We start from the raw sequence: 288,358 nt of genomic DNA, 5'->3' as shown, positions 1-288,358 counted from the left end.
ATTGCATTGTATTAAAATAAAAAATTTGGAGGGTGCCTGGCTGGCTCAGTCAGTATAGCGTGAGACTCTTGATCTCAGGGTTGTAAGTTCAAGCTCCACAGTGGGCAAAGAACTTACTTTAAAAAAAAAAAATTTTTTTTTTTTTTTGCTCTGTAAAAACTTGTTTTTTTGATTACAAGAATGAAAAGACAAGCCACAAACTGGGAGAAAATATTTTTAAATCACATCTGACAAAGGACTTGTATCCAGAATATACAAAGAACTCATAAAACTCAACATTCAGAAAACAACCCAATTTTTAAAAAAACGCCAAAGATCTGAACAGGTATTTATCAAAGAACATATTCAGACACAAAAGGAACATAAGAAAAAATGCTCAACATCATTAATCATTAGGGAAATATAAATTAAAACCACAGTAAGAGACCACCATATGCCAATTTGAATACTGGAAATGTCAAAACCTGGAAACAGCAGGTGCCGGTGAGGCTGTGGACCAGCCGGAACTCTCACACATTGCTGGTGTGGATGCAAAATGGTGAAACGTGCAAAATGGCACAGCCACTTCGGGAAACAGTTTGGCCGTTTCATATAAAGTTAAACACGTACCTACCATAGGACCCAGCAATCCCACTCTGAGCTATGTAGGGAAAAAAAGAAAAGAAAAGAAAAGAAAGCATATTCACACAGAAACCTACAAGTAAATATTCATAGCCACTGTAAAAACTGGAAACAACCTAGATGTACCACAAAGTGTGGTACGACCATATATATAATAGGCTGCTACCAGCAATAAAATAGAATGGATTATTGATTCACAAAACAACATACGTGAATCTTAACTGCGTTTTGCAAAGTGAAAGAAGCCTGACCCAGAATTGTTTGCTTCTATTCACATGACACTGTGAAAAGGGCAAAATCATAAAGAGGAAAGCCGATGAGTAGTTGGCAGATCAGGGGCTAGGGGCTGGGTCGTCTCTAAAGGAGCAGCAGGGGAACTTTGGGGGGATGCAATTGTTGTGTACGGGACTGTGGCTCAAAATACCACTCTATGCATTTGTCAAAATTGATAGAACTGTACACCACAAAAAATGAATTTTACATGTGGGAGAAAAGATGGAATGCATTGTACATTGAACTTACTACAAATGAATCACATAAGCACACCGAAGGGATGGGGAAGAAACGAGCTGACCTCAGTCACTTTGGAACACTGCGTTTTGATTTGATATAAAGCTTACGTAGCAAATACAAACACTGCACTTGGTTTGTTTCTCACAGGGAGATGGGTTAGGTTTTCTGACACTACTTATTTTGTACAATTGGATTAAACCAGAAACTAAATCCATTATAGATGGTGACAGCCAAGTTTGTCACGGTCGCAGGAAGAAGTTACACATAGGAAGACAGGGAAGGCTAGACCCATGGTATTCAGTTGGATTCCAGGATACCCATACAGACACATGTTTTCAATGTTAAATTTAAAAAAACTAAGTATATACAGATAAATTGGTACAGAAATATAGTTAATGTGTATGTATGAGTTAACTTATCTACACACACACACACACACACACACACACACACACACACACACGTCCTAGCTCTATCCACTGAAGGGGTTAGAGACAGTGACAAGGAGAACACCTAATTCCCAATGCTATTGGTTTCTAAATACATCCTCCAAATAAACAGAATCACAGATCCTTGCAGAACTGTTTTATTCCAGGGACGGTGCAGTGGAAATAAACATAAGCCTAAACATAAGCGTTTTACATGATGTCTAAATGTAAGGAAATGCTTTTATTTAAAAAAAAAAAAAGGAATACAAAACATGCATGCGAATCTGAAGGAGCTGCCAATAATCAAAGCTGGAAAAATTTGAGCAACAAAATAAAAAACAATAGTACACTATTAGACTATAACAAAAAGAACAAAATAAATGTCCTTGAGTCCACATGGATAAAAAGAAATGATTAAATAAATAAATGGGAGAGAAAGGAAAGCTCTTCCTTAGAGAATACCAATTAATAAATGTAGAAGGCCTGAAGGAAATAGAAAATCACCAATATCACACCACAGTAATAACTGCAGGCAAGATCCACCAATGTATGCTAAAAAGAGAAGGCAAATGTTTAAGTAGAAACTAGATATTTGCATACTATCCAAGTGTCGCTGTACTAGTTTTTGTAACTCTTCTTTAATGCCAAAATTATTTCAGAATAAAAATTTGAAAAAATGAGAGAAAAATATTTAGTAATGTGGAATGATGTTTATGATGCATTAAATTTTAAAAAGTAGTATGATTCCAATTTAGTGTGCCCCAACACACACACACACAACACACACCCCCCCCCCCAAAATTTGAGACGGAGCTATCTCTTGGTGGTGGCAATATAGGTAATTTCAATTTTATGTTGTTGTTGTTGTTATTAATATTATTGTTACCATTTATCAGTATTTTCTAAAATTTTCTACAATGACCATGGATTAACATTAGAATAAAAGATATTTAAAACACTTTTTGAGGGATGTATTACATATCTTCTGTATTTTGTCCAAGTGAATTCTTGAATTGAAGCACTGTCTTGCTATTTCTTTTTGTAAAATAGATGACGATCCCCTCAATTTATATTTATATATGGCACCTTAGTGCTTTGCACAAAATACTCAGTAATAGTTGAATTTTAAATATAGGTTCTGGGGTACTTAAATTAGTATAAAATGGAGCACACCTGAGAAATAAATAACATACACATACCATCTGATATATAGAAATAACAGAAAATATTTAGAGCTAAGTATGTAGTAGGAAACCCTACGCTAAGCGCTATTCTAAACACTTTACCTGTATTAACTTATGTAATGCTCACCACAACCCAAAGGTGGGGGGGGTAGTACTATCATCCCCGTTTTACAGATAAAGAAACCAAGGCATAGAGCTTAAGTAATTTGCATAAAATCATGCAGCTAGTCAGTAGTAGGCAGCAATATAAAGTATTTCTATATTCATTGTCATTTTACTTCTCGTAGTAACTCACTGGGTCAGGTATCATTACCCCCATTATCAGATACAGAACCTGAACTTAGAGAAGTAAGTGATTAGCCTGGCTAAAAGTGACAGAAGGAGGACCCTTGATCTCAAAACTCAGGCTTTTTCAGCACTAGCATGCTGCTTCAAGCATTAACATAAAGTGGGCAACCCAAACAGGAAATTACTAGAGAACTGTCAAAACAAATCTCCAGTGGTGAATTCCAAACATGGATTAGTTCTTTCTCAAGTCTGCTTAAATTTCACACCGTCCACCTGCATGGTGTTTTCTTCCCTCCCAGCTGAGAATGGTGACATTTCTTGTTCTCTGGTTCAAATCAGACAAGTTTGAAGCACTATAATCCTCAATGAAGCTACTATATTCGTTTACAGAGATTTTTCTTCTCCTTTAAATTAAAAAGGCAGCGAACGGTACAATCTTGCCTCGCCTCCTAGAACTCTGAGAAAGTCATTATGGGCATTCTCAAGCAAAAAGAAAGTAACTTCATTTTTAGAAAGTAATGCCCTGTTGACAAGTTGGCAGGACTGCCTTGTTTGGAAAAGAATGCGCAGAAAACCTAAAGATAATTAGTGTGTGGTAACCTAACGGCACGCAGCAGGGCCGTAGCGTGCCTGACAGAAGCAGATGTGGCCACACAGTTCATGACCGCTGGAGAGTTTGCTTCATTCCAGTGGGGGCAATTAGAGAAGGCTCTAGAACCTGGATAGAACTCGAAATAGACTCCGAGCTCAGCAGCTGTGGGGTGCATCTAAGCCACCACCTTGGGCTCCGGGAGACTAGACTAGAATTCCTCATAAACCGATTTGCTTTTCTTTGACAGTCATCTTTATATTGCCCATCGTGATGGAGGAGAGTAGTAATGACATAGATGGTCAAAACAAAGGAGAATTTTTTAAAAGTGTTTTATTTATTTCTAAACACTTTACCTGTATTAACTTATGTAATGCTCACCACAACCCAAAGGTGGGGGGGGTAGTACTATCATCCCCATTTTACAGATAAAGATTTTTAAAAAGATTTTATTTATTTGACACAGAGAGCGAGAGAGCACAAGCAGGGGGAGGAGCACAGGGAGAGGGAGAAGCAGGCTTCCAGCTGAGCAGGGAGCCCGATGCGGGGCTCCATCTCAGGACCCTGGGATCATGACCTGAGCGGAAGGCAGGTGCTTAACCGACTGAGCCACCCAGGTGTCCCAAGGATTTTATTTTTAAGTAATGTCTACACCCAACATGGAGCTCAAACTCATGACCCCGAGATCAAGAGTTGCATGCTCCACCGACTGAGCCAACCAGATGCTCTTAAAGGAGATTTTTAAAACTAGCTTTACAATGCACTATACAATGATTCCATCATTGAACTTACCTTTTAACTTATATTTTGCTTAAGTGTCCATTAAAATCACAGGTGTTTCCAGTTTTACAGAATGAATAAATTTTAGTAAAATTGTTTATCAAGTGTTATCTATTAAGGTAAATCTGTTCTGCTGATGATTTCTTTTAATAAAATTAAAGATATGTTTCACTGGAGGGAAAAAGTAGTTAAGTAGGACTGATATTTTTGTATTTTGAAATGCTTTATAGCCCTTTAAAACTATTCATTACTCTCCTGATCTGAAATTTCTCCTACCCCTACTTTCTTTGTTCTCTCTTCCCTTGCTCAGACCACGGAAATCCTTCAGTAGATCTCTTTCTACCTGTATATTTGTAGCATCTAACAGAGCTAGGGTACACTATCACACAGAGCCAACAGGTGCTGCTCTCAAATATGAGGGGCCCCAACCTATGATATCTATTTGCTAATTCTCTCGTGCAAACAGGTGCTGCACTCAAGAACTTCACTGACCTTGAAAATCAGACAACTTTGTTTATAATGCTATACTTATAGTGTGCATTCTCTGATCCTAGCAACTGATGACGAGGGAAGAGATTGGGTATTATGCTGAGCAAACAGGGAAAGCCAAGCTGTTGCTAAATATTTTCCAAAAGTTTTCCTCTATGGGGTTAATCAGCCAACAGATAAGCAAGTGACTTTGAGTCTTTTTTAAAAAAATTAAATAAGAACAAAATTTTTTCTAGGTTCCATGTATAGCCCATCAGGGCAACACAGAACTACTTGCTAAATGCCTGTAACCTTTGTCTTTAGCAGAAGAGAGCACATGAAGATTTTGTTTATGGCTATGGGTCAGTGGAGGGTGTCACTGATCTGATCAATGCCACCATGTGCCTTGGGCAGAACTCCAGCCTTCCAGCAAAGGATTGCTGTATCTTGCCAGGATTTTGTATTGAGCCATTATGTATACTTCTTTCCTACCTGCCCTTTCCTGACTGTCAGGATGGAGTAAGCTGACTTCAACAACTCCTTTATACTCCTACATCTATTTTTTTTTTTGCTTTGTTTTAATGGACCAAGGCAAAAAAACATGGTGAGACCTCTCTCCTACCCTTCCAGAGAAGAAGGGACCCAAATCCCCAACATCAGGCTTATTGATGGTTCCCTGCCCAGCATGGCTTCTTGTCCCTAGTGAACTTGAGTAGCTCAGGGAGAATGAGACATTACCCAAAGCCAACTCCATTCAGCAAATGGCGTAGGCTTCCTGGCTTCATTTCCTCCGCTCTGGAGCTCATCACGCCATAAACCACAGGGACTTTGTAGGCATGTTATTGTATTAGCACCATATGGAGAATACTCATGGAACTCACATGCAGAACGTGTGATGTCAGACCAGTTTACATGAGTCCAAATTTTGTGCAGCTGTTAGACTCAGATGTTTCATTTCATTTTTTATGTCAGCACCATCCCAATAAATCCACTGATCCTGAGACTGGAAAGTAAAGAGAGTTCAGTGTGCTCACATGTGTTTCAGAGCTGCAGAACTCTGCGCCACATCTGTGTGGACCTGCTCTCGCTACCAGGGGTCACATCAGAGCCTCAGCTCCTGTTCCCCTCATAGAAGCGCAAGCACGGCTGTGGAAATCAGTGGAAACACAAATACAAGAGGACAGCAGTCTTCAGATAGATGAGAAACTATGACCTAGGATCAGATGTGCTCTTAAAAACAGATTCTCACAAAGGAAAATTTCAGGAAAGATACTGCAGTTTCTTTAGAAGGCACTTGATAAAAACCATGCACCCAAACCAATTAGCTTCTGACAAGGAAAAGTGTTTGCTAACAAGTGTCCCTGACTCTACCTCTTAGAGAATCAGCAAGCCTGCCTTGGGTTTGCCTTAGTCAGAGCAAGATGAATCACTGTCTTTCACCAGTAAAGGGAAACCTTCAAAGGTTGCCACCCAAATAATGTTCAGCTTCAAAAATAAATAGTTCTCAATGTTTCCTTGGAATTAAGCATAGAAGGCTACACGTATTTTTTTAAATGCCTGGATTTTTAGATTTATGTATGCTATTTATGACTCCTCATAATATGATTACATGTATTATTTAAAAATAAATGTTGAGAACTGTGTATTGCCTATGATTTATTTTGGATAAGTTGTGGCTCTTCCTGGTTTGGTGAAAAAAGAGAACACTGGAGATTAAAAAAAAAGAAGGAGAGCAAGAATTCTCTGCTTTTCTGAACTGGCGGAGACACAGTTTCTGGGTCTAAGTTAAGAACTGATACAAGGTTTATTCCCCACCCCCTACCCCCGCCCCCATCCACATCAGTCCACTTTAAGGATTTTCACAGGCTCATCTCGATGCTTTGTGATGTGGTAGAGCAAAGCTTTGCAAAAGCTTAGTGGCCTGTGGGAAAACGGCTCTTGCATAAGAAATATTTGCGGAATTGCTTGTTTGACATGTCTCCCCTACCCATCGTGTTCTGTTGTATGGATTTTTTAAGTTCAGAAAAAAAAAAAAATCAAAACTACTCTAGTTTATCTTCTGGAGCAGAGAGAAAACATTCAGCTGCAACACGCTGTGAACATTTTAGGGCCTGCTTCTCATTCCAGATGCATGGCGTGCCTAGCTACTTAAGACTTGACATCCCCTGCCGTGTTCCCTAAGCAGGCACACAGAGCAGATTTCGGGAGCTCCTGGGCACAGTTTAGACTCTAGCTCTTAATGCTCAGTCATTAAAATTGCTATAGGAGATGTAACTCTGGGTGTTATTTGGGAAGATCACACTGAGCAGCATCTTCCCCAATATGGTGGGAGAAGGACTGGATCTCACTTTAGCAACAAGGAAAGGGAGTGCATGGCGTGAGGCTTAATCAATTTGGTTTGGAAGATGCTGCTCTTGGAGCAGAAAGCTTTGCTCCATTGCACCATCAGCTTCAAAGTTTCCCCGAACTCTCTGGACCTGGGGAGAGATGCTAAAGGGTTCACAGTCCTTTTTGAATTCTGTGCGGACTAGATGTTCTATCTACACCATGTAGCTAGGTAACTCATGTCGCAGCATGTGGCTGACAAGCAATTGCTGAAAATTCCCATCTAGGAAGATCAGAAGGTGTGCATGAAGGCCTGGTGGCGATTGTAGCAATTATACAAACTGCTCAAGTGTGAAAGTTCAACCCTGTGAAAGGTTCAACCCTTCTGGATTTTTCTCTCTCTCTCTCTTTTTTTTAATATAACTCATCCCACATAAGACTAAGCTGTCACCATTCTCTTAACAGTGATCTTGTTTTCCATGTGATAAATATATATTCATTTAATGAGGACATGGAGGAATTTGCAGCATAAAGTAAATCTTCTAGGAAAAAAAAATCTGTACTGTATACCTGAGGTGGTTTTATTCCTGTATTATTCCTTTATTTTCCTGCATCTCTTACTCTTAAACCCTCATGCCCTTAAAAACGTACTCATCTTTGAGTTGAAGTAATCCATTAACTCTTTCTTTGCAGAAAATCCTCCAGGCTGTTCCAACCCAGGGAATGAGAGACTTACTATCTGATACTTAAACACATATAATAACACATAAAAGTTATAGGTGGACTAATCAGCCTCCTTTTTAAACCCACCATTGACTAAATGTGCAGCTTGTATGTCTGAATCTAACTTACAATATTAATTGCAAATATTTAATATACTTTTCTTTAAAACCACACGCAGTTGTCAATTTTCAAGTACCAGTTTTTGGTTTAGAAAATATGGTCACTGAAAACATAGGACCTTCCTGTTTTGTTTTAATTGGTTAAAAATGCACTGTGGAACCAAGAGGGGACACTTAAGTTGGAAACAGAGTTGACAGAGTTGACGGAGACCTTCCTTCCAGAAACATAGGAAGCCATGCCTGGATTTGCTAAAATGGGGAACAAGGGTAGCATCTGTGAAACCAAAGTGGGCCCTTTTGAGAGGTATCCAAAGATGAATCCCAAGGCCAGAAGACAGACTGACTTTTATGAGTTCAGGAAGCAGTACACGAAATAGTTAAAATTATAAGTGAAGAGGTGGCCCAGGCCCAAGTGGCTTATTGGCAAGTTCTAGCAAGCCTTCAAGATACAGATAATTCTTACATAATTTGATCTGTTCGAGAGCACAGAAAAAGATGGAAAGGCTTTCAAGATGGCTAACAAAGTACTCCACGCAAAATCTCATTGAAATGATACAAAAAATATAAAAAATAAGAATAACTAACAACAGAGCTAAGAAACCCAGAAAGGGTGTCATTACCAGGCTCAGAACAGTGAAAATTCTTGAAAAGTATAGGAGATAAAACTGGCAGATAACCTCCCAAAATAGAAAAAAATGAAAGCTCAGGAGATGGGCGCCTGGGTGGCTCAGATGGTTAAGCGTCTGCCTTCGGCTCAGGTCATGATCTCAGGGTCCTGGGATCGAGTCCCACATCGGGCTCCCTGCTCAGGAGGGAGCCTGCTTCTCCCTCTGCCTCTCTCTCTCTCTCTCTCTCATGAATAAATAAATAAAATCTTTAAAAAAAAAAAAAAAAAAGAAAGGTCAGGAGATGAAAAGAAGACATTTTTTAAAGGTGAGTTTTTCAGGAGAACTCCAGTAAAAGCCCAAGATCAGAAGTAGCAGAGGCTCAGGAAAAGAATGGACCATAAGCAGAGACAGGGAATTATTTAAATGTCACAAATGAGCTGCATCTGACTCTCAGTCTCAGTGGGGTTGCCTGGTGTCTGTCACCAGATCAAGCCAGCAATGTAGCTTTCTAGATGGAAGTGGGAGCTTTCGTATAGGAAATTCTCAGAGTGGGCCCTGGGACCAGAGAAGAGATGAAGGCTCTAGATAATCTAGAGTTAATTAAGATCAGTGAAATGAAGTTCTGCATCCAGATGCTAATTTATTTCTACTCCTTAAATGAAAGTTCCCCTGGTCCCACACCTACCTCCTTCCCAGCCATCACCCTTATAATCAGAATCTGCCTTTCAACTGGTAGAGGAATGAGGATTCTACCATCAGTTGGGGAACACAAGCACCAAAGAAACAGAATTTTTTGAGAAATAGATAATTTTAAGGCAAGTTTAGTTAAGATTCTCTGAGAGATCCAAAAGATATCGAATTCATTAAACAACAAAAAAGACTATTATGAAAAAGAATTACTTCTTAAAAACTAAAAACAATTTGGGGGCAGACCCAGGTGTTTTAAAAGAAAAATTGAAAGTAAGCATTTATTTCAAGGATCTAAAAAAAGAAAAATAATAAAATAAACATCTTGAAAAAGCAAAAGAAAATGAGAAATTATACAAAATAAAAGCAGAAATTAATTAAAAGGAAAAACAAGCAAAAACGAAGCTGACGTGAAAATTCAATAGAATACAAAGCTGATTCCTTGGAAAGTAAAATGCAAGACAAACCTTCGAATAAAACAATAGGAAGTACAAATAACCAATATTAGGAAGCAAAAAGGGAGAATTAAGTATAGATACAGGAGAGATTTTAGCAAGTCAAAATATATTGGAAGAATAAAAAACTGTAACTAATTAGTGTTTACCTAAGAATGTTAAAATGGCTTAATAAATGTTAGGAAATCTGTTAAACATTTATAAGATAAAAGAGAAAATCCATATGACCATCTTAATAGATGCTGTAAAAGCATATTAAAAATGAATGCCTGGGGCACCTGGATGGCTCAGTTGGTTAAGCAACTGCCTTCAGCTCAGGTCATGATGCTGGAGTCCCAGGATCAAGTCCCGCATCGGGCTCCGGGCTCAGCAGGAAGTCTGCTTCTCCTTCTGACCCTCCCCCCCCCCCATTCTCTCTCTCTCTCAAATAAATAAATAAAATCTTTAAAAAAAAAAAAGAATGCCTGTATCTTTTAAAAAGTGTTAGCAAATTAAGACTAGAAGGAAAACTTTCTTACTTGATATCAGAAACTACAGTAAATATTATCCATAATGGTAAAACATTAGAAGCAATCCCATTAAATTGAAATTTAAAAAACCCACAAGGATATCTACAATTATCATTACTATTTAAGAATGCATAGAGTCAATGTAATAAGGCAAGGAAAAAATAGTAGATGTAGATGGTGAAAAGAAAAAGAAAAATCATCATTATTTGTAGTTATAAAAATCTACTTAGGGAATCCAAGATAATTAAAGGAGAAAAATTAGAACTAATGAGTAAAAATTTACTAAAGTGGCCACATATTAGAACAACATACAAAAACCAAAACGCTTTCCTATAATTGAACACCAATGACCAATTAGAAAATATAATGGAAATAAATGCAACTACAATCACAATAAAACACTGTATAGATGATCAGCCATAGAAGAGAATAAACCTAACAAGAACTAGACAGGACCCATATTATGAAAACTATAGGGGTTCCTGGGTGGCTCAGTCAGTTAATGTGTCGGACTCTTGGTTTCAGCTCAGGTCATGATCCTAGTATTGTGAGATTGAGCCCTGCATTGGGCACCATGCTGGGCATGGAGCCTCCTTAAGATTCTCTCTCTCCCTCTCCCTCTGCCCCTCCACCCTGCTTGTCCTCACCCTCGTGTGTGAACTCTCTCACCCTCTTTCTCTCAAGCAACAACAACAACAAAAAACTATAAAATTTAACCCACCTGAATAATGGCAGAAATGCCCATGTTATCCGATGGACAGACTCAAGATTATAAAACTGTTGATTTTTTCCTAAATTAATATCTAAATTTAATAAAGGCTAATAAAGAACCCATTCGTACTTTTAAAAATGAAACTTGACATGTCCATTCTAAAGAAAACCTAGAATGGCAAATGGTAGGAATAGCTAAGAGTTGAAAGAGAACAAGAAAAGATAACTTACCTCACCAAATAGAGCAATCAGACATAAATAGAAAACTGTAGGAAATATAGAAAGTGGTTTTAGCACAGAAATAAATCAATAGTTCACTAAAATGGAATCAAAGTCCAAAAATAGTTTGTCATAAATAGGTAGATGAAGGACAGGTTTTTCAATATATATCTAGCTCAATAACAAAGGTGGCATTTTACTGGAAGGAAAAGTAGATTATTTGCTAATTGGTAGTAGAACTTTGCTATTCAATTGGAAAAAAGTAAAGCATATCTTTATCTCACACAATAATGAATTCCATATTCATTGAGTTGAATATAAAAAGCATTCAAAGTAAAAAAAAAAAGAATGTTTCTGTAATTTGGGGGAGTTGAAGGATATCTCTAAACGACATATAAAAACTAAAAATCAAGAAGGACAAAGATTGACAAAATTGATTACAAACATTTTGAATATTTCAGTATGGTGAAAGACTCCACAGACATAGTTATGGGAGAAAACACCCTCCATGTATATAACAGACAAAGGATTACAATACATCATATGAAATGTTCCTGTAAAATGGAAAGAAAAACAAAGAATATGAACAGATAATTTAGAGAAAAAATACAAATTGCCAAAATTCCAAGCTTCACTAGTAATGAAAGAGATATAAAGTAAAATGCCTAGGTTTTGGGTTGTTTTGTTTTGGTTTTTTTGCATATACCTTGCTTGGTGTTCTCTGAGCCTCCTGGTTCTGTAGGGTGGGGGGGGGTGCTGTCTGTAATTCATTTGGGGAAATTCTTAGGCCTGATTTTTCAAATATTTCTTCTGCCCTATTCTCTGCTCCTTGCGGTATTCTAATCACACACACATTAGCCCTTTTGGTATTGTTCCGCAGTTATCAAATGTTCTGTTTTTTAAAAATTCTTTTTTTCTCTTTGAGTTTTGATTTGGGAGGTTTCTCTTTAGCTACCTTCAAATTCACCAATTCTTTCCTCACTGTGCCCAGTAGATGAGCCCACTGAAGACATTCTTCAACTCCATTACAATTTTTCAGTTTTAGTATTTCCTTTTGATTCATACAGTTTCCACCTCTTTGCTGACATTACCTATTTGGTCTAACATGCTGTCTATTTTTCCATTAGAACTTCTAACATTTTGATCATAACTATTTTAAATTCCTTGTCTGATAATTCCATCATCTGTGTCATATCTAAATTGATTCTGATGCTTGCTTTGTCTCTTGCTTTGTTTTTTTCTTGTCTTTTAATATGCTTGTAATTTTTTTGTTGAAGCCCAATCTGTTGTATTAGTAATAGGTCTTGAGGTAAACAGGCCTTAAAAATGAGGATTTCTCTTAATATGGCTTGGAGTAGAGCTATGTTTAATGTTTGTTGTAGTTATAAGTTCCAGAGGCTTCAAATTCCTCTAGTGTCCTAATTTTTGTCCCCTCTTTTGGCTTTGGAGCTTCCCTTTGTACTCAGAGAATGTGGGTCTTGCAATTCTTTCAGCTGTCATCCACTGGAGGCTTACTGGTGTGGTGGTGAAGTATGGGGGGCGGGAAGTGTTCTATAGTCTTCTGATTAAGTCTCAGTCTTTTGGTGGGCCTGTGTCTTGGAAGTGTGGCCTTCACAAGTGTTTCTGTCTCTCCTCCCTGAGTATAGAATCCTCCTTCCTTATATTCCATGCCTACTGTCTGGTTAACTACGTTTTTTGGGTTTGTTGTAGGTGAGACAGAAAGGCTGGAGTAGGTTGGAAATCCCCGCCTCCAGGTTGGACAAGCTCTCCTAGCGTCCCAGGACAGTAGACCTTGGTTATGGAGAAGGTTCCAGGAAGGTTATACTATTGCTACTCTTCTTGTCCCCCTGCCAGGGCCAAGAGGGGATTTTCCTCAGATCCTCACCATGAGAACTTGGGGTTCCTAGGGAGGAAAGACCTCAGATTGTGGGGCCCCCTTATGATTGAGACCCGGGTGTTTCTCGCTGTCACATTAGTCCACATTCAGCCTCCAACAATTTATCACAATTACTAGTGAAGTTAAGTGGTCCCACCCTTATCACTCTAGTGTGTTCCAGTGTATCTCTCTGGATGCACTTGTTTCTCCAGATTTCAGAGTGAAGTTTGAGTTGAAACTTCAATTCTCTGATGGATCTAAGAAAAGTCACTGACTTTCAGTTTGTCCAGTTTTTCCTTGTTGTGAGGATGGGAAGGGTGACTTCTAAGCTTTTTACATGTCAGGATGAAAACCAGCAGTCTGCAAACTAAAATGTAATCCCATCTTTTGCCTATGAGATTGGCAAATTTAAGAATGAAAATATTCAGTAGTAGAGAGAGAGGAAGGAAGTGAGCATTCTCATATGGTGCTGATGGGAATCTAAATTGGGTGTCATCTTTCTTTTCTTTTCTTCTTCTTCTTTTTTTTTTTTTTTTTAGAGAGAGTGCGCATACATGAGCGGGGTGAGGGACAGAGGGAGAGAGAGAATCCCAGGCAGGCTCCATTCTCAGCACAGAGCCTGATGCAGGGCTCGATCTCACGACCTTGAGATCATGACCTGAGCCAAAATCAAGAGTTGGATGCTTAACCAAGTGAGCCACCCAGGCAACCCCATGGGTGTCAACTTTCTTTTATTTTTTAAAAAGATTTTATTTATTTATTTGACAGAGACACAGCAAGAGAGGGGACACAAGCAGGGGGAGTGGGAGAGGGAGAAGCAGGCTTCCTACTGAGCAGGGAGCCCGATGCGGGGCTCGATCCCAGGACCCTGGGATCATGACCTGAGCCGAAGGCAGACGCTTAACGACTGAGCCACCCAGGCGCCCTAACTATCTTAAAGGCAATTTCACATTATCAGAGTTTAAGATGCACAACCCCTTTGACCTAGCAATTCTACTTCCAGGATTCTATTCGACAGATAAGCCCATACAAATGTGAAAATATATATGTACAAGAACATTTACTTAATAACTGCCCTTAATAGCAATAAATTGGATACAACCCACAGTGCTATCAATAGAAGAATGGTTTAATATACTAAAATAATAGCATGTCTGTGACATATTGCTACATGAAAAAAATCAAGTAACAGAAGAGTATGTGAATATATTATCTTTGTGAAAACAAAACAAGCAGAACATTGTGTGTATATGGTGCGTGGAGCTGGGTTTACATACACATGTTTTTGTATCTGCTTGGAAAAGAGTCTGGAAGTGAGGACAACAAATTCCAAAGTTTAATAGCTTCTCCACTAGCAAGGAGGAGAAACTTCCCATTTTAGGTTAGATGAAGACATTTTAAAGTAAGCACGTGTTATTTTTATAATTAAAAGCGCAAACACAAAGGAAGCAGATCCCGTTCCTCAATTAAAGAGAAAGCTGTCTGGGAAAAGATGGTAATAACCTTTAGTTCATATTTCTAAGCAATTCTAGGAATCTTAAACAAGTTGCATTTTTGTCTAAGTAAAAAAAACCTCCTGGGAATGCGGCAGAGAAGGAAAGCCACTTCTCTGCCAGTGGAACGGGCTGGTTAACCTTGGCCCGTGCAAGAGTGAGTGCAGGAACCGTGTCCCTCTCACTTGTCATCGCCACTCCAGTATCTCTTCTATGTCAGGCACTCAGCATGGTCTCAGTATAGATTGGTTGAATTAATAAATGAAATGAGAAATGAAAAAAAGGCAATGGCTCTGTGACAAATGACTATACCACGTATAATAGGGACATCTGGCAAGCGGTTGACTGGAAGTTTCTCTGTTCTTACCGAGTTTAGATACCAGCCTCAGATTCTACAATAAATAGGAGTTTTTTGCACCATAGCAATGTTGAGGGAATTAACCAGACTGAGAAAGCGCGCTGCTCATTGACTGAGAATCTTTCTCGTACTGAAATGGCAGCAGAAGTTGCCAAGCTAATTTTCTCCCTGCCAGCTCACAAAAACGATCACTGACTCAGGAAATGACCTAAATGTTTAACATTTTAGTTTTAATTTTTGCATTCAAAAAGTAATGTAGCAAATGGGGCCAGAATCAGGATTACCTGGGGTTTCCGTGGGTTAGAGTGTGTGACCACAAGGTCTGGGATAAAAAGAGAGAGGGAGACCAAGGCTTATTGAGCACCTCCTGACTATTCATTGAGGGACTAGGTTAATCACTCAGCACATGGTACCTCGTTAAATGTCACAACAAGCTTGGGACATGTTGTCATCATTTTACAGGTGAGGAAACTGGGACTTGGAGAACTTGGGTGACTTGTCTCGGGCATGGGCGGCCAGGGGCAGAGCTGGGATTTGAATATAGATGGCCCTGGCTCCAAAGCCCACAGTCACCTCCGGAGCCACTGGACTCTGTCCTGGCTGGTGTTGGCATGGTTCGCTTATCATGTTAACACGAGAGCAGTCCCCGAAAGACTCCAAAGGCCTCGGTGAATAAGAACTGACCAGATTGGACCATCCCCTCTGTGGAACTAATTTGGAGATTTTACACACATACGTAAGATCCCCACCCCATCTTTAAATTCTAGAAGCTAAGGGGAAATGACTCAGTTTTACCAAACACGACTCTCCAAATCTTGAATAAACACAGGTGTGCTGTCTATTCCGCCAAACTCGTCGCAGGATACAGAGCAACCCCCCCCGCTGAGACAAATCCCAGTTCCCGAAGAACTGCTTACCAGGGTGTCAGTGATGCGGAGACAGTCACTTGTTATAAATACCCTCATGGAATAAAGATCTTCATTTACTTTTCCATAATATTTGCTAACTCAGATGAGATGTTTTTCATCTTTATTTTCACCATGGCAGAAAGTTGACCTATCAGAGAACTGCAGCTTTCTGTCTGTCTATGTCACCTTTGCTTCTTTCTCTAATGTATTTTATGCTCCGTGTTCAGCCTCCCTTTACAGCATGTTAGATACTGTATCTGTTTCCACGACACCCTGTCCTGACCCTCTAATGTTAGAGTGCAGCATGGCCTGGTCCTGGACTTCCTACTTGTCTCTCCTCCGCCGGCTTTATATATCTTTTACACGCTGATCGCACCCACTTTTATTTCCCCAGCTTCCGTGACTCCGTCAGATGTCCAGTAGAAATCTCCCATGCAACAGAGCTGCAAAGAGCCTCGCTTCCTACCTTCATCTCAAACCTGTTCCTCCCCTGCACCCTGAATCCAATTCTCCCTGTCTCGACACCACCAACCACCCTGTTGTTCAAACCTAGAATTTTCCTGGTTGCCGACCTTTCCCTCCCCCCATATCTAATTCTTCGGCAAGTTTGGAGGTTCGGCCTCTAAAACATCTCAAATCCATCCACTTTATTTTGTGTCACTGCCGGTATTAAGCCACCAATCTCTTGCCTCAACTACTCTAGGCTGGTCTTCCTGCTTTCATCTGTTTCCTGTCGAGCAGCCGGAGTAATAACTTTAAAACATCAACAATATTAATATATTGCTTGAAATCTTGAAACGTTTTCCAGTTTTACTTTATCACGGTCTACAGGACTTGCATTATCCAGCCTCTACCTACCTGTATGACTTCATCTCCTGCATCTCTTTTAACTCACAGTCCTGCCGTCACATTACCCTTCTTCCTATTTCTTGAACATGCCAAGCTTTTCCCTTGGGTTTCCCTGGATGCTCCCCAGATTCTTCCCCCAGACTTTCCATGGATGGGCCTCCCTCATTATTCAGGTCTAGCTTACATGTTTCCTCCGGAATGGTTCTTCCATGACCACTTTGAAGTAGTTCTCCTTTACTTTGCCGGTCATTCTTTATCACGCACCCTGTTTTAGTTCTTTTTAATAGCAATTGTAATTATCTAAAACTACTTTTTCAATTACTTATCTGTTTATTGTCTGCTTCCCTCTGTAGAAAGACCCCTCCCCAGGAGCAGGGATTGTTTCTTGTGCAGCACTGTATCTCTAGAGCTAAGACTTCCTCTTACTAAAATAGTAGAAGGTGTCAGGACAATTTTCTCTTCTGTCAGCCTACAGAATTATAGATCGCTGACTCAGGACATGACTTAAACAATAATATTTTCATTTTAATGTTTGCATTAAAAAATAATGTAACAAATGGAGCCTGAATTAAGGTTCTAACTCAGAATCGGACGGGCAGATAGTTGGTGTTCAATAAAAGTGTGTTGAGTCTTGAAGGCACTATTGCTTGAATATGATGACAAAGGAGTGAAATGCTGCCCTTTACTAACCTGAGGCTATAAATTATGATAAAGGAACATTGTATTCATTTTACAGCATTCTAATTAATATAGAATTCTAGCTTGTATTTAAAATACACACTGCATTATGTCATGACTTACCGGATCACTCGTCACATCAATTGAACATTGCAAAACACTGACCTCTTGAATTCATCCAAAGAAGAAGAACATGGGGGAAATCTGCTTTCCTAATTGTGACCAGCTGGCCTTACTGAACATTCCTGCTTGATTTCCATCCCTTTGAATGTCTAGCCTCAGTTCTAAAAGCTGAGATGGCCAAATACGGGCTGCCCTAATGAGTGACCTCCACCTCACCTTGAAAACAGTGCCTCCCGGTTAGCTAAACTGGACTGTGGCCGTCCTGGCTCCTAGCCAATGAGCCAGCAGTAAAGAGCGTTGGTTGCATTTTGAACGACACCTTTCCTAAATAGAGGCCCATGGTGAGGATTCATCCTCTTGAGAGTGGTGGAGGCATTGATTTTGCTCTTTTATTCCCCCTCACAAACAGTAACATATTATTTATTCTTATCACTCGCTGGTTACCACTCGTTATCTAAAAGCAAAGATGCAAAATGCCGAAACACGATAGAAGCCTGAGGTTTTCTTTTGCCTCCTAAGGAGGACTTCTAAATAGAGGCATTTTATAAACAGCTGTATGTTCTTTGGGAGAGGAAATTGGAGGAACTGGCTGGCTGAAAAAAAATGAAACACAGAGCTGTATGCGGCCTTTTCTTCTGATAAATCTGGGTAAACCTGAAGGAGCAGAGGAGGTAAGTGGTCCTTTTATTATCTGCAGACCAAGCCCAGGGCATGTGGTATGACCCAGAGCAACTTCTCCAAATTGAAGTGGATCTTTGTTAACTTTAGGTTAAAAAACAACAACACAAAATTAGAAACAGTCTGGATAAGTTGTAAGGAGGAGCCATTCATTTCTGTTAGATTTCTCCTGATTAGGTCTGTGGATCAGCTAAGTTGGGTAAGGTTGTCTTTTGCAGTTTGTAAGAGATTTATTTCGGGATTCTATGTCAACAAAGAGTGCAAAATGAGTTCAAGTCAGATTCCACATAGATTTGGAGGAAGGAGAACATACAAATCATAATGAATGAAATAGAGAAAGATTTCCTGAGGAGTCACAGCAATTAAATGCTTTGGGCTTTTTTTTTTCCCAATCTGGATGGGGGATGCAAGATGAGTTACACCTGCAAGGGAATTAGGCTCCGCTGTTCATTCTTGAGACTCAGGAAAGCCAAAAACTAATTTAAGCTTAGTTGAGGTTTCTGCACGTTATCAGGACTAAAACACATAAGGTCATAGAAATTCAGAGTTAGAGGGGACTTTGAGGATCTTCTACCAAATTTATAAATGGGGACACAGGTCCAGAAAGGCTTCTATCCCAAAGCTAGAAGTCAAGTCACTTTTAGGTTCACACCACTTTCCCCTTAATCTCTTCTCTGTCTACCTCTCTCTCTTTAAATTGGAAAATTCTCAACCTACTTGAAACTACAGTGGTCTGAGACAGCTTAGGTAAGGATCTGGTTGGACTTCCTGTCCTAGTTGGAGACACATCCACAATTACAAAATGAAAATCATTTCGGAAAACAGAGTTCAATAGAGGGGACTCGTACTTCGATTTTCATGAGGGTTTCTGTTTTGTGTATCAAGGGATTTCTTTATTTCTGGGACATTCCCAGATGAAGAGAGTGAAAAAAACTTTGGTATGATTCAATGATGGTGGTTTCAGTTGATTTAATTTCTGTCGACAAGCTAATTATATATTATCCTGTTCCTCAAACCTCAGCCACCCCATCCCCAAAGTCAAATGCCACCTATTTGCTTCCTGCCTCTGTGTACTCAAAGAGAAGCTGGAGACAATGAAGTTTCAGGCATACAGGTATACTGGGTCTAGAATACTTGGACATTGACATCTTGGTTTGCAAGTCTTTAGGGAAATATTTAAAATTATTGTGAGTCAAATTATTTCATTGACCTTCTGAAGACATGATGACCTCAAAATCATCCCCAAGAACTTAGGCCCACCATCATTGATGCCAACTGAGAAAAATGAGAACTCCTTTTTTTTTTAAACTAACTCATACCTTCTAAGAAAAAGAAAAAAATAACTCTCTCTACAAGAAAACAAGCTCTTTGCACAAAAAAGTGCTCTACGGCATTAATTGTACTAATGAACGTTGGAAACTATCTTAGTATCCAGTAATAAAGTAATGATTAAGTAAATCATGGCATATAACCCATATAAAGTATTGTGCAAGAACCCAAGTTGATAATTATGGAAACTCCAGCAATATGGAAATGTTTATTTAATAATTATGCACTAAATATCTACTGTATTCTAGGACTCTCCTGGGCAGTGGAAATAAAGGAGTTCCTCAAATAGCTTCCACTGTAGTAGAGGAATCAGGCATGGACAAGCATTTCAAAAAGAAAGGACTATGAAGATAGAGAGCTAGAGGTATGTTCTGGGAGTTATAAGCCATTCAGTATGGGTGGGAAGACAGGGGTGGGAAGGAGTGGCTCCAGAAAGGAAGACATGGGCCAGATTAAGGGGGCCTTGGGATTTATTCTGTGGATAAAGAGGTGTTCTTTTATCTTAGCAGGATAAGATACATGACTACTATAGTCATGCATTCATTCATTCACTTGAGTATTTGTTAATTCAAGGATCACTTATTGAGCATGTATTCATTGTGATAGACACTGGGACTATAAAGATGAATAAAAATGATCCCAACTCTGAGAGGTTAACAACCTTACTGGTGGGACATTGTCATATAAGAAAATCATTGTTAATACTGTGATAATCAGCACTTCAAAGGAGCCATCTACAAGGCGCTATGGAAGCACAGAAACAAACACTCTGATGGGGAGGGAGTGGATGAAATGGTCCACAGAGTCCTATATAAGGAAGAAAAAACTGTCTTCCCTCTGTCCATCTTAGGTTTATTGGCTGATGTTCTGTAAATTAGATTAAGAGAAAAAAGTTTGTTAGTGCACGCATGGCCCATGTACATGGGAGTACTCAGTGATGAGGGGATACTCAAAGGGGGTATAATGTAGAACTTGGGCTTCAAGGAGTTTTAACAAACACAATAAATGTTTAAGAAGGTAACAAGACAAAGGAAAAGGACTGAGTTTCTGGGGTGGCAAATTGTGGGAAGGTAAATATATGGGGAACTAATGGATGATAAGGGCTAGGTAGTAAAGTTTGTTACGCAGATTCTCTGGGGTGGTTAACTTCTGTCCTTCCTGGTAGATGGGGGGGGCAAATAGGGGGAGGGTGGAGAGTTTTGTTTCCATCTGTTTCTTAATCAATTGCCTTCAGCTCAAAATAAGTGGCATGTTTCAGGGTGGCATATTCTGCTAACCACCACTTAACAGAGGACATGTCAGTCAGGAAAACAAAAAAATACATTAAGAATTTCAATAGAGAAAATTTAATACAGGGAATCAGTTAACCAGGTCTTAGAGAGAACTGAAAATACAAAAAGGGGAACACTGAGGTTTCATAGAGATCGTAACTTCAGGAAGCAAAACCACCTCCTAGGTCTGAGCAAACAAAGAAGACATTGGGGTTATCAGAATTCAGAAGCCTGGGGATGGATGACACACAGAGGGGCCCCAGGCCCCAGAGGGGATCCCGGCCAGCTGGCACTGGTGTTTCTGAGGAAGGTGGGATGAAGCTGGTTCTGGGTGTGCCAAAAGAAACTGGACACTGGAAACAACTCCTGTTGTCAGGACGAAGGGTCATTGCTGGGTGACATTACAGGAAAAGCGAGCAAATAGGAAAGCACAGGTCCCTTCAACTTCCTCATGCCTTCTGGGCTCCCTTTAGCACCCCCTATTGACTAAACCAGAAGGAATTCTGCTGACAAAAGGAAAAGGTGGTTTGCATAGTCTCAACCCCAACCTCACAAAAGACGGAAGAGGAAAGTGGGTTTGGAGCTGCCAGAAAACAGCTTCTTCTCCAGGTTCAGAGTATAAATCTGATCAAGTGAAGAAGCCGGCTGACAGGGAAGGAAATGCAGGCGGAAAGCAACCCCGCGTGCTGAGGCACGACGCCATCCCAGGGCTTGGCGCTCCTGGGAGTTCCGAGGACTGATACCCGTTGCAGTTGGAATGCAAAATGCATTGGGAAAGTATTGAGCAGTGCAACTGGAGTGATTGAAAGGGACCACGTGGCCGAAAGGGCAGGGACTCCCAGGCTAAAGAGCAAAGCAAGATAATATTCTTTAAATATCTCCTACTATATTTTTCCCTTTCAGTTATTCAGGGGTTTTTTGTGTTTTGTTTTGTTTTACCCTCATAGTCGTTAAAAATAACCTTGAATCTGAGGTTTTTTGTCCCAGGGAAGGGGAGTATTTGATATAGCACAGAACAAATAGGTCATTGCCTACATTTTTGAATTTCAAAATAGTTTTTTTTAAGTCCCTAGGGAAACAAGATAGCCTGAGGACAAGCCCTTTTGATTTGCAAAAGTATGGCTTTTTGAAACAGGAAAAGATTGACTTAACACTCCAGAAGCTTTATCAAGAGCCAGGACGCCCGAGTCTATTCTAAGGAGCCCTAGAGTAGGAATACACAGGAGAGGACAGAAGGCACGTTGCTCTTCCACAGGAAAAAAGAAAAGCCCTCAGCAGCAGAGAGGAGAAACCAACCACAATGTCAGATTCCAGTGTTCGCGCTGTGTTCATTCCTCACCCCCTACGTCTGGGTCAGACCTGGGCAGGGCGGGGAGTGCGTGTGTGTGTGTGTGTGTGTGTGTGTGTGTGTGTGTGTGTGTGAACTTCCTGAGACATTTAACTCTAAGTCCCAGAACAAAAAGTCTATTCCTCAATTCTCCCACTACAGCCTGTTCAGACTGCTCCACGGAGAAGCCAGCTGTTAGCCTCGGGCCACAAGCGTACCTGAGGATGCATCTGGGATAGTGTAGCCCCAAACACTAGAATGAACGGTTTTCTTGTTTCCGAGCTTGACAAAATGGTATACTATATGTGTGGAACTCGAGTTTTCCATATTATTTCATGTAGCTGCAGTTCATTCACTTCCGTTTAAGTATAGTGAATTGTGAGAATGTTCTCTGATGTATTAATCCATTTCCTGGTCAGCAGATATTTGTGCTGTTCCGTGTTCTGACTCTTCCCAACACTATGAACATGGCATCCATCTCATTAGGTTGTATATTGGGAAGGAACTGCTGGGCTATAGGCTATATGATTGTTCAAATTTATAAGATAATGCTAAGTTTTCCAAGTTAGTTATACTAGTTTGAATTCTCAGCAGTATTTTTAAGAGTTTCTGTTGACTACATTCTTTCCACCACCTGGTATTGTCTGACTTCTTAATTTTGTCAGTCTAGTGAATGTAAGATGTTATCCTATTATCATCTTAATTTCCATTTTCTTAAGGATTAAAAAGGTTGAACATCTTTTCAGGTATCTATTTGCCATGAGGGAATTCTGTTCTGTGAAATTCCTTTGTATATCTTTTGCCTTTGCTATCCAGTCCCTTGTCTTTTGATATTGATGGGTAGGAGATCTGTAGATATTCTGGATTCTAACCCATTGTTAATTACAGTTCTTGCAAACATCCCTCCTTATCTTAGTTTGTGGTATGAGTTTTTACTTTCTTAATAGTGTCTTTTGAGAAACAGATGTTCTTAATTTTAATTTATCAGACTGCTTTAGTGGTTAAAACTTTATGTCTCGTATTTAAGAAATTCTTCTCTACTCTGAGGTTATAAAATTGTTGTAAAATTTTATAAATTGTATAAAAAAGTTGTAAAATTGTGCCATTTATTTTACATTCTCAATCCACCTATAAATTGATATTTCAGAATGGTATGACAGAGGGGTTGAATTTTACTCTTTTCACGTGGATAATCAATGATGCCATGCACTGCTATGAGTGTCCATATGTCAATGTTCCATAACTACTTTTGATTTTTCACAAGTCCTGATATCTAAAATGAAGAAACTCATTGGTCTGTGAGAGTAATTTGGCCATTCTTGGCCCTTTGATTTTCTACATGCTTTTTAGAATCAGTTTGTCAATTTTTAAGAAATATTCTATTAGGACTTTTACTGGAATTGCATTAAATCCATTCAGTCTCAACCCACTTCATTCTGACTTCAATCTCTAGGACTCTACTGCGGTGATCTTGCCAAAATCATCAAAACTCTCCATATTGCCAAATCGAGTGGATTTTTCTTCATCCTCACTTTACTTAACCTGTTAACAGTATTCAAAACAGATAAGAACTCTCTCCTTTTTTTGGAATCAGTTTATGCTCTGGGCTTCAGAAACAGTACATTGTCCTGATTTCCTTCCCAAATTAATTAACTCTTCTCAGTTTTTATAGCTGGCTTTTTGCCTTGGCCCAACGTCTGAATGTTGGAGTGTCACGGGGCCTGGTTTTCAATTCTCCCTCCTTACTTCTCTTCTGGTCCGATGGCTTTAAATGTTACTATGTGCTGATATATAACTGACCTGAGCTTCAGACTCATGGATCCACTTGCATAACTGGCATTTCTAATTAAACTCCAAATAGGTATTGTAAACTAAATGTACCTGAAAAAGGACTCCTAAATATGATCCTTCCCTAGTCGAAGTAAATACCTCCATCATACACCCAGTTGCTTAACCCCAAAAAACAAGAATCCCAATCATTCTAGATTACTCTTTCCCTCGTCCTCTGTATCTAATCCATCAGCAAGTTTGTAGGTGCTACTTCCAGAATATATTTTGACTCCATCTACATCACTCTATCTTCTCAGTCTAAGTCACCACCCTCTCTTGTTTTCACTACTACAGTAGCCTACTAATGGGTCTCTTTCTTTCTGTTCTTGTCTCACCATAATTCACTCTTCCCTAAGCAAGGAGAGTAACCTAAGAGTTAGGGCAAAACAGGGGCTGCCTCTGCTTAAACTCTTCCAAAGGCTTCCTGTTGCACTTAAAATAAAATCCAAACCCCTCACCGTGGCCTAAAAGGCCCTACAAAGCTGACTCCTGCCTTCCTCTTAGGTCCCTCCTGGCTAATTTCATTCCCATTGGCCTCCTTCAGCTTTCTCAAATACGCAAAGCTCTTTCCCATGTCAGAGCTTTTGCGTGTGCTCTAGCTGATGCCTTCAGCTCACTGCACGGCTCTTACCACCTCATCTTTCTTCTATCTGCCTAAATATCCTCAGAGGAGCCTTCTCTGACCCTAAAAAGTCTGGAATGATTTTATTTATGTATTGGTTTACATATTTATTCCTGACTAGAATTAAGTTCTTTGAGGACCGGGGCCTTGGCTGCCTTGTTCATCAGTATATCCCCAAGGCCTGCTAACAGTGCTTGGCATGTGGCAGATATTCCATAAATATTTACTGAATGGAGAAAAGCCTCTCGCAGAGGGAGTGTGTGGTGTGATAAGGGAAGAAGACAGATGACTGAGGCTTATGGAGCATTTTACTTTTTTTTCCCCCAACCACTATGTAAAAAAAAAGGCAGGCAAATGGACGTGGTATAGAAAGGAGCAAAGAAAAATGAAAACAATTGATGTGCTGGGGTGTAAGTGTTAATGGTATTTCCTTCCTTTTATTATTGTTGTTATGCTATTTGTATAATAAATCCAAATTTGAAGAGAAAATTAACTTATTTGAGTTCATATTGTTTTATAATGAAATGGGCTGCAGTCAGCTTATGAAACCAGCTTATATTTATGATTTTGGAAGAATAAGTGAAACCTATAAGAAAGTGTTCATCTGGATGTGCTCTTTCACCTTGTCTGATGATCTAATTTCTGCCCCAAATACTGAACTTACACATTTGTTTTAAAATCCAAAATACTACCTTATGTTAAGAATGTAGTTCTGTAACTCAGATATTTCATGTCTAATCTATTTTGGAGAAGGAGAGGTTTAAACGATTGTCAGTATGTTACATTTGTCTCAGTTTTAATTATTGTCTTAGTCATGTTTTAGTTGGATGTATAATTGAAAATGTACTATGGCTGACACAACATGTGGTCCAACAATTAGAATATGCTGGAACAGTCATAAATGATAATAAGTACATACTTGTATATATTATTTATTTAACAAATCCATACATACTGCTTATTATGTGCCAGGCACTGTTCTAAGGTCTTTAAATATGAAACCATTTAATCCAATTCTTATAAAAACCTTATGACATATGTACTATTATTGTCCCCATTTTATATATGAGGAAACTGATACACAGAGAGATTAAGTGGCGTCCCCAAAGCTTACATAGCTCACAGTCAATGCCAAAACTGAGATTAAAATCCAGGCAGTTTCTCGCTACTGGATGTTCCCTATAACTGGATGTTGCAGTGATTGAAACTTGGTTATGTAAATGAAAATGTTTTCTTCATCCAATTGCAATAATTTCCACATGCTTGCCATATGCCTGTTCTTTTGAATAGTTGCTTGTTCTGAAACATCACGAGAAGAGCCAGTACCGCGGGTAGCTACTGAAATATCATTTAACACCATGGGATTCTGAAGGATATCACTAATACTCCCATGGTCAGAGCCACTGTGGACCATTTTGCAGCCTGGGCATTGTACCGTTCCCAGGCCATGGCCCGTATAGACTCGATGTGATTGGCACATCTTAGAGTTGTTTGGGGTCTAACTATCTGCAGTGACCCTGTGAGTGGCCTAAAGACTTATTAACTTTCTCAGAGAAAGACTTCCAACTGGGAGACCCTTCTCTCTACGTGGTCCATTTTTAGTTTCCATCCATCAAAATTTATTGCTAAGAGAATGTATTAAAATGCCACTCAGTGTACTGGATACTTGTCATGTCTTCCATTTTCAGTTCACTAGAAAGAAAAAATGCTTACATGTTTAAATGTGTCTCCATATATGGTACACTATAGAGATGGTTTGTTTTTTTCTATGTGAAATGTTATGATTTTAAATACCTTTCTGGGTACTTTCAGAGATGGCAACAAATCTAAGCCAAGATTCTATGAAAGGCCACATTCATTCCTTAGTCCACCTGCCTTTAGATAATTTTGAGAACAACCTATTAAATTCTCAATTCAGTTGATTGGGAATTAAGGGTTTGGTACTCCCGGTCCTCTGGGCTTAACCTCAAAACATAGGTGCTGTCATTCCTAGAACGATCAGAACTGGATGAGTCAGGGGTACCTGGGGCCTGGGTGGTCCTCTTGTCTGACTTTTCCTTAGATGAAGAGCCTGAGGCTCAGAGAGTTGATAGTAGTTCATGTACACACAGCAGGCTGGTGGCAGGAATGACACTTGAATCTCAAATTCCAGTCTTACTTTTTTTTTCCTGTTACATCTCATTATATCCTATACTCCTGTAGAAAACACAGACTTTATTTACCTTGTGTGAATACCTTAAACCACCATATCCCAACTTTGTTATTTGCCCTTGTCCACATTCACTAGGACAATGAGTAGAGCCCTTTGAGCATTAAATGTGATCTATTCCATCTTTAGGAAGAAAAGTCCACTACTAGCTCAGAAATATAGACTGGTGGTTTATGGGTCATGACTCAGGAGTCAGGGCTCCACCACTAATTGTGTGGATTAATTAACTGGTTAATGAACTTTTACGGGCTTTCCCCGATTATGAAATAAGAGGATCGGACCAGTGGCCTGCCATGTACTCTCCAGCTCTTGTATTCCATGTTTCTGTGACCGCTACTTGTCAGTCCCCATTATCTTGTCCTTAAGGTGCATTTGGAACATATAACACTTTTAGGTCTTGATCAAATGAGATCATGTGTTTTAGTAGCCTCGTCAATTTTGCTACCTTATTTTTCCCATGTTGCTTTCTTTTTTTTTTTTTTTTTAAGATTTTATTTATTTTTGGCAGAAAGAGAGAGTGTATAAGCAGGGGGAGCGGCAGGCAGAGGGAGAGGGAGAAGCAGGCTCCCTGCTCAGCAGGGAGCCCGATGCGGGTCTCGATCCCAGGACCCTGGGATCATGACCTGAGCCGAAGGCAGACACTTAACCGTCTGAGCCACCCAGACGCCCTCCCATGTTGCTTTCACTTAGGACCCTAATCCTCTAATATTCTGTTATTTTCTTCCACTAAATATACAGTGACCTGTCATTCTGCTCTGGTGAGTCTAGCCTACTTTTTGTTTTTGTTTTCGTTGGGAAAGGATTGTTGCTAAAATGAGCAGAGGAGGAAATTTCCCAGGTGGGTTCTTCAGAGTCCCAGGGATCTTCCAAGGGTTGCCGTGGTTAGGACTTCATGACTGCTTTAACCAGAGGTTGGTGTCTGGTGCACAGGGAACTCCTGGAGTGCCTGGTTTGAGAGCAGAACCCACAATAGATGCTTAGGACTAGACACTTCCCAACAGACTCAAACAGACTCTTTCTCTTAAGAGTCTTAGAATCAGAAGCAATGAGGCTGTAGAAGCTATGAAGTGGAAGAACAGTTAGTCAGAAAGGAAGGAAAATGAATGGAGATAGATAGTAGCTGAGCTACAGTAATAGTGGGCTCACTAGAGCCGGAATAAATAAACAAGCCTGAGGCGATGACCAGATGACCTGATGACCAGAGCTCTTATTGTATCCTGAGGGCATCAGAAGCTCTTGTTGCATGCTACACCATGTTCTAATTCTCTGTGAGACCTGGTCAGCTAACAGCTATTTCTCATAGCTCCAGAGTTCTCCACTATCTTTCCCATAATTTCCATCTCCTAAAGAACCCCGGATAGTCCTCTGTACCTTGCCATTTGAAAGAGCCTAAAGAACATGGCGTCTTTGTCATAGTGCCTGCATGCTGCATTGGGCCATCATACAGAAAGCACTCAGCAGTGTTGGCTAGATGCCACGTTGAGATGTACGGAATGACTTTGGAAGTGACTGAGTCCATGTCAGGCTGCTGAAAGAGTAGTTCTGTACAAGGATCAGAGTGTATCCAAAGCTATCTGAAAACTTGTGGGCTGAAGCACAGTGAAGCCTTGCAAGTAGGTGAAGGAAGAAGTGGTTTATGCAGCAAGATGACTAGTTAAGTTCCCCTACCCGAAGTATTTTTCCCTCCAGTTTGCCCACACTGCCTGAAATTGATGCTGGGAGATGAACTTCTTCAGTGGAAGTCATTCTGTCTGCAAGCACCCACTTGTAAAGTACTTCTGTTCAGAGGGAGGATTAACATGCAAAGCTGTTATCAGTATTTCCCACCTTAGTGTGCATTCATTCAGAAAACCCCCTCCTTGCAGTCTGTTGTCTTCAGGGACTGAGGAAATGGGAGTTTCCATGGTCACAGGAGGTAGAAAGGGGACATTTTCAGAGCACAGAGCACTGCTGAAGGAAAGTATGGTGACCGTGTGGACAAAATAAATTCTGGCTAGTCTTGGTGAAAGAAACAGTAGGGATGAAGCCAGATGTCAAATACCTCCAGGCCTCACTCTAGATGACCCCAATGGCCAAATATAATACACAAAGACAATCTTCCAGGATGTATGTTGTAGGACAAAGATTATAGGCTTTGGAATAAGAAGATCTGAGCCCTGAGTCTGTTCTCTGCTGCTTGTTTATTGTACATATAACTTGAGGTTTCTGGGCCTCAGTTTCCCCATCCATAAAATGGGACATAATAATAATATATAATTCTTCAGAGGGAGGTGGTAAGGACTGACGGAGAGGATGGAGGTCAAATGACCGATAATTGCAGACTGCATCTGTTCCTAAGTAGTTCAACAGTAGTAGCTGAAGGAGAGGGAATAATTAAGGATTGTTTAAGCTGAGGGTAGACCCTTCCGACTGCTAAGTCCCCACCCCCCAGACCCCACTCTGGCTGGGCCTTAGGAGAAGTACATGGACTGTCTTTTTTCCTGTCCCACACTGCTGTGGTGGTTACTCATCACTTGCAAACATTTTTTTTCCCATCTTTTTCTCAGTAGCAATCACTTTTTTACTCCTTACTGGTCTTGCTTTTCTGTAATTAGTTCTGAAATTGACCTTAATAGTAGCCCATTAGATTATCTCCTTGTCCCCTTGCTTTTCTCTTATAAATGTCTTCTAACAGATATGTATGACAGTTAAGAAGTATTGGTCACAAACTATAAAAAACTTGAATCAAGCTAGTTTAAGTAATATAGGGAATTTAATGGTTTATATTACTAAATGGTCCAGAGATAGATCTTCAGGCAAAGCTTGATCCAGCAGTAAAATGATGACATCTGGGACTTAGTTTTTTTCAGCTTCTCTATCCTGCTCTCTGTGGTATTTGCTTTTTTTAGGCAAATGGGTTCGCCCTCATTATGACCCTAAGGTGACTGCCAACTGCTTCAGTGGGTCTTGTCCATCAGGAAAAAGTGACTAATGTTTTCCCAGCAAAAGCCTCAAGATTCACTTTGATTGGATAAACATAGGTCACATGCCTCTGAACAAATCTCTGTGGCTAGGAGAGATAATGCATTGAATAGCTTAACCTAAGTCACATCCTCTATTCCTGGGACTGAAGTAGATTAAGTTCTTCCAGAGTGTCATGGATCCCAAAATAGTTTCTGGGCTGATAAGAGAGTGAACAGGGAAAAAGAGATGCTGGGGAGGACACTAACCAAAGACCACTGTAACAGTTTAAAAAAAGAGGCCATCCTTCTATGAAAAGTTGCAGTGGCCATGTGCTTAATGATTTTTCCATTTGAGAACTAGAGAACATGCTGTTAAACCAAATTTGATGTGTCCAGTGTAATATGGATTTACTTTCATCAATAGGCATGAAAAATAATCATTAACCTTTGAATTTTGTGATTTTATAAAGCACTGACTTCTATCCTTCAGTGCTCTCATGAGGGAAGCTTTTGTTGATGCATTTTGGCCATTTTCAACATGCTCTAAATTGAAACAGAGAGTGTATTTTTTTTCCTTCTAGTGTAAAATCGAATAAGCTACAGCACTCTGCAGGAAGTCAGTCTAGCCACAGCAAATCTGTACTTGTTTTTGTGAGAGAGGATGGGAAGAATGAATATTTGCCCTGTGGCATCAATTTCCTGCTTAATGTTCTCCAAAAGGTATTTGGAAAATGCCCAGCAACACAGATGTACATAAATACCATACATAACTTGTTTTCGTGAGTGGAAAGAGGAGTCTGTACAATTATGACAAGGCTGGCTTACCCTCACCTGCTGGTAGCTGGTGAATCCCTCTACCTTTAACTTAGTGATTTGGAGAATGGATCATTCCAGAGTGTGGCATTAAGGACAAGTCGTGTAGAAATAGCATGGCATTTAGCTTCTGAGCCCAAGTTCTTACTCATTTAAGGCTACTTTCCTCCCAAAGTTGGCTAGTGCCTGCTGGAGGTTGCCTTCAGGTCGCCTGTAAGGAGCAGATACTTACCAGGACGGGTTTCTAAGTAAACGAACAAATAAAAAATAACCCCCCAAAACAGAAACCCATCTGTAAGATCTGCAGACAGAAATTTGTTTTCAAACCACAGAAAAACATATGCACATACCACGTGGCATCTCTCAAGGTGTGGACAGACGTGTTCTCATTTCTGTAGATCACATTACCCCAGACCACTTGCACACCATTTTTGGACATCTTCTTTAAAAGGTTATGGCTTAGCTGGAGAACCAAACTCTTATTTTTTCAGCAACTAACCTCTAGGGCTACTACATGAATTAAGAACTTGACATAGAAAAGAAGATTCAGACTCAAGAATCCATTCTCTAACTTACTCAACTTCTGAGCCATTTCCCTGCATAACACAAGATGAGAAATAATAGTTACGATCTGTTACACCTCTAAGGTGCTTAAGAAGGAACGTGCAAGAAAGGTCTTTATATGTCTCAGAGCTGATCTTCATAACACCCCACAAGTTGTCCATATCTCCCTATCTTATAGATGAAGAAACTGGACGTAGAGAAGATGAATACAGCCCAAGGCCACCCCAGAAGCTGGTGGAGCCACCATTTGAGCCCATATCTGGCTGGGCCTAAGGTCCATGCTCTTTTTTCAAATTTAGAAATTATTGATTTAGGATTCATGATAGGCTTCAGAAGATTCATAAGAGCCTAAAATGGAATGCAGGTATGTAAGTATGTTCATATATGCTTTTTTTTTTTTTTTTCCTGGGGAGAGGATCTAAAACTTCCATCAGATTTATCAGCTGTATTTCCACAGCCTGGCACAGTCTGGAATACAGTAGAAAAATCATAAATACTGGTTCAATAAACAATATGGGCCCAGAAGAGGATCAGTACCACTGATTTTATTACACGCCTCTGTATCACTATAGCTTGTCCTAGTATCTGTCCTATGTTTAATGGATTTGAATTTCCAGTACAACTGGCTTTGTTTTGGATACATAAATCATTCTTTTAAAAAGTTAAAGATGCATAATTTAGTTGAGAATTCATTTGAAACTAGTTATATAAAAATATTAAACAATTTTAGATGGTATTGTCTAAGGAGATGCTTTTTCTTAAATAGAGCACATTAATGCAAAGGACTGGAAACTAGACCACCAAAGAACAGAAATATAACGTGAGCTACAAATGCAAGTCACAAATTTTAATTTTAATCTTCCTAGTAGCCACATTAAAAAATAATTTTTTTAAAAGAGCAGGTAAAATTAATTTTAATCATATATTTTATTTAACTCAGTATGTCCCATCTATTCTCATTTCGACCTGCAAGCAATAATGAAAGTTGTTAATGAGATATTTTACATTCTTTTTTCCACACTAGGTCTTGGAAATCCAGTGTGTAATTTTACACTTCCTTCAGACTGGCTTTATTGCTTCTGCTCAGGGGCCATGCTGGCTCCTTGCTGCTCTATGGGGTGGTACACACAGAGACTCAGCTGTTTGAAAAAAGGCAATGTTGGTGAAGCCTAGAGAAGAGGGGGAAGAGAGTACAGCAGGCTTGGGCATGTGGGGAGACACCTCGATAATCCAAGACCCAGTGACGTTGGGTTAGGCTGCCAGCTCATATTGCCAAAATTGTAGATTTGCAGGTGATTATTTTTTTTTTTTTTTTTTTTTTTAAGATTTTATTTATTTATTTGACAGAGACACAGCGAGAGAGGGAACACAAGCAAGGGGAGTGGCAGAGGGAGGGGGAGAAGCAGGCCTCCCGAGGAGCAGGGAGCCTGATGCGGGGCTCGATCCCAGGACTCTGGGATCATGACCTGAGCTGAAGGCAGACGCCCAACCATCTGAGCCACCCAGGCGCCCCGATTTGCAGGTGATTATTAAGACAGGCTCTAGAAAACAGTGGAAAAGTCAGCATTTCAGCATCTCCCATACCCACAGTCACCTTCTTTTCTTGGTAACAGAGGTGCAAACTTAGGGCATACATCTAGGGGAAGATGTGATGCGGAGTGACTAAAGTTACGCCCAGTAATTATAATAATTTTGTTCTTTTAACCACACCTAGAGCAAAGGATCTGTGTTTTATAGCGCAGGGCTTAGGCAGTCTCTGGCCCCCTGAGGGAGAAAAGCAGAGCAGAGGTCCTGGAGTTGCATTCCTCCCTTTTACAGATACAGGAAGGAGTCTGCCAAGTGCCTGAGGTCATAGGCTGCAAGAACAGACAAAGCCATAAAAGAGCCCAGGAAACTGCTCTGCACCTAGCCCAAGCTTCACTTGGTCCTTTCTGTGCTTTCTTGAGGCCATACCAACGCTTTTCCCCAGGGCATTGTCCTACCCTCCTCTCTGGCCTGCCTCCTCCAAGCCCTGAGATTGAGCACACTTAAAACACCTTCTGCTTCTAGGCAGAGCAGCTCTGTGATCTACAGACACGACTAAGAAATATCTTGTTGATGTAAAGTATCTTGCAAAATTACATTTCTTCTTCTAAATTTTTTAGTGATTCAACATGACAAACGTATGATTGTCATTCTCCATAAGATACTGCTAATCCATTTGGGAGCTCACAGTTTGGTTAGAGCGGTTGCCACACCTAGATTCCCAAGAACTGAGCAGTTATCTGAATCCATATATAGCATGGTTTCCTTTTATCCCCAGTCTTAAGTTAAAAGCATTTGTTTTAGGCAAATGGTAGAGGATGTTTTAAATTTCAAAGAAAAAAAATACAACAACATGCGTAAAGACATATACTACTGGAAAATGGAGATACTGTTTATTTGGGAACCTCAACAGCTCCTAATAAATTACAAAACATTGACAAAATAAGTTCAAATTGTCAGAATAGAATGAAATCTATTGCTGGGTGAGGTGCCAACGTGGTTGAACAAAATCTTTCCACCACCATGTTATCCCCACTGTTGTTAAAACCACCATCAATATGCTCCTTCCATTAACCTTCAGGTAGTCAGGGAAAGGACCCAGGGAACCAATGTTTTATGAGGAATTTCTCCTGTACTCAGGGCCATGTCCTCCCACAGTTACTGGGTCATGGGATGGTATAAAGTGGCAAGTGCAGCATTTGTAAACCATTCCACAATCCAAACAATTTCTCTCTCCTCTATAATGATGCGAAGTTATTTGCTGAGGTAGACATCGACTGGCCTAATAGAAGAGTCTAAGAAAGCAATTAACTAGGTGGGTGAAAATACAAGTCAGAGATGGCTGTGACTGAACACCTTTGGGGAGTAATGAGACAGGAATTCTTGGGACTTAATTCATAAAGGAGAGCATTAGAGTGTGGAGGAGTGGATGGGTAGGCGATGACTCATGTTCCTGCATAGGGTGCAACCTCAAAATAGTGACGCTGATCCTACAAAGTGTGAATGAAAACCAGTCTCAGAATCGCAGTCACTACTCATGGATGATTGTTGACTCTACTTTCGAAGATTAATTCCTAAGATTGCTTTTGTAGAAGAAGAGTGCTCTGCTCACAGTTTATGAGCAGAAACAGGAGGTTGGTTCCTCAACATGTGTGATCTAGAGCAAGATTCTTAATTGCCCGAGCCTCAGTGGCTTTCTCTGCAAAATGGGGATAATGCAGTATAAATTAGAAAATGCATGATTCATTACATAGGACCTTCGACACACATTAGGAGAGATGATAATGTAGACTTTGTTTACTAAGAGAATGCTTGCCTTATCTCTATTAATCTCCCCTTCATCCCCAGGAAATAGGTACTATTTTCACCCCCATTTTATAAGTGAGGTTAAGATCACACAGTTTGCAGGGCGCCTGGGTGGCTCAGTTGGTTAAGCGACTGCCTTCGGCTCAGGTCATGAGCCTGGAGTCCCTGGATCGAGTCCCGCATTGGGCTTCCTGCTCGGCAGGGAGTCTGCTTCGTCCTCTGACCCTATCCCCTCTCAGGTGTTCTCTCTCTCTCAAATAAATACATAAAATCTTTAAAAAAAAAAAAAGATCACACAGTTTGCAGAAAGACTTCTACTTTATTTCTCACTGTCATGCACAACTGGATTTCTTTAATATGTAAACTGTATTATTTGCAATGGTTTAGACACCAATGGAAGATGAAGATCATTCAGACCCAAAATATAAATCCATAGAGAAAAATTCACTAATCCGGAAAACTGAGCCATTTCAAAGGACATGCAGCCTTATTACTTTCAAGTACATACAGTAACCAGAGAAATGAGTAATAAGTGCTGGCTGTTCAGACCCAGATTCAGTAAATAGATAAAAATGATTAGCTTATCTAAGAAGTTCTGGCTTTGCCTACACTTTGAATAGAGTGTTTTATAAATAAAAGAAATCTCAAGTGTCAGAAAACAAATTATTTTCTTTGGTAAGTAAATGCTTCCTTTCAAATATTATTTATACTATTCATTTACTTACTAAGGCACTTTTTCTCATATATAGTACAAAAGTACACTTCAGCTCAGTCCCTGCACACACTATAAAAAACTTAGAGATTAAAACTGTCTATATTAAATGTTAAAATATTTTAATCAGATTAACGTATTTGCCCTTTAATTCTTTAGAATATAATGATCCAAAGAAATGTAAATTTTTAAATGTTTTTCAAGTATTACAGTTATCCAGACTTCATAACAAAGATTTATTCTGGTATTAATATGAATGGCATAATATCAGCTATGTCCTCTGTTAATGTAGAAAGTTTTTGAGGAATGCACTCTTTCCTCACATGAAATATTTATGTCATTTATGAGTATGCTTTATAGTAGAAAATGGAAAAATGGAGAAGGAAGTGTTCACACTATAGTCTCTGAGAACAGTGGTACTGGATCTGCCCTGGGTTATAGACCTGGGACTTCCATTCACTTTGGTGTACCCGGCAGGGCCCAAACTGGGCGGGGAAGCTTTTAGCTATTGCTGTGAATCCATGGAAAATATTTCAGTGTGATGTATTCTCCTTAAAAGTTAACAAATTGTTACAAAAAGCATAATGGGATTTATTAAATATGGTAGTCCTGAACCATGCCAAATAGTTCATGGTTTTGTGGGAATATAGCAAAGGTATTTATTGGTATTTTAATAAATGAGGGTCTCAGCAAGTTCCAGCTGTTGAACATACAATCATTACTTAGGAGTACAAATAGCAATATTTTTCTATCTCCAGAGTACATTCTGCTCCTGATACGCCTGCATAACTACAATGAACCATTAGTGGGAGTTACACACAGAGGAAAGAGACTGAGGAACTACATTTCTTTTCTGCTGCCCAAATGAAATTTCATCTGGTTGATATCTGTCCAGAGTTAAATTTTCCATATCACACAAACTCTGTCATTATTTGAATTCCATTGTGATAGGAGTCTTTCTTTCTAAAAGCCAACCAAACAGTACATTTTTAATTAGGTGGAATCTGGTTTTGCCACATATTTGTGTGTAACTAAATTAATGTTCAACAAATGACTTTTAAGCATCTGCTTTATGCCTAGCATTATAACCTGCAAAAGCAGAAGAAAAGCACCTGACACTGCCCTTCCAGAATTTAAGTCTGGGTAGAGAAGTAAGATATGTTTATCCAGAATCATAAATATGTAGAGTTAGAAGGGATCCAGAAATGATACAGTCTTGGGATTATATATTCAAACTCCAACAGAGAATTAACATAAGTGAAGTGTTCAGGCTACTTGGGCACCATGTCACATCAGAGGGTCCCCACCCCATGTTAAAAGACAATTGCTGGGGTGCCTGGGTGGCTCAGTTGGTTGAGTGTCTGACTCTTGGTGTCAGCTCAGTGGTGATCTCATGGGTTGTGGGATGGAGCCCTGCATCGGGCTCTACACTCAGCCAGGAGTTTGCTTAAAGATTCTCTCCCTCTGCCCCTCGTCCCACTTACATGCGCACATGCTCTCTCTCTCTCTCTCTCTCAAATATATAAATAAATCTTAAAAATAAAAGACAATTGCTTTCCTTCTCAGTGGATTTTTTTAAGATTTTATTTATTTATTTGAGAGAGAGAGAGAGAGCTCGCGAGCATGAGCAGGGGGGAGGGACAGAGGGAGAGAGAGAAGCAGACTCCCCGCTGAGCAGGGAGCCCCATGTGGGACTCAGTCCCAGGACCCTGGGATCATGACCTGAGCCAAAGGCAGACGCTTAAGTGACCAACCCACCCAGGCGTCCCTTTTCAGTGGATTTGCCACCATACAGAAATGTAGGTCTCTTGTTGCCCGATCTATTGATTTTTTTTTTTCAGAGAAGGTAGGATTCCAAGCTTTCCAAAAATTTCCCAATTTTTAAACATTGCTAACTAATTTGAGTTTCGCTAAGGCCAAATGAAACACATCTGTGGGCCTTATATATATATGCTGGCATTTTGCAACCTATGGTCTAGACTAACTCTTCCATAATGAGCGGATGTGGGAAATGGCCTCTCCACAGTCTGGAATTTTTCTCCAGGGCTCCCAATCCAAAGCTTTTGTCATTTAACTGCACCTTCTGTTAACAAGAAAACAATTAGGTGACTTAGAAAGAAAAAAAAGATGTAGTTATAAAGCAATATGTTAATTCTTTTTTTTAAGTACAAGATAATATCATGAACAAGATGGGGCGAATCTTATGGGGAGAGGAAGTAAAAGAGTACTCATAGTAGGAAGAATTCAAGAAGGTTTTACAAGTGGCATTTGAGCTAGATTTTGAAGAAAGTGACTAATACAAATTGATAAAAGATAACAGTAAAGGGAATTAGGTAGAGGAGAACAGAATGAAGAAAACATATAACCAAGAATTTGCAAATGGACATGTAAGACAACATAGAGAATGGCTTGGCTTAATCAGGGAGTAAAAATTATGTCACTATAATTTACTCAGCAAATATGTCCTGGGCTCTAACTGTGTGCCAGGCACTATTCTAGGCCCTGTAGATAAAGCAGTGAACAAGAGAGCCAGTCTGGGTTCTTGTGAACTCTTTTTTTCCCAGGGGCACAATAAAAAACAAGTGAACAATAATATAAAGTACTATGAATGAAATAAAACTAGAAGATGTGCCAGCAGCATCTGTGAATGCACATTAAGCCTGATAATCAGGGAAGACCTCTCTGAGCAGAGAGCGTTTACAATGAGTCCCAAGGGATGAGAAGAAGCCGTCATGCAATGATTTGGGCTAAGACAGAGGAGAAAGCTAGTGCAGTGGGCCTTGGGTGGAAAGGAACAGAAAGAAATGTGAGCTGTGGCAAGGATGATAGGAGAAAAGATCAGAAAGATTGGCAGACACTTATTAGCCTTTGCTAAGGAGTCTGGAGTGAAATGAGGCTTCCCATAGGGAAGCTGCGTAATTTGATTATATAGAGACCATTTCTGATATTTCTGATAAGAAAGCAGCATAATTTCATAAGAAAAGGAGGTAGATAATGGAAGTTCTTGAATGAAAGCTGATGGAACACAGTTAATCTTGGGGGAATGCTGTAGATTTCAGTGGGCAGAAGAACAGGGGCAAAAATGGTGGATGAGAGTCTATTCTGTCTGCTGAGTGCAGATGGGTTGAGATCAGGAGCTCTGGGTAATGGCTATTGTATAAGTCCAACTATAAGGGAGGATTAGGATTCAGTCGGGAATAATGGAAGTGAGGGGAGGAAAATGAGTATCATGGACACTAAATAGAATGAATTGATATAAGTCAAAACAACCAGGAGAGGAAAACTGTTGTGAGGATCTCCTAAGTTTTAGAGTTGCAGGCCATTTTGGAAGCAGCCTTGATAACTAAGATAGGAGAGAATTTATCAAGATTGTAACTCTTACTGGATCATAAGATATATATTATAAGCAATTAGAAATACAAAATTAGAGACGCCTTGGAAGTGATAGTTGAGGGCAGGAGAGAGGTTTGGAACTACTCTTTGTATCAATAGAAATTGAGGAGAACAGAGAGAACTTTCCTAGAAAGTAATGTAAAGAAGAGAATCAGGTCAAAAAACTAAACCCTGATTATATCCACAGCAAGGCTGAAGTACAAGGGAACTAGGTGTTTGCTCTGTTTTGCCTTTTTTGGTGTTGTTGTTAAGATTTATTTATTTATGTTAGAGAGAGAGCGGGCGCGCACACACACACACACACACACAAACACATGCACTTGAGCAGGGGGAGGGGCAGAGGGAGAGGGAGAGGATCTCAAGCAGACTCCCACTGCACATGGAGCCCAGGGGTGGAGGGGGGAAGGTGGGGTGAGGGGAGCCTGGCTCTATCTCAAGACCCTTAGATCATGACCTGCGCCAAAATCAAGAGCCAGCTGCTTATCTGACTGAGCTGCCCAGGTGCTCCTACTCTGTTCTGCTTTTCAAATTGATCTGTTAATCAAGGAAAAAAGAACATAGCCCCTTTGTCAACTCAAGTTTAGAAAAAAATACTTGTTAGAAGCAGGAAGTTAGGGCGCCTGGGTAGCTCAGTTGGTTAAGCGACTGCCTTCGGCTCAGGTCATGATCCTGGAGTCCCTGGATCAAGTCCCGCATCGGGCTCCCTGCTCGGCAGGGAGTCTGCTTCTCCCTCTGACCCTCCCCCCTCTCATGTGCTTGCTCTTTCTCATTCTCTCTCTCTCAAATAAATAAATAAAAAATCTTAAAAAAAAAAAAAAAAAAGAAGCAGGAAGTTATTCTATATCAATGTGATAAATACTAACATGTTTTACTATAACAAAGTTGTTATTTGAAGCAAAATTTAAAGAAACATAAATCTTGACTTACTTGGAAGGCTTTTAATTTTTACTTACTATTGATGATTACTTAATATTTGAATGTAAACCTGAGGGTTTTCCTAGAATCTGCAACTTTTCTATGTAGTCTAGAAAGGCTGATGGTCTTGAACTTGAAAGCTCTGAGTCTCTGGGGCTCCTGGGTGCCTCAGTCGTTAAGCGTCTGCCCTCGGCTCAGGTCATGGTCCCAGGGTCCTGGGATCGAGCCCCGCATCGGGCTCCCTGCTCAGCGGGAAGCCTGCTTCTCCCTCTCCCACCCCCCCGCCCCCCGCTTGTGTTCCCTCTCTTGCTCTGTCTCTCTCTGTCAAATAAATAAATAAAATCTTAAAAAAAAAAAAAGAAAGCCGAGTCTCAAAACAAAACAGAACCAAATTTCAGGCAGACTTTTATTTATTTATTTTTTTTATTTTTATTTTTTTTTTAAGATTTTATTTATTTATTTGACAGAGAGAGACACTGTGAGAGCAGGATCACAAGCAGGGGGAGAGGGAGAGGGAGAAACAGGCTTCCTGCGGAGCAGGGAGCCCGATGCGGGGCTCGATCCCAGGACCCTGGGATCATGACCTGAGCCGAAGGCAGACGCTTAACGACTGAGCCACCCAGGCGCCCCTCAGGCAGACTTTTAAACCAACTCTTTACTCTTTATGTAGCAAAGCATTAATTTTATCTTTCAACAAAAATTTTAAAAAACTTTTCATAGCCACAATTATTTATTAGTGCCTGTACAAAGAATGAAGACATGGTCTCTGCTTTCATGAAGCTTACAATTTCATCAACAAAAATAGAATTTGATAACATCTACAATAGTAGAGGAATAACTATTTTAGCAGAGTACTGAGTGGGGGTTAGAGAATAGGCATTTGATTGTTTTGTGGGAGACCCTTGGCCAATGTCATTTCCTTTTAAAAAGAAGAATCAAGCTGAGTGTAGAGGAAAAGATCAGGGACCAAATTTGCTATTCAAAATGCCAAACTGTACTTTCCTCAAGGAAATTCTGAGAAAGTTAGGCCACTTAGGAAAAATCGAAATGGTTTCTTTCAATTATTTTAAAAATGCTTCCAAATTTGTTTGTTGTTTTGATTTTGAGGAAAATCACTATTACTTTTGTAAACATTAAGCATGTACATCAACGCTCATCATGAAAATTCAAATAATGCACACAGTACAAATATGAACATGAAAAAAATTATCACATTTTCCACCAGTTCATAGTGATATCATTATTAAGAGTTGAAAACAAGATCTGGATGCTTTCTCTGAATATAGACACAGAAGGATAGATAGAAGGGTAAAAAAGGAGAAGGGAAATAGAGAAATACTTTTAGAAAGTCAAATTCTGTGTTGCTATCTGTAATAAAATATATTACATTTAACTGTATCTGAATTTCAATAGAAAATGAAAAAGGCAAAAATAAAAAAAAAGTTGGATTAAAGTATCAGAAAACACCTGAAGCCATTGGACTTTGGCCTCTAGCGTCATGCTACTATATACTAGGTATACTAATCTTCGGGATTTAGTAGACACTTATTAGCTTTATTTATGTTACGTTAAGATAAATGTTTAACACTTCATTTGATTTGTTACTCTTATTAACCTTCCATGTTTAATCCAATTCACTTATAATAGAGGAGACAGCTTTCTATCATGAGGACATATTTTCTATTGATATATATGCTAAAAAGTAACAAAGATAATGTAGGATAGGCAGTCCTCTGCATGGCTCTGATACGCATGAATTTTAGTTACTACATTGTAGTTAAGTAACACAAGTGCCCCAATAACACAGTTCAAATTTTAGTTACCATGCTCTATGGTATCTTTACTGTATTTGCATAAAGTACAAACTTTGCTCCTAGCACTTCAGCATACAAATCACTATGTAAATAACAGATGTGAATCATGATCCATGACCAGTCACTTCCTTGAAAGTCTGTAGGGCCACCTCGCATCTGTTATTTAGTTCACCCACAGATAGCAAAGTGTGCTGTTGTCTTCTTGTCTCCCAGGGATAAACCTCTGTGACATTTTACAGAAAGAGTTAATGAAAGGAGTGAATTGACCAACCAAGAGGGAAGTGCAGCAAAGAAATGAAAGGAGATACGCTGGAAGTAAAATCTGAATGTAATGTAAATGGAGTTCTCGAAGACATTGCTGGCCAGCGCGGTGTGAGCCCCTCTAGATGGGCAGCCAGGCACTCAGCAAAGCCAACTGACTGACATCAGTGGGGAAAGAGGCAGTGATGAAAAGGATGACCATGTCCCAGAGGAAGTGACTACAGGAAAATACTTCACATTAAATAAACCCTTGGAGGTATTTCATGACACTGAACCTGCAAAGGAGAAAGTGTTGGAAGCTAATCCAGAGTTAGGAAGGAATAGGACAATTTTGCCAAGGCATCAGAAAGATGTATAGAAAGTTATATAAGGAGAAGAAAGCAAGTACTGTTGAAACCCTTATTGATGTTTTTTCACAAGGAAGTAAAATACTTTCATTCTCAGTGTTTTTAATGTTTTAAATTCTAGTTTACTGAACGTCAGTTTTTACTATTTTTTTCATTTCCCTATACATTGATAACTGACCTTAAGAGAGTTTTTAATGTTTTCTACAAAAGTTTTTAAAGATCTTGGAATAATCATAATTTTCCTTATTGATTATTAAGATTACTTTGCATGGCTTTAGCTTACATAGGTCATTTTTATGATGCACATTGCCATGCAAAGTGAGGTCTGCCTGTACTTAATTATATCAGGCAGATTAGCACTGACATATATTTTGTGTATTTTGACTCCAACTGGATTTTCAGTTGCTTAATTACAGAAATAAGGCAAAGCAAACCCTTTACTTCTCTACATTGCCTACTCCACCTAGCATAGCATTGAATGTCTGGTAAATGCTTGAATAGTACTTATTGGTTCACTACTTATGTAGAACGATAGGGTTTTTATAAAGTGTCAAGTCATAATAATAAATGTTATTCCTTTCTTTAGAATGTAAGCTTTCCCCATTTTACTTTCCACTGTTAGGGCAACAAAGTATGACTCCCAGGTTATATCCTACTGTCTTCAGGGTGCTTTGTTCCTTTGGACGATGATGCAAATTGTGGCCTGTGGATTTGTCTTGTGCACGACCTGTACAATCCTACAGGCAGCCCTGATGCCCACCCCTAGTGCCTCAAACAATGTCTCCCATGCCAAAGACACATGATAAATATTTATTGAATTAATGTAATTCGTAATAATTACTAGGACCGTGCACTGCATGTTATTTTGTACCAGATGTTTTATGTACATTATTTTATCTCATTTTATCTTTACAACGATCCTCTGGCCCCATTTTATAGGTGACAAAAGCTTGGCTTGGAGATTAAGTGACTCAGCCAGCAAGGGCATGCTAGAGCCAGAATTGGAATCCGAGGTTGTTTGACCCTACTGTGCCTTGGTCACCACAGTGATAATAAACTGACATCAGTGACACCAAGTGATGTGCAAATGGACTAGAGACAAAAAGATGATGCAATTAAAAATCTCTTCAAATTCATTTCCTATCACAGGCCTATTTGACAAGAGGAGTACTTCCCATCAATTTATTTTTGTATTACTTTACATTTATAATTTCCCTCATGATATTCTCTTTTTTAACACCAATTTTTAAAAAGAATCCCCCAAAAAGCATTTCCCATAATATTACCTTAAACTAGAAATGGCCAAAAATCATATTATTATTATTTAAAACAATCTACATTTACAAGCCACTTCATGAAGCTATCTTGGTGTATAAAAGAACGTGTGTGTGAGCCTGTGTGTGTGAGAGTGCGTGTGTAACACCTCTTCCATTTTAAGAAGTTTACGTTTTAAAAAATCATTTGGTTTTCTGCTTTGGCATTTCCCTACACTAACACTTTATTAGTACTTCTTGGCTAATAAACTACTGATCTCAGGGGGAGAGTATCTCTGTTGCACTGCACACACTCTAAGTTTCCTACTCTAATAGCAGCACATCAGACCCACCACCGCAGACTTTTCATGGGAAAGGTCACATAGCACATGCAACCTGAAGAGGTCATCATGGCTATCAGAGGCCGCGTGCGACGTCCCTGGGCAAACCCACTATTGTTAGAAGGCTGTTACCGCTGTCAACTTGGCAAAGGCCTCCACTTCACACTTGTTTTCTTTCTCTTTGTATATACTAAAATACTCTTTGACTACTCTTCTCCTCAGTGAATAGATGTATATATGTTATTTGGTGGGAAGAGTTCATTTGAATCCACCCCTGGGCAGGATATGGCTTACGATCTAATGACTCTCTGCCCCAGGTTCTCTCTGTGCCTCTGTCTGTCTTGCTTTCTCTCCCTGAACCCCACACCCCTACCCATTTTCTCTCCCCAGGATTCTGTGCTAAGACTGCTTTTTAAAACCAGGAGTTTAGGATTTGATATCTGTTCTACATGTAGACTTCTTGCTGTGTGCTATTTCCAATGCCCTTTCCTGGTAGTTCACTTTCCCTTTCTTCAAATCTTCATACTTTTCTTCCTTTCTCTTGAAACCAGAAGATCTGTTACTTTCAATTGTATTTAACAAATGCTCAGTTAAGGTGGTAGCTTGGCCTGTGGGACTTGAAACAAATAATTCTATCAATGGTGGTCACTTAGTGAGGCTCTCCTGTTGACATTCTCTCAGATACATCGTTCTCCTTGGGGCTTAAACTATATCGCCTCTGTGCAGATTCAGTTTTTCAACAAATATTTATTGAGCACCAGCTATGTGCTGGGCCTGTAGATATGGAGACGAATAGGAAAAATACTCCTCTTACCTTCACTGAGCTTACACTGTAGTGCAGAGGACATTAAACAAAACAGTAAGTAAAAGGATATGCAATAGACATTCTGATAGGTAAGTGCAACTGTAGGGAAGGAAAACTTTTTCTCTAACTCTCTTATTTCTGTAGCTAGGACTTGCAAATTCAGCTGACAAATGACAGATTAAACAGGACAAAAGCATACACATTTTATTTGATGTTAGTATTTTTACTGGGCACAGGGGACTTCACAGGAAAGAGGGGAAAACAGACTTGGGGGCTTTTATGTCATTTTAACAAAAGGTGACAAATTGTGAAGGAGTAACTAGACAAAGGGAAGCAGTTTGGGCCTCTAGGGGTGGTAACTTGTGGGAAAGTGACGAGGAAATATATGAGAGAAACAAATGGAAGATAAGGATTACTTTAATACGATCTGTTTGTGCAGGCTCATCTTGGCATCAACTCCCCATTTCCAATGATAAGATTTTTCTGTTCTTCCTGGTACCAGCAGGGCATCTTTCTCATAGGAAATTTATGCCCTGCTTTTTTAGAAAGGGGGAAGGGCAGAGAGCCCTTCCTGTATCTGCTGTGTTTCAATTGCCTTCAGCTCAAAATAATCAATATGCCAAAGCAGCATATTTGGAGGTGCATGTTCTGATCCCCTCACCAGGAAGGCAATATATGGTACTATGATGGGGTGGGCATATACTAGTTTAAGAAGAGTGGTTGTTGGGGGGGCACCTGGGTGACACAGTTGGTTAAGCATACAACTCCTGGTTTCGGCTCAGGTTATGATCTCAGGGTTGTGAGATATAGCCCCGCATTGGGCTCCGTGCTCAGTGTGGAGTCTGCTTGAGATTCTCTCTCCCTCTGCCCCTCCCCTCCCAAAATAAATAAATCTTAAAAAAAAAAAAAAAGAGTGGCTAGGGAAAATTTTTCTTAGGAAATGTATTTGTTTGGAGAACTGACAGATGATAACTTGGACAGTCAGTTCAAGATCCCAAGAAAGAAGTTGGGGGTAGGGGGAATAGCATTGCTACCCTATGGCAGCAATGATCCAGCCTGTCCTGCTGAAGAACAGAAAGAAGGCCAGACAGAGTGCGGAGAGGAGAGGTGAGCCAGGGTGAGAGGAGGAAGTGAGGCCAGGGACTGACTAGTCAGGGTCTGGATCCTGTGGGTCCTGGGAAGGTCCTGGGAAGGTCCTGGGAAGGAATTTGGATCTTGGGGAACCACTCAAGGACTTAATGGGAAACCACTCGAGAACTTAAACAGGAGAGTGACATAGCCAGTGTATGTATGTATGTATGTATGTATGTATTTTTATTTATTTTTTTGCTTTCCCTGGGGTAGTTTATTTTCTACTTAGGATTCAGAAATAAACCTAAAAGAACAAATATAGTAACTGCAAATGTGACCATTTATAACAGAAAACAACCACATAAGTTGAATAATCAAATGAAGGATAACTGGTGTATTCTCAAAAGGTCATTCCAAATATATGTGCAGAATGGATTTGAGGAGGTGAGATGGTAAATTCCCGAAGTCTGGTTGGGAGGCAAACCCAGTAGTCCGCGAGAGGGGATGGCGGCTTGGCCTAGATGGTAGCGGTAGAGGTAGGAAGAAGGGCACAGACAGACTCACCATATGTTTGGAATTAGAACTACCAGGACTTGCTGATGAAGTCAAGTAGATAGATACAGGAGAAAGGGGGAAGGAAGGAAGGAAGGAAGGAAGGAAGGAAGGAAGGAAGGAAGGAAGGGAGGGAGGGAGGGAGGGAGGGAGGGAGGGAGGGAGGGAGGGAGGGAGGGAGGGAGGAAAGGCTCTTAAGATTTTGGCTTGACCACTGTGGTGTGTTCGCTGAGCTAGGGAAGGCCAGGGGAGGGGCGGGCTGTGAGCAGGAATGAAGAGTTCTCCTGGCACATGCTCAATGTGAGATGACTATGTGTTACCCCAGTGGAGGTGTGTAGAACTTGGTTCAATTTGCAGCTCTTTCCCATACATTTGGAGAGAAATTTAAAAGGCAAATCGTTTAAGGGAAATAACAATACATCTGTCTTGGAATTAGAATTATACCTTCATTTGCTAATGTTCAGGTCAACTGCCTCAGTTTGGGAAGCAAATGACTGGTGACAGCAGGTTGACATGAGGGGACCCTTTGGACATGGGCTTTAAATCGATCAAATCAATTACTTCTGAGTAGGACTCTCAAAGTACGCGTCCGGGAATGTTGCAAACAGTTTCCCAGTGGATTCTGAAGTTAGACTTACTGGATTTAAATCCCAACTCCATCACTTGCTAATTTTATGATTGTGACAAGTTATTTAAATCTCTTGTTAGGTTTCCTGTGTGTAACATAGAGATGATACCAACCTCATAGGGTGGATTTCATCAGCAGCCTCTTTGGTCTTAATGTGGACCTTATGTGAAGGGAGATGTGAGAGCATATTTGTCTGTGGCTCCCAAATCTGGCCTGGACCTGAGCTGGATTGGCCTAAGAAGTGCTGGCCAAGGTGTTCAATATAGCACCACAGGAAGGCCTGAACCCTTCTCATAGCCTTCTCCACTTTGAAATGTGCTATGAAGACAGGGAGGCCCTGCTGGCAACTGGAGTGGGTCATCATTTAATAAGCTCCGAGGAGGGTGTGGAGTTGATCCTGTCTTAGCCTGGGGCTATGAGGACATGCCTTGAGAAAGAGATGCATGTTTGTTGTTCACAGATGCCCCCAGTGCAGTGATTCTCAAATTTAAGTGTGTATCAGAATCCCTTGGAGGGCTTGTTGAAACACAGATTGCTGGTCCCCGCTCCCAGAATTTTAAATTCGGTAGGTGTTGGATGAGGCCCAAGAATTTGCATTCTAACAAGTTTCCAGGTGATGCTGATGCTCCAAGGACACTTCAAAGGAACCACTGCCCTCCTGCATCCCAGAGACCTAGGCACAGACAGGAGTTAACCATATCTGTGGCAGTGTGAGCAATGAAAACAACATTCTCATCCTATGGGGAAAACTGACCTCTAAATACAACTTCTCTCAGCTCCAGAGAGACGATTATAATCCTGGCTTTCAACATCAGTTGGATCCAAAGCCCAGATAAGACAAAGAAAATAGAAAGGTAGAAAATTGCCCTAGAAGCACCTCCCTCTGAGCTCTAGTCCAGTCCAGGGCCTGGTTTCCCTAGCTGGGACCCCTGCATCCTCCCTGGATTGATTCTAACCATAGGGATTGGCCCAGGCAGTAGGCAGGACCTGAATAACCACAACTTCCATGTGCTCTCTAAAACAGTACCTTCCTCATGGAGATATGTCTGGGGTCCCTTAGGGATTCCATCTGGGGCTTTCGATCATACTGCAAGATCATACTTCGAGCAGTCAAACTTGGCCCAGAGAAGAGAAAGTATTGGCTTTTCTCATAGTCTTAGCCCTCAAATACTATTTCATTTCTACTCTACAGACAGCTAAGAATAAGATACCTTTGTTCTTTAATTCATTCTGAATTGTGTCACTTTTCTCCCCTCCTATTTCCTGAAGGAATCCTCCTGCAGGTTTCCCCTGATACTGGCTCATTTTGTAAGAGCCAGTATTGTTCCTCTCGGAGGTCTTCCTGATGTTTGAATGGTTCCTAAATCTCCTGTGTCATTGTGCCACAATACCCTTGACCTCTCCCACCCACCCCACCCTACCCGCCCCCCCCAAACATTTCTACTGCTGCTCTCTCTCTCTGCTTTCTGGAATTAATGGCTTTGTCAGTCAGGTCAAGCCACATTATGCTGCAATAACAGATGAACCTTCTATTTTAGTGGTTTACAACAACAAAGGTGTTTTCTGAATTATTTTCTCACTCATGTTAATAACAGATCAGCTTCTGTTCCATGGCATCTTTATTTTGGGGCTTGGACTGAAGGAGCAATCTCCACCTGTGACACATTGGTCATTTTATAACAGGGAAAAGCAATGGCAGAACCGCGCAATGGCTTTTAAAGCTTCTGCTAGAAATGTCACATATCCTTTCTACTCACATTTCATTAGTCGAAGCAAGTCAGAAAGCCAAACATAATATTGGTGTGTGGGAAGTGTAATCTCTTAGCACAGCCTCTCCTACAAAATCATCCTCCCTTGTTGAGAGCGGCTGGTAAAGAGGAGCTGGACTTGTATTTATTTTTACAAACTGATACAAATTAAACTCTAACTTAATGGGCATCTAGAAGATCCAAGTTAGTAGTGATCTGCTCCATTCTTCTCTTTTTACTTTTGCAGCCTCCCTGTTTTTATTGGCCACTCTACCCACTTTCTCCATGTCATTCAGGCCATAATCAGCTTCTTTGGACCCTACAAGCAATCTTAAACCATCTTCGATTGAGAGGTTGAGAAAAGGAAAAAAAGTGAAACAGGGAGCATGAGGAAAGTAAGTTACTTTCTTTAAGAACTTTAAAACAATATACTTCCATAGATTTGAACAAAACTGGGTTCCAGGGCAAATGTTCACCTGTCCTGTTTGGCATAGATTAACGATATTACCTGTTGGTGGCCATTTTTAGTCCCTGGTCAGGTTTGTTGTGATTGTGCACATATTTGGGGGTACTTTATGAACACTCTCCACTCCTTTGTGTCCAGAGAGTAGAGAGGCTGTGAGACTGTTGGAAGAGCTAGTAAGAAGACACATGTGGCTCTGATGGAAATGAAAGTGGAGGGAATAAAAATTCTAAATGAGGAGAAAAGGATGAGAGTTGCATGTGTGTAAGGGATGAATTGTTTCACAGAAGGAACAGTTCTGAAGGACAAAGAGAATCAGGCAGCAATTGAAGAGCTGGGCTTTTGCAATCAAGGGTAATCAGCAAGAGATGAGGCAACGTGATTAACAAAATGGAAAGCATGGCCCACGGGGTTAGAGGATCACAATCAACACAGATGTCCTTTAGCCTATGTTAATTCAGGAGAAGGCCAAGAGTTTGTTTGAGAACTTAAAGGCTCAAATATGTTTGTGGTAGACCAAGGCCAAGCCTGCCTGCAAACTAAGTGGAAAACTCCTACACCCTGCCGCCCAGGTGTAGATAAGGGGAGACTGCCCCAGGCTGGGCACCACAACCATTTCAAGGTCTGGTATCTGGACAGTAGCCTGAAGGAAGCAGCCTGCTGAAGAACTACATTTTGGCCTTATATGGTAGCGTAAATTGTTTCTGGTTGCTGACGTGGCGGGAGGTATGAAAGATAGTGAGCCCGTGCTTCTGGGCTCCCCTGACCTCCCAGACATCTCACTCTCTTCAGGCTGCCAAGACCACCAAATTTATGTGTCTCTGTGAAGAATAGAGGAGGCAAGGGGCAGCCTCGTCTGCCTTACCTCATGTCTATCCCTTGCAATGCTTAGATGCTGCTCTGGAAATAAATCAAAGTGCAGCATCTTTGAACTGAACTCAAAATGTCATTCTTGCCCATTCTCTCACCTAGACCAGACTCCATGCTCTGACTCTCATGGAGTAGAAGTGCATTCGGTGAAAGCTTTTGTTAAAAGCCACAAGTGGTCCATTAGTTCAAGGCCTAGCCCCATCTGCACTGTCAAATGAGTGGTAAATTCAGATGCTTTATCTGCTGAGGTCAAGAGATTACCGCCTCAAGAGATTTTCAGTGATCTCTTTTGGTGGAGAAAGTGCCGGACAGTACTTATGTGTCATTAGAGGGGACAAGTGCATCTGACTTAAAAGTTTTGAGAAACATCTAACTCCTATTAGATAGAAATGTGTTCATTATTATAAGCTTAATATCCTCTTAGTCACATCAGACAGTGGCACGGGGGTGCAAATGTCACCTGCTTAGCCTCTCCCTTTCCCTCTGAAAGTCTTTACAAATCCAAGGGCTCCTTACAACACGGTATGAACAGCACTTGCCCTAGCTTAGGCAATCTTAGTAAGTTATAGGCCAAACTAGGACACTTTTGAGCATGAAACGGAGTACAATTGGTAATTATGCTAGACAACAGACATAACCTGGGGCCATCCTAGGAAAACTGAGAGTCTAGTCACCCTATAGATATCCTAATCCCAGTGTTTGCCTGCCAAGGCTCCTTCCAAAGGGATCCTGTTCTGTCCCCAGCCTGGACTGGAGAGGCAGCCCCAGGCTCTCCAGGCTGATCCTGAACCACCAGCCTGTATTCTCATTGAGCATGTGATCCAAGGCTGGTAAATAACCCGAGGCTAGTGACTTCAGGAGGCCTCGAGGACGCTTGGCTAGACAGGACGAACCTGGTCAAGCAGATTCCATCATGAATTGGAAATCCAGACCAAAAGAAGCCAGGCTGTAATGATTCTATTGTTTCTGCCTCCACACTGTTCACATGTTGAATTCACACTGCCATTGTCAATAAGGAACACCTGTCATTGCACTACAATTCTCAACTGCTAGGGAGTGGGGAGGGGAGGCAGTAATATGGAAAATCTCCAGCAATGTCTGCTAAAACTGCAAATGTACACACCCTTGACCAAGTAATCCTAAGTCTATGAATTTATCAGACAGATATGCTTGCACACTTGCAAAATGCTCTATTTAGAGGCTATTCATTGCAGTAATGTTTTACTAGCAAAAGACTGGCCCCCTAAAATCACTCAGTGTTGATCAACAGGGAACTCATTTGTAAGTTATATACATCCGTAACATGTAAAATATGAATGTACTAAATGGAATGACCTTCAATATATAAGTGAAAAAAGCAAAGTACCAAAGAGTGTAAACAGTATGGTACAATTTGTGTAAAAGGTGGGCGAAGGGAATGTTTGTATGAGTGTGTGTTTTTACTTGTGTATGCATAAAATAATAAAGATAATAAAGACTGCCTCCAGGGAGAGAAATTGGATGGTTGGGGAGTGAATTGGAGCATTTTCACTATACACTCTTTTATACTTGTTGAATTTTGAACCAAGGGAGTTTATGACCTATTTTGAAAATTAGTAAATAAAATTAAAGATCTAGGATATATGACAGATTTTAGGTAGGAGCTTAGAAATATTAACCCTATCTTTGCCCACAGGGTGCACTCAGGAGCATTGGGATTTGGGGACTGGCAGTTTTAGGATTGGGTGGCAAAGTCCTGATTATTCAGCAAACATGTGGTAGGCACTATAGGAATTACAGACATTAATATATATACATATATACACATATATATGTATATATATACAAATATATATATAAATGTATATATATTATGTATACATGTATACACACATGTATACATACAATGTGTATATATATGTATACATATTAAGTATATATATAAATGTATATATATAATATATATACATTAATATATACAACTATAAAATGATTTATAGTTGCATAAAATGTGAATATACTTAACATTACTGAACTGTGCACTTAAAAATGGTTAAGATGGTAAATTTTATGTTATGTGTTTTTTTACCACAATTTAAAAAATAAGGAAATAATAAATAAGAACAAAACAAAATTAAAAAAAAATTATAGTCTACTTAGAGCCTGAATATAATCCAATATTTTACCCATAGTTGATGCTCAACAAATGTTTAATAAATAGAATTGGCAGAAGAGAGAATAAAAGTAACAAATTAAAACAAAATGGAGTGAGGGGTGCCTGGCCGGCTCAGTCTGTAAAGCATGAGACTCTTGATTTGAGGGCTGTAAGTTCAAGCCCCACGTTGGGTGTACAGATTACTTAAAAAAATAAAACCTTTAAAAAAAAAAAAACCAAAAAACCAGGGGCACATGGGTGGCTCAGTTGGTTAAGTGGTGGGTCATGACCTCAGGGTCATGGGATGGAGCCCCTGTCAGCCTCCCCATGCAGCTGGGAGTCTGCTTGGGATTCTCTCTCTCTCTCTCTGCCCCCTCTCCACTTGTGCAGGTTGCAGGCGCACTCTCTCTCTCTCTCTTCCTCTGCCCTCTCCCCACTCGTGCAGGTTGCAGGCGCACTCTCTCTCTCTCTGAAATAAATAAATATATCTTAAAAAAAAAAAAGATTCTCTCTCTCTCTCTCCCTCTGCCCCACCACCCCCATTAATTCTGATGGAGAGGGTCAGGGTTATATGCATTGTGATGCAAAGGAACAAAATGAAGGCTTTTGGATCCTACAGTCCTGGGATCCATTCCAGGCTTGACTCTTTTTCTGGCTAATTGACTTAGTTCCTAGTTGCCTCCTTCTATAAAGGATTGATAATATCCCCCTTTCGGGACTACACCCCACTGTAAATGAGGCAGCTCAAATAAAGCACCTACCGAGATACAGGGAACATAGGATATGCTTTACACATGTTGGTCCTCCAGTGAGATTCCATGAGAGCCTTGAAGATGAGTAGAAGTTTGATGGTCTGGAAAAAGTCTAAGGAAAAGGTATTTTAGCTCAAAGGACTATTACAGTTGGGTGAGTCAAGCAAGAGAAACCTTGGGATTTTCATGAAAACTATTCAGGGGACTTTAAGTAACTTTTTTTTTTTTTTTTTTAAGATTTATTTATTTATTTGAGAGAGAGAGGTGGGGGGAAGGGGAGAGAGAGAATCTCAAGCAGGCTCCCTTCTGAGCTCGGAACTGTTGTGGGGCTTGATGCGGGGCTGGATCCCATGACCTTGAGATCATGACCTGAGCTGAAATCAAGAGTCAGATGCTTAACTGACTGCACCACCCCGGCACCCCTTAAGAAACTCTTGAATGTGACTAAATGCCAGTACAAAGACCTAGGTCTCCTCTTTCCTTTTTCTTTTTGTTTCTGCTCATTTTCTTCTTTTGACTTCTTTTTGTTTTTCTTTAAGCCCTCTCCTTTTGTTCCTCTTCCTTTCCCTCCTTCTTTTTCTTTTTTTCTTCTTTTTTTTTTATGTCAGAAGATAGATTGTATTCTGAAAACCATCATCATTTTCCCAGGTAGTCTTAGGAATATTACATAACTTCTCTGAAACAGCATAGTTTCATAGAGTGAAGACCGGAAGTAGCATGATTTCAAATTTAAATCAGGAAGAACAGCTATTTGCCCCACTGAGACATTATTAACAAAGGAATAATGATAACGCCTACTGTGTATTGAGGGCCTATTAGGTACTTCACATACAGTATCATGATTTTTCACAACTGTAAGGCATATACCAGCCCCATTTTACCGATGAGAAAAATCAAATAAATCCTAGATTTAGTGGAACTAGGATTTAAACCCACATCTCAGTTCAAAGACTGTGGTCTTTTCTGTATACTGTCCTCCCTCTCCAAACTTCTTGATTTTCTCTGGTCTCCCATCTCTAGCCTTGTACTAATGCTTATGGTCTTCAGTTCTGGAAGCAGTAGTCATGTTTAATAGAGAAGAGTAATTAGAGAGGTCATCTATATTAACAAGAAACATGACAATAGTATGCCTCGCTCTTTGTTGGTTCTGAGAGTGGAATTTTATTTAATAGATGCCAAAGTTATTAATAGCTTATTAAAGTACATGAAAGACTCGGGAATGCCTTTGATTCCAAACCAGATTCTCAGAATGATTAATACTGAACCAATGAATCCCTCTCCCTAAATTTTTCTGTTTTTAATGCTTGAGGTCATATAGTTGACCTCTTTCTGTTATTCCTTTTGCTTCAGCCTACTTATGCAGTGAACAGAATTATCACCATACAGAAAAACATGGAGAATCTGTTCTGCACACTCAGGAGAAAAATGTATCATTTTGAGAATTTAACAACTATTATAGATATTTTATTCATTTATTCTCTTAGTTACTTATAGAGCAATTGTCAAGAAGCCTGTATGCTTTTAGGCTGGTGCCTGCTTTAAATGCCAGTATGTATTCTTTCATCTTTCAAGTGTGATTTGTAAGGTTCAACAGTTTTTTTTAACTGAACTGTGAATGTGTCTGAATACAACCAAAATTGGAACAACTTCTTGGAGACTTTCTTTGCTTATAAGAGAAATGGTTCAAGTAAGATAGTGTACAATTGCCTAATTTCTGTTCTAATTTTCATGAAATGCTTCTTTCTGGCCTGTGATGTTTTACTTTTACCATTGGTGTCTACACACACATGCTAACACATGGTCATACAGACACAATACACACAGACACACACCTACTTCTTTGCACATTTCTTTTTTTTTTTTTTAAGGTTTTTTATTTATTTATTTGACAGGGAGAGAGACACAGCGAGAGAGGGAACACTAGCAGGGGGAGTGGGAGAGGGAGAAGCAGGCTTCCCGCCGAGCAGGAAGCCTGATTCAGGGCTCGATCCCAGGACCCTGGGATCACGTCCTGAGCCAAAGGCAGACACTTAACGACTGAACCACCCAGGCACCCCCTTCTAAATTTTTCCCCTCGAGGAAGGTAAGACTTAAATGTCGAAAGAGGAGGAAATTCAACAGGCTCTTTGCTAGAATTATAGAATATTTTTTGTCGAAATGACTTTAGAGAATGTTTATCCAAAGTTTTCATTTACAGATAAGGAAAATGAGACCCAGGGAGGCAAAGTTACATACCCAAGGTCACACAGCTGGATGGTCAGAGAGACAGGGTTGGAATCCATTTTTTTCTGACTTTCAGGTTGAGATAGGGTAGACTGATCAGAGGGGGAGCAAGCCTTAAAACAATTTATGGAAAAGGTGCCACTTTGAAACAGTGTTCCCCTTGTTCCTGGCTACCTTCCCATCTCCCTCCTCAGTTTCTTTATCAGAACTTTTGGTTGAAACTGACAGCCCAGACTCTTCCATGCCTTTTACCTGTCTTCAGCCTCTCTATCATCCTCCCCAACTTGACCCCCACTTCTCACATGTGCTGCTGCTTCTTCCTAGTGGAAAGGTGTTTTATAAACCTGCTCAGAATTTACAGGAATGTCCCTGAGAGAGGTATTGCCTAATGCCAAAGATGAATGGTAACAATGTAGACAGCAATTTTTTAATTACAGTAAGTAATGTTGGTTGGGAGAGGGAAGAGCTTAGTTGGTGGAGTGGTTCTTAGTCTTTAAATAATAACCAGCTAGACCACTATCAACCACCTGGCCATACAAACATCTTTGTATAAAGTCAAGCTTAGGGGCGCCTGGGTGGCTCAGTCGGTTAGGCGGCTGCCTTTGGCTCGGGACATGATCCCGGGGTCCTGGGATCAAGCCTCACATCGGGCTCCTTGCTCAGCTTGCTTGCTTCTCCCCTGCCTGCCGCTCCCCCTGCTTGTACTTGCTCCCTCTTTCTCTCTCTTTCTCTCTCTCTCTGTCAAATAAATAAAATCTTAAAAAAATAAAAAATAAAGTCAAGCTTAAAATGCATAGTAAACATGAGAACTGTTATCTGCGGCTTATATCTTTTTTTTTTTTAAGGGTAAAGTGGGTATTTTATTTATTTGTACTAAACCTATAAACCAATCAGCCAAACTGGTACTATTATCATGATACATTAAAATACAAAACATCTTTCTACAAATTCTAGAATAATGAACAAATTAACAGTTCTAGTAAAACATCACAAGGGACAGAGGAAATCAATGAAGCACATTATAGCTTAACCCTTCACCATTAACAATTGAGGTTATTAACGTGAAAAGCCTCACAATCTCAGAAAATACAAACTATCCTTCATCACATGTCTTTGTATCTTCACTTCCTATTCTTGAGGTTAGATTCTAGAGCCTAAAGATATCCACATTAGGATTGTATCTAGTTATCTATAGCCAGAAACACCTTTTATCATGTTGTCCATAGCAGCCAATGCTACTGAAACCTCTTTGACTCCAATTGTACCCCCTCAATGGACACAATAAGAATAATGGGAAACAGAATATCGAAGCAGAGATATGTAGGACCCTAAAAGACAAAGCCTAGGAGAAGTAATACAGCCACCGCCCAAATTGAGATTGAATAATATACTCATCATCACACATCTTCAGGCTGTATGTTCACAGAGTAATTTGGGAACAAGTCCATTATTTGCTGGGTACTAAAATACTTAGCAGATTGTTGTATTACACTATGGCTTTCCCCAAAAGTTTCTAAGATGGACTCCAAATTGCTGATGGAATTTTGCTGGAACTGGATCTGGGGCTGCAGGGATTCCTCTCCACAGTTCTGGAGCTGATTGTTCCAGGCTTGGGGGCACCAGCTCTGACTGGTCCAGGAATGGTTGCTCCAAGACTGGCTGTTCCAGATCTGGTTGCCCCAATTCGGGTTATTCCAGGTCTGGTTGCTCCATATTGGAAGGTTTCCGGAAGTGTTCCTCAGGTATCCCTGGTGGTAGGAATAGAAGCCTGGGTATTCTGCGGTTGCTGTGGTGTTCTGAGTCACACACTCTCTCTCCTTTGGCCAATGGTTTTTCTGCCAACTCTTACATTTTATTCTCTGGTTCTGGAACCAGGTCTTCACCTGCTTATAGCTAAGGTTCAGAATGTTGGAAAGTTCTTGCATCTGCTGGAGACTGAGGCATTTCTGTCTCTGAAATTGATCACTGAGGATATAGAGTTGGGTCTGAGAGAACACGGTCCTGATCTGTTTCTTGCCCTGGGCCGTATCTTCCTTCCTCACTGTTCTCTCCTCTCCAGAAGTGGGTGGTAGTTTTACCCTGGGACTGGTGGAGGAGTCGGGACTGTCCTGAACAAGCAGATCCATGGAGGAAGGAAGAGGAGAGATGGTCTCCGCGTGGGGTGTCTCAGCAGATGACATTTGCAGGGACGCATAATTTTGTTCAGGCCCATAAATCTCAGGCATTGGAGAAGAGTCCCTAGAACTGGGTGCTTCGGGGCCAGGCAGGCATTGGGGCAGAGTTGGATCTGCACTCATGTTCGTGAGTTGAGGGTAGATGGAAAAAAAAAAAAAAGCGAGATTGTAAGAAAGGCCCGGCTTATGGATCTAGGTGGAAGAACTGAGAGGAGTAGGAAGACCTCCAGATGTTAAGAGTCTGAGAAAGACAGGATGAAGTGGGTCACCACTGCAATAGTAAGAGCCAACCAGCCCAATGGAGCCAAAGGTTGGAACTTGTATCTTTAAGTCTGCAAAACAACTAACGTTTCTATAGCTCTTTACTGTTTACAAAGCACTTGCACATATATTTTCCTCTTTGGGTCTCAAACAACCGTGTGAGCTCATTAAGGCAATGTATGTTGTTCTTTAGAGGAAAAACAGAGGTTCCAAGTCAGAGAGACTTACTCAGGGTGGATTCAAATCTGGGGCTTCTAATTCCATAAATCCCAAGGTCTTTTTATTTCACCACTTTGTCTCCTAAAGAGCCCAGCAGCAAACAGTTTTAGAAATTTGGAAACTTAGGCCAAATCTGTTTAGAAGGTGTGATGGTTAATTTTCTGTGTCATCTGCGACAGGACCAGGCTGCTGTGCCAAGCTGCTCCGCTGCTTGGGCATATGATCCCAGAAGGGTATGTTGAGATTATTTTAAGATACTGTTTCCTCAGTGCTGTGGCAGGTGGGGTCAGAATGTGGGGCATAGACATGCACACTGGATAGAACTTGGCTGGTTTCGGATGATTCGAATATGATAGGACATACTTGCTTATTTGCTCTTTTATTTTTATGAAATGCTTCTCTCTTGCATACATACACACAGAGATTTTATTGATGAGAAAGCTGATATCTATGGGAAAGGGCTTCCTAATGTAAAACCCCACTATGAAACTTGTTTCCCCACTCACAAGACCTGAAGAGGCCTCCTTCTGCCCTGTTCATCTTTGGGCCTAGAAGAGCAAAGAACAGACGTTCCTTTTAGGCACTGCTGTCCTAAGAGAAGGGAAGGGACTGGGCTACTCAGGCACAGTTACTCTTTCCAAACTCAGATGTCACTTTATCTCCCCTTGAGCAGAGTAAATAAGGCAGGGAGAAAAGCCAGGATGGTTATGTTAATGGAGCTCCCTTCACAGGGAAGGAGACATCAGGAGTGGGAAGACATGCTCCATCCCACTGTAAATTAGTGAAGATTACGTGACTTAATGTAGGTGAAACACTTAGGGCCTGGTCTAGAGTCAGTACTGGATTAATGGAAGCTCTTTTAACTAGAAATCCACAGACTCATTTCTGGTTCTAGCTCCTCCATTAACTGAGGGATTCAGGATGAGAGACCACATCTGTCTAGCTCACTGCTGGATTCCCAGAACAGACACGGGTGCCTTGCAAAGCACCTGTAGTGATGACGATGATAACAACAATAATACTGTTTTTAAATAAATTAATTTTCCTCTCTGAATTTGCTTCCTCATAAAATAAGGAATTTGATCTTGACATTTAAATCTCTTCCTTGCTCTAATGATCTAATTCTATAATAAAGAATCTCAGCAAATCTGATACACCTCTGTGGTTTTTTAGGTTTAACGACAACGACAACAACAACAAAAGGATTTGCTGCTAGCATTCTCATTTAGTCTTCGTATTTTGAATTCCAATATTCACAAAAGGCAATCCACTAAGTATAGCAACATATGTATAATTCTCCCAATAATGTTAGGGTTAATTAATTTTTCTCTATCCCCCAAATATCCTGGTCAATTTTAGTAATAGTGCCAGCATTGTATTCCATTCCTTATAATTTTTTTAAAAACTTTCATTTTGGGTTGATGAACAGCTTATCTCTATTAGTCAAGTGTCCACAGCTATGCTACTATATAAGTTTTTCTCAATTTAAAAGTTTAGGATTTTATGGAACAAATCCAATGTTGCCAAGCATTCAGATCATTGTTTTAGAAAATCTCTTCTGTGTCCACTGAGCCAAAAACAAAACCATTCTCCAGTTGTTACATATTAGAGATGAGAAAACAGGCTCACGTAGTAATATGACCAGGGCACAAAAATAGTAAATGGCTGAGCCTAGTTCTGAGCACTTTTTATTTTTTTATATTTTAAAGATTTTCTTTATTTGAGAGAGAGACAGACAGACAGAGACAGAGATAACAAGAGGCACAAGCTGGGAGAAGAGGGAGAAGCAGGATCCCCAAGATCAGGACGTAAGCCAGAGGCAGCCGCTTAACCAATGGAGCCACCTAGGCACCCCTCCAAGCACTTTTTAAAGTGCCTTTGTATTTTATTAGTATCTTCTTAAGCAATTGGTACTTATGATCATGTGCTCCATCATCCACTGTGCAACTAGAAAGCTAATGTGCTCTGGAAGAGGGCATGCACAGAACATAATTGAATTTAGCACTTTTTCATTAAAAAGTCTAAAATTTCTTATTTACATTTGAAGGGATTAGCTAACTAAGGCAAATATCACAAATCTAGTGAACAGCCTCAAAAGGCACAATGGAAAATATCACACAGTAGGTGAGTGAATTCAGCAACTCAAAAAACAAAGTTTCTTCAAGACTCAGATCTTCTTTATGCACTGCTATTTCAGTTTGGAGTCTAAAAGACTATCTATCTACTTTGTGTCTGACTTATTTTCCTGTCAGGCAGGAACTGGAATTTGAACTTTGCTCTCCAAAAGCCAAAGGCCAACTAATTTAGAAGGAGACTCTCAAAGTCAGTGATGGTTTCTTCTAGTTTCATTTGCTCTGTCTAAAGTGATGAAAGGACTTGATTCCCAGATAACTATGATCCTTATTGCTATTTTTACAAATCACATTAATTTCTATACTTAGTTCTGATCACTTGTGGCATTCCTGAGGCAAGTCTGGATTCATGCAACATTCCAATCCTGAATGCCTTTTCAAGTTTCCAACAGAACCCTGTGCTGGTGAGTGATGATACCTTTATTGTAGTAGCCCCAAGGTGTAGAAGTTGTTTCCTGTGGCCTAGACTCAGCCCTACCCCTCCACTTGTTGAAACATCTGCAAATACTTTTTTCATTTCAGAGGCATCTGACCACAGCTAGCCTCCCATCTGGATTGCTTCCTTTTTCCTGATTGCTCATGTAAGGCATCAATAATCTGGGAAGCACTGAGCAAGAGAGAAACTGGGAGGGCCTAGGGATTAGAATGGAGTTCTTCGAGGTTAGTTCTTATGGGTTTTCTTTCATACTCATTCATTAATTGACTCATTCAATCATCATGATTGATTGCATGGTACTAGCAATGCAGATATCAACATGTAGCAATATCTGTCCTCAAACAGAAAACAATCTATTACATGCAACATTTATTATCTCAGATAAGGAATTACATTAATCAGTTTATAGTAGTAAACTATTTTTACGAGGTGTGTTTTGTGTGTAAAGTTCCACAATTGCTTTAATTCTTATCTTTGGTAGGTATAGGATTCATGGCATATTTTACTTAATCTCTTTGTTTCCCCACCTTGAAAACTGAAAAGCAATGCTCTCAATTTCAATAAAATTGAAAGCAATACTCTCTGAAGGCTTTTGTAAATAATAATCATTAATTAATTTAATAAACACCATAGGAATCTTTACTTGATAAGTAAAATGATAAATTGTGTAGTGCAAAGTAATCATATTTCTTCATGTTTCATTTGCTTTAGGTCTATAGGTTAAGCCAAGCATCTAACTGCTTGACTACTATTAGAAAGAGACTATATTTTAGAAGGTGTTAATGCAGTTGGATCATTTCCATGCTCTTATACGATATTTAATTCCAAGTTTTAAAAATATATTTATATTATGCCCACATTTGCACATTTTAATAATTTACATTCAAAATCTCATTTTATTATAATCAAATCATACAAAGAACTAATTAACTCCATCCTGGGAGTTACTGAGCAATGATTATACCTTCAAAGCAGCAAGAGATTTAAGGTGTATTCAGGGTGTGGCCCATCCATCCAGGATTTCAAAACTACATGGTTCTTCAGGTCCTGTTGGGGCCCATCTATCTGCACGTCTCCCCTGCAGGAGTTTGGACTAACCAGGTCACTACATCCTGACACTGCAGTCTCTACCACGCATTGTTTGCAACATGATGTAATGTCAACAGACCACAGAGAAGTTAGCAACGGGAAAAGGAAAACACTTTAATACCCAAGGCCATCCCTAGGGTTCAGCAGGACATATATCCTATATCAAATCACCTGATATCAAATCCTACAAATGAGCTCGGCCAAAAGGTTCAGCCATGTGGTCTGACTGTATCATGTTCTTCAGTTGCAATGCAATACTGAGGCAACCTGTTGTGAGTTGACAGTTCTTCCAGTTTGCTAAAACTGAAAAGGCAGTTTTGTTGCTCTATCACTGCTTCCTCTTTGCTGCAGAACATTTCACACGGCATCGTGCCTCAGCTAGTTTTCATTTATCTAGATATTATTTGAAATCGTGGAAGTGGATAGGGGTCGCTGGTTCACTTCTTCAGCCTTGGCTTCTCCCCATCCCCCAGTGTTCCGTGTCTTGCTACTCAGAGCAGTGCTATTCAATATAACATGAAAATACATGTCAAGGGCAGATGGCAGCTGGTTGCCCGAGAACTCTAAGAACAAAGAGAGCCATGGTGGCCCTACAGTGCTATGTTCAAATTAGAAAAAGATACCCCTTCCTCAGGTGGATGCAAAACACATGTCTTAGGGGGTGAAGGTAGGTGCTGGAATTCAATGCCTACCCACCTCCTCTGCAAGGCACCATGGTAAACAGTCAACACACTGCACACGTGTATGGTGTCCTGGCAAGAAGGGTATGTGTAGCCTTAAAATGATGGCAGAGGGCAGTAAGAAAGATAAAGGCCACTTGGATATGGAGCATGATGGGAAACAGCAGTATTGTTTGGTTTTGACTTTTCCTTTCCCTCTCTAGAGATCTATTCTAAAAGCTGAGACCAGGAACAGGTTTTACTTTTACACAAAAATATATGTAATGTATTACCATTTCTAAGGTGATATGCACTTAAAGAGACCAAAATTATTTAAATATTACATAATCCACCAGTTTTGTCCGTTTACTGCTGTACCTCTAATACCTAGAACAATGCCTGACACAGAGTAGGTCCCTTAATATGTTGAGTAAATCCAAGACTTTTGGTCATTGAGCAATAGGAAATTAAGCCAAGGGGCGCCTGGGTGGCTCAGTTGGTTAAGCATCTGTCTTCTGCTCAAGTCATGATCTCAGGGTCCTGGGATCGAACCCCACATCAGGCTCTCTGCTCAGCGGGGAGCCTGCTTCTTCCTCTGCCCCCTCTACTCCGTTTATGCTCCCTCTCTCTCTCTCAAATAAATAAAATCTTAAAAAAAAGGAAATTAAGCCAAGAAGATCTCTCATTTTCAATATTTCACAGATCAAATTAGGAAGGGTCATCAAAAATTAGTTTTCTCCTAGGCACTTCATAGGCCAGAGGTCTCAGCTTTCATATAAAAAACCGTCACCACAAGTGCTACTCAATACTGATTATTTAGAACTTCCAACGCGCACATCGTATTTGTCGACTGACAGTGAAACACGTATAAGTCAAATATTTTACATAAGGACGCACACTCCCACTGTATTCCAGTACTGGATAGGCTAAATAGCAAAAAAAGAAAAGAAAAATTTGGTGGCACAGTTGTATTTAAACATTATTTTATACTTTCGTAATTTTATATATGGGCTGCTGTAACAGCAGTATATTATTTGTAATAATTGAGTATATCACCTTCCTCCAAAGATCTCAAAGCACCTTTTGTAAGGAATATTCCTCCCCACACCTCTGGTGAGGTAGGTATGCTGTAGGCATTATTTCCATCATACCAGGATCACACATGAGTCATAAGGCAGTGGTAGGGCTGCCATTACTCACTCATGACACCTTAGTTCATAGCTCTAACTATCAGAGAGTACTGCTCACACATTCATTCATTCATTCACTCATTCCTTCCTTCACTGAAAATACTTATTTGATGCAGCTTACTAAGCATTTAGGATCAAGTCCCTACTTCCTTACTGAACTCACACTGTATAAGCATTACAATCTTAAAAAAAAAATCTCATAACAAATATTTAAAATTCAGAGATTTTTCAGCACATTGTGATTAATCCTAATTGTTTCACAGTGACATACCTACCACCGACTCACTAAGGAAATGACTGAAATACCAAAAAATTAAAGATATACTTATCCACGGTATGGCTGTTAATCACGTGTCTGTAACATAAGGCTTTTAAAAAGAAAACGTTTGCCTGGTACAGCTAAATACTTGCGTTTTCTGTGTCTAATTAGAAGTTTCCGCCGTGTATTATAGTTGAGTTGGTACAAGATGTTCAAGACCATGAAAAGATGAATGTAATAGCTTCCTTGTGTCATGGTCTGAATTTTTTTTTTTTCAGTTCATTTGTCCTTTTAAGTAATCTTACTGTTTGTACGCTAACTGAATTCGCAATCGTTCCTCTTGCCAAACCATGCCTCCAGACTTGACTGTATAAATTAAATTTCATGCATGCATGTGCAAGCCGTGCCCGTTAAACGAAGTAATATAAACAAATTAAAGGCACATTTTAATGACCCTTGAGTTCCGTGTTATAGTGGTTTTTAGACAGTTACCTACTGGGCACAGTGTAAGACACTGATTCATAGAAGTAATTTTCAGTGTGCCAACCGGGTTTGCTCATAGGATCCAGTCCCCTAACTGTGCAAGTTGCATTTTGCACGGTTTTCTTCTCGGGCTCCCCACCCCCTTGACAGTTGTGACGCTCCCCCGGCGACCGCCGGGAAGGGGCTGATTCACCCCCAGCTCCCTCTGCCGGAGCCGGCGCGCGGGGCGGCCGCAGCCACGGCCACCAGGGCAGAGCCGGCGCCGGGGCCCGGCAGCGGCTGCGTGACAGGCTGCACTCCCCAGCCCCGACGCTGTGGTAATTCAGACTGATCTCATCGCCTGTCGTCACGACACGCGCTTCCTCGCTCGCACGCGGCGTAGCGTGAGAGGCGCCGGGACAGCCGGCGCGCTCACCCCTGAGCCTTCGGGCAGACGGGCCCCTTGGAGGCCCGCGAGGCAGCAAGTCCCTGCTACTGGTTAGAACGTCACCATCCTGCCTTCAAAAAAATGGTGTCCGGACGTCAACAGATAACCTAACCTCCCAAGCGTTGGCCTTCGTCCTCTTCGGCCTCAGCGGGCCCTGCCGCTCACCGCCCCCTGACACACAGCCGCCACCCCCTCCGAGTTCGGGAGTAGGCGCCAGGTCGCCGGGGTCAGTCGCCCGGCAACGCAGCTCGCCTCCCGCGCGCCCTGGGCGTCAGAGCGCGCCGGGTTCCCGGCAGTCCGGGCGCCGTGGGGGCCCCTTCCCGGGTCTCCCTGCCGGGGGCGGGCCGTCCGCATCCCTTCTGCGCACGACGGGCAGGGCGCGAGACCCCCATGCTGCTGTGGCCTGAAACCTCCACGACGGAGAGGCCAGGCTTGGAAGGCGCCGAGCAGGCGCCGCGCCTGCTAAGGAAACCGAGAGGGGTCCGCGGGGCGAGACCGATTCCTCGCCGGCGTTCCTCTTCTCTTTCCCTCCGCCGCCCGTGGGGTTTGCTTTACAGCTGCGGAGATGGAAACTTTTTGACGTTGAGGGCATCACCCTCTCGGCTAAAGTCGGCGGAGGGCGCGGTGTGTCAGGAGCCGGGCGGAATCCGAGATTCCTCGCCGGATTATTCGGCCGGGTCGGCACGCAAGGCGGGCTCTGTGCCCGCCAGGAAGCCCCGAGCAAGCACGGAAGCGCCGACAGCAGGCGGCGGGGGCGGAGTTGCCGCCGCCGCCGCCGGGATTGCGTGACCTGCCGGCCGGCGGCCGCACGCACTTCGTGCCGGTGGCGGCCCTCTCCAGCCTTGCTGGCCGCCGCCGCCGCGGAGCGGGAGGCGCAGGTGCTGCAGGGCGGCACCCGGTTTCCACTTTTACAACCCCAGCCGGGAGGGGAGTCACGCTATGTTTCTGGGAAAGGGAGTGAGTTCACCGGGGAGGACACAGCATCTCCTTGTTATTAGAACGTGGGTAACATTCGGTAATAAAACTCGCTCACACAGGATGTATTAGACGAACTGGGAACCAGAGCTGCTTCATCAATAAGCAATCATGCCGAGAAACTTTACAAAGAAAACTTTAAATTAAGAGGCAGGGCGCACAGGTGCGAATCGTGTGACACGCTTACACGGAAAAGAACAGAGCAGAGACAGCGGCTTTGGAAGGCAGTTTTGTCCACTCTGCACAAAGATGAATAAGAGAGTCTGGATTTTGTGCATGCTGTTAGTCCTCATCGAAGCGTTCTTTCCAGTGTTTTATTTCAAAATCAGAAGTACCTATTTCCCTGGCATACTGACTGGAGAGACTTATGAGGCGACTCAAGAGTCCCAAGCGCATTTAAAAAAGAAAAGAAAAGGCTACAGACATTATAAGAAGCCAGAATCTAAGTTCTTTGTCAAGATCTTGAGAAACGGTGTTTTTCGCTCAGATATCTATTTATGTAACTCGTATGTTTGTAGATATCTAGATAAATCAAGTTTGGAGGGCAGAACAAAAATATTAACACCAAAATAGTTCAACACAAAAGCAATCCAGTGGACTAAAAGCTTTCAGCTTATTTGCTAGTTATTTATAAACTTTGATATGGTGGATCTAAGCTCTTATTTATTTCCCTCTTACTGTTACCTTAGACCTATGGTGCCTAGTGACACATGCATTGATTTTTGTTATACAAGTAACATATCATTATCGAAGAGGGGGATTCTCCTGGGTTAGGATACCTACTGTAAACTCCTAGGAAACTTTTTCAAAATACACATATTTACCTCCCAACTTACCACGTGTAAAGAGAGAGCAAGATTCACTGCTCAGTTTTAAAATGTTTTCCCAGCTAACTGATCCTCACTTAAGTGTATTTGGGGATGTTTATATTTGTGTGCCCAGCACTCTGTTTCCTCTGTGACCAAACTGCCCCTTTACTCTTCTAGGCATGTATTTAGAAAGGGAAGTTCATCATGTGTGGCCTTGCCTACCTGATCCTCACAACTGGTCAGGAGGCATGTACCTGTTACCTCCTAGCTTCAGCGATTTGGTCAAAGGATTGCTGTATAACTTAAGGTGTGCCAAACTGTCATTTCCTGGCATTTTTCTAACTGGAGGTTGGGAACAGAGGCCTCCTCTTTTCCTCTTGGTGACAAATCTGGACCGTCAGCCACTGCTGCCCTTCCATGTGCAGAGACTGTAAAAGAATGGAACCAACCTTCATTAAATGGTAAACTCAAAGGGCCAAGACACCCCACGATTTTTATAGTTCAAGAATCCATATCTGAAGTTCTCAAAGCAGTCCTGTTTCCTGCTTTCTTGAAGCTTGGTTATTCAGCTCTTCTGCTGATTCTGTGAGGTGCTCTGGTATCCTAATAAAATATACATTTATAGAAATAAACAACAGAATGTATATTTAGAATGCTATTTGGAATAATTTTTTTTGATTTATAATATTTTTTATTTTTAAATTTTTTTATTGTTATGTTAATCACCATACATTACATCATTAGTTTTAGATGTAGTGTTCCATGATTGTTTGTGCATAACACCCAGTGCTCCATGCAGAATGTGCCCTCTTTAATACCCATCACCAGGCTAACCCATCCTCCCACCTCCCTCCCCTCTAGAACCCTCAGTTTGTTTTTCAGAGTCCATCGTCTCTCATGGTTCGTCTACCCCTCCGATTTCCCCCCCTTCATTCTTCCCCTCCTGCTATCTTCTTTTTTTTTCTTTCTTAACATATATTGCATTATTTGTTTCAGAGGTACAGATCTGAGATTCAACAGTCTTGCACAATTCACAGTGCTTACCAGAGCACATACCCTCCCCAGTGTCTATCACCCAGTCACCCCATCCCTCCCACCGCACCCCCCACTCCAGCAACCCTCAGTTTGTTTCCTGAGATTAAGAATTCCTCATATCAGTGAGATCATATGATACATGTCTTTCTCTGTTTGACTTATTTCGCTCAGCATAATACCCTCCAGTTCCATCCACGTCGTTGCAAATGGCAAGATCTCATTCCTTTTGATGGCTGCATAATATTCCATTGCATATATATACCACATCTTCTTTATCCATTCATCTGTCAATGGACATCTTGGCTCTTTCCACAGTTTGGCTATTGTGGACATTGCTGCTATAAACATTGGGGTGCACGTACCTCTTTGGATCCCTACATTTGTATCTTTGGGGTAAATACCCAGCAGTGCAATTGCTGGATCGTATGGTAGCTCTATTTTCAACTTTTTGAGGAACCTCCATACTGTTTTCCAGAGTGGCTGCACCAGCTTGCACTCCCACCAACAGTGTAGGAGGGTTCCCCTTTCTCTGCATCCCCGCCAACATCTGTCATTTCCTGACTTGTTCATTTTAGCCATTCTGACTGGTGTGAGGTGGTATCTCATTGAGGTTTTGATTTGGATTTCCCTGATGCCGAGCGATGTTGAGCACTTTTTCATGTGTCTGTTGGCCATTTGGATGTCTTCTTTGGAAAAATGTCTGTTCATGTCTTCTGCCCATTTCTTGATTGGATTATTTGTTCTTTGGGTGTTGAGTTTGATAAGTTCTTTATAGATTTTGGATACTAGCCCTTTATCTGATATGTCATTTGCAAATATCTTCTCCCATTCTGTCGGTTGTCTTTTGGTTTTGTTGACTGTTTCCTTTGCTTTGCAAAAGCTTTTTATCTTGATGAAGTCCCAATAGTTCATTTTTGCCCTTGCTTCCCTTGCCTTTGGTGATGTTTCTAGGAAGAAGTTGCTGCAGCTGAGGTCGAAGAGGTTGCTGCCTGTGTTCTCCTTTAGGATTTTGATGGACTCCTATCTCACATTTAGGTCTTTCAACCATTTTGAGTCTATTTTTGTTTGCGGTGTAAGGAAATGGTCCAGTTTCATTCTTCTGCATGTGGCTGTCCAATTTTCCCAACACCATTTATTGAAGAGACTGTCTTTTTTCCATTGGACATTCTTTCCTGCTTTGTCAAAGATTAGTTGACCATAGAGTTGAGGGTCCATATAATATTATTTTTAACTTGCTTTTTTTCACAGAACAATCCATTGGGACATTAATTACCAAAGAACGATATCATCATTTCTAAAAGATGCACAACCTTGATATTTGATATATCAATTTGTTTCACATTTTGATATTTCCAACTTTTAAACATTAAACAAGACTGTGATGAACACTAAATGTATGTACTAATAAGAAAGAACTTTCCCAGAAGCTTCTGGCAGCCTTCTCTTGGAGACTGTTTGATCAGAATTGGGTCATAGGCCCATTTCTTTTTTTTTTTTTCTCTTTTAAGATTTATTTATTTTAGAGAGAGAGAGCAAGACAGAAAGCACAAGCCAGGGGAGGGGCAGAGAGAGAGTCTCCAGCTGACTCTCCATGGAGCCAGGAGCCTGACCTGGGGCCCTATCCCATGACCCCTGAAATCAAGACCTGAGCTGAAATGAAGAGTCTGACGCCCAACAGACTGAGCCACCCGGCTGACCCAACAGGCCCATTTCTGATTTAAATCACTGGTAAAGGGGAAGGGGCTAGCAGAATTGACCTAATCTGAGCTGATTCCTGGAGTTGGGCTGATTCCCTTGGGTTTGGGGTAAGGTGGGAGGGGAGGGTGAGGAGGTCTGGATTCCTGAACAAAAGGAAGAAGGGGGCTCAGATGTCCACTACAATAGTTTTGAACATTTCAAGGTGTTCACAATATATGTATTAATTTTTGACCCTAAAAGCAATGTTTAAGAGTGCTATTGCTCTATACCCTTGCAAACCAGGGCTACTATAAGTATTTTAATTTTTTCATCTGTTTAATAGATCCAGTAACACTATTTGATTTTTTTATCAATAATTCATAAGAAAATATCATTAAGATGATCCACAACTCCTTATTTAATGGAATTAAATCATTCTGTTAATAGAAATATAACAAAATGACAGGAAAATTGCTATAATTTGATTCCTATAAATTCCATAGCTACCTAAAATTATAGGTACAGAAACATGAACTTCATATCTACAAAGGTAGAATGAAATCAATTCTGCCAATCACTTATCAAAACACATGTTAGACTCTTAGATGCTTCATTAGAATCCTATGGAAATCTCAGAAATAAGCTCTAATTTCATTAAACAAGCAAATTCTACAAAAGCTGTTTTTTAAATATATAAGGCAGTTATCAATTTTCAGTCTTTGAATTCATTAACATTTATTATAGGCTATATATTGGATGCTAAGAGTTTAAAGAACTAGCAGGGGCATATATTTGAGCATCAAATTCATTACAAGGGTTTTAAGTCAGTATCATGAGAGTTTTATTCTTTTTGTTTTTATTTTATTTTATTTTATTTTTAAGATTTTATTTATTTGCGAGAGAGAGAATGAGAGACAGAGAGCATGAGAGTGAGGAGGGTCAGAGGGAGAAGCAGACTCCCTGCTGAACAAGGAGCCTGATGTGGGACTCGATCCAGGGACTCCAGGATCATGACCTGAGCCGAAGGCAGTCGCTTAACCAACTGAGCCACCCAGGCGCCTTATTCTTTTTGTTTTTAAATATGTTCATGGAAGTGAATGTATCCTGGGGATGTAATGTACAGCATATTGACTATAGTTAATAATACTGTATAGTATATTTGAAAAGTTGCTAAGAAGGTCTTAAAAGCTCTCATCACAAGAAAAAGTTTATAATTATCTGTGGTAATGGATGTTAACTAGACTTATTGTGATTATTTCAAGATATATACAAATATTGACTCATTATGTTGTGTACCTGGAACTAACATAATGTGATATGTCAATTATATCTCAATAAGAATATACTCATGTAACAAATATTGAACTATATTTGGCACATAGTACATTTTTGAGTAAAGCTCTTATCAGTAGTGAATGGCCACAAGAGAATATACTTACAATCACTAAAGGTTGCCTGACTTACTTTTAATATTTGAGAATAGACATTTATCACTTAAAGGCTTGATGTCTCATTGGAAACTTTGTTCAATAATTATATTCTCAGGGCTAAAAAGAATTCAGTATAGAATTTATTACTGCACAGATCACAACCCATTTGAACACCCAGAGAGAGAAGCTATTTAAACATTGTGACCTTCATTTTATTAGGTACTCAAGTTTATACTGCACATAGGATGGATTCAAAAATATACAGAGGAAAAACCCACAAATAGTATTTTGTGGCCAAAGCTACCTCTAGACCAGTTATTTGGAATTCAAAATATACAAAGCAGCTTTACAAAGGAGTCTACAATTTTAAATGTTGATTAGCAGTTAAAAAAACAAAACAGTATTAGGAAAAAAAATCTAATCTACATCTTGGCGAGAATAAAGTGTGTTGGGGTAAGTGCAACAAAGCAAGTAGTCACTTGCAGCTGACCTCTTTTTTGAAAACTGGAAGCTGTATCAGAAAAGTTATGAAAAAAAGTAAATCTAAGACAAAGTTAAGTTTCCAGAATTCAGTACTTTTTGAGTATTTACGTATGTTACTAATCCACAGTAGGCTGATGCCTCCTGGGTACTGACTGGCCGGCAGAGTCAACTAACACAATACATGAGGGCCAGGTGCTTCTGCTTATACTTTTCAGTCCAAGAACACTTCAGTGCTCACGTGTTGGGCCATGCCCTTGGCCACTTCCACCATTTGGGTAAAAGTAAACAATAAGTAGGATCTGACTGAGTTATGTTTGGAAGGGTTCTCAATAAATGAGACATTGTGTATGAAGTGCCTGGCAAACAGAAAGAGCCCAATAAATGTTAGCTTTTAAAAAATTCTGCAATTGCATTGGATAGAACCCAGAAATAGCAGTGATAGCCATGGTTGCTTCCAACCTGGGAGGCCTGTCTGCAACCATTTTATTCAAACTTTTGCAGGAATATATGGTACTGTGTTCTGGTTCACAGGATAAAAATAAAGTTGGGCTAACTATAATTTTGCCATGCTCCTTTGGTACAGTTCTGAACTCACTTTGAAATTAGCAATCTTGGGGAGACTTCCTGATATTTTTATCAGACTTGCCGACAAAGTACCTATTCTTCCACATGCTTTTCATGGGGGGCGGTGAAGAGGGGGAAATAATATTACGTACCAAATGAATGACAGTGCCCTGCTGGATCAATATCTTAGGTAAATTCATAATAGAAACAAAAGCACAGACACTGTGTTCTCATAAATATTACTACTACAACACAAAGTTCTGCAGACATTGTGGAAAGCCCTCATTTAGTCACTTTACAGAGACTCTTCTCCCAAAACTAGGGACTATATTTTTTTCTTTCAGGGGTCATTGACCTACAGGGGAAAACAAATAAAGGGTCTCACAGGAGGTGAAAAGGAACTTAATTATCACTGGATTACTTTATAAAGTCACAGTAAAAAGTGAAACTTAGCTGATTTAAAATTTAAGAACAGAATAACACAAAACTTTATTCAGTATGTCCAATGATAGGAACATTTTAAATTCTACTTCAGTTCTAGTATGGCCAATAATGGGGAGAAGAAAAGTAGTGGAAAAACAAAAAAAGACAAGGAAAGATACTCAGAGGGAGGGAGAGAGGAAGAGATTGAGATCAACAGAGAGTCAAGAATAAACACACAAGACACTGGGGAGAGGCTTATTGGATTACTTTTTGAAAAAGTAACACCTTGGGCGCCTGGGTGGCTCAGTCGGTTAAGCGTCTGCCTTTGGCTCAAGTCATGATCCCAGGATCCTGGGATTGAGCCCCATATCAGGCTCCCTGCTCAGCAGAGAGCCTGCTTCTCCTTCTCCCTCTGCTGCTCCCCTTGCTTATACACTCTGGCACTCTCTGTCAAATAAATAAAATCTTTAAAAAAAAAAGTAACACCCGGTCACAACTCTTCATCTGTGCTGAGGTCTTCAGGAATAACACCTTTAACTGCTACGTTTTACCAAAGCTATTCTTCACAATTTATTAACTCTCTTTGTCCTTGAAATTCTTACTGGGCCTACCACTCCCTGTTCAGTAGAACTTTCTCTGATGATGACAATGTTCTAGATATGGGCTGTCTGATGCCATGGCAACATGTGACTACTGAGCACTTGTACTGTGGCTAGTGCAATAAAGGAATGGAATTTTTTTATTTCATTTTAACTAAATAGTCACATGTGGCTATCTTATTGGACAGTGCAGGTCTAAGGGACATTTACAGTGTGGACATTTATGGTGGAAGGAAAAATGGTCTCGAGGCCATATAGATATGACTAAGGACAGATGAAATTAAATCACAGAATGAATTACAGCCTTTCAGCTGTATCTTCTCCCATCCTTAAAGCGTTTCCTTTTCTTATCATATACACGAACTACTCAATAAATAGTATTGCTGATAATCATACTACTAGCTAAACTAGCCTCAGAAGAGTCATCTTGCTTTAGGTGTGCAATTTCTGTTCCAGATAAAGCACTTAGTGGACCTAGATGAACTGCCTTTTTTGTGCCCCATGTCTAAACCCCATTATTGAGAAGAGTCCTACCTTCATTGTCCCTCAATGAAACATGCTGAACATGAATAGCTGTTGAAAGTTCTTTGCACTTCTCATAAGCATGCTGTACCTGACCACTTCGTCGGCTGTCCTCTACTCCCCTTAATCCTTTCTTCAGTCCTCTTATTGCTTATCTTTCCCAGATGAAGAAAAATGCTCTTTGAGGGGGTGGAAACTCAAAGTCGTTGGTGGGCGCTGGAGCAAAAATATCAGCCAGGTTAAGTGTACAGTGTAGATCTATCGCCAAGACTTTGGGGAACAAGGCTTTTAGCAGTGTTCAGTACTTCATGCTGTCATTTTTATTAATAAACGGCTCTCATCAGTAGTTTGACTACTGTTTGAGCACTGCTCTGCATCGTTTGATCACCTCTAAATCTATAGGTTTTAGTTTTCTCTGTATTTATTCAACCTTACTTCATTCGATAGTAAGGTCTCTTTCTCTGCTAGTGAGCCACATGATTTTTCTTGTAAGAGCTGCATTTTTGACCTCATATAATCCTCAAAAAGGAGAGATGGGGGGCGGGGGGCGCCTGGGTGGCATAGTCATTAGGCTTCTGCCTTCGGCTCAGGTCATGATCCCGGGGTCCTGGGGTCAAGCCCCACATCCGGGCTCCCTGCCCCGCGGGAAGCCAGCTTCTCCCTCTCTATCAAATACATAAATAAAATCTTAAAAAAAAAAAAAAAAAAAAAAGGAGAGATCGGGACTATTGAGACACTTGAAAATCACACCAACAGCTGCCCCTACCTGGGTTAGTCACAGAATCACCCCATTCCGGTAGGCAGTGGTTGTCTCTTAGTAGTAGGTCATTAATAAATACTTGCTTTATGAAGGTAGGAAAGTAAGTCACGTGTAAAGGTTAGCAGCCTCCTATAAATAACTTGTGTACTAGGGGTTCTCAAGATACCCAATGAACAAGCCCTTACATCCCGACTACTTTGGGGCTAGGATGAAAATTCTAATACCCTCCCAATTGCCCTCGCTGCAATGCCAATGACCAGAGCTTCCCTTTACACCCTTTACAGTTTCTCTCCTCTTAGCGCTCAATAACTATAATTGCCCGCGGCTGTGTCCGCCATGCGGGCTGTAGAGCCAGGGATCAGAGGTATAGTGACTTGGGCCTCCACTGCAGGCTGAGTCTCTCTCCAACCCACCTTGAGGCTAGGGACATTTCTCTCCTCCTCAGCAGCCTCTACCACGACTCCAGCCCGCCCTCCCCCGCCCTGCCCTTCGCACCCCGCCCTTGGCGCCCCTTCCTTCCCTCTCACAGCACTCTATAATACAAGCCCTCCCCTCCAAACCCCCATCGTGAGCTTTCCTGCTTCCGCCCGGCGCGTGGGGCCCGGAGCGTGGCAAGGGAGCCCCGCTCTGCGCTGGCGAACGGCGTGGGCCGTGACGTCACTGCGCTCTGACGTCGGGCCGACGTGTAGCATGGTCTCCCGGGAGACCGGGAAAGCCGTTCGCACTCGGAGTCGAGGTCTAGGTGAGACAATGAAATGACTTCCTTGAGCCCCCCGGCCTACCCAGTCCCCCGGGACGCAGTTCCGGAGCGGAGGCGTGCTGGCATGGGGGGGGCGGGGGGAGAGGGCCGGAAAGCTGAGCCGCGGCGAGGGACTATGGCCCCGAGCGTCTCCTTCGCCCCCCTTTGCGGCCCCTGCACAGCTTCCGCGAGCCCGCTCGGCCCCGGCGTCCTCTGCTGTCCCTGAGAGCGCAGCTCGGCCTCGGTCCCGCACCCTCCTCCCTCCTCCCGCCACTGCAGGTCCCGAGGGAACGGGGTTAGAAAGGGACGGGTTTCAAAACCCTTCCAGCAGTTTTGGCTGGCCTTGCAGTTGGTTTCTATTTGGAAAATGCCGCCGCTTCAGGAATGTCTTAGAACATGAACTCCGTTTCACCTGACCCTGACCCGCTCATTTGCGGGTGATTCACACCACGGGAAGGGTGTGTTTACGGAAGGGTCTGAAAGCCGAACGTGAGTTAAGGCTCAACGTGACACTGCTGTGAGGAAGGGAATCGGAAGTGAACAATCCAGGACGTTTCTGTTTTCGACATCTTCGTGATCCTATTAAGAGAGCAGGTTCACAAATACTTAGTAGCTGCTGCCAGTTTCACCGCACCTCTTGCTCAAGGGCAGTCTACATGCATGTAATGTGAAAGAATAAAAGAAACCGATTTGATAAAACATGCAAAATAATATAAGAGTGAAGTAACAATTTAAAAAATTGCCGTGTTGCCAAAGGGGAAGAGACCCCCCCCCCTCCGTTTCTTGAGAAACTTTGTATTTGTGAATGTTTCCTCTGTTCCTTTAATACCTATGCAAATCTTTTTAAAGACCCAAAATGTTTTTCTTGAGGACGTGAGAGCCATTTCTTTAAAATGTAAACATCAAGGAAGCTATCTCCTTGTCACCGTGGGAATTTCGCCTAGGCAGTTTACTTTAGTACCAAGGGCTCTGTCAGAGAGATTTGTATTCCTTAGCACAGTCGCAATTAACTAGCGCAGATAGCTACTTCAATTACTAGGTGAACTGAAAACGAACTATGAAATTGTGTAACAGACTGTATTGAGGATGAGTTACCATTTCTCTCGAGAAGATGTATGTAATGGATTGTATCTACATAGCTGTATAAAAAAAGTGGGATTTCTGTCTTTGTAGTCTCATTAGCAGATTGGCTCTGATGCGCATCACAGTCTAGTTAAATGATTATTCAGTAATGAGACTTCTCTTTCTGCATTGTGGAGAGATTTTCTGGGTTGGCAGTATTTAATTTTTAATTTTTTCTTCAATAATTAGAACCTGCCAAATTTCCCTACTTGCTATAATAATGACACAAAGTTGGAATAGCTTTAGAGATAAGGTAATAAACAAAAACTGTTCCACTGGTCCCTTGTTTATACTGTCACTGGATCCGTGCTCAAATAATTTTATGGGTGGAATTTAAAAAGGAGATTTAGTTGGTAATTTTAGGAAAAATTCTACTCCCACCAGAGTTTAATTAAGATGATGCCATCTTATTTTACTGATGGTGAGTCCATCGTAAAATGACAGAAGAGAGAATAATGAGCCTCCTGTGAATTATGAGCTCTTGCCACATCAGAGACAGTTCGCCAAACATCAGATTATCATGTACTTGGCTATGTGGGCCTATGTTAGCTATGTCAGTTAACTGTACCACACACACACACACACACACACACACACACACATACACACATACATTATCTTTATATGGGAAGACAGCTCATTATTTGTTTTAAACAGCATCTCATTAAAACAGCATGCTTTGTGGAATTTTCTTTCCACCAATGGTTGCACTCTTAAAAAAAAAAATACTGCCACTACAGAAATTTTTGTTGACTACAATTTCCCTAACACCTTGTTGTGGCTGAGGTTGCTGTCTCTGATAGAGTACTACGCCTCCAGTCTATCTTTGTGTCAAAACCCTGCTCTGATCAAAAGCAAACAGCCTCTGGAAGCCTTCCCTAGTTTCCCATTCCCACCGGAAAGAAAAGACATTTTTCCTTCCTGAACTCCTAGGTTGTTCCTTGTCTACTACTCCTGGCCCTCAGATTTTCTTCCTTGCTATGGAATTGTGCCTGTATCATCTTACTCTGCTGCCCTCTTTCTCCTCCTCACTCCTTAGATGTATATATAAACATTTCTCATGAAACTGGACTGTGTATTTTCTCCATATTTGGGAAAGATTAAAAAAAACCCGAAAGTACTGTCTCCCTTCATCTTGTGTAGTTACATGAAAGTAGTGATAGAATTTTATGTTCAGTTGTTTTATTAGAAAATGAAAATCTATTAAAGTAAAATCTGCATAAAATTATGTAAATGTTCATCTTAAGTAAAATGAACACTTCTCATGCTTTGATGACTCTTCAGTGCCTGCATACGATACTTAATTTGATAACTATTTTTTTCATACTTCATCCTCTAAACCAGCATTCATGTCACAATTGTTTTTCTTATCTGCTGAACTAAAATACTATATTTAGATACTTTTAAGTTTTTGGATCCCCACCCTTTTTTTTTAGGAAACAGAAATAGGCCTGTTTAAAATTTTAAGTGACACTTATTCTGTATTTGCAAAACAAATCATTAGTAATAAACTACCACAGAAATTACAATTAGACTATAAAGTTCTAAAGAAAGAAAATGTTTCTAACTCAGTTGTCTGTTATCTTTCCTATTATATTGGCCTAATAGCTAACTGAGAAAAGCCCAGTTGGTTGTACCTTTTAACATTGAGTTGATGAAATAACCGTTAAAAGTTATCACCATTCATCTCTGAGTACTCCCAAGAATTTATATCTTTTAATTTGAATTTTATTCACATTATTTCAATTCTGACTATTGCTATCAATGTTTTTATATTATTTTACTTCAGAACTCATATTTTGGGAAATTATGGATCGTCACATCCCCATGCATGCATTACCTGAAGAAATCCAAAAGGTATGATATTGTATTGTCTTATTACAGCATAACATTAAGAGCATTTTAAGGTAGATATAAAACCTGGGGGAATGATTTCAGAGGTTTTACATTTATTTTGGTCAGGGCATCTGCAACGAATTGATGGAGTGGTAAAGGGAATAACCATAATGGCCAGATTGTAGAATTCAATTCAGTGCAAAGAATGTTTAACCTGTGAAGGAAGACATCTTTAATTCCAGCACAGTATTTGACCAGGTATTTGTGGAGCTTTTGTGAAAAGAGGGACTCAGGAGTGTCCAAATACTATATTTAAATATTTTTATAGCAGTTTTTCAGGAGAAAAAAAACTTGTTGTAAAAAATGGAAATACATGGGCCTGTTTAAAATTTTAAGTGAATCTTATTCTGTATTTGCAAAATGGATAATTAATAGTAAGCTATTATAGAAACTACAATTAGTTTGTAAGTTCATGTGATGCTAAATGTTGGTGTCTCTCTCCATATAAAAGTCTATTTCAGTTTCACCTTAATTTTTGCCACTTATCATGTACCAAGCACTGTTTTAAACCCTTTCATATATATCAACTCATTGAATCTGGTTAACAATCAATTTTTCTTTACAGTTTCTATCCTGCTCTCCTCTCTGTGAGTTAATAGCTGTCCTCAGGCAGAAGCATTTATCCTATATTTAGTTTGGCAATGCATACATTGTTAACAGTTTAATTTTTAAAATATCTCTTTTGAAACTGACAAATTGTGTATTGAAACCTCAAACATTAGCTATCATTAATCATTGAGATTTTTCAGTAAATCTACAGTCAACTCTTAATTAACCACCAGTCCGTTACTTTTTAATTAAAAATTGCAGTCATCCCTCAGATATGCTTTTATCCTTTGTGCACATTGCTTTGGGCTGCCTGTTAGCATTAATCATTCCATTGATTTAACTTGATGCTTAATGTTACTGCATGTCCTTCAGATTTATGTAAAATGCAACCTAGCAGGAACTGGAAGGGAAAAGACCCAGAAAAAGACCTTTTAAACCATTGCATTTAATTTGCTTCACCTTTTAAGTTACATGTAAGAGATATTAAGCACAGAGAGTTTAGCTATGCTATATTTAGCTGAGAAATGGTGCTTATATGTGTTTGAAGACATCGTATATTCTTCCTCTCTCGCTCAACTGAGTTCTTTCCATGTACTAGGCTGGTATGGTAGAGATTAAGAGAAACAGAACAAAACAGTCAAAGAAACAATACCCATACTGCAGATCGTAAGGAAGAGGATATATAATGACATGAAAAAATAACTCTAGAAGACAGTTAATGATTTAAATGTCATATAAGGTAGTATCTTCTTTGAGAGTGGAGAGGTGGGGTAGGGGAGGAATCCCTGATACTGGGATGGTCAATGGGGGAGCTTTATGTGGGCGAAAGCCCTTGAAGGCTGTGTATTTCTATAGACAGATGGGAATAGGGCATCCTAGGCCAAGGTAACAGAAGCTTACTGGTGAGAAAAAGCTGGCCAAGTTAGAGAATGTTTAACAATGTAAATGTTTTGAATATGTGAAAGAGTATGTATTTATTTTGACGATACTGTTCTCAAAGTTGCAGAATGCTTTCTTCTCATGTTTAAGGTACTATATAAGTAAATTGTTTAAAAATGGTAAAACCAATCCTTTCATAAATCTACAGATATATTCTTAAGGCAGGAGTGGCAGGCAGCTGTCCATACAGTGCAGAGAAGGGACATCAGGAGAAACTCAGCTGCCTAAGGCCCTGGACAATTATGCTGATTGTAGCCCTTGTCCTGTTGGATGTTTAGAATGTAAAGTGCAGCTCTGCACTTTTTCAGACCTAAGTTAGATACATTTATACCACAAATATTTATCAAGTGCCTATTATGTGCTAGACACTGTTCTGGGTACTTGATTATAACACAAGGAAAATGTCTACATGTAGCCACAGCCTATTAAGCACAGTCTAAGAATAAGTCAGTTATTTGTTTTCCACAACTTCTTACTTACCTTTGATTCATCTAGATTGTCCATAATGCAACTTGTTAAATTGCTCACTGATCAGGCAGTATATCTATTTAGTCAGCTTGCATACATCATTTCGTAAAGAACCATGTTAAATAGATAAATAGCTTATAATGGTAAGAAGAATACTTCAGATTAGAACCATTTCACTATTTTTTTCAGTTTCTTATATTAAGTTTTTATTTTAATTCCAGTACAGATAACATACAAGGGTTATATTAGTTATAGGTGTACACTTTAGTGATTCAACAATTCTAGAACCATTTCATTATTAATATGAAGAAAACAAATAATTTTTTCCATCATGGCTTTGAAATTGTGCTCATTTCTTTATTAGATAAACAAGTACGTGAGGTTTGTGGATCAGTATGTGGTGACAGGTTTTTCAAAGGTTTCTCTTTTTTTTTTTTTAATTGTTCTTCTGTTAACCTTTTGTGTTAGTTTTTATGCTGACTCTTCTTTCTAGAGAAGCACCTGCTGTGTTTCCTTTTTTTTTTTTCTGTGTGTAGGCAAGGAAGGTTAGTGTAGAAATCAAGAAAGAAAAGGTGAACTTTTCCTATTTATTTCTTTCTGTACTTTTGATATATGATCTGGAAATAGATGGTCAATAAATCCCATGAAAGATACATGATAATGTGAAAATGTACTATACTGTACTATTAATAGCAAAATAGGTAGTAATTGAAAGAGTTGCAAGAAAAAGTAAGGGTGGTGGGGACAGGTGTGGAGAAGAAATGCTGATGACAACCAGCACAGTTAGAGAATCCATTTCTTGATTAGAAGCCTACAATTGTTAAATTAACTCCCCCTGATCTCATCGCCTTAGGAAATCTTAGAGAAGAAAGAATAAAATAATCTTTTTGACTCCCATTCCTAACTCTTTTTGCTTTTTATCACAATTTCTGACTAAGCATAAAACACACCTCAGACATCCATATCCCTAAGTGGCAGAAAATGTAAAACAGGCCCATGGGCTGGACAGCAGGACCACACTTGTCCACTTTGTCTGCTGCTAGACTACAGTTCACTTGTGAATGTTCTTAGACCATATCTCTAAATCTACTCTCTCTAGACTGAGCTAACCCCCACCTGTCTCTGACTTCCAATATCTAACAGCTTTGCTAGAATTTTCATCCAGCATTCTGAAAGCAGAATGCACTTGGTCTAAGTTTAGAATTGCCACAATTTAAAACTAAAACAATACTTATAGATCAGCAAAGTAATAATTCTTTATTTATTCCCCTTCTGAATGTCAACTGATGTTAGAGACAGGTGGGCTTTTTTTTTTTTTAGAAAAAGAAGCAACAAACAACTTTCCTTTTGCTGTTTTTGTTAGGGGACATATGCAGAAGTCAAAATAACCAGCAAACTAATGGAAAAATTAGTTCTTTTGCAAAAGTAAGACTGATCTCTTGTTTTTTAAAACGGTGACAAAATGAACACTTGTAATAGAATTTTAGCTTCAAAAGATATTTATTACCACAGAACACAAAGTAAAATAAAGAGACCAGAGTTGTTTATTTTATAAAACAGAAGTGGTGGTGCAAGGGCTAGAGAGCACACTGTTCTTTCTGGAATAACAATCCCTTTCTCTAGCAGTAACGGCTCATTTTGTCCTGTTTCAGTAAAGTAATTTTAGTACTTTGGAACTTTGAAATTTATTCAGAATAACAGTTTTATGTTTCCAAGCACAGATTGTCATTGCCAGAAAAAATAAACGTAATTTTCCAGGTCATTTTGGGCCACTGTGGCTAGGTCAGATTTTGTGTTGAGTTAAAGTAGAGGAAAAAGAAAGAGAATATAGTCATAGAAATGTTAGCATAGCATCCTAGAAAAGTGATATTTGTATGTGGGTGTGAGTATGTGTGTTGTGATTTTAAGCTATTGTAGTTTTAAAACTTAATGACAAAAGAAATAGGAAGCAATGTAATTTTTGGAAAGACTATTCAGTTAATATTGTAATCCAAGATAGTTCATTAGGAAAAACAGTTTTTTTTAAAAAAAAATTACTATGAATCTTGAAAAATCTGCAAAATACCTCTTTTTTTTTAAGTCCAAAATACTTTTGTTGGCTGGCTGCAGAGGATCATAGAGTCTAAGGTGAGGTTTCCTGGTGGAAAAACAGGTATTGGAGGAAATACACTTTGGAAGTGCATTTATATAAACACGAGTGTGTCATGTATAATTTATGTGTGAAGCCAACATTTCTTAAAATTGCTCAATAAAATTTCTTTATGGGTTAATCTCTGTGTTTCAGTCCCAGATTGATTTATTTTTACTTTTACGATTTTAAAAGTAAGATTCTTATTTTGAGATCACTGTAGATTCACATGTAGTTGCAAGAAATGATACCAAGAGATGCCAACTTCTTCTTCCCCAGCTTCCCCTTCTTTCCCCAGTTTCCCCCAGTGGTAATATCTGGCAAAACTGTACTGCAGTCTCATAACCAGGATATTAACTTCGATACAGTCAGGATGTACAACAGTTCTGTCACAACAAGGGGTCCTCATGTTGCCCTTTTATAGCCACACTCACCTCAACCTACCTCTTCACACATCTCCACTACCCCACCTCCCACCCTTAATTCATGACCCCTGGGAACCACTGATATCCAATAATTATGTCATTTCAAGAGTGTTATCTAAATGGAATCAAGCAATATGTAACCTTTTAGGATTAGTTTTTTCACTCAGTGTAATTCTCTGGAGCTTTATTCAGGTTGTTGCATGTATCAATAGTTTATTCCTTTCTGTTGCTGAGAAGTATTCCAGGGTATGAAGGTACTATGGTTTAACCTGTTGAAGGACATCTGGGTTTTTTCCAGTTTTTGACAATTATGTATAAAGCTGTAAATATTCGTGTATATTTTTTATGTGAACATATGTTTTCATTTTCCTGGGATAAATGCCCAAGAGTGCAATTGCTAGGTTGTACAGTAGTTGCATTGCATGTTTAGTTTTTTAAGACACTGTCAAACTTTTCCAGAGGTCTGTCCCATTTTACATTCTCACCAGCAGTATATGAGTGAGCCACCTTTTCTGCATCTTTACCAGACTTTGATGTTATTAGTGTTTGTTAGCTTTCCTGGTAAATATATAGTGATATCTCATTGTGGTTTTAACTTGCATTTTTCTAATGGCTAATGATGAATATCTTTTCATGCGCTTATTTGGCATCTATATATCTTCTTAGGTGAAGTCTCTCTTCCTGTCTTTTGACCATGTGTTTTCTAATTGGATTTTTTTTAAACTGTTGAGTTTTGAGAGTTCTTGTGTAATCTAGATAACAATCCTTTGTCAGATATGTGATTTGTAAATATTTTTTTCCCAGTCTATAGCTTGTCTTTTTATCCTCTTCACAGGGTCTTTTGCAGAACAAAAGTTTCAGATTTTGATGAAATCCAACTTATCAGTTTTTCCATTTTGGATTATGCTTTTGGTATCAAGTATAAGAATTCCTTGCCTAGAAAATCCTGAAGATTTTCTCCTAGGTTTTTTTCCTTCTAAAATAATATTTTATGTTTTACATTTAGGTCCATAATCATTTTGAGTTAATTTTTGTATTGGGTATGAGTTTAGTCTTCCTTCCTTCCTTCCTTCCTTCCTTCCTTCCTTCCTTCCTTCCTCCCTCCCTCCCTCCCTCCCTCCCTCCCCCCCCCCTCCTTTCTTCCCTCCTTCCTTTTAACTTATGGGTATCTGATTGTTCCATCACCATTTGTTGAAAAGGCTGTCTTTCCTTCACTGAGTTGCTTTTCGACCATTGCAAAAAATCAGTTTGACATTTATGCAGATCTATTTCTGGGTTTGCTATTCTATTCCATTGATCTATGTGTCTGTTCCTCTGTTAATACCACACAGTCTTGATTACTGTAGCAATATAGTATGTCTTGAAATCAGGTAAAATGATTCTTTCCACTTTATTTTTTTCAAAATTGTTTTAGCTCTTCTAGTTCCTTTGCCTTTCCATATAAATTTGAGAACAATCCTGTCTATATCTTTAAAAACATTTTGCTGAAATTTTGATAAGAATTACATTAAGCCTATATATATATCTATATATAAATTTGGGGACAATTGCTATTTTTAATATTTTGAATCTTCAGTATGTTTTTCTGTATATTTGGATCTTTTATTTTTTCATCAGCGTTTTATAGTTTTTAGCATATAAATACTGTACGTTTTGTTAGATTTACGCCTAAGTATTTCATTTTTTTGAGCAATCATAATCAGTATTGTATTTTTAATTTCACTGTCCAGGTGTTCACTGGCAATCTGTTTATTTATGTTTATTTATGTTATTCTTCGATCATTGACCTTGCTGAACTTATTTTTTCTAGTTTTATTGTAAATTCTTTGGGATTTTCTATGTAGACAATCATGTCCTCTCAAATAGGGACAGTTTTCTTTCTTTCTTTCTGGTATGTATACCATTTACTTCTTCTTGCCTTCTTGCTATGCTAGAACTTCCAGCATTATGTTGAATAAGAGTAGAGAGAATGGATATCCTTGCCTTGTTACTGATATTAGAGGAAAAAACACACAATTTTTCACCATTACATATAATGTTAGCAAAAGTTTTTTGTAGATGTTCTTTGCCAATTGATCTTTAAATTGGTGGTGTAGCAACTTGACTTATTGATAAAGAAGGGTCCTGGTGGCCTTATGAAATGGTCAGGTGGCCTGTATACTTAAATGATTCAAAAGGTACACTGTCCTGTCTCAAAGTGTTTCTCCCAATCCTAATGAAATTCACTAGCTAGACACTCTTTGCATCTTTTTAAATGGGAGACCTCTTAGAAAGGTTAACATTTTATACTGCTGTCACTCTTACCTTTGTGAAATAGTTTATGTTTCTTTCTTCCTTATCCAAGTACAAAAGCACGGGATGGGTGGGGGAAGAAAACAGTTTTGGAGCAGAGAATGCCTCATTTGGGCAGCAGGAGGTTACTGGAGTGCCTTTCCTAGTTAAAGCACAGACAGGAACTTTGAAAAGGATCCGAAGCCTGATTTAACCTTTTAAAAATTTTGCATCATTTTTATATTAAATAACTATATTTTAAAAGTACAAACACTGAACTTGCGAAGTTTATTTTATAATTTATTTTTAAATAGCTGTACGTTTAATATACTGCATTTGTTGATGCCTCCTCCAAAGTGCATCTTGTAGAAAGCAAAAACATCCTAATGTTAGCTCTTTTGTCAAGAATGACAGCATGTCGTTATTTTACTTACAAAATGAGGACATGATATAACACCAAGTTATAAGAATGAAGCACAAATTATATTTCACAAAAAACAGGTAACTTTTACTTCATTTGGGAACATAATTTCTCAAGTTTCACAAAAATGTCCTAAGTAATTAGCCCATACAAACACAAAGAATTTGAAAAGGTTATTACATTTCTTTCTGTTGTAGTTTTACTTATGGAAAATTATTTACAAGTTAATAACATTGAAAACTTTTGTTCAATATACTTATTTAGCATAGATCCATCAGTGATTCAGGTTGTACTAGGCCCAGTCTGGAGACTCTTCTCATGGACTTATTATTTTATAATTTGATTGTCTTGTTTCCTAGCTCATAATGTCATGTTTGGGCTCTCTTTGTTGAACTTCCTGAAGATTCTGTAGAATGTATTACTTCATATATTTCAGCTCCATCCACCCCCCACTTAATGGCTGTGGTAAAATAACATCCTAATAGCTTTTGTAACTGTGAAATGTATACTCTTTCTGAGTCTAAAGGCTGAGTCTAAGACATACCTATCTTCAAAATATATGTGTGTCTAAGATATTTATGTATAAATACATATGTTATTTGCTTACATTACTTACATCAGGCTGCAAATAAGCTCCACCCAGCAAGAGTTTTCTTTAGGATGAGGGTAAGGCATTTTGCCAGAGTCTGGGCAAGAACCGTGATTAATAGGCATAAGGTTAAGAACGAAAGTGCCTTCAAGTAAGCAATATAATTTTCAAATTGATGAGAAGGAACCAAAAATCACAGTGAGGAAAGGAATTATAAGAAAATACCCATCTGTTCTGAATTAGTTCAGGTCTCTTCACCTAGATAAATTATATTCCCAGGAACTGATAGTACCTTTGAATGGGCCTGTGGTTGGTGATCTTTGAGAACATGTAGAGAGTAAGAGGATAATGTACAAATGCCATCCCATGTGTAAAATAACCATAAATTACAACTAGTGAACTCAATTTCAATCTCAGACAATGTACTAGAATATATTTATTAAAAGGTGATTTGTAGGGGGCGCTTGGGTGGCTCAGTTGGTTAGGCATCTGTGTTCAGCTCAGGTCATAGTCTCAGGGCCCTGGGATCCAGGCTGGCATCGGGTCTCTGCTCAGTGGGGAGTCTGCTTCTCGCTCTCCTTCTGCCCCTCTCCCAACTCATGTGCAGGAGCGCACACACTCTCTCTTTCAAATAAATAAATAAAATCTTAAAAAAATAAAAGGTGGTTTGTGAGTATATACTAGAAAGCAATAACCCTTGAGCCAATTTTACGTTCTTAAGGGAACTGGCATGTAGGTCCTGCCATTCCATTTTGTGTACAGTTACTAGATCCAGGAACTGTAGTAGCCATAGAATATATGGGCTTTATGAAGACATTTGACAAAGTTTGTCATAATATTCCTGAAGATAATATGAATCAGTATAAAGATAATTGGGTAGTTTAATAACCAGTTGAAAGTTGTACCTTCAACTCTTCAAATGTGCTGAATAATAGATCAGTATCAACCAAGTATTTATGACATGCTGTGGAGTTCTTTCCTCAATTTTGTCATATTCAACATTTTTAATCAATGAACTGGATGGATAAAGCAACTTACAAGGATCAGTTTTGAAAAAGACACAAAGCTTAAAATTTCCTGGATACCAAAGTCAGTAACTAAAGGCTGAGTCTAAGACATACCTATCTTCAAAATATATGTGTGTCTGAGATATTTATGTATAAATATGTATGTTATTTACTTACATTTATAATTATATTTATTTTTCAGCACTTCAATCTGAAAAGCCAAATACTCACACGATAGAATGAAGGTTATTGGTTGCAAGAAATAGGTAGTATAAGAGGGAAAGAGAGTAGTGCAGGAAGATTGGGCATGGACCCCAAAGGGCAAGAAGGGCAGCTAGGTCTCAAGAGGAACTGAAGTGAGGAATTCGAAGGTCTTTGGTTCCGTTTTTCCTCTCCTACTCTGGATCCAGATTATCTTTGTCTCATCTTGTCTCTGTGTGTCTGCTCAGTTTTCTCCCTCATTCCAGTAATGTGGCTAACTCTGTACCTTGCATATGATCCTTCTCCGTTGAGACTGCTTAAAGGTGTCCCAAATACCTGGGTCTTCAACACTTACGAGTCTGGTTGGCTCATCCCAGCTTAGGGCTTCGTTCTTCTGGGTCTAATGTCTAATCCTCATCCCCCAGTCAGCCATGGCTAGGGTGGATGTGTGGAGGGAGTTTTAGTCATTTTACTAAACAGAGCATCCAGGACAGTAGAAGGTGGATTCTCTAAAAAACCGGACACATGTGGGAAGGAATAGATTGGTATATTTAATATAATGGAAGATGGTTTTGTACTGAAGTATATATATATATATATATATTTTTAAGATTTTATTTATTCATTTGACAGAGACACAGCGAGAGAGGGAACACAAGCAGGGGGAGTGGGAGAGGGAGAAGCAGGCTTCCCGCAGAGCAGGGAGTCCGACGCGGGGCTCGATCCCAGGACCCTGGGATCATGACCTGAGCCGAAGGCAGATGCTTAACGACTGAGCCACCCAGGCGCCCCTGTACTGAAGTATATTTTTAAAAAATAGGGGCTTTATTTAACATAAAAGCCTGTTGTAGTATATAATATCAACATATAATTGCTGAAAATATAAAAGACAGTTGTGATCTAAGGTTGCATTAGAAGATACTACCAACGATATTACTTACGAGATATTAGAATGAGGGAGGCTTGAGCCCTCTCTTATTCTGTTTCAGTGAGACCAACCACACTGGAGTATTAAATTCTGGGCACCATACTTTGAGACATATATAGAACACTGGAACAAGTTCAGAGAAAATTATTTAGAATAAGGAAGAAATTCAAAACCATGTCATATGGGAAACAGCTGAGGGAACTGGAAGTGTTGACCTGGAGAAGAGAAGATATGGAGTGTTCCTGAAAGCTGTTTTTAAATATTAGAAAGAGCTCTAGGGTTGTTCCACATGGTTCCTAGGAGGTCTAGGACCAGTGGATGTTCCAGGGAGGCAGATCTGGGGTCAGCATGACAAGGAATTTCCTGGTAGACAAAGCCATCAGAAGATAAACAGGCTGCTTTACAAAGTAGTTTCCCATCATTTGGGATGTTGAAATAGAGTCAGGATAATGACTTACTAAATTGACGTAGACTTTATGAACCCATCCAGAGCTTGAACCAAGTTATCTTTATGATTTCCTCCAAACTTGTTGTTTTACAAATCTGTAATTTTGGTATTGCTGGCAGTTAGATGATTGATGTAGTTATTCGTCTGTATCCCACAGTATTATATTTTTTAATTTGAAATTTTTATTATTGAACTTTAGATGAGCAAAATGTTACTATGTAAAAATTTGTTATTAGTTTGTTTCATCTGACTCTTGTGTAATGGCATTGATAGACAGATGAGGTGGTGTCACTCTTAGTTAAGGGAGCAGTGTCTACAATCTTGAGGGAGGTTGCATTAAAAGTAATGCTTAAAAGTGTTGCTTTCATTTTAGTACCCTGGAGCAAATATTTAATGAAGCCGTCTCTCATCCTTTGTGAATAGCAGGACAAGTAGAGTAGAGTCTACTTGAAGAACATTTATATACTTGAGACAGAAAAAAGAATTACCTCTCTCTTGACTTTGCTAAAATTCCATTTTTCACTGCCCTTATGTTGACCAGAGATACATGAACATTTCATTTGAAGGAAGGAAGAGGATTTAGCTGACCTTCACATGGCAGATAAATATGACACAAATGGTTACAGGCATAGGTGCTGGATTTAGATAGACTTGGGTTTAATCCCAGTGTCTCTATGTATCAGCTGGTTATTCAACTTCAGTGGTTGCCATTTCCCTGTCTATAAAATCTACCATAGGTATCTACCATACCTATGTGAAGGGAAAAGGACTGGGAGAGAAGAGGTTAGGTTCAAAATGTTTTTGCTATTTGTGGTTTTATGACAGAATTCTAGCATAAATTCTGTTAAATTCTGTAAAAAGCATAAAATGTTAAAACTGAACAGGAGCTTAAGAGTTCATTTGGTCCAATGCCAGAATTTTATAAATGAAGAAAAATAAGATCTGAAAAAGCCTAGAAGCATCTCCAGGTTCACAGTGCAGCTGGCAGTAAAAGGCCCATGGTTTCTCTCCACTTCGTGGAAAACTCCTCTTAAAACAAGAATTTTAAAGATGTTTTCATCATTTTTAATTTTATTTTGTGGAAACTATTTCAAGCGTAAATTTTTCTTAGAGATACTATGGAGAAATAATCACTCTGAAAGACCCTTTTCTAATTCCAAGATTTTGTGTCAGAGTCAGTATCATGCCAGTTTTAAAAATTTTATCCAGAGGTAAGCAGTGTCATAATTATCACTCCATGGCATAGTCCAGTGTACATTTACTTGATTTGACCAGCATGGTTGCAATAACATCTTCAGTAGAACTTTGCTTTTCAGAATTTAAAAAATACCATTTTAATTTATGTATGTATGTCTGTATGTCTGTTTTCTAGATGTCTCCTGAAGAAAAAGTTTGTAAGTACTGTGGAGTCAGCTATCTTATTCTTCATGAGTTTAAGGCTATGGAAGAAAAAGTGAAAGTGATGGAAAAAGAGATGAAATTTTATCAAGGAAGCATAGACCGTGAAAAGAGACTTCAAGAAAAGCTACGGTCTCTTAGTCAAGATTTTGAACAGTACAGAATTGACAGTGAATCCAAAACAGAAAGGTTGGAGTCTGTTATTCTCTCCTGTCATTTATTTAGTTTGAAAGAAAAGTACAGGAAATAAATAGACTTTGAATGTTTTTCTAGAATTTCTCTAAATCAGTTATAAGTTACACTTTAATGTATTTGAGTTCATTTAATCATTAATAATTATTAAACATAATTATTATAGTTTGAGCATTTCTTTGAGACATGTATTTACTATTTGAATAATTAGAAATCAGTTAATTCAGTAATTATATGTTGAGATGGGTCAAGTTTTATTTTTCCCTAGATGTATATCCTAATTTTATCATTAGGAAGATTTGTCTATCAAAAACCAGGTGAATTTTGGTAGTTTTTGATACTTAACATTTGTTTTTAAATGGCCTCAAATATTTAGATTTATACAATAAGGTTTTCATGTTTTGAAAAGGATGCCAAAACGTTAAAATCGGTACATGATTCTAAATCACTGAAATTGGAATAAAATTGAAGAATGGGTTCTTAATGCTGTTGAATCTAATCAGCAATTTAGTCTGCCTAAAGGCACTTCAGTGGATTTATACAAACACTTCTATAGAAGGGTTTTTGCTGGTATTTTATGGCTTTTCTTTTTTCTTATAAATGATTATTTCTCCATTTAAAATATCAACAGTTGATGTTAGTAAATCTTGAATTTAGTGAATGTAATGAATATCATGTCTTTGTAAAAGTAGGAACTTTGTTAAATCTCTTAGGATTAAGAGCTTCAATTACATTTTATTATACATTTTTATACATTAAACCTCCATTGAGCCCGATATTTCTTAGACCTTTACTAAGAAAATTTTGTTACAGTTTCTTCAATTTCAAATCTGAGTAATAAAGTATTTTGTAATATTTGAGTGGAAAAATAAAAAGTTTGAAGTATTTAGTTTAAAATTTTAGAGTTGGAAGGTTTTTGCCTGTCAGAGCAGAAATTCTTTTGCTTGCTATATTTACATTTTACTTTCTTTAATAATATATTGAATTATATAAGTCATATATAAACACACAAAGTAAAAGAAGTAGATAGAAGAAAAGGCAAGGAATTCCCTTTTTATTCTGATTTTTTCTTCCTGGAGATAAAACTGCTTTTAATGGTTTGGTGTATATCTTTCTAGATCCTTTATTGTGCCTTTACCTTTATTATAGATATATTTCTTTAAGATATCTAATGTATTATATAAGATGTATAATTTAAAAATCTTTATCTTTTGATAGACTAGTTTTAAATATAAGCAGTATGTTCAATATGTCATTCTGTGACTTTTGCCACTTAATTTATATATATTGAAAATTGTTCCATGTTAGTCATATAGATCTATCTTGTTTTTAACTGTTACAACATTTTCCTTACTAAGAATATGCCATAATTTACTTAACCATTTTTCTTTTCAACATTTAGATTATTTCCAATACTTATTACAGATAGTACCTGTATTTATATTCTTATGTATGTATGTTTTCTGTGGGATAAATTCCTAGAAGTGAAATTGCTGAAAGAAAGGAAAAGCCAATTTAAAATTCTAATAAATGTTATACCAAATTGTCCTTTGAGAAGATAGTGTTAATTTATATTTGGCCAATAGTTTATAAAGTGGCCATTTTCCTACTTGTTGTTAATATTAGAGTTTTTCAGATTTTTACTTTTCTTAAGAGGGGGAGGGGCAGACGTAGAGGAAGAGAGAGAATCCCATGCAGGCTCCATGCCCAGTGTGGAGCCTGACACAGGGCTTGATCTCATGACCCTGAGATCACAACCTGAGCCAAACTCAAGAGTTGGATGCTTAACCGACTGAGTCACCCAGGTGCCCCATCAAATTTTTGCTTTTTTCTTGAGTGAAAAGAGTTACTTCTTTGGTGTTTAATTTGTGTTTCTTTATTGCTAATGAGGTTGAACATTTTTTCATATGTTTATTAGACATTTATATTTCTTCCTCTATTAATTACTTGTTCATATCTGTTGTCCAAATTTCTATTGGGTTGTTTAGTTTTCTTTACTTATAGGAGTTTTTATTTTTTTATTTTATTTATTCATTTTTTTAAAGATTCTATTTATTTATTTGACAGAGAGAGACACAGTGAGAGAGGGAACACAAGCAGGGGGAGTGGGAGAGGGAGAAGCAGGCCTCCCACGGAGCAGGGAGCCCGATGTGGGGCTCGATCCCAGGACCCTGGGATCATGACCTGAGCCGAAGGCAGACGCTTAACAACTGAGCCACCCAGGCGCCCCTAGGAGTTTTTAATATAACATGGACATTATACTTTGTTTATATATGTTGCTAATACTTTCTCGTCGTTGCTTATCTTTTTGTTTATTGTGTTTTTTCTGCATTGATTTTTTTTTTTAATATTCCATGCTAAATTCTGGTCAGGGTTCTGTGTCAAGTTCTTTTGGTTGCGAACAACAGAAACTCACCTAATTAACACTAACCTAGATTCAGGCAAGTTGAAAAACCAACATATGTTTAAAAGTTTTATAGCATTGATGTTTTAGTTACCTTTTAAATCTATTTGGGATTAATTTTTGTCTGGTGGATTTATAATTTCGTGTTTATTGTTGTTTTCTAAATGTATGGCTTGTTATCCCAATATTATTCATTATATCTTTCATTCTTTCTCCCTTGATCTGAAATGCTACCTATTAATTTCTATTCTAGTCTATTTCTGGACTCTCTGTTTTATGCTATTGATGTGTTAGTCCATTTGGGCAAATATAACAAGTACCATACACTGGGTGGTTATAAACAACATTATTTATTTATTTTTCGCAGCTCTGGAGGCTGGGAAGTCCAAGATCAAGGTGCTGGTGTATTTGGAAGGGTAGCTCCTCCCACCCCTTCTTGATTCATAGATAGCTGTCTTGCTGTGTCCTTACAAGGTATAAGAGGCAGGGGAGCTCTCCAAGGTCTCTTTTAGAAGGACACTGATCCCATTCATGAGGATAAAAATCCTCTGTGCCTGTTCATCATTCCCTCCCTTTTAAGGACTGGCAGCCACTGATCCATTTGCTGTCTTCATAGTTTTGTTTTTTTTCCAGAATGTCATATAGTTGGAATCATACAATATGTAGCCTTTTCAGGTTCTCTTACTTAGTAATAAGCATTTAAGTTTCCTGCATGTCTTTTCATGGCTTGATAGCTTATTTCTTTTTAGTATTGAGTAATATTCCATTGTCTGGATGTACCACAGTTTATTTCTCCTTTCACCTTCTGAAGGACATCTTGGTTGCTTCCGAGTTTTGGCAATTATGAATAAAGCTTCCATAAATATTCACGTGCAGGTTTTTGTATGGACCTACGTTTTCAGCTCTTTTGGATAAACACCCAAGAGTGTGATTGCTGGATCATATGGTAAGAGTATGTATAATTTTGTAAGAAACTGCCAAATTGTCTTCCAAAGTGGCTCTATCACTTTGCTTTCCTGGCAGCAATGAATGAGAGTTCTGTTGCCACATCCTCACCAGAATTTGGTGGTGTTGGTGTTTTGGATTTTGGCCAATCTAATAGGTGCGTAGTAGTATCTTGGTCATTTTAATTTTCATTTCCCTGATGACATATCATGTTGAACATCTTTTCAAATGCTTGCTATCTGTTCATCTTTGATGGCGTGTTTGTTCAGATCTTTTGCCCATTTTTTTAAAAAGATTATTTATTTTAGAGAGAGAGAACATGAGCGGCAGGGGTAGGGGGAAGGAGAGAGAATCTCAAGCAGACTCCATGCTAAGTGTGGAGCCCAACTCAGGCCTTGATATCAGGACCTTGAGATCACAACCTGAGCTGAAACCAAGAGTCTGATGCTTAACTGACTGCGCCATCCAGGTGCCCCACATTGTTTAAAAAAGATTTATTTGTTTATGTGAGTGAGAGAGAGAGCGTGCATCAGCAGGAGGGGCAAAGGGAGAGGGAGAGAGTCTTAAGCAGACTCCACACTGAGCTCAGAGCCCGACGTGGGGCTCTATCTCATGACCCTGAGATCTTGACCTGAGTGAAAACCAAGATGCTTAACCAGCTGTGCCACCAGGGCGCCCCAGCCCTTTTGCCCATTTTTAAATCAGATTGATTGTTTTCTTATTGTTGTTAAGAGTTCTTTGTATATTTTGGATAACAGTTCTTTATTGTATGTGTCTTTTGCAAATATTTTCTCCAAGTCTTTCGCTTGTCTTTATTTCTCTTGACATTCTCTTTAGCAGAGCAGATATTTTTAAATTTAATGAAGTCCATCTTATTGTTTCTTTCATGAAACTTGCCTTTGGTGTTCTATCTAAAAAAGTTCTCACCATACCCAAGGTTATCTAATTTTTCTCCTGTTATTTTCTAGTTTTGTATTTTATATTTAGGTCCATGATACATTTGAGTTAATTTTTGTGAAAGTTGTAAGGTGTTTTTTTGGTTTGTTTATTTTTTTTGCATGTGGAGGTCTTGTGGTTGCTTTCAGCACCATATGTTAAAGAGACTATCTTTGCTCCATTGTGTTGCTTTTGCTCCTTTGTCAAAGAGCAGTTGACTGTATTTATGTAGATCTGTTTCTGGACTGTATATTCTGTTCCATTAATCTCTTTGTTCTTTTACCAATACTACATTATTTTGATTATTGTAGCTTTATAGTAAATCTTGAAGCCGGGTAGTGTTAGTCTAAATTTTTTTTCTCCTTCAATCTTGAGTTGGCTATTCTGGGTCTTTTGTCTCTCCATGTAAACTTCAGAATCCATGTTTTCATATCCACAAAATAACTTGTGGAATTTTAATTGATATTGAATTAAATCAATACATCAAGTTGGGAAGAATTGATACCTTGACAATATTGAGTCTTCCTATCCAAAACATGGAATATCTCTCAATTTATTTAGTTCTTCTTTGTTTTCTTTTTTCTTTCTTTCAAATTTTTATTTAAATTCTAGTTAGTTAACTTATAGTGTAATATTTAGAATTTAGTGATTCATCACTTACATATAACACCCAGAGCCCTCCTTATTACCCATCCCCTATTGAGCCCATCCCCTACCCACCTGTCTCCATCAACCCTCAGTTTGTTCTCTATTGTTAAGAGTCTCTTATGGTTTGTTTTCCTCTCTCTCTCTTTCCCCCCACTTCCCATATGTTTTGTTTCTTAAATTCCACATATGAGTGAAATCATATGGTATTTGTCTTTCTCTGACTGATTTCACTTAGTATAATACACTCTATCTAGCTCTATCCACATCATTGCAAATGGCAAAATTTCATTCTTTTTGATGGCTGAGTAGTCTTCCATTATATATATATATGTACATACATATATACCACATCTTCTTTATCCATTCATCAGCCGATGGACACTTGGGCTCTCTCCATAGTTTAGTTATTATTGACAATGCTGCTGTAAAAATCAGGGTGCATGTACCCCTTTGAATCTGTATTTTTGTATCCTTTGGGTAAATACCTAGTAGTGCAGTTGCTGGGTCATAGGGTATTTCTATTTTTAACTTTTTGAGGCACTTCCATGCTATTTTCCAGAATGGCTGCACCAGTTTGCATTCTTACCAACAGTGTAAGGGGCTTCCCCTTCTCTGCATCCTCACCAACATCTGTGGTTTCCTGTGTTGTTAGTTTAGCCATTGTGACAGGTGTGAGGTGGTATCTCATCATGGTTTTGATTTGTATTTCCCTGATGATGAGTGATGTTGAGTATCTTTTCATGTGTCTATTGGCCATCTGTTTGCCTTCTTTGGAAAAATGTCTGTTCATGTCTTCTGCCCATTTCTTAACTGGATTATCTACATTTCATTTTCTTATATAGATCTTGTACATATTTTGTTAGAGCTTTTTAGGGTTATACCTAAGTATTTCATTTTGCGGGGGGTGGGTACTAATGTAAATAGTAATCTGTTTTTAATTTCAAATTCCTTGTGTTCATAGTATATAGGAAATTGATTGACTTTTGTATGTTAACCTTGTATCTTGCAACCTTGCTATAATCGCTTATTCTGGGAGTTTTTTTGTTGATTCTTTCATATTTTCTACACAGGTGATCATATAGATTTGCATACTACAAATTTCAGTAAGTTGTATTTTCATTTTTATCTAAAGTATTTTTAAGCTTCTCTTGTGATTTCTTCTGTGACCCATTGGTTGTTTTTTCATTTCCAAGTATTTTGGGATTTCCCAGCTCTTCTGTTTGATTTCTAGTTTAATTTCCTTTTGGTCTAAGCACAGACATTATATGATTTTTATTCTTTTAAATTTGTTAAGATGTGTTTTATGGTGCAGAATGTGGTCTGTCTTGGTGAATGTTCCATGTAAGCTTGAAAAAAATGTATATTCTGTTCTTGGATGAGGTAGTCCCTAAATGTCAATTATATCAGTTGATCGATGATGCTGTTGAGTTCAACTATGTCCTTACTGATTTTCTACATGCCGAATCTGTCCATTTTTGATAAAGTCTTCAACTATAATTCTGGATTTATCTATTTCTTCTTGTAATTCTATAAGCTTTTGCCTCATATTTTGATGCTCTGTTGTTAGGCTCTCTTGTTAAGTATTATTACGTTTTCTTGGGGTATTGACCCCTTTATCATTATGTAATACCCCTTTTTAACTCTGGTAACTGTCTTTGCTCTGAAGTCTTTTCTGTCTGAAACTAATAAGGACATTCTCACTTTTTTTTTTTATTAGTGTAGCATGATATATCTTTCTCCACTGCTTTATTTATAATCTAGTGCATCTTTATATTTAAAATGGGTTTCTTGCAGACAATATATACTTGGGTTTTGTTTTTCGATACACTCTGACAGTCTTGGTCTTTTAATGGATAGATTTCGACCATTGACATTCAAAGTAATGATTGTTATAGTTAGGTCAAGATCTACCATTTTTGATACTCTTGTTCTTTGTTCTTATTTTTGTCTTCCATACTTTTTCTGCCTTTTGTGGATTTGAGCATTTTATATAATTCCATTTTCTCTTAGAATATCAGTTATTTTTTTAAATTTTTTTAGTTGTTGCCCTAGAATTTACAATATGTATATATATATATATATATGTAGCTAATCCAAGTCTACTTTCAAATAACACTATGCTGCTTCATGGGTAGTGTAAGTACCTTATAATAATGAAATATTCCTGATCCCTTCCTCCTATTTCTTATACCAGTGCTATCATTCATTTCATTTTTTTTAAAAGATTTTATTTATTTATTTGAGAGAGAGAGAGAGTGAGCATGAGTGAGGGTGGGGGCAGAGGCAGAGGGAGAAGCAGACTCCCTGCTGAGCAGGGAGCCCAATGCAGGACTGTTTCCCAGGACCCTGGGATCATGACCTGAGCCAAAGGCAGATGCTTAACTGACTGAGCCACCCAGGTGCCCTCAATTCACTTTTAAGTAAGCATACATAAATACTCATATATATTTTTTAAAGTATACATAATCAAATACATTATTGCTCAATTATTAGTTTGAATGAATTGTTACTTATTAGACTAAAAATGAGGAAAAGTTTTTATTTTACCTTCACTTATTCCTTCTCTGATGCTCTTTCTTTATGTTAACCTGAGCTTCTGTTCTGTATTCTTTTACTTTTTTTCTGAAGAACGTCTTTTAACGTTTCTTGCAAAGCAGGTTGACTGGCAACAAATTCCCTCAATTTTTGTTTGTATTAGAAAGTCTTATTTCTCCTTCACTTTGGAAGGATAATTTTACAGGGTACAGAATTTTAGATTAATTTTTTTTCTCTCAAACTTCAAATATTTCACGCCACTCTTTTTTTTTTGCTTGCATGATTTCTGAGAAGTTGGATATAAGTCTTTGTTCCTCTATAGGTAAGGTGTTTTTATCCTCTGGCTTCTATCAAGATTTTTTTTTTAGTGATGGTTTTCTGTAGTTTAGAGATGATATACCTAAGTGTGGAGGTTTTTTTACGGGGGGTGGCATTTATCCTGCTTGGTATTCTCTAAGGTTCCTGGATCTGTGGTTTTGTGTCTGATGTTAATTTGGAAAAAAATCTCAGTCGTCATTTCAAATATTTCTTTTCCTTTATTTCTTCTTTTATTCTTGTTATGTGTATGTTACACCTTTTATAGTTGTCCCAAAGTTCTTGGATATTCTCTTATTTTTTTTCATTTTTTCCCCTTGCATTTCAGTTTTAGAAGCTTTTCAATTCTATTGTCAAATCCTCAAGCTCAGAGATTCTTTCCTAAATGATGTCTAGTCTACTAATAAGTCCATTAAAAGCATTCTTCATTTTGTTACAGTGTTTTTGATCTCTAACATTTCTTTCTGATTCTTTCTTCAAAGTTTCATCTCTCTGCTTACTTATCCATGTGATCTTTGTCTACTTTTTCCATTAAACCTCTTTTCATATTAATCATAGTTTTAAAAGAATTACCAGTCTGATAATTCTAACATTCCTGCCATATCTGCCTCTGGTTCTGATGCTTGTTCAGTCTCATCAAACTGTTTTTTTTTTTTTGCCTTTTAATATGCCTTGCAATTTTTTGAAAGGTGCATGTAATGTACTAGGTAAATGGGTCTTTAGTAATGCAATGGTAACGTGGTGGGTGGGAGTTGAGGGAGGTGTTCAATAGTCCTGTGATTGGGCCTCAGTCTTGTAGTAAGCCTATGCCTCTGCACTGTGAACTTCACAGATGTTCCTCAGTTGCCAGCCCCTTACCCTTCCTTACTCCCACCCTTACATGGGACAGGATGGCTAGAGTGGAGCTAGGTATTTCCCTTTGCCAGGTTAGTTGAGCTCTGATAAAACCCCAGCAGGTTAAACTCTGATAAGATAGTTTCTCCTGAGAGCAGGCCTTGTTAAACAGAATACAAAGCTCTGGTATATTTCAACATATTTACTTTTCCCCTCTGTTTGTCAGAGGCACAAGTGGATTTTTCTCTAACTTTCACTGTGAGGACCTGATAGGGCTCCTGGATGTAAAACTCACAAAAATGTGGGGTTCCCCTAGAGTTTTTATCTCTCAGATTTGTTCACAGTGAGTTTCTAGTCTTTTGCCAGTTATAATTCAGGTTTTTGTTTCCTCGCATGGGTTCTCATGGCGGTTACTCTTGGGGTTCTGCTCTGAGAAGTTGTAATTCTCTGTATCTACCTTTGTCTCCAGTTTTGTGGGGCAGTGGTTTGCCTTATGACCTCACTTCTCTGAGAGATCTAGCAAGAGCTGTTCATTTTCACTTTTTACTTATTGTTAGGGTAGCATATTGACTTCTAAGCTCCTTACATTCCTGACTGGAAACCAGAAGTCTTATGCTGGCATTTAAAAAAAAAAAAGGACTTAATACTTTAAAATTTTTTATTTTTTTCATGTTCTATAAATGTTTATAACTGGACTCATTAAGTCTCATGAAACCTGAATCAAAGTGTAGATATAGCAAGGGGAAGAACAAAACATGGTAGACAAAGGAAATAAGAAAAATATGAGTGTCAAAAACTTAAAAACATATGGATTTCAAATAACATTTCCTAACCTTGACTTTCTAGTTATAATACGTTAATGCTATTATTTCTGTATCAATTCCTTTGGTATCTGTCATAGTCTAGTACTGAGCTGCCAATGTGACATTGTGGCAGAAATATCTTTTGGGGCTCCTCTGGGAGGTCTACTTCAGAGTTCCTCTGGAAAGGACTTCATTTGAGTAGCCACAAGGAGATTCTGTGTGTGCAGACAGATTGATACCAAATAGCTAAATATATCATTATTATAGCTACCAGGGTATTCTATTGATTTTTAAGCTTATTGAAACTATTAGTTTAAGCTTATGGTGCTCACCAACTGGTCAGAATGACACGTAGTTCATTTTACCTTTATTCATCACAGAGTAGCATACTGATCACAGCTGGGTGTTTCAGAGAATCCAAGAACCAATAATGGCAGATTATTGGTCAGAAATATTTGTGTTTAGAATTGAATGAATTTAATACGTTAAACTTTAATTTTGAGGTAATGATAGATTCACATGCAGTATAAGAAGTAATGGAGATCCTCTGTACTATTTACCCAGTTTCCCCCGATGGTAACATCTTATAAGACTATAGTATAAGATCACAATGAGGATATTGACATTGATATAGTCAAGATGCAGGACAGTTTCATTACCACAGGATTCCTCATGTTGCTCTCTATAGCCACAATTACCCTTTCCCTCCTCCATTCATGACCTTGGCAACCACCATTTCTATAATTTTGTCCTTTCAAGAATGTCATATAGATGGAATCATAGAATATGAGTCTTTTGGGATAGCCTTTTCATTCAGCATAATTCTTGGGAGATGCATCCAAGTTGTGTGTATTAATAGTTCATTCCTGTTTATTGCTGAGTAGTATTACATTGTATTGATGTACCACATTTTGATTTATATCAATCATTCACTGAAGAGCATGTTGGTTATTTTCAGCTTTTCCCTATTACAAAGGAAGCTGCTATGAATATGTATATACAGATTTTTGTGTGAACATGAGTTTTGTTTCTCTGAGATAAATGTTCAGAGTGCAGTTATTGGATTGTAGGGTAATTGCATGTTTGGTTTAATTTTTTATTTTATTTTATTTTGCATGTTTGGTTTTATAAGCAACTTCCAAATAGTGTTCCAGTGTGGTTGTACCATTTTATATTTTCACCAGGAAAATATGAGTCATCCAGTTTTTTCACACCCTCACCAGCATTTGATGTCAAGTATTCTTTATTTTAGCTATTCTGATAGGTGTGTAATGGGACATCATCATGGTTTTAATTTGCATTTCCTTAATGGCTTGTGATGTTAAACATCTTTTCATGTATGTATTAGTTTGCATACATGCAGGGCTGCCATAACAAAATAGTACAGACTGTGTGGCTTTGACAACAGAAATTTATTTTCTCACAGTTTTGGAGGCTAGAAGTCCAAGATCAAGGTGCTTGATTTCTAAAAGGCCTCTTTCCCTGACTTTTAGATAGCTACTTGCACGCTGTGTCTCCACATGACCTCTTCTCTGTCCATTTGAAGAGAGAGATCTCTGGTGTTTCCTCATCTTCTTATATGGATACCAGTGCTATGAGATTAGGACCCCACCCTCACGATGTCATTTAACTTTACCTCCCTAAAGGCCTGTCTCCAGATACGGTCACATTGGGAGTTAGGGCTTCAACATAATGAATTTTGGAGGGACATATTCAGTCCTTAATATTGTGCTCATTTGTTATCTGTATATTCTCTTTGGTGAAATGTCTGTTTATATCTTTTGCCCATTTTCTAGTTGAAATGTTGAGTTTTTTAGTGTTGGGTTTTGAGAATTTTTTATGTACTCTCAATACTAGTTCTTTTCAGGATATGTGGTTTGTAAATATTATCTCCCAGTCTTTTTATCCTCTTCACAAGGTCTTTTGCAGAACAAAACTTTTTACTTTTGATGCGATATAATGTATCAGTTTTTCTTTCTATAGATCATGCTTTTGTCAAGCCTAAGAACTCTTTGCCTGACCATAGATCCTAAAGATTTTCCTCTGTGTTTTTTTTTTTCTAAAAGTTTTGATATTTTACACTTAAGAACATGATTCAGTTTGTCTTCGTTTTTTTTAATAAGGTGTGGCACTTAGGTTGAAGTTCATTTCTTGCCTATAAATGTTCAGTTGCGCCAGCACCATTTGTTTATTTATTTTTGCTGGGTTTTTTTATACTTTTTTTTTTTTAAATGTTTTATTTATTTATTTATTCATGAGAGTCAGAGACAGAGAGAGAGAGAGAGAGGCAGAGGCAGAGGGAGAAGCAGGCTCCCCGCCTAGCAGGGAGCCCGATGCGGGACTCGATCCCAGGACCCTGGGATCATGACCCGAGCCGAAGGCAGACGCTTAACCATCTGAGCCACCCAGGCGCCCCTTTGCTGTTTTTTTTAAATTTTATTTTTTATGTTATGTTAATCACCATACATTACATCATTAGTTTTTGATGTAGTGTTCCATGATTCATTGTTTGCGTATAACACCCAGTGCTCCATTCAATACGTGTCCTCTTTAATACGCATCACCAGGCTAACCCATCCCCCCACTCCCCTCCCCTCTAGAACCCTCAGTTTGTTTCTCAGAGTCCATACAAACCATGAGAGACCATTTATTTAAAAGGCTACCTTCCCTTCATTGAATTGCTTTTGCACATTTGTCAAAAATTAATTTGGGCACATTTGTGTTGGTTTATTTTGGGGTTCTCTATTTTGTTCCATTTATCCATGTGTCTTTTTTTTCACCAGTCCCACACAGTTTGATTATTGTAGGAATTTGGTAGGCCTTTATATTAAAGGTAGAGTGATTCCTCCTATTTTATTCTTTTTAAAGATTGTTTTAGAGGTGCCCAGTGGCTCAGTTGGTTAAGCATCCAACTCTTGGTTTCAGCTCAGGGTCATGAGATTGAGCTCTGTGTTGGGCTCCGTGCTCAGTGCTGAGTCTAGTTGAGATTCTCTCCCTCTTCCTCTGCCCTGCCCCGCACTCATGCACACACTCTTTCTCTAAAATAAAATAAATTCGTAAAAAAAAAAAAGATGGTTTTATTTCTAGTTTCTTTACCTTTCCATATAGAATTGAGAATAAGCTTATGTCTACAAAACATCTTGCTCAGATTTTGATAGGAATTAAATTAACCTGTGTATCAATTTGGGGAGAATTGACATCTTTACTATGTTGAGTTTTCCAATTCATGAACACAGTATATCTCTCCATTTATTTAGGTCTTCTTTGGTTTCTTTCATCAGCATTTTGTAATTATCAGCATACAGAGCTTGTACATGTTTTGTTGATTTGTATTCAAGTATTTTATTTTTTTGGAGCATTTGTAAATGGTATTGTGTTTTAGTTTTGGTTTCCACATGCTCATTGTTAGTATAGAGAAAGGCGTCGTTAGTATACAGAAATGCAGACAATCATGGTGTCTGCAAATATGGGCAGTTTTCTTTACTATTTATACTTTTTTTTTTTTTGCTTTGCTACAGTGACTAGAACTTCCAATAATATGTTAAATGTGGTGAGAGTGTACATTCTTGCCTTACTCCCAATCTTAGAGGGAAAGCATTCACTCTTTCACTGCATTAAGCATCAGCTCTAAGGTTTTTTTTGTAGATGTTCTGTCTCCAGTTGAAGAAGTTCACCTCTAATCTTAGTTGGCTGAGTTTTTATCATGAATGGTTGATGGATTTTGTTAAATGTTTTTTCTTTGTCCTTTGATGTAATCATATAATTGTTCTTCTTAATCCTGCATATATAGTGGAATATATTGATTAATTTAAAAATATTGAACCAGACTTGTACACCTAGAATAAATCCCACTTGGTCATGGTGTATTATATATGTTTACTAGATCTGATTTGCTAATATTTTGTTGAGGGTTTTTGTGTCTAAATTATTGAGAGATATTGGTATGTAGTTTCTTTTTTTGTTGTTATGTTTTTGTCTGGTGTTGGTATTGTGTTAATGAGAAGTGATTCCTTCTCTTTTATTTTCTGGAAGAGATTGATTAATTCATCTTTAAATGTCTGAATTCTCCAGTGAAACCATCGAATCCTGAAGACTTTTGTTGTTGTAGATAGCTTTTAAATCACAGATTCCATGTCTTTAATGGTTATAAGACTGCTTAAGTTATTTCTTTCATCTTGGTTGAGGTTTGATAGTTCATGGTTTTCAAGCAACTCTATCCCAAGTTGTCAAATTTTGGGGGGTATTGTTTAGTAATACCTTACTATCCTTTTGATGACTAGAGGATCTGTAGTGATATTCCTTCTTTCATTCCTGATGTTGTTAATCTTTGTCTTCTTTTTATCCTTTTAATTCTTGCTCTCGATTTATAAATTTTGTTGATGTTTTTAAAGAGCCAGTTTTTGTTTCATAAATTTTCTCTATTTTTTAAAATTTTTTTGTTTTCAATTTAATTGATTTCTGCTTTTTTGGTATTTCTTTTTCTTCTGCTTGCTTTGGTTTTATTGTACTTTCCTTTTTCTAATTTCTTGAGATAGGAACTTAGATTTTTTTTTTTAAGTTTTTATTTAAATTCCAGTTAGTTAATATTTCGGGTATACAATATACTGATTCTTATTTATTTGAGAACTTCCCTCTTTTTTAGTGGAAGCACTTCCCTCTTTTCTAATGGAAGCACTTAATGTTTCAAATAGAAAATTTTACTCATAAATTTAATCCTCTTCACTGCTTTAGTTGTGTTGTACATGTTCTGATATGCTATACTTTCATCTCCATTTTAGTTATCTGTGTGTGTATGTATAATTTTAAAAATTTCTTTTGAGACTTCTTTGACATATGCATTATTTAGAAGTGTGCTGTTTAGTTTCCAAGTGTTTGTAGATTTTCTTGTTATCTTTGTTATTGATTTCTAGCTTGATTCCATTATGGTCAGAGAATATACTTATATAATTTCAACTTTTAAAAATTTGTTGAAATTTGTTTTCTGACCCAGTATATGCGCTGCCTTGGTGACTGTTATATGGCTGCTTGAAAAAAATATGTATACTGCTGTTGTTGGGTGGAGTTTTTTATATATGGCAATTAAGACCTCGTGATTGATAGTTTTGTTGAGTTCTTTCATTTCCTTGCTGATTTTCATTTCCTTGCTGATTTTCTGTCTAATTCTATCAGTTACTAAAAGTGGAATTTTGAAAGTCCCCAACTTTAATTGTAGACTTGTCTATTTTTGGGTCTATGGTTTTTGTTTTACATAATTTGTGATTTTGTTGTTTGATGTGAACACCTTTAGGATTGGTATGTGTTCCTGGTGGATTGATCCTTTTATCATTATGTAATGTCCTTCTTTCTCTCTAGTAATTTTCTTTGTTCAGAAGTCTACTTTTCTCCTGCTTTTTTATTTTTTAAATTTTATTATTTTAGTCACCATACAATATATCATTACTTTATCTGATATATATATAGTCACTACTGTTTTTTTAAAACAGTTTACAGAGGCACCTGGGGGGCTCAGTAGGTTAGGTATCCAACTCTTGAATTCACGTAAGGTATTGATCTCAGGGTCATGAGTTCAGGTCCTGTGTTCAGGTTCCTGTGTTGGGCTCCACTCTAGGTGTGGAGCCTACTTAAAAAAAAAAAAAAAGTTAAAACTGTTTACATGGTATATTGTTTCTATTCTTTTGCTGTTAATCTACCTATGAGCAAATTTTGAGTTTTGTAGACAGCATGTTGTTGAACCATGTTTTGTTTTGTTTTGTTTTGTTTTTTTAAATCTACTCTGCCAGTCTCTCTTTTTCTTTTATTTATTTGAGAGAGAGTGAGAGAGAGTAAATGGGGTGAGAGGGAGAGGGAGAGAGAGAATCTCAAGCAGACTCTGTGCTAAATGCAGAGCCCAACGTGGGGCTCAATCTCACGACCCTGAGATTATAATGCCCTGAGCCGAAATAAAGAGTCAGTCACTTAACCAACTGAGCCACCCAGGCGCCCCTCGGCCAGTCTCTTTTAATTTATGTATTTTTAAAAAATATTTTATTTATTTATTTATTTGACAGAGAGAGAGAGGGAGAGAGCATGAGACAGGGGGAGAGGCAGAGGGAGAGGGAGAAGCAGATTCCTCGCTGAGCAGGGATCCTGATGTGGGGCTGGATCCAGGAACCCTGTGATCATGACCTGAGCTGAAAGCAGCTTAATGACTGAGCCACCAGGCACCCCTTAATTTATGTATTTAGACCATTTACATTTAAGGTGATTATTGGTATGTTAGAGTTTAAGTATGCCATTGAATTATTTGTGTTCAGTTTGTTTCCTCTGGTTCTCTTTTTTTCCATTTTTTTTACCTTTCTGTTGGTTTCTTGAACATTTTTAGGATTATATTCTGATATATTTATAGTGATTTTATGTATATTGCTTTGCATGGGTTTCTTGGTGGATGTTCTGGTTATTGCAATATAGACGCATAATTTGTAGTCTGTGGTCTAATAATGATGTGTCTTACATGGACTTCTTGGGTTTATTCTATTTGGGTAGAATAAGATCTTCCCTAAACCTTGTTGAATCTATAGGTTTATATCTCTTGCCATATTTAGGAAGTTTACAGCCATTATTTCTTTGAATATTATTTTGTCCTACTTTCTCTCTTCTCATTCTTAGATTCTAATCCTATGAATCTTAGCTCTTTTGTTACTGTCTCACGTTTCTGAGACTTTGTTAATTGTGTGTTTTTTGTTTTTTCTATTTTCTCTTTGTTCAGTTTGGGTGAATACTGTTGATTTATCCTGAAGTTTATTGATTCTGTCTTCTGTCATTATACTCTGCTATTGAGCCTGTCTAGTGAGTTTTTTCTTTCAGTTTTTGCATTTTCAGTTCTATAATTTCTATTTGGTTCTTTTTTGTAACTTCTGTTTCTTTGTTGAGATTATTTTTTGTTTCAATAGAATATTTAATCGCTTTTAAAATAATTTTTATGCTGGCTGCTTTATAATCCTTGTCAGATAATTTCAACATTTGATTTATCTCAGTGTTGGGTCTGTTGTTTATCTTTTCTTGTTAATGTTATGATTTTCCTGGTTCTGGCATGATGAGTGATTTTCCATTGAATCCTGGTTATTTTGAGGTTATACTATGAGGGCTCTGGATCCTATTTCATCTTTTTCTTTTTTTTTTTTTTTAAAGCAGGCACTCCCCCTATTGAGGTATAGCATGAAAGCCAGATGGAGTATATTTGTTCAGCTTCCTGCTGGGCTCACTGACACTACCCCAGCAAAAGTGGGTTTTGACTCATACTGCCTTGTATCAGACTGGTAGAGTGGAAGTTCACCTATCCCCCTTGGCTCCATTCACACTTTTCTGGCTAAAGTGGGTCACCAACTTGCACTGTCTTGTGTCTCTGCTTGGATTATAACATTAGCTCCCTGCTGCTGAACTCCCTGTTAACAAAGACTGAGAGTCAGAGGGCTGATTCACACTGCTTTGTTGCAGGTGAATGGTTAGAAGAAGCTTGACTCCTCTTTGTGCCCCACTGACACCAAGGGATGGGAGAAGTAGAGTGCCACCCAGCCCTGCTTCCTGCCACTTTATTCTGCCTTGTTGATGCCAGCTTGGAGTGGAGGCTCAGCTCCTTGCTGGTCCCACTGGCACCAGAGGAAAGGAAGCAGATTGTTGACTACTCGGTTTCATAGTACCTTGTTCTACCTAATTGGTATTGAGGAGGGCTGGAGGCTCCTAATTGAGATCCTCTAGGATCTGGATGGGGAGCAGGAATAGAGTGCTGCTGGTACTGTTCTTAACTGCTTCATTCCGTCTCTTTGCTGTCACTCGGTATGGAGGTTTAAGTTCCCACTATGCCTCCCTGACACCGGAGTGGAAGGAAAGTGGAGTGGTCACTACTACTGCTTTATATGACTTTGTTCAGACTCAGTGCAGGGGGGGCGTGGTGGAGGGCTAGCTTTCCATTGGCCCTGCTGACACTTCCCCTGGTTGGGGAGTTGGAGCAGATCTTAACTCCTACAAGAGGGAAATGGAAGATCAGCTCCCAGATCAGCCCACTGACACAATGCCAGTCAGGTGAATTAGAGTACACCACCTGCTTCTAAGGGGTAGGGAGGGGATGGTGTGGAAGATCGACTTTCTACTTGGCCCCAGCCCCACTGAACCCGGGGGGTGGGAGGTACAGTGGTACAGTTGATGGCTAGCTTGAGAGGATGGATATTGCCAAGAATGTTTTTTTGTTGTTTAGTCACCCTATTCCTGATCAGCTATGAACTTTTTCTTTTTTGTCTGTGGCTATTGGTGATTCTGCTTTGGAGACTTTGGCACATTGTCTGGGATATATGGAGATAATAAGGAAACTCAGGGATCTCATTGCCTTGGTATTTCTCAAGTCCTGAGATTCCTAGGCCATCTGTCTTCCTTTCACCTTTCAGAGGCTTTCTATACTTATGTTGTGTTACGATCAGGGCTTTTTAGTTGTAAGAGGGAGGACCTGAGAGTAATAGGGCTACTCCATCTTGGTTGTGACCTTGGGTTGATATTTTAGCCAAATTAAATATTGCTTTGAATAATTGAAAACTTTTTTAAGTAATTGATTAAATTTTCACAAATGTCAATAGCTAGTTCACAAAAGTCAGTAGTTATATAAATGCATCTCTATGTCTCTGCTAAACATTTCTTCTTTGAGTTCTGTTCTGCTAATGCCAAATTGAGACTGTGGCATGGAGATTTAAGCAGTTTTACAGTAGGCCTGACTGTGAGGAACTAGACTTAAGAGTTTTGTTGATCATAGTTGGCTGTTCTCAACAATCAGGTGAGCTATAGAAGTCAAGTCTAAAGCAGTCAGCCCAAGGAATGGGCATAGGTAGGTACCAAGGGTTCAGAGAGTCAGATCAAGTCCTCAGTTTGGGATCAAAATTAATACAGAGAGTGTCTCTGAGTTTATAAATGTACTTGGCTGAAATAGAGGGTCATTGGGCAAACAAAGTAGATTTTGTGAATTATCTTCCCCTGCCAAATCTACCTTCCGCATAGACTAGTTATATCAGTTAGGAATGCATTCTGCAGCAAGTGGCTTAAGTGGACATGGCTTTATTTATTTCTTGAATCAAGAAGAAGGGGTATATAGGCAGTTCAGTAATGTCACCAGGGACCCAGCCCTTTTCCATCTCTCACTTTGTCTTTCTCAATGAGTTGAGTCTCATGTTGGTCTTCTCATGATCTCAAGATGGCTTCTGCACTGCCAGATGTCACATTCATTTCTAGGCAGGAATATGAGGGGTGAAGCACTCAGGGGAAATGCCTGTATTAGAAGATCAAAAGCTTTCCTACAACTGCAGGGGTTCTGGGGAACTGACTGCAGGGAGTTGGCTCACTGCTTGCTGAAATATCAGGTTCTGTTTTAAGGAAGAATACACTAGCAGGGCCTGCCTCACTGGACCATTACATCTTCCTCCAGAAAATAATGTGTGCATGCTTACTTTAGTTCCTTGAGTGGGAGAAAAATAGTATCTCAAGGAAAGAAAATGTATCAAGGACGCCCTTTTTAAAAAGGTCTTCTGTACGTGTCTTGTCAAGGCTCTGCTTTTTCTACTTTTGCAGTATTCTCTGGGGTTTGTGGAAGTAGTGTTAAGAGGCACACCTTAAAAATGTTTGTGACAAATGATTTTGAATGATTAAGATTTTATAGAGCAAAGAACTGATGCAGAACTATAGATCTCATGGGGTGGGGTACTTCCTAGATAGTCACTTCAAGATCTCTGGGGCTTTTCAAGCCTTCACTTCTCTCATGAGATCCTGGTTTGTCACTTTTGGGGTACAGTGAGAATATCTGCAGTGAAATAAGAGCTGGTATTAATGGGAGTGTGGTTGGGCTGAACATGGGGAAGGCAGGAAAAATAAGGTTGAGTTCCACTGGGGAAAGCATTTATTCTTTTTCAGGCCACTGAAAAATGGCTTTAATAGACACAGGGTCATTAGCAAATAATTTAAACCTAGAAGTTCATATCATTTTTTGTTTTCAGTCTAGGTGTATACATATGAGTTTATTATATTGATATCTTTACTATGCATTACTTAAACCTTGAGAAACCTAAACAAATTTTATTCACATCATACAGTCTAAGACCAGCTAATCTTTTTATTGTCTTTTCATTGTTCACCAGTACTAGACTATGTTCGAGACCAAAGTCCTTAGGTATACATCATACTATTTTCCTTTATTCCTTCTCTCTGTGGACATGTGCAAACAGAAAATAAAGTTTGACAGGTGTTTTTACTGTTGCTATAAATAATGCTTACATGGGTTTCCTTGTTACTAGATCTGGAAAGGTTATGGAGATTGATATTTATTCAACAACATTGATAGGCCTATGTATACATGTATACCTTTTATTACCAGTATAACTTTGAAAGCTCTTCTGTGTATCATTATGTTGTTGCTATAGCAACGTAGTTACCAAAATAAGGTATATTTTTTTTTCTGCTTTGTCTTTTTAAAGGAGGTCTCTTTTTCCGCAAGCTTTTTAATCAGGACTATGGAATTTTGGTCCCAGACATTCAATATTCTTTCTATTTATCTTTTCCCCTTGAATTTCCCTTGCTTAAAATTAGTTATTTATCATTATAAAATGCAATTTTTATTGGACTAAATCCTAGTGGGAGTTCTCAAGATGAATGAAGGAAAGCCGTGTATGATATGGTATCAACAGTAGAGGCTCTGCTGTTACCTAGCCCCATGATCTTGGCTTGTAATCTTTTCATACTTTTGCTGCTTCATCTAGAAAATGGTCAAAGAACCAGCTACTTCACAGGAATGATGTACACATTACTCTGCCTGGCAGGAATTCAGTTACGTCTTACTTCCTTCATCTTCCTTTTTTTCCCTTTCCCTGTTTTTTGTTTTTTTGTTTTTTTTTAACTAAGGTTAATAGCATACAGTTTTTTCCTCCATAGATGTCATCACATTCCCACCTACCCTGGATATCTGAACATTACCTGATATAAGGGAAGTTCTTAGGTCTAGGAAGTATCTCGATCTCAGCTCTACCAAAACAATGAATTCCATTTTAATTGGTGATTTAAAATGCCTAACCAACTTTGATTATGTCCACAGCCTGTGTTTCTGCTCAATGGAGTAGAGATTTTGTAGAAAGCATAATTTTAGAACTTAATTGTTACTTTTATTTATTATACCCCCCCTTATTTCCAAAAAGAATATGAGGTGTTATAAAAGGACATAATAAAATTAACAACTTGATGGAAAAAAAGGGAGGAAGGTGTTGGACAAAAACCAAGAAACAGAATAGGTGAACCCCTAGAGTCAACAGTTAAGTGCAGCTTTCCTGAAAATCCTACCTGAACTTGAGGGATTCTGTTAATAGCCTTTTTCTAGGAATAGGAGTGGAGTAGGGGTTAGAGAGGTGGGTTTATTTAGTTTGTTTGTTTATTTCAGCAAGGCTGACTTAGCACCAGAAGAAACCTACAAGAAGTCTGTAGGAAGTAAGTAGGAGGGCCCATAGGCCCTAGTGAGAACCTGCACTATCCGTGTAGCATGCAGCCAGTCCTGATAGGTGACAGCTGGCTGCCCCTCTAAGGCTGCTGTTCATTGAGGAGGCAGCAAAACTTTTCTAAAGAACGCAGCCCCAGCCTATCTTTCTGTTAGTTTCTCTTCATCTTCATCTCTCCCTCCACCTTCTTATTGTTTCACTTACCACCAGGCCTGAATAAACAAGTCAGATCATGTTATTTTAGCTTAGGAATAGGATGGTTTTTATTTGTGGCAGATTTGATTTAATGCATCTTCAAAAACATGCAGTTTGGTTTCTTCTCAGATTCTTTATATATTATTTACATTTTTATAAATGGGAACAGTTTCAAATTAGAGAAAAATGAATTAACTCACTGGACAAGGTATGATCAACAACTCCTTTTACATCTATTTCATAGATGGATAAACAAAAAGATTAAATAACAGTGTCACATAGCTGATTAAATACTTTGTCTTTTCTATAATATTCCCATTTGAATTAGTTGAAGAAACCAAACAAATACAGCTATGGCAAAATATAGCATGAAGATACTGTCATTGGAGAGTTGTTTCGAAGAGACAGGGCACACCAGATCTTGAGTCTTGCCTTATTGGACTGAAGAAACCCACTGTATAGAAAGCCATCGAGTATCATTAGCAAGTTGTTCCAGTCACCTTAAACTTTTTTTTGCAGTTCTTAAAAGGTACCAGGCTCTCGCCTTTGACCCTTTGTTTTTTTGTTTTTTGTTTTATTTTGTTTTGTTTTTAAGATATTATTTAATCGAGAGAGAGAGAGACCACATGCACATGAGCAGAGGGAGGGGCAGAAGGAGAGGGAGAAGCAGGGTTCAATCCCAGGACCCTGGGATCATGACCTGAGCTGAAGGCAGACGCTTAACCAACTGAGCCACCCAGGAGCCTCACCTCTGACCCTTTGAATGTACTGTACCATCTGCTGGGGATTCCTCCCCCTTCTATCATCTTTTCTCTACAATTTTTTGCTGGTCTTAGCTAAAATGTCAAATTGTCAGGAAGGTATTCCCTGACCTTTGATGGGGTTCCATGACATTCTTTTTTACCCCATATTATAGTGCTCTTCACATTTACTATTATTTGTTTAATGTTTGCATTTCTGGCTATAATGTAAATTCTATGAAAACCAGCCTTATTCTTTGCTTTACCTATCTCAAACACAATGTCTCTGTTAGTAATGCTCCAAAGTATTTGCTGACCTTTCCCTGTAGATGTTAAAAAGGCTGGACACTCACTTTCTCAGCCTTATTTGCAATTAAGGGTGACTTTCTGTGAAGGTTCTATCAAATTATATGTAAGTAAAATTCTGTTGGGGGTTTATGGGAAATTTTGCACCACTTCTTCCCTTGTTGCTTCCTTCTTATTCTTCCTATCTGAAATTCAGAGGACAGGTTTGAGGCAGATCAGCCTTTTTGCAATGGTGAGTTTCCTGTGAGGATGAACATGACATTCTAAGTAAGACAGAAGGAGCCTGGGTCATTGATAACATCTTGGTGCTCTTCTACCAGCCCTGAAATGTTTCTCTCCAGACTTGTCGTTATGTGAGAACAATTAACCACTATATGGCTAATACACTGTTGTCTGGTTTCTGTTATATGTAGCCATATATAATTCCTGATACATAAACTTCCTATCCACATCACTTATTTGGTACCCAGCATGAGCTATTTTATGATAGTGGGTGGATGGATGAATGGATAGGTGGATGAGATGGGTGAATGAACAGCAACCACTAGACTATAAACTGCTAGAGAATTAAGACCTCATCTTATATATTTTGTATCACCCCTACCCCACCCAACTCTATCCACCCTGAGCACTATCCTACATGTAGTAGATGCCCAACAAATGTTTATTGATGACGATGTTGATTGTGGATTGAAGATATTACTTCATTAAAGAAAGCTCTGAGAGGGCGCCTGGGTGGCTCAGTCGGTTAAGGGTCTGCCTTCGGCTCAGGTCATGATCTGGGGTCCTGGGATCAAGACCCACGTCAGGCTCCCTGCCTAGCGGGGAGCCTGCTTCTCCCTCTACCCTTCCCTCCTGCTTGTGATCTCTCTCTCTCAAATAAATGAAATCTTAAAAAAAAAAAAATAAAGGCGGCTCTGAGTTACAGGTTTAATTTGGATTCTAAAAATTAAATTTCCCTAAATCTAAACTTTCCCTTTCACAATCTAAAAAGACTGATAAGCATTTGGATTAATCTGTGGTAAATCCCAGATATTTAGAAAACCAAGTATCTTTAAAAGTTAGAATCAGTGTTCTAAGTGGTGTTTAAAACAAAACAACCTTTATTGAATGGAAGGATGTCAAGTAATATAATTCTCTACTGAGATAGCACATTACAAGTAAGACGACCATAAAATTTATAGTCCATATTGGGAACTTTTTGAGAGTAAAAGGGGGTGTTATTAAAAATTATTCTTTTTTAAGACTAAAAAGCAATTTTAGGTTTATAACAAAATTAAGAAGGAGGTACCGATATTTCCTATATCCTCCCTGCCACCACATAACCTGCCCCATTATCAACATCACTCACCAGAAGTGTACATATTTTACAAGGATGAACCTACATTGATATATCATGATCATCTAAAGTTCATAGTTTACCTTAAGGTTCCCTCTTGATGTTGTATTCTATAGGTTTGGAAAAATGTACAATGACATGTATCCATCTCTTGTATCATACAGAATAGTTACACTGCCCTAAAAATCCTCTGTGATATGGCTATTCATCCTTCTGCCCCAAAACCACTGATCTTTCTGTTGTGTCCATGGTTTTGCCTTTTCCTTGTCATATGGTTGGAATCATACAGCATGTACCCTTATGAGATTTCTTTTTTTCTTTTATTTAGTAATACACGTTTAAGATTCTTACAAGTCTTTTCATGATTTGATAGCTCATTTCTTTTTAGTGCTGAATAATACCCCATTGTCTGTGGGTACCACAGTTTGTTTATCCATTTCCCTACTGAAGGACATCTTGGTTGCTTCCAAGTTTTAGTAATTATGAATAAAGCTATTCTAAATAGCCACGTGCAAGTTTTTGTGTAGACATACATTTTCAGCTTCTTTGGGTAAATACAAAGGAACATGATTGCTGGATCATATGGTGAGAATATATTTAGTTTTGTAAGAAACTGCCAAACTCTTCCAAAGTGGCTGTATTTTTTTGCATTTCCACCAGCAACGTGTGACAATTCTTGTTGCTCCACATCCTTCTCAGCATTTGGTGTTGTCAGCGATCTGACTTTTGGCCTTTCACATAGGAGTACAGTGGTATTTCGTTGTTTTAATTTGCATTTACCTGATGACATATGCTGTCGAGCATCTTTTTATTTGCTTATTTGCCACTTGTATATCTTCTTTGGTGAGATGTCTATTAAAGTGTTTGGTCCACTTTTTAATTGGATTGTTTCTTTTCTTATTGTTGAGTTTTAAGAGTTCTTCATGTACTTTAAATAACAGTCACTTAATCAGATGTGTCTTTTGCAAATATTTTCTCCCAGTCTGGATTTTCTTCTAAATCTCTTAGTATTGTTTTTTGCAGAGCAGAAGCTTTTAATTTTGATAAAGTTTAGCTTATCAATAATTTCTTTCATGGATCATGTCTTTGGTGTTGTATCTAAAAAGGCATCACCATACCCAAGCTCATCTAGGTTTTCACCTATGTTATCTTGTAGCAGTTTTATACTTTCGCCCTTTGCGTTTAGGTCTGTGATCCATTTTGAATTAATTTCTGTGAAGGTTGTAAGGTTTGTGTAGATTCATTTTTTTTTTTTTTACATGTGGATGTCTAATTGACCAGCAGTATTTATATGGGTCTATTTTTGGACTCTCTATTCTGTTCCTTTAATTTCTTTGTCTATTTTTTCACCACTACCACACTGTCTTTATCAGGTAGTATCAGTCTTCCAACTTTGTTTTTCCCTCAAAATTGTGTTGGCTATTCTGGCTCTTTTGCCTTTCATATAAACTTCAGAATCAGTTTGTCAATATCCATTAAATAAATTGTGGGGTTTTGATTGGCATTAAATTGAATTTGTAGATCAAGTTGGGCAAAACTGACATTTTGACAGTATTGAGTCTTCCTATCTATGAACATGGAATATCTTTCAATTTTTTTACTTCTTTGATTTCTTTCAATTTTTTTCTTTCATCAATTTTGTAGTTTTCCTCATATAGATCTTGTACATATTTGTTAGATTTATATGTAAGTATTTTATTTTGAGGGATGCTAAGGTAAATGCTAATGTGCTTTTTAATTTAAAATTCCATGTGTTCATTGCTGGCATATATCTTCTATATCCTATTTATAATAGGAGAGTGATTTACTTTTGTATATTAACCTTGTATCCTGCAACATTGCTTTAACTGCTTATTAGCTCCAGAGTGTTTTTTTTTAATTCTTTCAGATTTTCTACATAGATAATCATGTCACCTGAGAACAAAGACAGTTTTATGTCTTCCTTCCCAATATATATACTTTTTATTTCCTTTTCTTACCTCATTGCATTAGCAAGGACTTCTTGTACAATGTTGAAAAAGGGTGTTGAGAGGGGTATCCTTAACTTGTACCTGATGTTAACAGGAAAGCTTTGGTGTCTCACCATTAAGTATGTTGCTAGTTATACTTTTTTTTTTTTTAAGAAAGTCTTTATTAAGTTGAGAAAATTCCCCTTTATTGCTAGTTTACTGTGAGATTTTGTTCATGAATGGATATTGGATTTTGTCATATGCTTTTTTTGCATCTGGTCATATGATCATGTAATTTTTCTATCTGATACTGTCAATGTGATTAATCTTAACTAATATAATCATTTTAGTTAAGTTTTGAATGTTGCACCAGCCTTGAATACCTGGGGTACATCCCACTTGGTCATGGTATATAAATATTTTGTTGAGGATTTTTGCATCTGTGTTCATGAGAGATAATCTGAGTTTTCTTTTCTTCTAATGGCTTTGGTTTTGCACTTAGGGTAATGCGTCCCTCATCAAATGAATTAGGAAGGATTCCCTCTGCTTCTACTCCCTGAAGGAGATTGTAGAGAATTGGTATAACTTATCCTTAAATGTTAGAATTCACCAGTGAACTCATTTGGGCTTGGCTTTCTTTTTGGAAGGTTATTAATTATTGATGCAGTCTTTTAAATAAATATAGTCTTGTTCAGATTGTCTATTCCTGTGTGAGTTTTTGCAATTCTTTCAAGAAATTTGTCCATTTTTATCTAGGTTATTAAATATGTGGGCATAGAGTTGTTCATAGTATTCCTTTATTATCCTTTTATTCAAAGTATTTGTAGTATGTCTCTTTTTTTAAAGATTTTATTTATTTGAGAGAGAGAGAACGAGTTGGAGGAGGGGCAGTGAGAGAGAGAGAGAGAGAGAAGCAGACTCCCCACTGAACAGGAAGCCTGATTTGGGGCTTGATCCCAGGGCCCTGGGATCATGACCTGGGCCAAAGGCAGATGCCCAACGAACTGAGCCACCAAGGTGCCCCTTCTCTTGTCTTTCATTTCTGTTGTTAGTAATTTGTGTCCTCTCTCTTTTCTCAGTTAGGCTGGTTAGAAGTTTATCAATTTTATAGATTTTTTTTCAAAGAAACAGCTTTTGGTTTTGTTGATTTTTCTCAATTGATTTCCTGTTTTCTGTTTCATTGATTTCTGCTCTAATCTTTTTTTTAAAGGTGAGCCCTTTATTTTTTTTTTAATTTTTTAAAAGATTTTATTAGAGAGAGAAAGATGGTGAGAGAGAGCACAAGCAGGGAGGAGAGTGAGAAGCAGGTTTTCTGTAAGCAGGAAGCCCAATGTGGGGTTCGATCCCAGGACCCTGAGATCATAACCTGAGCTGAAGGCAGACACTTAATTGACTGAGCCACCCAGGCGCCCCTCTGCTCTAACTCTTATTATTTATTTTCTTCTGCTTACTTTGGATTTAATTTGCTCTTCTTTTTGTAGTTTTCTAAGTTAGAAGCTTAGATTATTGATTTTTTGATCTTTATTCTTTTCTAATCTATGCTTTAGATACTATAATTTCTCTTCTAAGCACTGTTTTTTTTTCCCACATCCTACAAATTTTGATAAGGTATGGTTTCATTTAGTTCAAAATATTCTTTAATTTCTTTTGAGATTTCTTCTCTGACTCATGTATTTTTAGAATTATTTATTCTCCACACTTTGGGAGATTTTCCAGATAATTTTCTGTTACTGATTTCTAGTTTAATTCCATTGTGGTCTGAGAGAGCAGGTGCTGTATGATTTCTATTCTTTTAAATTTGTTAAGATGTGTTTTATGACCCAGAAGGTTGTTTTTCTTGGAGAATGTTCCATGTGAGCTTTAGAAGAATCTATATTCTGCTCTTGTTGGATGTAGTCTATAGATGTCAGTTTTATCAGTTGTAATGGTATTGTGGAGTTCAGCTATGTCCTTACTGTTTTTCTTCCTATTGGATCTATTTCTTATAAAGATTTTTTTTTTTTAAATATTTTATTTATTTATTTGACAGAGAGAGAGACAGCGAGAGAGGGAACACAAGCAGGGGGAGTGGGAGAGGGAGAAGCAGGCTTCCCGCTGAGCAGGGAGCCCGATGCGGGGCTCAATCCCAGGACCCTGAGATCATGACCCGAGCCGAAGGCAGACGCCTAACGACTGAGCCACCCAGGCGCCCCTAAAGATTTTTTTTTTTAATTTATTTATTCGAGAGAGAGAGACAACGAGCAAGCATGAGCGGGGCGGGGTAGGGGCAGAGGGAGAGGGACAAGTAAACTCCTTGCTGAGCAGGGAGCCAGATGTGGGGCTCAATCGTAGGACCCCAGGATTCATGACCTGAGCCAAAGCCAGATGCTTAGCCAACTGAGCCACCCAGGGGCCCCTGTCCATTTCTTATGGAGGGGTGTTGAAGTTTCCGACTATAGTAGTGAATACATGTATTTCTCCTTGCAGTTCTTTCAGTTTTTGTCAGAGGTTGTTTGATACTCTGTTGTTAGGTGCATACATGTTAAGATTTCTTATGTCTTTTTTGAGAATTAACTTCTTTATCATTGTATAGTTCCCTTCCTTCTCCCTGGTAACTTTGCTTGCTTTGAAGTTTGTTCTGTCTGAAATTAATATGGTTACTCCTGCTTTCCTTTGATTGGTCTTCGCTAATTAAAATGACTGATTTTCCTTTATCTATTTACTTTTGGTCTATATGTGTCTTTATATTTAAAGTGGATTTCTTGCAGACAATATATAGTTGGTTTGTGTTTTTTGATTCATTCTGATAATCTCTGGCTTTTAATTGGTGCATTTATTTATTTATTTTTTTTTAAAGATTTTTTATTTATCTGAGAGAGAGAATGGGAGACAGAGAGCATGAAAGGGGGAGGATCAGAGGGAGAAGCAGACTCCCCGCTGAGCAGGGAGTCCGATGCGGGACTCGATCCCGGGACTCCAGGATCATGACCTGAGCCGAAGGCAGTTGCTTAACCAACTGAGCCACCCAGGCGCCCCTAATTGGTGCATTTAGACCTTTGACATTTAAAATGATTATTGGTATAGTTGGATTAATATCTACCATATTTCTTACTGTTTCCTATTTATTGCCTTTGTTTTTTGTTCTGATTTTTGTTTTCTCTTTTTCTGTCTTTTGTGGTTGAGCATTTTATATGATTATAAATCTTACAGTGTGTCCTTTATTAGCATGTCAGTTATACTTCTTTATTTCTGTCCTTTATTAGCATGTCAGTTATACTTCTTTTTTACTTCTTTATTGATTACCCTAGAGTTTGTGTTAGAAATTTACAACTAATCCAAGTTCACTTTCATATAACACTAGACACATCACAGGTGATATTATATGTACCTTATAATAACCAAAATAATCCCGATTCCTTCGTCTTGTCCCTTGTATCATTGCTTTCATTCATTTCACTTATATAAAAGCATATACATACATACATAAAATATAGACATAAGAATACATAAGTATATTGTGGCTATGATCAATTAAGAATAAGAAAAGTAAATTTTTTTTACTTTCACTTATTTCTTCTTTGATGCTCTTCCTTTCTTTATTTTTTTATTTTATTATGTTAATCACCATACATTACATCATTAGTTTTTGATGTAGTGTTCCATGATTCATTGTTTGCGTATAACACCCAGTGCTCCATTCAATACGTGCCCTCTTTAATACCCATCACCAGGGTAACCCATCCCCCCTCCCCCCTCCCCTCTAGAACCCTCAGTTTGTTTCTCAGAGTCCATAGTCTCTCATGGTTCATCTCCCCCTCCGACTTCCCCCATTCGTTTTTCCCTTCCAACTACATTCTTCTTTTTTTTTTTTTAACATATAATGTATTATTTGTTTCAGAGGTACAGGTCTGTGATTCAGCAGGCCTACACAATTCACAGCACTCACCATACCACATACCCTCCCCAATGTCTATCACCCAGCCACCCAATCGCTCCCACCCCCCACCATTCCAGCAACCCTGTTTGTTTCCTGAGATTAAGAATTCCTCATATCAGTGAGATCATATGATACATGTCTTTCTCTGACTGACTTTTTTCGCTCAGCATAATACCCTCCAGTTCCATCCACGTCGTTGCAAATGGCAAGCTTTCATTCCTTTTGATGGCTGCATAATATTCCATTGTATATATATACCACATCTTATTTATCCATTCATCTGTCTATGGACATCTTGGCTCTTTCCATCGTTTGGCTATTGTGGACATTGCTGCTATAAACATTGGGGTGCACGTACCCCTTTGGATCCCTACATTTGTATCTTTGGGTAAATACCCAGTAGTGCAGTTGCTGGGTCCTAGGGTAGCTCTATTTTCAACTTTTTGAGGAACCTCCATACTGTTTTCCAGAGTGGCTGCACCAGCTTGCACTCCCAGCAACAGTGTAGGAGGGTTCCCCTTTCTCCGCATCCCCGCCAACATCTGTCATTTCCTGACTTGTTAATTTTAGCCATTCTGACTGGTGTGAGGTGGTATCTCACTGAGGTTTTGATTTGGATTTCCCTGATGCCGAGCGATATTGAGCACTTTTTCATGTGTCTGTTGGCCATTTGGATGTCTTCTTTGGAAAAATGTCTGTTCTTGTCTTTTGCCCATTGCTTGATTGGATTATTTGTTCTTTGGGTGTTGAGTTTGATAAGTTCCTTATAGATTTTGGATACTAGCCCTTTATCTGATACGTCATTTGCAAATATCTTCTCCCATTCTGTCAGTTGTCTTTTGGTTTTGTTGACTGTTTCTTTTGCTGTGCAAGAGCTTTTTATCTTGATGGAGTCCCAATAGTTCATTTTTTCCCTTGCTTCCCTTGCCTTTGGCAATGTTTCTAGGAAGAAGTTGCTGCGGCCAAGGTCAAAGAGGTTGCTGCCTGTGTTCTCCTTTAGGATTTTGATGATCTTGTCTCACATTGAGGTCTTTCAGCCATTTTGAGTCTATTTTTGTGTGTGGTGTAAGGAAATGGTCCGGTTTCATTCTTCTGCATGTGGCTGTCCAATTTTCCCAACACCATTTGTTGAAGAGACTTTTTTCCATTGGACATTCTTTCCTGCTTTGTCGAAGATTAGTTGACCATAGAGTTGAGGGTCCATTTCTGGGCTCTCTATTCTGTTCCATTGATCTGTGTGTCTGTTTTTGTGCCAATACCGTACTGTCTTGATGATTATAGCTTTGTAATAGAGCTTGAAGTCCAGAATTGTGATGCCACCAGCTTTGCTTTTCTTTTTCAACATTCCTCTGGCTATTCAGGGTCTTTTCTGGTTCCATACAAATTTTAGGATTATTTGTTCCATTTCTTTGAAAAAAGTGGATGGTATTTTGATAGGGATTGCATTGAATGTGTAGATTGCTCTAGGTATCATTGACATCTTCACAATATTTGTTCTTGCAATCCATGAGCATGGAACGTTCTTCCATTTCTTTGTGTCTTCCTCAATTTCTTTCATGAGTATTTTATAGTTTTCTGAGTACAGATTCTTTGCCTCTTTGGTTAGATTTATTCCTAGGTATCTTACGGTTTTGGGTGCAATTGTAAATGGGATCGACTCCTTAATTTTTCTTTCTTCTGTCTTGTTGGTGTATAGGAATGCCACTGATTTTTGTGCATTGATTTTATATCCTGCCACTTTACTGAATTCCTGTATGAGTTCTAGCAGTTTGGGGGTGGAGTCTTTTGGGTTTTCCACATAAAGTATCATATCATCTGCAAAGAGTGAAAGTTTGACTTCTTCTTCGCTGATTTGGATGCCTTTTATTCCTTTTTGTTGTCTGATTGCTGTGGCTAGGACTTCTAATACTATGTTGAATAGCAGTGGTGATAGTGGACATCCCTGCCGTGTTCCTGACCTTAGGGGGAAAGCTCTCAGTTTTTCCCCATTGAGAATGATATTCGCTGTGGGTTTTTCATAAATGGCTTTTATGATATTCAGGTATGTACCCTCTATCCCTATTCTCTGAAGAGTTTTGATCAAGAAAGGATGCTGTATTTGTCAAATGCTTTTTCTGCATCTATTGAGAGGATCATATGGTTCTTGTTCTTTCTTTTATTAATGTATTGTATCACATTGATTGATTTGTGGATGTTGAACCAACCTTGCAGCCCAGGAATAAATCCCACTTGGTTGTGGTGAATAATCCTTTTAACATACTGTTAGATCCTATTGGCTAGTATTTTGGAGAGAATTTTTGCATCCATGTTCATCAGGGATATTGGTCTGTAATTCTCCTTTTTGATGGGGTCTTTGTCTGGTTTTGGGATCAAGGTAATGGTGGCCTCATAAAATGAGTTTGGAAGTTTTCCTTCCATTTCTGTTTTTTGGAACAGTTTCAGAAGAATAGGTATTAATTCTTCTTTAAATGTTTGGTAGAATTCCCCTGGGAAGCCATCTGGCCCTGGGCTCTTGTTTGTTGGGAGATTTTTGATTACTGTTTCAATTTCCTTAGTGGTTATAGGTCTGTTCAGGTTTTCTATTTCTTCCTGGTTCAGTTTTGGTAGTTTATACATCTCTAGGAATGCATCCATTTCTTCCAGATTATCTCATTTGCTGGCATATAGTTGCTCATAATATGTTCTTATAATTGTTTGTATTTCTTTGGTGTTGGTTGTGATCTTTCATTCATGATTTTATTTATTTGGGTCGTTTCTCTTTTCTTTTTGATAAGTCTGGCCAGAGGTTTATCAATCTTATTAATTCTTTCAAAGAACCAGCTCCTAGTTTCGTTGATCTGTTCTACTGTTCTTTTGGTTTCTATTTCATTGATTTCTGCTCTGATCTTTGTTATTTCTCTTCTCCTGCTGGGTTTAGGCTTTATTTGCTGTTCTTTCTCCAGCTCCTTTAGGTGTAGGGTTAGGTTGTGTATTTGAGACCTTTCTTATTTCTTGAGAAAGGCTTGTATTGCTATATACTTTCCTCTTAGGAATGCCTTTGCTGCATCCCAAAGATTTTGAACAGTTGTGTTTTCATTTTCGTCTGTTTCCATGAATTTTTTAAAATTATTTCCTTGTTGATCTTTTGCTTAGATGATCTGTCCATTTCAGTGATGGGGGTGTTAAAGTCCCTACTATTATTGTATTGTATTATTGTATTGTTGTTGATGTGTTTCTTTGATTTTGTTATTAATTGGCTTATATAATTGGCTGCTCCATTATTAGGGGCATAGGTATTTACAATTGTTAGATCTTCTTGTTGGATAGACCCTTTAAGTATGATATAGTGTCCTTCCTCATCTCTTATTATAGTCTTTGGTTTAAAATCTAATTTGTCTGATATAAGGATTGCCACCCCAGCTTTCTTTTGGTGTCCATTAGCATGGTAAATGGTTTTCCACCCCCTCACTTTCAATCTGGAGGTGTCTTTGGGTCTAAAATGAGTCTCTTGCAGACAGCATATCGATGGGTCTTGTTTTTTTATCCAATCTGATACCCTGTGTCTTTTGATTGGGGCGTTTAGCCCATTTACATTCAGGGTAACTATTGAAAGATATGAATTTAGTGCCATTGTATTGCCTGTAAGGTGACTGTTACTATATATTGTCTGTGTACCTTTCTGGTCTATGTTGCTTTAAGCTCTCTCTTTGCTTAGAGGACCCCTTTCAAGATTTCTTGTAGGGCTGGTTTTGTGTTTGCAAATTCCTTTAGTTTTTGTTTGTCCTGGAAGCTTTTTATCTCTCCTTCTATTTTCAATGACAGCCTAGCTGGATATAGTATTCTTGGCTACATATTTTTCTCCTTTAGTACTCTGAATATATCATGCCAGTCCTTTCTGGCCTGCCAGGTCTCTGTGGATAGGTCTGTTGCCAATCTAATGTTTCTACCATTGTAGGTTACATATCTCTTGTCCCAAGCTGCTTTCAGGATTTTCTGTCTCTGAGACTCCTAAGTTTTACTATTAGATGTCAGGGTGTTGACCTATTTTTATTGATTCTGAGGGGGGTTCTCTTGCCTCCTGGATTTTGATTTCTGTTTCCTTCCCCAAATTAGGGAAGTTCTCTGCTATAATTTGCTCCAATATACCTTCTGCCCTCTCTCTCTTTCTTCTTCTGGGATTCCAATTATTCTAATATTGTTTTGTCTTATGGTATCACTTACCTCTCGAATTCTGCCCTCGTGATCCAGTAGTTGTTTATCTCTCTTTTTCTCAGCTTCTTTATTTTCCATCATTTGGTCTTCTATATCACTAATTCTCTCTTCTGCCTCATTTATCCTAGCAGTTAGAACCTCCATTTTTGATTGCATCTCATTAATAGCCTTTTTGATTTCGACTTGGTTAGATTTTAGTTCTTTCATTTCTCCAGAAAGGGTTTCTCTAATGTCTTCCATGCTTTTTTCAAGCTCAGCTAGTATCTTTATAATCGTCATTCTGAACTCTAGTTGCGACATCTTACTAATGTCCATATTGATTAGGTCCCTGGCAGTCAGTACTGCCTCTTGTTCTTTTTTTTGAGGTGATTTTTTTTCCGTCTTCTCATTTTGTGCAGAGGAGAATAGATGAATGAGAGAACAAAATGCTAACAGGGTAACAACGACCCGAAAGATATACACTAAACAAATCAGAAGAGACTTTCCAGAAAGTGGTCGCTTTTCTGTTCAGAGAGTTGCTGCTATTCTTTTCTTCGATCTCCTGTTGAGTTTGTAGGTATTCAGAATGGTTTGAACCCTATTTAGCTGAATTCCTGGGACCAGATGAAATTTAGGTCTCCTACTCCTCCACCATCTTGCTCCTCCTCCCCTTTCTTTAAATAGATCCACATTTTGGACTTGTTTTCTTTTTCTCTAAAAAACTTCTTTAATATTTCTTATAAGGCAGGTATACTCCAGCAAATTCCCTCAGTTTTTGTTTGCCTGAGGAAGTCTTTATTTCTCCTTCACTTCTGAAAGATAATTTTGCAGCATACAGAATTCTAGGTTGGTGGGGGCTTTTTTTTCCCCTCAACACTTTGAATATTTCACTCTACTCTCTTCTTGTTTGCTTGGTTTTTGAGGAAAAGTCAGGTGTGATTCTTATCTTTTTTCTTGTATAGATAAGGTGTTTTGCCCTCTGAATTTTTTCTTTGATTTTCTGTAGTTTGGAGATAATATGCCTAAGTATGTTTTTGGGGGGCATTTATCCTGCTTGGTGTTTTCTGAGGTTCCTGGGTTTGTGCTTTGGTGCCTGACATTAATTTGGGAAATGCCCAGTCATTATTGTTTCCAATATTTCTTCTGTTACTTCTCTCTTTCTTCTTCTGGTATTCCCAGTGTGCATGTGTTACACCTTTTGTAGTTGTCCCATAATACTTGGATATTCTGTTCTGTTTATTTTAAGTCTTTGTTCTCTTTGATTTTTTTAGATTTCAAAGATTCTATTGATATATCCTCTAGCTCAGAGATCCTTTTCTCAGCCATGTTGTCTACCATGACCGTTAAAGGCATTCTTTATTCTGTTAAAGTGTTTCTGATCTCTGGCATTTCTTTTGAGTTCTTTCTTAGGATTTCCATCTTTCTGCCCACACTACCCATCTGTTCTTGCATGCTCTCTACTTTATCCATTAATGCCCTTAGCATTTTAATCATAGTGTTATTTCATTATTATTTTTGGGCGGGGGAGAGGGAGAGAAAATTTTAAGCAGGCTCCACACCCAGCACGGAGCCAGACATGGGGTCCACTCTCATGATCCTGAGATCATGACCTGAGACAAAATCAAGAGTCAGAAGCTTAACCAACCGAGCCACCCAGGCATCCCTAATCATAGTTTTTTTAAATTCACAGTTTGATAATTTCAACATTCCTGGCATATCTGGTTCTGATGCTTGCTCTGTCCCTTCAAATTGTGTGTTTTGCCTTTTGGTATGCCTTGTTATTTTTCCTGATAGCCAGACATCTGTGTAAAAGGAACTGCTGTCAACAGCCTTTAGTAATATGATAGTGAGGTATAGGGGGAGGGGAAGCAATCTATAGCCCTGTGATTAAGTCTCAGTCTTGTAGTGAGCCTCTAGATTGTGAACTTCACAAGGTTCTCAGTTCTGCCCCTGTACATCCCCCCCTCCCCTGCCCTCTGCCCTTAGGTAAGACAGGATGGCTAGACTAGATTGGAGCTGGATATTTCCCTTTGCCAGGCCAGTTAGGATCTAATAATACTTACGCAGGTTAGGCTCTGGTTAACTACGTTCCCCTGAGAGCAGGCCTTGTTAAGAGAACAGATTGATCTGGCATATTCCTTGCCCTCCCCCTGCTGGAATCACAAGGGGATTTTTCTTTGATATTTGCTATGAGAACCTGGTCAAGTTCCTAGTAAGGGTCACAATATTGTGGAGGCAGCACTATGATGGTCCCCCTGCAGTTTTTAACTCTTACGGTTATCCACCATGAGCCTCCAGCAGTTTATCAATTCCAGTTCAGGTTTTCTTACCCTCAATAACCATTTTTGAATAATAAGCTTAAACCAGAACTGTCCTAGGACTTATGACTAATTTTAAGAAAATAAGTCATTTACATATGTAAAAAAATCTGTAATTTTGATATAGATTAGAGTTAGTATAAAACTATCTGAGGCCATTCCCATTTCAATGTGTTTGCCATGTTTTTTCCCTAGCCAAAATAAACTACTCATTTCATTTCTTTCTTTGTGATTAGATTATTTTGATTCTTCAAGATACTTCTTTTTTTATGGTGTTAACGTACAGTTACTCTAGCCTATAATGATCTTTTTGATACCTTATAGCACTTATATTTTTAAACAAACTGTTTGTCAGTTGAGTATGTCTTATTTTGTATTTACTTATTTATTTTTTTGGTGCTTATTCTTACGTCTTGCCTTTTCTGCATGTCAGAATCCTTGAGAACAGTAACTGTCTTTATTTTCCTTTGTAATACCCACAGGACCTAGCACAATGGTGGGTGCATGATAGTAGGTGTTTGCTGGCTTGCTGAGTGATTGGAATGTATGAAATGAATCGTGAAGCTAAGGTTTTCATATTACATTTCATTTTGGTTTTACCATTCTACACAACCTAAGAATGTTTACACATCTCCTGAAATGCACTCAAGCTAATGTGTTGTTCTGTATTATAAATGATATCCCTGCCAAGAAAGGATTGATATGGAACAGTATATCTCTTGCTGCCACTTCTGTTTCTTATTAACAGTAAATGCATGTAGGCCTATAGATGGCTCTGTCATGAATTGCATCATTTACATTGGCTTTTAATATGCCTTCTGGCATTTCAGTTTCTGTTCTCAGCAGGCAACCTCACTCATGCTGAATCCTCTAATATTTGTACCCAGATAAATGCTTAGAGAGCTGTGAAAGATATTCTTTCTGTGCTTCTACATGGTTTCAGATGAATGTCAATGACACATTGGAAAGTATATCATTCAAATATAATTTAAAATATTGAATCATAATAATTTCCCAGAATTTATATTCTATTTTTTCTTTTAATGGACATGAATTTTTATATTGAGTTTTGTTGCCTGTATATGATTACTCCTGGGTTTTGTCATTGTCTGCCCTCAAAAGAAGAGGGCGTTTCTCATCTCCTGTCAGACAGCAGGCACCTTGTGGAATGCCCGTGCCTGAGCTTGGAAAGGGGAGCAGAAAAACAGCGAGAGGGAAAGTGGAAAATGATTTACAACATTTTCTTTACCCATGTTAGGGGTGGTTCATGGCAAGGAGGATGGGAAGAAGGAAAATACATATTTAAAAGTATTAGCTTTTAGTTAATCAAGGTTCAGAAGAAGAGAAAAATTTTTACTTTGTAATAATTATACATTTTTTGTGTCAATGATTATATAGATGAGCTGAACAAATCTTTTTAGAGCTTTTTTTCCTTGAGCTGAACAAATGTTTTTAGAGCTTTTTTTTTCCTTCAGGATCCTTTGTGTTAAAGGATTAAAGGATCTCATACTGCATATGAGATTAGGATAAAGAAAATCGCATTTATTTTCACAGAGAACTTTTTTTTCCACATATTTTTTGTTTGTAAAATAGTAGGGTTTTTTTTTTTTTTTTGGGAAACAAGACTTTATACTTAGAAATGTGTTCATAAATATTATGGATTTTTTTTAATTTTTTTATGTGCCATTTTGAATTCTGAATTCTCTGTTGAAAAATATTTGAATGATTTGTTTATACATTCTGCTTTATTGGTATATTAGTGAAAGTCCCCTGGTAATTGCTCAGGGAAGAGCAGCAACTCCTATAACTATATGAGTTTTAATCCCATTATTATTGTTATTTTTAAAGATTTTATTTATTTATTTGATAGAAAGATAGAGCCGGAGAGCTTGAGCGGTGGGGAGGGGCAGAGGGAGAGGGAGAAGCAGGCTTCCAGCTGAGCAGGGAGCCTGACGGGTGGCTCCATCCCAGGACCCAGGGGATCAGGACCCGAGCTGAAGGCAGACGCTTAATGACTGAGCCACCCAGGTGCCCCTAATCCTATTATTGATCTAATTTAGAATTATTTTTATCTATTAGAAATTTAAAAAATTAAAAATGGGACATAATTATTGTGTTAAGGTACTGGAATCCGGGTAATCCTTCTGCCCCTCTCCCTGCCATTTGAAAAAATTCTATAGACAGAGATTTAGGTTAACTCATTCATTCATGAATGACTCATCATTTTCTAATTTTTGCCAGATGGTGTATCTTGAGAAAGACATTTGAATATTCATTTGTATGTATTTTGCATCATTCCATTGTTATTTTTGTCAATCTCAAGAGAGTTGTTTAGTCCAAATTCTATCATTAACATGCAAATAAAATTGTGATAACAATAAACATAATGATATAATCAGGGAATTCAAAGAATGTCTTTGTTTTCAAATGTAATTTTGTCAAAAATGTGGTCTCAGTTCACATACCTCTTCACTATGTCTAATGAAACTATCTAGTTTAATGGGACTGCATAAGAGATGGTCAAAGAAGGTAGGAGAGTTAGGAGTGGAGAGAGGATTAGTATAGGGAAGGAACAAAAAAGTAAAACAAAGCAGTTGGTCAACACTTCTGTTAAAAAACAAATGTGTAGTTGGGAAACATGGTAGTATTTATGACCAATCTAAACAGCAGGATAGCTCAGACTCAAGCTTAGACTGGAAGTACAGTATTGCCAAGTAAAAGAACTAAGGCCAAATCCACAACACTCTCACTGAGCCATTCATAGCTCTGTGATTTAACTTTTCCTTATCCTTTTGTTAATAACTTTGTTTTTGCAAAATAAATAATTTTGTGAAATGAAGTAAATGGCCTTCTAATATTAAGCCAGAAAATTTGGAGAGGCATAGAGAGAGAAACAAAAATTAAAGGATTGAAAATGCCTAGTAATGGGCGCCTGGGTGCCTCAGTTGATTAAGCATCTGCCTTCGGCTCAGGTCATGATCCCAGAGCTTCAAGCCACATGTACCCCCCTGCATCTGGCTCCTTCTCAGCAGGGAGCCTGCTTTTCCCTCTCCTGCTCCCCCTGCTTGTGCTTGCGCTTGCTCTCTCCCTCTCTCTGTGTCAAATAAATAAATAAAAATCTTAAAAAAAAGAAAATGCCTAGTAAGAACATTCTGTAAATTTGGGCGGCGACTAATCTGAGGAAAGAGATAACTAATTAAACATTCTGTATTGCTCTGCTGTTTTTCTTTTGCTTAAGTTTGTTTTCTCTTTCTCTAACCTTTTGCTTTTAGCCTGTCTTTATTTTGTAAATTGTGTCTGTTAAAAGCAGCATTTTCTTGGAATATTTATCACCATTGTTCTTCTGTGTCAGACTTTGTCCAGTGTTCTTAGTTCTCTCTTACCCGAATGCAGTCCAAACATAAGCCTGTCTTTTTTTCTCTGCTTAACTTAATGTAAAACTAATAAGAGTATGAGCTGAAAGCATTATGTTTATGCCTTTGAAAAATTAACTTTAGTATACCCTGTTTTATAGCTCCTATCTTCTAAAAAGGAAAGTTTTATTTTCTTGTAAATGCTAAATCATAGACTTCTTTTTAATCTTATTTTCTTTGGCTAGATATTTTATTCACTCATATCTTTATATCTACAAGAATAGGTTATAATTTTCTTCATTTCCTGTCCTCTTTTAAAGGGAAGAAAAGTTGGCTTTTGAAGTAAAACTCAAAATTGTCAGCGAGTTAAAGAAGCTATTACACTATTATATTGGCCTGGTATTTTATGCTATTATGGGAAGGAAGACTACCATTTGAGAGCTTTCTAGGGTTGATAAGAATTATACTAAAAAAAATTATGTTTCACATAATTATAAGCATGTTTTGTTTGTCGCAGTGGAAAAAATAGGAACCACCACCACCACCACCCCTGTGCCTCTTTCCTCCAATGCTTTTCTTTCTTTTACCCACGTCTGAAGTCAGTTTGAAGGAGATGAAAGCGATTTGCTGTGGAAGCTAGAATATTAAGTGCTTTGGCAAGCATTTAGATTTCTCTCTCAGGAAGAAAGGAGTAGCATGCCAAATTCTTACCACGCTGAAGGACAGAGACTAACTGGGGTTGGTTCTGAAAACATTTTATGCCCATGAAAACAAATGTTTGTGAGAATTACCACTGAACTCTTTCCCTCTGTCAACCCCTGAGTTTTGTGAGGGGATTTTAAAAAGACATACATTTGGAAATATGTGTAGATTTAACCTGGTGTTTCACTTTTCTTCATGTGCATAACATATGTCGTTCTTAGCCATTGCTCACTTTCCTTTTTTGGTAATGCCATTTCCCACTCTTCAATTCCTCTCTATTGCTATTAAATATCAATTTAATTGAAGCAGAATTCAAAGTACAATATGCAATAAAAATCCATCTTCTAAAATGATACGCAAAGCAACAATCAAAAGTACAAAATTAGAGCAAAGTATTGTCAACTATATATTAGTAGCAGGATAAGAGTCAGGCTGCATGGGTTCAAATCCCAGATTGGTCACTTGTGTGCCCTAGTGCAGCTTTCTTATCTCTCTGCCTCTCCGTTTCCTTATCTGTCAAGTGGGGCTGATAAAGGATCTACATCCTAGGAATACTGTGTTTACTTAACTGCCAAAATGAAGAGAAGTGAAATCTGAGAAGTTATAACGTAATTGGCCCGATATATAATGTATGATCTCACCATTCAGTTGTTTGCCCAGAGCAATCCAAATTAGTAAGTATCTAACTGATAGAATATTTTGTAAGTGCTCAGTTTTAATTCATGCAAGTACAGATAACTAATAAAACCAGGACAACAAATACTGTGTGATTTAATACTTCATGGATTAGCTTTAGTAGTCCCCCAAACCTAATATTACAATTTTTATTTATTTCTAAATATAAGCAGTTCATATTTAAGTATTTTTTTCTGAAGTTTAAAAGCGGTATTATGTTAATATTTCCATCATAAATAATGCAAACATCAGCCCAGCCTTTTTTTCCAACTATCAGAAATTCCCTGTTAGTGTGTTTGAAATCAAATGATAATTTAGCATTGTATTTTCCAGGCATCTCTGAGGCCTCTCTGGGCTGTTAACTATCAGCATTCTGAGATTACCCCAAAGTAACACTCTGCCAGCATTACTTTGACAGAAGGGTGGATGAGAAGAGGCAGCAACTGGGGTATAGGCAGTTATTTTCTAAAAGCCATGCTTCTTTTTAACAGAGAGGACTGCAGTATTTACGGGAAGCCAGTAAGCATTTTTCTGTTTGTTTACGCCATTACACTCCAGGAGAATTTTAATTTGGGGAAATGCAATCCAAGATTACTTAAGGGTGAGAAAAAAGTATACATGTTTGCCTTGTGAGGTTACAGGATTCCATACTTAATAAATTATTAGTACTACAGGACAGGCCCAATACTGTCCAGCTTATAGACAGAGTGGAAGAATGAAGGGATTATGAACCTTTTTAATCTAAAAAGGGAAGGAAAGGCTTAAAGGGCTAGTAAGGGAGAAGCATAAGGTGATTGTTTTATGGCCTGCCATATAAGATTAGGTGTCAGTGAGGATCACCTGAGGGGCCAGGTTATCATCTCAGAGAACAGTTAGAATAAATGGTATTTGTCACCTTCCTGAACTCAACTGAGCTTGGCTCAGTTTCTTAAGACATATATAGCTCACTAGAAGGGGCTAGGATCTGGAATTACACTTATCCAATGGTTCTCTCAGGTGCTAAGGAAAACAGCCTCAGCCTTATGCACTGTATAGGTATAGTCTTCCACTACCACTGCCCGCAGCCACCACCCCCATACACACCCTCCTTGAGTTTCTAAGAGGATTGCTGTATCTGGATAACTAGTTAACAAGAGAAGTTCAAGGCAAAGTACTAATAACTTGCCCCAACAGATAGCAGGGCTCATGTTTATAAATCCAAAAAGTTTATAAATCCAAAAATATCACTCAGTCAGTGATAATTAGAGAAAGCTGAATTGCAAGATTGTGGTCCTGGCCTGGAAAGAGAATATTAAGGATCTGGTCTTAGGTGGGGTTACCAATAGAAGACAAGATTACAAGAAAGCAAGATATAAGCCTATTTATTTATTTATTTATTTATTTATTATTTATTTATTTATTTTTTAAAGATTTTATTTATTTATTTGACAGAGAGATAGAGAGAGAACACAAGTAGGCAGAGAAGCAGGCAGAGGGAGAGGGAGAAGCAGGCTCCCCGCAGAGCAGGGAGCCCGATGCGGGACTCGATCCCAGGACCCTGGGATCATGACCTGAGCCGAAGGCAGCTGCTTAACCGACTGAGCCACCCAGGCGCCTGATATAAGCCTATTTATTAAAGGACAATAAGGGAATCAGCAACAAGAATGAATGGGTGTGGAGAGGTGGACAGGGATGTTGAACTTAGGTCTGAGGTCAGAATTGATCCTACTGAGTAGGGGAGGGGGGAGGAGAAGAGAAAAGGCATGAAGGTCAGAGGTCAAGTTGAGTCTCTTTAAGTAGGGAAATCATATGGCAGTAGCTGTGATCATGGTAAAATAAGTGTGATTGATATTATCAATCTTCTTCTGTGCTTTGGCTAATGCCCTTCTGGAACTCCTTACTTGTTATGCCTTCCCCTGCTTCATACTGACCCTAACTCATCCTTTACCATTCAGCTTCCTTGACTGACCTCCTGAGCTCACATAAACTATGTACGTGCCTGCTGTTATAATACTTAACCTTTAGTGCTGATTGATCAGCCAGTCTTCTGCATTAACTGAAGTTCTTTGATGAATGAATAAATGCATGACACAGATGAAACCCTGAGTGGAGAGGGGCGCCTGGGTGGCTCAGTTGGTTAAGCGACTGCCTTCGGCTCAGGTCATGATCCTGGAGTCCCAGATCGGGCTCCCTGCTCAGCGGGGGGTCTGCTTCTCCCTCTGACCCTCTTCCCTCTCGTGCTCTCTGTCTCTTATTCTCTCTCTCAAATAAATAAATAAAATCTTTAAAAAAAAAAAAAAAAAAAAAAGAAACCCTGAGTGGAGAGAATTATTGCTAAGATATAGTCCAGTTTGATAGTTAGCTTGTTTGAAGTACCTTAGGCCTACTAATGATAGCTTCCTGTTTGCAGTGAAGGAGCAATCCAAAAACTTGCAAGAGATCCTCCTTAGCTGGTTTGTTTCTCAATAGAGCCCTATGTAGGATACTGGAGGCTTTGTAATGACAGGATATATAGGAGAATCTCTGCTATTGAGGGCCTCTGGAATTCTAATTATGACTTTGCTGTCCTGGGAGGTATTAGGTTCTGTTTTTTTGGAGAGTGGGGAAATCTAAAAAAATAATGTAGTTTCTGTCTTTAAGACCCTGGTGGAGGAATGGCATTGGAAAGACCTTCCCTAGCTGTAATTTTTACCATGGCTCTTAAAGTCCACGGTGTGGGCTATTTGGCAAATATCTGAAGATCAGATAGGTCAAACTCTGTGCTTTGTTTGACATTTTGACAAGTTGTGAGTATAAGAAAACTCTGTTCTCATTGGCTCCCTTCATGTATCTTTTGGATTGGCTTTACTGATCTTTAACAAGAAAAATATTAACATTCAACTTCACCAAGATGATAGGAATAGCTTCTTTAGGTATGGTACTGTCAATCTTCTCACATAGTCAAAGAAACTTATCTGGGTCTGGAGTAGAAAATTGGTTGGGGGGTGAGTAACATGCCCCAGCTACCCCTTCCAGGTTGGGCAAAGGTTGGGGTACATTGACCTGTCCAAGCAATCTTCCAAGTTAAAAGCAGTGGGCTAAGGGTGAATTTAGATGGGCAGAAGTAAAGGGTCAAAAGCTGGAAACCAGTTTGATGATCAAGCAAGTTTGTAGGGCAGAGCTTGAGACAACCCCTAAAATAGTGTGTATGAGAAGGAAGTCTTTGATGGGGCAGACTCCATCATGGGCAGGGGTCTCCATAAAAGGAACAGTTCATTTGGCCAGATAGAGCCTCTGCAAGACTCACTAGAAAAAGAGGAACCTCAATTCTTGTTGGGAGTGCCTGCTATTTGCTCAACCTTCTGCCTTTTGCTGATACCTTCTGCTACCCTTTTGAAATGAACGCCATTTTCAATAAAAGTAATCACATAGAATGATTATAAAATTAATACTAAAAATAGAACATTGCTCCTCAAAGTGTGTTCCAAGGGATTCCTAAGAAGTGTCATTGAAAAAGTATCCTATGGCCAAATCTTAAGTTTGGAACATACTCCACATCTATCTTCCCTTGGTGATTCACTTTACATATTGGCATAGTAAAATCCCTAAGAAATCTTATAGTACAAAAAATTTGTTATTTCTAATTTTATTTTACTATGAAACCATTTTTGAAGTGTGCTAGGGGCTTACTGTAGAACTTTGACAACACTAAAATAAGGGTTAATAAAACGTTTGATATGGTAAAGAAACTGCTAAAAATCAGGCAAAAATCCCTTGTTTCTAACCAAAAGGAAATTGAGAAGCTGGAGCTAGGATTCCCAAAAGGTTTAAATGAGAAAACACCTGTAATGTATGTTGCATTGGGCCTTTTGTGGTTGGTGCTGGGTCATTTGTTGCTGCAATTGTTACTGTTTTTGTTGTTTAATGGGAAAGAAGATGGCACGGGCTTACTCTTGCCAGCCGAATGAGAGACAAGTTGCTGTCAGTTGGGTAGATATCAGCTAATCTTTCAACTAAGGATCCAATGCAACTTTGGAGTAAACAGTCATAATTTCTCCTTGCCTTCAAGTTTTAGTATCTTGGTTCAACATACTAGTAGAGGTCCTAGCCTCGGCAATCAGACAACAAAAAGAAATAAAACATCTGAAATGGCAAAGAAGTCAAACTCTTACTCTTCACAGATGACATGATACTCTGTGGAAAACCCAAATACTCCAACCGCAAAATTGCTAGAACTCATACAGTAATTCAGCAACGTGGCAGGATATAAAATGAATGCACAAAATCAGTTGCATTTCCATATACTAACAATGAGATGGAAGAAAGAGAAATTAAGGAGTCAATCCCATTTACAATTACACCAAAAACCATAAGATACCTGGGAATAAACCTAACCAAAGAAGTAAAATATCTGTACTTGGAAAACTATAGAACAGTCATGAAAGAAATTGAGGAGGACACAAAGAAATGGGAAAATGTTCCATGCTTATGGATTGGAAGAACAAATATTGTGAGAATGGCTATGCTACCTAGAGCAATCTATACATTCAATGCAATCCCTATGAAAATACCATTCAGCTTTTTTCACAGAGCTGGAATAAATAATCCTAAAATTTGTATGGAACCAGAAAGACCCCAAATAGCTAAAGAATGTTGAAAAAGAAAACCAAAGCTTGAGGCCTCACAATGCCAGACTTCAAGCTCTATTATAAAGCTATAATCATCAAGATGGTATGGTTCTGACACAAAAACAGACGCATAGATCAATGGAACAGAATAGAGAACCCAGAAATGGACCCTCAACTCTGTGGTCAACTGATCTTCAACAAAGCAGGAAAGAATATCTAATGGAAAAAAGACAGTCTCTTCAACAAGTGTTGTTGGGAAAATTGGACAGCCACATGCAGAAGAATGAGACTGGATACAAAATTGGACTCAAAATGGATGAAAGACCTAAATGTGAGACAGGAATCCATCAAAATCCTAGAGGAGAACACAGGCAGCAGGTTCTATAACCTCAGCCACAGCAGCTTCTGGCTGTACACATCTCCAAAAGCAAGGGAAACAAAGGCAAAAAAGAACTATTGGGACTTCATCAAGATAAAAAGCTTTTGCACAGCAAAGGAAACAGTCAACAAAACCAAAAGACAGCTGACAGAATGGGAGAAGATATTTGCAGATGCCTTATCAGATAAAGGGCTTGTATCCAAAATCTATAAAGAACTTATCAAACTCAACACCCAAAAAAACCAAAAAATCCAGTCAAGAAATGAGCAGAAGACATGAACAGACATTTCTCCAAAGAACACATTAAAATGGCTAACAGATGCATAAAAAAATGCATTAAAAAATCACTCAGCATCAGGGAAATACAAATCAAAACCACAATGAGATACCATCTCACACCGGTCAGAATGGCTAAAAGTAACAAGTCAGGAAATGACAGATGTTGGCGAGGATGTGGAGAAAGGGGAACCCTCCCTACACTGTTGGTGGGAATGCAAGCTTGTGCAGCCACTCTGAAAACAGTATGGAGGTTCTTCAAAAAGTTGAAAATAGAGCTACCCTAGGACCCAGCAAGTGCACTACTGGGTATTTACCCCAAAGATACAAATGTCGTGATCCTAAGGGGCACGTGCACCCCAATGTTTATAGCAGCAATGTCCACAATAGCCAAACTATGGAAAGAGCTGAGATGTTCATCGACAGATGAAGGGATAAAGAAGATGTGTATACACACACACACACACACACACACACACACACACACACACACACACACAAAATGGAATACTACTCAGCCATAAAAAAGATGAAATCTTGCCATTTGCAACAATGTGGATGGATTTAGAGGGTATTATGCTAAGTGAAATAAGTCAATCAGAGAAAGACAATTATCATATGATCTCACTGATATGTGGAATTTAAGAAACAAAACAGAGGATCATAAGGGAAGGGAGGGAAAAATAAAACAAGATGAAATCAGAGGGAGACAAACCATAAGAGACTCTTAATCATAAGAAACAGGGTTGCTGGAGGAGAGGAGGGTGGAGGGATGGGATAACTGGGTGATGGACATTGAGGAGGGCACATGATATAATCAGCACTGGGTATTATGTAACACTGATAAATCACTGACCTCTACCTCTGAAACTAATAGTAATACACTGTATGTTAATTAATTGAATTTAAATAAAAATAATTTTAAAAGTTTTAGTATCTTGGGGGGCTCCTGGGTGGCTCAGTCATTAGGCAACTGTCTTCGGCTCAGGTCATGATCCCAGGGTTCTGGGATTGAGCCCCACATCAGGCTCCCTGCTCAGCGGGAAGCCTGCTTCTCCCTCTCCCACTCCCCCTGCTTGTGTTCCCTCTCTTGCTCTCTCTCTGTCAAATAAATAAATAAAATCATTTAAAAAAAAAGTTTTAGTATCTTGGTAACTGTCAGTATAAATTCTGATTTTCCCTATGGTTTGATCATTCTCTTTCTCTTTCTATCTCTGTTTTTCTCTGTCTGTGCCTCTGTCTCTCTGTGTATAATATATATATATATATATATTTTTTTTATTATGCAAAATAAAAATGTAATTCATTTAATCTAAAGAATTCCTCAGGTGAATGGCAGGCAACCACCTTATGTAATTTTCAGAGAAAAAACATTTGAGGTAGCAAAAGGCTCATTCAGATGGACTTTAAAATGGCTTATAAAAACATCTAAAATCCTGCTAGTGAATTTTTGGAATTAGAATATAGAATGGCAAGCTTAAATGCAGGTATCTCAAATAAATGAGTGAAACAGGCTGGGTATGAACTACAGTAAACCGGAAAATGTGTGCTCATTAAGGAGGCAGCTGGTCCAGGAGATTGTTTTTTGGGGGGATGTGGTCCCATTGTTTCTGAATTACTTGATTTTTAAAGAAAAGTAGGGAATCTGGATCTTTATGTAAAATCTCTGAAATTTGAAATGGTGGTTCTCATGAGAAGTCAAGTCAAAGCATGTTTAGGGACTGGTTTGCAACTTCAAAATTGGGCAACTGTAAGACTGCACACAGCAGAACCCAGGCAAGTCTTCATACCAGCTCAGCTCTGGGTTCTATTTATCATGGAACCCTCTACAAAGAAATTGTATAACGATTCTTACCCAACCCCATAATTGAGATGTTTTTTGTCACCCTGATAAATGTCTGCTTTAAATTAATTTGAGACCACAGTGCCATTATTTGATGATCTACAAAAGTCACATTACATTTCCTATAATGGCATTGCAGTTAGAAAACTTTCAGTGTTAAGGCTACAGGATTTGAGTTAGAAAATATTAGTGAAACACTGATAGCAGAAAAACTGACCAAAAATAAAATAAGTTTGTTAACTACAAGAATATTTAGCTATTATATTCTTACATCATTTAAAAATTTGTAGTTGGAGAATATTTCATAATTGTATTTCCTTAGAATATGGCAGGCAATAAGTTGAATTTTGAACAAATACTACTACATTTCCTTTCCTTATCCTCTTTGAATAGTAAAATGAAGTACATGTTATATCTTGTCAAAAAGATTCTTTGGACATTTTTAAATGTCACTACAGTATTAATGAAAATCTTTGAATGATCTTTCATTTGGAAGTAGCCATAATAACTTACAGCTTTTTCCTCTAGTTTTAGATATTTTGAGAAGAAAATAAAAGTCTAACAAATTTTATTTTCTTCCCTCCATTTCGCCTGGGCAGCCTCTTCCCTCTTCTCCCCTTCTTCCTTGCCTGTTTTCAACAGCATTCATGGTGCAGTCAGAGAATTCTCTAATCAAAAAGTTCTTCATACTTTCAGAACACACAAAGAGCAGCTGGTTCCTTGCCTTTCTGCCTCCTCTCATCTGCCTTCTTCCTTTACCGTCTTCATCCCACTGTAATGTAACTCTTCATGTTTATCCTCTCCCACATCTAACCCTGAGTCACTAGAAGGCAGGTAACCATGCCTTTATTTCCCAATCTTTAATGGTGCCTGTGTGCTATCATGTACATAGTGGGCATGTCATACATATTTTTGAGTGAATGATTTCTGTTTTTGTTTTTCTTCCATAGTGTAATTGCAGTTTTATCTGAAGATTAAAAATAGTGACCTGAAGCTGTTACATATTCTCTTTTCCCTAATTGAAGCAGATTTACTATTTCTTCAAACCTAAAAATGGGAAGAAAGGAAGCCTCAAATTTTAATGATTCTTTGAATATCTTACAGTTCTATGCATTACTTCTAGAAGCTCACACATAACTCTTGAACCTTTTCAAAGAAGAGCAGATATATAGACTAATGTTTAAAACAATTAATGTAATCTAATGATGTTTTGGAGTGCATTAGCAAATGGGCTATCATACTGTGTTTCAAATGCACTCATTTTTTTTGCTTCAAACATTATAAATTATTTGCTATTGTCTATTTTTTTTTTAATTAAGCCTCTTGTTTTTACTGTGCACATTATGGAATATTTGGAAAGTAGAAAGTAGATGAAAAAGATTGCCCTTAATGTCACTTCCCGAGATAACTGATACAGGCTTTTTGGAGTCAATCTCTTCTTTTAAAATGTGTTCATTTTATTACCCTAAGAGCATCAAAAAATCACATTTTTAAAAGTTATTTTAATGAGAAAGAGATTTAGAAGCTGAGTTTCACAATCAAAATAAGTTATTTTTTCTATAAGAATTTTAATGAAAGGTTTTTAAAAATAATCTTATATAGCTATTTTATTATTATAGGGTGAAGAGAATAAATACATGCATTTTAGCTAAAAGGACATACCTAAATGTCACTGAGGAGCTCCTGAACAGTATGTAATACTGCACTAAAATTGGATTTTAAGAAATTATATGTCATAACCACCAAGATTTAAAAAACTGGAGGCAACGTCAGCTGAGCAGCTAGCCCCTTATACAGGGTAGCTGTGTGTTCCTATATTTGGAGAACAATGGCTTTTGTCCCTTTATTTAAGGTGCTAGCACTTTCTTAGAGATCAGCCTTTCACTAATAGCAGTCTTTGGAATGCAAATCATATTCCCTGCTAACATATAGAATAATATCTAGCTTATATTTATAAAAATTTTCATTGTTTATAGTTTAAAAAACAGTTATGTAATTTGATATCCTGATTTTTAAAAATCTAACACCATAATGTTAAGTATTTTTCTGTATTATTGCATACCTACTATAAAATTATTTTTAATAACTAAAATTGCATTAGTAAATCAATTAATCATTTTCTTACTGAACATTTGTATTACTCTCAGATTTTTGCTACTGCAAATTGCTATGGTGATTGGCTTTCTCAAGGCTAAAGAAAACAAAAAAGTTTTCTGTAGTGAAATTCCTGAGTCAAAGAATATGAATATTTTAATCTTAATCCATAGTTTCCAAATGCATTACAAAAACAGACCATTAAAAATTTATACTCCCACAAATGATTTAAGAGAATGTTGTTTCATTGTAATTTGCCAGTATTGGATTGGATACTCATTTTTTAAAATCTTTGTTAACTTATTAGATTAAAATATTGTTTACAATATTATTTACAGTAGCCAAGATATGGAAGCAACCCAGGTGTTCATCGAATAGACAAATGGATAAAGAAGATGTGGGGTGTGTGTGTATGTGTGTGTGTATGTGGGTATTGGACTATTATGCAGCCATAAAAAGAAAGATCTTGCCATTTATGACAACATGGATGGACCTAGAAGGTATTATGCTAAATGAAATAAGTCATGTAGAGAAAAACAAAAACCATATGATTTTACTTATATGTGGAATCTAAAAAACAAAACAAATGAACAAAGAAACAAAAAACAAACTTAAATACAGAGAACAAATGTGGTTGCCAGAGAAGAGGAGGGTGGGGGGATGGGTGAAATAGATAAAGAGGACTAAGAAAATTACAAACTTCCAGTTATAAAATAAATAAGTCACAGAGATGAAAAGTACAGCATAGGGAATATAGTCAATAATATTGTAATAATGTTGTATGGTGACGGATGGTGACTATGCGTATAGTGATGACCACTGAGTTATATATAGGATTGTTGAATCAATATGTTGTATACTGAAACTAATATAACATTGCATGTAAATTATACTTCACTAAGAAGAAAAGTCAAAGCCCCAAGGAACTGAGAGCAAGCAGTTTATGGCAAAAATCATAGATTTGGATGAACGTAAGAGAATAATTTTTTTCCTCTACTGGGAGAGATAAAGACCCTGTGAATTGAGGAAGTGAGAAAAAAGTCAGTAGAGAAGAGAGAGATTAGGCACTGGTTAGTGTCCCAGAAAAGGAGAGTATGTGATAGATTCCTCAAGTTAGTTTGAAGATCTCACAGCAAAAAGAACCTGTGCTCCCTTCCCTTTGGTAACTCTGAAGGTAAAACAAACCCCGTGGAGAAGTCCCAAGTCCTAGACAACACAAAGTGTATTGGTTAAAGTGGATTCTGCTATAGGGGACAGAAACCCTACAATGAGGGATTTATACATGTAGAAATTTAAATACATATGTTATATATATTATAGGTAAACATGTAATATAATTGTTATAATTAACAATTATGTTTCAAGTTCCATTTCGCTGAATTTTAGTGGTGTACATTTTTTTCAGTTTACTCAGAATATCGCTTTTCTCCAAGTTGCCTATTTATTGTCATGAGCTTATTTTGCTAAATGTTTTCCATTTTTAAGGATTAGTAGAAAGCATTCAATCTTCAATCTAACCTTAGAAGTTAATTTAAGTTTGCTGTATGATGGATCCTGAGCCATACACTATTAGTTAAAACTCTTAATTGTAAGTAACTAAAATCTAGCTTGAACCAGCTTGGGCAAAAAGTGTTTAGTGGATCACAGATTTCAAGGAAAAAAATTAAACCTTGGAAGGGCCTATGAAACTAGGCCTCAGGAATAACCTGAACAAAGGACATGACCACCCTAAGATTTTCTTGTCTTTCTTTCTTTCTTTTTTTTTAAGATTTTATTTACTTGACAGAAAGAGACATAGCGAGAGAGGGAACACAAGCAGGGTGAGTGGGAGACGGAGAAGCAGGCTTCCCACTGAGCAGGGAGCCCGATGTGGGGCTCAGTCCCAGGACCCTGAGATCATGACCCAAGCCGAAGGCAGACACTTAACGACTGAGCCACCCAGGCGCCCCGATTTTCTTGTCTTTCATCTCTGCTTCTCTTTGCATACTGGCTTTATTCTCTAACACTGCATATTTACTTTTTTCCTTTCAGAAGGAAAAGCAGTTGCCCAGAATGCCTAAGTTTTAGTTCTTATATCTACTGCCACCTGAGAGGGACTGCCTGCTGTTTTCTCTAGTGCAGGGGGAAAAACAAATCCTAGAGAAGAGCTCTGATTGACCCAGTTTGGGGGAGGTGTTTCATCCACCTAGCCAGTGGAGTTGGGTCCTGGAACATGGAAACTTCTGTGGCAGTCATATGAATGGTTGGAACTTTAAGAGCAGAGTGGAAAAAAATAATCCTTGCATAAAGTATTGAGGGATTCCGTAGAAAAGGAATCATATAGGGTAGACAAAACAGTAGCTAACCATTACATGAAAAAGAGAATATCCAGGGATTTTATATGCATTTCCATCCTTTAAAGTTAATCAAAAGAAGAATGTTTATCCATGCCTGCTGTTACCAAAACTGGGACAGAACAATTAGGGAAATAAGAATCATAAGTTCTTGCAATAAAGAATAAATAATGTAATTATTGAGAGTACCTTAAAATGGTATCGATATTTAAAAGTGTTTTACATAAATAATGTGATTTTATTAAGAGCATTTTAAAATGATGGAAATTTCCATTTTTCTCCAAATTGTCTTCTATCCCCCCTACCTTCAAGGAAAATACAGTAAAACATTTCACCTCCATTTTGTGAAAATATACATCAACCCTACAATACAGAATTATGTTTGTTTATTAAGTCAGGGTTAAGATTTTTAACTTCTGCTTCTGTACTAGTGAAGTTTAAGAGTATCATGCTTAGTCAAAGGAAGATCTATTTAATATAGTCTCTACATATTAAAGAGGCCAGGGGAATTTTTTGATTATTGATTCCATTTCATTGCTGGTAGTCTGTTCAAATTTTCTCTTTCTTTCTGCTTCAGTTTTGGGAGGTTATGGTATTTATCCATTTAAAAAATTTTTTAAAAAAAGAGACTAAGGGAGAAATTAAAGACTGAATAAAGCTCAAATGAGATTAATTAAATGAAGTTAATTTGAAAAGCTGTGTTAATTCAATCCAATGCAAGGGACCGTTCTCTCACATTGTTGGAAGAGGGTGGAGAGAGACAGAGACAGAGGAAAGAGGAGAGGGGAGGGAACGAATATGAATGTGTGATATCAAAGTCAAGACAACAGCTTATTATTGTTAGGCTTTTGAGACCTCTACCTTTTAGCAAAGGTAAATATTCCTGAAGCTTACCTCAATAGGGCAATCACCCTTTAGAAGGAGCCAAACTATTGAGTACATTAGTTATCAATATACTGAAAGTACATTGATAATGTATACAATAATGACTGGGATAAAATTAACTACCTAAAAAAAGGATATGTTTTAGTAACTAAGCCAGAACTTTTGTAGGAAGATATAAATAGGTATCATAGTAATTCTATAAATAAAAGCAATAGGATATCACTCAAAAGGAAATTACATGTTTGCATTCACAAATAATTTTATTTATTTTAAAAAAGATTTTATTTATTTGAGAGAGAGAGCGGAAGTGAGCTCAGGGGGGGCGGGGGAGGAGGGGGAGAGGGAAAGAATCTCCAACAGACTCTGCTGAGCGCGGAGCCCAATTCGGGGCTCGATCCCACAACCCTGAGATCATGACCCTGAGATCATGGCCTGAGCCGAAATCAAGAGTCGGATGCTAAACCAACTGAGCTGCCCAGGTGCCCCACAAATAATTTTGTTTTAAATATTGCTACTGTTCTATGCACTTGAATATTAGTGACATTTTTGGTCCTGGGCATTCTCCAGTTGACATTTTTGAAGTTGCCATACTCCTGATAGTAGGTAAAGAAGTTTGGTTTCTGTCTCCAGAGTTTCACAAAGTGCTTAGTGACTTTGCAAAATAAGAATTCTTTCTGGTTTTACTGAATCCTAAATGATTATCTACCTATATACTTGGACTCCCCACCCCATATCCCCTACTTTCTTGAAAGGCAATTTAATTTTCTGGATGCATTTAGGCAGTGGTTAATTCCAGAGGAGCAGTTACAGAAGCCACTTTTTGTAATTGGCAGTTAGTTGCATGTCCATTTCTGAAATCCATTTCCCAAGAACTCTTGAAGTACTATCTTGTTTTGATTGATTTCTTTGTTGTAGTCCTAATTTTCCCTTTGATAATTGGATGCCTTTGCCTGTCAGATCTTGGTGGGATATAATCCTGAAAATCCCCCACCCCGTTTCTTTAGACCCTGAGCTTCCACCTGTCATCTTAGATTGCTGCAAAACCAGTTTGAGGGAAAGACTAAAAATAAAGGAATCCTTAGATCCAGGAGCTTGACATAAAAGAATGTAGGTTACAGGTAGTAAAATCCCCAATGATGTGATTAGTTTTCTTGTGTTTTCTAAAGGGTTTGATTACAGAGTGGATGGAAGTTAAAAGGGTGTTTTTAAAGTATTTTCCTTTAGAATATTTTCATTATGAGTGATATTAATACATGATCCAAATGGAAATAACTAAGAGACTAAATACCTTTCCCAAATTTGTTTTACAACTCTGTGATTCTCACACAACTCATTTTAGTCAAGTTAGCTAAGGGAAAAGCTCGGAAATAGATAAGGGTAATAAATGTGTTGTTCTCATGGATGCATTGGCAAGAGGTTTATAATACAAGTCATCTAACTTCCAGCACAGGACTCTCTACGCTAGAACTGTTAGTCCCTACTATTTTCAGGAACACCCTCTCACTAGACAACAACATGTCCTCACATCAACATAGTATTCAACTTTAATGCAGAATTGTGGCTGTTAGAGAAAAATGTGTGCTTGCACAGTACACACTTTATTACACTATTATGTGAATTGTTTATTTCATAAAGTTGATATATACGGTAAAAGCAAACATTAGTGCCTTTCCAGGCATTTTATTTTATTTTTTTTAATTTTTATTTTTTTTAGAAGATTTTATTTGACAGAGAGAGACACAGCGAGAGAGGGAACACAAGCAGGGGGAGTGGGAGAGGGAGAAGCAGGCTTCCCGCCTAGTGGGGAGCCCAATGTGGGGCTCTGTCCCAGGACCCCAGGACCACCACCTGAGCTGAAGGCAGACGCTTAACGACTGAGCCACCCAGGCGCCCCCAGGCATGGCATTTTAAACCATATCAGTTTAATTTGAAAGAAGTGAAGTTAACTTACATAGCCAGAACAGAATGAAGTAATGTGGCCTAACTTCTCAGGGAGTATTGTTAGAGGGCCTGAGATGCTATTTATATGTAACATTCATTTGGGAAACATATTAAAAGAAGTAAACTTGGAAAGTGTTTTAATGTATATGGTTGTTTTTTTTTTAATTATAGAAAGGAAAATATTTTGTAAAAATACAAGCTTAGAATTCTTTTTGGGTAAATCTCAATAGTTAGAGTGGGCTTCAATTAAGGAATGTTTAACACAAATGTCATTTAATCCAGCAGTATATTAACTTAAATTTTCTTCCAATATTTCTGGATTTTTCCACGTTTATCAATCTTGATATGCTTATACACACATAATAAGCTATCTAGGTGTTTATTTAAATTCCATTTTATTTTTATAAATTTTTATTGAAGTATAATATCGAGACAAATGCATAAATATGCATGTACAGCTAAATTAAATTTCACAAACTGAATTTCCCATGTAATCAGCACCCAGATCATGAAACAGAACATAACATCCTTCTAGAAGCTTTCTTTACCTCTTTTACTGTCACCCACCCAAAGAAATTTACTATCTTAATTTATAACACCATAGATTAATTTTGCCTTTTTTTTAAACTTTATGTAAATGGAATTATATAGTATACATTCTTTTGTCTGCTTTCCTTCACTTAGCATTATGTTTGTGAGATGCATCTATGTTGTATTGGGTAGCTGCTGTTCATTCCTGTTGCTGTTCAGTTTTCTATGGTATGAATATACCACAGTGGATTTATCTGCTCTGCTGTGGTTGGGCATTTGGGCTGTTTCTGATTCAGGGCTATTATAATCACTGGTGCCGTGAGCATTCATGTGCATGTCTTTGGTGAATATATGAGCACATTTCTGTTGGGTATGTACTAGGTGTGGAAATTCTGGATTATGGCCATATACATATGGCCAGGTTTATAGATCCAACTATGTATTCAAAGTAGTTGTATTAATTTACATTCCCACTAGAAGTGTTTGAAAGCTTTTACTGATCTGTAAATTACAGCTTTGCTTTTTCCTCCATAATTAGTCTTGGTATTTTTTCCATGCCAGGACATAGAGATCTACTTTATTCTTTTTTCTTTTTTATATAGTATTACATAGGAATATAGGTTATTTAGTGTTCCTCTAGTATTGACCATGAAAGTTATTTCCTTTTATTTTGCCATTAAAAATATTGTATAACCCCCAAAATTTAAAACACACCCACCTTTTTACACAATTTATACTACAGATATGTTTGACATCTACAAATTATTCATTGCGTATGTATGTGTGATTTTGTTTAACTTTTTATTTTGAAGTAATTTTGATTTGTAGAAGATTGCAAAAATAGTACAGAGAGTTTCCATATGCCCAGCTTTCCCTAATGTTAATACCTTACATAACTATGGTACAACTATAAAAACGAAGAAATTAAAATTGGTACAATACTATTAACTAACCTACAGACTTTGATTGTATCAGTTTTGCTACTAACATCTTTTTCTTCAGTCCAGGATTCAGTCTGGAATCACACATTGCATTTAGAGCTCATACTGTTTTAGCCTTCTTCGGGCTGTGACAGTTCCTTAATCTTTGCCTTTCATGACCCAAGGCTTTTCAAGAGTACTTTTCAGTTATTTTGTAGAATATCCCTTAATTTGGGTTTGTCTGATATTTACTCATAATTATATTGAGATTATTCATTTTTGGCAAAAATACCACAGAAGTGATGTGCCCTTCTCAGTGTATATCATGGTAGAGTATATATGCTGTCAATATGTCTTCTTACAGGTGATGTTAACCTTGATCACTTGGCTAAGGTGGTGTTTGCCAGGTTCCTCCACTGTAAAATTATTATTTTTCCCTTTGCAATTAATACATATCTTGGAGTAAATACTTCCCTTATTCCTCCTATATTTATTAATTGGAATTTCTTTGTGAGGGAAGGGCTATTCCTTCTCTTCCATTTATTTATCTGTTCAGTTACTTATTAATATCAGTATGGGATCATTTACTTTTATTTTGTGGGTTATACTCAAATACTATAGTTATTTATTTTGTTTCTAAACTGTTCCAGTTTTGGCTGTTAGGAGCTTTCAGGTGTTACCTGTGCCCTATCTTTCTTGAGCTCTTCCTTACTTTCTGGCACCACAAAATGTTCTGAGCTTGCCTTAGATTTTCCCTGCCCCAACCAATTCTGGAATCAACCAATTCTCTAAGATGCCTTGGTTTCTTTTATTGGGAAATGGTATTTAGAAACCCAGATGTGAGAATTGGGTGTGCTCATTGCTACTGGGGTACCTTGCTTCTGAGCATTGATTGTTTTTTGTCATTTATACATTTCTCTTGGATCATGACATTCAGAATACCCATTCATTTTTTTAAATAAATGCATTTAAGACTGTAAGTTTTTCTCTGAGTACTTTGGTATATCATGTTTCCCTTATTTATTTCTAAATAGTTTATAGTTTTTATTTTTATTTCCTCTTTGGCCCAACGTTTGTTAGATGTATGTTTAAGTTTCCATGTATGTAGATTTTTTAATTGGCTTTTTGTTGTAAATGTTTTATGTAATTTTACTGTAAGCAATGAATGTGTGTATATGATTTTTTTTCTTTTTAAGAACATATTAAAATTTTAATTGTGGCTGGTTACATGGTCAGTTTTTGTGATTATACCATGTGCTTGAAAGAATGATTATTAGATATAACCTCTAATTATATCCATACATCAAGTTTGTTAATTATGTTATTCAAGTCCTCAGTATCTTTACTCTTTTTCATATCATTGTAACCATTCCATTTCTGTGAGAAATGTGTTAATAGCTCCCATTATGATGAATAATTTGTTCTCATTGGATTTTTAACAGATATTTCTTTATGTTTTAAAGCCATGTTTTGGGTATGTAAAAGTTCATGATTATTATTTTTCTTGGTAGATTGGGATTTTTATTAAAACTAAAGGGTTCTATTTATTGTATAGCTAGTTGTTAATATTAATGTATATCTTTTATCATTTTTAAAACGTCTGTCTGGTATATATTTTTCTAACCTTTTATTTTCTACATTTCTGTTAATTTTTTTTTTTTTTTTTAGATGTGACTCCTGAAAACAACATTTGGCTGATTTTTTTTCTCTTAGTATGCCAAAAGAAATACTTGTTGTGGGTACAAAGTGAGGCTGAAAATAGAATTTATTAAAAATATTTTAGAAGTGCATTTAGGCTTTCAGAACCTCTCTCCCACTCTTTCTCCCCAGACTTTTAATTACCTTGTCCTAACTCTGGCAGATGGCATAGGTACTATCAAAATAGCTAATTCCCCACATGATCTCCCCACAGTTGAAGCCCATCATTTAATAATTCCAACGCACACCACAGAAGCTTAAGGCATTTCAGTGTCTCATTCGTTAGATTTTTAAAAGAGAAAATACCATAATAAATATCCATTATTACAGATTCAAAAATTACCATGATTTTTGTCATATGTGTTTCATCTGTCCCTTTGTTTTTGTTGTTTGCTAAAGTAATTTAAGGAAGACCCAAGACTGCATGCTATTTTCATCCCTATTTACTTCAGGGTGATGTGCCATTTTGTTATATAACAACAGTATCATTATCCCCAAATTAGCAATAGTTCCTCTGTATTTTCTAATTCCCAGTTCATAATCAAATTTCCTTAGTATTTAAACAAATTTAGTTCATTTGTTTGAATCTGGTTCTGTACAAGGTCCACATGTCACTTTTGTTGCTTCTTTTTTATCTAGAAAAGCCACCCTCCCCCCCTTTCTCCCTTCATCATTATTAATTTGTAGAAATTGGACCAATAGTTTTCATTGTAAATATGAATAGATAGCAAAGGATCTCCAGACTGTAAGGGAGGCTTCAAATGTGAAAGACAAAGAACAAAGCAAAGAAAAAATTTAAAAACCTAGAGGAAACAGAAGCAATGCAATAAGCTGAAAAAACTTTAAAACACAGCGTAATTGATATCAAAATTATCATCAAAAGAATAAGAGAAGAAATTGTATCCATGAAATAAGAACAAGGGGTAATAAAAAAGCAACCTTTTGAGGAATAAGAAAGAATTCCTGATAATTAAAATATGATAGCAGAAATTAAAAAATTTATAGGCAGAATGGAAGATAATGAAATTAAAACAAAATGTCCAAAGTAGTAAGATGCCAAAAAAATTTAAGAAAATTAGATGTCTCCAGATGGTTCCACATCCAAATAGAAAGATGTTCCAGAAAGGAAACAGAAAATGGTGGGGAAGGAATCATTCTCCTTAGGGTAAAGTTCCTGGAACTAAACATCAGTTTCCAAAACAAATACTCATGAAGTGCCCAGCACAGAGAATGACAAAAGACTGACATGATAATATATTGTGATGAAATTTAAGAATACTAAGTAAAAAGAGAAAAATTTTAAAGCTTCTGAACCAGGGCAGGGGCAGAATGGGGAAAACCTACCATGTATCATACAAAGAAGTAGGAATTAGAATGGCATCGGACTTTGCAAAAAAGCACCGGAAGTTAGGAAACAGAGGACGGTACCCTAATTTTCGCATGAAGAATATTTTTCTCATGGATGATTCTATATTCAGCTAAACTGTCCAGTCTGATATATAGTAAAGATATTTTCAGATATTCACATTCTCAAATTTACTTCTCATGCACAAAATGCTCCTGGAGGATTTATTCCACCAATAGGAGTACACCATAGAGGAGGAAGACTTTAGAACCAAGATACAGAGGATTTGACATGAAAGAGAGCTGAGGACAGTTCCTGAAATGACAAGAAAGGAAAGTCCCAGAATGACAGTTGTATAGTCAATTGAGAGAATACCCACACTGGAGCAAGGGAATAGAGAGCTCTGGGAAGGGTATTTCCTAGAAAAGATATGATATTGAAGAGTTTTCTGCTGTGTCTGAAGGTGTTGAGAAAGAAGAATTACACCTCTGTCGGATTTGGAAGATGTATCAGTGATAGGTACACAGAAAACTAAGAAGAAAAGGGGATGGTTTTTTAATCCAGGGACAGCAAAAAGTTGTATAAGAAATGTGATCATATCATAACATGTGGCTCACTAGTGAAGAATAATGTAAATACTAAATTAAAAGGTTTATTTAAATAAAGGGAGGGTGAGATGAGAAAGGCATGTGTTTGTATGTGTGTATAAGAGTATAGGTATGTGTAGGAGGGTCAGTTCTTATTAGGATTGTGATATAAGCTGCTAGCTACCTACCCTAACATCATTGTTCCTTCTTCCTTAGTAATAGAACTGTGGATATATCTGCTTTACTTGAAATAGGTATGGCCATGTGTCTAATGTCTAAGTTCAGCAGAAGTAATCGGTGGTACTTCCAAGAAGTCTCCTTAAAACAGAGTGAGCCATTGTTCTCCTCTTGCTGCTGGTCTGGAATGGGAAAGGAGTTGTTGGGGTTTCTGCCACTATCATGGTCAATGAAAATAAAGAACACACACCGAAGGTGGTAGACCAGAGAGTTGTAAGGATCCTGGGACTCTGATGACTCTATAAGGCTACTATTATCAGCATTGGATTGGCTAACAATACATTTGTCTTATGCAATATAATATACTCTTGTATATTTAAGCTATCATGTTTAGGTCTCGGTTATATCTAGCAGAATCAGATCTTAACTGATTTGTAATTTACTAAGTAATATCTAAATATTAAGGAATACTGAAATATTAAGGAATAACAATATAAGCATGTTATTTATAGAAGGAAATACTAGAGGAATCAGGAAAAAAAGTTGAAAGTTGTTTTGGGAAGTGGAAATTGAGGTAAAGGCAATGATTACTGTTCTTTCTTTAGCTCTTTTAGTAATATTTGACATTCGAAATTGTATGCATATATTACTTTTAATAAAAATTGATATTTGGGTAGTTACATTTTAATTAGTAATTCAAGTGAAAATACATGTTCATTGAAAAATTTGAACAATACAAAAGATACAGAGTAAAAGTTATGCCTCCCTTCAATGTTCTTTGCCTTTCCCCTGCCCATCAGTTCCACTCTCCTCCCCAGGAGTGATGGTGTTTGATATGTGTCTCTCCATACTTTTTCTGTACATTCATTTAGCATATATAAAGGTGCATACTTTTTAACATTTATTTTTATTAAAAGTGTATTTAAATTTTAATTTAATAAAATTCTCAGGAAGGAATATTTGTAATGGATGTTGTTTGTTTATATTTTTAGAATTCAAGATGTAAGCATGCAGTTAAAAAGTCAACAATATGAATTTCAGAGAGTACAGAAAGAATTGAATCATTTGCAACATGAATTAAAAATTAAGCAGAGACAATCACAAGTATTCAGGTAAGATTATCTTTAAAGAATTGAAAATGATAAGGATTGAAAAAGTGCATTAACTTTATAAACATTCAAACAGATTTTAGTAATAGAGTTTCTATATTCGGTGTGGTTGGAAAAAAAGGAAACAACTTCTCTTGGGGTTTTTTTGATCATTATCTCAACTGAATAGTTTTAGCAATATATTTAAATCGGGCAAACACCTTGCTTTTATTGTGCAGTAACATTTAGAATGAAAGCACAGTAACTAATTCATTTTTCTCTTGACCAGTATTTCTTGGTGTATTCAATTCCCTGCCTGATAGTCCAGTGATACAAAAAGTAGAGAAGAATAGGATAACTTTTTAAAAAAAATTTATGTATTTATTTGAGAGAGAAAGAGTGTGCATGCGGGCATGAATAGGGGAGGAGCAGAGGGAGAGAATCTTCAAGCAGACTCCCTTCTGAGTGTGGAGCCCAGCTAGGGGCTCATTTCAGGACCCAGCGATCATGACCTGAACCGAAACCAAGTGTTGGTTGCTTAACCAACTGAGCCACCCAGGCACCCTAGAATAGGGTAACTTTCTAATAATAGTAATAGACCTCCTAAATTTCAAAATCTCCAACATAAATGGTGTTAATTCTGCTTTTATATAATCTTTGGAGGGCTTATAATACCTAAAGTTAAAACCCAATGTTCTAAATAAATTAGGAAGTTCATTTTCTTTTATAAAATTGGAATTGAATATATTGAGAATATCAGAAACAGTGATTCTTTTCAAAATTGAGTAACTTATCTTTAGAAAAGAGAAATAAGTTAAATGAACATTATAAATAGACACAGGTTCTGGGTTACTAAAAAAATATGTTGAATGAATATTTTGAAGGTTAGGTTCCTTTCTTTTCTTTTTCAATCTACTAGTTGTTGCCAGAGACATTGTTTCATTAAAAAAATTACCTGGGCTAATAATTTTTAGTATACTATCTGGTGATCATCTGCTGGTCAACTACTTTTCATAAATGCCTTGCACATAATGACGCTCAATAAATAATTTTTGAATTGATGAGTCTACTCATAAAACAGATGATCGTTTTTGTCATCAGAAATCTTTCCTGCCTTGTCCTAGAAATCTGGTATTGAACCAGGAGGTGACTCCAGTTCTTCACTTTAGTCAGGCCGACCAGTTGGCTCTTCCAATAGCTCTGGCTCAGGTCTGCTAAGAAAGTCCCATTTATTTTATCCATTAATGCCATTGTGGGTGGTAGGATTGACCGAATTTTAAAGGTTAGACCAGAACTAGATTAAATAATTAATGCTGCTTTAAAATATTAAGACTGGGGGCACCTGGGTGGCTCAGTCGTTAAGCGTCTGCCTTCGGCTCAGGTCATGATCCCAGGGTCCTGGGATCGAGTCCCGCATCAGGCTCCCTGCTCAGCAGGAAGCCTGCCTCTTCCTCTCCTCCTGCTTGTGTTCCCTCTCTCGCTGTCTCCCTCTCTGTCAAATAAATAAATAAAATCTTAAAAAAAAAAAAAAAAAAAAAAAAAAAGCTTTAAAAAAAAATAAAAAAAAAAAAAATAAAATAAAATATTAAGACTGATAAAATGTTCACATTTTACATGTGATTTGTAGCATTTTAAATTCTTGAAAAAACTGAGGCATATTGTTACTTTTATTGTGTTCTAGTTTTATCATTTTGAGTTATACTTTTAACTGCTTATTTTTTTAAAAAAATTTCAATAGATATGTGACTTTTGTTTATTTTTAGTTAAAAGATTATAAATTGGGAGTCTGGGGTCTGACATATAAAAAATATAGCATTTACTAAAAAGCAATTTTGGAAGTAACCATCTAACTAAACACTTAGTACAAATAAAAGTTTATAATATACAAATAGAAATGATTACTGGTTTTATTCCTCACTAGTAGTTACATTGCATAGGAACAAGCAGTCTGGTGAAAATAAAAGCAAAATTTATAGGGTCAGTGATTTTGTTGCATTACTAAAAGCTGATTTTATAGTAATTTATCTTAAAAATATCTACTAGAATACAGAAGAAAAGGAGCTTATCATCTCTCTAAATGTGGCAAAGAAAAGAAGCATGAACTTTAGGTGCTCAGATATAATCATTTTATTTGTGGAGCCTAAAAGGAACTTCCCCCTTTTTTTTTTTTTTAAGATTTTATTTATTTATTCATCAGAGATAGAGCACAAGCAGGGGGAGTGGCAGGCAGAGGGAGAAGCAGGCTCCCTGCCGAGCAAGGAGCCTGATGCAGCACTCCATCCCAGGACCCTGGATTATGACTTGAGCCGAAGGCAGACACTTAACCCACTGAGCCCCCCAGGCATCCCAAAAGGAACTTTTAATAGATCAATGAACTGTGTCTTTGAGTCGCATTGCTCTTTTAAAATTATTCTGTCATTTACTTAATTGCAATTGGGCTTAATCACCTAGCCTCCAGAAAAATGTTCATCATGCTTTGTTTTTCCTGACATCATTTCCAGCCTGTCTCTTGCCAAGGAGGTGATCAGGAGTGTGTGTGGTCTGCCTCAATTGGCTCAGCACATTTGCTATTCAGAATAAAATGCCTTTGAGAATGGGAATTAAGTTTAGAAGGCCTGTAAAATGGACACTAAAAAATAGTATGGAATATAAGTATACTTCACTTTATGTAAATCTGTATATAAATCCAGTGCTCCAAATCAATCCATATTTGAAATATTTTAGGCAGTGTTTACTTTTAGAGGATTCCTATTGTGAATCTTTCATAAATTGTTTGAAATATAAAGTACTTACTTTTTTTTTTTTTTTTTTTTTTAGAGATGGAAGGGGGAGAGAGGGAGAGGGAGAGAGAGAATCTTAAGCAGGCTCCACACCCAGCATGGAGCCCAATGCAGGCCTCGATCTCACAACCCTTAGATTATGACCTGAGCCAAAATCAAGAGTTGGACGCTTTAGTGACTGAGCCACCCAAGTGAAATTAATGTTATAACCACAGACATCATTTACTGTGAATGAAATGATGCTTAAATTTCAGATCCCTTCACTCAGGAGCCCCTTCTAAGGTTCTCAGAGGGCCCCTAGCAATAGTAAGGTGGCCTAATTGTAATTGGTTAAAATTCTTTCTTTTTCCACTCTGATTTCCCCTTTCTTAAACTTGTGATGTTGGTGTGCCATTAGAGTAGTCACAAATATTTTGGGAGTCTGAGTAAGGGAAAATTGAGTTGGGAATACACTGTTAAAGCTGCCATTTGGAAAGACATTTTAGAATGCTTCAATAATACAATCAAGACATCGGGGCACCTGGGTGGCTCAGTCGGTTAAGCATCTGCCTTTGGCTCAGGTCATGATCCCAGGGTCCTGGGATCTAGTCCCACATCAGGCTCCTTGCTTGGCAGGGAGCCTACTTCTCCCTCTGCCTGCCGCTCCCCTCCTGCTTGTTCTCCCTCTCTCTCTCTGACAAATAAATAAATAAAATCTTTAAAAAAAAAAAAAAAGCAAGACATCACAGACTAAAAATCTGTATGTGTGTGAATTTTAAAAAATTAATGGAATAAAAACAATAAAGATCAAGTTAAGCATAGAAATTATTCTCACATAAAAATTGTAACTTTTTTTCAGATTATATTACAGGTGAATTCATTAAGAGAAAGATTTTTTCAACAAAAGCTCTTGGATTATTTCATAATCTATTCAATGAAGTGGAGTTAATTATCCAAAAACATTGAAGAAAGATTTAAGCATCTGCCGATTTACAAAAGCTACTATCACTGAATACAACATAAAAATCATACCATTTCAAGGACATCTAAGATAAATTGGCTTATGAGCCTCCTCATTTCAAAGACAATTTAAGCCTAGTCATTTTCTGAAAACACTTGAAATGTTCCTAATCTTATAATCATATAAAAAAATTTGATAAGTTTTTTCCAAATTGGACAACGTATAATATTTACAATGTTATCAGTAATGAACCATAAAGCTGAAAGAATCTTTCAAAACTACCAATAATAAAAAACTAATGGCCATGCTAGATGAAAGGCTATATAATTTTTATATTTTCTCCACATAAAGTATTATATGAAATGGTTCTCATATGGACAAGTGGTTGTAGAACATGTAGACAAAAATTGCAAATAGGGTGCCTGGGTGGCTCAGTTGGTTAAGCCTCTGACTCTTGGTTTCGGCTCAGGTCATGATCTCAGAGTTGTGATATCAAGCCCCAAGTTGGGTTCTGTACTCAGCACGGAGTCTGCTATAGATTCTTTCCCTCTCCCCCCACCCCTCCCCACCACTCACGCATGGTGCATATGCTTGCTCTCTAAAAATAAATAAATAAATAAAATCTTCAAAAAATAAAGGTATTGTAGAGCTGTTACTTATTAGGAAGTTATATTATTTTCCTGTATTTTGTGAAATTGGTGGAATTCATCAACTTTAAAATTTTTATTTGTAATGATTTTTCTCATTCTATGGATAATTACACACTTTTAACCTAATTTTGTAGGCACCTTTTTTTTTTTTTTAGAGAATGGGAGAGAGAGAGTGGGGGTGCAGAGGGAGAGGGAGAGAGAATCTTAAGTAGGCTCCACACCTAGCGTGGGGCCAGAGGTGGGGCTCAGTCTCACAACCCTGAGATCATGACCTGAGCCTAAATCAAGAGTCAGTCACTTAACTGACTGAGCCACCCAGGTGCCTCATGTAGACATCATTCTTATATTCTTTTTTTCAAGGAAGCTGTCCTCCCACTCACCACTAATCATATAAGATTTAGACCCCATAGAACATGGATCTGCTCTTGGCTAACAAGCTTGAATTTTCTGTTTCCAGCCTTTCTCCCTACAGAAGCACTTGAATCCACATCCAGTCTTTTTTTCTGTTAAATATTCTTGTAAGCCCTGACTCCCATGCACATGGCTTACTCTCAGGAGCTGCCTTACACCAAACCATTAGCCCCTTGACCTTGGCTTAGTTCATAGCTCTTGTCTCCGTCTTACCAGTTTCTGGTTCTACATTCAGACTTCCCATTCTCACTTTTGGCCCCCTTGATTAAGTGATCTATTTGGACTCCTCCTCTGCTTTTTGAAATTAGCATCTCTCTTAGCTCCCAGCTCTGCAGGCTGATAGAGGCATTTCCTGTGGCTTTTCATCACTCAGGTGGACCTTAGTTACCAATAGAATGACACCACCCATTTTCCTGACAAAGGCTAATCTTTCAGCCTCTGCCCTACCTCTGTCCTTTCTAGGACTTTGCACAAGAAATTGACTGCATCTTTTTTCTGTGTTTTTATTTAGCCTCTGACTGTACTTGTATTGTTACTTAGCTGTTTGCACACTCAGGTGTCTCCTGTCTTAACAAACCATTCTACTCTGCATTTTCCTCTTTCTCCTCTTGCCACTTAAGTCAAGGTTCTTGATTGCTGGTATCACCTGTTTTGTCACTTCTGCTTTGTTGCTCTGTTCTTTCCTACCTAATGCCTCTCTCTGAGATCACCAGAGGCCTCCTTAATACCAGATACAGTGCACTCTGTTCAGCCTTTATCTGAAGGCTTAAACACTGACCACTACTTTTTTGTTTAAATTCTCTTATTTCCTGGATTTCAGATATTAATTCTTTTGGTTCTTCTCTTTTACTCCCTCGTCTTTTTTGAGAGATTCTTTTCTGTTTTAGTCACATAAAACATTAGTGTTATCCGGTGTCTTATCCTCAGTACTTCTCACTTCTTCATTCCTCCAACTGGGTGATCTATTATTTTTACTCATTCATTCATCAGTATTTGTTGAGCATATACTATGTGGTAGGTACTGTGCTAGGTGCTTGGGAAACTGTGTTGAATAAGACAGATATAGTCTCTGCATTATAGATTTAGTCCATTCAGGAAGATAATTATTAACCAAATAATTATAATTCCATGGCTTCAGTCATCATTTTTTGCTAATAACTCCGAGATCTATGCCTGAATCTTTTTTATTAGGTAAATTATAGCCAGGACATCTGAAGTAATAAAATCACTGAGATTGCGGAAAATCTGTGATTACTTTTGAACTGTGACATTTCATGAAGCAAGAGCACTAGATCAATCACTTTAAAAGGTATTCTTTATCACCCCAGGTTTTATACAACCTGGAGAACCATGGTATGTAGCAAGAATACTGTCTAAGAATATGAGATTCTCATTTTGGCTCTGTGATTAAGTCACTTTGACCTAATTTTCTTCACTAAGTATTTACTGTTGAATGAATTTAAAACATTAATTGAATTAATGTGTATGAAAAAGTTAGCTGTCTTTCTTTATATAATGGAAATGAGTTGGGGTGACCATATACCTTAGTTTTCCTGGGATAGTTCCAGTTTATATCTGTCATCTCAGCAAAATACAAATAGCACCTCCTTTTACATTCAAAATTGTCTCCATTTAGACAGTAGATTATATGGTCATTCTCAAACCATTTTTCAAAGAAAACCATTTTTTCAAAGAAATATTTGTTATAATGCTTGCTATTTTTAAAATTCCTAATTTTTTAAACTATTTTACAGTCGAAGATTGGTGGAGTACAGATATTTCTGGAATAAGACTCTTTCATTACTTACTTTTACTAAAAGAGAGCTAACCAGTATTAAAAATGAAGTATATGATAATTTTCAAAACTGGACTTCACTGAAAGGAGAAGTTTTTCTACAAATTAAATCCATAAGTGAAACAGCCTTGACAGGTTTGTTGTGTATATTTAGAATGTAATCATCTTTTTTTTTGCTATATGGTACATCATAAGTAATGAAATAATCCTTCATTTTATGTGATGGAACTTATGATCAACTTTTAAATTTGTTGTTGGTAAACTAGCTGACCATTATGACTTCTTTGAACCCTAAAATTCAATAATTATAGGCTGATCTAAAATAAACCATGATACATCTATCTTGAGCTGTGACCAGAAGTCTGTTTATTACTGTTAAATGTGCCAATTTGTATTTTAAAACTTTTTCTTCTGTTCATGATTTAGTATTTCATGTCGGATCAGCCTTCCCTCAGATAACTGATAAATTCTGGACAGAATAACTACTTAAAAACACTGGAGAGTGACCAAAACCAAGCACATAACAGAGGGAATGTCAAATATTGAAAGAATGCATATTACTAAGTGAAAGATGCCAATCTGAAAAGGCTACATACTATATGATTCTAACTAAATGACATTCTGCAAAGGGTAAAACTATAGATATAGTAAAGAAATATGTTTTTGCCAGTGTGGGAGGGGAAGAATAGGTTGAGCATGGAAGATTCTTAGAGCAATGAAAATACTTTGTATGATACTATAATGGTGGATACATGTCATTATACATTTATCAAAACCCATAGAATGTAAACACCAAGAGTGAATCCTAATATAAACTAAGGATTTGGGGGCGAATATGATGTGTGAGTGTAGGTTCATTGATTATAAGAAATGTCCCACTCTGGTGCAGGATTTTGATGATGGGAGAGGCTATGCATGTGTGAAGACAGAATTTATATGGAAATTCTCTGTACTTTCTGCTTAATTTTACTATGAACCTAAAACTGACATTTTTTTTTTAAAGGCTATGAATTTTTTTTAGTTAAAAGAAGAAAATGGAACTGGGTGAATTCCCTGGGGTTTGGTTTTTATTTTTGTTTGTTTGTTTAAGGCTATTAGGTTGAGAGCAGGGTACAGTGTGTTCCATGCAGGGAAGCTAAAACTCTGATATAAATCTATAGTCTTTTGGCTTGAAGATTGGAGGACATAGATTAAGGCAGCTTCTGAGAAAGAATATTCCAGAAAAGAGGTGATCAGAGAGGAAGAGCTCAGAGTTTGCATATAAGCTCTTTCCAAATCTTTGGCCTATTCCTGAAATACATGTGCACAGGGAAGACTTGAAATAACCCATCAAAGGCCAAAATAATTGATATTTTCGCTGCTGCTTACCCAAGGGGAGACATATTTTACAGTTTGAGTTCAGCCAAGTTAACTGCTTGTTAAAATAAAACAATGTCAAAATCACTACCCTTTAGAGGAACGTAACAGAATTCAGGGTCTCCATAACATAACATCCCCAATGTTCAGGATACAACCCCAAATTTCTTGGTATGGGAAGAAACAGGAAAACATGGCCCATACTCAAGAGATTAGTCAGCAGAGACCAACCCTGAGTTGATCCAGATGATAGAAATAACTAACCAGGATTTCAAATTAGCTGTTAACTATGTTTAATGACATAAAGGAAAATAAGCTAGTAATGAGTGAAAAGATAGAATATCTCAGCAGAAAACTATTAAAAATTGGATATTCAAGAATGGAAAAATACAATATCTGAAATAAAAATTTACTGGATAGACTTCTTTTTTTTTTTTTTTTTTTAAGATTTTATTTATTTATTTGAGAGAGAGAATGAGACAGAGAGAGAGCATGAGATGGGGGAGGGTCAGAGGGAGAAGCAGACTCCCTGCCGAGCAGGGAGCCCGATGCGGGACTCGATCCCGGGACTCCAGGATCATGACCTGAGCCGAAGGCAGTCGCTTAACCAACTGAGCCACCCAGGCGCCCCATACTGGATAGACTTCTATAGCATATTGTGATTACAGAAAAAAGAACCAGTGAATTTAAGATAGATCAGTAGAAATTATTCATTTTGAAGAACAGAGATAAACATTGAAAAAAAATGAACAGAACCTCAGGGCCCTTAGGATGGATTAAAATATACCATAAGTGATAAATATGGGTAAGAAAAAAGACTTTTTTCCTTTGAATTTAAAAAAAAATTGTATGTTCTTATTTAAAGTAGGAATTATATGTGGGTTTTATGAAGTATGTTGATTTAACTTATGACAGCTAGAACATAAAGGATGGAGAGAAGGAGTAAATAGACCCAAATGGTTGCACTCTTTTTGTATTTTATGTGATATGATGCAATATATATATGTAGACTAAAAATGATATATAACTCATAAAGCAACCACTAAAAAAAAAATACAAAAAGACAAAGCTAAAAAGATAATAAATAAACTAAAAAGTAACTCTTTTAAAAGTATCCAAACAGTGGAGAATTAATGTCACCTGTCTCTAAGATTTATATGCATAATGACATATGGATCATCAGTAGATCACTGGAACAAAATAGCCAGGTAAATAATCCTATTTGTATGATTATTTCACTTTTGACAAATGTGCCAAAACAATCCAATGGGACAAAGAAAGTCTTTCAACAAATTGTAATAGAACAACTAAATACCCATATGGGAAAATATACCTCAACTCCTTCATTACATTGTACATGAAATTAATTCAAGATAAATCATAAAACTAAATATAAAAGCTAAAACTATCAAAGAAGAAATAGAGCAAAATGTCTTCATGAATTGGTAGTAAATGAAGGTTTATTGGATAGGGCATAGAAGTAAGAAAAATACCAAAAATTGATGTGTTAGACTTTATCAAAATTAAAAACTTCTATTCATCAAAAGATGCTGTTAAGAAAATGAATAGGTAAGCCACAGACAGAAAAAATACCTAAAAAAAAAAAAAAATGTGACAAAGAACTGCTGTCCAGCCTACATAAAGAACACCAACAAGTCAGTAACAAAAGGACAAAAAATCCAATCAAAAATGGCCAAAAAATCCAATCAAAAATGGCCAAAAGCAGACACTTTGAAAGGAAACACATACAAATGACCAATAAGGACATGAAAAAGTGCTCAACGCTATTGCAACGTTATTGCAACGGAAATGCAAATGTCAATAGTACATACCCACCAAATTGGTTAAAATGAGAAAGATTTAAAACAGTGGATGTTGGTGAGGAAGGAAAGCAAGTGGAACTCTTCACACAAATAGGTGAGAGTATAAAATGTTATAGCCACTTTGAAAAAAGCTCTGACAGGTATTTTTTATAAAACTATACACATATCCAATGATCCTTGAAATTCTTCTCTTTGGTATTGATGCCCCCCTGCAAGTAAAAACATATGTCCACACATTTATCCTAAAGAAGTGTTCCTTGTGGCAGGCTTGTAGCCTTAAATAAGGGAAGAAAATTAATGTTCTTATAGTTTAAATATATTTATTAATATATAACTAATATAAAATATATTTCTTTTTTTTAAAAATATATTTCTATATATAGATTTAGACCCACATGCATAGGCTGAACTGATTTTTTATGGTATGGTATTCCATTTATTTATTTTTTCTTTTTTTATGTATTTTTAAATTTAAATTCAATTAATTAACATATAATGTATTATTGGTTTCAGAGGTAAAGGTCAGTGATTCATCAGTCTTATATAATACCCAGTGCTCATTACATCACATGCCCTCTTTAATGTCCATCACCCAGTTACCCCATCCCTCCATCCCCGTCCCTGCCAGCAATCCTCAGGTTGTTTCCTATGATTAAGAGTCTCTTATGGTTTGTCTCCTTCTCTGGGTTCATCTTGTTTTATTTTTTCCTCTCTTCCCCTATGATCCTCTGTTTTGTTTCTTAAATTCCACATATCAGTGAGATCATATGATAATTATCTTTCTCTGATTGACTTATTTCACTTATCATAATATCCTCTAGTTCTATCCACGTCATTGCAAATGACAAGATTTCATTTTTTTGATGGCTGAATAGTATTCTATTGTATGTATATATATGTGTGTGTCTGTGTGTGTGTGTGTGTGTATACATATATATATATATATATATATATATATACACACCACATCTTTTTTATCCATTCATCTGTCGATGGACATCTCAGCTCTTTCCATAGTTTGGCTATTGTGGACATTGCTGCTATAAACATTGGGGTGCACATGCCCCTTTTGATTACTACATTTGTATCTTTGGGGTAAATACCCAGTAGTGCAATTGCTGGGTCCTAGGGTAGCTCTATTTTCAACTTTTTGAGGAACCTCCATACTGTTTTCCAGAGTGGCTGCACCAGCTTGCATTCCCATTAACAGTGTAGGGAGGGTTCCCCTTTCTCCGCATCCCCACCAACATCTGTCGTTTCCTAATTTAATTTTAGCCATTCTGACCAGTGTGAGATGGTATCTCATTGTGGTTTTGATTTGTATTTCCTTAATGCCAAGTGATGTTGAGCATTTTTTCATGTGTCTGTTGGCCAGCTGGAGAAATGTCTGTTCATGTCTTCTGCCCATTTCTTGACTGGATTATTTGTTCTTTGGGTGTTGAGTTTGATAAGTTCTTTATAGATTTTGGATACTAGCCCTTTATTTGATAAATATATTTATTAATATAAATATATTAAATATATGTATAAATTTAGACCCACATAAGTATGCTAAACTGATTTTTGACAAAGGTAAGCAAGCAGTTCAGTGGAGGAAGGATAGCCTAGCCCCCCCCCCCTTTTTTTTTTAACAGATTGAAAGTAGTAACAGAGACAGTGGAGTAACTGGAGTAATTACTAGAGTAATTGGTTATCCATAGGCAAAAAAAAAAGAGAACGCTTGACCAAAACCGTTCACCTTATACAAAAATTAATTCAAAATGGATCATAGATCTAAAGGAAACTAGAAAACTAGAAAATCTTTAGGACCTATTATTCTCAGACTTGAACTAAAAGCGTGATACATAAAAGGAAAACTTGATAAATAGAACCTCAACAAAATTAAGTTTTGCTCTGTGAAAGACCCTGTTAAGAGGATGAAAAGGCAAGTTACAGATTAGGAGAAAATATTTGTGGACCACACAAAGGACTTTTATCTAGAATACATGAAAAGCTCTCAAAACTCTACGTTTTAAATAAACAGACTCATTAGGAAATGGGCAAATTATATCAGCAAAAATTTCATCGAAGATGATATGCAGATGGAAAACACATGAAAAATTGTTTAACATCATTAGCCAATTAGGGAAATGAAAATTATAACATTATGAAATGAAATACGCATCTATTAGAATGTCTAAAATTGTAGAGGTTTCCTAAAAACATAATAACCTAAAATAATTTTAAGTCCATGTGGCTAAGCTAACAGGACTAAGAAGAACAGAAAAATCTTAATCAAAATTTTATATAATCAATCAGAAATTGATTATATAAGATTAATACTAATAATTATACTTACATTAGCTAACATTATATAATACTTAGTCTAGATCTAAAAACCTATATTAGCTATAAACTTTGACAATATTACAGGCATTTTACATGATAAATACTTTTTTTAAAAAATACCAGCTTTTATTTGTGATCTACATGGATATATCCTTATGGGGTGAGTTGATTGTGCATGGCATAGTTCTTCAATTGAAAAGTTGATACAAAAACATGAAACATTTTTATAAGAAGTAAAATAACCTCCTAATTCATAGTCCTAATTCCTTTATCCTAACATAATTGTTTTCATTTTCCCACTTTATCTTCTAGTCCAACACGTGCTCATTTATTTTTGGCATATTTGTAATCACAATCTAAATGCCAATTTATATTCTAAAATGTAGTGTTATTGGCTGAATTTTGTCACTTCCCCAAATTCATATATTGAAGTCCCAATCCTTCAATATAACTATATTTGGAGTCAGGGTCCTTAAATAAATTTAAGTAGGTGGGCTCTAATCTAATATGATTGGTGTTTCTAAAAAAAAAAAAGAGGAAATTTGGAAACAGACACAGAGGGAAGAGTCTTGAAGACACAGGAAGAAGATGGCCATTTACAAGCCAAGAAGAAAGGCCTGGAAGAGATCCATCCTTCGTGGCCCTCAGAAGATACCAACCCAGCTGATTCCTTGATCTCAGACTTTTTAGCCTCCAGAACTGTGAAAAAAGCAATCTCTGTTGCTTAAGCTACCCAGTCTGTGGTACTTTGTTACAGCAGCCCTAACAAATTAATAAATATCATGAACCACATAAACATTGCACAATATTATTCGAGATACTTTAAAAGATTTGCACATTAAAATTTAGGTTTAAAATCAAAGTCCAAAACAGAAACAGTATTCCTAGAAAACGCATTGCTTAATATTTTCTTGCTGACAAAGTATGTTAATTATTGAATAGCAGATATGAGTGAAATACTTCTTACCCCTCTAATGAGTGGCTTTCTCTTTATGTAATCAAGACTTTTAAGTTCAAATGTTCATAGATTAGGTTTTCTTAAACCAGAGCACACCTATTTTAATAAGAGAAATTTCAGGAAAAAATATTTTTAGTGTAGAATCACCACACTAAAGGTAGAATATTTTAAGTGTATAATTAATTTGCTTCCATTCTCAAAGTAACTTGATTGAATAGCTCTTGAACTTTTAAAATTCAAGTTCTGAATTAGGTTTAGAAATGTAGTCCACATTTTTCGTAAAATTGAAGAAATTGGGGATAGAATAGGCCTATTTGCTTATCCTATTAAAACACACATTGCTTATGTGTTTTTTTTTGCCTTATCTAGTCTGACATTAAATAATCTGGGGCTCAAAATGCTTGCCTATGAAGTGAAGGTAAGGTAAGACAAAAAAAATATTCAGGATATTCAACTAGTATATCAGAAACTATTTAGAAGTTTTGCTCGATAATGACTTTACTCATTTGGTAACTATCTATTGAGCTTCTGTTATTTCTAGGACATCACTGGTAATGATTATGGGTGGAATAAAAATTAAGATATTATCTCTGACCTAAAATAACTTACGGTCTAATACTAGATCATATGTATACATATGATCAGTGCAGTAAAAATGGTGTAAATTGGAGCAAGTTCTAGGAAGATCTAAGTCACTTCCAGATTGGGTCAGAAAAGATTTCCAGGCCGTGGTAGCATGTGGGCAGTGGCAGGCCAAATGAATGAGGTTAGGAGGACCTTCTCCATGGGGGTGCTGAGACAGGGGAAACACAAGGTGGGTACAATGACCAGAATAGGTTAACCTGGTGGAGATCATAACTTCTGAACTCCAAATTGGGACACATGACTGACAGATATGAAGTTGTAGAATGATGAGTGTAGGATTGAATATTTGACAGTAGGATTGCCAAACAAGAAGGGATACGTAATTTGCCAAGGGTGAGTTAATTCTCTCCTAATTCATTGAGTTTACTCTCCTAATTCCATGATAGAAACACAGCTCCTGTTAGTTTGGAAATCTTGCTGTACTTTTCCATGTGTTAGAATATATTTCACAAATAAATTTGTATTGCAGATTCTTATTCTTTTAATGTCAGAAAGTCATGTTGACATGAGTAGTTATTTTAGAGACAGATAGTAGTGTACACTTACAGAGTCAGCCTGCTAACCTAAGCAGTATCATTCTGGCAAATGAAAAATAGGTGACAGCATGTGCAGGCTCCTCTGCAGTGTCATTCTGACTTAAATATAGACAGATATGATTAGGATACGATACAATTTATTCAGCACAAGGAGCCACCTTTATAGATACAGAAATACCCAAGACTCTTTAGGCGTGAAGAAAAACCGCAACCTCCATATTTTTTAAAACTCTCTTCTTTTAAAATTTTATGCACTAGTGTGTTATCTGTTTTCCTTGTACAAATGGGTACATATCCATAAGTATTTAGAAGCATATAGTTATTCCTAGGAAAAAGATTTCCATATAAAGTAATCATTGGAATATAGTAGAACCTTACTTATTTGGTCTCTGTCAATTTATTTATCCAGATTTTCCTTTTTTTAAAAAAAGATTTTATTTACTTGAGACAGAGAGCACGAGTGGGGTGGAGGGGCAGAGGGAGAAGCAGACTCGCCATTGAGCAGGGAACCCAATGTGGGGCTCGATCCTGGGACGCCAGGATCATGACCTGAGCTGAAGGTAGACATTTAACCGACTGAGCCACCCAGGCATCCCACCAGGTTTTCCATTTTGAGCAATAATTAAAAGTGAAGAAGATGCTAGACCCCTTGTGCTCATGCCCTAGATCTGTCTTAAAGGTCATGTTTTCTTCCAGACATACTCTTCACCCACAGAAAGACATTTTGCTTTTCTCTCCTTGGACCACATTTGTAATCCTATTCATCACCATCCTTTAAGGCATGTTCTCTTCCCTGTGCTCTGTCTAGCCTACCACTTTACTTCTCCTGTAACGACTTACCAGCCATATTGCCTCTGCTGCCATGTCTGTTTTATGGATCTCTGATTCTGGTTTTCACTCGCCCCTGTGGCTGCTATTTCTGCTGTGGTGGCTCCAAGTCCAAGACAAACTCCTCTGATACCCAATCACATGCTAAACCCATCACATGGCCCAGGATAAGCTAACCAAGGAAGGGGATTCCAAGTGAACTATCTGAAAAAGCGAACTATCCAGATTTGCACGTAGATCATATCCTCAACAATTCAAATTAATTGTGGTTGCACAAATTTTATAGTATTTTATCATTATTGTTTGGTTCTTTAAATGTTTTAATACTGGTTTAAGACAGTAGTGCTGAAGAGACTGATTAAGGGAGAGCTTGATAATTATTCTGAAGGATAATATGCTCCATGCATTTCTCACAAAATTATATAAAATTAGCACATTTAAATATACATAATGCTATGAAGGCATATTTTTATTAAGCTTAATCTAAGTAGATAGAATAATGACAAGTGATTGCTATAATGAAATTCCGGTCTCATTTTGAGGCCACAGAGTATTATTAGAATCATTAAGGTATATTAACTAATATTTTCTGCCCATAAATTTATTAGTTTTAGACACTGCATCATTTTATTCCTCTCCATCCCTACTGCCTTTCTTCATAATTTGTATAGAATGTACCCTAGTTACTCTCCTAGAAATGCCACCCAATCAGCTCATGCTAGCACATTTAAATTTACTTTTCTGAATCATGTTGCCAAGAAAACAATTTAATTTCAATAAAACTCAGAACATTATGCAGATATTGTGTTATCCATTTATGTGAATATTTGAAAAGCAAGATGGATTGCCATTTAATACAATTTAAAGGCTAAACTACTAAAAGTTTTCATACATCATTTAGCAATATAATTGTTTTTCTTATTTCTTTTTTCAGAATAACTACTAAATTTAAATTTTTTTGGTTAGGTGTCATTATGCTGACAGAAAAGTCATCTTGACTCTCAACTATTAATTTTCTAAAAGGAAATAATCATTCTATGGGGAAATGATTTATGATTCAATTTTGTCTATTTGTAAACTTTACATTTTCCTTACAGAAATAGAGATACTAAAGAAAAGTTTGACAGTGTCCCAGAGAAATAAGATATGCCTTGAAGAGGAAATGAAAAATCTGAAATTGTTGTCAGATGCAGCCATGTTGAGGTCTCAGCAGATTCAGACATCCAAACAACAGGAAGTAAACTTGCAAACCAGATGCCATGACTTGCAAAAAGAAGTACTAGGTAAAAGAGAATTATTTTTTGCTGCTGTTAGCAACTAGCCGTAATAAAATCTTGCTTTAATTAGTTTGTGTTGCAAATATGCCTGATTATTAGTAACTATGTCAATAACTGTGTCTGTGATCAATGTTTACTATCTTCCCTTCCCATTCTGCTATTTAGAGTGATGAGACTTAAGTGAATATACTCTTTCATTTTCCCAAATGAAAATATTAAAAATTGTGTTTTGGGCACCTTGGGCAAAGTTTTAAAAATTTCTACCTCAGATGAATAAGTGTCTTGGCACTAAGGCTATGGAATTTGTACTTTTCCCTAGAGGCAGTAGGAATCGTTGAAAATTGGTAATCTGGACAATGATATAATACAAGCAGTGTTTTAGCAAAATTGAGCTATTAGCAGTGATTGGAGGTGTTCCAAACATCAAGCAATTGGACCCAAGTAGCCATTTAGAAACTATCTTTGCTGGTAACCCAGGCCTAGACTAACTGTAAGAAACTGAAGTAGAAAGGGAACTAACATATTTTAGGTCCTAATGTGCACTGTATATAAATTACTTCTGTCAATTCCCACAGTGACCATGAAAAACGGGTATAATTATCCCATCTTGCAGAGGAGAGAAAATAGCCTAGAAAGGTTAACATGCCTGTTTTCACATAGCTGGTAAATGGCAGGGAGTGAAAGCAAACCTAGTCAGATTGCAGGACTCATGCTTGTCCCAGTATGTCTCCTTGGTCCTCTTTATGGCCACAATGGGAAAGCTAAGACAGAATCAGGATTGAGCAGACTACTCAGGACTAGGGAGGTAAACACCTGACTGAGTAGCCAGGGAGAGAAGGAAGTCACAGAGGACTTCTGAACCTCTTTTCTTGGGAGTGGGAACATACCACAGACTAGGAAATCTGGAAAGAAACTGGTGTTGGAATGGAAAATAGGATTCATTACATGAACTTGGAGCAGATACCAGACATTTTAATTTTCCCTTCTGTGGATTGCCTATTTATAGATTTTGCCAATTTTCTATTGCATTATTGGAATTTTCCTTGATAATTTTTAAAAGCAGTTTATAAGTATAGTAATTATAATTTATATTCTTTTTTTTCTAACATATAATTTGTCTATTGACTTTTTATGGTAAATTTCACCATATCAAAGTTTTTCATTTTGTTATGATCAAATTACTGTCTTTTATTATTTCGGGTTAGTTTTGGTTAAAATAGTGCCTCCCATTCTTAAATTGTACAGATAGTCTCCTGAGTTTTCCTACATTTAAGTCATTAATACATGTAAGATTTATTTTTTATATGGTGTGAGATGTGGGGATCTAGTTTTATTCTTTCCAAATGGATAACCAGTTGTATCAGTATTATATATTAAATAATCCATCCTTTCCACTGAATAGAACTATCATCTGTCATATGTTAAAATTTTATGTATGCTAGCATTGATTACTATGTTCTGTCTTCTGTTCCACTAATTTATTTAATATACCACTGATCCATATTCATTTGAATATAGTGATGTAATAGCATATTCTCAAAGCTGGTAAGTCTTTTCTCTCTCCGCTGTTCTTTTTAAATATATATTTGGAGGAGTTATTCTTTCATTTGAACTTTTTAAGATCTTTTATTTACTTCTAATCCAAAGACTCTAAATAGGTACCTAGTAAAGTTTTTCTCTACATATTCATAAGCAGTTATTCTTCCACATAAACATTAAGGTAATTCATTTAATTCTAATCCCAACAGGGATTCTAGCTGGAATTGCATTATATTTATATAGTAAATTTTGGAGAATTGACATTTTAGTGGTAGTAAGTCTTTTTAATATTATCAAAGTCTTCTCATTCAAGAATATAATATGTCCTTTCATTTCTTTAAATTTGTTTTCAAATGATTTCATAGTTTTATTTCAATATATTTCTTTGTCATTCTTGTTAAGTTTATGACTCATGGTTTTGCATCTATTATAAATGGACTATTTTCTCTATTTCAGCTTCTTGATATTTGTTTTTTTGTTTTTGTTTTTGGGTTTTTTTGGTGCAAAAAAGTGTTTTTATTATAGTACAGGGACAGGACCATGGGCAGAAAGAGCTGCACTGGGATTGTGAGGACTAACGGGTTATATACCCTTTAGTTAGTGGGAGTTAGGGATAGTCTCTAAGGAATTTGTGCATGTTAAAAGCAAGGTCTCCAGGATCTTGGAGGGCTAGCTATTATTAAGATAAGGTTGCTTTTAGTCTTCAATGAAACATCAACAGTAAGGCAGCCATGAATTCCTTGAGGAATGTCACACTCTGCATGTCTCGGATTTATCAGCGACCTGCAAGTTGTAAGGAGACTATTTTAGCTGCATTTCTCTTGCCTTTGTTCTCCTCATCATTTATCCCCTGAACAGTTTTGACTTAAATTTTTAAGGTTGCTGAGGGTGAAAGGTTTTTTTTTTTTTTTTTTTTAAAGATTTATTTATTTATTTGAGAGAGCGAGAATGAGAGAGAGTACATGAGAGGGGGGAGGGTCAGAGGGAGAAGCAGGCTCCTCGCTGAGCAGGGAGCCCGATGCGGGACTCGATCCCGGGACTCCAGGATCATGACCTGAGCCAAAGGCAGTCGCTTAACCAACTGAGCCACCCAGGCGCCCAGGGTGAAAGGTTTTATCTTCTATAACTTTTCCCTGATGAATAGGGGCATAGAGATGTCCCTACCTCGGGGTCAACATTAGTCAGTTGGGGATGTAGGTTTTATGAAAGGCAGAGACAGCTGAATCCAAGGTAGACAACATATATGAAATCTCCTTGAGTAGAAAGGGTCATCTGTCAGCTTGATCTTATGACAGTGAAGGAGTCTTGGCACCAGGTGGAGAGACATTGGAAAAAAACAGCGAAACATGATTAAAATTATTATGAGAAAAAGAAGCCAAATAAAGAGACCTTTGATAGTTGGCTAAAATCCTCCTTCAGTCCAGGAATTTACCCAATCTTGAAAGGAGAGGGAAGGATTGTTTAAAATGCCAATTTGAATATTTATATCTTTTAGCAATTCTGTTACATTTTTGTGATAATCTGTAATATATACATAGCATTCTGTTTTTATGTTGGCACGTGTTCACCCTGTGCAGCAGTTAAAATATCTAATGCCATTTTATTTTGGAGAACTGCTTTATGAATGAGTTATTTCAGTGTTTAATAATGTAATGCTATTTTGAGAGTCACTTAAGGCCTTAATTGTGGAGCAGGTGGTGTTAGCCATCATATAGACTGTTTTGTTTAGCAAGCAATCAGATAACAAGAGGCACTTTTATGGAAACACAAGAAAAATATAAGTTCGTGGTTGGAGCAAATTACAAACCCAGCGTCTGAGTCTCCAGTACTGCCAGAGAGATTTCCAGATCTCAGGTTTGAAGCATCCTCAGACAGACTGGGATCAGGCCGTGGGAATCAGATGAATTTTTCTGGTTTGTAATTTAAATGTCTCTGGTGATCCTTTTGAATGGCCCATAGTGCAACAGGCACAAAGATTGTCTATACATGAGTTTTGTGGCAGTTTCTTTGAAGCTACCCTCAAGTTGTCCAGCATCAGTTTTCAGGGCTTTAGGAAGAAGAGCAGTTTTAATTAAGAGGATGGAAGAAGATTGGAAATCTTGGTATTTGTTGATAGAATAAAGAAAGACTATTGGTTTTTGTGTATTTGTCTTATATCCATCGACTTTATAAAATCCTCATATTAATTCTAGTAGTTTTTTTACTAGTATCTCTTGGATTTTCTACAATTATATCACCTGCTCCAACACCCCTGAAAAAGAGTTCATCTATTTTTTCCAGGGTTTATATCTGTTATTTTATTTTCTTGTCTTGTTCATATCTTTTTAAATTCATTTGAACTGAGACTGTGTTAAATAATAATGATGACATTGAGCATCCACATCTACTTCCTGATTTTAATTGAAATTATTTGGTGTTTTGTCACTTGGGATTATATTTGATGTTTTTGGTAAATATTTATTTTTAATTAACCGTTTTACTTCTATTCCAATTTTACTTAGATGTTTTATGTGAAATGCTTTTGGATTTTGTTAAATGCCTTTCAGCATCTATTGATATAATAGTATTTTTTCCCCTTTAACCGACTGGTAAAATGGATTAGTATTGAATTCCCTGAATTTCTTTGGTCTCTTGGAATAAGCCCTACATCATTTACTTTTTAAATATATCATTTCCTACATGGTTATATTTTATTTATAAATTTGGTACATGTATATTAATAAGTGAGATTGGTTTATAAATGTTTCTTTATTAGGGGGCACTAATTTTATCAGAGTTTTGCATTAAAATTAAGTGAATATCATAAATGCTCTTATTTTTAAATATTTCCTCTATCTGTGGCTAGGCCTGGTTTCTGATTTTTAATCTTGTCTATTTTTGTTTTATCTTTTATTATTTATCAAGCTTGTGAAGCCTTTGTTTTTTTAGTCTTTTCAAAGAACTAGCCTTTGTATTTTTTTAATGCTTTCCATTACTTTTATTTTCCATAACATTAACTTTTTGCTTCTATATTTATTAATTTCCTATCCCTAGTTTCTGTTTTGTTTGTATGTTTTTATTTTTCAAACTTCTGAAGGGAGTACTTAGTTCTTTTATTTCTCATCCTTTTTTATTTAATAATAGAGACATTTAAGGGAATAAGTTTTCCCTTGAGTAAAATTTTCTCTGTCATATTTTTAATATGAATTATTCTCCTTTTCAGTGCTATCTAAATACTCTAATTTCTGATTTTTTTCTTTGGTGAAAGGGTTATCTAGGAGTATATTTCTTAATTTCTCAGTAGTTAATTATTTGGGGAAGGAGTTACTTATTATTTATTTAACGTGGGGGTATTCTGACTAAATGTGACTTATAATACCTTTTTGAATTTGTCAAGCTTTCCTTTATGTTGTGTACATGATCAGTGTTATAAATGTTCCTTAGAAATACAAAATGTAATTCTCAGCTTGATGGATATGAGTGTATCTCAGCTAAGTGTAAGATTCTTGGGTTCTTTCCTCTCAGTAGACTAGAGATGCTCTGACTTCTAGCTTTTAGTAATGCAAATGAGAAGTCTGCTGTAGCTCTGATCCTTTTTCCTTTAAAGGTAACTCATTCTTTTTCCTGAAAGCTTTTGTTAGATTTTTCTTTCTCTGGTTTTTTCTCTTTTTTTCATTGGGCCTCAGTTGGATCACTCATAATCCTTGGTTCATGACACGTATGTACTGGCTGGGACTTCATATATAATCTTGAATAGAAGAGTAATAGTGGGCATCCTTGTCTCATTCACAGTTTTACAAAAATACACTGCAGAATAACTTTTGGGTTTAAGCAGAAATTATAATGAATGTAAAATATCTAAAGAATGACATTAAAAACACTATATATCAAAACTCGTGGGATACAGCCAAAGAGGTGTTTTGAGGGAGATGTATAGCTTTAAATAGTCATATAAGAAGGAAAGAACAAACTCAAAGAATGTAGGACAAAAAATAATAAAAATAAGAGCAGCAGTCAGTGAGGTAGAAAACAAAGAGATGATAAAGACGATCAGCAAAATAAAGCATTGATATTTTTTTAAACCAACAAAGTAGACCTTTGGCTGTTTGATCAGAAGATGAGAGAAAACACAAATGAACAATATAAGCAATGAAAGAGGGGCAATGACTACAGATAAAGAGTAAAAAAATAAAATAAAAGTGGATGCTGTTAACAACCTTACACCAATAACTTTGAAATCTTAAATGAAATAGACATACTATTAGAAAAATATATCTTACCAAGACTCAAAGCAGTTAAATGGTCCTATAACTATTAAAGAAATTGGAGCAATGTCTTCTCACAGAGAAATGACCAAATTTTTTTGCAAGTAAGTTCTACCAACTTTCAAGGAATAAAAGATCTTAATTTGATACAGTATTTTCTAAACAACTGAAAACTGGGGACTATTTCCCAACTCAATCTACAAGGCCAAGGCAACACTGTTACCAAAATCAGACAAAGATATTAAAAGAAGGAAATATTATAGGCCTATTTATATTATGAATGTCAATGTAACAATTTCAACTGTATGATATTTAAAAAAATATTTTGAATCACCTAAGTGTATTACCTATTTATAAAATTAAATAAAGTTATAAATAAAATAAAACTCTAAATGCCATGCTACTTATTTTAGACTTAAAAGAGGAAGACAAATTTAAGATACATTTGCTAAAATATGCATTTCACACTTATAAATAACTTTCTTCAAAATGCAAGGTTTTGGGGCACCTGGGTGGCACAATTGGTTGAGCATCTGACTCCTGGTTTTGGCTCAGGTCATGATTTCAGGGTTGTGTGATTGAGCCCTGCATTGGGCTCTGCGCTCAGTGTGGAGTCTGCTTGAGACTCTCTCCCTCTCCCTCTGCCCCTGCCCTTGTTCCCCACACCGCCCCCCCTTCTCCAAAAAAAAAAAAAAAAAAGTGCAAGTTTTCCTTCAAAACAAAGATTATCATTCTTGCCTCTCTCTTATTTCATCCTTTTAACCTGGCTTAGAAAATAAGCAGTTTCTTTGACTATTATGATTTCTTAGAAGAACAGTAAAACATTAGAGAATGTGATATCTTATATTCTTTTAAGAAACTATAACATATATAATATTACCTAACCTCCCCACCTACTTCTCTGGTCCTGAATACTGGTTGATCTTGGAATGAATTCTCATTGCTTCTGTTCCTTGGTGTCAATTGTTCTTGGGTCAGATCTTGGGCAAAATATATTTTAAAAATAGTCTGAAAAGTAAGAACCACGTTTGGCCACCTAGCCCTAGCATATTTAGAATATGTTATTATAGGAGTATGTTGCAGTTTTAAAAAACGGCAATGTATATTTTTAGAACAGAATAGCAAATTCAAATCAAAACCACATTGAGATACCACCTTACACCAGTTAGAATGGCAAAAATTGACAAGGCAAAAAACAACAAATGTTGGAGAGGTTGTGGAGAAAGGGGAACCCTCTTATACTGTTGGTGGGGATGCAAGTTGGTACAGCCACTTTGGAAAACAGTGTGGAGGTTCTTGAAAAAAATTAAAAATAGAGCTACCCTATGACCCAGCAATTGCACTACTGGGTATTTACCCCAAAGACACAGATGTAGTGAAAAGAAGGGACATATGCACCCCAATGTTCATAGCAGCAATGTCTGCAATAGCCAAACTGTGGAAAGAGCCAAGATGCCTTCAACAGATGAATGGATAAAGAAGATGTGGTCCATATATACAATGGAATATTACTCAGCCATCAGAAAGGATGAATACCCAACTTTTACATCAACATGGATGGACTGGAGGAGATTATGCTAAGTGAAATAAGTCAAGCAGAGAAAGTCAGTTATCATATGGTTTCACTTATTTTTGGAACATAAGAAATAGCATGGAGGACATTAGGAGAAGGAAAGGAAAAAATGAAGGGGGGGAAATCAGAGGGGGAGACGAATCATGAGAGACTATGGATCCGAGAAACAAACTGAGGGTTTTATAGGGGAGGGGGGAAGGGGGATGGGTTAGCCGGATGATGGGTATTAAGGAGGGCACGTACTGCATGGAGCACTGGGTGTTATAGGAAAACAATGAATCATGGATCACTACATCAAAAACTAATGATGTATTGTATGGTGACTAACATAACAATAGAATTAAATTTAAAAAAAGAATAGCAAATTCAGAAGGTGAATCAGATTTTAAGGTAAGGATCATTATTAACAAATGGGGAAAAGAAAAATTATGTGGTAAGTGGTATAGGGATAACTAAAACAAAATAAATCAAATACTCCAAAATCAACCTCAAATTAAGTAAGAAAAAAATAATAGGAAAAACTAGTACCAAAAAAAGGGTACAGAACTTATCCAAAGCAACACTTTAAAAATTACAAAGGGTAAGATAGATTTTGCCTATAAAAAATATAAAATCTCTGACTTTAAAAACTGCCAAACAACCTAAAAATAGATGGACAAAAAATGTGTGTATCATATGTGGTATGGAAAGAGTTACTATCCATACCATATAAAGAATTTATTTAACTATGTGTGAAAACTCCCAAGACCCCACATAGGCAAATGGTTGAAAAACAGAAACAAACACAGGAAATATAATAAACAAGCACAAAATGCCTGATCACTAATAATTAAAAAATTTGCCTTTTTAAAAAACTAGTATAAAGACTTTAATGATAAAGTTTCCCTTCTCTTGATGACAAAAATTATGTATTTTTATAACCCACAGAAATGTTTGTGATCAAGTAATCTCCTTCTTGAGAGTCTATGCTTGGGAAATAGCAGAAGAGGAAAAATTATTTATATGTAAAGATCATTTCCTTACACCACACACAAAAATAGACTCAAAATAGATGAAAGACCTAAATGTGAGACAGGAATCCATCAAAATCCTTGAGGAGAACACAGGCAGCAACCTCTTCGACCTCGGCCGCAGCAACTTTTTCCTGGACACATCGCCAAAGGCAAGGGAAGCAAGGGCAAAAATGAACTATTGGGACTTCATCAAGATAAAAAGCTTTTGCACAGCAAAGGAAACAGTCAACAAAACCAAAAGACAACCAACAGAATGGGAGAAGATATTTGCAAATGGCATATCAGATAAAGGGCTAGTATCCAAAATCTATAAAGAACTTATCAAACTCAACACCCAAAGAACAAATAATCCAATCAAGCAATGGGCAGAAGATATGAACAGACATTTCTGCAAAGAAGACATCCAGATGGCCAACAGACACATGAAAAAGTGCTCAACATCACTTGGCATCAGGGAAATACAAATCAAAACCACAATGAGATACCACCTCACACCAGTCAGAATGGCTAAAATGAACAAGTCAGGAAACGACAGATGTTGGCGAGGATGCGGAGAAAGGGGAACCCTCCTACACTGTTGGTGGGAGTGTAAGCTGGTGCAGCCACTCTGGAAAACAGTATGGAGGTTCCTCAAAAAGTTGAAAATAGAGGTACTCTAGGACCCAGCAATTGCACTATTGGGTATTTACCCCAAAGATACAAATGTAGTGATCCGAAGGGGTACCTGCACTCCAATGTTTATAGCAGCAATGTCCACAATAGCCCAACTGTGGAAAGAGCCCAGATGTCCATTGACAGATGAATGGATAAAAAAGATGTGGTGTATACGCACACACACACACACACACACACACACACACACACTGGAATATTATGCAGCCCTCAAAAAAAGAAATCTTGGCCATTTGCAATGACATGGATAGAACTAGAGGGTATTATGATAAGTGAAATAAGTCAATCAGAGAAAGACAAGTATATGATCTCACTGATATGAGGAATTTGAGAAATAAGACAGAGGATCATAGGGGAAAGGAGGGAAAAATTAAACAAGACGAAACCAGAGAGGGAGACAAACCATAAGAGACTCTTAATCTCAAGAAACAAACTAAGGGTTTCTGGATTGGAGGGATGGGGTGACTGGGTGATGGACACTGGGGAGGGTATGTGCTATGAACTATGTAAGACTGATGAATCACAGACCTGTACCTCTGAAACAAATAATACATTATATGTTAAAAAAAAAAATTAGCTCACATTCCACTTCCTACATTAAAAACCTCACCAAAACATTGTAGTACTAATTAGTCACAGTTTTGATACTCATTAAGACCTCACCTTCATTTAAGTACAGCTATATTCAAATCGAAAGTGCAGCTGGAGACTCTGATCTATTCAGTACTTTATGTAGAGATTGTATAGTTATGGATGCAATATAAATTCATCTAAAGGACAGTGTAATTGCAGAGCAAAGTGGCACATAATTTCAAGACTAAATTAGGGTTTCATTTTTGCTGCTGCTGCTGAATAGGTTCACTCCATGGGTAACACCCAAACTATGTTATCAGAGAGAGAAAGAATTTTAAAAGGCTATCTGTTACATCTCTCTTGGTTGAAACTATTTAAAATTGGCAAGTCAGAGTGGACAGAATCATTAAAGCAAGTGATGACACTAGTGATCTCAACTAGTTATGACAAATAGCACTTCCTATGAGCCTACCTATGAAGGGCACTGGGTTTGGGGGATTTTGTTTTGTTTTATTTGTTTTTACCCCACCACAATTTTATGCCCATGTTAGGGTCTCAGTATAGGAATTGTCAGAACATTTAGAAAAAAGTTCATAAATGTACCTCTTGCTTTATCCACAAATACCCTTCTGGTGAACTAATTGTACCAATGTATCCTTTCTTTCTAATTCATTTTTCCAAAGTGGTTACAGTGGTTTAGGAAAACTACAAGTGCAGGAGAGACAGCAAAGTTTATGTCTCAGGTCTTAGCAGTGTTGTATCACAAATTTGGTAAACTTTCTTGGGGATTTTCTCAGGTGTTCTCACCTGCAGGGGTCCAAACCAGCCCTTCTGCTCCCCTCCTCTCACCATTTTCTACTTCTGATAATCTAATTTTATTTCTGCCCACTATCCATGAACCTAGTCATTAGCCTCTTCCCACACCTCATCTGTTCCCATCTCTTGGCCTTGGGCTGACCATGCCCCTGAGTTTAACTTCATTTTTTCAACAAGTGTTTATTGGACATTGACCACATGTGGCCAACTGGCCTCATCTTTGCTTTGACTTTGGCGTGTAGGCATTCTCCAGCTCTTTACGGGTCTTCACAGGATTTCTGACTTCCTAACTCCACACTTGTTGTATGTGCTGGCACTCTTTAACTTTAGCCATTCTTGACAGATATTTTTCTCTTTTATATTAAGAAGAGTCTACAAATTTCTTTAGCTCCAATTTTGTTGTCATTCAAATTATTTTTAGTTGTGCTTTTTCTGCCATTGCATGGCATTTACTTTCATAATTTTCATGAACTTCAACACTCTTACTTTCATTCTGCTTTCTTTTAAATGCATGCTTATTTTTTCTCTTACTAACCAATTAATATCCTTAAGATTTTCAGCTATCTTGATAATCATCTGTAGCTTTTCCAACTTACTAATGTCTTTTCAGAAATCATGTTAACCATTTGAGAAGAAGAAAAACCAGATGAATGACTTCCCAGATGAATGACTAGATTAACATAATGGGCATAGTGTTTTAGGTTTTCTTTGGGCAAATTAAAATAAAGGTAGACTGATACATCACTCATCTCAAAACTCTTCCTATGTCTTATTTTTAAGAAACATAATTATTCAAAGAATACAATAGATAGTATTTAAATTCATTTTGGATGAGTGCTGTAAATGGCTTATTATCATTTATAATCTTAAATCCAATTCTAAGCATTTGCATGCTTTATACTCCTTCCTATGAATCATTTTACTAGGCCTCCGTTGTTGCAGAACTAGCTTTAAATGATAAGCATCACAATAAGTCTTCCTTTCTAGTACTAGCTGAACAACTTCCCTTCTGTTTTCCTTGCCTAATTCTCTGCCCCACCTTCTGCCTTCCATTATTTCCTTCAGAGCATTCATTCAAGCCCTAAACTGTATATTCTCCCTTGTCCTGGAATCCACTTTTTATTTTCCATGCTCTTAATTGCTTCTTATTCTCTCTTAGATTCCTTCTCTTAGTAAATGAGCTAACATGTTATACAGTTGACCTTTGAACAACAGGTTTGAACTGCACGGGTCCACTTATATGCAGATTTTTTTTCAGCAAATATATTGGAAACATTTTTGGAGATTTGGGCCAATATGAAAAAACTCAGACAAACTTTATAGCCTAGAAATACTGCAAAAAATAAGAAAAAGGTATGTCATGAATGCATAATAGATATACATATGTAGATACCAGTCTATTTTATCATTTACTACCATAAAATATACACAAATCTATTATAAAAAGATAAAATTTATAAAATTACACATACAAACACAGACCATATATTATCTTTTCATTTTTGATGTCTAGTGTTAGTAACACCATATGACATCTACAGTCTTTTGTAGCATATAAGAAAATATTGAGGTGGGTACTGACAGATGACCATTTTGTAAACAAATAATATAAACCTATGGTACCAGTAAATACAAGTGCAGTACTGTAAATGTATTTTCTCTTCCTTATGATTTTCTTAATATTTTTTTCTTGCTTACTCTGTTGTAAGAATATAGTATATAATGCATGTAACTTATAAGATATATGTTAATTGCCTGTTTATGTTATAGATAAGGCTTCCGTTCAACAATGGACTATTCGCAGTTAAGTTTGGGGGGAGTCAAAAGTTATATGCAGATTTTCAACTGAGCAGGGGGTCAGTGCTTCTAGCCCCCATGTCAGGTCAATGTACTTTTTTGACTGACTAAATATATTCATGTATTTGAATATGTTTTAGATTCCACACATAAGTGAGATCATACAGTATTTGTCTTTCTCTGTCTGACTTATTTCACTTAGCATAATGCCCCCAAGGTCCATCCCTGGCAAGATTTCATTCTTTTTTTATGATTGAGTAATACCACATTGTATATATACCATATTTTCTTTATCCACTCATCCATGAATGGGTACATAGGTTGCTTCCATATCTTAGCTATTATAAATAATGCTGCAATGAACATTGGGGTGCATATATTTTTTTCAAGTTAGTGTTTTTATTTCTTCAGATAAATACCCAAAAGTGGAATTGCTGGACCACGTGGTAGTTCTATTCTTAAATGTTTCAGGAATGTCCATGCTGTTTTCCATAGTAGCTACACCACTTTCCCTTCCCATTGATAGTGCGCAAGGGTTCCCTTTTCTCCAGTCTTACCAACAGTTGTTACCTCTTGTCCTTTTGATAATAACCATTTTAACAGGTGTGAAGTGATAGCTCAGTGTGGTTTTGATTTGTATTTCCCTAACGATTAGTGATGTTGAGCGCCTTTTCATGTGCCTGTTGACCATCTGTATATCTTCATTGGAAAAATGTCTGTTCAGATCCTCTGCCCATTTTTTAACCTGATTGTTTGTTTTATGGCTATTGAGTTGTATGAGTTTTGGATATAATCTCTTATCAGATATATTATTTGCAAATATTTTCTCCCATTCGTACATTGCCTTTAAATTTTGTTGATGGTACCCTTTGCTGTCCTGAAGCTTTTTAGTTTGATATAGTCCCACTTGTTGATTTTTTTGCTTTTATTGCCTTTGCTTTGGGTGTCAAATCCAAAACATCATTGCCAAAACAGATATCAAGGAGGTTACCACCCATATTTTCTTCTAGGAGTGTTATGGCTGCAGGTCTTTTATTCAAGTGTTTAATCCATTTTGAGTTAATTTTTGTGTATGGTGTAAGATAATGGTCCAGTTTCATTCTTTTGCATGTAGCTATCCAGTTTGCCCAGCACCGTTTATTGAAGAGACTGTCTTTTCCCTACCATATATTCTTGGCTCTTTTGTTATAAATTAATTGACCATAAATGTGTGGGTTTATTTCTGTGCTCTCAATTCTGTTCTATATGATCTATATGTTTGATCTATATGATCTATATATTGATCTATATGTTTGTCTTTATGCCAATATGATACTGTTTTGATTACCACAGCTTTATAAGAAAGTTTGGGGGCGCCTGGGTGGCTCAGTCATTAAGTGTCTGCCTTCGGCTCAGGTCGTGATCCTGGGGTCCTGGGATCGAGTCCCACATCAGGCTCCCTGCTCGGCGGGAAGCCTGCTTCTCCCTCTCCCACTCTGCCTGCTTGTGTTCCTGCTCTCGCTGTGTCTCTCTCTGTCAAATAAATAAATAAAGTCTTTTTTAAAAAAAAAAAAAGAAAGTTTGAAATTAGAGAGCATGATGCTTCCAGCTTTGCTATTCTTTCTCAAGATTGCTTTAGCTATTCAGAATCTTTTGTGTTCCATGCAAATTTTAGGATGATTTGTTCTATTCCTGTGAAAAGTGGCACTGGAATTTTAACAGGGATTGCACTGATGAAGTTTTCTGGGGGTAGTATGGACATTTTAACAATATTAAATCTTCCAGTCCATGAACACAGAATATCTTTTCATTTATTTGTGTCTCCTTCAGTTTCTTCCATTAATGTCTGATAGTTTCCAGTGTACAGGCCTTTTACCTCCTTGGTTAAATTTATTCCTAGATATTTTATTCTTTTTGATGCAATTGCAAATGAGATTGTCTTCCTAATTTCTCTTTCTGATAGTTTGTTATTAGTGAGAAACACAACCAATTATTGCTTATTGACCTTGTATCCTCCAACATCTATTAGTTCTAAAAGTTTTTGGTTTAGTCTTTAGGGTTTCCATTATATATAATATTGTGTCATCTGCATATAATGACAGTTTTACTTCCTTTTTAATTTAGATACCTATTTCTTTTTCTTGCCTAATTGCTCTGGTTAGGATTTCTAATACTATGTTGGATAAAGTAGCCAGAGTAGGCATCCTTGTCTTGTTCCTGTATCTTACAGAAAAAGCTTTCAGTGTTTTATCATTGAGTGTGATGTTAGCTGTGGGCTTGTCATATATGGCTTTACTATGTTGAAGTATTTTTCCTCTATACCTATTTTATTGAGAATTTTTATCATAAATAGATGTTGAATTTTATCAAATGCTATTTCTGTATCTGTTTAGATGATCATATTATTTTTATCCTTCATTTTGTTAATGTAATGTATCATATTGATTTATTTGTGGGTGTTGAACCATCCTTGCATCCTTGGACTAAATCCCACTTGATTAGGGTGTATGATCCTTTTAATGTATTGTTGAATTTGGTTTGCTGATATTTCACTGAGGATTTTTGCATCTATGTTCATCAGGAATATTGGCCTATACGTTTCTTTTCTTATAGTGTACTTGTCTGGTTGATCTCAGGGTAATGAGGGCCTAGTAAAAGGAGTTTGTAGAAATATATTTCTTTATATTTGAAAGTTTAGACTTATGCTCACTGCTATATCATTATTGTGTTCCCTTAAAAATACATTTTAAAAATCATTCTAATATTTTATTTCCCAATTCTCTTACTTTTAGAATTCACCTTTAGAATAAACTTATCTTTCTCCATTTTAAACAACATAACTATCTCTTTGTTGTTTCTGTCCACCTACCCCCCACCCAACATTCCCCACTAATGTGGTATTAAATGAAAGCATGTTAGGCCAAGAATCAGAAGATGATGACTGTCCATACATTAGCCAGGTGACTCTGACATGCCATTTCTCCCTGATGAGTGTGTGTCCACATCTAGGCAATGGGTGGGTTGGACTAAGGCCTTGGAGGCCCCTCTGGGCTATAATGTGCTGTAATTTGATTCTAATTCTGATGCTGTTTGCTTGTTTCCAAAGTTAAATAAATGTTCTTATTTTTACATTTTGATTTTTTTCTTTTAAATCACCATTAAACAATTTCAACTTTGATTCAAGTTTATAGTTTTTATGATCTTTTTTTCTATCTAACAATGTTTAATCTTGTTTTTTCCACATTTCCCTTTATCTTTTAAAATATAGACATTCAAAAATTTAAATTCAAGTGATAACTCTGGTCCATATAGTTTAATAGTGGTTTAAGAGTAAAAAGCTATTAATAGCAGCCTAATTCTTTTTTTTTTTAAGATTATTTATTTATTTATTTGAGAGAGAGACAAAGATAGTAACAAAGAGCACAGGTGTGACAAGTGAGCATGAGCGGGGAGGAGAGGGAGAAGCAGGCTCCCTGCTGAGCAAGCAGCCCAATGTGGGACTTAATCCCAGGACCCTGAGAGCATGACCTGAGCCAAAGGCAGCCACTTAACCGACTGAGCCACCCAGGGGCCCTATAGCAGCCTAATTCTTAATGCCAGAATTTAATCTTTTTCACAGGAAAGTAAGCATATAAAATTTTGAAGACTAAATTCTTGGTTCTTTTTTAAAGATTTATTTACATAAGTTTTGTAATTTTATGTTTAGTTTACACTAATATAACCTCCAAAATGCACAATTTATCTAAATTGGTAGTACTCCTCTCAGAGGTCATTGTGACCCACAAATCAGTCCAATTAAATGATTTTCGTTTCACCTGGCAGAATAAAGTGTCCTTTACTTTTTGTCAGTAGTCAAATATTGGAAGACGGAGTTCAAATAAATCATTTCAGCATTATTGTCTTTCCTAAAATTTATTTGACCAAATTTCAAATTTATTCCAAGTGAAAAAACTTAAATTTTTTTTCAGTAAGCTTTTTGGTGTAATAAATAACACAAATATTTTAATAAAGTTATTTTGTATATATTTTAACATCTTCATTGCATTTTTAAAAAATAGCCTTATCAAGAAATAATTTAAATACCATAAAATTCACCCATTTTAGGTGTACAGTTTAATAGTTTTTAGGATATTTATAGAAGTATATGACCACCATCAAAATCTAGAGCCTTTCTATCACCCCAAAAAGAAACGTCATGGTCTTTAACAGTCACTACCCTTACCTTTCTGCCCTTCCCACATCACTCATTAATCTACTTTCTGTCTCCATAGATTTACCTGTTCTGGATATTTCATATAAATAGAACCATACAATATGTAATCTTTCATATCTGACTTCTTTGACTTAGCATAGTATCTTTGAGTTTCATCCATGTTGTAGCATGGATAAGTACTATATTCCTTAATTAGTAGCTTCTTTATTAAAGTGAAAAATAATCATAATGAGCAGTGTGGTTCAGTTGAAAAAAAAATAGTGATCCAGCAATCAAATATTCAGCTTTCTGGCTCTGTTTATGCCTTTTACAAGTCTTTGGACAAGTTATTAATTTCTTTGACTCAATTACTTCATCTGTGAAATGGAAATATGATAGTATTTCTAACCTATCTTAGAACATTAAGAGAATTAACAAAAAAAAATGTAGGAACCCCCAAAGAACTACACAAATACAGAATATTAAACTTCATTTTAAGTTGGTTTTCCTGGTCTAATAGCAAACCAAATTATTATATTTGGGATGAAGTATTAGAATTAAAAAAGCACTCCTTTAATAATAAAGGAATACTATAAATTTTAATTCCTGTTTGCCCAAAGGTCCATTTGCCTCCCCTAATTTATATACTAGTCAGCCTTGGTTAGCTTTAACAATACTAGGCACTCTTTCACTCATGGACTCACCCAGGCACACAACCTGCTGCTCGTAGACATTTACAGATTATCCACTTTCTGGGCCAATAGCATGAGTAATAGCTACCCTGTCTGAATGAGAAATAAATGACCACCCCACCCGCCCTGTGCCCCATTTCTCACCTCTTACCGGCATCCCTCTTCTACTTGCTAATCACTAATACTATTCTTACATCATTAAAAAACAAAAATCATTTCTATGAGTTCAGGTAGCTTTCCTACGACAGTCTAAATAATAGCTAACATTCACGAATTACTAACCACATGCCAGGCACAATATAGTCACAGCGTACTCATTTATCATTACCCTCCTGCCCTCCTAGATTAATCACTTTTATTATCTCCAGTTTACAGATGAGATTACCAAGGTGTAGAGGGATTAAGTCATTTGCCCAAAGCCACACAGTTACTAATGAGCACAATTGGAACCTGACTCTAGAACTGTGCTGCCAAAACTTGGCCTCTTAACCCTTAAATTCCACCACCTGGGAGCATTAAAACATATATCTTGTTATCATTAATTTATATTTCAGGAGAGCTACTGTGCCAGACCACTTCCAGTACTGGTGATAAGCACAAGTTTCCATAAGGGGAAGGCAGAAGAGGTCTGGAGGACAGTAGACACCTGCTGACAGGTTATGGGAACTCCTGATGGGTTATGTGATGGGTTATGAGATGGGTATGGGTATGTTTTAGGCTACTTTAATATGATTCTTTTGTTTTCTGTTACTCAAATAAGCCATGTTCACAACTGATTGGGAAATCTCAACATTCACAGAGAGTTCTAACCATCTGATGCAGATCCTCCTAGACTCTCTGTTTTGAATATATGTTTTTATAAGAATAAGATACAAATGTAGTGATCTGAAGGGTGATCCGAAGGGGCACCTGAACCCCAATGTTTATAGCAGCAATGTCCACAATAGCCAAACTATGGAAAGAGCCTAGTTGAATGGATCAACAGATTGAATGGATAAAGAAGATGTACACACACACGCGCGCACACACACAATGGAATATTATGCAGCCATCAAAAATTGAAATCTTGCCATTTGCAACGACGTGGATGGAACTAGAGGGTATTATGCTAAGCAAAATAAGTCACTCAGAGAAAGACATGTATCATATGATCTCACTGATATGAGGAATCTGAGAAACAAGACAGAGGATCATAGGGGAAGGGAGGGAAGAATGAAACAAGATGAAACCAGAGAGGGAGACAAACCATAAGAGACTCTTAATCTCAGGAAACAAACTGAGGGTTGCTGGAGTGGAGGGGGTTGGGAGGGATGGGGTGGCTGGGTGATGGACACTGGGGAGGGTATGTGCTATGGTGAGTGCTGTGAATTGTGTAAAACTGATGAATCACAGACCCATACCCCTGAAACAAATAATACATTATATGTTAATTAAAAAAAAGAATGGAATAATAGAATTTTATAATCTCCAATCCCCCATTTCCTCTTTTATGAAAATTTTCCAGGTCAGAAGTATCCATGGTATTTTGATTTAGGGTGAATCATAATTTATTTAATTGTATCCCAGTTTTGGACAGTTGTTTTCACTTTTTTTTCTGTTAAAATGATATTGTGATACATATCCTCATGCTGAATCTTTTCACTGTGTTGTTGCTGTGAGTGTTACTTTATGATCTCTTTCATCTTCAAATTATAAACTGTTTTGTTTTTCGTTTGACACTTTTAAATTATGTGATTGTGTGGTAGAATTTGTTTAATGCAATTAGCACAAAGTATGAAAGCAATCTTTTGAAGAAATTCTTTCCCTTTACCTATTTTACTGCCATCCCAGCACAACAAGGGGGGGAAGGGTATAACAAGAAGAATCAGAGCTCTGTGTGGCTGATGATGCACTTCATCTCCTTCACAGTCTTGCATAAAATTGTCCTGCATACAGAAATCTCTGTAAGCATTCTGATTGTAAAACACACCGATTCATTAAAGAAACTGATGTTTATATGGTTATGTGACTCTTTGAAAATGTCTTAAATATTTTTAGATCTAAACTTCTCTGTCTTCCATGTATTCATTTCCTTTATTATTAACCCTAAGTATTTTTCTTTTTATCCCATAAGTATTTTTAGCTAATACTCTGTTCATGGTGGGTCCCTGTCCATATCCATTACTAGTATTTTCCAGTCTTGAAAAATCTCATTATAACATATATGTATGATTTGTGAATTTATTTATATGTACAAATTTGTCAGAAAACAGAGTACTATTCTAAAGTATTCAGAAGTTTCTAAATCCATCAGGATTATTCCTGTGATATAGATGATGTATTATCTTCGTTTGCCAGTTGAGAGAGAATAGTTTTAATCAGGGTAAAAACGTTGGAATTTAAGGCTCCTCCTATCTTATCCATTCATAATTTACAATATTTCATAAGCCCCCCCATAAGTTAGAGTTATTTTCGTGTTATATTAGATTGGTTTAATGTTCAGAATAAACTACAGTGAAGGTTTAGAAGCATTTTTTTTTTTTTGCATTCTGAAGTAAATTTTTGATTCTTAATATTAGAATGTAATTCATTTCCAAATTTTAAATATCTGATTATCTCCTTAGCATGATTTAATGCATATCCCTACTCTCTCCTGCCCACACACACCTAGCTAAATAATTTTCTGGTTTTAATATAACTACATCTGGACTGAATTGCAACTTTTTAGCTGTGTGTCCACACCTGTTCTAGCATCTGTTGTATTAAAGTCTCCAAATGTTATTTCAGTCCTTTCTGGCATTATGTGGAAAATGTTAATGTACTTCAAGTATACTTGTTTCAAAATAGATGTGAATCAAACCTCTGAAATATAAACCCTAAAATGAATTTTCCAAGTGGCTATATCACCATCTGAGCTTTGTAAAATGTTTGCTAAAGTTAAAATATGTTAATTTGCAATTGATATAGTTGAATACTCATTATAGAACTTTCTTCTGTTGAGCGCCTGGGTGGCTCAGTTGGTTAAGCGACTGCCTTCGGCTCAGGTCATGATCCTGGAGTCCTTGGATCGAGTCCCGCATTGGGCTACCTGCTCGGTGGGGAGTCTGCTTCTCCCTCTGACCCTCCCAACCCTCCCCCCTCTCATGTACTCTCTCTCTCTCAAATAAATAAATAAAATCTTTAAAAAAAAAAAAAAAGAACTTTCTTCTGTTATTGGTATATATTCTTACATCTGCAAAGGTTTCCTCTGTTAATGCTCATTTTAAAAAAAAATTTAAGTGAGACATTACTTTTGTAAAAGTCGAAGCTCATTAAACTATGGTGTAATAATATATACATATAAATATTCTCTAAATGCAGCATACTGATTATGTTCATTCACATTAGTTATATCTGATCAAAAATCCCACAATTTCAGCCATATACTTAACCATCTAACTAAATAAAGTCATTTAAAATATTGGAAAAATAAAACAGGCTTAGGTTTAAAGGAGTTATTGATTTGTTATCTAAAACATAATCATCTTGAAAGCAAAATGAGGCACTTGGTTATAATTACTCTAATGACAAGGGAATATATTTTATTGGTATTTGTAGACTGAATCCAGTTTGCATGGACCCTACCTATAACAGAGTAGATGCTCAATGAGTGTCTAGTGAAGTAAAATAACCTATTTATAAGGAAGTTTGCATTTTAATGCCAAGACACATATTAGATATTATCAATGAAAACTGCACAACTCTTCTGTTCCATGCTTTTTAACCCTAGATGCATAAATATAAGCATTTAATTGCAGGCATTCTTATTCTACTATTTACAACATTTCATTTATTCATTCAACAATTATTTTTTTTAATACTTCCATGTCTCAAACACTATGAATATAGCAGATAAGGTTTCTGCTCTCGTGGAACTTACATTTTAGTGAGTTTATATTGTGAAGATTAAATTAGTGTAATGCACATAGAATGTAGTGCCTGGTAGAGCAAATACTCAGCACTTATTAGTTGTGATGATGATGATGGAAGACACCTTTATATCAATGCTATTCAAAGCCATGAAACTAGATGAGATCCACTAGAGAGAAAATGCAGGTAGAGAAAAGGGCTACAAACTGAACCCTGGAGTGTTCTAAGAATAAGGATCCTCAACAGAGACTGAGAAACAATTAGCCAACAAAGTGGGAAGAAACTAGAGTATAGTGTAATGGAGACAAGAGGAGTGTTTCAAAGAGGAAGTAAACAAGTGTGTCAAATGCTGCTAAAAGGTTGAATTATATAAGAACAGAGAATTGAATTTTGGAATTGCCAGGATAGCATGTCATTCTTAACTTTAAAAAGAGCTATTTCAGGGGTGCCTCGGTGGCTCAGATGGTTAAGCGTCTGCCTTCGGCTCAGGTCATGATCCCAGGGTCCTGGGATCGAGTCCCGCATCGAAGCTCCCTGCTCAGCGGGGAACCTGCTTCTCCCCTTCCCTCTGCTTCTTCCCCTGCTCATGTTCTCTCTCTCTCTCTCTCTGTATCTCTGTGTTTCGAATGAATAAATTAAAAAATCTTAAAAAAAAAAAAAAGCTATTTCAGATGAACATAGGGGAAGAGAAGGAAAAATAAAGTAAGTTTAAAAATAAAGAAGGAGGCAAACCTTAGGAGACTCTTAGCCATAGGAAACAAATGGAGGGTTGCTGAAGGGGAGGTCAGTGGGGGGATGGGGTAACTGGGTGATGGGCATTAAGGAGGACACATGATGTAACGAGCACTGGGTATTATATGCAACTGATGAATCACTAAATTCTACCCCTGAAACTAATAATACACTATATATTAACTAACTAGAATTTAAATAAAATCTTTTAAAAAAGAAAAAAAAAGCTATTTCTGTGGAGGAGTGAAGAAGAAAGCTCGATTGGAGTAGATAGAAAAGAGACTGGGGGAAAAAAGGCAAATCATGAAAAGAGAGACAGGAATGACTAAGAAGTGTAAAATGAGATGATCAGCTTCAATAGTGAGCAGAGAACTGCAGATTAAACCAACAATGAGACACTACTTTGCACTCTGTGGATTGGCAAAAAAAAAAAAAAAAAAGGAAATAGCTCTTTCTGATAAGTATTAGGAAAGCAGGGGCCTTCATTTAGTGAGGTGGAAATGTACAGTGGTGCCTCCAGCCTGGGAACCATTTGGCATTAGTTAAGTGTGTGTATGCCTATGACCTCATAAGTTTGCTCCGAGGACACGCTGCAGAAAAACTCCCCTGTAAGTACACAAGAAGATGGGTAAAAAGCTTTTGTCACAGGATTATCTGTGGTGACACAAAGTTGCAAGCAACTGGGTTCCATCACTATAGGACTAGATTAGTAAAATGTGACATGTACACACTTTAGATATTGTATGACAGTCCAAAAGAAATGAATCATATATATGGCTGCATGGGTAGGTCTCAAAAATAATGTGTAGTGAAGACAAGTAAGAATGAAAATGAGATGCATAGCTTAACACCACTTGTGTAGTTTTTAAAAACACCTGCAAAAAGTACTATTTTTTTCCACACATAAGCAAATTAAAGTGTACATCAAATTCACGAACACTCTAGAATGGTTCCCTCTAGAATGGATCATTCCCAAATCCAAATAATATGTCCCAATGTCTTAAAAATGAAGTTAACAACCTTCCTTGTTACTGTATACCCCTCTAGCTAGCTACTCACAGAATCAAATGCATTGTCTTTAAAGTTTCAACCTCATCCCCCACTTCCACATCAAGGTCTCTAACCCTGTTTTCTTTTGTACCTTGAACACACAGAACTGAGTTGATTAGACACCTTAGTACAGAGCATGCTCTCATCCTTGACTGTACAAGAAATAACCCCCTCCAAACAATATTTCTATAAAATATGTCAAACACAAAAATAAAGAGAATAATATAACAAATGTGGGTGAAGCCATCACCCATATTTAACAAGTTTTAACATGGCCATTGTTACTCTGTATATTGTTAAAGGAAAATATACAATTAAACCCTTCATTTTTACCCTTGCCCATACAAGGATAACCACTGGTGACACCTGGACTGACTGCAAGAACAAGGTCCTCAAGGTGAAAAGTGATGAGATTCAGAGAGGAAGTGAGCGTGGGAGCCAGGTGACCTCACTAGTTGCCACCAATGATAAGAGCTAGCAGGGAGTACTCACTATGCACCTGCCACTGTTCTCTTTATATATATTAAATCTCTTAATTCTCAATCCTATGCTGTAGTCACCATTTTATAGATAAGGAAACTAAAGCACCTAAAGTCACACAGCTCATAGAAGCAGAGCCAGGATTTGAAAATAGGCAGTCTGGCTTTAGAGCTCATGCATTACACCTTTATATTACCCTGTCATAGGAGTGTGTTAAAAATGGTGAACTTCTGTTTTTCCTCTTCCTCAACCATTTAAAAAAGTATAGAGCCTTCAATTTCTCATTTTAAAAAAATTCCCCTGTTTGGGATCTCTGGGCGCCAATTCTGCTTGGTTGTTCTTTCATTCTGCTTCTTGAACCTACAATCAGTTTCCTCCACTTTGAACCAGATTTTGTGTGTGTGTGTGTGTGTGTGTGTGTGTGTGTGTGTGTTTATCCAGAAAGCTTTAAGCTTGAAATATCTTTCCACTATAAAGGTTCTATTTATTGTTTTCTCAAACGTTATACTAAATATACTCTCCAAGTGACTTAATGTTTTTTTATCCTTCTATAAAATAGCTAACTATGAATACCTTTTGTATTTGTAGTTTCTAGAAACCTTTTGGAATAGCAGCATTCTCTTAAATGACTAATTACACCAAATCTGATGCCTGTGTAATGCTATCCAGCAAGCAGCTGGCTTCGTATGAAGAGAGGCTAAGAGCTCTTTTTTGTCTCGTTCATTTAAAATCATTTGCTTCTTATTTAATATCTGTAAAGAACGCAGTCACATCATAGTAGAATTTGCTGTTGTAAATTTTGGATTGTTTCCATGGGTTCCGCCTTACATCTGCATGGTGTTTAAAGCCAATGCTTCCTTTCTTTTTGTAGGCAGTTAGGGCCTTTTGCCTCATAATCCAATGTCATGCTGAATGACAGAAAATTGAAGTTGAATTTATTTAACTATAGAGAAGGACTGCACAGAACAATACACTTATTTAAGAACTCCTTGCCTCAGGAACTGAAGGAGCAGTCTTGTGCAGGTGGCTTAATCTCTCTGGTGCTTATCCTAACTGTGCTCCTTTATTAAGGACAGAAACTGGGCACTCTGCTTCCAAAAACAAAACGACCCTGCTAGTCTACCAGAACCAATAATAAACCAATAGCATGCTTACTCCTCATTCAGAACAGTAAAGAGAAGTTCTGTGTATTTTTTAAAATAATTCTTAGCGCTTCTTTATTAGAGAAAAATGTAACCAAAAGTAAAAACAACAACAACAAAAGAAACAGCCATGAAAATATGTTAACTCTTAATTATATACTGCTGGTCAATTTACATTATGGATTATTCATGATGAATCTTTTTTTTCCTCAATTCTCTGTGGTATCTTTTCTATTTATATAAAGTGATTTCTTTGTTGACATTACTTGTATTTTCTGTTTCTATTTACTTCACATGGCAGCGTTCAGTGGTTTCTGTGTGGTAGAGTAAAACATTTATTTTCTTTCCTTGTTTTGACTCAGAGCTGCTGTAAATACATAGTAAATTTTCTGAAGGAAGTGGCTTCTTCACTCATTGGGCACTGTGAATTAGACTAAGCTGTCTATGCTTATCTTGAACCAGGGAGAAAGGGATATTTGGGGTGGGTATGCAGAGAGAATAATACTGGAAAGTATAGTAGCTTTTCCTTTCTTGCATGGGTCATGACTGTGTAGTTTATTTTCCTTTAAACCTAGTAAATTCTGGGAATATAATGCACAAGTATATTCAAATGTGAGCTTAAGAATGCTTTCCAAAGCAGGGCGCCTGGGTGGCTCTGTCAGTTAAGCCTCCAACTCTTGATTTCGGCTCAGGTCATGATCTCAGGGTTGTGAGATGGAGCCCTGCTTTGAGCCCCACTTCAGGTTTCTTGCTCAGTGGGGAGTCGGCTTGAGGTTCTCTCTTTCCCTTTCCCTCTGCCCCTCACCACTGCACTCTCTCGTGCTCTCATGTGCACTCTCTCTCTCGCTTTCTCAAAAAAAAGAATACTTTCCAATGCTATAAAAATGGGGTTTTAAATTAGCTGCCATTTTTACTACCTACTATTGTAATTATCAGATGATTGAGAATTAATTGCATAAAATTCACATATCAAGTACCAATTATTTGGTCAAGATAATCAATTCTTCCTCTTAATAATAGCTGTATTTAGAAGTGATAACATGAAATTTATTACATAGGCTCAGACCCCTGCTTCATCTAGTTTAAGATTATGTTTTGACAAAAGCACCAAAGGACATTAATAAGAAGGCATAATTGTTCTCTCTGAAGTCAATGTCATAAAGTTGGTCACAATGATACCATATTTGTCTTAATATCTTTCATTAATTATAATATATTAATTTTTAAACTCTCAAAATTTAAATCTAAACCATCTCTTGGAGTTAGACATTCTGCTAATTTACTACATATTTTATGTAAAATACTTTTTATTCATCTTAAGTATACCCCTTTAAAGATTCTTAAACAGATCTATAGCTACACTAACCATACTTTCATGGACAAGTACCATATCCCCTTGTAGCTTTTATATCTTGAGAGCCCATGTAGGAGAGTTAGAAAGATAAGGACTTCGGGATGAGTCTAATCTGAGTTTGAATCACGGGAGCACTTCTAACTAGCTATGTCACCTTTGATAAGTTAGTTAATTACTCAGATCCTTAGAGTCTTCACTAGTGAAAATATGTATCTGTTTTTCATGGTAGTTGTGACTATAAATGAAATGATATAGGAGAAAACATTTTGCACAGTGCCACAGAGTGCACCATCAACAAACACTAATCTCTTTCCTTCCTTATTCTTCAGAGGATGGGTTGAAATCTTTTGGCTGTGCCTGTGTGAATAGAACCCCTCTACAAGTCCATATGAACTTAATGACAAAGCAATCCATTGTGCAACATTCATAAGAGATTGCTTTGTTTCAGAAGGTTGCACTCAAAAATAAATTATATGTATGTGATCTTTTCTCTCATATAATGATATCACTTGATAACTGGGGAAAATGGACCCTACAAATACTATCTATCAGTTAAGTCCTTATTGACTTTTACTTTGAGGGGCCATTCTTTCAAACTGATCCCTTCAGCTGAGTTAAAAACCTTCAGTCAGTTAAACTGTTGGCTAATGCATTAATTCATTGTAAGATATTAGGCAAGTGGTGCCTGGGTGGCTCAGTTGGTTAAGGTTGATTTCTGCTTAGGTCATGATCTCAGGGTCATGAGATCGGGTCCCACTTTGGGATCCACACCATGCAGGGAGCCTGCTTAAGATTCTCTCTCTCTGTGCCCCTCCCCCTCTCTCAAAAACATATAAATAAATAAAAATGAAAAGCATATTGTAAGATACCAGGCAAGAGAATCAGAGAGTATCTCCTTTTTTTTTTCCTCATCTGAAAAATGGGGCTATTTGCACCTAGATAGAAGTTTGAGGGATAACATTAAATAATGTATGTGTAAGTACTGGATAAACATGAAGATTTATACTAATTTCTGGCAAATTCTAATTAAAACATTCGTTTAGAGTGATTTTTGTCTTGTTTTGTTTTCTAATTTAAAGGAACTGGCTCCTCTTCATAAAACAAAGCTAAGAAGGCAGATTGACAATATATATAGAAATGTTATGTATTTGTATGGATGCACAAAGATTTTAAAGTTTACTATTAAAGCTGTGTAATTAAAACATATCTGAGCAGGTGTAGCATAGAAATTTTATAGTTCCAGTGTGTTAAATTATTTTCTCCATAGAAACCAGTTAGTCCATCTGTGTAAGTTCGTTTTCTACCTTTCTCTCAAAAAGCGTGCCAACAAGGGCTGTCATTGCAGTGGGGGTTCAGATCACAGTTCCCACACACAGGCTAATGGCAGGACCCACTTCATTCCAGCCATTTGTTCTTTCTGCTTTAGTTTCAGTTCTGCATCTGCACACGTTAGACACGGCTGCTTGAATAATCTTTCTCAAACACTGCTTGAATTCCCCAGACTATGGAAGCCAATTTCCTGCTTGTATTTTCTTGGCTTTGAAAGTTATTAAAATGCCTATTAGATGCTACCCAGAGTTAACAAATTCTATACCAGGAGCGTTGCACATGGTTTGTCTATTTCAGTTCTACCAGGAGGCCTCAGTGATACTTCTCAGTTCCAGGCCACAAGAGTGAGCTCAGGCAGTCAGGTGTTTCAGAGGTGAGCCACATGATCAGAAATTCATATGTGTGTCAGTGATATAAATTTCCTTTAAAAACATTAGTAAAATATAGCCTATTAGCTGTTTGAAAATTAGCAAGATATTGGTGGCAGAAAGAGGCCAATAAATTGGATCTGTCAAAAACCATTCATTCTGTGGGGTTTCGGAAGAGATGAGCTGCATATCCAGGCAAAGTGGAGTAAACAGCTGTAGTATGCTGCAGGAACTGAGTGGCAGTTCTAAAAGAATATGTTTTACACTCTGAAACTATCTGGACATTTTGAATGTACTAATCAGATGAATACACTGTGTCATTTCAGATTTACAATGTCAAGTAGAGGCACTTGGGCTAAATCTTCAGAAGGCAGTGACCAAGATTGACAACTATAAAGCAAAGCTCATGTAAGATGGTAAACATTGAACAACCTGTAGATTTTAGAAAGACCTCTCCCACCCTTACCATCTGTTCTCTGTGACTCTTTTAGCAGTGATTTCATTGTGTGAGTGTGGTCTGCTTTTCTCAGGCACTTTTCTGGCCTGTCTTGTATATTAAAGGACATGTAAATATTTTTAAATACATGAAATGTTTCTTTCACTCAATAAGAAACTTAACCTATTCATGTATTAAAGCTTTCCCTGGTTGTTCAAGTATAACTCAATGTGAAATATTCTGATTTTTTTCTCTTAACGTGTCTCTTTATTATCCATCCAGAAGAAACAACTTTGAAGTTGTTTCTTAAAATTACCAATTTTAAGTTCAAAAAGAGAGTATCTTTGAAAAAGTATCTTTGAGTATCTTTGAAATGTTGGAGTACTTACACTTTATACAAGTAAGAAAGAAAATATTGGAAAACAAATGACAAGAAAATGCCCTTGTAAAATATCCAGAGCACTATTGCTTTTAGAAATGAATTTACTTCAGAAGTTTCAAAAATTACTTTATGGTATAAATATCATACATCTATAATTATAATACTAAAATAGAATTTTTATAATCTTTGAAAAATAAATTTTTTTATTTTGTGGTATGTAATCTGGTAGCTCTGGTTTTCAGTTCCTATATTTTGGAAGAATGAACCTCACAAGAAATATAAATATTTAGAATGCTTAGCAACCAAATGTTGTGTTGACTATGGACTACTCCTAAGAACAATGTGTTTAATAAAATTCTTAACAGTGCAAGGAAGAACAAATTCCAAAAATGCCCTACCAAATTAATTTATACTTGAATTATTTGTAGCAAAATAATTTGTCTTTTAAAAACAAAAGAAAGCAAATATTCAAGCTTTGCAAAACTGTGGTTAATAGTACAGTAAATACAATAATTCAGCCGTCTGTGTATAATGGCCGAGGTTGAAGGAATGAGTGGATAGGGGGTCCTTGGATGACTCACTGGGCCCAGGAAGTAACTTTCTGGATGAAAACAAGCATGAAAGAGAAAAGCAAAATGGTGATTACCCCCCTCCCAAAAAACCCATTGTTCCCCACCCTCTAGTAACATTAGGGAGGGCTTTGGCCGTATGGATGTCTCATGTGGAGGGCAACCTAATCAGGCCACGGCTACTGTGTGACTTTGGCTTCTTAGATCTCAATAAGTGACAAAGGCACATTCCAGGAATAGAGGAGTAGGGCTTGTACTGACTAAACTAAAAGGGAATTTGTGGACCCACCAAGACTTAGCATATGGAGTGGAGTCCTGGCAAGTTAGGAGAGAGGCTAACCACAGAAATAAGCATTCTGAGGAAAAAGAATAAAGCTCATTGGTTGTGACATGAATTGATTTTTCACTTGATAAATTGGTACAGAATTTTCTATATATACAAGGAACATTCCCATTTAATATTAACATGCTTTGTGGTATTTTTTATTAAATATATATATATTTTAAAGATTTTATTTATGTATTTGACACAGAGAAAGAGATAGAGAGCGTGCACAAGCAGGGGGAGCGGCAGGCAGAGGGAGAGGGAGAAGCAGGCTCCCTGCTAAGTAGGGAGCCCCATGTGAGGCTCAATCCTAGGACCCTGGGATCATGACCCAAGCTGAAGGCAGACGCTCAAGCGACTGAGCCACCCAGGCTCCCCATTATTAATTATATTTTTAACATAATTTATAATGTGAATACTGAGAAATGACAAGAGTCAGAATAGATTGGAGTTGGAGTGAGAAATACCACCTCACTAAAGTCCATCAAACAAATTAGCTGGAGGAAATGCTTTTGTTTCAGTTTATAAAACTGTTGCTTCCTGCCCTATATAAGAACTTCTTAAAATTAGAAAATGGGCAGAGTATCCATTTTTAGAACGCTGAGTTATGAAAGAACTACTAAGTCCCTTGTGATTACGAGATGGTACCACATCCAAATGGAACCACCCAGAGACAGGAAGGGCCTGTTTTTCTGGTGTCTCCATAGAAATGAGGAAAAAATGTCCCAGAAGCCACCAAACAGCCCTCTCTTTACATCTCTTTGGCTGCAACCCTTTACATACCCTCTCCTAAATGAATCACTGGCAAGGGGAACAAGACTACCACAATTAGTTTAGACCAAGCAGGATTATGATAATGGAGCTCTGATGGCCAGGAAGAAAGCTGTGTAGTGCATGTCTAGAAGGTAACCAGTAATGCTTGTTAATGTGGTAGAGCATTCATGATGCTTTGAAAAGTTAGGACATGAGCAAGGCCAGTTGAACTTGATGACCAAGTTCAAGACATGAGGAAGGCTATTTGTGGTGGACAGAATAGTAGTACCCAAAGATTTTCATGTCCTAATTCCTGGAGTCTGTGAGTATATTACTCTATATGACAAAAGGAACTTTGCATATGTGATTAAGGATTTTGAGAAAGGGAGATTATCCTGGATTATTCAGGCAGGCATGATGTAATTGCAGAGATACTTATAAGAGGAAAACAAGAGGGTCAGAGTCATAAAAGTAGTTGTGAAGGTGGAAGCAATGTTTGGAATGTTGTGATTTGAAGATAGAAGAAGGGGGCACAAGCCAAGGAATGCCGGTAGTCTCTAGAAGCTAGAAAAGGCAAGGAAACAGATTTTCCCCTGGAACCACCAGAAGGAACACAGCCCTTGTGATATCTTGATTTTAGGACTTCTTACCTTAGAACTGTAAGATAGTAAGTTTGTGTTGTTTTAAACCACTAAGGTCGTGGTAATTTCTTATAGCAACAATAAGAAATTAACACACCGGTGTGTTCAGAACCTAATGAGGATTCTGGATTTATGTGGAGGGCAATGGGAAACTATTAGAGGATGTTTGACAAGAGAGTGAACTGATCTGATTTGTTTTATTTATTTTTTTATTATGTTATGTTAATCACCATACGATCTGATTTGTTTTAAAGGGTCAGCAAGGCAGCTACCTGGAGAATGGACTAGAGTGGGAGTACAAGAGCAATCAGGGAGACCGGTGGGAGGGTGTGAGTTCATGCAAGTCAGAAGTGACTGGTTGAGTGTAAGGCTGTATGTAGTGTGGAGATGGAGAGAAATATGTGTCAGTTCAATCTGACAGGATTTACTGGTAGAGTGGATGTGACTGGGGAGCAAGAAGACTGGAAAGGAAAGAATAAAGGATAGGATTTGGGGATTTTCAGCATCAGGGTAGACAGTCGAGAGGCACTAGAGCAGGTGACTATGAGCCTCGACTCTAGATCCAGATGGCTTCCAGCACCACTGTTTAGTAGTTATGTCACCTTAGGCATGGTACTAATCTCCCTAGTCTCAGTTTTTTCAACTATAAGAAGGAAATAAAGGCTACCTTGTCATTATGGTGTTGGTGTCATTGATTGAAGTGGGAAAATCGTAGAAGAGATAGATATGGGGTGAGGGAAATAAAAAACTATGCTTTTGATGTATTAGATTTAGAATGCCTTTTGGACAGCAAGGTGGAAGTATCAAGGAGACAGTTTGAAAATGGTTATTTCATATGAAGCAGTGGAATGGTATGGAAACTTGCCTTTTTTAAAAGATTTTATTATGTATGTATGTATGTATGTATGTATGTATTTATTTATTAGAGAGAGAGTCAGAGAGAGCACAAGCAGAGGAAGGTGCAAAGGGAGAAGCAGACTCCCCACTGAGCAGGGAGCCTGATGCAGGGCTCAATCCCAGGACTCTGGGATCATGACTTGAGCTGAAGCAGATGCTTAATGGAATGAGCCACTCAGGCACCCTGAAACATGCCTTTCAAATTAAGAAAAATATCCAATTATTTCACCTTATTTCCTTTATGTTTGTTTAGCAAGGGCCTTTCTAAAGGCTTATTCCAAGCAGTTGAAGAGAAAGGATTGACACTATTTGCTGAGAGTAAGGAAGGAATGTAGTGTTGAAAAAGATGTAGACTTTCTTTCTATTCCCTCCAATTCCCCTCTCCCCATCCTAATGAAGGTGAAGATAGCAATTGTGTCATGAGGGTAAACCATAGAAAGAGTGGTTTAACTGGCATGGGCGTGGGAGCTGACCATGGTGAGGGGGAATCCTTGGGACGGTAGGCACTCTAGATTAATTGTCCATATAGTTAGCAAAATAACCACTAAAAGAAGTTCTACTGTCCCTGCCTCTAGATTGGAAAAGTTGTATATGAGTCTGAACATAGAGTGAATGTCATGGTGAGGATGCTGTACCTCAAAGCATTTTTAAAAGTTTTTATTTTAATTCCAGTTAGCTAATTTACAGTGTTATATTAGTTTCACATGTATGATACAGTGATTCAACAATTCCATACATCACCTTGTGCTCAAAGCATATTTTTTTTTAGAGAGAGAGAGAAGTGTGCAAGCGGGGTGGGGGTGAGGGAGAGGGAGAAAGAATCTTAAGCACACTGAATGTGGAGCCCAGTACAGGGCTCAGTCTCATGACCCTGAGATTATGACCCAAGCTGAACTCAAGAGTCCGACGCTTAACCGACTAAGCCATCCAGGCACCCCTCAAAGCATTTTTTAGAGTAACATTTTTGTTTGATTTCAAAGCAAATATACAAAACTTGGAAAATACAGGAATATGCAAAATAGAACATCATAGTTGTATTTTGATAGATCCTTGTAGTCCTTTTTCTTTTTTTTTTTTTTTTTAAGATTTTATTCATTTATTTGAGAGAAAGAGAGTGAGAAAGAGCATGAGAGGGGAGACGGTCAGAGGGCGAAGCAGACTCCCCACTGAGCAGGGAGCCCGATGCAGGACTCGATCCCGGGACTCCAGGATCATGACCCGAGCCGAAGGCAGTCGCTTAACCAACTGAGCCATCCAGGCACCCTCCTTGTAGTCAGTCCTTTTTCTAAGAACTTTTTCTTAAAGTCTTCTTTTTATAAGTAATGTGTATTTTAACATGTTTTCACTTAGTGATATAATGTATCATTTTCAGTTAGTGATAAATATGACATGTTCCAAAAAAAATATTTTCCATGTCATTACATGATACATTTATAGATAACTATTAAATGGCTATATAGTATTTCAATTTGTAGATGAATCATAACTTATTTACTAAGCTTTTGTTTTTTTAGAATTTCTAAATTTTTCACTTTTATAAGTAAGGTACTTTGAAATTCATATAGATAAATCTACTCACACACAAGTATTTCCTTTGGATAATTTTCGCTAGAATCAAACTTAAATAATTTTAATGCTTTTAATACATAATGACTCATTGCCTTCCAATAAGATTATACTGATTTATAATCTCAGCAGTATTTGTACATACCCATTTCTCCACTTCCTAGCTAATAGTGGGTATAATAACTAAAAAAAAAATACTAGTTTGATTGATGAAACATTTTACTCCTGCATATTTGACTCTGAATTCTTTCTTTTGTGACTCACCTGAGCATAATCTTTGCCCACTTTTCTAATGGTATGTCAGTCTTTTCCTTATTGCTTCTTTTCTAATGATTTATTCAGAAATAACTTACAAAAAGTTGTAAACATAATGATAGTACAGAGAGCACCGAAATAGCTTTTACCCAGATTAACATTTCAACCCATTTGCTTTCTCTCTCATCCTTTCCCTGGCCCCCTCCTCTCTCTCTCTCTCTCTCTCTCTCTACACACACACACACACACACACACACACACACACACACACACACACACTTTTCTTTCCTGAATCACTTGAGGATAAGTTACATACAACCTGACGCTTTACCGCTAAATACTTTAGCTGCCTTTCCTCAGGATGGTGATACTTTACATAAGCACAGTAATCTGTGTCATAAATTTACATACAGTACTTTAATCTACCATCCATATTCTAATTTTGTTAGTTGGCCTTTATAGCATTTTCTCCTCTAGTATAGGACTAGTAGAGTCAGCTTGTTTGGCATGTCTTTTTAGCCTCCTAATTCTGGAATATTTCCAGTTTATCTTTTTATATGACACTGGCATTTTTTGAAAACCCCTCAAACTTTTTTAAATAAAAATTTTCATTTTATGTTGGTCTAATGTTTCCTTTTGATTGGATTAAGGGCATGTACTCTTAGCCAGAAAACCATATAAGTGAGGATGTGTCCTTCTCAGGGTATGACCATCTGCCTGCCTTTATTTGGTGATATTAATTTTGATCACCTGGTAAAGGTACTGCTCAATTTTTTTCACTCCCTTATTCCTGGGTATTATTTTGTTGTTGTTGTTCCTTTTCAACTAGTAAGCAGTCTATAAGAGGCACTTTAAATACACTTTAAATGCTCTCCTCCTCAACAAAATTTATCCCTCGATACAGCATCCATTAATGATTTTACCTTATCTAAACTTTGCTACAGTGGTTGCTAAATGAAGATTTTTCTGACTCCAGCCCTCCCTCCCCATTTATTAGCCCTCAGCATCCTACTTTAAGCAAGAGCCTCACTTCTTCTCATTATTTATTTATTTATTATTGGTATAGACTGATAAACTCTTATTTTTTCAATGGTTTATAATTGATTACTGTACTGAATTGTTTTGATATATAAATTATCTAAGCTTAGCCAGTAAAAGCCCCTTCAAGCTGCCTCCCGTGACATTGGAACATGGTTTCCTCATCTTTTATACTTCCTCACCTTCTGACATAACAAGATATCTCAGATATACTTACTCTGCCTAGTCTTGGAATCAGATATTTCTCTGAGTACTCTTAGTTCCTTTGAAAAGAATGGCATTAGAGACCAAGATATAGGCTCTGAGTATCACGCTCATGTGCTGCTTGATTCTGTTAATGGTTTCGTGGGCTTATATATATGGCAGACATATCAAAGTATATATGTACTTCATTGTATGTCAACATGATACCTTAATCTATTTTACAAAAAGTAGATAATAAAATAACATGTTTTAAAAAGACATTTTTTGCAAAAGAAAAAGTTAAACTAAAATATTGTGTTCAAAGATAAAACTTGGGTAATAAAATGCTAAAGAAAATCAAAGTAATAACAATAAAATTCATGAAAATGGTTATTTTAGGGAAGAGGGAGTTGGCTGTGACTGGGACCAGGGACATGAAGCTTCTAGAGTAGTTGGTCAGGTTTTATGTTTTTACCTAGATGGTAGTTATAAGAGTTTTCTCCTTATAATTCATTATATAATTGTTTTATGTAATTTTCCTATAGCTTACAATTTTATCATATTTTACAATAAAAAATGGTTTTAAAAATAAATGAATGTTTATGTTCATGATGCAAATAAATTATTATTTATAAAAAATTAAAGTCATTCTATAAGTAGGGCAAACTCATTGACAATCTAACATATAATTCATTGTACAGTTTATAAGCTATTTTAAGGTACTTTCAGATAATGACTTATTAATAAGCAACCTATACAAACTTAAACTGGAATATTACTCTTTCTTAATATATTAACTTTTTGAGTTTTGGTACAAAACCCAATTACATAAAATCAAGACATATGTTTATTTCAGTTTTGGAATTTCCATTTGGTTCATTTTAATGGTTTATTTTTCTGCTGAGATTTATCATCTTTTCACTAATTAGAGTGGATCTTTTTTTTTTTTTTATGTCTTTGAGCAGAGTTATAACTGCTCTTTGAAAAATCCTTGTCTGCACATTTCAGTATCTGGGTCATCTCAGAGGCAGTCCCTATTAACTGTCATTTCTCTTGAGAATAGGTCATGCTTTTCTGTTCTTGCTTGTGTTGAGTAATTTTTATTATATTCTGGCATTGTAAATGTTATATTATGGAAATTCTGGATTCTGTTATATTTCTCCAAATACTATTATTGGTGGGGGTGAGGGTGGTGCTGCTTTAAGCAGATCGTTAATTTGGTTGGCCTCGGACTGTAAACTCTGTCTCTGGGGCAACAGCTCAGATCTCTGTTTAATTCTTTTATCTTTAGCCTGCTTGGAGTCTGCCCTGTGCGTGTAGAGTTCAGGGCTCAGTCAGATGTGTGTGTAGGGTCTATCTGAGGTATTGGGACTCCTTTTTGACTCTCCTATTTTGAGTCACTCTTCACTTTTCAGCACTATGGTTGACCCAAACTGTGCTCTAGTTCTTTAGGCCAGACTATGTTTTCTTTCAGAATGTTAGTTCCCCTTCATGGTGCAGACTGGAGCCTCAGGTTTGAAATCATTAAAAACAACAACAACAAAAACAAAAAACAACACAAAAAGCCTGACCTTCATGCTGTCACCTCATTCCAAGTGTCAGCTTCCTTCCAGAAATCTTCTTGTTTTTGTTCACTTTCCAATGCCTTCAAATAGGGGTTTTTCTTTTTTTAATGTTCTGCAAAGTTTAGACTTTTTATTTATATGCAGATCAGTCTGATAGGGGCCTACTTAGCCATTATAGAAGTGACCTGAATATTTATTTCTTTAAAGAAATAATAATATAAAGATGCTAAGAAATTTCTCCTATGGATGAATAAAATAATGATATAGAAAAACACACTGTTGGACTAACAGATTAGGTTATTTTTTGGCAGAAAAAAACCCCTTGACTTCATATTTCTCATTTCAAGGAAGTATGCATATATCATCACAAATAGAATATAAAGGTAAGAAAAGTAGTAAAGGAAAAACATGTTTTTAAAAAGGGAAAACATTTATACTTGAACTATTTTGAAATAAAATATTTTAACCTCTTTTATATTATTCTAGGAATAAATCTAATGAAGCTGATGACTGTCAAAGAGAACTTAGAAAACTGAAGTTTGAATCCATTATTTCTGAGTCACGGTATACATTGCAAATTTTTAAATTAATATTTTTAGTCATTGAATTTGAAACCATACTCTAAGTAACATTTTATTTGTTATGTACTTAGCTTTTCTTATTGTATTATTTACATATATAATACCTAATTCACGTTTATAATATCGTGAAGTTGTTCATTGATTTTGCCTCTGCCTAGATGGGGCAGTTTTAATATCACAGAACTATCCATTTTCTTAGTATTTTAAAAATTGTTCTTTAAAGTTAAAATTATAGTCTTTAGCGTCATGTGAGATTTTCATATATCTTTGATAAACATAAAGTGTCTAATGTGTATTGGTGGGTTTTTTTTTTTTTTTATCCTGTTCCATTTTAGGCATACCAGATTGCTTAAAGAGAAAGAGGATTCTTTAATGGCTTGTCAACAAATATATAAAACTTTACAGGAAGAACTGACTGCAAAAGAAAGGCAGGAAGAAGACATAAAAAGAAGAATTAACCTTGCAGAAAATGAACTACAGATAACCAAAACTCTTCTGACTCAGACAAAGGAAGAGGTTGTAACACTGAAAAATGAAAGGTGCAGTCCCCAATAATTTCTTCCAAAAATATTTCATTTAAGTCAATATTCCATATATATTTGAAATACCAAGGTCTTACATATATTAATGACAGTGAAATCACGGCATTAAAGAAATATTTCACAGGAAAGGTCATCACATCCCACCACCTCATTTGACAATGATTAAACTGAAATCAAATTGGTTAAATGACATGCTTAAAGTCACATAGTTAGTGAAAGTGGAGATGGAATACACATTGCATTTGCTGTTAGATTTTTATTGAAAAGTATCAAAAAGACCATGTGTGATCTTATACTACTGAATTTCACCTCAGCCAATAATTGGTGGATTCTATCATTTTCCAACAGAAAAACATCTTTTTGTATCACTTTTTCCTTTTATTAGCTCCTACGTTTCTTCTCTGTTACTTATCAACACCTCTTACTGAGGGCTCTCCACAAAGATACCTCTTGCATTCAGGTAGTAAAGGGAAACTAAAAAGCATGTTCATTTAGCCTTCCTAGATATTGTCGCTCAGTTAATTTGTCTTTAAATTAACCTTACTTGTACTTAATTTCTCAACCCCGCTTTCTTTCTTTTTGTTTTCATTTGCCTGGTATGTGTTTACTCATTCTTTTTGAGTTCTTTAGTTTTAAAGGCATATCTGATATATAACACGCATTTGGGGCTTTTATTTTATTAGTTTTTATCAAATCTGGGAGTCTTTAATGGGAGATATTATCCCATTTACATTTATCAATATAACTATTATATTCCAGAAGAACACAAGTTCCATAAGGCAAGAATTTTTGTCTTATATTACTCTCTCTGCACAGAATGCAAAATTGGCTATTTGTTTTTCATTCTTCCCGGAATTTTTTTAGTTTATTTTTTATTTTGTTAATTTCATTTTATGAGTATTAGACCAGTTTCTAACTTAGAAGATTTATAAACTTTTTTTAGTTCTTTACAAAGGCAGCTATTTGCTCCCAGAGGAAAAGTCTGGGAGTGGGTAGCAAGCAGCTTAGAATTAAGTTAATTGTCTTAGAACTTTCTCATCAACTCTTTGCCCTGGGTTATATCTGTCTCTACTCCAGGCTAGAAGGAGTTCTGTCCAGTTCATAGGGGAACAAGTCTTATCTCTGGTCCATCCTGGGATAAGATGAACAACTGCAATGCTGATTGCCACCCATGATTTCCTGACTCAGCCATACCAACAACCTGCCTCTTGCAAAGATGGTATACCTTATAGTTACATGACTCTTCATTCCACCCCACCACCTCTGCCATTTCACAATTACATAGTCACTCAGCCCATAGCCTATTAGAAGCAGCAATTTCATAAGCATGAAATTTGCAAGGGCCAAGCTTACTAATAACAAGAAGGAATGGCAGCTAAAAGATTGGTCATGCATAAGAAGAAAAAAAACTATAAATCCAAACAAAAACTTGAAAAGCATTGCAATTTGACCCAATATGCAATAGAGACAGCCCAACACACATCAATAACTTTGAGTGTTCCTATATTTATAACATGGATTAATAACTGATGGCCATCATGATGACCCTGAGTGAGAAAAATAAAAATTAGCTTTATACTCTACATTAAAATGTACAGAATCATATGTACGAGGACACCAAGAAAGAAAGAAATTTTTAAAAATCTTCTGCTTATAACTTTGGTTATCTGAGTAATTTTCTTATATTCCTGTATTACCTAGAATACCCCACTTCTAATGGCGTCAGATTAATTAGGTTTACTTGTTTATCAGAATGAATGCCATCTTCTTTACAGTGGTCATTGAAAAGATCCTGTCTTTGCTCAAACATTTCTGGAACTCTTTTCTGAGGATTGACTTAAGTGCATATGTTTTAGAACAGTCTCTGTATGATGAATCTTTGCCCTTTAGGAATTAATTTGATTTTAAAAACCATCTCAGTAGGTTCAGTGAAAGCAAGTCCAGTGAACATGGTAGGAAGTCAATCTGGGAAATATTGTGTGGAATAAAAAATAAATTGTATTTTTTTTCTATGCTTAGTAAATTATCCCTTGCTGCAGTTTGAAGAAGGCAGTCTTATGAGTGTTTTGAGGATTGATGGCATCATTAGAATAAATATAGAACTTCCTTGGAGGATTGCTTTGAAATACATGCTCACCTGGATGTATATGTTTTGCCACATTTTAAAGACATTAAGTATGGTTCTAATCTTAACCTTCTGTTGTAACTGTTGAATGAGAAAGATAATTTCTTTAAGTTTTCAGAGAATAGAGACATCACTGAACTACCACCTTCTCTTCTTCTCCCCTTTTTTTTCTTTCATATACTTGCCCTGTTTCCTTCTTTGCTCTTTACACTTTAGTCTATCCAAAAGCAGGCATGGTATTACCTCGTCATTTGGTGACATTAAGTTTACTATCTGCCACATAACAAATAAAAATGTGCTTATGTACCAGTAAATTATCATACTATCATAGGATTACTCCTAGACATAACCCATTGTCCTAGGCCACCTTCAAGTTTTGTCTGCCTTGTCCTCTATTGTATCCTCAAAGTCTAGCATGTATCCACTCAATAAATATTTGTTGAGGGAATGAATGACTTGCTATGGGTAATTTAGTCAGTCAACAATTATTTGTTGAGCATTTACTGTATGCCAGGTACTATGTACCCTGGGGATATAATAGTGAATCTGAAACATCCCTGTCCTCAAGAAGCTTACATTCTAATGAGATGCATAGTTAAAAAAAAAAAGTAAAGAGCTAACTAGAATAATTACAGATTGTGATAACGGATATAAAATAAGTAAAAGGGTATTGTAGCAGAGACTGATAGAAAGGGGGCCTGATTTGGAAAGAGCAGTCATAAAAGTGACTTCCAAGATGATACACAAAGGAAGACAAGTAAAAGTAACTGGGCCAAAAGCCAGGAAGAGCTTTATAAGCAAAGAACAAACTTGGTGAGTTCTCAGAAATGGCAGTATGACTTTAGGCATAGCAAGTGTGAGTGAGACAGGCGAGGACCAAACCATGCAGGGTCTTCTAGGCCTTTGGGAGTTGGGTATTATATACAGTGCAATGAAAAGAAACCATTGAGGGGATTTAAGCAGAGGAGTGACCCTGTGGAAAGATCATTCTGATGCTGAGTGGAGAAGGTATGGCAATGGGCAGTGGGAACAACTCAGGTCATTTACTGTTTTGATATTAATGAAAGGACTTTATGTATGGTTAAGCCTAACAGACATGAGAAAAATGAAAATCTTCAGCTCCCACCCCTTGCCAGCTTGTGCTGGGTTATTTAAATGTCTGTACCAAGTGGATAGTGGCAAAATAGACAGGGTTTACTCCATTTTGAGCCAAAAGGGATATATGAAAGCCAAGTTAGGGGCACCTGGATGGCTCAGGCAGTTAAGCATTTGACTCTTGATTTTGGCTCAGGTCATGATCTCGGGTCGTGGGATGGAGCCACGCATTGCATCTGGCTCTGCTCTCAGCAGGGAGTCGTCTTCTCTCCCTCTCTCTCAGCCCCTCTCCCCATGCACTCTCTCTCTCTCTCAAATAAATAAATAAATCTTAAAAATAAAAGAAAGCCAATTTAAAAGGATATTTTGAAGAATAATGACCTTTTGGAAGCTTTTGACATTTCTGTCCAAACCTACCTGGAAACTTTTGTTGACAAGCCAATCAAAGAATCCTCTTTCTCTTTAAGCAATCTGGTATGCCTAAAATGGTACAGGATAAAAAAACAAAACAAAACAAAAAACAAAAACCACCAAAACACATTAGACACTAGATCTTTATGTTTATCAAAGATATATGAAAATCTCATTTGAAACTAAAGACTATAATTTTAACTTTAAAGAACAATTTTAAAACTACTAAGAAAATGGATAGTTCTGTGATATTAAAACTTCCCCATCTAGGCAAAGGCAAAAATCAATGAACAGCTTCAAGATATTATAAACATGAATTAGATATTATATATGTAAATAATACAAGTCTTCCTTTGACAGCTGGGGCAACCTGTTAACCTGCCCCCTTTCTGTCTCTGTTTGGTTCTTTTCCATCCCCTCCTGACCACAGACATTCCTTAAGGTTCATGCATGGTCTTGGCTTTCCTCTCTTCGCTTTCTTCCCTTTAGTAGTAACCTGTCTCTCAACTGAGCAAGTTTCCCTGTAAAGCTTTGCTTTGAAGTGCCAATGGGACCTCTAAATAGAGGTGTTCCTAAGCAGTTGGAGATGTGAAAAGTCCCTCCAAAGAAGTGATAAAGATACTGATAACACAGAGGTTCTTGTTCAGTAGCACTGGGTGGTGCCTGGAAATCTGCCACACAGCAATGTCCCAAACCACTGTCACAGAAGGACTTGCAACCAACCAGGCTGCCAGATGTGCTCTCCAAAGGCCAAAGCCCAAGTTGCTCCCAGGGACGGTGTGTGCTTCCGTAAGCTCAGGCAGTCTCATGTACATGCCGCCCCTCCCTCCCCTCTCCTGATACAGAACCCCCGCCAAAGCTCCACTGGGACCGTGATGAGAAAGGTGCAATTTAGATGCTATGTAGCTTCAGAAGAGGAGAAAAGGAAGATGTAAAAAGCCAAACCTGACCCTAGGAAAAAACTGGTAGAACTGAATTTGGGGCAGGAGAGGAATTGGTAACTAGGAAGTAGTTGAAGTATTAGGACAAATCTACTTAATGATGCATTGCTCTCTCCCCCACACTCAGGAAGCTCTATTAGGACAAGAGGCTCCACTGGACGGAGGAAAAGTAGGTCCTTCGAGATCACGGATGCTGAGGGTAGAGGTCTGGCCAGCTTGGTCAAGACACACTGAGGCTGGAGAGAGAGGTCTCCTAGGTGGATGAGGAAGGATGCAGCCAGGCACAGTGGCCAGCGCCAGAGAAAAGGGCAGCTGTTTTCTCAATCTATACAAAGAGCTCTCTGCTCTCCTGCTTCTGGGCTAGAGGGGCTCATCAGCCAGAGCCAGAACTCGGCCCAGACTGTGAATTTGTGACGGCGCTTTAGGCCTATAGTGGATTAAATAGGGTTGTGTGGGCTGGCCTGCAGGCCTAATGCCATTTTTATAGAAAAGTATTTCTATGGTAAAATGTGTTTGGAATTCCCTATAACCAACTTACAAATAACGTTTTATAAGGACATATGTGTTTAAGCTTGGAGACTGCCCACATATAACACTTAGAGAAATTTATGCGCTAACACATGGGCTACAACCATAGTGCTGAAACACGCAGCTGTCTGTAATAGCTCTCATACTCTATGCATTCCCAAGAGCTGTATTAGCACCATCTTGGTACATTCCAAGAAGAACTATAGGAAAATACTTATTCGACTGACTTGCCAATAACAGGATGGAATTAGTGAAGAGCATTGTTGGAGGAAAAGCTTAGTTGTAACCAAAGTTATGTGCAAGTTGCTTACATGTTATTTCTTCTGTGAAATAAATAATATATGTCTGTATCTCTTTGTCTGTCTAACTCTATTTTATTTTTTTTAAGATTTATTTATTTATTTATTTGAGAGAGAGAGAGAGAGAGAGAGAGCGCAAGAGTTCAAGAGCACAAGAGGGCGCACAAGCGGGGAAGAGGCAGAGGGAGGGAGAAGCAGACTCCCTGCTGAGCAAGGAGCCTGATGCGGGGCTAACCGACTGAGCCACCCAGGTGCCCCTCTTTATCTATTTTAAATGAAGTTTTCTTAAGTGCTCCCTGTCCCTCCAGAAGGGTATCTTATAGGCTATAAGGAAGGGTTTTATTCAACCTCCCTCACACATGTAACCTTAACTTCTTTTAAATTCCCAGGTCCTCTCCTTTCTCCCTTTGTCTTTGATTTTTGTTTGTTCGTTTGTTTTTAACTGAAAGCTACAACCCTCACCCCAGAAGAATATATACAAAATCTAGCAATTTATTTTTCAGGAGTTTCAGAGTTTCCTGCTTTCCTGTATATGACATGACCCCATAATTAAACATGCGTGCTTCCTCATGCTCTCTTTCCCCTTTCTCCTTTTCCCCCTACGCCGCCTCCCTCAAACTCTCTCACACACAATCCATAGGTATCACAGTTGTGGGGAGCACTCTAAGGGCTTCTGTGATCATGTCCTGAGTGAGATGCATCCTTTTTTTTTTTTTTAAGATTTTATTTATTTATTTGAGAGAGAGAGACAGAGATAGTGAGAAGAGAGCATGAACAGGGAGGAGAAGGAGAAGCAGGCTCCCCCCTGAGCAGGGAGCCCATATGATTGGGAGCTCGATCCCAGGACCCTGGGATCATGACCTGAGCCAAAGGTGGGTGCTTAACCGACTGAGCCACCCAGGCGCCCCATGAATGAGATGCATCCTTATGTAGCACTCAGTGGAAGGAGTAAGGGATCTGAAAACCAATCAGGACTCTGCTGTCCTTGCCACATGCCCCAGGGGAAGGAGCTCAGTTTTCTTGCATAAGTATGCTATTCCCTTCTTCCCTTATCAAGCCTTCTGTCTCTAGGTCTGACCCCAGCCAGAGGGAATATCATCTCTAATTTACCAACCCAGAGAAGTAATTTCCAGATTTGCCCAAAGGCACTGGTTAGCAGAGTTGGGAACCTGCACCTGTGAAGCAGGTCATTTTCCACATTTTTCCACATTTTCTACATAAGGAAAGAGGTTAAGCAAGGCTAAATCTCTCACTCAGGGTCACATAATTGGCAAAGACAGAACGCAAGCTCTGCTGTGTCTAACCTCATTACCCTTGTTCCCTCCACTACAGTTCACATAGTTCCCTCAGCATCTGTCTTGAAGGGCTGTTTTGTCAGCTCCTCTCTGTGTGACTTCTTTCTCAAGCAGTTGTAACACTGAGCTTTCAGGGGACTCTGAGCCCTGGGAGAACCCAGAGTGCTCCCTTTGTGTCTCCTCTCCCCACCCCCTCACTTTCTTACCCCACCTCTCTACTCTTTCAGGATTCTTCCATTCACTCAATAAATATAAGATGGTGACTTTTATCTTCTATTCTCTAATGTCTTGGTAAAATCAGAAGTGGAGCTATATCTTCAGAATGATAATAGAATAATAACATTTCACAGCACATTCTAGAAGAAGAGAAGCTTAGTGTTTAATTCCTTTAATGAGGCTTGCCATATTTTCAAGAAGGTTAAAGAAAATGAGAAATGTAGACTATAAAAAAGGATTCAGAAGCAGTGTATAAAGGGTCTGTTACCTCATGGTACTGTGGCTTAAGTATAAAAAAAACGGACTTTAGAGTTAAGCAAATAGGTTTAAGTCTCAACTTGACCAGTATCAAATTTGGACAACTCAGCCACTTTAAGGCTCATTTTCCTTGTCTGTAAAATGGGGATAGTAATAATAGCTATCTTCTCATGAAGACTAAAGATCTAATATTGTGCCTGGTAGGTTGTAAGTGCTTGGAAAATGTATTCCCCCTCTTTTCATCTTTTCTTAGGTTGCTAACTCCTTAAAGCATCCTATCTTATTAATGTTTATACCCTGCACTGGTGATGTAGCTATTTATTAAATGTCTGTCAAATTCAATATTATCTGCTTTACTCTTCAAGTTGTAAAGATTAGTTTGTGGAGTGATTCAATTTGGGTGCTATCCTATTAGTTGAAAGCATTATGAAGCAAAATGTTTTAAGTAACATCATTCTAAAATAACAAACCTTATCATTTTTTTTTTTTTCCAAGACTCACCTCTTTCTCTGATTTCCTATCTATCAACAGCTCTCAGAACAAGAGGCTGGCCAAACTTCTTATGATACCACAGAGTTAACTGCTTTTAACTAAGGCAAGAGTTGTGGCAAAATCAAAATTATCTCTTTGATTGACAATGTGAAGACATCTCTAAAAGAACAACTTGTGAAATAGAATTTAAAGCTGTCGTTTGGCATTATGGTTTGACATTTGTTTGCAGTTACGTTTTTAACTACAATTAAGGGAATCTAGATTTTTGCATGTATATAAGAAATTAGATTCTCATTTTCGTTTGGGTCTAAGAATCTAAAAGTTAAAATTTTTAAAATAAATACTCTTAATTGCGAGAGATCCTAATTTGCCTATTGTGCCAACTCCAGAAATGTTATTTTTAAACAATATTTCATGAAATTGCAGGGGAGAGTGCTGCAGATAGCCACACCTCCCTCTCAAATATAGAAAGCAAAGGCAGCATAGCACTGCAGAAAGCTCAAGGCTGGTATGAGCTTGAGCCATTGCTTATGAATTGTGTCACTTTAGATGGTCATTTTCTACTTCAGGATCTTGTTTCTTCTAATATTTAGGTAATTGCATTAGTGTATTACCCAAAAAATGGCAAGAAAGAACCACTATATCCCCAGAGACTAAAACAATGCCTGACACGTAATGGGCACTCAATAAATATTTGCTGGATAGATGGATGTATGGATGAGAATTTAATCTGAATGAAACCATGATTGCATGATTTAAAATTCAAAAGCTCCCAGTGTTTCTCTCAGGTCCAGAAAGCTTCTGACTTATCAAAAATCAGAGGTGGGAATACAGTCCAAACTCCTAGATTCTAGTGATAATCTTCTTTATTAGATTCTTAGTAAAATCCAAATTTAGGACCTAAATCTGGTTACAGAGTTTCCTGTAACTCTAAGGCATCTTTATCTCTAGAACTGGTTCTGAAGAGGAAATTAGATGTCTGTATGATATTAAAAAAATGGCTACATATTTTCAGCTTTTTATAACATGGAAAAACATGGAATATGCATCTAACAATGTTTTATTTCTTATCATTCCTCTAGATTTCTAGCAGAAAGGCTCACAAGAGTCAAAATTGATCCCTTTTAGTTTCTTTCAGCACAAGCTTTTTTTTTCATCATCATTGTCTTAAAATGGTTTTGTATTCCTGAACAATGTGTAAGCTCTTCCATGGGTATAGTATAAGTGTGATTTTTGTTTTTGGAATTGGGATTATCTTTTTCACACATATTATCATCTCTGTTTACATTACTCAATGCCCATTTCATGCTAATCAGGGGAAGTATTTGTATAACCACATATAATTATTCTTTCTGCCTTGTCCCACTAAAGAATCACACAAGAGTCTTAGAGTCTGGGTCAGAGGCTCAACAGGTATCAAAGAAATCTGAAAGTCCTTCTCATCTCTACACTCATGAATGTCAAGCAGACTTACCACTGCAGACTTTAAGTCCGTGATTTTTAAAAGAGTTCATTCAAAACACCTTATACTTTGTGGAAATGTCATAGGGAACTTCATAACTCTGAAAATTCAGTGAATAATTATCACTTCATTAACATTGTTTAAATCTTGGCCTACTATATTTTAGCATCTATAATCTACTAGACTTTCAGTTTTTGTTCTAAAAGGAAACATATAACAGCAGTGGTGTTTTGCACTCGGTCCATGAGAGGAATGTATATGGAATGGATTCCACTTTTGGTTGTATCTAAATTATATTTGTCTCCAGAGAGACTGAAATTTGAGCATCTCGAATACTCAGTAACACCCATTTTACAATAAAGGTAACTTCTAGTGTACTGACAGGCACCCATCTGGAAATGCTTGTTGGAGTTTTCTAATCAGTAAGACCTCTTTTCAAATAGGAAACCAGGCTTAAGAAATAAAATGGACCAAATTGCCAAGACTGTGCCGTCTGCTACCTCTAACAAGCGCATGGCCAGCCACATCCATTCTGTATACTAGCGTTTTAAAAACCAGGTCAAGTGCTCCTCAGTTTCCATCGACTGCTGTTCCGTATTTGATTAGGTTTACTATTATAAGATTCTAATCTCATACCTAAAGTTGTATAATACCACTTGAAGGTAGACCGTGGCATTAGTTTTCTATTGCTGCTATAACAAAGCGCCCCAAATTTAGTGGCTTAAAACATCACAAATTTATTACCTTATAGTTTTGCAGGTCAGAAGTCCAAACGAGTGTTAAGGGACTAAAATCAAGGTGTCACTAGGGCTGGTTCTTTCTGGAAGTTCCAGGGGAAAGCCCCTTCCTTGCTTCTTCCAGCTTTAAGAGGCTTCTGGCACTCTTTGCATCCTAGCCGCATGAATCCAATCTCTGCTTCCTTTGTCACATCATCATCTTCCCCCACATTAATGCTCTCGCCTCTCTCTTATAAAGGCCTTGGTAATTACATTTAGGGCACAACCAAATAACCCAAGATAATCTCCCCATCTTAAGACTCTTAACTTGAATCACATCTGCAAAGTCCTTTTGCCATATAAAGTAACATACAGACTCTGTAGATTAGGACATGGATATCTTTGAAGGCAATTACTTAGTCTACTACAACTGTGATAAGTTAAAGATGGCCCTTATTAATCCTATAGCAACCACTAAAATAAAACTAAACAAAAGATTTATAGCTAAACAGCCAAAACAGTGGATAAAATAGAATCATAAGACATATGCAAAATCTAAAAGAAGGCAGAAAAAAGGAAAAGGACACAACAGATGAGATAAATAGGAAACAAATAGCAAGATGATAGATTTAAGGCTAACCAAATCAACAATTGAATTAAATGTAAATTGTCTAAACATTCCAATTAAAAGGTAAAGATTATCAGATTGTATTTAAAAAAGTAAGATTCAGCTATAATCTGTCTATAGGAAGTTTATTTTAAATGTAATGACACAAATAATTTAAAAGTAAAACAATGAAAAAAATACACCAAGTTGACGCTAATCAAAAGAAAGCTGAAATACTATTGATATCATATAAAGTAGATTTTAGAACAAAGAATATTACCAGGAATAAAGAAATTCATTTCATAATGATGAGTGGATCGGGGCACTTAGGCGGCTCAGGTAAGGATCAGGCTCTTAATTTTGTCTCAGGTCATGATCTCAGGGTCATGAGGTGGAGCCCCATGTCAGGCTTTGTGCTCAGCTCCATGCTCAGCTCTCCCTCTTCCTCTGCCCCTCCCCCCACTCACACACACACACACACACACACACAAACACACACACACACACACACACTCTCTCTCTAAAAAAAAAAAAAAAGATTCAGTGCAATCACAAAATTCCAACACAACTTTTTATAGAAATTAACAAGCTAATTCTAAAATTCACATGGAAATGCAAAGGACCTAGAATAATCAAAACAACTTTGAAAAAAAACCTAAATTGGGACACCTGGGTGGCTCAGTACTTAAGCTTCTGCCTTCAGCTCAGGTCATGATCCCAGGGTTCTGGGATCGAGCCCCACATCAGGCTCCCTGCTCAGTGGGAAGCCTGCTTCTCCCTCTCCCACTCCCCCTGCTTGTATTCCCTCTCTCACTGTCTCTCTCTCTCTCTCTGTCAAATAAATAAATAAATAAATAAATAAATAAAACCTAAGTGGTCAAAAGATCAAAGTCAATACCTGAATTCAAGACTTCTTATAAAGCTACATATTTAATACAGTGTGGTACTAGTCTCAAGAAAGACAAATAGATCAGTGGAACAGAATAGAGAATCCAGAAGGAGGCACACATATATGGTTAATTGATTTTCTACATGGGTACTAAAATAATTCATTGGAGGGAAGATAGTATTTTGAAACCATTGGTATTAGAATAATTGTATATACATGTGTGAAAAATGAACTTTGATTCATACCATGAAATATATAAATTCAAAATATAGATCTAAATATAAAACCTAAAATCATAAATTTCTAAAAGAAGACATGGAAGAACAACCTTTATGACCTTGAGTTGGGCAAAGATTTCTTGGATTCAACACTAAAAGAACACTCCATAAAAGAAAAAAATAACCCTGATAAATTGGACTTCATTAAAAATAAGACTTCTGTTTCTTATAAAGACAGTTTAGAGAATGAAAAGACAAGCTGTAGACTGGAATAATATATTTACAAAATAAACATCTCATAAAAGACTTGTTTCCAGAATATGTAAAGAACTTTAGAAACTCCGTTATATGACCATAAACAACCTAATAAAAAAATGAATGAAAGATTTGAACAGATACTTCACCAATGAAGATATACAGGTGGTCAATAAGTACACAAAAAAGATGCTCAACATCATTAGTCACTAGGGAAATGCAAATTAAAGCCACGGTGAGATACTACTACACACTTTCATAATGTCTAAAATTAAAAAGTCTGAACGAGTGTTGACAAGGACGTGGAGAAACGAATTCTCATACCCTGCTGGTTGGAATGTAAAACAGTATAACCTCTTTGGGAAAGTTTGGAAGTTTCTTTAAAAGTTAAGCATTACACTTACCTTGCTACCCAGGTGTTTTACTCAGGAGAAATTAAAGGGATTATCTATAAAAAAAACTTGTACAGAGGTATTGATAGCAGCTTTATTTGTAATAGCCCAAACCTGTGAAACAACCTATATGTCTATCAACAGGTGAGTTGATCAAATAAATTGTGGTGTAGCCATACAATGAAATACTACTCAGCAATAAAAATGATGGGGCACCTGGGTGTCTCAGTCATTAAGTGTCTGCCTTTGGCTCAGGTCATGATCCCAGGGTCCTGGGATCGAGCCCTGCATCAGGCTCCCTGCTCAGCAGGAAGCCTGCTTCTCCCTCTCCTATTCCCCCTGCTTGTGTTCCCTCTCTCGCTGTGTCTCTCTCTGTCAAATAAATAAATAAAATCTTAAAAAAAACCCCATAATCTAAGCAAGGAATATCCCCCACCCCCAGGGTAGAGATCCTCACAGTGGCTTCCAGGGGAATTTCAGAATTTCAATGGGCTCCGCCCCATGCCAGGTGCACACCTCCCAGTGAGAGGACTATTCTATCCATGCCTGCCTATCATCAGACTTGGCCACTCAACTTGTTCTTGCCACTGAAATGTGAGAGAATGCACCAATTCTGAGTAGAAGCTTTAACAGAGCCAATGTTTTGGAGATTTTTCTTTTCCGTCTGCCACAAAAAATAGCATTCCTTGGTAAGAGTTGCTCCTTGAGCTACATCCTGGAACAAAACATGGGGCACAAAGCAGCAGATGACACATAACATGAGCAAAAAATAAACTCTGGTACTTTGAGCCTCTGAGATTACAAATATGTTAAGTTTGAGTTGTCCCTGAAATATAAAAGTAGAGCAGTCACTGAGTTGGATTCATGAGTCAGATACTCAGAGAACAGAGAATAGATCTGAGCCAGAGATAAAATTTGGGAGTTGTCAGCATCTAGATTGCATTTCAAGCATAGGAGTGGATAAGATCACCTACAGAAAGAGTAGAAAGGAAAAAGTGCTGAGGAACACAAACATTTAAATGACAAGTACAGGAAGATGAGTCTGCAAGGGAGACAGGAATGGCCAAATATTTGGAGGAAAGCCACAAATGAGGTTTTTAATGCACTCCCACTTTTGCTGTCCTCATTCTTTGTTTCTTCTGCTTCACTTACTTCAGCCTAGAGACTGCTAAGCAAGCATCAGAACCTGCTGGGTGCACCTCACACTCTGAAAGATAAATTTTTCTTTTACATTACTGGATTTTGAGCACCTTTTGGACAGGGATCCTGCCTTCCTAATTCACCTCTGTCCCTTCAGGGCCCAATGACGCTGCCTTGTCCCAAATGTGCATAGCTGACCGTAAACTCTACCCTACTAGTCATCTGCCCGGTTCTTCACCTTAGTCTTTCCCTTTGATTCCTTTTCCTCCGCATGCGTGTGCTCAGGCTTTAATCACTAATTATTTTTAAATAAATACTGAATAGATACATAGAAGCTGAACATAGGTGTAAAGTATAAAGTAGTACAATACAGTGAACATCTATGTGTCAACCACTCAGTTTAGGAAAAAGAACCTTACCATTAGCTTTGAAGTCCCTTTGTGTTTCTCACCAGTTCCACCACAGTGCCTCATTCCACAGAGGAAACCACCAACTTCAATTTTGTGGTTCTCAGCAAACTAGGAATAGGAGGGAACTTCCTCAAATGGATAAAGAGCATCTATTAAAACCTATAGATAACACCTGATGTTTCTTTGCTTCACTTTATAATCTTACCAAGTGGTTTACATTCCTTAAAAAAGTTAGAGTTTGCATATATTTTATCTTCATAGAAATAAAATCATACTCTAAGTGTTACCCAATGTTTTTTTTCTTTGTGCTCAAGATTATGTTTCTGGGATTTGTCCATTATGGTGCATGTAGCTGAAAAGCTTTCATTTCTTTATCTGTGTTGTATTCTAAACTGTACCACAATTGATTTATCCTTTCTGCTTTAACTGTATTATGTAAGTTTTGATATGTAGCAATTTCATTATTGTTCAATTCTAAGTATTTTTAAATATCAATTATGATTTTTTACTTGACCCATGACTTAGAAATACATTTTTTTAATTTCCAAATACATGGAGATATTTTACATATCTTTTGTCATAGACGTTTGTTTTCTGAGACTATGGACTCTAACAGTGCTGTTCAGTAGTATAATGTGAAACGCATATGTAATTTTAAATTTTTCAATTGCCACATTAAAAGAGAAAAATAAACAGGTAAAATGTGTAATATATTTTACTTAACTCCATATATACAAATTATTTAAATATGTAATCATCTTTAAAAATTATCACAGATATTTTAGATTTTGGGGAGGTACTAAGTTTTCAAATCTGGTGTGCATTTTAGATTTAGGCACATCCTAATTTGAACCAGTTACACTTTAAGTGCTTAGAAGGTACATATGGTTAGTGGCTGCCATGTTGGACCATACAGGTTAATCAGACAACAATTGTTTGTAATTTCCTTTCTGGCCTAGGATGTCCATTTCATGTGAGCTGGAAAATAATTGTGTGTTTTTCTACTAAGTGGGTACAGGGTTCTATATATGAACCTTAAATCAGTCGCATTGTTAAAATCCTCTATATTCTTACTGAATTATTTGTCTGCTTGACCTTGGGTTGCTGCATTATGGCTTTCTTTTTTCTTTTATAGTTTTCTGATTTTTAAAAAAATCAGGATATCATAGGTCTTGACTTTTTATCTGTAGAAAATCTTTGAGTCCCAGGTTGAAGATAGGTTGCTCCCAAAAATATTGTTTTTTCTACCAGGCATCTGGAGATAAAGTTAACCTATTACCACTTTAAGATATCTTTTCAACATGAAGCTATTCGAACCACTCAGGTTGTATGAATTCACAATAAAAATCTGCATTAGGGTTAGTTTGTGTTTACAAATTCCTGTGAGAGATTTATATTTTTCCCTCTACATAGCACCAAAGTGCAAAACCAGTAATTTTCTTTTGTACCTTGAGAGGTGTTATTTGAATTTTACACATACTAGGTGTGAATTTCACACATTTACTGCATGTGCAGCTCTTTGAGATGCAGCTTCATGCAGGTGAGTTTCCTTTTAGACTCTCTCTCCCGAGCCCTTCATGGCTATGAAATTTAAAGGTCAAGTTCATCAGATTTGGAAGGTACCTTCAAGGTGAGAATTGGTTTCAATGCTCTACTTATTATTGGGGGTTCTTCCTTTTACTTCACTTTTTTAAAGATTTAGTTTGAAATAATTACAGAAAAGTTACAAAGACAGTAAAGAGAGAGTTTATGTTCCTCTTTGGCCTGTTTTTAATAACAATGACACATCTGTAAAAACTAAGAAATTAACATTGGTATAATACAATTAACTAAACTACAGACCTTATTCAGATTTCAGTAGTTTTCCACTCATATCTTTTTCCTGTTCTTTCACTTGAATTTTGTTCTCTGCATCCTTCCCACTTTTTGTCCAGCTCACTGATGAATTTTAAGACTTTTTTTATAAGTTAAAAAAATGTTTACTTATTTTCAGTAGGAGAGTTGTCAAAGTACCTAGTCCCATACACTTCTGGAAGAGAAGTCTGGGGAGTTTTATTTTTTTTAATAAGTTTCCCTCAAATGATATTTATAATCCTGGTTACCAAGTCCAACATGTCTTCTTATGCTTGTGTCCTTAAATTTTTCTAGCCTAGAAATGTAGGCATTATTTTTATTATGGTAAAAAAATATTTAATAATATTTTAAGAGTGAGACTAGAAAAGAAATCAAGAGATAGATTGAGAGTCTATTTTAATACTATAGGTGGGAGAAAAAGTCAAGAGCTTTAACAAGGCTGTTGGTAGAGGGAAAGGAAGAGAGGAAATAATTTGGAGTTCACTCAGGAAGCAAAATAATAGAATTTGGTATTGAATGGATGTGGTAGGACAAGGAGAAGAAAGAGTCAGAGAAAACTCAGGGATTTCAAACCAAAGATTTTGACTCTTGAAGATTTTCAGAAGTCAAAAGGAAAAGCAAGATTGCAGAAGATGATAGTGAATTTGTTTTTTACTGGATCTGGTATTAATGGTTCTTTAGGGTGGAGATGTCTAACAGGCAATTATAATTGAAAGCCACAATTTTGAGAAAGGACTCCGAGCTAAAAGGAACAGGGTGGTGATAGAAAACAAGAGATTAGAAAGAGGAATAAGCAATGTAGAAGAATTACCTACACAGAAACTAAGGAAGGACGTGGTGATTACGGAAGAGGGAAGGAGCCCTGATCAACAAGTGTGCTTTTGCCACTACTTGTGATATTCAAAGGCTTAATTTCAGTACCCCTTTGAGATGCTGTTATGAATCTTCTGCACTTACCTCCACCCAGAGGATTACAAACTAAACTTTAAGATCCATTTATGTGGATTAAACTATTAAAATGTTCTTTGTGTTTTCTTTTCAATTTTCTAATATGTTTTGTACTATACCATACTTGAGACATTACCTTCTACTTAATTTGGTTTGTTCCTATCAGTACTTGAGACAAGGAAAAGAAAAATAAATCTAGCAAGAACCACAAACGTGTTGATTTTATGGCATATCCCAACATATTTTCCCTTTTTTTAGGAAAAAAATATTGTCTAGTGTTAGAATTTAGTCATAAACTTTGGAACCATAATGTGTAATGTTTTATGATATTTATGACTCCACATATGTTGTTGCTATTTCATGCAAAAGTAATACTTACCTTGTATGTAGTGTTTGTAAATTGCTGTTAATGGTAAAAGTAGTTATCTAGTGGCAGTATATATATTGCTAAAGAGAAGAAACAGACTAAGTTGTGAAATACTATTCTCTGAGCCAGGAACTGCAATTTAGGAAGAGTATCAGGGTCTTGACTCATTTGTTGGGTTTATGGTTTTCAGGGAATTAATGCTGATTTCACATCAGAAAAGCATCGAACAGCTGCAGGAAACCCTTAGACAGAAGCTGCTGAACGATGATAACTGGAGAGAGAAGGTAATGATAATGTAGCTTTCATCAGCATGTGTCTTATTTGCTTTTTAAAAATTCTATCTGTTTGGGGCGCCTGGGTGGCTCAGTCGGTTAAGCGTCTGCCTTCAGCTCAGGTCATGATCCCAGGGTCCTGGAATTGGGCCCCACATTGGGCTCCCTGCTCAGCCAGGAGCCTGCTTCTCCCTCTCCCTCTGCCTGCCGCTCTCCCTGCTTGTGCTCACTCATTCTCTCTGTCAAATAAATAAATAAAATCTTAAAAAAAAATTATATCTGTTTGCCAGGAGACTATTCCGGATATCTTGGCTTCTATGCACATTTTGATTCCTTCTGGAATTTCCTAGACCAAACATGCTTATAGTGTGTGTCTTTTCCAAAATATTATACAACATAATGGGAAATAAAAAGATAAGAACAGAATTTAAAATCTTGTAAAATTAAGATAGCCCTTAGTTGTCATGTAAAAGTATAGGTTTTATTTTTAAGTATTTACCTTTTTCCTGTAAAGGGACAGAATCCGCATTTGACTACATCCTTAAAAGCAGAAGAATATTTATTTATTCTCACAATTTTTCTGCTTTTAAGAAGATACTACAAGAGAATGTAAAATGACAAAATTACTCAGTTATGAACTTTTGGCAAAGTAAAATGAACAAGTATTTAGCTCACTGTTTACAAAGAAAATATTTTCTCTTACAGTACTGAAAAATGCATTAATTTTTGTCTTTGGATTTTTCTAAATCTTTCAAAGTTTCAATAATAAAGATGTATTACTTGCATAATTTTAAAGGATACAAATAATATTCTCAAAATTATTGGTCCCTACCTTCTCAGGCCTTGTACATCTCTAGTCATTGAGGCTGCAACCCATCATTTCCCTGTCATAAACTTCTGATACTCCTTGATTGATCCCTGGGCCTCATCCTGAACAATTCCCTGAAGCCTTTCCAACTCTTTCTCTTGCCCAGCTGATGCCTGCCCTAGCACTAGCCTTCATCCTTGGTTTTCTGTTAACATTGTAAATTTGCATCTAGAGGTGGAGCTGGCTACTGAAATTCAGATTGCTTGACTAAAGTCCTGACAACCTGTTTGGTTATTATCAGATTCTTCTCCATGATGACTAGACCCTATAACTTGTAACCTCAAGCAACAAGCAGTGGCCATGTCAAACTAACATCACCTGGACTCTTCCACCCTACCATCCACCAAATTGAAACCCTTTAGATACTGTTGCTGGCTCAGGTCAGTTCTAAATTTTTCACTTTCATTTCCATTCTTTACTCAGTTGGCCATACTCAGGCATTACTGGCTCTCTATAAAGCAATCCCACTTTCCTTGTCCCTCAGGGATAGCACATTCAGTCTGTAAGAGAAATGATCACTATAACAACAGTTCCATAGGGGCAACAATTAAACATTGAGAATACAGACTAAAGTTGCTCTAAGTGGTTCATTCTTATTTTGTTTTATTTTGAAGTATGGACTTTTTCTTTTCCTTCTTCTCTAAAGCCTGCATTTCTTTAATTCTTTCTAATTTTTATTAGCTTTGGGGTATTCACTTGGCTAGTCTATTCTTATTCACTTCCTCCATCCTTACCAATCCATGTTTGAAAATACAAAAAAGATGATCAACCTAACCAGCAATCCAAAAAGTGCAAATTAAAACAATGAGATTATTTTTTTAACCCATCCAGTTAACAGAGTGGTTTTGGCATTGTGGTAAGTTCTTGTGAAATAATCTTTCATACTCACTCTTTAAGGGGCTGGAAGTTACAACAACCCTTTGGAGAGCAATTTGGAAGTATGTATGAAGAGATATTGTAAACATTTCATCTTTTGATGCAGAAATTTCACTGATGGAATTAATGTGAATGGAGATTCACAGATTCTTCCCTTCCTTCAAACACCTGAGCTCCTCTTAGACTGGTAGAGTGAACTTTCCTGCCTTTGCTGTGTAGAAGTTCTTTATCTTCGTGGTCACACCCCATGAAGGACTTTCAGATACAATCTACTGGAAAAGTCTCTGCATTTACAATTTACTCTATTACTGCTGCTTACTGTACCCTGTCTGTGAGGTGCTAACACAGCAAGTGGACCAAGTTAATGTTAGCATTTGATCATATAAAAGCATTATGGTCTTGCTTCATGCTGTTAATTTGATGATGAAAATAAACCTAAGTAAGATTTTCTAAGTTCTTGCTAAGACCATGATATCATTCTAATAAATTAATTATATCATAGATGTATTTTGGCATGTATAATTTTCTATGATATAAATGGGCATTTCATTTTGTTGAGAGGATATGACTTCTTGTTAATAAATCTTATCATTTAGCTTAGCAGTAAATCAAGATCCAGACCAGTAAAGCCAAGGAATGATAATTATGTCTTGGCTGTGCTAGTTATTGAGACTATGAATAAAAAGTTCCCTAAAAGTCCTCTCATGAGAAAGGAAAATCACTAATATGATATTGTCATCTCTTTCTTGGGTCACTGTGCCTTTGTGTAGGAATGAAATGTTCCCTTTACAAATATATAATACACATATTAGAATAAACTTCATAACTTAAATGCTTTTAACATTCAAAAAAAGTAGATAGCAATTTGTGCCCGTACTTAATTATTTTAGAGTATGTAAAAAGCACATAATAGAATCAATAGTTGCTATGCAACAAGGATGGCACATTTTAAAATAAACTGCATATTTACTAATTGCCATGGATTTTTATTTATTTCAAGTATTCCTTTGATGTGAAAAAAATAATGTGCATACTGAACATTTAAAATTGGTCCCAAATACACATGTTGTTGCTTTTCAGTTAAAATTTTTGTAATTATAGAATTTCCCATAGCCAGACTGCTGACATTAAGTGATAGTCATGTGTTGACTATTACTTGGTAGTGTGATAAACAAATTCCAACCAAATATTTTGTTAGATTATTATTAAGATATCCTATTTAGGAACATTTTAGAATTGTACTACTATTGACCTCATTTTAAATAGTACATAGAACGTTTAAAAACCAATAGTTAAAACAAACAAACAAACTGAACATTACTTCCTGGCTGAGCAACTGGATTAATAGTGAAAATGCAGGGGGGCGAGGGTAGTTGGAGTTTACCTCAAGAAATAGTCAATTCCAGCACCAAAGGGAAGCAAACAGAACATCTAAAATTCTTCTTCAAAATAGAAGAGCCAAATGGCTGAATAATTCCTAATGTGTTTAAGTGTACTATTAATGGAATTTAGAAGGATAACTTGTAAAATAACAGAATTTGACAGGGATGAACTTGTCATAAAATAGAAATTTTCATTTATGCATATAAATGAATGGCTAAAAAGAATATTGAGAGCACACTTTAATTTATAAAATTATAATGTAATTTTCAAAATTGAACTAATAAAATCACAACATTTTAGATCTAGAATAGCCTGCAAATATCATCTGATTTAAACCCTTAATCAAGATAATAAGAATAGTCTCCATTATTAGTGTTTATTATATACCAGGCCTTGTGCTTAATGCTTTCCATAAATGTAATTTTAATTATTATAAAATTATTATTCCCATTTGCACATGGAAAAAAATAAGGCTCAGAGAAGTTAGGTAAATTGTGAAAGTTATATAGCCAGGAAATAACAACTGATACAAACCTGGAAAAAGAAGGAGAGCTAACTACAAAATCCAAAACTTCTGCATTTGGCCTAGATGGACGAATAGGAGCCAGATTTACCCTCTCTCCTAACTAACTAAGCCACTGGAGAAAAGATAGAAAACAATGGTTTCCAGACACTAGATATCAGACTACGAAGGATAATGATTCTTAGAGATAGGAGACAAATGGGGTAAACTCTGTGATTGCCCAAACTTAGTTCCTTGAAATAAACTTAAGGCCACAGTGCAGGAAGTGTGAATCTAGGTAGTTTGGCAGGTTCTTTGAGTTAAGGAGACCAGAGAGATCAAGATAGCTACAATTCACAGGATGGTGTTCTCAGGGAAGAGCTGCACACAGAAAGAATGCTGGAGATCTACAAAGAGTCCCCATTAAGTATATGTATGGTCAGTGCATATGTGTGGGGAAACTACCCAAAGGCAGGGAAAGACCCATCTGAAAGGACTAGAGAGGAATACCATATGCTCACACAAGGCCAGACTGGAAGACCTATAATTCACAGGGCACTGGGTAGATACTTCTCAGAAGGTTCTTGCATCAGTAGTAGGAAAACATTAGCGCTAGACTAAATGCTGAGCTGATTCTGCCTAACAAATTTTAAAAGGAAGAACTATAAAAATCAAGCTGATTCAAAGAAACTTAACAACATCCCAGAAGAGAGTTCAATAATACTCATAGGAATATAAAAATATCCAGCATCTAACAAGGTAAAATTTACAATGCCTGGCATTCAATCAAAACTTGCCATCCAAAAGGAAAAGGAAAACAAGGCTCATGATGAGAGAAAAATCAATGAATAAAAACTGACTCAGAAAGGCACAGATATTAGAATTAGCAGACAAAGACGTTAAAACAGTTGCGATAACTGTATTCCATTTGCCCAAAAACTAGAGAAAGAGGTGAGCATGTTAAGTAGAGATATGGATTATATAAAAAAGATCTAAAGTGAACTTCTGAGATGAAAAGTACAATATCTAAGATAAAAAGTACACTGGATGGGATTAGTGGCAGATTAGACATTCCAGAAGAAAAGTTTAGTGAACTTGAAGACACACAACTGAAACAATCCAAATGAAATAAAAATAGGAGACTCAAAACAAACAAGAACATCAGTGAGCTATGAGACAAATTCAAGTGGACTAATATATGCCTAATTAGAATCCCCAAAGGACAGGAGAGAGAAGAAAGGACAGAAAAAATATTTGAAGAAATAATGGCTGAAAAAAATTAAGATTTAATGAAAACTATAAACCACACATTCAAGAAGCTCAACAAACCTCAAGCACACCAAGGAGCATTCTAATCTAATTGCTCAAAAATAGTGATAGAAAGAAAATCTTAAAAGCAACCAGAAGATAACAGACATATAAAGAGGAACAAAGATAAGGATGACAGCAGATTTTTCATCAAAGACTGTATAAGTGGGGCACCTGGGTGAGTCAGTTAAGTGTCCAACTCTTAACTTTGGCTCAGGTCATTATTTCAGGGTTGTGAGATTAAGCCCTGCATTGGGCTCCATGCTGCGTGTGGAGCCTGCTTAAGATTCTCTCTCTCTCTCTGCCCCTCCCCCCCTCTCTTTTTCTCTAGAAAAAAAAGACAATATAAGCAAGAAGAATGTGGGACTAAAAGTACTGAAAGAATGAGGGGACTGGGAGTGCAAGCTGCCAATCTAGAAATCCACACAAAGTGAAAATATCTTTCAAATATAAGGGTGAAAGAAAGATTTTTTCAGAGATGAAAAAGCTGAGCAAATATATCACCAGCACATCCACACTGTGAGAAATGTTAAAAGAAGTTCTTTAGTCAGAAGAAAAATTACACCACATGAAAATATGGATTTATACAAAGGAATGTAGGACATCAGAGATGGCAAAAATGTGGAAAAACGTATGAGTCATTTAAATATTTGAATTTCTTTAAAATATAGTTAACTATTGAAACAAAAATATTAACAACCTAATATGAGATTTATAACATAGAAGCAAAATATATTACAAAAATAGCAGTGTCTAAGGGAAAATTAGAAGTATACTATTACGAGATTCCTATACATGAAGTGATCTATCACAGACTGCATTAAGTTAAAGATGTAGTCTATAAATTCTAAAGCAACCACAAAAATAGAAAAAGAATTATAGCTAACAAGCCAGCAAAGGAAATAAAATTGAATTTTTTAAAAAAAAACTCAGTTCAGAAGAAGACAAAAAAAAAAGAGGAAGAGGAAAAAAGATGAGATGGACCAAATAGAAAACATACAGCAAGATAGCTTTAAAGCTAATCATATCAATAATCTAATTAAATGTAAATCATCTAAACCAGGGGTCAGCATACTTTTTCTATAAAGGATCAGTTAGTAAATATTTTTGCTCTGTGGGGACACTGAGTCTCTTTTGGAACCACTCAGCTCTGCACAGCATAGCTTAAAATCAGCCATAGACAATAAGCAAATGAATGGGCATGGCTGAATTTAGTCTGTGGGCCATAATTTGCCAAGCCCTGGCCTAAATATCCCCATTAAATGACAGAGGTTGTCATGTTGGATAAAAATGCAAGATTCTACTATATGTTCCCTACAAAAAAATACACTTTAAAGAAATATTTTAACAAATAGGTTAAAAATAAAGGATGCATAACACAAAGTATATGCTAACACAAATCAAAGGAAAGAGGAACTAGTTACTATTAGAAAAGTAAATTTTGGGGCGCCTGGGTGGCTCAGTCGGTTGGGCAGCTGACTCTTGATTTCCGCTCAGGTCGTGATCTCAGGGTCCTGGGATTGAGCCGCGTGTCAGGCTCCGCCCAGCACAGAGTCTACTGGAGGATTCTCAGTCTCTCTCTCCCTCTGACCCTACCCCCCCCAGCGCTCTCTCTCTCTCTCTCTGTCTCTCTCAAATAAATTAATAAATAAATTTTTAAAAAGAAAGGTAAATTTCAAAACAAAGATCAAAATATTTAGAATATTAGCAGGGGTAATGAACATCATTTATTTCATAATGTTTAAGGGATCAGTTCACCAAGAGGACATAAATAATCCTAAATGTTTATTCACCTAATAACAGGGTTTTAAAATTGATAGACCAGCAAGGAGAAATAGACAAATCCATAATTAGAGTAAGAGATGTCAATAATAGCCCTTTCTCAATAATAATTGATAGAAAAATACCTAGAAAATTAGTAGAGATATATTCTGTGGAAAATAATAATTTTTTAGAACAACTTATTTTTAAGAAATATATTGGACAACACTATTAACTAACATGACCTAATTGATATTTATAAAATTCTCCATTTAGCAGCAGAATAAACATTCTTCTCAAGTGCACATGGGACATTTACTAAAATAGATCATATTCTGGAGCATAAGTAACTCAATAAATTTGAAAGGATTCAAGACATACAAAGTATTTTTTCTGACCACAGTGAAATTAAAATAGAATTTATTAACAAAAAGTTATCTGGAAAGATCCCCAAATATTTTGAAACTAAGTAAATACCAAGTCCATGCCCTTAATCACTATGCTATGTAGATGTATGAGGAGACAGGCTACATGGAAAAATGAAACATGCTGAGCCACTGAGATGAAACACTGAGATGTTACCAGAAACATCTAAGTGTGCACACCCCCTCCATCTCATAGTACCTCTGTGATCTTGGTGAAGGTACTTAACCTCTCTGAGCCTATTTCATAATCCAGTGTGAATAATAATAATTATTATTTTATTATTATTATATGTTATCAGAATTAAATGAGTTAATATATAAAATGTGTTCTGTACCATGCCATCCTACCTTGTATTGGTACCAAGTGAATATTCTCTCCTTTCATACTGAGTTTACACAGTTCTTGGCAGGACTTCAATACATATTCTGATCCCTTAGCATTGTTTTTTTTACTGCAAAGTTTATGTATTTGAATAATCGTCTACTTTTACAATATATTATTCAGCAGTTAATTCATAAATAATCTGAAGTATTAGTTTTCAACCAGCATTTTTTTAACTTTTGGAAAACAGTAAAATAAATTATTTTAGGAGATAATATTTTTTAAAATTATATACGTACATCAAATATAAACAAATGACCTAATTACTACTTCGACATCTGAAATTCCCTTGCTTTTATAGGGATTGTCATAAATGAATGATTATGTTACAACATGCTGTTTGGCTCCAAGACAGAAAATTATCACAGAATCAACCACAAATATCTCACTTGGAAAATAGTGAAAAGACAGAATTTTGCACATCAGTATTAGACACAGGTGTTATAAAATACTAATTATGCATTTCAATACAAATACAAAGGGAATTAAAAACAACATACTCAGAGTGCTCTAGAGTCATCAGGAAGCCTTCACCAAGGAGGGAGTTTGAAGTAATGGGAGATATGGATAAATAAAAAGCAAAAAAAATTTTTTTTTGTACACTGAAATGTGTACAGAGATAACAATTTATTTTACTTTGTGTAACTCCTAAGCTCATATATTATTCATGCTTTGGTTTTAGAAATCAGAATTTCCCCATGATTATTAAAATTACTATTAGTTATTATATAAAGTGGTTCATATTTTATATAAGCACCATCACCAAATTAATTTATTTTGCATAAACATAAGTTCTGCCATCTAAGATATTTTATTTTTTTATCTAAGGTATTTTATTTTATTTTTTTCAAGGTTTTATTTATTTCTTTGAGAGAGTGAGCGAGCAAGAAAGAGCAGGAGCAGGGGGAGGGGCAGAGGGAGAGGGAGAAGCAGGCTCCCTGCTGAGCAGGGAGCCCAGCTCCATACCAGGACCCCAGGATCATGACCGGAGCTGAAGGCAGACACTTAACCAACTGAGCCACCCAGGTGCCCCTATCTAAGATAGTTTAAAGAGTTTCTATCAACATATAAAAAACATAAACACAATAATTTGGCGTGAATTCATCTTCTCAATGACAAATAATATACTGGCTTAAAAAAAATCACTGTGTTCGTTGGCTCATCATTTTGTTCAATCTATTCAGATTATGAAGGAACTAGTGGTATCATCTTTCTATGCTACAGTGTCAACACATTTAGGTGGCCCTTGGCATCCGTTGCAGCTTCCTTAAATATTTACAAATCCCACCTGAAGCTCGTTACTTTGCTTCTCTTTCTCTGGTTGTGCACACTAAAAACCAACTCAGTAATAGTAAATCACTCTTCTCTCTTCTATTTACATGCTTTTTCTTTCCCACCTTCCTTCTATTCCTTTTTATTTTTAAGATTTTATTTATTTATTTGTCAGAGAGAGAGAGAGAGCATGCATGTGCACAAGCAGGGGGAGCAGCAGGCAGAGGGAGAAGCAGGCTCCCTGCTGAGCAGGGAGCCCCACGCGGGGCTCGATTCCAAGACCCTGGGATCATGCCCTGAGCCAAAGGCAGATGCTTAACCGACTGAGCCACCCAGGTGTCCCCTTCCTTTTCCTTCCTTTTTTTCTCTTTACCTACAGTAGTTCGTTCCAAGGAATAGTTTGGGGACAAGAAGGACTTGCTACCTGACTTGCTACTTGACTCGTTCAGTCCATCAGCTACCTCCTTTTCTTCCCTGAATACCTTCTGTGTTTCATCCTCTTCTAGGGACTCCACTGATTTCCTAAATGGCCTCTTCCCCGTAATAAATTTAAAAAAAAATTTTTTAAGTCCTTCTAAAGTCTTTCTGTCATCTAATTTACAGTTTGTCCTGTCCCATCTAGTCTGCATATATTCTTATTCTCTTAATTCAAGCAATGAAAAGAAATTAAAGGATTCAAGGCATCTTTGGGAGGCAAAGTGAATAGAACTTGGTGTTGGATTAGGTGTGAAGGGTAAAAATGATGTCCCAGTTGCTGACCTGAATAACTAGATGGATTGTGGTTACTGTGTCTTGACTGGGGAAGGAACAGGTGGGGAGGGGATTGTATCTAGGTTTCTGGTTCAGACAGTTTATTTGAGACACCTGTGGTATATCTCAATGGCTAGCAGGGATGGGTAGATGTAAGTACCTGGAATTCAGAAGAACATCTGTTTTTGGGGGGTTTTTTGTTTTTTCCTGAGTGCCCCTGAGGCTTCCCTTGCCTTTAGGAGTCTGAGAACAATACATTTGAGCAATGCTATCATGTTCCTAAATGATCCTTAGCATCCTTTTTCTCAAACAATCCAGAAACTTATTTTGAGAGAGCCAAAATAACTCCTTGCATTGAGTATAAACGTAATTGTTTTGCCTTGGAGGAAATGCTTAGTCCTATAACCAGTGCAACAAACTCGACTGACCCCACACTGGGGCTAGTCATTTATCTGTATTTTATTTAATTTAAAGGACTTTATGTAAACTTTCTTGGCAAATTTTCTGTTTCCTGGTACCCTGGTTTCAGTGTTTACCTGAGAAATTCATGTTGACCTCTTTCCTCCTCTCAGAGTGATCTGAATCACAGAGTCACAGTAAGTCAAGTTTGACAGTTTTTCTCCCAAGTTATCTGGCATTTACTCCCTCTAAGAATTTATAATCATGGCACAATGTAAATCTAGAGCCAGCCTGTCACTGAGATTCTCTAATCTCACTAGATGAATCAGGCCTGAATGACTCCAGTACTCATAGATTTGTTCTCTCTCTTGCTCTAGTAGGCAGAGCCAAAACCAATGGTTAAAAACCACAGGGAGAGAGATGTTGGCTCAACTAAAGGAAAAACTGCCTAATGCTTAGTGCTGTCTGAAAATGGAAATGCTTGCTGGGAAGGAGTGAGTTATGGTTTCTAGTGGTGTTGAGGCACAGGGCAGACAATCGTTTGGTGCAGATTCTGTGGTAGAGACTGAAGAGTCAGAGCATAGAAGTAATCTCCACTGACTGTTGAATCTCTGCTCGTGCTAGAGCTTTATACATATGTTTTGTCCCATTTATCCTCATAACAACTCCCAAGGCAACTAGTTGTAACCCCACCAGGAGAGGTTACAGTCACAATTTAAGATTATACAGCTAGAATGTGGCAGAGCCAGGGTTTAGAGCCAGAATTTAAACTCAGCTTCCTCTGAATCCAAAGCCCTTGCTTATTCTTTCCACAATTCATGGAAGCTTGAGAAATGGAACCAGGGGATTTCTAAGGTCCCTTGCAGTGCTGTGGTTCTATATAAGTACAACATGGATACAGGCATCACTGACTTGACTGTGTTTTCCTTAATCATCCTTCTGGCCTCAATCACATTAAAATGATAATCTGTGACTCCAAAACTTTCTGGGATCTCCATCAAGAAAAGACCATTAAAAAAAAAATCAACATTTGTACTTTGTATCCCCTCTGAGCTTTCAACAGAACGTAGTCTAAAGGCCTCAAAATCTTTTTTATTTTTTTCTTATAGGGTTTCTGGGAGGGACTGAGTTTATAATACACATATACAGAAGATTAAGCTTTTAATATTTCTGAAAACTGTCGTAAGATATTGTCCTAACTTCTCTACTCATTTTACAAGTCTTAGAAGGTCTTAGAAGATCTTAAAATATTTGACCCAAGGTCAATTTTTCTGGCCTAAGTTCTGAGTCAGATTATTTTTAAACATTAGAATTAAAAAGTTAGATTCATTAAAAAATAAATATTAGAATTAATTTTTTAAAAAATTAGAGTCTGAAAATAAGCTTAATTTACTCATCTTAAGGTCAAATGGCTTTGTATGTGTGTTAAATGCTATTTTCTAGATTGAAGCTGAGCTGGCCAAGGAAAGAGCCCGACATTTAGTTGAATTTGAGGAGCAAGCTCTGCTTTTTAAGGAAGAAGCTAAACTAGAACTTGATATTGAAAAGGAAAAACACCAAGAAATAATCCAAAAGTATAAGAAAGAACAAGAGGAACTACAAACGAAGGTCTGTCATCATGATGTTCCTTATTATTTAATGGGTTTGAAACTATAGATGTTGGTTATTTCCTTCTAAGAACACTGTACAGTATTTTTAACTCAAGCAGCTTTCCTCAGGGTCATTGTGCGTTGGTTTTAGCGACATGGGTGGAGTGGTTTAGATCATTTCCAGAATTAATAGCTGAGATAAATCATATAAGCATACAATACAGCTATGTATGGAATTTTTTTCTACTAAAATAAACTTTTTAAAAAGATTTTATTTATTTAAGAGAGAAAGAGTGAGAGAGAGAGAGAGAGAGAGCACGAATGGGGGTTTGGGGGGAGAAGAAGGCTCCCCACTGAGCAGGGAGCCCGATAACACTAGGGGCTGGATCCCAGGACCCTGGGATCATGACCTGAGCCAGAAGTCAGACGCTTAACTGACGGAGACACTCAGGTGCCCCAAAATAAACCTATTTTTTAAAACAGCATAATTAGGGGCATTTGGGTGGCTCAGTTCTTGGGGTCCCGGGATCCAGCCCCAGGTTTGGCTCAGTTCTCAATGTTTCTCCCTCCCCCTCTATGCCTCCACCACCCTCATGCTCCCTCTCTCAAATAAATAAAATCTTTAAAATAAATAAATAAAAATAAAAGAGCATAAATTATATAACTAATAATTAGCATGGTTAGATATTTTACCAACAACTAAAGCCTATCTCCTTTAATTGCAAGTATTTCCAATTCTAGATATTTTTTGAATGAAGGGAAATATTTTAAAAATGTAATCTACCTCCATAATTTCTGAAACAGTATGTCCTAAACACAATTTTTTTAAAGATTTCATTTTTAAGTAATCTCTATACTCAACATGGGGCTCAAACTCACAACCCCGAGATCAGGTCGCACGCTTTTCCAACTGAGCCATCTGGGGGCCCCCTAAACATAATCTAAGGTTTTGTTTAGGTTGTCTGTTATTATAAGACCTGAGTGTCATATATATGCATGTTTTTGTGTATACGTATATATTTGTGTTTGTGTATATGTATATGTGTGTGTATATTAACCAAGATTCAGCGGGGAAATCATACTTCGAATAAACTCACTAACAGTCTCTGTAAATTAAGTATCAGATGAGACTTAATGGCCTCTACTTCGGTGTACAGGAGATATGGTACAGACTTTTCAATAGCACTGTCAATGATAGGCAGGGCCAGCTACATGATTATGTGACAAGGACGATATCACAGGGTCCCACACTCAAAAAGGCTTCATACTACTTGGGTGTAATGCTCTGCAAATGTTGTCTTGAAATTCTTAGTAATTTTACCTTTGAATTTGTGTTTTGTAAGTAAAGTTCTATTGGGACAGTGGTGCACTTGCTGGGAGCTTGAAGTCTCAGCTCACCCAAATTTCTACCTCTCCTAGACTAGTTTGCTCCAAGAAAAGGCCTCTTAAGGCAGACCCCAACTTGCCAGGGGTTATGGTTTTTCAAAGTAAGTCATAAAAACAGATTTTGTAAATGAATTCTCTTGATTTTTAAAAGCTGACTCCCTTTTTGAAGAGATCAAAACGTATTTGTGGCTATGTGAGTCTCCTGTCCCGAGGATAATCTGGTCTGTTTCAGTGTTGACTCGCCTCTGGATGATGGAAACTACTGCTCAGACCTAGCAATGAACCTCTTCCTTCCTGGAGTAATTGAATATAATGGAATGTTAATTTAATTTTTAAAGTTACCAAGTGTGAATAGATTTCGTGCAGAAGTTATTCTTAATGTAAATTTAACATTTGAAACAAATTTTGGATATATAACTCTTAAGTAATAGTTCACAAAATCCTTGGAACTTTGGTCTATGAATGTTTTCCAGATTCTTCATGGACTGGTTTCTTGTTATACTAATATTTATAATATGACGATATCCATAGCATAAATAATAAGGATATGTTTCATGAGAAGCAGCTTTGCTCTTCCTGGTTTGTTTTCTTTTCTTTGTTTTGTTTTTTAAGGAGAAAGAAAAACAAGCAGCCTTTTCCGTTCTAAAGACTCCCAGGACTCTCAACAAAAGCTGCTTATCTTCTCTCATCTCTTTATCTCTCATTCTCTCATCTCTTTATCTAGAGGTGCCACCTACAGAGACAGTATATTTTCAAAGTGTTCTGGTATTCTCTAGAATTGCACAGTCTAATATGTTAGCCATGTATGGTGACTTTAATTTCAATTAATTAAAATTAAATAAAATTTAAAATTCAGTTCATCAGTCACATTAGCCACACTTTTAATGCTCACTAGCCAGTCCTGGCAACCCAGAGCCTATTGAGTGCATCTCTTTCCAACTCAGCAATTGGTGATGTCACCTTGGAATCGGCCAGGGTGAGAATATTTACACCACGGAGACTAGATACAAATCTGGCTTTTGTGTGTATATGAGTCAGTTGCTAAACATTTATTGACACACTACTGTCAGTAGGCACATGTGGCTAGTGGCTACCATATTGGATATCACAGAGTATCTCTATCATCTGTTGGGCAGTGCTGCTTTCAAAGTTGTAGTATCTGGGGTACCTCCAGTCATTGTAATAAGAAAGAAAAAAACATATCAAATGAAAACTTACTGCTATGGTATGAGTAGAATATAACTGTGGTGCTCCCCTATATGCACCCCCAAACATCAGGCATTTCTAGGCCCCAAAGCCACCTCATACTGAATCCAGACAGGTACCTGGATCAAGATTGAGCTGTCCTTGGTAGCTCAGTCCAGACATGGAGATTTATATATTTCCAAGGATGCCCAAGTCATTAATATGCAATTCCATTTAAGGTGGTAAAAATACATTTTAGTCTTAACATTTATTTATTTATTTATTTTAAAGATTTTATTTATTTATTTGACAGAGAGAGACACAGCAAGAGAGGGAACACAAGCAGTGGGAGTGGGAGAGGGAGAAGCAGGCCTCCCGCCGAGCAGGGAGCCCGATGCGGGGCTCGATCCCAGGCCCTGGAATCATGACCTGAGCCAAAGGCAGCCACTTAATGACTGAGCCACCCAGGCACCCCTAGTCTTAACATTTAAAAAGAAAATCTTGAAGGCCTACATAATATCATAGGATTTGTTTTCATTTGATCAGAAGTGTACACTGATTATTTAGAATAAACCTCTTAGAACCTTAAGAACTCTGTGGTTACCTAGAGATATTGCCTACAAATTAATAGAAGATTTATCTTACAGATATCTGACTTAATCACAAGCGCTACTAGAGATCTAAGGCTGGAAGTGACCACTCTTGAAGAAAAACTCCGTGAATCTTATATCCGGTATACTGAAGATTCTGAGTCAAAGGAGAAAGAAATCGAAAACCTTAAAAATGTGGTTGCAGAATTTGAATCCCGCTTGAAGAAGGAAATTGATAGTAATGATTCTGTTTCAGAGGACTTGAGGAAGGAAATGCAGCAGAAGTCAGATGAGCTAGAAAGAGTAATGCTGGCACAAACACAACTGATACAGCAGTTTAACCAGTCCCAGGAACAGGTAGGAAGCAGAGGATGGAGCCCTCACCATTAGTGAAAGAGCACACATTCTTTCCAAAAACGAGACAAGCAGACAAAAACATGAAAGGCAGCTTGGTGTCATGCAAAGAGTTGGGGACTATTAGTCAGGGACTTGGAATTACATCCTGGTTGTGTTCTTAACTAGGCAGTCACTTAACTCTCTGCATCTGGCTTCCTTTTCTATAAAATGAATTCACTGAACTACATAATCTCTGCAGTTTCCTGGCACAGAGTTCTACAATGTTGTAAATTACCATTTAAAACTTCTAAGACTAGGAATCTTTGTATATTTATGTCTTATTTGTTTTGATGTTAAATCTTTGCCAAAGAAACTTTTAGAGCACTTGCCGCTTAAGTTCAGAAAATAATTTGGACAATATATTTTATTTTATTTTATTTTTAAGATATTTATTTATTTGAGAAAGAGAGAGACAGAGCATGAGCAGGGGGAGGGGAGAGGGAGGGGCAGAGGGACAGGCAAACTCCCCACTGAGCAGAGAGCCCAGATGTGGGGCTCTATCCCAGGACCCTGAGATCATGACCTGAGCCAAAGGCAGCCGCTTAACTGGCTGAGCCACCTATGAACCCTGGGACAATATATTTTAAAAGTAATTTCTCTTTAGGGCTTTATCTTTCCGTCAACCTAAACTATAAGATAATTTACATGTGTTGGTCTTCTTTCTTATGTATGCATGATTATTTCAGCAATGTTTTTATTTAAACTAGAATGGACTTATTTTGATTTGAATTTTCTTTTCTAATAAAGTCTTATTTCTGAACTGCTAAGCAGTTTAGGGCACACAGCATGGAGGAGATTCATATTTGAATCTCCATGATTCGATGTTTCCTATTTCAGGAAACCCGAATTCTAGTGATTCTGCTTCTAAATTTCAAAGAGACCCTCAGGCTTAGCACTCAACATCTCCAGGCTTCCTTTCCTTTCCTTTTCTTTCTTTCTTTCTTTCTTTCTTTCTTTCTTTCTTTCTTTCTTTCCCTCTCTCTCTTTCTTTCTCTCTCTTCTTTCTCTTCTTTTTCTTTCTTTCTTTTTTTCTCTCTCTCTTCTTTCTCTTCTTTCTTTTTTCTTTTCTTTCTTTCTTCCTTCCTTCCTTCCTCCCTCCCTCCCTCTTTCTTTCTTTCTTTCTTTCTTTCTTTCTTTCTTTCTTTCTTTCTCTCTCTCTCTTTCTTTCCTTACTCCTTACTTCCTTTTAAAATAACACTAAGCACACTACTCACCTTTCCAGATATTTAGGGGGTCAGCTGAGTGTCTCCGGCAGACACACTGCAGCACAGCCTCCCTGATAAAGTGAGCTGCTTCACAGGCCAGGCAGGAGGGGGAAGGGAGAGCACACATGGACTCAGTTCCACTGAAGAAACCCTAAGGAGAGAGGCGATGCAGGTTTGCTTCAAATGAGACAGCAGTGGTGAAGCTCTAGAGAAGGGATGGTAGGTTAAAGGAAAGAAAGATCAAGGCAATTAGACCAGCAGGTTTTCTAACTCTTAAATCACCAAAGAAATGGCAATATGGAAAGTAAGGAGTAACCTATAAACTAGGACAAGCAGAAAAAGATAGAAGGGTTGAATCCAGTAAGTATATACTGAACCTCTATGTAGGGGCCAGGCGCTGTGCTAGGCCCTATCTGTGCAATTATGAACAAGACTGACAACTGCCATTTCCTGCTCTCAAAGAAGAATTTAAAGACAATCTTATGTAATTAAATTGACATCCAGGGGCACCTGGGTGGCTCAGTCGGTTAAGCATCTGACTCTTGATTTTGGCTCAGGTCATGATCTCAGGGTCATGAGATCGAGCCCCACATCAGGCTCTGCGTTGAGTGTGGAGCTTGCTTAAGATCCTCTCTCTCCCTCAGCCTCTCCCCCTCTCCCTCTCAAAAAAAAAAAAAAAATTAAATTGACATCCAGAGGAAAGAATGACATAAACAAAAACTTAACATATACTGCATGGAGCACTGGGTGTTATATGCAAACAATGAATCATGGAACACTACATCAAAAACTAATGATGTACTGTATGGTGACTAACATAACATAATAAAATAAAAATTAAAAAATTAACATATAAAAAGCATAGACTAGTCTTAAAAATTGGCCTTAAGGACCTGTATTGGTTATCCATTGCTGCACAATAAATTATCCTCAAATTCAGTGGTTTCAAATAACAAACATGTACTATCTCATAGTTTCTGTGGGTCAGAATGTGGTTTAGCTAGGTACCTCTGGCTTAAAACCTCTTGTGAGGTGGGTGTCAGGGGATTAGGGGTACAGTTTTGCCTAAAGCCTCAACTAGAGGAGGATTTGTTTCCAGGCTCACTTTGTGGTTGTTAGCAGGATTTATTTTATTATGGCTGTTGGGCTGAAAGCCTTAGCACCTTGCTGGCTATTGGTCAGAGGACTTCCTCAGTTCCTTGCAATAAGGACTTCTCCATAGAACAACTTACACGTGGAGCAGGCTTCCCTCAGAGCAAGCAAGTTAAGAAGACTGAGAGTGCAAGAGAGGGTGTCTAAGATAGAAGCCAGTCTTTAGCCTAATCTCAGAAGTGACATCCCAGTGCTTCTGCTAAATTCGATTCATTATAAATGAGCCAGTAAGTCCAGCTCATATTCAAAGCAAAGGGATTGCACAAGGGGGTGAATAAGCAAGAGGGCGGGGATAACTGGGGGCCATTCTAGAGGCTGCCAATCTCACTGCCGCTGGAGGTAACTTTGGCAAGAGAAACTAGATTAAAAGTGAAGAGTGAATTTCTTTTTCAGACAAAAGGAGCTAGATGTGAAGCTCTTCCTGCTCATTAGTTGTAAAAGGAAGCCACTTAGAGTTGGAGCTTGTTTGTTTGTTTGTTTGTTTTTTAATGCACACTCTTGAAAAATACAAGACACTGGTTTGGCACATAAACAATCATTGGTCATTACTAGGCAATAGAAAGGGATCATTCCAAAAGTAAAGTTGCCTAAGGACATGCCTGGGGACAGACTTCTTTTAGCTGGGGTGGGAGGAAGGGAGGTAGATTAGATTTTCCATTAGAAGTTAAATAATTACCATTGAACTGTAAGAGTAAATAATTAAGTCTCCTTCTCTGGTTAAGCATGCCAAAGTCCAGAATATTCTTATAAAAAGAGGAAATGAGACAATAACAGTGATAGGATGTATGAGCCAGAAAGAATAGAGGTGGTAGCATGTCAAGTGAAAAACACTATTATTTTGATCATACATTCCAGACACTTGAAATTTCTCAGATTCTAGAGAAATAAGCCACATTTAACTTAAGAACAAATTCTCATTAGAATAAAGATAAATTAATGGTCTAATAAGGAAGCTAATTAAGGTCAGGAAAGCCCTATTCTCTTTCAAGGGGTCAGAGAATGGGTGGACTTTGCTTTTAATTGTTTGAAGAATGTTCTCAAGGATAGGAGGAAAGCCAGAGCCTCTAAAGGGCAAATGGGCATTCCTTCATGGAGCAAAGATTATTGGAGAGTGTCCACAGAGACAACGAGGGTCAAGAAGGTGAAGCAACAAGAGGTGCAGGTGAATAAGAGGAGAAAATAGAACGTAAAACTGAATGGGAAATGTGAATGAGAAAAGAAGGCCCATGAAAATCTTCATAGGGAGAAGACATACATTAAAAAAATTGAAATATATTTTTTAAGGTTTTATTTATTTATTTGACAGAGAGAGAGAGAGCACAAGCAGGGGGAGCGGCAGGCAGAGGGAGAAGCAGGCTCCCCGCTGAGCTAGGAGCCCGATGTGGCACTCGATCCTAAGACCCTGGGATCATGACCTGAGCTGAAGGTAGATTCTTAACTGACTGAGCCACCCAGGCGTCCCTGAAATATTTTTTTAAAAGAAGAAAGAAGTCAGAAAAGAAACCTAATATGTTAGAGAACAGAACATCATCATTTAAAACTAGGTTAAAATAGATTCACATGCTTCTTGCTACCAGTTTTCCTTCCTACTAGCTTCATATGAGTCCTGTCAAGACAGTGTGGCCAGGTCCCACTGTCAGGGGTCTTGTTGTAATCCAGAGGAAGAATGTGGTAAACCCCCCCAACCCAAAAAAAAAAAAAAAAAAAAAAAGAAAGAGAGAGAGAGAGTTCACATACAACTATCAAAGGAAAACCAGTATGGAATGTTCAATATTTTTATTGTCTTAAGATTATCAATAAGGAAAACAAAGGGACAGAAGTTTTAAATTCTATCAGTTCCTCTAGCCATCTAATGAAACTCAAAGACATTCAAAGATAAAAAGGAATGCTCTTGGTTAAAGTAGAGAATTGAATACATATGTTTATCTATGTTTCATCTCAAAACAGCACTAAAATGATAGTAAGTTAATAAAAAGTGAATACATCCATAAGGAAAAGAGAACAGGAGAGGAAGTTGACACCAGATGAAAGAGATGTTGACCAAATTTTGGAAAATAATTCAGAAGTAATTAGTAGACTGTAGGATGTTGAAATCTAATGCCTGTGAGGATTGGGGGAGTGGGGTGGAACCCTAAAACGAGCAAATCCAATTATGTGACACAGCACTGGAAAGGCTCAGGAATTGGAGACACGAGATTCTTCTGAAAGAGAGAAGGGTGGATCTGAAAATAGGATTGTTTGAATGATTGTAAAAGGAACAGATAGATACTCAGATGCCCTCCCTAACCTCTAAGCAACCCTCACTCACTATTCTAGCAGGATTCCAAAGATTTACATTCTAGAAAAACTGCATGTGAGACTGCAGGCTTTGGACCTGAGGGTACAGAACAGCAGAATGTGGGAGAAGGCTGGAATGAAAAGTCTGTATCTTAAAGAGTGAGACCTCCTGGTCCACTTTACCTACTTACTTCCCAGAACACAGACAACTAGGTTTATATATCAACAGCTAGGAAATTGGAAGTGCTCTCTCTGGAGAAGTGAGGTGGCTGAAAAGAAAAGAAAAGACCTACGGATCCTGCTAATTGGGGTCTCCCAGTGAAATGGCAATAGTCATGTTGTATCTACCCATGAAGAAGTATACCAATCAATAAGCCCTCATGGAGGCACACAGAGCTTCCAGTAACATTTTAGAGACTCATATTTAAACATGAACAACCAAAAGATCACCAGACATTTTAGGAATACCTCTAATATGAGATAGAAACAAGGATCAAACAAGCAAAAAAGAACTCAGAAGAAAAAGATACAAAATAATACAGGGAGCAAATGTGAGCTTCAAAAAAGAGCATAATTAATATCCTCAGAGAAAAGAGAAAAGATATTGCATCCATAGAACATGAGCAGGAGGCTATGAATAAAGAATGAGAATAAATATTAAGATATAAGAGCTGAAGTAAAAAATTGAATACTTTGGTTAGATAATAAAGATGAATAAATCTCCCAGAAAGTAGAAGAAAAAAGCAGAGTTGGAGAAAAGAAAAGAAAAGAAAATTAGAAAAAGAAGATTAGAGGAGATTTGGAAATAGAGAACAGAGAAAGCGGAAGAAATAAAATTATCCAGAAACTAATCAAGGTCATTTCCACGTACTGAAGGACATACATTTATATAACGGATGGTAAAGCAACCACACCAAAGCACTTCATCATGAAATAGCAATACCTTAAGGATAAACATGAGTAGTTAGAAAGTTTCTGGGCTGGGGGTGGGGTGGTTGGGAGGGTCACTTAAAAAGGATCAGGAATCAAAATGGCCTCAGAATTCTTAACAACAGCAGTAGAAACTAGAAGACAGTAGCTTCCACATTCTGAAGAAAAACTTTTCAACCTAGAATTCTATAACCTGACAAATGATCAATCAAGCAAGTGTCAAATAAGGATATTCTCAGATATTAGAGTTCTCAAAAATGATACTTCCCTTTGCAGCCTTTCTTGGGAAGTTGTCAGATGATATATGACACCACAATGAGGGAACAAAATAAGAAAGGAGAAGATACAGGAATTGGGAAGTAAGAGTTCCAACACAGGAGAGAAGTGGAGAGAATCCCCAGGACGATGGTAGGGAGAAATCCAAGAATTACAGCAGGCACCAGATTTAGAGAACAACCAGCCTGGGGTCAGCAGAAGAATGGAGAGTTTTTAGAAGTATGTTTCCAAGAACAAAGAGAAGCTGATGGATTACATGGAGAGTTTGAACATGTTGAAAGAATATTTACATTTCTATAAGTGGGTTTAATGAAAAATTGGTGATCAACACCTAGAACCCTAAGCAGATAAATAGTGGGACAATAATTAACTCTGGAAGGATGCTATGCAAGAAGGGAAATGTAATCATAGTACACTGCATGGCTCAGGGATACATAATATTTATATACTATAATCATATAAAGTAAAATATAGATTTGACTAAAAATCGTGATGGAGATTGGGAAGATTTTCCAATAAAATTGTGATAGAAATTTCTCCTAGGGGAAGAGAAACATCTGCTCTGGGGCGTGGAGGGGCGGGGGTGGTGAAACATCTACTGGGAGTTGGAATAGGAAGCTAAATCTTCATTTTCCATTCTATGAAGCCGGCAGATAATGACTTCAAAACTGAAAAACCATGAGATAACTGCATAATGTTATTATTTAGGAATATGGAAATAAATATCACAAGAAACTGCTTAAAAATCTGAAAATGGTTATTCCTGGGATGTAGGACTTGGAAGTATGAAGGACTGCTTTTTTTCATTATACTATAGTACTGTTTTAATTTTTAAATATATGTGAGATATTACTTTAATTTTAAAAAATAATTTAAAACAATGGAAATGAGTAACTTATAAAAAGGGCCTAATAGGGTGGCAGAGGATAGGATAAAAGACAAGGTTTTAGAACATGTAAACAGGTTTTTAAAAAATAGATGCTGGGGCACCTGGGCTCAGGTGATAAAGCATCTGACTGTTGATTTCGGCTCAGGTCATGATCTCAGGGTCATGGGATCAAGCCTCACTTCTGGCTCTGAGTTCAGCGCAGAGTCCGCTTGAGATTCTTTCCCTTTCGCTGCCCTTCGCCCTCTGCCCCCTCCCAACTGACGGGCATGCCTTCTCTCTCTTTCAGTTTTTCTCTCTCTCTCAAAATAAATAAATAATAAAATCTTTAGAAAATAAAAAATAGGTGCTAAGAAAAATAGAGTAAAGGGATACTTTCTGAAAGAGAGGTCCTGTGGGAGATGGGGTGGTCAGAGGACTCTCTGAGGAGGTAATATTCAAGCAGACCTGAAGTGAGAAGATGAACATTTCAGGCAGAGGAAATGTGAAATGTAAAGGCCCTGCAGCAAAGAACATTCTGGGAACCTTGGAGAAACCACAGGGAAGTCAGCAAGCATTGCTGAAGCTTAGTGAGCAAGGAGGACAGTGGTAGAAAGCAAGTCTGGAGGGACCAATTCATGTGGAGTCCGTAGTCTGGCAGCAGGAACTTTGGATTGTTTTCTTGGTGTGATGGAAAGCCACCTGGAAATTATGAACAAGGCAGTGACATGATCTGATTTATTTTTAGAGGATAACTCTGCTGTGTAGAAAATAGGTTGAAGGGAGGCAAAAATGAAAGCAGGAGCAGCAATTACAAAGCCCTTGAAAAGGTCTAGAAATGCATGGATGGTCATTGTGCTAAAGAAGGCGAGAAGTGGCCTGATTCAGGATATATTTTCAAGGTAGAGGCAACAGAAATTACTGATGGGTTGGATGATGTGAGAGCAGAAGAGGGATCAAGGCTAACTCCAAAGTTTGGAATGTCAGCAACCGAGTGAGTGAAAGTGCCATTTACTGAGATGGGAAACACTAGGAAAGGAATACAACTGGGGAGGAATATCAAGAATTTGATTTGGCACATGTTAATCTCAATGTGTCTATTAGATATCCACATGGAGGTATTGAATGGGCAGTATGTTCAGGGGAAGGCTGACTAGAGATTGATTTTGAGACAACCACATGTAGCTGATACTTAAGCCCTGGTACTGAATGAGATCACCAGGGAATTGAGGTAATAGAGGGTTGAGAACAGGCACTCCAACTTTTAGAGGCTGGGAGGAGGACAATCGAGCAACAGTGACAGAGAAGGAATGTCTAATGAGGTAGGAGGAAAACTGGAGAATACTACCAAGGATTCTAAGGAGAAAAAGAATTTTTTTTAAATTTTATTTTATTATGTTATGTTAATCATCATACCTTACACCATTAGTTTTTGATGTAGTGTTCCATGATTCATTGTTTGCATATAACACCCAGTGCTCCATTCAGTACGTGCCCTCTTTAATACCCATCACCAGGCTAACCCATCCCCCCACCTCCTCCCCTCTAGAACCCTCAGTGTGCTTCTCAGAGTCCATAGTCTCTCATGGTTTGTCTCCCCCTCCGATTCACCCCCCCTTTATTTTTCCCTTCCTACTATCTTCTTTTTTTTTTTTAAATATAATATATTATTTGTTTCAGTGGCACAGGTCTGTGATTCAACAGTCTTACACAATTCACAGCGCTCACCGAATAGCACACACCCTCCCCAATGTCCATCACCCAGCCACCCCATCCCTCCCACCCCCACCACTCCAGCAACCCTCATTTTGTTTCCTGAGATTAAGAATTCCTCATATCAATGAGATCATATGATCCATGTCTTTCTCTAATTGACTTACTTCACTTAGCATAATAAATTTAAAGAAGGGAGCACACAACTTCTATGGAGCCACAATCCCTTATAGAAAACGTTGGTTTCAGATAGTTTTTGGAATTCAAATTATTTCATATTTTAGAAAATTAGTGAAGCACCTATGGCCCCAGAGATCTAGGGGAGGTCCTCCCATGCAATGACATCAATATTTCTGCAGTGAAGCATAGGAATGGCCCCACTGAGTGAAATAAAGATTATCAGTCCAGTCAGATTTTATTACCAAATATTATAATTTACACAAATTTTTCTTCTCAGAGCTTTGTGGATGTCAAAATTGTGGCTAATGGATTGTAGATGTGTACTTGCTTTCTTGACAACAGCTATTTTTGTCGGTTTTGTTCATTCACCTGACCGTCTCTTGGCATCTTGGATATGATTTTGTTTAGAAAACAAAAACTGAGAGTGCATGGGGTTGCTCTGTAGAGTTACAGACACAGAGAGGTGATAGGAAAAAGTGAAGGAAGAACTTTCCCCACACTATCTACAGTGGTTACTTTTTGGGGGGTAGGAAGAGATAGCAACGTTTTCACTTCCTATACTTTTAAAAAATTTGGGGATCATGAATGACTTTAAAACTTTTTGGTGTTTTTAAAATATTTTTCAAAGATAAAATCTATTAAAAAGGAAAACCCATTTATTTAGGAAAGTTTACTAATAAATCTGGCAACAATGGATTTATGTAAACTCAAAGATTAAATTTGAGGAATACATGGTGTTTGCAAACACAAATAGCTTTTTTTGCAAGAGGGATTTGCTTAGTTTTAGGATGTGCATTTTCTATATTTACATATTCAATCGATATAGATAAAATGGCACACATTTCTCTGGTAATTCCGTTTATGAGAAAACAAAGTACCAGTTAGTATATCAACAAATGAGTAGTTCTCAACTTTGGGACCAAATAAATTAGAACATCTAAATCTCTTCTCTAACCTCTGGCTCCCCAGGGAGCAGGGGGAGAACTGGGGAAGCTTTTAGGGGCCAGAGGCTATTCCTAGGGTTGGTTGGCAGGGAGGATGGGTGAACTGACAGCCTGAGAACCTTAATGGTGGGGCATGGGGCAGACAGGAGTGTGGCGGTTAGACTGAGAGCCTTCAGTAGAGGAGAGGGAGAGCCAAACAAAGCTGCCTTTTACATGTCGGAGACTGTTTGTCCTGATGCAAAGTGTAGATGCCAGAAAATTGACATAATGAGAAAAAATATGAAGAAATTGTTTCTGTTGTACTGAATTAATACCAATTAAATTCTAAGTAGATTGTTGACTTAGAAAAATGAATCCTGAACTCTGTGCCTTCATGGGCTTTTCCTCCCCATTCTGAAAATCTGCTCTTGAAGCATATTAGTCCAGGAGATTATTTCCCTGTTTCTACTTCTGTTTTGATCTTTCACAGTGCCCATTATGTTTGTGAGCATAGGGATACAATTTTAGAACAACGTGCCTAACATCCATCTTACTTCTTTCCTAGAAATATACTCAGAGTCTCATTCCTGTCTTACCAAAGGGCCATTTCCACTGTTTTTCTGCAGTGTTTTGGGCTGATCAGAATAGTTGACCAGAAGCATTAAATGGAAGGCTAGCTCCTACTCATCGTTCTGATTTCCAGACCTTTCCCACAGTTTCCCTTTGTTTCTGCTCCCCCCGTGCCCCCCCCCCCCAAGTTGTTCAGCCATCCACTCACCCTGGAACATATCTAGTTTGGGTGGATGAAAACTATAATCTGATCATTCCATGACTGGTTTAGACCTCACTGGGTATAAAGCACAAAGAAAGACACCCATCTGTACTTATTCTTCACTGAGGTCTTGCTTTCTTGGCATGTTCCCCCAATTGCCAAATTCAGGTGATTGCCATCACAAATGGGACTCTCACCTTCAGAGTGATCAAGTTAGCCGGCAAAGCCTTCTCTTGCTTCTTCCACTGTTTTTGGAATTGAAAGCAATCCAGCTGTCTCTAAGGATAAAAATGAAAACAAACATAAAAATAAACCACACTTACATTGCAAAGAGTGGGGGAAATTGGCCATTTTTTAATATTAGAAATTTCAAACAGATGGCGAGCTAATTTATATTTTCATTTTGACATTTACTTACCCATTGGGAGTGCAATTAAGCCATATTTTATTTTATTTTATTTTATTTTAAAGATTTTATTTATTTATTTGAGAGAGAGAGAATGAGAGAGAGCGAGTACATGAGAGGGGGGAGGGTCAGAGGGAGAAGCAGACTCCCCGCCGAGCAGGGAGCCCGATGCGGGACTCGATCCAGGGACTCCAGGATCATGACCTGAGCCAAAGGCAGTTGCTTAACCAACTGAGCCACCCAGGCGCCCCTTAAGCCATATTTTAAAACCACTCAAAGGGGCCTTCATCTGAAAATGTTATAGACGTATCTACAGATAATGCTCTTCACCATCAACAGAGCTTAAGGACCCAGAAACAGTAGTTCTTCCATGCCCAGCCCACCCTAATCAAGGGGCACATGGGATAGGAACCTCCTCTGTGAAAACGCTGGCCTCCTGCTATCCTCCCTGCTTCCCATCTTGCCCCACTTGGGGCCGTTTTCCCTAGAGCTAGCAAAGGGATCTTCCCTTAATGCAAATTTGACCATGCCAGCCCCCTGCTTGAAATGAACCTTTCAATGACTCCATATAGCCCTCAGAATTAAGTTAAAACTCTATTATTATCATGTTACTAAAGTCATCTTCAATCTGACCCTGCTCACTCTTCTCTGCCTCAGTCCTTGTTTCTCCTCCCCTTCTGCACTTTGCACCTGAGTCCTACTAAGCTACGTGTCGTCCCAAGATGTGCCTCTCCCTCTCACGCTGCCAGGCATTTGTACTCCCTGCCCACTTTGCCTGGGTAAACCCCACTGCCCCTTCTTCACCTGGCTCATGCCTCCCTTTTTGTTTTGACTTACAGTTTAGTTGCAATCCAGTGATACAATTTTACCATGCTAAGATATGGCCAAAGATAATTTTACCTGAAACATTTAGAATGTATGGCTTCACTGATTATTCTCATGTTTGCCCAGTGTTTTCAATCTTACTGTACTTCCATCTTACACATTTTCCTATGTTGTTCAATGAGAACACACATTAAAATCCTATAACAATACAACCTTCCCAAAACACAGCCCCCAAAGAGACATTTTGCCTAAATCACTGAAAGCAATCTAATCACAAGTGAATGATTCTTTTCCACACATGATGGAATTTTCCACTAATGTGCCTTACTGACTCTGGCCACATCCACGTGTGCTCTTGTCATGCCCTGTCACACACAGTCCACCCCTGAAATAGCAATCCTCTCAACTTGATGTGTTCTATTTCCATTTTGTTACTCCATAGTTGGATAAATTTAAAACATCTGAATTGCCTGTTGTACAAAACTGAGTTGTAATCTCAATTTTGAAAGAGGATGGTAGCAGGGGAGCCTGGGTGGCTAAGTTGGTTAAGCGTCTGACTCTTGATTTCAGCTCAGGCCATGATCTCAGGGTTGTGAGATCAAGCCCTGCTTCGGGCTCTGTACTGGGCATGGAGCCTGCTTAGGATTGTCTCTCCCTCTCTCTCTGCACCCCCTAAAAAGAAAAGAGGATGGTAGCAGAGGATATGCAGATATTGTGAGATTCACCTGAGATTTCACAGCATTTGTAGCAAAGACAAAAATAGAAGTTCTAACTCTACAGCTTGTTTTCAGTTCAGAGGTCCTCCTGGCTTGGAAATAATAGAAGAAAGAGAAATAGTCCTTTGTACTGGAAGCTAATAGCCTTGAAGAAGAATGAGTTCCAGAATAGTGGGCCCCAGACCAAGATCGTCAGCAGCCCTTCCAAAGTTCAATCTGGAGCTGGCAGGCACTTTGCTCCCATTATACTTGCTATGGGGACATCTTTGGGTTCACTCCACCTTTTCATTTCCTCCTTCAGTGGAGTGTCACTTGCCTAAAGTACCTTTTAAGTGACTTGCTTTATGGATGTTTTCCATAGAACACTGCTCCCTTCCTTTCAGACTTGAATTTAATTTTAGTAAATGGATTGAATTTTATTTTTCTTTTAATGAGAGCTCTTGTCATCACATCACCCATCATGTTATCCTTCCATATTGGTGGACCTATTATTCATGTCACCAATTTATTGACCTCATTAGTTAACTGCTATTCATTCTTTTCTTTTATGTATTCAAATAAACTTAAGTCTTTCTTATAGCTTTCTTAATCAAGGGAATTTTTTTATACAAAGTTATTGAAAGCCCCTTAAATCTAATCACTTCAACACATTTGCCAGCTAACTCAGTAGTAGAGAGGAAATAAAGCATTGATGGTTGTGCCTTTTAAAAGTTTAGGTTATGTTTAGAAAACTTGGGCAAAACCAAATGAAGTGTCTTTTTTTTTTTTTTTTTTTTACTATTGCTTCCATGTCCTAGAACAAAATGGTCCCTGCATGCTTGATATAATTAATTAGACAATTCATTTAGGCATGGGCATCTTGGAGCAGGGCTCTGGAAGCAGGAAGGACCCTGCCACTTCAGAGCTGAGTTACTCTCAGCAAGTTATATAAGCAGTGGGGCTTCGGTGTCTTTCTTTGTCAAATATAGTTATTAAGAGCAGGAAATGAGATGACACCTAACGTAGCAACTGATTAATCTTCTCTAGCCCTCCCTCCCTTACCTTTGCAACAAGTATTTTAGGTAAAGGTAAGGAAAACCAGAAGAGAAAGCCACAAACACCATCCTTGGTCTCCAGTTCCTCAAAAAAAAAAACCAAACCAACAACAACAAAACAAAAAAACAATCTAACTGGAAGCAAATACTTAACCCTCATGATTTTTAAAAATATATGATTATATGGACACATATGTGTGTTAATAATATATGTAAATGATGAGACTTTGACCCAGACATGCTGCTGATTTTATAGAAAATTATGGAGCAACTGTTAATCTGGAATTGTGCCATATTCTTCAATTCTGATTACCAAATTTGGAATTGAATAGAGTTCTGATCATAATCACAAGAAACTCAAATACAGGAAGATGCTACTTTCTCAGATGCTTTGTTATTTAGTTCCACTGACAGCAGATTAGTCAGTAAAGCCTTAGGAGGATACTTCCCACTGAGAGTCAGATTTGGGAAGGCCTTGGATAGTTTTACAAACAAACTAACCTGATGGAAATTCATTTTTATCTGAAGAAGCCTATGGCACAATCATTTTAATTGTGTACTACCTTGAATTGTTTACTTTTCAACCTCTTTTCTGATATCCTACACACATGAATGTCAGGAGGTTAGAAAGATCCAAGACCTAATTCTTACCATAGGCCTTGAAGTAATTTGGATGAATACCATAGATGAAAGATGGGTAACTCTTCAACTGAAACTGTAGAGTCTCAGAATTTGAAGGGGCCTTAGTGACCTCTAGTCTAGTCACACATCTGAAGCTTAAATTTGCTCCAGTACATCCCAGTCAAGTGAGAGTCAACCCTTCACAGTATCCTCCGGACAGCTCTGGCTGTTAAAAAGTTCTTCCTTATCTTCAACCCCATAGCTACTACCCTTGGCTCCAAATTCTGTTAGAGAAATAAAAAAATGTCTCTGCTCAAACTCACGAGGCTGCAGACTTCTTGAGGGCAGGTATTGTACCCACTACAGGTTCTAATGACTTGATAAATGATTGCTGAATGGAATTAAAAGCAAAAGATGTTGTTCTTTATTTTGATATATATCTTACAAAATGGCAAATGATCAGTATATTTAAGTTCTATTGAGAAAGCATCATATAAAGTAACTGATTTTATTGTTTAAATGTCATAGCTGATATGTTTAATTCTTTCAGTCTTATAATTCAAGCAATTTTATCTGTCTTATATATTGCAATTTACCTTTATTATAAAATAACATACTTGCCCCTACAGATATTAACTATTAGACATCCCATGTGCCAACAAGCTGAAACCCCACTAAAGTAGGCGTTAGAAGTTCTGGGTTCCAGCCCCAGCCCCCCACTACCCATCTGAGTGATCCTGGCTCTTGTTTCCTATTCTGCAAACTGTAAGGGTTGAATCAAATGTCCTCTTAAAGTTTTTTCCAACTTCACAAATCATTCGTCTTTTTGACTTGTCTGACCCATGTGGTAGAGTATCCACAAAGACTGTCAAAGACAAGACCTCTGATTTCTGGTTTAATTCTCCATTTATATTGCCAGTGACTTTCCATATGTACAGTGTAAAGCTAGGGATGCTTCCCCACTCCTTTCTCATTTCAGAACACTTTTCTTCAGGAAACAGTGCGTAGGGAGTGCGAAGAACGCTTTGAACTGACAGAGGCTTTGAGTCAAGCCAGAGAACAGCTTCTGGAGCTCAGGAAGCTCAATGGAAGTTCACCTTTGTCACCGTGTTCCCTTAACCAGGGCAGCCTAACCTCCTCTGCTGCCGTGGTCAGTAATCAGGGAGAGAGAAGCCTTACAAGACTGAACTCTGGAAAAGGAATCAAAATCCCCAGCCTGCACGGAGTGGCAAAACCCACTGCTTCCCCAACCTTGGCTCAGTCCCAGAGGCTCAGCAGCTCAGGTTTGCCCACTGTGCCCCAACCCCATCCTCCCAGGGGTCGAGCATCATCAGTAAATGAGACCAGACAAAGGCTGGCTGCCATTCTGCGGAGGAGACTGAGCCAGCAGTGATTGGTCCGGTCGGGAACAGCTCCACACAGCACACTCGGTCTTCCCCAGTGGGCCAGAGATGCACTGTGACTGAGGGTGACAAAGGCCAAATTATTATCACAGATCAAGAATGCACGGTTATAGATATTTTTAATAGCATAATTGGAAAAACTAGGAATTGTGAAGCCACATTTTCTAAGAGACCTTTGAAATTGCCACAGATAATGAAGTTGCTGATATTCCAGAAGGCAAGTTTCTATACTTCTATATTGCATGTTTAGATGTGTTCTATGAATATGCCCTTTTAGAGATCATAGGTAAAATTTTTCACTCATGGCATCTTTGCTATTTTTTTTGCACCATTACAAGCAGATATATTTCCACAAAAAATAGATTGTATTCGTTCTGTTTTTGTTCCTTTGTTTGTTGAGCTGAATAGGTTAAATAGATGTAATTCATATTCCAAATAGAAAATGGAAGTACTTTGGTCCTAAATGGGATAATTTCCAAAATGTTTAGTTCAAATATTCACAGAATTCATCATCATCATAGAAACCTTCTCTTTTTCATCTCACAATCTAATTGGTTAATCCAATTTCTTTTTAGGCCAGAAGTAAAGATAGGTACCCTTCAAGAAGGCAGTCTTCCCTGTGAACCTGGGACTTTCTAAGAAAAGGGACAGCAACTCCAATTCAAGGAAAAGGTGGTTTACTTTTCAAGCTATAGAGATTATTTAAAAAAAACAAAAACAAACAAAAAAAACAAAGAGCCTGGCTGACCATGAAAATATTACTTGGTAGAGATTTTCTACATTGACTGCTTTTTGGTAATCACTGTTGGATTTTTATTTGAACTTGTATCCTTCAACCATTGGGAAAAGAACTAATTCAAGATTGTTCTATAGAGTCACATAGTGCTAATTTGGGGTTCACATTTTATTACTCCTCAAGATAGGCAACTGGTTAACATATTTTCTATTTTCAGAGTGAAAAATTAAAACCAGCAACCAAGACCAACTATTTTAAGTTATAGAGCTTCAGGCCCCTCCTGTTTCTTAAAACACATCTCTTTACCTTAAGCTAAAGTTTGTCAGACTGAAATGTATTTTTCTTTCAAGACTGACTTTACTTAAATCCTTCATCTGACTCTATCAGGGACATCCAGGCTTCTTGCTCCCAGATGAGGATATAGTAACACATGTGAAATATGGCACGTAAAACTCTCCTCTATTTGGCTGTCATATTGATGAGAGAATCCAAAGGTACTTGGAATCCTTCCCATCTGAAAAAAAAAAAAAAAAAGTAAAGCTACTAAGTAAATTCAGGTTTATGTCTAATCTTTCAAAGGATTAGTCTAATCTACCAGTAGAGTGTTTTCCTGAATAAATAAATAAATAAGTAAATAAATTCCACATTAGTTCTGCTGATTTCCCTGACTAGTTGAAGTGAGTACATCTTGTGTTAAGTCTTAGAATGTTGCATTTTGCTTTACAGAGATCAGTATTCCTTATAATGGCATTTGAAAAGAGAACAAAACATCATAGAATGGAGACCCCCAACCATCTCTTTCCAAATAAGGAATAGATGCCCAAAGAAGTCTGACTTGGCTAAAGCAGCACAGCTAATTAGTGACAGCTAAAACCAGACCACTTTTAACTGACCCCAACTTTCCACCTCGTTTTTCCACTCATCACATTGGCCAGCCTCCATCATGACAGAAGCTCTAAATAGTATTTACCTAATATTTTCTTTAAATGCACTCACTTTTTAAATTTAAAGTTATATAAGAAGAAAACTTGACCCAAAAAAGAATAACTGTAGAGTAATGAGTTTGATTTGCTAGGTGTATTTTTTCTAATACACTAAAATAAATGTGTATCTATTAAAATACGAAATGTTAATGTCCCCCCGAAAATCATCTTGTATAATGACAGTAGTACTCATGCCACACTTTGGGAACCTCAGTGTTTCTGATCTGGTATTTGCATGTTTATTGCAAGTACCGGTGACATAAGGTAGATGGCAAAAGCTAGTGAAAACTTTAGTAAAAGTATACAAGAATATTTGGGGCAGCAGTCTTTGTCATCAGATGATACATGTTTTTCCAAGTCTCGCAATTTCAGCTATCTTCAGGAGCCATGGGGATATATTTTTCCCAAAATATGAACAGATTTAAATTTGTGAAGAAAGTCACACATAAGCTTTTCTAAAGTGATGTAAAGACCATCAGTGCAAAACCTGGTTTCTTGGTTTGCTGTTACATTCTTGCTTTATAATGAGTAATTATGTAAATAATCTTTCTGAGAATAGAATCAGGATGTGCAGTATGGCTGTGTTATATTCCACAAGTATATTAGAAAGGTAATTCCGTGGATAAACAGAGAGACAATATTTACATTTATTTCAGACTAGACCACTTGAATGGTGCCATCTAAGCTATGTGCTGGTATCTTTTAAAGAAAGACAAAGAAAAGAGAATCATATTAGCGTATGTAAAGGGGGAGGTTAATAACAGAAACTTTCCTTGATCTTCTCACTGATGAGCTAACTCCTACCATGAAACAGTATCAGGAATGTTAAGGAAGTAGTGACTACTATAGCAAACTAAAGCTCTCAAATGCATATAATGGATATTAATTTAAGTCTATTAGTTTTAATTTCTCTTTTAGTTTTAATTTCTCTTTATATATATGTTTTCCATGACCTCAATGGAAGGATTGATAGGTGCAAAAAGAAAAGAATATCACAGAAAATACTCCTCACAGAATTATAGCATATTTGTTTTTTCTTCTTAAACTACTATAGATAGACAAAGATGGGAGAATTCTTCTATAGTTAACATAGATTTCTCAAGTAATTTTTGAAAGTCTTATTGAATTAAATTACCATATTTATACTTAGTCAGAATTACTTAAAAGCTATATTTCCTGGCAATGGAATTGACTAGAAGAGGCATTAATGTTGAAAATTATGTAAAACTGGGGAGCCTGGGTGGCTCAGTCGTTGAGCATCTGCCTTCGGCTCAGGTCATGATCCCAGGGTCCTGGGATTGAGCCCCGCATCGGGCTCCCTGCTCAGCAGGAAACCTGCTTCTCCCTCTCCCACTCCCCCTGCTTGTGTTCCCTCTCTCGCTGTGTCTCTCTCTGTCAAATAAATAAATAAAATCTTTAAAAAAAAAAGAAAAGAAAATGATGTAAAACTAAGATTTTTTTGATGTTCTGTCAGTCTGAAAAGTTTTTGTAATATTACAGATCAATTATAGCTAATTTCTTTGATTATGGAACAAATTTTCTCAAGCTTTATCTTATAAGGTTCTTACGATTATTATAATGCACTGATAGAGCAACCTAGCAACCCAAAAGGGTTAGTGCACTGGAGCTGAAAATTCCTGACCATCATGTTGTATTTAATGGAGCACAGGAAAGCAATTTAATATGTGCCCAAAGTTCACAAATCCTACAATGATTATAGGTTTTTTTTTACTTTTTCACTTTCATGTTTTAAGAAAATAACATATGTGCGCTGTACCTTGCACAAGACACCTTTTATGGTCCCCAAGCCATGATAGACAATAATAGCAGCATTCCTAAGATGGTGTCTATGGTATCTTCAGGAAGAAATTCTACTTTTCCTTTTGAAAATATTAACCCTATATAGCGATAAATTGTGACGCCAATATAATGAGGTTGCATCTTTAGAATCTTAAATATAAGTTATGTCATCTTGGTTTATTCTTAATTCACACATAAAACTTTCTTGACAACACAGTAGTTGAATCTGAAACACACATATCCTATGACAATATTTACCATGATCCAGAAAGTCAAAGGATTTCCTTCTCCAGCATTCATATAGCATAGTGTTTTATATCCATTAAGTGAGTAAAAAAATTTACTGGACATCCTTTACACCCACCCCAAAATATATAAGGAATACTGTGTCACAGAGATTAAGTAATTTATCCAAAAGAAATACTAGTTAAGACCAAGGAATAGTTTTAAAACTTGTACAGTTTCTGAGCATCTTGATCTATAGAATAATAGTGAAGCTGTATTATACATTCACTCATTTCTTCCACAGATACAGAGAATTGAAAAAGCACTGTGAGAGTTACAATAATGAAGACAGACTACAGATTCCCAAGAACTGTATAGTAGAGAGTGAGAGGAAGCACATACAAAAATTGTAACATAGGGCAGTAGATGTTGAGAAGAGTCAAAAGCAAGGTGTTACATGAATTCAACTTCTTGCTGGAAGAATCAGGGAACATTTTAAGCAAGAATTTGTGTTTATCATAGGTCTTAAAGAATTGGTAGGGTTTTATAGAAGAAGGTATACCAGATAGAGGAGATGTATAAAGAGGCACAGATATGAGAAGGGTAGAAAATACCTGGTGAAGGGAAGTAGTAGGAACCCCATAGCATGAAGGTGTTGAATAAAGGCCTTTGCAGCATTTTGACTAGAAGAGGCATGCACTTTGTTGAAATCTGGCAGGGCTTGATAGGAATAATTGTGGAGTGGAAAGACTGGAGATGCAACACAAGTTGGTAGATTAGTACAATAGTTCAGACAAGAGTTACATTGAAGTTGTGAATTGATAACGGAAATAAACTGGAAGGAGCTGACTCCAAATCTAGTCAGAGAGGGGAAAGAATTTGTTCCCTGTTAAATATATTTTGAAACTGTTACTAGTGATTGCCCCTTAGCAGGGGTGCAGCGTATGAGATCAACTCCAATTAAAGGTTACCCTCTACTTAAGAATATTACAGCTTCTCTGAAAAATGTGAAATCATAGGAACTACATTTTCATTTGGGTGACAGGTAACTAATCCATAGACTCAGTATTCATAAGAATTTTCCTTAAAGTTAAAAGAAAATTCAAATCTGAATAGTGTTCTAAGAATTATGGAGGAAGAATGTAGAAATTGACATTTAAAAAAATAGCTATCATCTTGGCCTCAAAGAATGCAAAGCACAACTCATTGGTGACCTTTGGGGGTAATACAGTGTGAGAAAACTTTTTCTGATTTTTGTTAACTGTTTATGAGGGAAAATACAAGACATAGCAGCCAAAATAAAAATGAGTGTTATCTTAAAATCCTTAAATTTTATCGTTCTGAAACAACCTGACACATCTCCTAGATCAGACCTGTAATTTTACAGAAGGAGATAATGGGTCCCTTAGAGGTTAAATAATCTTTTAAATCCTTATAACTGCTTAACAGCTGACTTGATGAGAAAGTCATGGCCTCCAGCTCTTGGCCAAACATCTCATTTCTAGACTGGAAGAATAGTATAAATGCTGTGAATTTTTGCCACTCAAAGTGATCCAGCAGGATCACTGTCTCCAGGGAGCTTGTTAGAAATGCAGACTATCAGGCCTCACACCCAAGCATACAGAATGAAATCTAATTTGATGAGATCCGCAGGTGATTCTTATTAAAGTATGAAAATCTCTGCTCACAGTGGTGCCATTGGCCCTGCATATTGCACCTCTAAGAGCCATGCATTAGTATTGAACAGAAATAATATTCCTAGACTCAGTTCCTTTATGCCTAACTGAAACCAATGGTGCTCTGAGACCACCCATCCCCCCTGTTGACCCATCCAACACCTCAGGTCCCAATGCACTCCAATTCTTTTTTTTTTCCCAATTGATTGTGAATCTGGAAAACTCTCCAGGAAAACTAGTGAATTAAAGGAAATCAATATCCAATCAATATTCATAAAATCTTATGTCATGATCCAAGTTTCTGAGCCTGCAAAGAACTGAAGATTTGTTATTTAAAAAAAATCCAATAGAAATGCTTTTATTTTGATCATTGACAACTCATTGAATAATCTTAAATTTTAATTTCATAATGGTACATATTTGGATATCTGATCCCCCCCCCAAAAAAAGAAAAAAAACTGGTAATGCTGGTTGTCTTTTGAGACTTGTGAAATGTAGAATACTTAGATAACTTATTAGAATCATGAAAGAGTTACTAGAATACCATTATACCCCCTGAAAGTAGTTCTTAACCACTTAAATATAAAACTGTAACTTGCAGTATTATGCCTAGATCAATTTATTTTAAGTTAGAAATAACAGCATTAATAAGAATTTGATTTAGATTTAAAATTTCAAAATCTGTATTTAACACAATAAGGCATTACGGTCACTTGCCTGTGAGTATTAAGTCAACTCATGTCATTATACTATAGATTGGCTACATTCTTTAAACCTTCAATTCAGAAAATAATGAAAGGATTGACTTCATTTGCCATTAAAAAGTTTTTAAATATCTTTTATTAACATTCTTACTGCTGATATTCAGCTTGTATTGTTATTTATTATTAATAATTCTCATCAATAATAATAATTCAAACACAAGAATTAGAATATAATTGAAAATATTGAAGCATTTTAAAATAGAAACTTTTATAAGATTTAACACTGGAAATATATTTTTTTTCTGAAAAGTATGAACATCTAGCTTTGCATTGTGCACCATTGTCAGATATATCCACCTTTCTCCTAAGTAAGCTTGACATGGTCTAACACATTAATTTAAATAGATGCCTTCTGTATTTTGTCTTCTTAAAATGAATGAGTTCTACAGTTGTAATTTTCTATCTGGAACCTTAAATTTCTAGGGAATTAAGGTTACTGCCAAGATTGTGAACGGACTACTTCTTTTCAACCGATATAAAGCAGAATTTCCTAAAACCCAGGGTGGCCAAATTTCCATTCTCTATTTACTAGACTTTTCAAATGGTTGAGGTTTTAGCTGGGATCTCATAGGATCTCAAAACCACAGCCATTTTTATTTTTCCAAGGGGTACACAGTACTCAGTATAGAATGGAGGTTAGTGAGAAAAGGTGAAGTTAGGGAGAAAAGAATCCACTACTTTATTTAGTAGCAGTCATGAAGTAAGGACTCAATCCATATATTCCCTCCAGAATTTTTTTAAAAGATTTTATTTATTTGTCAGAGAGAGAGAGAGAGAGCACAAGCAGCGGAGTGGTAGGCAGAGGGAGAAGCAGGCTCCCCGCTGAGCAGGGAGCACTTTGAGGGACCCATCCCAGGACCCTGGGATTATGACCTGAGCCAAAGGCAGATGCTTAACTGACTGAGCCACCCGGGCATCCCTTCCCTCCAGAATTTTAAGTCAATGTTTTTAGGTATGTACCCTGAAAATTTGCTTTTAAAAAACTACATGCCTCTTGCATATTTTAAAATTTACATCTAACATATTTCATCATAAATTTAAATAGTTGCAAAGGATGTTGTAAAGATAATCAGTATATTATAAATAAGACATTTAAAAATAAAAAAATAAAAGCTTAAGATACTTTTATGATCACAAACCTTTTATTTAATAACATAGGAGTATGTTATTAAGTTACTACCAAAACATATACATAACTTTATAAAGTTCTTGTGGATTGATACATTATTAGTTATTAATATACTATTTTTTATTTTTTAATATTTCTCCTTTTATTACCTTTTTATTTTCTTAAGTTTTTATGTTAATTCCAGCATAGTTAACATACAGTGTTATATTAGTTTCAGGTGTACAATATAGTGATTCAACAATTCCATACATCAGTCAGTGCTCATTGTGATAAATGTATTCTTAATCCCCATCACCTATTTCACCCATCCTCCCATCCACCTCCCCTCTGGTAACCAGCAGTTTGTTCTCTATAATTAAGAGTCTGTTTCCTGATTTGTCTCTCTCTCTCTTATTTTCCCTTTGCTTGTTTTATTTCTTAAATTCAACATAGGAGTGAAATCATATGGTATTTGTCTTTCTCTGACTGAGAATCACTATGTATATATATACACACATATATATACATATATATATGTATATGTGTATATATATGTATATATGCATATATATATCAATCATATATATATATGAATATAAAATCACATCTTTTTTATCTATTCACCAATTGATGGGCACTTGGGCTGCTTCCAAATCTTGGCTATTGCAAATAATACTTCTATAAACTTAGGGGTGCATGTGTCCCTTTGAATTAGTGTTCTTGTGTTCTTTGGGTAAATACCCAGTAGTGCTATTACTGGATCATAAGAGTTTTACTTTTAACTTTTTGAGGAACCTCAATACCATTTCCTAGAGTGGCTCTACCAGTTTGCATTGCCATCAACAGTGCAGGTGGGTTCCTTTTTCTACACATCCTTCCAACACCTGTTGTTTCTTGTGTTGTTGATTTTAGCCATTCTGACAGTTGTGAGGTGATATCTTATAGTAGTTTTCATTTGCATTTCCCTGATGATAGTGATGTTGAGCATCTTTTCATGTGTCTGTTGGCCATCTGGATGTCTTCTTTGGAAAAATATCTGCTCAGGTCTTCTGCCCATTTTTTATTGGATTATTTGTTTTGGGGTTGTTGAGTTGTACAAGTTCTTTATATATTTTGGGTACTAACCCTTTATCAGGTATGTCATTTGCAAATGTCTTCTCCCATTCCATAGGTTGCCTTTTAGTTTTGTTGTTTCCTTCTGTGTGCAGAAGCCTTTTATTTTGATGTAGCCCCAATAGTTTATTTTGCTTTTGTTTCCCTTGGGAACATATCTAGGAGGAGACATATCTAGACATATCTAGAAAAAGGAGACATATCTAGAAAGAAGTTGCTATGGTTGATGTCAAAGAAGTTATTGCCTGTGTTCTATGGTTCCCTGTCCCACATTTAGGTCTTTGATCCATTTTGAACTTACTTTTGTGTATGGTGTAAGAAAGTGGTCCAGTTTCATTCTTTTGTATGTTGCTGTCTAGTTTTCCCAACACCATTTGTTGAGAGACTGTCTTTTCCCCATTGGATGTTCTTTCCTGCCTTGTCAAAGATCAATTGACCATATAATTGTGGATTTATTTCTGGGTTTCCCATTCTGTTCTATTGACTTATGTGTCTATGTTTGTGTCAGTACCATACTGTTTTTGATTACTACAGCTTTGTAATATAACTTGAAGTCTGGAATTATGATGCCTCCTGCTTTGCTTTTCTTTCTCCAGATTGTTTTGGCTATTCAGGGTCTTTTGTGATTCCAGGCAAATTTTGGGATTGTTTGTTCTAGTTCTGTGAAAAATGCTGTTGGTATTTTCATAGGGATTGCTTTAAATCTATAGATTGCTTTGGGTAGTATAGCCTTTTTTTTTTTTTTTTAAAGATTTTATTTATTTATTTGACAGAGAGAGACACAGCAAGAGAGGGAACACAAGTAGGGGGAGTGGGAGAGGGAGAAGCAGGCTTCCCGCCGAGCAGGGAGCCCGACGCGGGGCTCAATCCCAGGACCCAGGGACCATGACCCTAGCCGAAAGCAGAGGCTCAACCAATGAGCCACCCAGGCACCCCTAGTATGGCCTTTTTAACAATATTTTTTCTTCCAGTCCATAAGTATGGAATGTCTTTCCATTTCTTTGTGTCATCTTCAGTTTCTTTCATCAGTGTTTTATAGTTTTCAGAGTAGAGGTCTTTCACCTCTTTAGTTAGGTTTATTCCTAGGTACCTTATTATTTTTGATGCAATTGTAAATGGGATTATTTTCTTAATTTCTCTTTCTGTTGCTGCATTATTAGTATATAGAAATGCAACAGATTTCTGCACATTGATTTTGTATCCTGTAACTTTTATTGAATTTGTTGATCAGTTCTAGTACTTTTTTGATGGAGTTTTTTGGATTTTCTATATAGAGTATCATGTCATCTGCAAATAATGAGAGTTTTACTTCTTCCTTACTGACTTAGATGCTTTTTTTTTTTAAAGATTTTATTTATTTATTTGACAGAGAGAGACACAGCAAGAGAGGGAACACAAGCAGAGGGGGTGGGAGAGGGAGAAGCAGGCTTCCCGCCAAGCAGGGAGCCCGATGCAGGGCTTGATCCCAGGACCCTGGGATCATGACCTGAGCCAAAGGCAGACGCTTAATGACTGAGCCACTCAGTCACCCCAGATTTAGATGCTTTTTATTTCTTTTTGTTGTCTGATTTCTGAGGCTAGGACTTCCAGTACTATGTTGAATAAAAGTGGTGAGAGTGGACATCCTTGTCTTGTTCCTGACCTTAGGGGAAGGGCTTTCAGCTTTTCCCTATTAAGGATGATGTTAGCTGTGCATTTTTCACATATGGCCTTTATAATGTTAAAATATATTTCCTCTAAACCTACTTTGTTGAGGGTTTTTATCATAAATGGATGTTGTGTTTTGTCAAATGCTTTTTCTGCATCTGTTAAAATGAGATCGTTCTTATCTTTTCTTTTATTGATGTAATGTATCGTGTTGATTGATTTGTGAATATCAAACTACCCTTCCATACTGAGAATAAATCCTACTTGATCATGGTGAATGATTTTTTTAATGTATTTTTGAATTCAGTTTTGTAGTATTTTGTTGAGAATTTTTGCATCTATGTTCATCAGCGATATTGGCCTGTAATTCTCCTTTTTAGTGGTGTCTTTATCTGGTTTCTTTTTTAGTGGTGTCTTTATCTGGTTTTGGTATCAGGGCAATGCTGGCCTCATAGAATGAATTTGGAAGTTTTCCTTCCTTTTCTATTTTTTTAAATAATTTGAGAAGAATAAGTATTAATTCTTTTTTAAACGTTTGGTAGAATTTGCCTGTGAAGCCATCTGGTCCTGGACTTTTTTTGTTGGAAGTTTTTTGATTACTGACTCAATCAATTTCTTTGCTGGTTTTTGGTCTGTTCAAATTTTCTATTTCTCCCTGTTTTAGTTTTGGTAGTTTATATGTTTCTAGGAATTTATCTATTTCTTCTAGGTTGTCCAATGTGTTGGCATACAGTTTTTCATAATATTCTCTTATGATTCCATGTCTATGGTGTTGGTTGTCTTATTTCTCCTCTCTCATTTGTGATTTTATTTGAGTCCTTTTTTATTTTATTTTATTTTATTTTTTTATAATTCTGGCTAGATGTTTATCAATTTTATTGATTTTTTTCAAAGAACTCCTGGTTTTATTGATCTGTTCTATTGGGTTTTTTTAGTTTCTCTATCATTTATTTCTGCTCTGATCTTTATTATTTTCTTCTTTCTGCTGGTTTTAGGTTTTGTTTGTTGTTCTTTGTCTAGCTCTTTTAGGTGTAAGATTAGGTTGTTTGAGATTTTTTTCTTGCTTCTTGAGGTGGGCCTGTATTGCTATAAAATTCCTTCTTAGAACTGCTTTTGCTGCATCCCAGGGGATGGACCCTTGTGTTTTCGTTTTCATTTGTTTCCATGTACTTTTTTTATTTCTTCTTTGATTTCCTGGTTGACCCATTTGTTGTTTAGTAGCATGTTATTTAACCTGTATGTACTTGTGGCCTTTCCAGATTTTTCTTGTTGACTTATAGTTTCATAGCATTTTGCCAGAAAATATGCATGGTATGATTTTGATCTTCTTGAATTTGTTTGTTTGTTTTGTGGACTAAATATGTGATCTATTCTGGAGAATGTTCCACGTGCACTTGAAGAGAATGTGTATTCTGCTCTTTTAGGATGGAATGTTCTGAATATATCTATTAAATCCATCTATTCCAGTATGTCATTCAAAGCCATTGTTTCCCTTGTTGATTTTCTGTTTAGATGATCTGTCCATTGATGTAAGGAAGTAGAGTATTAAAGTCCCCTACTGTTATTTTATTATTATTGATTACTTGCTTTATGTTTGTTATTAGCTGTTTTATGTACCTGGGCACTCCTATGTTGGATGCATAAATATTTACAATTGTTACATCTTCTTGTTGCATTGTCCCCTTTATTATTATATAGTGCCCTTCTTTGTCTCTTGTTACAGTCTTCATTTTAAAGTCTAGTTTGTCCTATGTAAGTATTGCTACTCTGGCTTTCTTTTGACATTCGCTTGCATGATAAGATGTTTCTCTATCCTCTCACTTTCAATCTGCAGGTATTTTTAGGTCTAAAATGGGTCTTTTGTAGGCAGCATATAGATGGGTCTTATTTTTTTATCCATTCTGTCACCCAGTGTCTTTTGATTGGAGCGTTTAGTCCATTTACATTCAAAGTAATTATTGCTAGATACGTATTTATTGCCATTTTGTTTCTTGTTTTGTGGTTGTTTCTGAAGATTTTCTTTAATCCTTTCTTGTCTTTCATGGTTTGCTGATTTTTTTAGTGATATATTTGGATTTCTTTCCCTTTATTCTTTGCATATTTATTAGTGGTTTTTGATATATGATTACCATTAGATTTGTATATAACCTCTTCTGAATATAGTAGTCAATATTAAATTGATGGATGCTTAAGTTTGAACCCATTCTTTGCTCCTCCCCTCCCCACATTTTAGGTATATGTTATTATATTTTATATATATATGAATTATATGTTATATAATGTGAATTCCTTGACTGATTTTTTACAGAAATATTCATTTTTACTTTTTTTCCTACCTATACACTGTCACTTTTCATCTCTTCTTTCCACTCAAAGAGTCCCCTTTAATATTTCTTGCAGAGCTGGTTTAGTGGTCATGAACTCCTTTAGTTTTTGTTTATCTGGAAAACTTTTTATCTCTCCTTCTATTCTGAATGATAGCCTTGCTGGACAGAGTGTTCTTAGCTGCAGGTTTTTCCCATTCAGCACTTTGAATATCATGCCACTCTCTTCTGGCTTACAAAGTTTCTTTGAAAAAATCTCCTGCTAATCTTACGGTTTTTCCCTTGTAAGTTACTGACTTATTTTTTGTCTTGCTGCTTTAAAATTTTTTTTTCTTTATCACTAAATTTTGCAAATTTAATTATAATATGTCATGGTGTGGGTTTGATTTTTTTGGGAGTTTTCTGTGCCTCCTGGATCTGGATATATATTTCTTCCCCAGATTAAAGAAGTTTTCAGTTATTATTTCTTCAAATAAATTTTCTGACCCCCTTTCTCCCTCTTCTTCTGGGACTCCTGTAATATGAATCTTATTGTGTTTGAGGGAGTCACTGAGTTCCCTATGTGTATTCTCATTTTGCATAATTCTTTTCTCTCTCTTTTGTTCAGCTTGATTACTTTCCATTACTCTTTCTTTTAGTTCAGTGATTCACTTCTCTGGTTCTTCTATCCTGCTGTTTATTCCATCAAGTGTGTTTCTCATTTCATTTATTGAACCCTTTATCTCTGATATGTTATTCCTTATCTCTGTGTTAAGGGTCTCACTCATATCTTCCACTCTTTTCTCTAGTCCAGTGAGGATCCTTATGATCATTCTTTAAATTCTCATTCAGGCATGTTACTTATATCTGTCTCACTTAGATCTCTGGCTGTGGCCTTGTCTTGTTCTTTCATTTGGAATAAATTTCTCTATCTCCTTATTTTGTCTGCCTCTCTGTGTTTCCATGTGCTAAGAAAGTCAGCTGTGTCTTCTGCTCTTCAAAATAGTGACTTTATGAAGAAGAGGTACTGGAGTGCCCCAGTGCAGTGTCCCCTGTCCACTAGAACCTGGAACGTCAGAGAGTATCCTATGTGTGTTGCTTATGCCCTGCTGTTGTCACTGAGTCGCTTTTCCTTTCAGTGCAATCATTGCACTGACTCTCTGCCTGCTGTAGGCTGTGCTTGCTCTCTGTGGTGGTAATGGGACCCAGGCAGGCCAGCTCCAAGGGGGCATGCCCACTAGGGAACTTGGGAGCAGGGCAGTGATGTTAGCAAAATTTGCACTGGGCCACTAGTCCTATGCCAGATCCCCCTGACGTGCTGCGGTGGTTGGGGGCTGCATGCCAGGGTGGCTGGGGGCACACAGCTGGGTGCGGCACACAACAGTGGCTGGGGCCCATGGCTGCGCATGGTGCAGTAGATGGGTGTGGCATGCATAGACAGCTGTGTACCTGGCAGCCGCTTGGGGTGCACTCAGGGCTTTAACAAAATTCGCTCTGAGCCTGGGGCTGAGGCTCGCCGGCTTAGAGTGGGCAAGTCCTCAGAAGAACTGGTGGGCATAGCACACTGCTAGGGGGTTAAATAGCAAGTGTCTGTACAGCACCGCCTCCCACAGGTGCCTCTGTGTTTATGCTGGGGGCAGGGGAGGAAAATAGCACCTGCTAGCACCCTCATTTTCAGAGAAAGGCCCCCCCACACTCTGAAATCAGTATGAACACATCTATCTCCCATTTGCCCCTGGCGTTGTGAGAACTGCCATTTTTATGTTGCCTCTCTGCGCAGGCTGCTGTCTCTTTAAGTGCAGCAACCCAGCTATCACTCACCCTTTTAAAGCTTCAGGCTCCAGTCCCACTGGCTTTACAAACTCATGGAATTCAGTCCCTCAGGTTTTTAAAGCCAAATGTTACGGGGATTAGTCTTCCTCATGTGAGCCCCCTGGTGCAAGGACCCCTTTCTCTGCCTTCTCCACATGCGCAGCTCCCTCCCTCCTGCAGGCAGCCTCCCTCTGTCTTTCTGATCTTCCTAACTCTTCAGATGCAGCTTCTTCTCTATATTTACTTGTGGAGTTAGTTCTGCTACCCTTTGCTCAGACCACTCTCCAGTTTATTGACTTGGATGAGGATGGTATCTAGTTGAGAACATGGGACAGGGTAAGCTCAGGGTCCTCTTACTCTGCTATCTTTCCAAGGTCCCTCCAGGATCTCTTATTAATATACTACTATTTAAACAACATAAATATAGCACAAATTGTGATAAGTAATTATTAAGCATAAAAGTTCAATTTTATTTACATTGCACTTCTTGATGAAATGAATCAATATCTAATGTTTCCTTTTACATTTAATGAAAAAGAAAGTAGATACAGTAAAAGAAAATTGGTCTGTACACAGGATATTGTTTGCTTTTTGTTAACAGGAGGTAGAAAATATTTAAAAATATTAAAAATATTTAACTTTTATGATGAAAGAAGATGAGGGTTTTACTGTATTTTAATAAACATTTCAAGCAGTATCTGATAAAAATTAGTTTTAACTACCTGAAGAGTAAGTGCCAAGTGAAAAGATCTCAGAACTTTTATCTAGTATATCTTGAAAAGTTTGAAAATCTAAGAAAATATTCTAATTACATTTAAAAGAATTAGGGACACTAACCTATACTGCTTTGCTATTTGAAGTTTGTTTGTTTTTTCCTAGCTAATAATATGTCTGAGGATAAATATCAAGAAGAGCTGAAAAGAGCTGCTTATATTTAAATGCATTGCAGGAGGGGGCATTTTCAATAATCAACCTTTCTTATTCAACACTAGTTAACATTATTTTTGCCTTGCTTTCATGAAACTGTCCCTCAAATGGTATTTGACAAATACAGGGCACAGAAGAAGAGAATCAGTAGTCCAAAATTGTCTAACTCCCATCTCTGCAATCTACCAGAAAATCCCAATGTGTACTAAAATATTACATTTCTAACATGACACTTTAACAGCAATATTTATAAGTCAGGGAATTAGGGGAATCTTAAGTTCACAGTATCTATGAACTTAAGATCATCAACCCTTTCAAGTACCCCTGGGATACATGTTCTCCATGTAAAGGCCACTGTTCTAAGTTAGCAAGTCAAATCAACCAGAATCCTGTTTGCATCAGAGTATTAGACCTTCTGGGCAAAATCAAGTATAAAACCTCAGATCAGAGGGTTGGGCTCCCAGACTTCAGATCCAAGATGGAGTTTGTGCTCCCTTCTCTCAGCCTGCCTCCAACCAGGGTACAGAGTGTCAGGGAGAGGATCCTGAGAGCTACCTCATACTTCTTCTAGCCTTGGGCCCAGATCAGAGAAGAGGGAAATTTCCAAGTGCAGCATTGGTGCTGTCTTTGTGGTTCTCTGTGATCATGTCCCAGTGGAACTCTTTATAACATTCTTAACCAAAGGAACCCCCAAATGGACAAAGCCTATTCACCTTCTGCAGTCTAAGGCACACCTGCAACCGCCAAGAAGAACGTTCTTCATTTTCCAGTCCCTAGCAACAGTAGGAGAAGTAGTGAAGAGGAATGTGAGACATTAAAGTTAAGTTTGGGGTCAAGGAGGGCTTAAACTTTCCATAAATAACGTGGCTGGAACTCTGATCCAGTAACTGTTAATGTCGCCAAATTCTTGATATCTACGTAATTCATGTAGAAGTGGGGAAAGAGTTTCTTTTGACCATTTGTGACCTGGACATAGTACACACCTATTTGATGGAAAGAGAGATTTTTCCATGTTTTGATGTTATTATTCATGACTCAGATACAGTTTTACAACCAATATTAGAGTTTTTGCTTATGTTTTAAGGGGCCTTGAAAATGTTTGTTAAACAATCTGCAATTTCGTGCTTTACATTGGTCATGATGCATTTCGGTAGCAGGTGTGTAGATGCTGCTCTTATTTTAGTTACAATGTCCTGAATGTTTCTAATGCTAACTTCATAAGCACATTCTTAATTATTAATGGCCCCCAGATACCAAGAGTTTCTGCTTCCATCCCTACCCTCCAGAACTAGGATAGCTATTAGAAGGACACAGGGAAAAGTAGGTGTCCAACTGGGTCTGCGGGTACATGACCTGATTGAGTGTATGATCCTGACTATATTTCAACCACAACATCTTTGTAAACTATTTGTGTATTTATTTTTATTACGTATGCCTCTTCTGGCCTTTGTTAGTGTAAAAGCAGCCAAACTTTTAATGAAGAAACTATGTATTCATACATTATTGAAACTCAGTCACTACAGGTACGGGTTTAATACAAACCTGATTCCAAATGTAGTACCGTTGGGTTCCATATACAGAGCTTCTCATAAAGGCTCTGAATTTTCCTGGAAACATGAAGAGAGTGTTGTCTCAGCAGTTTTCCTTGGCCATCTTTCGATTTCGTCTTAGCACTCCTGAGGGGAAAATTTAACCTCAGATCTTCTAACTTCTCTAAATGTGTGTAAAAAGAGAGCTATCATACTCCCTTGGCCATCTCAGGTTAAAATCAGGGTCTCACCGCAGGTCAGACCAAGGGGTTTTCTTTCATCACTGAGAGAGCATGAATAAGAAAGGCCCGGATGCCTCGCCTGATGAAAGGGCCCCCTTCACGGGCATTGGGCTGTGCCTTCACTCTGTGTTCCCAGTTTAAAAGCAGGAACTAGATTTCTGGTGTAAAATGGTGGGATCGCCGGTTTGCAGACCCTGGTGCAGTCCCTCCCAATAGCTCATTAAAACCCCTGTGACAGAAAAGAAAAGGTCCCACACTCACAGCACACAGGCAACAAAATCTCGAGAACCTGTACGCCCACTGCTGTGCCACAGGGGTGCTGCCCCTCAAAGCACCCAGGCCACTCTGCTGGGAACACCCTGCATTGGAAACTCCTGGAAAAAAAAAAAAAAAAAGGCTAAAGAAGCAGCTGGTGCAAGTGGCAGTAGGGAGGGAGAGACGGGCAGCGAGGTCTTACATCCCAGAACGTGGAAGTCTCTCTGGGGCAGTTGTGGGGCAGCATGGGCGAGACTGAGAGCACGGGGAGGGGGGAGGTGTGCCCTGTCCTGCCCTACAGAACTGGCCGTAGGAAAGACAGCAAGTGTGGTGGGAGGAGCAATGGCGATAATAGTTCTATTTATTGCTTATGATGGGCAGTCCGCAGCGCTAGGAGTTTTAAAAGTATTTCATTTCATCCTCCTAAGAACTCTGTGAGGTTGGTATATACACTAGCTTCCTTTTCCAGGGGAGAAAACTGAGGCATGGAGAGGCGAAGCAGCTCACCCAAAGTCACACAGCTTGTAAGTGGCAAAGTCTGTATTGGCAAATAGGCACTGTAAGCTGGGAATTAGACTGGGGACGAGGCACATCACCTTGCCCTCCAGTTGTGTCTCTGAAAAGGGATAGGACCCTCACTTCAGAGCAAAGTTGAGTGACATCTCTAGACTGTGTCTGTTGACATAATGATCTAGCCTCATTTGAGGATGAGCAATTAAGAAGAGAGAGAAAGAGAGAGAGACAGAAGGAAAGAAAAAGGAAGAAAAGAAAAGAAAGGAAAGGAAAAAAGAAAGAAAGGGAGAGAGAGAGAAAGAAAAGACTGAAAGAAAAGACAGAAAGAGCTTAGAACCCATGGAAAAAGCATTATAAAACAAAGGGGAGAAAAGAGCAGGTAGGAAAAAACAAGCCAAAACAGATCTATGAAAAAGATCTATTGCAGAATCTTATAAAGACCCTTTAGGAAGCTATTTAGCATCCTGTAGAAGCAGAATATTATAGGTCTCATATTCCTTTTTTTAAAATGTGTCATTTTCTATATTAGGTCTTTAGGTCCTGTGCTTTCTGATTTATTTCTAGAATATGATGTCCTAGCTGTAGCCTTAAAAAAGCAAGTCCTTCTAAATACAGACAAAGGAGGAAAAGAGTGTTAAAACTGGTACAAAAGGAGAGAGATATAACGAATTATACAGCAGTTCACAAGAAAAACTCTCCAGATAAAGTCAAAGGCCAAAATTTATAAGAATAAAAACATGTTCTAAATTTAGTAATCATAGAGTGCTCATAAAAATTGTCTATAAAAGCCCATTTTTGAGACGCAGGTCTTCAGAAGTTAAAGTTTCTTTTGTGGAATAAAGCCTTTTATTCTCAAAGGTCATTTATGCCCATTTTTTTCATTGTTAATAACAGTATGAAATTAACACCCATCATTTTAGAATGTGTATAAACTTCCATTGTTTTGATTTGGGGCAGAGGATCTTAAGACTCTGTCTTTGCTCTTCTTCCTTTGATTTATTTCTATCATCTTATTATGTGCTCTCCATTTCTCTCTCTCTTTCTTCCTTTCTTGCCATCTTCTGAATAGATTTCTTTTTTCTTTTCATCTTTTGCTCTTCCTACCCCACCCCCTACCTCTCCTTTGGAATTAATCACTCTATGTCTATTTTTAAGAGTTACCCTAGGCATTTGAACACACTTACTTCATTTCTTGATGATCCATCCAAACAATGCAAGAACCTTAGAATATTTAGACTACAGTTTTTTTTACCCCATTCCAGTTTATATTATAGTTTGACCAGTATTTGAATTCTATCTTGTTTGTTTAGCCTCACAAATTAGACATTATTCCTACTATGATATATAGTCAGTGTTTAGATTTACCCAATGTAATTATCCATTTCTTTGCTTACCATTTCTTCTTGCAGACTTTCCTCCATTTGGTCTCATAATCTCTCTGCATAAAGCAATTTTTCATTTCAGAAAATTTTATTCAATTTTTCACCAATCTGCTTGATTTGTTTTTTCATAAGCCATCTCTTAGTCCTTGCTCAAAAATATTTATTTGTTCACCATACCAAACATGGTTATTTTATATTCTGTGTCTGATCATCTTTACTGATCTGATTTTGCTACCTGTTTCTGCTTGTTCTCACTCACGGTGCTTTATTTTCCTACAGGGGAGGGGAGAAGGCAGAGTATGCCTATGTGTGGTTTTATGTGAGCTTATGTTCTTTGGAACTTTATGGGAATTCTTTGAGACCTGGGTTGAGATTGCATTCTTCTAGAAAATATTTCATTTGCTCCTCCCAGTTGATTATATAAACATTCTGGGAGCACTTTAATTAAAATGCTCCTATTTTAAGTTTTCAGATACAGGTGGTATAACTTCATACAAAAAGCCACATGAAGGCCAGGCTGTAGTTATAAACTCTCAAGTGAGATTTCCTACCTCTCTCCCCCAGCATAAAAATCAAATCAGACGTATTGCTGTCCCCTTCTGCATAGCGGTTCATTTTTCACTCATCCTTAATTGAAGGTAAAGCCCTTTGAGATTCCAGCTTCACGTGGGAATCTTCTGTAAGACTTCCAATTTTGTAGGTGGGGGGATGGGTGAAATAGTTAAAAAGGATTAAGGGTCCACTTACCGTGATGGGCACTGAGTAATGTATAGAATTGTTAAATAATATTGTACCCCCCCACAAAAAAAAAGATTTCCAATTTTGCATGGGCCTAACACAAAGAGAGCTGGCTTTAGTTTTCCTCTCCCAAAGTAGTTACTTTTATCTTGTTTTTGATCTCTGCAGATTCTTTACTTTTGTGCCATCTCAGTGATGCCTTTTAAAAATATTTTCTTAGTTATTTTATCTAACATTTTGGTTGTTTTCATTGGGTAAACCTTTTAGCATGCCTAGTTCAATCAACTAGGGGCAACATTGTGTGGAGCTTCCTCCAGAATGCAGTATATATGCTGAATTGAAGACCTCTCTAAAGGACTGTGTTGAAAGAACACAGACGTCTTGGAACCAAAGATGGAACCAGGAGTGGCCCCACTTACCATCATTCCAATGACCCATTGGTATAAGTTTCCCATCCTGTTTCTACAACTCTGACCTCTGCAGTCCCGATCTCCAGAGGGGGTACACTCTCACCCCAACACATCAAGAGTCCCTTCGAATTACAAGCTCCAGATGCCACCAGGTTCTTTGGGTTCCTTTGTATTCTCTGTGCCCAAGTAGCAGTAAGTGAGAAAAGGTGTCATCATACTGGCAACCACAAAGAGCAGCAGAGGTAATAGCAGGTGACTGGGGGAATTTGGAATGGAGAGTGGAGGAGAGTGACAATGAGTACCAGTAATGACCCTAAACCCAACTGCTGTGGCAGGGGCTTTAGTTTGTCCCGCTACCTTCCCTTTTCCAAGTTTGCCTTCAGGAAGGGATGTTCATGGTAACTGCATTAGCTAGCTTCCAAGACAGCCCCAAATGATCCCTGCCCCTTGATACTCATACCCTTGTGTGGTCCCTCTCACATTATGTCAAGGTTGTTCTGGGCAACCAATAGAATATGGTGGAAGGGATGGTTATATAACTTCCAAATTAGGTTGTAAAAGACTATGCCTTCTGTTTTAGTCTCTCTCTCTCTCTTTCTCTCTCGTCCTTGCTCTCTCTCACATCACTTGCCAACTTGCCAGCTACAGTTGGTCATGAGACATTCAGGTGGCTTTCAGAGAGGCCCACATGAAGAAGAATGGAGATCTCAGACCAATAGCCAGCAAGAAACTGAGGCCAGCCAGCAACCACATGAGTGAGCTCAGAAGCAGAATTCTTTAGCCCCAGTCAAGTCTTGTGATGACTCCTTGTCTAGCCAACATCTTGACTACAGTCTCATGAAAGACCTTGAACCAGAATGATGCAGCTAAGCTACTCCCTGATTCCTGGCTCTTACAGACTGTATGAGATAATAATATGTGTTCTTTAAGCTGCTAAATTTGGGGATAACTTGTTACATAGCAGTAGATAACTAATACAGGAACCGTGGCAGATCTGTGCCCCAAATATATAAAGGAAGCAAATCCATGTGGCACAAGGAGTAAACTGTAGCAGCCACATAAGAGTGTGGCTTAATCTCCAATTAAGTACCTGCTCCAAGTGGTGTGAGTTCGCCAATAGCCTCCAGCTATGGGATCCTTTAGGATCTGCCCTTTTTTCCCAAGCTGAAGCCATATGCTTCCAGGAAGACCCTGGGCAATGACTGAACATTGTAATTTCTGGCCAGTGCAGGACTGCTCATGGGGACCCCCCCCACTCCCGTTGGGCCGGCTGAGACGTGTTCGGCTCTGCACCCCCAATCCTCCTTACTGCTTTCTCTCACTCACAGGTACCACACCTGCTTCGTGGCCTGAAGGATTTCCCTGCGGGCCCTTTCTCCCTCTCCTCTTTCCCCTTTAAAGGAATTTGCACCAATAAATTACATACACTTCTAATTCTGTCTTGTGTCTCCTTCCCAGAAGACCCAAATTTTAACATTATTATTACCTTTCTTTTATTTATTTTGTTTTTAAATTTTCTTCCCATTTCTGCTTGTGAAAGTACAAGTTTAGCAGAACTATTTAAAACATTTCTCTTTTTTTTCTAATATAAGAATTCAAAGCTAGAAAATTCCTTTGGTCATCTGTTTCTGCGAGAAGCAAATTGATACAGTGTTTAATGAAGAAACTATTTTTCTGTTTGGGAAAAAAAAAACAACAACCCAGGATATATGTTTTATTTCTTTTGATTCAGTGGTTAATTTTAGTCCATAGCAAATTAGAATAAACATTGCTATCTAAAATTAATCCTGAAAAGTAATGCTGATTTTTAAGTACAATGGTCATCCACAGTTTTTAATTTTATATCGTCTGTTCATTCATTTATTCATTCAACAAACATTTATTAAATTCTTTGTTCCAATCATTATGCTGAGATAGTAAATTAAGGAATATCTTTACCAGATGGTGAATTTTCTTATACTTAATACTGTAAAAAAAAAAAAAAATTAAAGAGGAAAGTCAAAACCCTGTGTTTCTACAGATCACAACTCAGTGTTTGACCATAAAACTACTTGGCCTGGCTTAAAATTGCTCCTCGATAATGCTCCAATTTGAATGAACCCCAGGTGCTCCGTTAATCTTGTCATTAATAAACTGTTGACCTTATAATTATTTTATAAAATAGATGAAATAAGAAATTTCTTTAAGAGATGAAGAACATACTGCCTGTTCAACCAATAATTCACTAATTCACTCAGTATTGATTCATGGCTTCAGGAAAAGGAAAAGAATATAAAAAATGACTTTAATCAAAAAGCCTATGTAAAAAGGACACAGATTTCTCTCTTTGCATTTTACTTACTGTCATCATTGGCCAAGGGCATGTATTGCACCGCCTTTCTGCTCTTTGCTTTTCCCTACTATGTGCATGGCAGAGGCCTGGAAATGTTACCTGTACGCGGGGCTGGTTGCAAGGGTTAGTGGAACTCTCCCTGTGGTACCCCAAATGATATGTAACTGTGCAGCATGTATTTCTCATTCAAAGTAAATTTCATATTAGTCTTGTTAAGAAACACCGTTTGAAGTTGCTGGAGAAGTATGGCAAAGCAGTGACAGCTGACCATCTAACTGTCTTTTTGTCTGACATTGGGATCAAACACTACATCTATCATCTGCAGAACCATACTATTTTGACCTTTATCTCTGTATACAGCATTTAGGCAAGAGGTGGACTGTGTAAAGATTTTTTTTTATCACACCTTGCTCCTTCTTGAGCTAGATAGTTTTTATGTCATGATACCAGTTTTACTTACTTACAATTATTCTTTTTAGGTCCACAATATACTCAAATATATCGAATCTCCTTCCATACTTAGCACTGACTGAATTCCACACCTAATGCATAAGTGACTACCTGGGGTGTGTTTTTAAGGAAACAACTCTGAATGGTCTGTATCTGCCATTTTGTCAGGCCTGGGAGAAACAGACTCTCCTTTATTAATTTATGAACAATTTAAAAGGAATAAAAATCAGAGTTTATCAAGTTCATGTTATTATCTTTATGTATTGGCATTTGGAAAAGTCTCTAGTCATTGTTTCTTATTATCACTATGGCTTTTAAAACCTCCAATATAGTCATTTTGGCAAAGGCGTGAATACCAACAACTGCAAGAAAACAATGGGCCTCGCTTTGTAATGTGATGTGGGGAAAATATTTTTTAATTTTCTAACAGGTGCTGGGCTATGAGTCTGACTGATAAAGATAGTAATTATACCTCTTTTCTGAAATGAAGCAATAGAGAGAGAGCATACTAAAATTGTTAAAGCATGACTTGGGTTCTCTCTCTATCTGGAGAATTCATGATCCTGGGAGGTTTTTTCAAATGAGTCATTGATTTGTGAAGTAGTGCAGGAGTGCATGTTTGTCTTTGTGTCAAAAACAAAGACTCTTAGCAAATTGAATCTCATCGTACCTTTAGACAATTCAAGAAAGAAAATCTTGAGAGCTTTATGGTGTTGAGCAGGGATAAAGCCTTCTTACAGCTTGGAACAAAATTCTTACCAGTTTCAACCAACAGATCAAATGCATTTCAGAAGTGATATTCACATAAAGAACTGTTTAGAATTCGAGCCCTCCGTACAGGCAGGGTGCTAACGGGCTATATGTGCTACCCTGTGTGAAAATTAGAGCCGGTCGATTCGTGTGGAGCACTGGTGATAGCATGGATCAGAACAAGCAATGCCTCCTCATCCCATAAGTGGTGAAAGTATGGTGGGCGGAGGGCTGGGGAATGACAACAAGGTAGTGTGACAAAGACCAGTTGAACACAAGGGTGAAAACGGCAAGATGGGTGCACTTTCATTTGAATTGCAAAGGGCAAATGTGTGATGTTGAGTATTTGCTCCATGCCTTATTTAGCACCTGTAGCTCACAGATCTGGGCATAAAATTGTCCCAGATCCAATTCTACTCAATAGAAGTTTGTGTTCTTTCTTTCTCTCTCTCTCTGTCTCTCTCTCTCACTCACTCACTTTTGGAATAGGATATAAGACAATAAAAACAGAGGCTGACCAAAAAGGAAATTGCTAGGAATTAATTTGAAAAGAAAAACTCCAGAAAATGGTTGCTGGTCACTCTAGCTCCTGGCCTTCCTGCATCTCCTTACATCATTCTCTGATCACTTCTGACAGTTTCCTTCCCAAGCCCCTGTATTGATACGCTTGATTCAGCGTCAGTAAACCGACGGGTTGCAGTGGAAGAACACCCACTGACACACGGCCAAGGGTGTGGATCACTCTGCAGTCTGCACTGTGTCACTGCTGACAGGGACACTGAAGATTTGTTGGAGGTTGCACTGGGCATCAAACGAAAACCAAACAAACAAATAAAACCTACATGGTATCAAACGTTGTCACTGGGTGTGAAGGACAAGTTATCACAGCCGTCCATCCCCTAAGCAGGCCATTATTTGAAAGGCTATGAGAGGGAGAATGGTATAAGCCTGGAACTTAAAACCAAGAAAGTGTTTATGGATAGAATTTGGATCACTGAGTTCATTAGTTCTTTTCACTGACACCTAAAACTACAGGGAGTGCAAATAATAACTAGGAATCCATTGTGTCCTTTGGTGTGCTAGCCTGAATTGTGTACCCCTCTGATTCATATGTTGAAGCCCTACTTCCTATCATGACTGTATTTGGAGATAGGACTTTTCAAGAGGTAGAGTTAAATGAGGTCATAAGAGTGGGACCCTAATCCAATAGAACTGGTGTCCTTATAAGAGGAAGAGACATAAACGGTGTGTGTGCATAGAAGAAAGACCATGCGAGGACACGGAGAGAAGGCAGCAGTGCGCAAGCCAAGGAGAGAGACCTCAGAGAGACCAAACCTGCCAACACCTTGATCTTGAACTTGCAGCCTTTAGAACTTAAAAAAATAAGTTCCTGTGGTTTAAGCCACCCAGTCTGTGGTATTTTGTTGGGGCAGCTCAAACAAACTTAAGACATTAGGTCAGTTCGCAGCTATAATGCCATCCCACTGTGATATTGAGTTGCAGCCCAGAAACAAGGAAGTAGCCAGAATTCCATGAAAGCCTGACGTACACACCGAATTTGGTTTCTGTGTCAATTTCCATCTCTCTTGTGCATTATACTAATAGCACGAGGCATAGAGGAACCATCCCTTCGATTCAGTGTGCTGGACACTGTGCTAGGTGTTCTGAAAAAGCAAAAATGACTCACAGAGTTGCTGCCCTTAACTCATCATCCATAGAAAGACAAGATGAGTCAGTTCTCTGATACAGGTATAACAAAGGGCTTTGGGAGGCAAGAATGACTAATTTTAATTTGGGGCTTAGGATTGTGGGAAGGACAGGAAAGAGCAGGGAAGGTTTCACAAAGAGGGAGAAGTTTGAGGAGAACTGTTTGGTATCTGTTGACGTCTAACAAAGCACCCCAGACTAGCAGCATAAAACAACCACCCATTTATAAGGCTCAGGGGTCTATGGGTCATGAATTGGAACAGGACACAATGTGGATAGACTGTCTCTACTCCATGCTGTCTGAAGCCCAGTTGGCTGGGAGCGACTCAAAGGACAGAGTGTGGAAAGCATCCGCTTCTAGGATGGCTTCTTGGGCCACATCCCTGGAATGAAGGACAGGCTCAGCTCGAATGTCAACCATAGCAGCCCGGATGGCCTCTCCCGTGCTGCAGCCTCAGGGTGCTGGACCTCTTACATTGAGGTCCAGGGCTTCCATATCAAGTGCTCCTAACAAACAAGGCAGAAACTACATAGCCTCTTTTGACCTGGCCTCGGGAATCACATAGCACCATTTCCATTGTGCTCATTGGTGGAAGCAGTTTCATTTAAAAGGACGGGACACAGACTCTACCTCTCTATGCAAGGAGTAATCAGATATTTATTGCCACATTTTAAAACTGCCATCATGACCTTGAAGCATGAATAGGATTCCAATAAACCTCATACGCCAAAGCTTTATTTCCTAAAAAATTTTTTCTGATTTTACACAGAATGCACATTCATTATTAAAAGAAAAGAAAACTGTGGAAAAGTAGAAGGAAACTCATTCATTATTTCAATAGGCAAGCTATGTGCCTGGACCTGAAGTAGGAATTAGAGCTATCACCATAATTAAGAAATAGTTCCTACCCTCAAAGAGTGTACAGCCTACTAGGCCACCCATGATCGCCCCATCAAGAGATACCACAGCTAATATGTTGGTGCAGTCCTTCCCAATTTGAATAAAACAAATTGAGATTATCCTGTACATACGTTTTTGTGTCATGGTTAGTTTGTTTCCCCTGACACACAAGATAGTATGGGAATTTTCCATGCTGTATTAAGTATTCTACAAAGCTGTGATCTTGAATGAATGTATCATATATCATCATATGAATAGGCCATCGTTTATTCAACCTTTTCCCTGCTGATGGACATTCAAGTTGTCTTCAAGTTTTTGCTACTACCAAATAATACTGTACTAAACATGGTTACTCATCTTTATGCTTCTCTGACAATTTTCATAGGATTAATCTCTTGAGTTAGTTGAATTACTAGTTCAATAAGAACTTTTAGAAGCTCTTGATTATAGTTTTCCAATTTGGTTTGCAAAAATGCTGTCCTGGGGGCGCCTGGGTGGCTCAGTCAGTTAAGCAGCTGCCTTCAGCTCAGGTCATGATCTCAGGGTCCTGGGATCAAGCCCCGCATCAGGCTCCCTGCTCCGCAGGAAGCCTGTTTTTCCATCTCCCACTCCCCCTGCTTGTGTTCCCTCTCTTGCTGTCTCTCTCTGTCAAATAAATAAATAAAATCTTAAAAAAAAAATGCTGTCCTGGTTTACATTTCCCTAGCATGTGTTTGAGGAGCATCAAGCCACAGACCACGTGGAAAGAAAGCCTGTTCCCCAGGTTTGGGGTAGAGAGATTTGGCGCAGTCTGAATTGAACTAAAAAAGACTGAAAGAAACCAAAGGCGGTTATAAACCATAGTCAACTAATAAGCAGCATGGGCTTGGCCGCTAAAGAGATGGATTCTAGGAAATGATTACTGCAGAGTCAGGGTAAATGTAAAGGCTTCATTGGCTTCTAGCATAGCTTGGGGGCAATGTTGTAACACTAAGTGTGACTTAAGGAACACTCAGAAACCTAGGTTCATTGTGGGCATGAGTTAGGACTCCTTCGGTGGTAAGCAATAGCGGCCAACCTCAGCTCATCTAAACCAAGGGGGAATTTACTGGAAAAACAGTTGATTTCTCAATGGCTGGGAAACCAGGCTCAGAAACCAGAACATAATGGACAGGAAGTGGGAAACTCAGTGGGCAGGAAGCCACATAGGATCGAGGGTCTAAGACACAGGACCTCTTAGCAGGGTTCCCTGGGTACATTGCTATGAATAATGAATAAGCTCCAACTGGCCTCTGTCTTTTGATGACTTGGCTCAAATTTTGAATTCCTGGGAAGGCAGATCCAACCAACCTCCCAAGGTTCAAGTGCCTCTCCTGGGGCCAGAAACAGGAAGGCACCTTGACTAAACAGCTTCCCGTGTATGGGGAAGTAACTACCAGAGGTAAATCCGGGCACAGCCAGCCCAAACCAAAAACTATCTACCATACCATGTTACCTGGCAGGGGAGGCACACTAATACCTAACCCTTGTTAATCCCTGAGCCCAAATTCATTTGCCACACTGAGCCTCTGCCTCTCTACCTCACCCCACCCCACCACAGCAAAGTAGGAATCTGTGGGAATGACAAGAGACCCGGGGCCTGTTAGGTTTTGATGAGGGACAAATGGGAAACTGTAAATATGAGCTACAATGTGTGAGGCACTGTGCTAGATGATGGGATGAATAACTAATTAAAGTAAATAATCCTGCTTTAATTTGAACTGAGTGTTAGCTTCTTCCCCTCCCCACTTCCTTTTTGTTTGGAAGTCTGGGCTTAGATTAAAAGCAACCAGAAAGCAAGTAGACTGGAAGCAGTCTTGAAAGAGGGCCAGAACCACGCCCTGCACGCTGCCTTTGGCAAGGCTCGAGTCCCTCCACCGCCTGGTAAGCCCGATGCAGAAGAGAGAATCCAAAAGAGATTGTCACATGGCTTCATTTGAGGGGGATGCCAAACATGGATCAGGGGTGTAAACTTAGGAGGCTGGCTCTCTCCAAGAGGACACCCTTAGGGCAGTATCTCCCAGACTTGTCATTCCCTGATAGCTGACAACAGATGAAAATGAGGCCATTGGCCCTGAAGTTACCTCTGGTGCTTGGGAACAGGAAGAAGAGACGAGATTCCCCCTCAGAGATCCCTGTTGTTTAGCCAGACAGTGGCAGCATGACAAAAGGGACAGGTAAGTTTTAAGGACGGAAGCAAGGTAACACGAGCCTCATTGCACTTAGAGGACATGAAAAGTCAGTGTCAGGGAGGGGTTCTTAGGTTGGGAGAGTGTTATAAAGGGGAAGAGGGGCCCATGAAGACGGGAGGGTGGTCTGGGAATGACAGACTCCACTCTCTGGAAAGAGGCCAAGAGCCCTGGTCTCAGATCCCCATTGCTTCCCTTACTGGGAGAATCATCTTAGGGTATGACAGATCAGACTTCTTAAAATATTCCCTTTGAGGAAAGGTAGGTAGGTAATTAGCTGCTCCCTTGAGACATTGGTATTGGGGTACAAGGTGGGGAGAGTGGTCCTGTACTGGTTGCTAGAGTCAACTTCTGTTTTCAAGACCATATTCTAAAAAAAACTACAGGATTTTTACATCTGCAGAACCATGGCAAGGTCTCAAGAGTTCCCAAGAAAACCTTCCCAGCACCTTGAAGGGGAGTGTGGAGATGGCCATTTGTTCGAGGGCCTTGCTGAGCTGAGGAGGGTGGTCTTGTCAGTCAGTGGGCCCAGGGTCAGAGCAGGGCCAGAGGGAGCCCTGGGCACAAGAGGGGTTACATGGGGGCACCTGGGTGGCTCGGTTAAACGCCCGACTCTTGTTTCCTTTTTTTTGTTGTTTTTTTTTTAGATTTTATTTATTTATTTGATAGCGAGATAGCGAGAACAGGAACACAAGCAGAGGGAGTGGGAGAGGGAGAAGCAGGCTTCCCGCCGAGCAGGGAGCCTGATGCGGGGCTCCATCCCAGGACCCTGGGATCATGACCTGAGCTGAAGGCAGACGCTTAACGACTGAGCCACCCAGGCGCCCCCGACTCTTGGTTTCGGCTCAGGTCGTGATCTCATGGGTTGTGAGATCGAGCCCCGTCTCAGGCTCCACGCTCAATGTGGAGTCTGCTTGAGGATCCCGTCCCTCTGCCCCTCCCCCCACTCTCTCTCAAAATAAATAAATCTTTTTTTTTTTTTTTTTTTTTTTAAAGAAGGGTTTCAGTAGCCCTGCCATATGGAGAATTTAGAAGCTGCCACACCACAGGATAAGTGCAAAGACATTTACATCGTGACTTTTCTCATGGGGAACACTTCAGTAATTTTTTTTCTGAAAGACCAAATTATTTCCAATGTTTTTCTCCATTTTCCAGTGCTCTGTCTGCTTAGCGTGCCCGGGGTAGCTAACTGCTGACTCCAAGAGGCCTGACCGGAGGGACTTGGCTAACCGTGCAGCGGCAGCCTGGATGTATCACAGCAAGTATGAAGTCTAGACGTGAGCAGTATCCTGCCTGGAACCTGTGAGTCACTGGGATCCCTTCCCAAGGAAGAGGATTTCTGTCCTGGGCAGGCTCTGTGCTCCCCGCTGGGATTCTCCAGGGGAACCCCTCAGCCCCTTCCAACTGGGCAAAGGCTGAAGGGCCGAGAAACAGCCAAATGTCTGAAGGGGCATCCAGGATGGACTATCACCCTGGGAACCTCCTCCTCTGAGACCCTGAGTCCCGCTCAGAGCACCCCGAGCCCCGAGTGTGTCTACCCTCACCCTGCAAGCTTGGGGGCGTGGGCTCTCCCTGGGGCCAGTCCTCCACGGAGGTCCTTCTCTGCCGTCACCTGCGCCCAGCCCTGCCCTCCTTCCAGGCCCTTTCCCACTTCTGAAATTACGTGGCACTTAAATTCCTCTGACCTCTCAGCCACCTTATTGATAGTTACCTTTTTTTCTTAATTTTTGATGTTTTGTTCCCCTGTCCAAAAATCTATCCAATGTTCCTGGAGGCCAAAAATCTTCCTACTTCTCTGTGTGTCCCACACAAACCCTAACACATAGTACGGTGCTCCTCTGGGTCCCTTTCTCCTCACTGATCACAGCTTAAATCTTCGCTGGTAATAGTTGTACATCACTTTCACGCATTATCCAAACCAATATTCTTAATCTTTTAAGAGTAATTCTATTCCGTGAGAATATAGTGAAAGCTATGACTCTCTCCCCAGGAAGATGCACATAATCATGTGTAAACAAAATGCTCGTGCTAATTTCAGGGCTCTGCAGCCCCCACGAAGCCTGTCAGCCATTGACCCTAAGCTAAGAGCCCCTGTTTATTTATTTATTTATTTTAAAGATTTTATTTATTTATTTGACAGAGAGAGACACAGTGAGGGAACACAAGCAGGGGGAGTGGGAGAGGGAGAAGCAGGCTTCCCGTGGAGCAGGGAGCCCGATGCGGGGCTCGATCCCAGGACCCTGGGATCATGACCTGAGCCGAAGGCAGACCCTTCACCGACTGAGCCACCCAGGTGCCCCTAAGAGCCCCTGGTTAAACTGGCTCTTTCGACCAAGCTGCCCGGGCAGCTGCCACAAGTGTTGTGACGTGTGTCTTGCAGGTGGGAAAAGTGAGGTTGGGAGAGAGGCTCCTCCAGGCTGCTCTGAGTGCCTCCTTGCCCGGTTCCCGTCTCCTTTGATATCCGTTTTTGCAGATGTGCCCTTAGAAGTGCAAAATCAACACGAGAAATACCTCTTCCATCAGTATCTGTGCGTCAGTGCAGAACTGTAATTCCTGTCATTCTGGCTTTTGTGACGATGTTTGGCTTCTAACGCAGCAGTGCCTGGCAGAGCCCAGCTGCATCCCTTGCCAGCAAGTTTCTCTCCTGGTGTCAGAGAGGAGAGTAGGATCTCAACAACCCGCCTGCTGCCTCGAATCTTTGGTTTTCTCATCAGAGCCCCCCTGCCCCCCACCCCGCTGGCTCCCCCAGGCCAGATGCAGCCAGCAGCAAGTCAGATGTGAGAGCAGCCAGGTGGCCGTGACCACGGCAGGCAGACCTCCGCATCTCGGCCGCTGGTGGTCCTCCGATCTCGGCCTGAGATGCTCCGCACCGATCCGCAGGCCTTTGCTTGGCCAGCCACACGCCACAGGCCTCGGTCCCCAGCAGGTGAATGATGTCGTGAGGAAGGAGACACGCACGAAAGGGCATCAAGCCCACGCTTTACGTAACAGCCCCAGTTTCCAGTGTCCGAGTGTGACGTGTGAAATGGAAGTCCCTACGTGGCCTTGAATGTGGAATGCCTCAGTCACTGCAACAAAAACCAATCCCAACTGCCTGGGGCAGGGAGAGAAAACAGTCCTGCAGCTCCTCCAGGGCCCTGGACCGCGAGTGCCTGCTGGCCACTTGGGCTTCCCCCGGACAGGACAGAGTGTAATAGCTTCAAAGAAAAGCGAGAGTGGTGTTTGTTCTCACACCATTTGCCGCCTCCGAGCAAATGCACTTCTTTGCAGCTCCGCCTGCCCATAGGCTGCCGTGCGATGGATGATGGATGGCCCCCCGCTCCCAGAGGCCGGGGTGATGATGCATGGGGGTTACCTCCCTGCACACCCAAAACGTTCAGACCATTCCTACCCCCAGCTCCAGGGCTTGTGCCAAAATAGCTGTGCACCTTCCTTGAGTTTGCAGGTGTTCACTTATTAAGCGGGGATGGTCCCCCACCACCTGCTCAGAAAAAAGATGTCTTTCATTTCATTTTCTTGTTAGCTTTTTCCTTTGTGCTCTTGCTGGTGTGACCCCAGGCACCTCCTGGTAGCTGCTGTGCAGTCTCCGAGGCTACAACCTCCCCCCAAAAACATTCATATTTCACAAGGGAAGAGCCTTACCTACTTCTCCGTTTTCCCACCTCACTTAAGAAAATTCCAGCGTTTGGGGAGCCTGGGTGGCTCAGTCAGTGAAGCATCTGCCTTCTGCTCAGGTCATGACCCCAGGGTCCTGGGATCGAATCCAGCATCAGACTGCTTGCTCAGCGGGAAGCCTGCTTCTCCCTCGCCCTCTCCCCTTCACTCGTGCTTTCTCTCTCTCTTAAATAAATAAATAAAATCTTAAAAAAAGAAAGAAAGAAAGAAAGAAAGAAAATTCTAACATTTGACTAGCTGTCAGGGCAAAATATTTGGCCAGAAGGCATAAGAAGCTGCCTGAGGCTGACGTATGAAAACAATGGTGATTAGAGGGGCACGGGGCAGGTCTGCGAGGGAGCCTCACCGGAGGGCCCCTCTCATGCCCCCTCTCTGCCTCCTCGGGGACTCTCCTACCTCAGTGGTTCTCCCCCAGGGACAGTTCTGCCCCCAGGGGACATTGCCAGTGGTGATGTTTCTGGTTGTCACACTTGGGAGGAGGGGGAGAAGCTACGGGCATCGCGTGGGCAGAGGCCAGGGACGCTGCCACTCACCCAACAGCACACAGCACAGCCCCCCACTCCGCCCCACGAGGAACGATCCAGCCCAAATGTTAGTTGCGCTGAAGTTGGGAAACCCGGACCACATCGAGTCAGTCACTCCCACTTTCATACAGCATTCCAAGGAATCTGTGCAATAGATACACACATCTGGAGATCCAGCCCAGACTTCCCTGAATCCAGACGCCCTGGGGACCCTCCCACCCTGCTTCCCAATCTCTCCCTGGGTTGCCGCTTGAACCTAAATGACCTCAAGTTTCCCTCAAAAATGCACCCCTCTTCATCTCGACATCCCCACTGCTGTATCATTTGCCCCACTTTAGGGCTGGCCCAACTGGGAAAAAGCCCTGGTTTTCTTTCTAAGGGCCTCCCTAGTTTGTAATAGCAAATGGATTATTTCCTCAATACAAGTCTACTCAGGGTGTGACTCAGAGAGCTGCTTTTGTCTGGTCATGAGATGGAGGAGGAAACATTGTGGGGAAATCCCAAATCCTTGGCTACCCCAATTTCCCAAAGTGAGCCTTTCCCCTGGTGTCACTGAAGGGCTTTGGCAGCCTTCTACCTGTGACAAATGAACGAAAAAGACAGATGTGTAAAAACCAGGTCCTTTTCGTGGGACAATAGAAATGCTTTACGAGATCCTTTTAGGGCATCCAGGAATCATTTACTCATCTGTTGCTCGATGCAAGGAGTAGTCTCCTTCTATTCAGAAGAAAGTCACCTTCGTATAAAACAGGCTCAGGCGGAACCCTTGGCAGGGAGAAGAGAGCAGTGAGATCATTCCCGGGCACGGCTTCTAGGGATTGATGATATCCTCAGAGATAGCCACAATCCGGGTCACAGCAGTGCCCGACGGCGGCCTCCCTCCCACCCCGAAGCAGCTCAGGCGGTAGGGACAGGTTTCCAGGCTCCAGGGCCCTGGCTCTCCGCAGGCAGCCGGTTGTGTATTTGCACTGGAGGTGAGGACTTGGGGGTGAGGACTTGGCGCCAGTGCCCTGGGCTCTCGTGGATTAATGTTTCTTCAGAGCAGATGCAGGTACACATCAAATCTGCTACGTGTTGCCTTGTGAAAACAAAGAGACATCTCTTGGCACATCACATTTACCCCGGCTTTCTAGCACTCCTGATGCCATGGGAGTGATTCACCAAAAACAGAGGGTGTCTGTGCTACGCTGAGGATCTATGTTCACCTCGGGGCTCCAGTCTCGTGGGAGTCTGGGCAGCCTGCGTTCTTGTTCTCAGAAACCATGGTCTCAGAGAGCACCTTCTTCCTCAGCCTGATCCTTTAAAGGTGCTTGACTGCTCTAGGGACCTCCTGTTGGACGGTGAGCATCACTCCTGGAGTCTGAACTGCAGATCGTTTGTCAGAATCTGTGGGTGCCCTGAGGGGCCTGGGCTGCCCCGGCTCACAGCTACCATTTACCGAGTGTTGACTCTTGCGAGGGGTTCACTTGTGCCATCTCATTGAATCCTCCCAGGGATCCAGTGCTCATTTTACAAGAAAGAAACTCCACTTCAGCACACCTGGGTCATGGAGACCAGCTAAGGATAAGAGACCAGACCCCCTCCCGCCCCCCTGCATCCGTCAAGCCTTTGCAAGTAAGAGACTTACCGGTTTGATTTTGCAAGGACATTGCTATTCGAAACTCTAGACCTCCCAGTGGGAAAGTGACACCAGGGAAGTGGGTGTGGCTGGCGGGGGTGGGGGAGGGGGGAGCGGGTAGTAAACAACCCAGGATCCGGACTGGGGAGCTGTGTGCTAGGAGAAACCCCACCAGCTGTGACGGCAACTCTGCTTCTATCTCCCCAAGGAAAGCTGAAATCTAGGATTTGGTTTAGTGGGTTTTTCTTTTTTTAATGGGAAATCCTCTAGTTTTACCTGCTGGCAGTTGATTAAAAAACAAACAAAACAAAACTTGTTTAATACCCTGCAGGTGAAGTAGGACGTTTGTGGGCTGGTTTGCAGTTTATGGAGTAGGCTTTCTGCTAGATACAAACATTCACACGTAGAATAAAATGGGACTCTTTTTTTTCGTGACACATACTCTTTATTAGATGCGTTAAAATTTTCGAAATTCAGAACAAAGTTCTAAAAATGTACTTGCTTTGGTATTTTTGTCACTGCATTTATTTTTCATATTAAGCTCACCTTCTACCCATGTGACAGTTTCCACAGTGCACTGAGAGAAAGGATATTATCCTGTCGGCTGTTCACAGGGCAGTGGTGATGTGGGCGCCATCCCTTCCACAGGTGCTCATGAGGACACTGAGGCCGAGAGAAGCCCAGTGACTAATTGGAAGCCCATGACCGTGTGGTGGCAGCCTAAAACCCAGCCAGGGCTTTCCGCCTCTGACAGTGCTGCTCATTCAGGAAGCCGTGAATTTTAGTTTCTTCCCCCAGTGCTTCTCTACCAGTGACCACTCTTCACTCCAGCCACATAAGTTTTTTTTCCAAGTCAGCTCTAGTCATTAAGCAGGAGAGAAGCCATAAAAGCTCCTTGAAGCTAGCACTTAGCTTTTCCTTTAAGGGGCCAAGAAGGCAGAAAGTGATGTCTCTTTACCTGAGCTTGGGGGACCTAAGAGTGAGTGGAAGGAGAAGCCTGAATGCCCTATGATTGTTTGCAACACTGGGGCATGTTTGGGGCAGGGGGCCTGTGGCTTTTTCCAGATGGTGCCCAACTTTCTTGGAGGGAGCAAGGTCCACACAGGTCTGACTCCAACACTTGATCTTTATCCATACTGACACATAACTTAGGCAACCGTCCTAGATCTGCAGACTGATTTCTCCCTGATACCTTTGTTCTATCAGGACAACGACATAACTCAGGCCATTTTGCGTCGGGCACAGGTCACCCCAACTAATTTGCTATAATCCCTTGCTTATCAATGCCTTATTACCAGGGACTGAGTTGAGTTCCTGTAGGACAGGCCTCCATAGTTGTTAAACCTTGATCAGCCCTCGGACTTTAATTGGTTTCTTCTTCTTTTTTTAAGATATATTTATTTGAGAGAGCGCACACGTGGGATTGGGGTGGGGTAGGAGGGTCAGAGGGACAGGGAGAGAGAATCTCAAGCAGATTCCACGCTGAGCTCTGAGCCAGACGTGGGGCTTGATCACACGACCCTGAGATCACAACCTGAGCCGAAACCAAGAGTTGGACACTTAACCAACTGAGCCACCCGGGTGCCCCCCTATTTGGCTTCTTCTTAAAAGGCCTAAGCCCTTTTATCCTGTAATGAATGTTGCAAAACACTTCTGAACAAAACATAATCTTTTTATGAGGTAGTAATTACCTCATGCTATCAATTACATGTTAATAATATGTAGAAAGAGTAAAGTGAAGTGGGCATTTCTTCTATTAAGAAGGTTTTCCAGGTAGTGCGAGAACCTTTCCATATAAGGTACTTCTCACTAGATGGTGTAAAGAGCATCCCGGGCCTAGAGGCCCACGCATTTCATCACCTCTACAACTGTTTGTAAGAGACGATGCATGGAGAAATTCTATTATTGGGGAGCTCCAAAAGATGACATCAAGGGGAACCACAGTACATATATGGAGTCAGATGGCCTGGTATGTGATATCCAGCCTTGTACCAGCTCACGGAGTGACAGAAGACAAATCGTCCTCCCCCTCCAGGCCCTGAGCAGGAGCCTCAACTCTCAGACAAAATGACCTTTGGGGGCAAGAAGGTCCAAGTGAAAAGGGCAAAGAAGAATAACATCTACTAAGAACCCAATGTGTTGCCAGGCCCCATCTGTGGTATTATTACACGAAGTCTCTCATTTAATCCTCACAGTGGGACATGTGGATCCACACCCACAGCCACGTGACCAGTAGGTCAATCCAAAACTGGGTCTGGCGGCCCCTAAAGTTGAGCTCCTTCCACAACACAGTTCAGTGCTTCTCAAACTCTGCCGGTGAAGCATCTTCAGCAAGAGAAAAGACTAATACCTTCGATTCAGTTGTTCAGAATGCCCACAACAAAGTACCACAAACGGGGTGGCTTGGGCAACAGAAATTGATCGTCTCACAGTTCTGGGGGCCAGAAGTCTGAAACCGACAGTCGGCAGGGGCAGCGTTGGCTCCTTCTGAGGCTGTGAGGAAGACTCTATTTCAGTCCTCTTCCCCAACTTCTGGGGGTTTGCTGCCAGTCTTTGGCATTCCTTGGCTTGTAGACACATCACCCCCATCTTTGCCTCCATCTTCACGTGGCATTCTCCCTGGGTCCATGTCTATGTGCAAACTGTCCCTTTTTCAAAGGACCTACCCTACTCCAGTACTACCT

At 37.9% G+C, this 288,358-nt stretch overlaps 2 protein-coding genes and 1 long non-coding RNA gene across 7 annotated transcripts; 1 reads left to right on the top strand and 2 right to left on the bottom strand.

The window, feature by feature from the left end:
* Positions 1 to 55,265: 55,265 nt before the first annotated feature.
* Positions 55,266 to 60,375, bottom strand: LOC144378724 (homeobox protein NANOG-like). The gene has a single exon (XM_078069996.1). It carries the CDS (start codon positions 57,004 to 57,006, stop codon positions 56,107 to 56,109), a length of 900 nt encoding a protein of 299 aa, XP_077926122.1. The 5' UTR covers positions 57,007 to 60,375; the 3' UTR covers positions 55,266 to 56,106.
* A 432-nt stretch (positions 60,376 to 60,807) lies between these two features.
* On the bottom strand, positions 60,808 to 64,826 carry LOC118554657 (uncharacterized). The gene is made up of 2 exons (XR_013446791.1): positions 63,625 to 64,826; positions 60,808 to 61,522 (listed from the first exon to the last, which is right to left on the bottom strand). It is a non-coding gene; the product is annotated as an uncharacterized LOC118554657 (long non-coding RNA).
* Positions 64,827 to 73,936: 9,110 nt separating this feature from the next.
* On the top strand, positions 73,937 to 254,424 carry LEKR1 (leucine, glutamate and lysine rich 1). Of its 5 annotated transcripts, none has more exons than XM_036122393.2 (13): positions 73,937 to 74,057; positions 76,966 to 77,033; positions 88,819 to 89,033; positions 150,199 to 150,318; positions 156,830 to 157,005; positions 166,442 to 166,627; positions 194,381 to 194,462; positions 203,151 to 203,228; positions 203,581 to 203,784; positions 220,896 to 220,989; positions 232,347 to 232,511; positions 235,711 to 236,010; positions 250,924 to 254,424. In XM_036122393.2, exons 1-13 carry the CDS (start codon positions 74,006 to 74,008, stop codon positions 251,335 to 251,337), a joined length of 2,154 nt encoding a protein of 717 aa, XP_035978286.2. In that variant the 5' UTR covers positions 73,937 to 74,005; the 3' UTR covers positions 251,338 to 254,424. The 5 variants fall into 5 exon arrangements, with proteins under 5 accessions (XP_035978286.2, XP_077926119.1, XP_077926118.1 ...); XM_078069994.1 differs by having other exon boundaries at positions 74,011 to 74,057; positions 88,819 to 88,840; XM_078069990.1 differs by lacking the exon at positions 73,937 to 74,057 and adding an exon at positions 74,074 to 75,167.
* Positions 254,425 to 288,358: the final 33,934 nt, after the last annotated feature.

The sequence above is a fragment of the Halichoerus grypus genome, chromosome 1 (assembly GCF_964656455.1).
Source record: "Halichoerus grypus chromosome 1, mHalGry1.hap1.1, whole genome shotgun sequence".
Classification (NCBI taxonomy): Eukaryota; Metazoa; Chordata; class Mammalia; order Carnivora; family Phocidae; genus Halichoerus; species Halichoerus grypus.
Note: the sequence above shows the minus strand (reverse complement) of the source record. Positions and strands in the feature narration are given on the sequence as shown.

What these genes read in the sequence shown, in the direction of transcription:
- LEKR1 (XM_036122393.2), top strand. Translation starts at nt 74,006, where the DNA reads ATGGTCTCCCGGGAGACCGGGAAAGCCGTTCGCACTCGGAGTCGAGGT. An exon ending in AACTATAAAGCAAAGCTCAT is followed by an intron (nt 194,463 to 203,150) that starts GTAAGATGGTAA and finishes ATATTATTCTAG; the next exon opens with GAATAAATCTAATGAAGCTG. An exon ending in AAGAGGAACTACAAACGAAG is followed by an intron (nt 232,512 to 235,710) that starts GTCTGTCATCAT and finishes TTTATCTTACAG; the next exon opens with ATATCTGACTTAATCACAAG.
- LOC144378724 (XM_078069996.1), bottom strand. Translation starts at nt 57,006, where the DNA reads ATGAGTGCAGATCCAACTCTGCCCCAATGCCTGCCTGGCCCCGAAGCA.